Source organism: Phascolarctos cinereus, unplaced genomic scaffold (assembly GCF_003287225.1).
Source record: "Phascolarctos cinereus isolate Bilbo 61053 unplaced genomic scaffold, phaCin_HiC Scaffold_9;HRSCAF=440, whole genome shotgun sequence".
Lineage (NCBI taxonomy): Eukaryota > Metazoa > Chordata > Mammalia > Diprotodontia > Phascolarctidae > Phascolarctos > Phascolarctos cinereus.
In genome coordinates this window covers 257,315,102-257,583,746 of record NW_027556402.1, presented here as the reverse complement: position 1 = coordinate 257,583,746, position 268,645 = coordinate 257,315,102, and the positions used below count along the sequence as shown (strand labels likewise).

Genomic DNA, 268,645 nt, shown 5'->3' with positions numbered 1-268,645 from the left:
TGTTCCTCACCCTGCTCACATCTTGTCTGTCCTTCCTTCTTTCCTTCCCTCTTTCCTTGTTGGTTATTGGTACCACAATTGGCGCCAGATGCTGGGGATAGCATGGGCCTCGGGGCAACAGATCTGTTCAGACCAGGGCAGAAGACAGTGACTCTGACCCGCCTCCTTCCTTCCAGAAATGACTTCTTGTCCCTGGGTCATTTCTGCCCAATAGTTGCCTATCATTCTTGTGCTGCTGGTGACAATCGATAGATTTGCCTGTGGAGTAGCTGGCTGTCCCAGATTCGAGTCCTCTGAAAATTCTGTAAGTATATTATGGATAACATATAAATGTATTACTAGACAAGATTCTGTATCAGTTTTGCTTGCTTTTTTCTGTCAAGGGAAGATCAGTTATGGCCTAGTGAAACTCAAAGCACTGGCTGAGAGTTAAAGATGCTGGGTTTAAATGTTTCCTTCCAGGTGCTTACTATTATGTGATCCTGGGCAAGTCATTTCACATCTCTAGGCCTCAGTTTCCTCCTTTGTAAAATGAGGGGGTTGAACTTGATGGCCTCTGAGACAGGAACCTATGAGAAAAATTTGTCCAAGGTCCCACAGGCAGTAAATGACAACAGACACTTGAGTGACAGGAGATGAGGAAGAGAGAAGAAGGAGCTCATGGCAAATGGCCTTAATTTTTTTTCTGTAAGATATGAAGTAAGGACCCCAACTGAGAGAGTGGGGGAAGGGAAGCCATGGGAGGTTTGAGGAAGGATGAGCAAGTTTGGAAGAACAGCTGTGGTGAGTGGGACAGTGAGTTGATGGAGGAGGCATAGTACGATTGCCTAGCAGCAGTGAGGGCCCAGTTCAGATTATGGAATGTAAATTTGTGTTGGACCTATCCAGAACAATTTCATGATTTTCTCCACCTTTATTCACAAATACATAGATAGGAATAAAGGTAGTAAATGGGGAGTGATCCAAGGCTGAGGCTTGGCTGTGAGTAATTGGTGAAATAACAGGATGAGGGACTCAAGAGGACAGTCTAGAGTTGAACTGGTTTACCAAGGGGTCAAGGTAGAGAAAAGAAGAGTGGCTAAGTATGGGGGAGATGATCAAGGAGAGAAATGAGGACTGGAGGCCATGGTATGGATGAAGAGGATGGCTTGGTATTAGAAGGCAGAGGTAGAAGGCAAAAGTAGAAAGCCAACAGATTATGCTTGGATAAGGGAACTTTGGAATTCTTGAATTTTGTTTTTCACTGTGCCAACCACATGGCTGTGGGGAAAGGACCAGGCAAACTCTCTTCCCTGCTTAATACTTCCTCTTTCTTCATATGGTTTGATATAACTAAGTGGAGGCAGATGGTTAACAGGATTATTCATAGATAACCAATTTAAACATTTGTTAAGTGCCTACACCTGCTACATACCAGGCATTGTGCTACACACTGGAGAAAAGAAAGGCAAAAATGAAATATCTCCTTGATCTCCAGGAGATTCTGTTCTGTCCAGCAAAGGCTCAGATGCCTCCTCTCTTGGCTGACCCCTCTCACTTTGCTTTTAGAGGACGCCAAGGGCAGAAAGTCGGAATTGTCCATTTTTATCTCCTCTGCTTTTCTCTGTCTTGGGTTTAGTCAGGAACTTTATTCTGTCCATAGCTGGGAAAGGTCCCTCCTTCTCTGCCTCTCTGACTTAACTTTTAAGTTACCCTTTACATCTGGGTCTTGTACCCATTTAGAGCTTATCTTAGTGTGCAGTTTGAGATGTTGGACTAATCCTAACATCTGCCATATTGCTTTTCAGTTTTCCAGAAGTTTTTGTCTAATAGTCCTGCAAATTATTAAAGTCTTTGTAGCCCCTTCATTTTACAGAGGAGGGAACTGAGGCCCAGAGAAGGGGAAGTGACTGTGGCATGTTGGCCATTCAAGAACAGAGTTTGTAACGGGGGTCTGAAAGCATCTCCAATAGCAGCCTGGGGAAGAGAGGTCTTACAGGGATCTGATGGTAGGGGTTGAAGAGTGATATTCTGCAGAATAAGGATTAGTTCTGTTTGACCTAGAGGACAGAACAAAGAGCATTGGGTAAGAGTTGACAAAGAGTAGATTTAGGCTTGAGACAAAGAAAAGCTTCCTAATAATGTCCACTGTCCCAAAGTACAATGGGCTGCTTCCCAATTCACTGGAAGTCTTAGAGAAAAGGCTGAGTGACCAGTCGTCCAGGCTGTGGTTGAGATCAGGTGACTTTTCAGGTGAGGTTTAGACCACACGGCTATTGACATGCCTTCCAGCTTGGAGATTTCGTGACCCACTTCCCAGCCTTTGGAACCATAGAATAGTAGAATCTCAGAGTTATTTGGAAGGACCTTGGAGAGTGACTAATGCAACCCCCTGCACACCTGGGCAGCAACTTAAAACGTGTCTTTCTTTCTTTCTTTCTTTCTTTCTTTCTTTCTTTCTTTCTTTCTTTCTTTCTTTCTTTCTTTCTTTCTTTCTTTCTTTCTTTCTTTCTTTCTTTCTTTCTTTCTTTCTTTCTTTCTTTCTTTCTTCTTTCTTCTTTCTTTCTTTTTAATTATGACTTTCATAATCATTAACAAACACAAACATGGTGAGCTGCTTTGCATGGCACAAAGTAATTCAACATCTCAACAAGTGAAAGGGTCTTTTAGTCTCCCCTTGAGCACTGCCACAGTAATGACTCCTTGACCACTGGAGACAGTCCTCCAAGTTGTTGTCCAGAAGTCCATTTTCCTTATGTAACCCTTATGTCAACATTTCCTATGTGGCAATGATGGTGAATCCAGGATGGGGGGAGGGGAGTTGCTTCTTACCTCTCTGGCTCATTGCTCCTCCCCAGAAAATCCAGGCAAATCATTATATGACACTGGCCAGAAGCATATTGTCTTTTGACCACAGTATCCCTCAATCTGCCCTCCCTTCTATCAGTCTCCTTTTCTTTCCCTTTTCCCTCACTATTTCTTCCCTCCCCTCTATCTTCCCTTCCCTTTTCTTTCCCCTTTCCCCTTCTACTGCCTATAGGGCAAGTTAAAATTCTATACCTAACTGAGTATGTTATACCCTCCTTGAGCCTAATCTGATGAGAGTAAAGTTCAAACAATGCTCATCTCCCTCCCTTCTTTGCCTCTACTGTAATATGTCTGTGTGTCTCTTCATGTGATGTAACTTACCACTTTCTGCTTCCTCCTTTCCCCTTCTCCCATTACAGTTCCTTTTAACCACTTTATTAGGTTTTTTATCATCACATATAAGTCATCTTAATCCCATCCCCTCTGTCTATGTATATCCCTTCTAAATGTTGTAATAAAGATACAGTTCTCAAGAGCTATAAATATCATCTTCCCATGTGGGGATGTAAACAGTTTAACCTTATTGAATAGTATGTTTTCCTCCCCTTTCCTGTTTACCTTTTTGTGCCTCTCTTGAGTCTTGTATTTGAAGATCAAATTTTCCATAGAGCTCTGGTCTTTTCATCAGGAAAGTCTGGAAGTTCCTACTTCATTGAATGTCCATCTCCTCCTCTGAAAGATTATGCTCGATTTTGCTGGGTAGTTGATCCTTGGTTGTAATCCAAGCTCCTTTGACTTACGGAATATCCTCTGATCTTTTAATGTAGAAGCTGCAAGGTCCTGCATAATCCTGACTGTGGTTCCACAATATTTTTTTTTTGGTGAGGCATTTGAGGTTAAGTGACTTGCCCAAAGTCACACAGTTAGTAAGTGTTATATGTCTGAGCTCAGATTTGAACCCAGGTCTTCCTGACTTTAGGGCTGGTGCTCCATCCACTGCACCACTTAGCTGCCCTGGTTCCACGATATTTGAATTGTTTCTTCCTGGCTGCTTGCAGGATTTTCTCCTTGACCTGATAATTCTGGAATTTGGCTACAATATTCCTTGGCATTTTCAATTTGGGATCTCTTTCAGGAGGTGATTGGTGGATTTTTTCGATGACTATTTTAACCTTTGGTTCTAGGGCCTCAGGGCAGTTTTCCTTGATTATCTCCTGAAAAATGCTGTCCAGCCTCTTTTTTTGATCATGGCTTTCAAGTAGACCAATAATTCTTAAGTTATCTCTCCTGGATCTATTTTCCAAGTTGGTTGTTTTTCCAATGAGGTATTTTACATATTCTTCAATTTTTTCATTCTTTTGATTTTGTTCGACTGATTCTTGATGTCTCATAGAGTCATTAGCTTCCAATTGCCCAATTCTAATTTTCAGTAAATTGTTTTCTTCAGTTATCTTTTGTACCTCCTTTTCCATTTGGCCAATTCTACTTTCAAAGGACTTGTTTTCTATAGTTAATTTTTGTCCTTCCTTTTCCATGCTATTGACTCTCTCTTACGTACCTCTCATTTCTTCTCCCAACTTTTCTTCTACTTCTCTTATTTGATTTAAAAAATCCTTCTTGAGCTCTTCCAAGAAGGTTTTTGGGGCTTGAGACAGTTCATATTGCCCTTTGAGGTTTCAGATGGGGGTATATTGACAGTGTTATCCTCTCCTGAATTTGTGTTTTAATCTTCCTTGTCACCAAGACACTTCTCTATGGTCATTGTTTTTTGCCTTTTTTCTGGCTTTTAAAGTAGATCTCTGCTTCTGAGACACAGAGGACTCCGCCATCTTGGCTCCCAGAAGTCTGCCAGAAGCACATTGTCAACAACTGCCTTTGCAAGGACGTGACTCACATATCCAAAAAAAAAAAAAAGTTTTATTCGTAAGTAGGAAAAGACAAAGGAAAAGAGCAACATTTGAAGGCAGCTAGGTGGTACAGTGGTTAGAGCACTGGGCCTGGAGTCAGGAAGTCTTGAGTTCAAATCCAGTTTCAGATACTTTATTATATGCATGATTCTAGACAAGTCACTTAATCTCTATTTGACTCAGTTTCTTCATCTGTAAAATAGGGATAATATCAGTGCCTGCCTTCCAGGGTTATTGTGAGGATCAAATGAGATAATTGTGAAGTGCTTAGCATCGTGCCTGGTGCATATATAAATGTTATCTATGACAATGATAATAACGTATTAGAATATAATAGAATCTTATTGTAGCATAAGGAATTAGGAAAAGCATGGGAAGAGTTGTATGATCTGATGCAGAGTGAAGTAAGCCATCAGAAGAAAACTATACCATAGTGTAGAGGAGAACAGTGATGAAATACCTCTCCCTACTGTTGGCAGAGAAGGGCTGGACCAATATTGGCGGGGTTTGTATATACTATCAGATAAGGTTAATGTACTGGTTTGTTTTCCTGAGTTACTTTTATTTCATACAAGGAGGGTTCTCTCCAGGCAGGGAAGGGAATGGGGGTAGTGAAAAGTGACCGGGATGTAAAAAACAACAAAAATGGTAAACAGCCATACCTGCTAATGAGTAATAACATTCTGCAAAGATCCATAAAGCCTGTCACTGACAAGCAGCCACCAGGCAGGGAAGGCCCCTCCCAGCTCCTCCTCCTCAAGCTCTGGGCAGCTCCCAGCAGGGGCATTGCCACCACTCAGCTAATTGCCTGTTCATATCCTTTGACCATTTTTCAATTGGGGAATGACTTGTATTCTTATCAATTCAACTCAGTTCTCTATATATTTTAGAAATGAGGCCTTTTTCAGAGACACTGGCTGTAAAACATACCTCCTTTCTTTGTTGGCCTTCCTAGGGCATGGTCTCCAGTTCCTGGATTGTCCTGGATGTCCTCATCTGGGCACCCTCTAGCTTGTCAGCAGGAGCAGAAAAGGGAACTGAGTCATAGCCCCATTAGAGACAAGACTCCCTTAAGTCCTGTCCCAGTCTTCTGTGGGTCAGCAAGGAGCAAGTCAGGTCTCTAAACATACCCCAGCTCCCCACTCCCTGAAGAGTTGGCCCTAAGTTTTGCAAAGACACCAAGGCATTTGGGCAGGGCACTATAACAGTTCCTATGACTCCAAGAAGCTGTAGCATGTGCAGAGGCCACACTTTGCTAAACCATTTCATCAGACCAGGTTGAGGATAGCCAACAAGCCTCAAACCTATTGGTGAGCTGGGGAGGGGTGTCTACCCCAAGCATGTGAAGACTTCCCCCAATTTGCTTCAACAGCCATGAAGCAGACACTGTGGAGCTCTTAGAGCTTGGTCAGACATCAAAGCCACCAAGGTCATCCACTGAATCCCAGGCCATCTCCAATCAGCTCGACTTTTGTCCTGCCACTGAACTTCGATGACTCTGGAGGACAGAGTGAGGCTGATAACTTTGTTCAACTCTGCCTCACTTAAATCCAATTCACTCGCAAGTCAAGACATCACCTGTGATGTCATTGGTCCTCTTGGAAATGAAGGATGAACAACAGGCCATCCTCCCCTGTCCCTTGGACTGCTGCTCCTCCTTAGAGCTGGAAGGATCACTGTGTCTCAAATGGGGTTCTGAGGAAGCTGTTCCACGTGAATACGGTTCCTGTGAGAAAATATACTCTTCCTCTCACCAGTATTAGATATGAAACTGTGTGTCCCCCAAAGTCCAGAAGGATTTTCCACAACAGCTCACACTTTCAGTACAGCAGGAGGACTGACCCCTTAAGGAAATAATTCAGGCTCTTTTCACTCTCCAGCTCATTGCCCCCATGTCAGCATTCAGGGTAAAGTCTCCCCTAAAAGTAGGTTAACAACGTCCCTTCTAGAAAAGGCATTTAATGTCTAGATTATTAGATATGGGACAGCTATTTTATTTTACCTACCACAAAACGATTAAAAAACAAAAAACTTATAAACATATATTAACCAACCAACAGTTAAAAGATAAAAATAACAGCCCATCACTTACTCTTCTCTCGCAGGGGGTAGAGACATGATTCACCTTAGAGCCTTACCTTCCAAGCAACTCATAAAGGCCAGCTCTTCCGGACAATGGAAGTAGCTCCTCAACCTTCCTATCCTAGCATCCTCCAGGAAGCCATTGCAGCTATCTCCTCTGGCCACCGGGCAGCCAGCACTGGACTTAGGAATGCTCCTCGTCATGAGGGAGCTTCCAAGGAGAGAAATGCACCTTCAGGACCCCTAGTTGGAGGCAGTCAGGGACTTGAGGTCCTGCCTCAGGCTCCCCTGGGCACCCCCATGTTCTCTCTGCTGTGTGTTCTGTCATGGCCACTGTGGGGGGGGGGGAAATATCCTCCCCATCCCCATCCCCTTGCTGAGAGGCCAAGAGAGAGGCTCACTGAGTCTCAACTCTCCTCTCTTTTATGTAGCTCACTGGGAGAAGCCTCCTTTTCCTCAGTCACCAGCCACCTTTGACACAGGTCCCCATTACCAGAACTAATAAGGGACTGATGCATCAGCCCAAGTGTAAGTCCTTCAGTGCAGAATGAGAGCACCTGTCCATCCCCCTCCCCCCCGAGTCAGAATTCAGGCTCCTTTGGCATGCCCCAGGACACAGGCATGTATCAAAATGAAGTGCAGCAATTTTTTTTTTTGCTATGAAAATAGAGTGAAGTTTCTCTTTTTACTGCAAAATTTCCTAGACACTAGGTTCATTCCATATTCCCAAGTGTCTGTCCTGGAACCCAGACCCCTATTTGTGGTTCTGTCAAATAGATTTCCATTGTTTCACGTGACTAGTTGGGAAAATGTTGACCTCATTGTTCAGAGGTTGCAGCTTTTCAGTGGGAGCACTTACATCTCAGAAATCAGCAGATTGTATAAGTCAGGGCTCATTTTTTTGTTGTTGATTGTCAAGACTTAAGAAAGTGGCAGAAAATGTTAAAAATGCAGATTGCCTACTCTGTTCAGAGCAGTGTATCAGATGCTAAGGATACAAAATAAAACCAAGCATTGCTGTCTTCCAGAGGGGAGACAAAATGCCTATCTATTGTCCATACACACTCTGTTCATTTTGTGCCTGCTTCCAGACTCTTCGCTCCCCCCCAACTTAGCACTTGCAGTTTGCAAGTTAGGTGCCCTGGGAGTGACTGCTCTGGGATCAGGGTCTGAACTCCTAAAATTTGAGCTCACAGGCCATGCCTGGCACAGTTGTTAATAAACTATTGGCACAGCTTACAGCAAAAACACTAAGATGGCGTCATAACAGTGGCCACAAAACATTCCTCACATAAATGACATTGGTGAGAAGAGTGAACAGATATATAGATAATACTAGTATTGAGAGGGACACAGCTAGGGAACACATGTGGCTGAGGCAATGTAGGCCGCTGGGGCTTCCCTTTCCCATGAGGTCCTCACCCAGCCCCCACCTAGGCAGAGCATCTCTGCTGGGCAGGTTATTCATCTAGCTCCTTAGGTCTCTTCATAGCTTAACTCCCAGTGGCCAGGGCTCTCTAGAATCCATGGTGGGCTCTCTTCTCTGCTGCCAGGGGTCATGCTCCACGCAGCCACCTCCACTGAATGCCCAGGCCACACACCAAAATAGGGAGTCAGACCCCCTCTCTCTCTCCATCAACCCCCCCCCATTCCAGAGCCAGCAAGCTAGCTTTTTAAAAGCCATCAGATGTGGCAAACTCCCCTCTAATTCTATCACTTCATAAGGGGTGACAAGGGAGAGACACATCACTTTTACCTGCCCCTTCTACAATTTCATAAATTGGGAGTGTCGTGACAGACTCCACTCCTTGCATAGAAAATAAATTCAAAGTGATTTGGAAGAGGGGGGATTAAACACTGGGAGGGGAAGGGGAGAGTATCAGGAAAAGCTTATGAAGGAGATGCACCTGAGTACCTTCAGAGCAGAGGTAAAACATAGACAACATAGTTTGTGCAAAGATAAATGGAAAGAATATCATACACGTGGAATCAGATTTTGGCCCACGCAAGCTACTTGGCATAACATGAGGGGACAGCGCCATGTTGGAAAAAGAGGGCTAGGTGGACTCAGGAGATTAAGTCTAACCCGGCCTCAAACACCTACTAGCCCAGTGACCCTGGGAAATTCCCATCTCAGACTCAGTTCCCATTTCACATAGTTGCTTTGAGGCTCAAAAGCAACATATGTTCCAGTAGAAAGGTACCAGAGGCCCTGAGTTCAAATCTTGCCCACTTAGTAGTTCCTGTATGATCTTGGGTGAGTCCCTTGCTCTCTCTGGGCTTGTGAAATGAAAGGGTCAGGCTGTAGAGCCCACCCAAAGGGCCCTTCTCCATCTATGATCTGTGGCATACTGCAAAAAGACTCAGGGTTGGGAGATGGAGGGCGGAGCATGTGGAACCGCAGAGGCTGAAAAGCTGCGGCAGAACCAGACTTTGTCTCATACAACCTTTTGTAAGTAACTTGCCTGGGCAACACTCCAGAACAGGGAGTGTGACCCCCTCCTCTGCAGAATGAGGGGGTCACTTGGCCACTCCCAGCTCTCAGTGTCAGGAAAAAGCCTTTGAAAAGCTTCAAAGGAAAGAAAAATATGGATTTCTACATCCCTCCTGTTTGCCAGGGTGGGGGCTGGGAGCCAAGGTGACGGGCAGGCTGTGGATTTAGCATCTTTTCATCCCCCACAGAGGCGGTTGCTGCCTGCCTTCCAGCGGTTGCTAAGCAGCAGCTCCGGATGCTGCTGACCTTGTTTCCATAGCAACAGACAAATCCTCTGGGACTGACAATGCTCTGCTCTAGACCTCCACAAAGGTGGCTTCCATGATTTCCCTCCTCTCTCCTGCCTGCGCACCTCTCCCTTGGTTAACTTACAAGCTTCCCAAAGGAAGGGACCCAGTGTGTTTTCACCAAATAAATCATCACCCACGGTTTCCAAATATATGGAGATAAGTGCAGCCTCTAGTTTCCCTCCTGGATGGGGAGGTCTGAGCTCTAAAATGATCTGACTGGGCCATTGAGGGTCCCAGCTGCGCTTATGGGTGTCTCTTGTCCCCAGAAGTCTTTACCACGAAACAAAGTTGTCCTCATTTCACATTCTTTGGCCCCCAGAAGCCAGAGCTCCCAAAGCTTGTCACTGCCCATCTCTGAGCCTCAGTTTCCACATCTGTCAAACGAGCATACTAATTAAACCTGTAGTTCTTTTCTCCCAAAGTCATGGCAAAACTCAAATAAGTGCTTTGTAAGTCTTAAAATGCTACAGAAACCTAATATTATGATATTACCAACCCCCATCTCAAGGGGGATAAGAAAGAGATGAAAGAAGTAAGATACAGGGTAATTAGAAGGCTGGTCTGAGAGTCAGGGGGCAGGTAGGTGCCACAGTAGATAGAGTGCCTAGAGTCAGGAAGACTCCTCTTCCTGAGTTCAAATCTAGCCTCAGACACTACTAGCTGTGTGACCCTGGGCAAGTCACTTCACCCTGTTTGCCTCAATTTCTTCATCTGTAAAATGAGTTGGAGAAGGGAATGGCAAAACAGTCCAGTATCTTTGCCAAGAAAACCCCAAACAAGATTACGAAGAGTCGGATACAACTGAATGACAATAACGTTTCCTTCTGGCTCTAGGTCAAGGATTCTTCATCTAGGCTCCATGAACTTGTTATTTTAAAAATATTTTGGTCAGTGGATTTCAGTGTAATTGGTTTTCTTTGTTATCCAACGTATTTTATTTCCGACATGTAACGTCAGTCTGCAAAGGGTCCCAGAGGCTTGACCCGACTGCCTGACCCCAAAGAGGCGAAGGAGCCTCTGCCCAGAGCTAAAGCCCTCTATACAGTTTGCCACTGGATGAGTATGGCGGTTTTGGGCTTTATTGTCACCGACCTTTCTTCTTCCCAGCCTCCACTCTGTCCCCCAACTCCCATCAAGGTCAGACCAATCTGGCAAGGACTGCCCCTTTATCTCTTGGCTCTCGGGTTTGAAAAACACACAGTGAGTGAATACAGTCTTCTGCACCAATTGCAAACATTAGCTTGGCTTTCAAGATCCTCCAGAAACTCAACCCTCCCCCAGCCCTTATCTCCTCCTCCTCCTCCTCCTCCTTCTCCTCTTGTTCCCGCTCTTCTGATACCCCCACCCCCTACCCGCAAAGTCTGCTTCCAGCCTTTGTTCCTGCCTGCCCCGCCTCCACTCTCCTCCTCCCACTCAAGCACTCTCTCCTCCCATCCTTCCAGGCTCCCACCCCCACCCTAGCTCCTCTCCAGCCTCCCAGACCCAGCCCTGGAGGGGCCCCCCTGCTCTCTGGTTTTCTGTAATTTTGTTTTTGCCAATCAGCCAACAAATTCAATTACCGGCAGTGGCCCAAATGAGTTAGCACATTTCTTTAGCTGCTGGGGCCCTTCACCGCAAAATCCTGTGAGGTAGGGAGAGGAAGAATTGTATTCCCTTTTTTACAGATGACAGAACAGAGGCGGCGGAGAGAAGGGATTACGTTAGCTGTCTGCACAGCTCAGCTCCTGGCATTTTCTACCCTAGGTGTTGAGCAGGGAGGGATACGAAGGGGTCTGAAGACAGTAACCAGAGAGACCCATTTGCTGGTCTCTCAGAGACACTTGGGTTCAAGTCCCACTCATGACAATGGCTAGTCAGAACATTAGCCAGTTAACTGGCAACAAGTTTAATTGTTAATAATTAAGCACTGACTATATGCCAGGCACTGGGGTATCAAATACAAAAGTGAAAAGTCAGGGCTCTTCAAGGAGTTTGGGGGTGAGGGGGGTGGAGACCATTATCTGTATATACAGGATAGATAAGAATTGAGCACTAATTTGGATAAAGGGTCTCCCAGCACACTTATCAGCCAGTCAGTCAATAAACATTTGCTAAAACCCTACTAAGTGCCAGGCACTGTTCTAAGACCTTATCAGATCTTCGAGAGGCCTCAGAGCTAGTATGTAGAGCTAGCCAGTCTGTGCGGGATGACTCTTTGAATGACAGATTCTAAAAAGGTCTTCGAAGGCTAGAACACTGCACAGAACACTCTAAGAATTTCAATGGGCAGAAGCATCAGGGTCTACACTAGCTTCCCAAGTACAACAGGAGGCTCAGCTTACACAGCAGTCAGCCTGAAAACAATCTTTGAGTTTCAGTAAATCAGAAGCTCGGTCTGGGCCAACCACAGGACATGGCTGATCCAAAGGGGCAAGCGACTGAGGGCATGCCCTCCAAGAGACAGAGTGTCCAGAACCAGAGACCAGCTGGTCAGACCCCATCGATGGACGCTGTCCATTGTGGGCTTCCCATTTTAGCAAGGATATCGTTTAACTGGAGAAAACCAGGGAGAAGGAGGCCCGGAAATAGAAGTCCACGATGTAGGAGGATCTGGGGACAAAGGGGTTGGAGAAGAGAAGCCTTGGGGAGCTTGAGGTTTGTCCTCAAGGGTTCCAGGGCTGCCCTGTGTAAGAGGGCGCTCTTCCTGGCCTGCTTGGCTTCAAGGGCGGAGCAGGTACCAGTGGGGCCCCATGAAACTTGGTGCCAGGGAAAGCTTCCTAATGGCTGGAGCTGTCCAAATGTGGAGCTCACTCCCTCTGGAAGGAGGCTTTGAGCAAAGGCTGAGCCATGCCCGAGTGTGTATGTGTGTGCGTGGGAGGGGGTCACTGAAGAGGGGATTTTTGTTCAGCTCCAGGTTGGAGCAGGATTCTGGGTTTCAGATCATTATAAAGCCCAATACCAATCAATCAGTACACATTGATTAAGCTCCTACTGTGTGCAAGGCACCAGTGACAAAAGTACATTTCAGAATCATCACCAAATTGAAAAAGTGGCCATGCAGAGTTCAAGCCACACCCAGAAGAGACCTTCGCCTGACAAAGGGCTGGAGGGCTGGCAATAGGAAACGCTCTCAGGTGGGCCCTTTCTCCCCCACTTATAATCTGAGGGAATTGCCCAGCCAGAGAGAGAAGTGACTTCTAGGCAGCCAGGTGGTGTCAGTAGCAGGATTTGAATCTGGGTCTTTCTGGTTCAAGGCAGCTCTTTGTCCTCCCTGACCCTGCCTCCCATATCCAAAGAACACATTTGCAAAGAAAGTGTTGGTGGTCTGGGGAAGAAAAGCATTAGGGACCAGTGGTGAGGACAGGATGGGAAGGCTAGGAAGGCTGGGAGGAGGTGGTCTTTAACTTGGCCTTTGAGAGTGGGGAAAGATGCTAAAAGACAAAGGAGGGAGGGAGGGAGGGAGGGAGGCCACTGCAGGCCTGGGCTGTAGAATCTTCCATTTGTGTTCAGAGAACGAAGTCTGCACCCTGGGGCTGCGGCTGCTGCAGCTGAGAGGTTGCCAAGGAAACCAGACACAGTCACGTATAAAGTGGTGCCTGGCCATTGGTGCTTCAGGCCTAGCGGCTCAGGTAGTGGGAGTTGGAAGGAGGGAGGGCAGGAGGAGACCACAGGCTCAAAGCATCCTAGCCTTATGTCTAGGATTGGAAGAGAAGGGAGGCCATGGAAGCCAACACATTCATTTATAATCTGAGACCACTAAGAGAGACATCACTTGCCCAAAGTCACTTGATAAGTATCAAAGGCAGGATTTGAATCCAGGTCCTCAAACTCCAAACTATACCACCCTGCCTTGTAAATCCTGGGATCACAGAGTTTGATCTTCCAGGCCAATGAGTCCAAACCCTTCACTGTAGCCCATTTATAGACTCTGACAGTCCTTTTTACCAGTGTCCAGTGGCAAACGGGGTCCCCAGAAGATGGCTGGCTCTCCTGCTTCCTCTTAAGCATCTGGTGGGTCCTTTTATGGCTCAAGTCCCCATTCTGATATGCTCTCCCCAATACCATTTGCCCCATGCCCGTTAATGGTATCACAAATACCATTTATTAGCACCCTGCTAACAATTGAACAAAGCGAGGTTTACTAAGAAGATAGAGGGAGAAAAGAAGTTACAAAACATTTTCCCACAAGGCCTGTTCCCCTTCTCCTGTGGGTGAATCCCTCCTGGAGCCTCCATTTTGTGGGAGGGCCCAGGCCAGCCTGCCCTATTCTCTCCCCCCCAGCCCCCAGCCCTGACCGTCCTCAAGGAGGAGGAATGGTGCAAAGCCTGGGGGGTTGGGGACCTTCAGATATGCAGCAGGCTGGCTGGCCAGCAGACCACTTTGATGAGGGGGCGCAGCCAGAGACAAGGGGGGAAAGGAAGGTAGGATTCCTTTTTCTTTTAACCAAATCTTGGTAGCAGCCATGTGGGCTGCTCACCAGAGAGGTCTGCTGAGCTTTGAGGTGGAGGTTTGAATCCTGCCCCTAAAACATAATCCATCCTTCCCTGGATGCCCTGGGCCCTGTGGAAGGACTACCAGATGTAGAGTCTGAGGTTGTCAGTCTGAATCTCAGCTTTTAAGGCGTCATGGCCATAGCAGGTGCCCCAATACCATTGGCAAAGCTCTTTCCAGGAAGTATCTTGTGTGAATCTCATGAGAGCCCTGGGAGGTTGGCACTATTATTAGCCTTATTTTACTGATGAGGAAACTGAGAGAGAGGAAGGGGCTTGGCAGGGTCACACAGTGGGGATTCCAACCTTGGGCCTCTGATTCCAAATCCAGGGTTCTTCCTGCTAGTATGTATGCCTTCTCCCAGTCCATCCCCTTGAGAGGCCTCAGTTTACTCAGCTGTAAAAGCACTAAGTGGGTTGAACTAGGATCATAGATTTACAGCTGAAAAGGACACTGGAAGCTATAACAGAGGGCTAAACCAAGACCCAGCAAAGTTAAGTGACTTGCTTAGGGTCACACAAAAAGAAAATGGCGGAGGGGCAGCTAGGTAGCGCAGTGGATAGAGCACCGGCCCTGCCGTCAGGAGGACCTGAGTTCAAATCCCGCCTCAGACATATAACACTTACTAGCTGTGTGACCCTGGGCAAGTCACTTAACCCCATTGCCTAACCAAAAACAAACCAAAAAAAAAAAAAAAGAAAATAGCAGGGTTGGGATTTGAACTCAGGGCCTCTCCCTCCAGGTCCATTGCAACATGGGAGCAGAAGAATGGAAGATCTTCTATCCAGTGTTTAAATTTATGTTTCCACCAGATGCCATCACCAACTGGGGTCTAAGCTCCTTGTCCCTTGAGTTGGAGACATTGCCTGGGACTGTGAACACCCAGGAGGTCATGGATTAAGCCAGTCTAAGCCAGCCTCTAGAGCTAGTGTAGATACAGGGACTTCCTCTCTTTGGGTAGTTAGCAGCTTCCTCAAGTGGCCCTCAAGGACTCTAGCACCCTGGGAAGAATTCTGCTTTGACCTCAGCCTTAGACTCAGGGGAGTTTGCAACCAGAAGGGGAAGTTGGGCTTTTTCATAATATGTGTATATATATATTCCATAATATATATGTTCCATTATATATATATATATGTTGGGGAGGTTTTGGCTAGGCAATGGAGTTAAGTGACTAGGTTGCACAGCTAGTAAGTGTCAAGTGTCAAGTACCTGAAGCCAGATTTGAACCCAGGCCCTCCTGACTCCAGGGCCAGTGCTCTATCCACTGCACCATCTAGCTTCCCCCCTTTCCATAATCCTTAAAGACTCAGGCCATTCCTGTTGAGCCTGGTGGGAATTCTGATTAACACTGAATCTATTTCTACTTGCCTCTAATGACATCATTAATTATAAAAATGAACAAAACAGTCATCTGGGGGTGGGGGTAGGAGGCAGTCTCTTCCATTAAAGAATTTTTTAAAAACTCTTCTTGGACCGGCTCGTATTTGCAGCCTGGATCACTTCTTGAGGACAGTGTCGGACCTGGAGTCTGGAAGACCTGAATTCAAATCCTGCCTGCCTCAGACACTTATTAACTATGTGATCCTAGGCAAGTCAATTAACCTTTGCCTGCCTCGGTTTCTTCAACTGTAAAATGAGGATAATAACAGCACTTGGATCCTTGTTGTGAGGAGAAACTGAGATAATATTTGTAACGCTCTTTGCAAACTTTAAAGCACTTATAGAATAGTAGTTGTCATTTTTGTTGTTACAGATCAATTCAACAAACATTTATTAAACATTTCCCAAGTGTAAGGTCTTGGAGAGGACCTGGGGTTACAGAGACACACAAAAAGTCCTCGTCCTCAGGGAGCTTACATTCTACTGGGAAGGGGCTAATGACATGTCTATAGATATGTGAATACAAAGTCCTCTGAGAAATCTGCGAGTAACAACAGTAAACCTGGGCCACACTCTCCCACCAATGGGTATGGTGCCCTTGGGGAAAAGTGGGACACACTTATAGAACCCAAGCACTGATGGCCATGAGTAGGACATGCCACGGCCCGGGGAGGGCACTCAAAGGTGTGGGCTGCAGCCTGGCATGCTGAGGCCTTTCTCAAGGAACAGACTCCGGGTCCTGGCTCGAGCTCCCCTTTGCAGGCTCACCAGAACAGCCCCCTGAGCCTGGCGTCCACGGCTCTCCAGGTCAGCTCCCCTGGCCGGTCTGTGAGCTTATCTCAGTGACAAGCTGGAATTCATGTAGGGCTTAGAGGTTTGTAAAGCACTTTCTGGGTGTTATCCCCCTTGATCTTCACAACAAGACAGGGAGGTAGGTGCTTGAGGTGAGGGGACCACAATTAGGAGGCCATTCAGTGGATGAGAGGGATGAGGGCCTGGGCTAAATGCTATGTGAGTAGAGAGAAGGGTCTGAATGGGAGATGTCAAGGAAGCAGAAATGGTGAATTCGGAATATGGGGGTGAGGACAAGTGAGGAGATGAGGTTACCAACCTGGGATACAGGAAGATGGGGGGCCCTTCAAAGAAAGCGAGAAGTTTGGAAGAGGGTGGATTGGAAGGGAGAGACAATGAGTTCTGTGTGGGACGTGTTGAGTCAGAGCTATCTCTGCAACATTCTGTAGAAATGTCTGCTAGCCAGTCTGTGATGTGGAGACCCATCCCCAGGCTGGCTCTCTAGATCTGGGAGTCGTCTTCCTGGACATGAACAAGCGGAAGAGGAGACCCAAGAGAGAGGGCAGAGAGTCAGGAGGGCAGCCCTTTTGGAAACACCCACGGGCAAGAGGAGGGACCGAAGAGATGACTTTGGCAAGGACAGAGACTGGAGAAGAGGCAGAGAGACTGAGGAATGATGCAGAGGGGTCCTAACATCGATGACAAGGGTTTAGATTTGGAAGAAATGCCCATTTTGCAGATAATAAAACGGAGACATTTAGCAACTTACCCAAGGCCACAAAGGAAGAAAGCATCAGAGGTGGGATTTGAGCCCAGCTTCTCTGACTCCAAATGCAGCCCCCTCTCCTTAGCACCTTGGAGAGATCATTTCTTTTTTACAGAGGGATTAAAAGTGTGAAGTAGAGAAGAGGGAAGGAGCTCCCAATGAATGGCCTCCAGGGCCTCGGTAAAATGTGAGGGCTGAGGTCTTCCGTCACTTTATTCTTCAGCGTGGAAAGGAGGATTGTCTTTACTCTGTCCTCAAGTCTTCTCCTTCCAACTTCAGAGGGCAAAAGCTGGTAACTAGGGAAGGCCCAGAAATAGACACTAGAAGTGACGCATAAAGCTGAAGACGCAGCCCAATCCTCTCATCTCAAAGAGGATGCTGCACCTGAGACCCACATTAAGGGAGTGACATGCCTCAAGTCACTCACCGAGTCAGCGGCCAAGCCTGGACTCGAAGCTGGTGCCCAGTTCATGGCTTTCTAGTCCAGAGTCACACACATCTCCAGCCCAGCAGAAAATGTGAAGGTGTGGGAATGTTTGTCCAACCAAAACGTGAACTCTTCTTTGGAAAGGATGAGACCTTGTGTGAGTGGTCACTTTTCAGGACCTGAGGGAGCTTCAGCCGCTGAGCTGGTGGACACCATTCATTTCTTTCTTCTTGGGGATGCCCCTGAGCTGGCTATGCCGCAGGGGGCGTTCCAATGTGGCTGAGTTCGAGGACCTCTAAGGCTGCTATGTTCTGCTACCATTGACCTCTCAAGGGTTCCCTTTGGGGGCTGTGAAAATGTGTATACCTTTGACCCAGCAATGCCACTTCTAGGGCTGTATCTTAAAAAGCTCATACAAAGGGGAAAAGGACCCACATGTGTAAAAATATTCACAGCAGCTCTTTTTGTGGTGGCCAAGAACTGGAAACTGAGAGGATGCCCATCAATAGGGGAATAGCTGAACAAGTTGTTGTATATGAATATAATGGAATACTATTGTGCTATAAGAAATGATGAGACAAAAATATCAAAAAAAAAAAAAAAGAAAAGAAATGATGAGCAGGCTGACTTCAGAAAAACCTGGGAAGACTTGTATGGTCTGATGTTTAGTGAAGCGAGCAGAACCATGAGAATGCTGTAGACAGTAACAGCCATGTTGTATAATGACTAACATTGATATACAGCCCATCTCAGCAATGTAAGAATCTAAGACATCTCCAAAGGTCTCAAGATGGAAAATGCTATGCACATCCAGAGAAAGAACTATGGAGTTTGAATGTAAATCGAAGCAGACTATTTGCTATTTTTTTTCTTCTGTTGTGTTTTGTTTCCTCTTTCTGGTGGTTCCCCTAATTGGTTCTAATTCTTACTTACAACATCACTAATGTGAAAATATGTTTAATAGGAATGTATATGTAGAACCTATATCAGATTGCACACCATCTTGGGAAGGGAGGCGGGGAGGGAGGGGGAGAAAAAATTAAAACTCAAAAGCTTATAGAAGTGATTGTTGATAAATCAAAATAGATTAGTTTTTTTAAAAAAGAGTTCCCTTTGGGACTTTTAGCACTTTCGGGCCCTTCTTCAAGCTGACTGAAACCAGGTTGTTTCAGGACATAGATATTGGGACAGAAAGTACCATCCCAGGAGCCAGTGCCTGGGAATGCAACAATTGCTGCTTGGCCCTCAGCCCACAGCCTGAGAACAGTCCTCAAGGCAGCTTCCTGGAGGGGCTGCCTCCCTGCACTGGCTGCCTGGCCAATCTCCATCCAGGGTCCAAAGAACTCTGTCAAAGAAGCCCCAGCCCCAAAGGCCTATGGAGGGCCAGGGAGCACCCCAGCAAGCATCTGAGCAGGAATTCTTGCTTTCATCCTAAGAGCACTTATTAAGAATTTACTGCGAGCCCAGTACTGGGCCGGGGCTGGACAAAGAAAGACAAAACCCAGGCCCTCTGTGGGCTTCTATTTTCCTGGCTGGGAGGGGGAACGACACATGCACAGATGAGGAAAAGCAAATGGTCCATAAAATGAAGACAATAGCTGCTGGGGAAGAGGGCGGGGAGCTCCAGTAACTGGGAAAATCGCGAATTTCCAAGGGGACTTCAAACCACAGGGTGGCGCTCTGAGTTTGGAGGATTGAGTAGATTTCGGGGGGGAAAAAAAACTGGGCCTCCCCAGAGAGGTCAAGAATTGTACAAACTGCTTGTGTCTCCCAGAAGGCTTTGTTTTCGATTTGCTTCACCAGTAGATTGAAACAAAGTCCATCTTGTAATGGATCAACAGCATTACTTGGGATGCTTGGGTGGGAAGCACTGACCTGGACTGGGCTTCCCACAGGAAACAAGGTGGGGTTGAACCAAACTAGAGAGAGGTGATTTAGGGGCCAAAGTCCAGAGTCTGGAGTGTCTGAATTATACAACAGATGAAAAATGTCCATTCTTAAACAGAAAGGACTTGCCTAGGTCATGGTGCGAGTAACAAAGCTAGGGTTTGAACCCACGTTTCCTATATCTCTATGTAGACTGTAACACCAAAAGCCCGGAGGTCAGGGACTCTCCCGATGCGTGGAGTTGAACCCCAAGCCCTGCCCTGTGTGAAGGGTGGACCAGAGTTGGCATGAGACAGAAAAAGGAGAACTCTCCCATCTTCTTCAAGCCTGGAGTCATTTCAGGCCCTCCTGGCTTGCAGCCTTCAGAGGCAAGACAGATGAAAGGCAAGCCCAGCTCAGGGTGGGAAGGAAGACTCTGGGAAGGAAGCGAAGGGGCAGGTGGTCTCCAGCACAGCCCTCTCCCCAGCTGGCTGCATTAGAGACTTCAGGGAGTTTCCCCTTGGGGATAATCTAGCTTCAATGAGTTATCTCTGTCTCAACTCTACATTGTCTGCTATATAATCTGATTTGTTTTACTACTGATTTGGGTAAATGGATTTTCTTGGCTAATTGCTGTCTGTGTGTGCATTACGGAACTGGTATCTGAATAGAAAGGAGTGAAGCTTTGCATGTAGACCATGGGGTCCTCCTTGCCCTCCAAATTTGAAACTGTGATCAGAAGTTGGCTTGAAATGGAGACTCACATCCCTTAGACTAACAATATTTAAGGGAGAAGATAGATAGAGTTTTAGCTTGGGAAGCCTTCTCTCTGAGGAGAGCAGCGTGGCAGCCTCTGGCTCCAACCTCCGGCTTCATTTCCTGGCAGGGATTAAAGTCTCCCCTGGAGAAGCATGAGAGGAGAAGAAGCTACATTTGTCTATTCTGCCTCCCCTGGAGAAACACAAAAACACTCCCATGCTATATGTGGGGGGTGTCCCTCTCAACACATGGGACTTGTCACATATATGCATATATATATATATATATATATATATGTATGTATATTATATATATGGACATGTATATGTATATTTCTATACAAGGTGTCCCAAAAGTCTTAGTGTTGTCTTATGCTATTAGAGCTGTAAACTGCGCTAAGACTTTTGGGACACCTTCATATAGATATACAACATATATGTATGTTTACCCACATATTTCATCCTTTTAGAGCTACAGGAGAGCTGTTATCCTGCCCTTTACTTACATCAGCGATTTAATTTGTTCCTGCCAAGCCACCTGGGAACAGCGGGAGGGCAGGAAGTGTTATTCCCACTCAGCGATGGCAGGAGCTGAAGCATAGGGAGCAAATGACTCACTGTGACATGAAGAGCGCTCTGATTGGAGGAAAGCCGAGGCTAGTCAGCCATCTCAGGGCCCGGGACTTGCTTTCTCTTGTAGGCAGGGAAAGAAATCAAGATGGCAGTGGAGATGGGGCTGGGCTGGGCTGGGCTGAGCTAAGGATGGGGATGGAGATAAATATTCACAGAAATCAGAAATAGAGATGGGGACCGATTTGGAGGGCGGGTAGTCCCAGGGACAGATGGGGCTAGAGATCGAGACAGGACAGGAAAAGGGGTCTCTTCTAAATTCCCACTGTAGCCCCTCATGGCCGTTCCTCGGGATTCTCAGTGCCTGTTTGGGGGTAATCAGTTATGCACCTCACTACCTGAGGCCCAATCCAATCCCTTCTTTAGCATCAAAATACCCAAGAAATGCATCAATCCAGTAACAGCATTTATTTAACACCTGACACGTAGACAACAAAGGAATGAAGCAGTCAGAGCATCCCCTTAGCCCAGGCATAGGAACAGAGCTTTTGCAGGCTGGTCACCACAAAGGGCTAAGAGCACACTTGCTTTAAAGCCCCAGGGCCCTATGGTAAATGCCCCCAGTGGCCTGCTGTCTGCCTCTTGGATGTTTTACAGCTTTGCTTTGGCTCAGGCTGGGGTCAGCTTAAGTCTGGAGTTCAGCTGAGGCTTAGCAACAGCATCTTCCTTCTGCCCAGGGTCACTGACTTTGGGTGAGTCATCTCTCAGTTTCTTCATCTGTAAAGTGGGCCTAATGATATCTGGGCTACTTACTTCCATCATGGGGTGACTAGGAGGGTCAAAATGACTGTAAAGTACTTTGCAAACTCACAAGTGCTGGGTAAATAACAACTTTTGTCATTCTCTTCAGTAGATGTGTGGCTTCATTCAGCTTCCTCTTGGAGTTGGAAGAGACCCTACCTGAGGGCAGCCCAGAAAGTGCCAGCCCACACACGGACACCTGCATCACACCCTGCACACCACCTTGCTGTCAGCTGTTACCTCAATCATGCATAGAACTGTCTAAGGTGGAGGGTGGGTGGGGAGGGGAGGCCTTGGGCAAAGTTCGGAAGCAAGCAAGCAAAAATGTTACAATCCAAATGCACCTGTGTATAGAGAGAACATGGCCTCCCAAAGTCAGGAGGATAACACCTCTCCCTTGGGGTTCCACGGTATGCCCGAGGGACACTGGTGTGCCATCAGCTGGAGCCTTTCTCCAGTACATTAACTGCCAATGACCAATGCCCAGCTCCATTTAACCAATTAACATCAATTAGCTTGTTGTTTAGTCTTTATTATTTTTTTCAGGCCCGTCTGACTTTTTGTGACTCCTTTGCGGTTTTCTTGGCAAAGATGCTGGAGCAGTTTGTGATTTCCTTCCCCAGCACTTAGCTTTTACAAAGGGATGTTTACAGCAAAGATATAGTGAGGACACAAGTACAAATATTTCCCCCCCAATACCTCGCGGGTATTTCCGTTTAGTTTCTTGGGGAGAGTGAGCTCAAACTTAGAGCAGTCTCTGCTCCGCTTTGGTCCTACCGAGTTCACTTCCAAATTCGGCTTAGCTGACGGAGGAGTCACCATCTCCACTACAAGCAGCCACTGTCCGACTTCTGGTGAGTCCCTGCGTGGACCCTAGCTCCTAGAATTCTGTAGCTTGCTCTTCTGACCTTTCAAAGCTCAGAAAGTCATAGATATTTCCAATGTCCTTCATTTCAAAACCAGAAAGAGAATATTCACAACATCTACAGAAGGAACAGCAGTGCTGTGTTCTCATGGTCAGCTAGGCAGTGCTGATTCTGGAATCAGGAAGACCTGAATTCAAATCCAGCCTCAGATCATCACTAACTGTGTGACTGGGCTAGTCACTGAACCTCTGACTCAGTTTCCTTATCTGTAAAATGGAGACGATAATAGCACTGACTTCCCAGGGTTGTTGTAAGGATCATACCCAGCACATAGTAAGCACTATATAAATATTAGGTGTCATTATTATTGTATACTCTTACCTTCATGCAACTTTGGGTGGGTCGGGCCTTTGGCAGCTTGTCCTCCTCAAATACCATCCAGGCAGGAGTGAGCCACATGTAAGCCTCAGTTTGGCTGGTTAGTATCTTTTGAATGGGTCCCACCCCAGCTCCCAGAGCCAATCGAAAGACTTCTCTTCAGCACGTGGTCAGAGCACCAGAATCACCTCCAAAGCTGAGCACCTGCCGCTCCCTTGTGCAGGCATAAATACTATTTATTTGGTAGAGGAGTAAAGAGTGCAGGTACATGGCTACCCAACCGACAGATACTGGATTGGGCAGATACACGTTCCCAGGACATGGAAGTTTTCAAGGAGGTTGTAGGAAGGGGAAAAGAAAAAGGACGACTGTCTGTGTAGCAACTCCCTCACCTGCCTTTGGTGTCAGAGAGGCAGCATTGGCATGACAGACCACTGGATTCGGCATCATGAAGACCTGGGTTCTGATCCCACCACAGACACCTATGAGATGTGTGGCTCTGAGAAAGTTGCTTACCTTCTTCTTAATTTCCATTTCTTCAACTGTAAAATTGAATATGGGGGGGTAATAATAAGAGCACCCGCTTTGCAGGGTTGTTGTGAGAATCTAACGAGATAACATGTGTGAAGCATTTAGCACAAGCCTCACGCAGTAGGCACTTAATAAATGCTTCTTCCCTACCCCTTCCTGTGTCAATTCTTACCGTAATGCTGATGAGGTTTTCCTTAGAGATCTCACGGAGGCCAAAGCTAACTCCCAGTGGAGAGAAACACAGCAGAGTTGTCACAAGTTGTGGGCGTGCGTTTGCACCTTAGTACTAACTTCTGCCTCTACTTCAAATGCCTACTACAGGTAGTCACATCATGTGAACACACGATCAGACTCACGGCTGACTGAACAGTCACTCATTTTGGATTATAGTTTCTCAAGGGAGGCTCCTGCTGCTGACAACAAGTAACAACAATGATAGCTAGCATTTATACAGCACCTACTGTGTGCCGGCCACTGTATTAAGTGCTCCACAAACGTTTTCTCATTTGAGCCTCTTGAAGTAAGTGCTGTTATTTATCTCCATTTTATAGATGAGGAGACTGAGGCAAACAAAGGTGAAGTGACTTGTTCAAGGTCATACAGCTAGTTTGTGTTGGAATCAGGACCCAAACCCATAGGTCGTCCTGTGGAAGAAGAGCCCAGCTTGTTCCACATGATCGCAGTGGTCAGAACCAGGAGTGGCGGAAGACGGTGGCCAGCAGCTCCATTTAAGCCACGTGAGCCATCCAAAGCGGAATGGCCTTTCTGCAGAGGTGGTGCGATTTCTTTCCTGGGGGTCTTCAGGACGACCCACACATCCAGAAGTAGAGGGGATTCCTTCTGTGTCTGTGCTGAGCTAGTGGCTACCGAGGCCGTCCCAATCCTCAATTCTGATTAATGCAACATCTTCCCCTTACACCATCCCGCATCACCCGGCAGCCAATGGCCTGGATCTCGCTCTCCCCTCCTTTTAGGGCTCCCGTGGGGGTTGGGGTGCCAGCGACCCTCCTGGCGTAGAATCCCGCATCTGTGAAAGGGAGCTGGTACCAACACTTGGAACTGCTGACTTCGCAGAGTGTTAGGAGGATTAGGTGAGGTAAGAGACACAAAGTTACTTAAGAAGTTCACAGCACAAGGTGCAAAGTAGCTGCTCAGTTCCCTGGGGTTGGAACGACCCAGGAATGTTGGGGAGGAGGGGGTGTAGAAGCGGAGGCAGGATGTTCTGCCCTCCAGGGAGGGCAACCCACTCATCCTTTGCTCCCTCTCCCGTGGCCCTGCTTCATACGCCAGGAAGGTGAGAGCACCTTGCTAAGTATCAAAGAGGCCCAGGCCAGGAAGTGCATGAGCCTGGCAGGGATGCCAAAGCTCCTAGTGGAGCATAATGACATCCTGTGCCCCCAGAGGGAGGGGTGCTGCACCCTAACAATCTGGGATTCTTCCACCAACCCTGCTCAGCATCCCTCCCAGCCTCCTCCCGAGTCTTCATGATAAAAAATCTTCATCTCCTGATGGAGAACCCGGAAATGAGGGGCTCAGAACTAGCCAGGGTGGTGGTCATCAGACTCGAGAGCCCACATCTGTCACTGGGCTGGCTCCTGAATCTTCTTCACTGCCCCCTTCCACTGGCACTGCCTTTAAGAACCCAGATGTGGCTCCCTACTTGAGGAGGGGCCTAAATGGGATTTTAGCAAAGAATAACATCTCAATCCCCAATCACTGACTTAATGGGATCCTCTTTTGGAAAACAAGCAATTCTACAGCTAGGATAGAACAATCCTCACATCGCCTTTAGGGGTGTAGAAACAACAGAGCTCAGCATTGAGTAGAAATCAAATCAAAATCAGAGGTTCCCAGATGTGGGGCCAGGTTGAATTCTCCTCCGCCATGTTCCCAGGCCAGCCCCACTGACTCCCAACATTCTCTTCCCCATCCCCACCAACTGAGGGCCCACTTCATGCCATTTGCCTTGGGTGTAAGAACTAATGGCGGCTCTAGGAATCCCTCAATACTTTCAGAAGCCATGATTTCACCTCTGTGCTTTCATCCTCACCCACTAAAAAAGGACTGAGGAGACAATTTCATGAGTAGCTATGGCCAAAAAAGACAATGTATCATTCTGCCAGGTCCCTGGTAATGAGCCTTTCCCCCCTTAGCCAGCTGGCCCACTGACAAGAAGCCAATAAGCCCCCACTGGTGTTGGCAGGCCTTATGTGCAGGGCCTGTGAAAACTAAAGGACTTCATGAATTAACAGTTTTTTCTCATGCTCATTTGCTAAAAACTGTAACAAAGACCTCTTCCTGAGGCGTAATACACAAGCGTGCAGAAGTATGCATGCTTTGCTTTCTAAGTGTGTGTTGCTATATATGTCACATGTATGGAAATACGCATGTAATGCACAAGATAATGTGCTACACAATGGAAAGGGCACTGGATCTAGAGTCTTAGGACCCGAGTTCAAATCCCGACTCTGCCATTTCCTATTTCTGTGTGACCTTGGGCAAATCATTTAACCTGCACGGGCTTCAGTTTCCTCATCTACCAAAATGAGGGGGTTATGCTATATGCCCTTCTAGCTCTTAGTCTATAAAACTACGTATACATACATATATGTGTGTATTTTGTATGTTATATTGACGCAGGGCAAGAAGAGGCACGGTATAAACATAAGTATATATAGGACAATCATGGTCTAGACACACAAAGGAAGAAACAGCAATGATCATCTTCCCCCCCCCGTAAAGTTAAAGAAATGAGCGCTATTCATGAGCCTTGTTTTTAAATCAATGCCTTTTGATTTTATATCACATTCCTTTCTGAATTTAGCCCTCCCCCTTCCTTTTCCCACCAGAATTTCCTTTAGAATAATAATTTTAAAAGAAACAAGGAAAAAACCAGTTTAGCAAAACCAGACAGTACATCAACTGTTTCTGCCATCTCTACAATGTTACCGAGTTGGGGGTCTTGTTTTTTGGTTGTGATTTTTTTTCCTAATGCAAGGTAAGGTATGTTGCTCCTCAGAGAGGTCTAGCATTTCATACACGGGGAAGTTCCCCCTGTTGGTTTGGTATCTGTATTCTCTCTTCAGTCCTCACCCCACTTGCTGAAGGCTCCTCCCTAGATCTATTGACAGTAGGTGGGCACTCTGGATCACCACCATCCTTCCTTCTGGCAATTCCACCTGGCCCACTCCTTTTCTGGTAATGCAGCCCGGAGGGGGCGGCTTTCTCCTACCTTCTCCATGCAGTATTGGGCATAGAGAACGAGCTGGCTCCGGAAAAGACGATGAAGAGGGGAAGCAGCTAGAGGACCTTTGAGGAACAAAGGGCACAATGCTTTAAGTGACCCCAAACTTCTCCTTGGAACAAAGGTCCATCTTGTGAATGCCAGCATTCTGCTGCCACTGCTTCAGTGGCTGTGAGTCATGGGGTGCCATGGGCACAGAAGAATGAAAATGGATGGCCACCCAAAGGGGACTGCAGAGGCTCAGAGGAGGCCCGAACAGGCAGCAGCTCGTTACCCAGAAGGAACCCAATTAGCTGTATGTGGAAGAATGCATCCACCCACTGGCCAAGGACATCGGGAGTGCCTGCAGGCCATGTTCAGCCCTGCCCAGAACATACCGGAGCTCACCTTCTGTTGGTAGAGCCTGCGAGAGCCAAGGTCACTCTTGTGCCAAGATGAGGCATCTCAGAAGAAGGTGTTAGGAGTAACATACATTAATGAGAGTCCTTCTCACCTTTCCTCCTTATTGTAAAGACTTGCTAAGATTTAAAACTAAAAGAGTGAATTTTGAACGACCTAGAATTGAAGTTGCTGATATTTCTATTCTAACAGGGAAATGCCCAGGAATCCTCAGCAGTCAGATTCCAGGAAATGGGCTGGTAATAAAACCCATGGCTTCAGATGTTCAGAGACCGGCAAACTAGGTGAGGAGGTACATTTGAGTCAATTGATGTCACCAAGAGTTGGTGGCACATCTTAACTGAACCCATCCATGGCTAGAATGTGGCTCAGGAAGGGCAGACCTTAGACAACGAGGCGGGACACTGGAGTGAGGGTGACACTTACTTGGAGTCAGGAAGACCTGAATTCAGATCCTGCTTCAGAGACTGGCAGTGTGGTTCCAGACTCTCAGGGCCCCAGGCAAGCCCTTTAGGTCATTGGTTGTAAAGCAAGTGCCAGTCTGCCTCCATGAAGGGAATTTCCTCCCTGGAAGCTTCCTCTACAGATGTATCACAGGTTTGGTCCATTTTTTTCCTCTTTAATTAACAGGCGTTTGTATTACATAATCTCTAGGCTCACATCTTTAGGCAGAATTTTTAGTTCTGAATATTTGAAAGCCTTACATCTTGATTCTGACATTCATCATGTTTGATAGGAAATTTGTGAAAAATCGCTGTGCAGCAGAAAGGCCCTTGGACAGGAAAACCTAGGGATTAGAGGGTTGGCAAGGCCAGATTCCTGGACAAAATCCTCCCTGGGCTCCTGGCCTCAGACCCAGTGGGGTCTCCCTGCTGGTCCTCAAACAAAACACTCCATCTCCTGACTAGCTGTGTGAGTAGGGATAAGTCACATTAACCTGTCTCCCTCAATTTCATCATCTGTAAAATGGGTACAAAAATGCCTACCTTCCTGTGTTTTTACAAGTCTCAAGTGGGATCATTTGGGAAGGAGGTGAATCCATGTATAATCTATACCAAATGGCTTGCCTTCTCAAGGAGAGGGAAGGAGAGAATTTGGAACTCAAAATTAAAAAATAATAATAATAACGTTAAGGAGCAGCTAGGTGGTGCAGTGGATAAAGCACCAGCCCTGGAGTCAGGAGGACCTGAGTTCAAATCCAGCCTCGGATACATGACTCTTACTACCTGTGTGACCCTGGGCAAGTCACTTAACCCCAATTGCCTCAGCAAATAATAATAATAATAATAATGTTAAAAATTGTTTCACATGTAATTGGAAATATATATATATATATATATATAAAAGAAGTAGAGCTATGTTTGGGGTTCAGTGACACGAGACTAGCTAGACACTATGGGATGAGCCCCTTCAGAGTTGGAAGAGAAGTGAGAAAATTCTGAGAGCTCAAAAGAGACGCCTGATGGAACATCTTTGGCCTCCCTCCAGAGCCAGGGCTGCCAGAAACCCAAGGCAATCGTCACTGAGGACGGCAAGGGTATGGCTCCGGGCTTCACAGTCACCTGATTCAGAACCAAGACACTACTGCTGTTGGAGACACTTCTCTGAGAGTGACATCTTCTACATGCTTCTCTGGCTCTGATGTGGAGGTGGGAGCCAAGACCAGCTCTTCTACCCCTCTACCTCAGCCTCACTTCTCAGACAGCAGACACTGGAGACTGCATTGGTGGGAGGGGCCTCCCTAGCCGATGTTGCCTGCACTACCAAAATCACACACCGCTCCAAAATAATTATTTTTCAAGGTCACAGGCCATATGGGCCCTACGTTTCACAGTTTGAACCCAGGTTCTCTGCCTGCAATTCTGGAGCTCTTGCTACCACCACGCTTCAGAATCCCTTCCTGGGAATCCCTTCTGGGGATTGACTGGAAGATGTTCTGAGTCCTTTTCATCCCCGACATTTTAGAATTCAGATTCTATGAAAGGAAGCATGAAGACGCATGCTCCTAGAGCCTGGGTAGCCATCTTGAGCCACACCCACCCTCTCCTTTCATATCTGCCTTTATTCTCGAAATCTCCGAAACCCACACCTTTGGAAGGATGGCTCTAGTGTTGGCCAACAGGCGCCCTCTGGTGGAAGAAATGCTGAACATCTCCTCCGCCCCCCACCTTCAGTCCCCACCCTCTCTCCTGTGGTATGGGAGGATAGACAGGCCAGAGGAAAAACGGGGAGACTGGCGCGCCTCTGAAAGACACCTTTGAGATAGCATCTGGTTTTTATTAAAGATACTAAATAAATGTCATATCGTAAATGTGAACACCACCAGACACCGGGCTAGGAGGGGCATGGGCTAGGGTGCAACGTGTCTCCTGGAAGGGCAGGGGGCCGACCACCCTCCAGCTATCCTGGGGCTCTTCAGGCCAGGAGAGGGGCAGCATCGGGGAGGGGAGGTCATGGAAACAGCAGGAATTCACCACCTCTGTCTCTCTTGCCCCTCCTGGCAAAGCTAGAAGCCCACTTCCAGACCTGCCGAGTAATCAGTCCTGCAGAATGCTCAGGAAAGGAGTCTATGTGGATGACAGTCATAGGTCCAGATGCTGGTGGACCTCAGCCACTCCCTTAGGTCAGCCAAGGAGCTGGATCCTTGCTGACACACAGAGAATTAGGGAGGATCAGAGAGGCCAGGTTTCCACTCAGCCAATCAGTCACTCCCTGTGCAATTAAGTGCCTACTGTGTGTCAGGCGCTGTGCTAAGCACTGGGAAGACAAAGGCAGGCAAAAGCCAGGTCTGCTCTCCTGAGAGCTCACAATCTAATATGGGAGACAGCATGCAGACAACAATGAGCTATGTCCCTGGTAAATTGGAGGTAAGAGGGGTAGGGAAGGCCTTAGAGTTGAGGGGATCTGGAAAGGCTTCTTGTAGAAGGCAGGATTTCAGCTGGGTCTACAGGAAGACAGGCAGAGATGAGGAGGAAGAGCACGCCGGGCATGGGGGGCAACCAGGGAAAACGCTAAGTCAGAAGATGGAGCATCTTGTACACCAGACGGCAAAGAGCTCCCAGAAGGAGGCCTGGAGTCCAGGGAGGGTTTCAGTCTGGAATTTGGCTTCACCAACCCTCCAGTCTCCAAGTCCCTGAATATCTTCTCTCATGGTAGAAAGGGCGAGATGTCAAGAGTAATGGGGGGACGGGGCCAAGGACTGGCCTCTTCTTCAGAGCCAAGAGCCCCAGAGGGAATAGCGGCCTCTGACTTCAGAGCCTCAGGAAGGAAGTCAGCAGCAGGCAGGGAGGACCAGGAGGGAATGTGGGGTCTGCAAACAGCCTAGAAAATCTGCAGAGAACCTGGCTGAGCCACGTGAAGAGCGATGTTCATGCTGAGGAAGGGAAATGCCTGTAAACTATAGTTTATAATTTTGTACATAAAATGCCACAAACAGAACGGAGCCGACAAGCTAGAAGAAGCTGCAGCAGCAGCCCGTTGAGAGGAGTCTGGGACAGTCTCAACAAAGAGCAGGTCATCACGGGCCCCAGAGGAGCCCAGGGAAGAGGTGTCCTCCCAGCAACATCTGACCTTCTTCAGCTGGTAGCGTCCAGTGGGGAACGAGGGCAAGTCGAGCGGCTGAGGGTCACCCCTGGGAGGTTGGCCACAAAGTTCCCCCATGTTCTTCTCAGGGCATAATCTACCTGCTGGGGGACAGAGAGGTAGGGGGCAGTCAGAGGAGAGGGATTGTGTCCAAGGGGAAAACAGGTGTGGCACAGTGGTCTCGGGTGTTCCTCCCCTTAGAGCCACCAGGTGGTGCTAGGGAGCCAAAGCAAGGTGCTGTGCTTACCCTGAAAAAATCTGCCTCCAATTCAACCTAGTAAGCATCAGTTTCCTCATCTGCAAAATGGGCCTGACGAAATCCTGTACTACTTTGCAAGATTGTTACACAATATAGCAGAAACCTTCAGAGTCAGAGGACCCGGTTCCTATCCTGGCTGTGCTAGGTGATGTTGGGCGAGTCCCTCAGCCCCTTTAATCCTTTGTCCCTTCTAGCTGTAAAGTGACAGTCACCTGAATTGGAAGCCCAGGGACCTGGGTGCAAATTCTAGCTGTGTTGCTGAATGCCTGCGTGGCCTTTGACCTCTCTGGGCTTTGATTTCCTCATTTGCCAAACAAAGGAAGTAGATTAGGAGACTTCCCCTCCCGAAGCCCAGGATGCTCAGCCTGAGTGAGGGTTAAAGTGAAAAGCACTTTGTAAACGTTAGTTTAAGCCAGGTAAGTGTCAGTCGTGATTCATTCAAACCGTGTTGAGAATGAACCTTCCACAGGCAAAGCTGCTAGGCCAGGCAGTGAGGAAGATGGGAGAAGTGCCCCGGAGGACCGGAGAATTGGTTAGGGGAGCCAAGCCCACCCCCCCAAACTCCTACTAAAATAACAGCAACATCGGCTCCCATTCACAGACTTACAGTATCTTCTATGTCTGGCCTGTCTCACAGCCTCAGTGTTCTCATCTGCGAAATGGGGAGAATGAGCTGGCTCTGCTTACTTTCCTGGATTCGGGATGGGGTAGCTGGGAGGATAGGAAAGGGTGGGGCAGCCCAGTGAGGTAGATATTAGAAGCTCCAGTTTTGCACACCGGCCAGCTGCTGGCCCGGGAAACTGAGAGCTGTAGGTCTCTCTGTCTCATGGCCCTCTGCCAGGAGGGGGAGCGGTGGCTCTCGGAAGAGAAGGGCCCCTTCCCAGTCCCGCTTCTCTCCTTGCTGCCCCCCAGCGCTTACCTTCTTGTATTGTTGTATTCTCTGTTTCCCCTGATGTTTGCCTCGGACCAGCTGCTCTGTGTCCCCCAGGCCCTCAGCGGCGATGTCATGAGAAGGAGGGTCCAGCCCTGCAGGGAGGCCAGAGCTGGTTTCCAGGCACCGGGAGTGTGGCTGCTCTCTGCGGTGCCGGAAGCTCAGGGACCTCTGGAATCTGGGGGCCTTCTGGTGCCCTTTGGGGACTAGCCCCTCGTGTTCTGAGGGCTCCCCCCAGATCTCCTGGAGTTTGCTGTAGGAGGGCCGGGGGATCCTCAGGGACTGGCTACGAGTGGTCACCATCGCTGCTGGCAGTGAACGATGAGGTCAGGGCTGGGGCTCACCGTCTAAGTACCCAGAGTCCACAAAGTTCAGCCCCAGGAGTCTCCACCCAGCTGACAGGTAACTTGGGACCAAAGGTTGGAGCAGCTAAAGTTTCAAAGTGCCAACCACATTATCTTTCAGGGGTGAAGGGAGCCCTGACTACCCCCCTTCCAAGCCCCCTCCCAGCTGCCTCCTCGGGAATCCCTCTGCACTCTGTATTAAGTAGGCGGAGCAAGCATCATCCTCCCTATTTCACAGATGAGAACACTGAGGCTCAGAAAACTTCAGACTTGCCCAGAGCTCTCCTGATTCCAAAGTCAGCACTCCTTTTACTGCCTCCAGGTTAAAGGACCTGAGCAGAGTCATGTAGCTAGCAAGGGTGGGGAAGGCGTACCTGAGTATACAGCTGGAGGTACTGGGTATAGAGGGCTTGACCTGAGTTCAAATCCAACCTCAGATACTTATTAGATATGTAACCCCCAGGCAAGTCATTCAGCTGCTGTCTGCCTCACTATCCACAAAATGGGAATAATAATAATAGCATCTGCTCCTAAGGGCTGCTGTGAACATAAGTGAGATAATATTCATTAAGTGCTTAGCGTGGTGCCTGGCACGTAGTAGGCACTTAATAAATGCTCATTTCCTTCCTTTCTTTCCTCTCTTCTTCCTTTCCTCCTTCTCTTCCTCCCTCCTTCCTTCCTTTCTCTTTCTTTCTTTCTTTCTTTGTTTGTTTCTCTTTCTTTCTTTCTTCTTTCTTTCTTCTTTCTTTCTTTCTTTCTTTCTTTCTTTCTTTCTTTCTTTCTTTCTTTCTTTCTTTCTTTCTTTCTTTCTTTCTTTCTTTCTTTCTTTCTTTCTTTCTTTCTTTCTTTCTTTCTTTCTTTCTTTCTTTCCTCTTCCTTCTTTCCTTGAAGGAGCCTAGGGATTCTGACCTTCACAGCAGCAACCCCATATAATTGATATCTCTATTTCACAAAAAAAAAAAGGAACTCGAGGTTCAGAGAAATTAAATGCTTTGTCCAAGAACACAATATTAGTCAGTAGCAGCAAGGGTCAGATAGAAGCATATGAGGACCCTCCCAGCAGAGAACAGCTGGGCAGTGTTGACTTCCAAGTCAGAGGTTTGCCACCAGCTGGTGAACCCTTTGCTCTCCTCTCGGTCCCCCCTAGGTCAGGGGACTTGGGTGCTTGTCCTGGCAGGCTGGTGGCTGTCTCCAGGAGGTGGCAGGGAGATGTCCCGCACTGGTGTTCCCTGTGATCCTGTTGTCACCGGGTCCAGAGGCCAAGTGGTTCCAAGACAATTTCTTGCTTCCAGCCAGATGGCTCCTCTTTACAGATTGTGTCTCCAGAGATTATTCCCTGCACTGCCAGGTCAGTTTGGTGGGAAATACTTAGGGTGAGGATCCCAGAACGCCGGCTGTAGGGGCCGGGACACCTTGGAGTAGAAACGAGAGGGAGTTAGATGAAGCAATGTAAGCAGAGCTGAGGAAACAGAGGCTGCCTTGGAGTTCCTCTGGAAGCCAGCAGGGGCCAAAGGGGCAAGAGAGTTTGTGGGGGAAGCAGCTGCCCTCAAGCTGGTCTGAGGTAGAGACCACAACTCGTGCTTTGTCAGGGGGGTGAATGAGGAGAAGAAGCCACCCACATACAGCAAGGCCAGGGACAGGGAGAATTTAGCTATAATGTCTTAAGTCAGTCCATCAAGAAGTATTTATTAAGCACCTACTATGTGCAAGACACTGTACTAACTTCTGGGGATACAAAGAAAGACAAAAGACAATCCCTGCCCTCAAGGAGCTCCCAGTCTAATGGGGAGGCAAGATGCAAGCAACTGTTTACAAAGGAGAAATATACAGGATAAATTGAGGACAGTTGAAGAGGGAAGGCGTTGGCATTAAGGGGGAATGTAGAAGATGGGGGAGATGAGGAGGGAGGGAATTTCAGGTGAGAGGCACAGCCAGTGAAAATGCCTGGAGGGGGGAAGTGAAGTAGCTTGTGCCCAGAATGAATGGCTTGGGTCTGAAGGGATCTTTGCAGAGGAGGGTATGCCTCTATTCTCCACCTCAGCAGGCAGAGGTTTGGGCCCTGGGTCCTCAGGAGGCAGGAAGGGAGCCTGGAGGACCTCAAGTCCCCTGCTCCCACCCCCCAGCTCCACTGGGTGAGTCTTTCCTGTTCACTGGGAGCACAGCAAATAGGAAGGCCAGTATGCCTGTAATGTTCTCACGGAAACTGAAATCCCTTGGAGGGCAAGGATCATGTTGGGGTTTTTACCAGCATGAGAGGTAGGGTGAGACTGATAACAGTATGGGATTTGGAATGAGGAGACATGGTCTCAAATCTAGGCTCTAACACGAAGTAGCAACATGACCTTGCTAAGTCACTGCTCATCTCTGACTCTGAGTTTTACTTTTTTCATCTATAAAATGGGAGGATAATATTTGCATCCCCTACTTCAAAACTTGGGCAGCTAGGTGCCAAAGTGGGTAAAGCACAGGGCCTAAAGTCAAAAAGAACTGAGTTCAAATCCAGCTTAACACATTTACTAGCTGTGTGACCCTGGGTAAGTCACTTCACCTTGTCTGCCTCAGTTTCCTTATCTGTAAAATGAGCTGGAGAAGGAAATGGCAACTCTCTCCAGTATCTTTGCCAAGAAAACCCCAAATGGGGTCACGAATTGTTGGACACGACTGAATGACAAAAATGTCCAGAGTTTAATCAGCTGGGTACAACATCTGGGTACAATATTGCTTACCAGGTGATGCTATCCCTAAACGACCAGCCTGGTCTTAATTAGTTTCTCTCTGGTATTCGAATGCTTGAGTCACAGCCCTTTTCCAAGAGGCTGCAGGACCCCACCGAGGCCACCAGAGGGCACGCCGGCTGCAAGCATATGCGCAGCTTCTCCCAACATCATGCTCACCTTGGATTAACCCTTCACGGACCTCTGCGAATTTAATCTACAGGATGAAATGGATGGAATGTTGCTCAAAATATTAAACTTTCAGTTATATTTAACTCAGACACTGCTCCCAGTGAATTCCTCCATTCACTTCACGTCGCATTCCACATGTCAAGCATTCACAGGTCAAGATCTCATAATTTATTGTACGTAAAATTAAGTAAAAAGCAAATTAGACCAAACCTCCCATGGGATTAAATACAATCCTCCTGGATCCCCTCCAGATGTGTGGGTGTGGAAGGGAGGAACCCTGCCTGCTTACGCCCACAGTTCTGGAAAAGAATGCTGAGGGACCTAGACTAAAAGAGATCTTCTTTTATGGGAGTTCACTAGCTAAAAGGCATTCCCAATAGCTGGTAGCCCCAGTAAATCTGCCTTTTCTCCTCCAGTTGCTGTCTCTGCTCCAGGATCAGCTCTCCTCCTGTGGCCAGCTCCGGTCTGTCTTTCCATCTGGTCCCCAGTCACACTGATTGTCCCCCTTTCTCCTGTCCTGGAATTCTGAATCACTAAGTCAGAGAACTGAAGCTGGGAAGTGTTAACCTGAAAGTTTGGTTAAAGAAGGCAAACAAGTTAGGTGATACGTGATTGTATAGTTTATTCCCTTTTAGCTAGCGAATCGTGTTAACATGGAAGCCAGAATGTGATTCTGACTCAGAGAGTAAGCAAAATGAGAGAGGTTTTATACAGTTTAGAGTGATCAGACTCAGGATGTCTGTTACAAAAAAAGGTATAACCTCCATATGTTTCTTAACATATAGCATAAAAAAAGGAAGTTACTTAATTGCATAGATTGTAAATACAGTAGAAGAATGTCAAAGTATCAATCAAAATTATAGATCCAGGTATGTGTTTCCTCTACATAACATATGTCTATAGGATACAAAAGAAGGAAAAGTCTCATTAATCAAGAGAGTATCTGGTCCCAGACATCCTGGGCTCAGTGATGACGAACAGGAAGAATGTCGGTGAGCTCCACCTGGTCCTGAAATTTGCTGACACAGGAAGGGGTGTTTTTAGTTCACTCAGAGAGAAAGAGATTAATTCAGGTTTTTGGCCCTTACTGGGGCTCAATTGATCTCAAATGATTATCAGAAGCAAAAAGAGGGCCTTGAAACATCCTGATAGCATCCCCTTCCTCTAGCCAGTGTGCTCAGAGCAGGACAGGTTGTATTGTCAACTCTTCTAGACTGAGTGGACCAGGCTTATTTCCAGTGGGAAATGGCACAAATTCTGCTCTGCCTCCCTCTGTGGAAGAGTTTCTGGTCCCTAGGACCCCCACAAAAATGAAAATGCAGGTTCAGTAGCAGGGAGTGACAGCAATGTGGAAGTTGTTCCCGTGGGCCAATGCTCCTACTTCACATCTGTGTCTCCAGGTCATATGAAGTCTTCCTTTAAGGAAAAATTTTTAAAAAGAGCACTTCATTGTGAAGAAAAAGGGCCTGAGGAGGCTGAGGGGATACTGACCTCGGTCTGGAGGCTCTAGATGCTAGAAGAAAGTGGCCCAAAGGGAGAAGGAAAGACAAGCCTGTGAACACTGGGAGCTAAGTAACAAAAATGAAATTCTCCTGGAGAAGGAGGCAGCAAGGTCAGACTGGGCATGGCAGCAACTATTCGTTAAGCATTTACTATACGGCAAGAATGAATCAACTACTAGAAAAACGGTAGAAAGGCAAAGAGAGACCCTGCCCTCAAGGAGCTCCCAGTCTAATCAGGTGACCACATGCAAGCACCTAGGAGCAACAATGGAAATCGGCAGGTACTGCCCACTGAGATCACAGCACTAGGGCTCAGGAAGAAAGGATGAGGGATGGCCCCCATTTCTGTTAGGCTCCAAGGCTCTCAAAGGGTTACACCTATTAGATATGATCTCACTGGAACTTCACAGGTATTACTGGCTCCCAGATGAGGTGATGACACAAACAATAGAGAAATCTGCTTCTCTCCCTGGGGCAGGTCCCCAGGACTTGACACAACTCCCCAAGACTTGTCTGACAGAATGACAGGCTAGCCATTTCTGGTAATTCACATGGGCCTAGACAATGGTTCCAGGCAGAATCTAGGAAGCATTTCCAATGGTTTAGGATTGCTTGGCCAAGAAACTGACAACCCGGGGCGCAGGTATTATTTTCATCACTGTTGGCAGTAGACCTGGAGAACTTTGAAAGAGAAGGGTAGATTTGAAAAGTGAATGGGTTTTTTGAGGACATACTGTTTGAGAAAGGGATCTGAATTTCCGGATCACGATGTAAAATGTCAAGATGTAACCTTTAGCTTCAATAGCCTCTCACACAAGACACTCTGGCTACTGTTGGTGTATCTTGAAAAGTGTTCTAGAGTTTGGAAGCAGTAGATAGAGTGTGGGGCTTGGAGTCAGGAAGACTCATCCCTGTCCTTTACCTGCCCTCAAGGTTTCCTCAGAGTTCAGCTCTGAGGGAAGCCAGACTTCTCCACAGAGGAAGCAGGCTCCTCAATCCTCACATTTATTGTCTTCTCTCCCCACTTAGTTTCCTGAGAAAACTTGCTAATTATATTAACATTGCTTTTGGCTCTAGGCTAGGGTTTCCCCAGAGAAGAGGGGAAAGTAAAAAGGTACCCAATATAGAACTATGAATCAGGTCTTTTAAATTTTTTATTATTTATTTTAACATTCATTTTTAAAATTTTGAGTTCTGAATTCTCTCCCTCCCACCCCACTCCCCACCTATTGTGAAGGTAAGAAACGTGATATCTATTATACATGTGAAATCATGCAAAACATTTTCATATTATCCATGTTACAAAAAAAAAAGCAAGAAAAATAAAGTGAAAAATATATGCTTCAATCTGCACTCAGATTCGATCAGTTCTTTCTCAGGAGGTGGGTAGCATTTTTCATTATAAGTCCTTTGGAATTCTCTTGGATCATTGTACTGTTGAGAACTGCTAAGTCATTCACAAATGATGTTCGTTACAATGTTGCTGTTACTGTCTACAAGGTTCTCCTGGTTCCTCCCTTCGCTCAGCATCAGTCCATACCAGTCTCTCCAGGTTTTTCTGAAGTCCGCCTGCTCATCATTTCTCATAGCACAATAGCATTCCATCACATTCATGTACCACAACGTGCTCAGCCATTCCCCTCGATTTCTAATTTTCGGTCACCACAAAAAGAGCTGCTACGAATAGTTTTGTACATACAGATTATTTTCCTTTGATCTCCTTGGAATTTGCTGTTGTTTGTTTAGTTATATCAGACTCTATGTGACCTCATGAACATTGTCCATGGAGTTTTCTTGGCAAAGATACTGAACTGGGTTGCCATTTCCTTCTCCACTGCGTCCCCTCCATTTTGATGAAGAACTAAGGCAAATAGGAGTTAAGTGACTTGCCCAGGGTCACACAGCTAGTAAGTGTCTGAGACCAGATTTGAACTCAGATCTTCCTGATTCCAAGCCTGGTGCTGTATCCACTGCACCACTTAGCTGCCCTTTCTCTTTGGGACACAGACCTAGTAGTGGTATTGTTGGGTCAAAGGGTATTCACAGTTTGATAGCTCTCTAGGCATGTTTCCAAATTGCCTTCCAGAACGGTTGGATCAGTTCACAACATCACCAGCAGTGCATTAATGTCCCAATTTTTCCATGTCCTCTCTGACATTTGTTATTTTCCTTTTTTGTCATAGTAGACTTTCTGATATGCGTGAGGTGGTGCCTCAGAGTTGTTTTAATGTGCATTTCTCTAATCAATGGTGATTTAGAGCATTTTTTCCATATGACTATAGCTTTGAGTTCTTCTGTCCATTCATATCCTTTGACTATTTATTAATTGGGGAATGACTCGTATTCTTATAAATTTGGCTCAATTCTCCATATATTTGAGAAATGAGGCCTTGATCAGAGACACTTGCTGTTAAGACTCCCCTTCCCACAGTTTCCTGCTTTCCTTCTAATCTTGGCCACTTTGGTTTTGTTTGTGCAAAACCTTTTAAATTTAATGTAATCAAAGTTATTCATTTTACATTCCATGATCCTCTCTATCTCTTGTTTAGTCATAAACACTTCCCTTATCCATAGATCTGACAGGTAAAATTTTTCCTGCTCCCCTAATTTGCTCGTGATGTCACCCTTTATGTCTAAATCCTGTATCCATCTTGACCTTATCTTCATATGTGGTGTGAGATGGTACTCTACACTTAGTCTCTGCCAAACTGCTTTCCCAGTTTTCCCAGCAATTTTTGTCAGTGATTTCTTGTCCCCAAAACTTGGATCTTTGGGTTTATCAAACACTAGATTACTATGGTCATTTACTACTGTGTATTCCACGGATCCACCATTGTAATTCTTAGTAAGTACCAGATTATTTTGATGATGGTCTCTTTGTAATACAATTTGAGATCTATTACTGCTAGGCCACCTTCCTTCACATTTTTTTTCATTGATTCCTGAGACATTCTTGATCTTTTGTTCTTTCAGATGAATTTTATTATTTTTTTCTAGCTATATAATTTTTTTTATCAGTTTGATTGATTTTGTCAGATTGAATACATAAATTCATTTAGGTAGAATTATCATATTGGCTCAGCCTAACCATGAGCAATAATATTTTTCCAGTTGTTCAATTCTGTCTTTATTTGTGTGATGTGTTTTGTAATCGTGTTCATATGGTTCCTGGATTTGTCTTGGCAGGTAGACTCCCAAATATTTTGGATTGTCCACAGTTATTTTAAATGGAATTTCTTTCTATCCCTTGCTGCTGGGCTTTGTTGGCAATGTGTAGAAATGCTGACGATTTCTGTGGGTGTGTTTTATATCCTGGAACTTTGCCAAAGTTGTTAATTGTTTCAATTAGTTTTTTAGTTGATTCTCTAAGATTTTCTAAGTGTATGGTATACAGCATATCGTCTGCAGATCATGATAATTTTAAATCAGGTATGTTTCCGTGTTCACAAGGTCTGTCCTAGAGAAAAGGAAACACAAAAGGAGAAGTAGGGAAGGTTTGGGTCTCCAGTGTAAACCTGGTCAGTGGAGTCCATGATCTACCCAGAGCCTGGAGGGCGCTTCCTTCCTTCATCCTCCATCCGCTGATCGGAGTCACCACTGTCTTCTGGAGGCTGCCTCCCAGAGCTCCATCCGCCAACCAGAAGCTGTGCTTCTTTCAGGTTTGGCGTCCTGCATCCTCAGCTCTTTTGAGTCAGGATCAATGAGGAGGACTCCATTCAGCGAAGAGTCACTTGTAGCTGCAAACAGGCAGGGGATGTTTCTGCATGATCCCATTTCCATGTAGCCCCCAACGGTAGGCAGAGGATATCTGTGCACATTCCAGGTGAGAGAATTGTTACCAAAAAAGGGAAGGAAATGTGGGCTTCATGAGCTTACCTCTGATACCTGGCAAAATTCTCCAATGTATCACCACAATGAAACAGTCCTTGACCTCAAGGAGCTTAAGTTCTACTGCAAGGGGTGGGGGAGGGGGAGACAACATTGATGGGGGGAGCACTAGCTGTTGGTTGGATCAAGAAAGGCCTTGATGGGAGGCCTTTCCTCCCTTCCCTTCCCTTCGCCTCCTTTCTCCACCCTCCCCTTCCCTCCCCTCCCTTCTCCAATCCCCCCTATCTCTCTCTCCCTCCCTCCCTCCCTCTCAGCACAGGGCCTTCCCTCCTACTTTGATTAATGAGCGCCCCTTCCTTTCCACTTCCCCTCCCTAAATCATCTCCGAGTCAACCCTCTCAATGAATCATTCTTCTTGGTCTGCTCCATTCCACTTTTGAGGACACTGAGTCCTTGAATGCATCCATCCTCGCCCAATCTCTCCCCTAGCCCTGTTTCTTCTTTAGCTTTTCTGTTCTGTCTCTCGTTTCTTTCCCTCCGGGTCCTCCCATAGTCCCTGGGATCAGAGCATTGTTTTAGCCTCCATGGCTTTCCTGGGAGTTCGTGCAGGGTCAACGCTCACCCTCTCAATTCGCCAGGGTGTCTCTCAAACCACCGTATTTCTTTGTGGGGTTTGGGATTTTCCCTCAGTTTGTTCTGGAGTGGGGCGGGCCGCCCTTGGGGCAGGCTCCCCACCTGGATGGTGTGGGCAGGTGCTCCCAGATCCTTGGCATAGTGGCCCAGACCAGGCTCCCCTCTGGTGCTGGGCTCTGCCTGGACTCCCTCTTGCCCCCCTTCTCCAGGCCCTCTCCATTCCTGTAGGCTCTGCTGAGGGGCTCCCCCCACTTCTGGACTCAAGCTACTCTCATACTGGACTCCCACCCAGACTTAAGGGCCTCTGAGGGCTGGACTTTGCCCAGAGCTTTTCTCCTGCCCTAGCCCTCCTCCTAGCAGCAGGTCCTTGGCTTAGATGAGGGCTGGGCTCAGGCTCTGTGTCCAGAAATGCTCCAGTGGCCTGGTCAGGAGCACCCCAAGGCCTGTCTCTCCTGAGGCAGGTCCAGGCGAGCAGCCACTGCAGATCTGGGGAAGGCTCGGGGTGGGCTCTGGTGCTGCTCATCACAGGCAGGGAGCGTCAAGCACTGGGAAGCCCCAGTGTCACTGTTCTATAGCCATGGCTTCAGGGAAGGCTCCATCCTGCTAGGCCTGGGCACTGCCCAGCTCAGGCAAAGAGCTGATGGACACCCTCTCCCACCCAGCCACACACACACACACACACACACACACACACACACACACACACACACACACGCGCACACACACACACACACACACACACACACACGTGCTGACCCGCTGCCAAGGCTCCAAAGCCAGCTGCCTGCCCTCTGGCCTCTGCAATTATCTTTGGGCCTGCTTTTAGAGGCCTGCCTACCACAAGATAGTTTACAGAGTAGGAGGGTGATATAATCAGCCTTTGCGGCAAGAGGGCCAATTAAGAGGCCATTGGAATAGATCAGGTGGGAAGTGAGGGAGGCCTGATCAAGGGTGGCTGGTGGTCATGGGAGCATAGGAAAGGCACAGGAGCAGGAGGTATTGGAGGGGAAATCAGCAGGATCTGGTACCTGGGTGGGGGAAAGTGAGAATAAAGGCAGGGATGAATGGTAGGTTGCAAACCTAGGTGTCTCTAAGACTGGTTGGGTCTACAAGGGAAAAGAGGAAGTAGAAGGAAGAATGGATTTAAAGGGAAAGATCAGTGAGTTCTGCTCTGGACCATTGAGTCCAAAGTCTGGGGCTCCTTTGTGGATTCCTAGGTTGGGTGGGAAGAGTCTAGAGAGAATTCTTTCCAGTTGAGTGGCCAATGGCATTGTCGTTCAGTCATTTTAATCGTATCCAACCCTTCTGACCCCATTTGGGGTTTTCTTGGCAGAGATACTGGAGTGGTTTGCCATTTCCTTTTCCAGCTCATTTGACAGGTGAGGAAAGTGAGGCAAACAGGGTGAAGTGACTTGCCCAGGGTCAACAGCTAGTAAGTGTCTGAGGCCAGATTTGAACTCAGGAAGATGAGTCTTCCTGACTTCAGGCCCAGCTCTCTATCCGCCATGGTGCCACCTAGCTGCCCCTATATCTTCCCACAAATTTTCCCTCCCCAATTTTTAACCCCTACTTCACTGGCTTATTGTTTGCCTTCTCAATGGATGAGAGAGGGAATTTGGACCTCAAAAAAAATTTTAAATAAATGTTAAAAAGAAAGAAAGAGAAAAGGAAAGAAAGGTTGAAAAAGATAAACTGATGTGATTTCATCAGTGGAAAGGACATCGAAGAAGAGGCATTATCACTTGCTTCACACCCTAAGAACCATAAGACTTTTCCATCTGACTTGCAGCAGAAACCTTCCCTATGTGATGTCTCCCCATTAGAGTGGGAGCTCCTGGAGGGCAGGTGCTGACTTTTCTATTTGCCTCCACCACACTTTGCACAGTACTTTGCAAACAGTGAGGGCTTAATAAATGCCTCATTCATTCATTCCTCTGAGGGTATGGCTGGTCATTGCTTTGACCAGAGTTCTCAAGTCTTACAAACTTGTTTTTCTTTACTGTGCTGTGCTTGTATAAATTGCTTTCTTGGTCCTAATCACATCACTCTGCATCTATTCATACTGCCCAGTATTCCCTGAAATTATCTCAACCATCATTTCTTTTTCTTTTTTTGGGGGGGGGAGGATGAGGCATTAGTGGTTAAGTGACTTGCCCAGGGTCACACAGGCAACCATAATTTCTTACAGCAAAATCATATCCCACTGAATTCACATACCACAATTTGTTCAGCCATCATTCTATTAAAAACCATCCCTTCCTTAGATTTTAATTCTTTGCTTTTCTTTTTCCAGTCTCTTAATTCCCTTTCAGGAACAGGAATTTTGTTTTGTGAATACCCAACCATTCCTTCCCTGGTATTATCCTCCCTTTTACCCCACCCCCACCCCCACTCCCTGTTGAGTTTATTGTAAAACGATGTGTGTATATGTGTAACACTCCTTTGTTTCAGATTAGAGTAAGATTCATCTGCTGATGCTCCCCTCTTCCTTCCTCCAAGTTTGTATACACTTCTTGCACACTCTGATTAGGAGGGATCCACCCCTTTGTCCTCCTGTCACCACTTTCACTTTCACTTTTACTCTCTTCTTTTTCTCTACTGAAAACCCCCAGAACCAAACCAATCCATTCCCTTGTTCTCTGTTTCCCTGTTTAACTTGCCTTTGAAGACGCTAAGATCCTGGAGGGACACTGCTTCTTCTCTGCCATCAGAATGTTAGCACTTCATCACCAGACAGCTCCTTCAGGTATTGAAATCATTATGGCTTTCAAGGTTTTTTCCTGACTTTCCTGTTTGAAATTCAAAGTTCCTTCTCAGCTTTGGTCTTTTCATCAGAAATGCTTGAAAATCTTCCAATAAAGGGCCATTTCCTCCCTATTAAAAAAATAGGGGGGTTAGTAGTTATACCTGCTTGTGAGTTTGTATCTTTTGCCTTTTGAAATACTGTGTAAGATCTCCTCTTATTTAAAGTAGTGACTGCCTTGTCTTGTGTGATCCTGACTGTCCTTTACTGGTACTTCAGGTTCCTTCTGTCTGCTTGCCTGCAGTATTTTCATTTTGATGTGGAAGTTCTGGCTTTTGGTTGTCATGTTATTGGAACTTTTCTTTTTGAGATTTCTTTCAGGAAGCAATTGACAGATTCTTTCCATCTTCACTTTATCCTTTGGTTCTAATAGAGCTGGGCATTTTCATTTATGGTTTCTTGAAATAGAATGATCAAACTTAAAAAAAAAATCATTGCTTTCAGAGAGTCCAATGGTTCATCCCTGATCTCTCTTTGACCTACCTATTTTCTAGTTCATTTCTTTTTGATAGCAGATATCTTACATTTTCTTTTATTTTTCAGTCTTTTGATTTTGTGCTAAAATTTTTTTCTGACTCCTGGAGTTGGGTTTCTCTTCGGTAGATTTTTCAAGGAGTCTATTTCTCCTTTTTAACATTTTTACACTGCTTTCTGGTGTACAAAACAAATATTAACTCATTTTATCTCCACAACACCCCTGGGAGGTAGATGCTAGTATTATCCCCATTTTTATAGATGAGAAACTGAGGCAGAGTGGCTTGTCCAGGGTCACTAAGCTAGCTGGATCTGAACTCAGATCTTCCTACCACCGGGCTCAAGTCTCTGTCCACTGTGGCACCTAGTCGCCTTTTGACATCTTGCCCATTTCTTGAGTAAGGTCTACCACTTTCTCTTCACAGATAATTATTCTCCTTCTGATTCTTTCCTCAAGAGTTTTTCGTTTCATTCTTTTCTTTCTTCATTTTTTCTAGATTTTCATGTTGACCTCATGGGAAATCACATTTTCCTTTGGGTCCCTGCTGATAGTAATCATGGCACTACTTTCTCCTCCAAGGCTGGCTTTTTGTGGTGATTCTGGACTGGCAGCAATTCTCTGTAGTGGCTGGTGTTTACTTTGATTTCTATCTCTGCAGCTTGGGATAACTCCCTCCCTGACTCTGCTTTTGCACGGGGGGGTGGTCAGCCCTGCTTGGAATCAGATTCCTAGGATGACTTCAGTCTCCTGCAGTTAACCCCCCTCCCCGATTTGATGTTCAGCCCACTGGGTCCTCCTCAGAGCTCTCTATGGCATCTCAGAACAAAGTGCTGAGGACCTCAGAGCTCGCACTGTGGCTTCCTGGCTACTCACTGTTGCTGCAGGTGGCCTCCAAGGCCCCTGCTGTGGCTCTTTGATCCCCTGAGGTCCTGCTCCTGCTGCCTCAACACAGAGCCCTGCAGGCTACCCGGGTCTCTGACCTCTCTCTGGCCAAGCTGGGTGACTACAAACATGCTTATCTCTGCTGGCGTCCTCTTTTATACAGCTCTTGGCTGACTGTGCAGTTATGGAGGGTGGGCGTAGTTATTTCCTGTAGTTTCTCAGGGCATTTCTTGATCATCATGCAGCCTGGTGTCATTTTTTAGGTTTTCACCAGAGTAGATTTGTGGTACCATACCCACACTCCCCCATTTTACCTTCTGGCCATATTGGCCCATTTGCTGCTGTTCCCTGCATATGACATCTCATTTCCCACTTCTGTGCCTTTGCTCAGGCCGTCTCCCACATCTGGAATGCTCTCAATCCTCCCCTTTTCCTCTTCTCCTCTTCCAGCTCCTTTCAAGGTTTACCTCGAGCGCCACCTCTCCCAAGAGGCCTTCCCCGACTGCCTCGACGGGTAGTCACTTCTTTCCCCCATCACAGTGAATCTATTTTGTCTAGACCTGATATTTACCTATTTGTCAACATCTCATATTCTCCTAGGAGAAACACAGTTAAGCAAAACCAGCTAACAAAATGACTTCTTTGCCAGTTTATGTAATCACCGTCTGTGCTTCCGGTCCTCCAGCTCCATTCCTAGACTCGAGCTGCATTTCTTTATAGTCTTGGAACCATTTTGAGCCCTGTTTTCCTGGCTTTGTTTTCTTTGTCCTGCATCTGTTCATACATGTCTTCCCAGGTATCTTGGTATTTCTCAAAGCATAATAATATTCCATTATGGCACCATAATTCATGCCATTTATGACTTTGTTAACTACGTTTACCTAGACTTTCACAAATCATCTGGCAAAGTCTCATGCTATTGTTGGGGAAAAGGTGGAGGAGAGATGTGGGCTAGACAACAATACAGTTTGGTAGATTTGAAACTGGCTGAATGGCTAGGCACGAAGAGCTGTCATTAATGGTCCTTTGTCAGCTTGAGAACTCTCAGCAGAGTGCCCCAGGGCAGCCAGCAAAGTGGCAAGCCTGAGGATGACCCATCTGAGGACTGGTGCAAAGCAATGGGGACACTTAGCCTGGAAAGGGGAGGACTCGGGGGCACATAATAAATGCCTTCCAGCATGTGAAGGTCTTTCTGTTAAACAGGGGCCAGACTTGTCCTGCTTAGCCCCAGAAGAACTGGAGTAATGTTGGGGGAGGACAAACCAGAGACAGATTTAGGCATGATGCCTGGTAGCCCTGGCCTTGCTCTAGACCAGCGCTCCTTAAACTGTGGGTTGAGAAAAATTCGGCAACAGGAAAAGTTTCTGAATGCACACCAACCAAAAATTACTTAAAAATTAAGTGTGTAATGAATCCAAGGTGTTTCTGGCAGTCCTTGCCCACATTTCATCGAGCAACCTCACTGCAGCCTTGATTCTGAACACGCAACTTGTGCACTTTGCACTGCGAACGCCATCACGCCACGCAACACCCACGAAAGCTGCTGAAACCCAAAAAGGGGTCACAAGTGGAAAAGGTTTAAGAAGCCATGCTCTAGATCCACCATCTGCTCTGGACTCTCCAGCTCTCTTTCTGCTGGCTTGTTCATCTCACCCACACTCACACTGACAGGTCTGTGTCGTGTCCCCTCCCCCCAACTCCAAATTGAGGCCAACATGTCCAGCATGGGGAGGATACATTCCTACTACCCATCACTGTAGCTCCTGAGCCTCTATTTATAGGGTTCCCATCTATACAAAAATCTGTCCCAGAGACACCATTGACTCTTTTATTAAAAAGTTTTCATTGATATTTTTTGTTTCTTCTATCTCTGTGGTATCCTGTGTATCCCTTCCAGAGGGCCATCCCATATAACAAATAGCATTTTTTAAGAGAGGGAAAAAAATCAGCACAAATGGTCAATACATGGGAAAAAGTCAGAAAACCGGAGCAACGTATAGCATCCGTTAACCTCCCGCCTCCACAAAGGGGTGACTTCATTGGAGTTTCGCTCGACTTACAATTTTGTTACATGCCCTTCTGCTGCGTGTGTGGTTCTTTCCATTTACCTTGAGGTGGTTCCTGTGCATGGTGTTCTCTTGGCTGTGCTTCCTTTACACTCCATCAGTTCACACAGATCTTTTCAGGCTTCTCTGTATTTATCACACACCTCATTTCTTACAGCACAGTAATATTCCATTAGATTCATGTATCTTAATTTGTTTAGCCATTACCCAACTGATGGGCATCTACTTTGTTTCCAGTTCCTAGCAATCACAAAAAAGGACTGCTGTAAATATTTCGGTGTATACAGAGACTTTCTTTTTATTGATCGCTTTCTTGGGGTATAAGCCCAGTAATGGAGTCTCTGGTTCAAAGGATATGGATATTTTAGTCACTTTATTTGCATAATTCTAAGCTGCTTTCCAAGATGGTCGTACTATTTCCCAATTCCACCAACAATGTAGTAGTGTACCTAGCATTCCACAACCCCTCCGACATGGATTGTTGCCACTTTTTGCCATTTTTGCCAGTTTGCAGAGTGTAAGGGGAAACCTCGGGGTTGTTAATATTTGCATTTCTTCTTTTGAGAACTATCTGTTCATATCCTTTGACTGCTTATTTATTAGTGAATAAGTATTAGTCATACATATTTATTGTTTATATTTCTTGGATACCGAAATGAATCGGATAAATTTTAAAGATGTTTCCCCTGCCTTTGACCACTTCCCTTAACCTAGATGCATTAATGTTGTCTGTGCAGAAGCTTTTTAGTTTTGAGTAGTTATTTATTTTATCTTTTGTAATTACCTCTATCTCTTGTTTGGTGGAGAATACATCTCATTTCCATAGCTGTGAGAGGTAGATGATCTGTCTCTTTTCTAATATATTTTTTTTAAGGTATGACCTTTAATATTAAGGTCAAGTATCCATTTAGATGTATCGTGGAGAGGAGTGTAAGATGCTGGTCTAAGCCTAATTTCTGCCAGGCTGCTTTCCAATCTTCCCATCAGTTTTCAAAAATCAAATAAGGAGTTTTTCCCTAGGTAATTTATGTTTTCCATTTTATCACACATTGGATTGAGTTCTGTTGTGTGCAATTCTCTCTGTCTAGTCTGTTCTACTGATCTCTTTCTGTCTCTCTGTCTCTCTCTCTCTCTGTCTCTCTCTCTGTCTCTCTCTCTGTTTTTTAACCAATACCATATGGTTTTGATGATTGCTGTTTTATAGTATAGTTTGAGCTCTGGGAGTGTTATTCCCCTTCATCTATACTTTGTTTCATCATTTCCATTGATATTCTAGATCTTTTGCTTTTCCAAATGATTTTTGTTATCATTTTATTAAGCTCTGTAAAGTATCCCCTTCTGGCATTAAAAGTGTAAATTAATCTTCATCATTTTGTCATTTGTGTTATATTGGCACAGCCTAGCCATGAGCATTTAATATTCCTCCAGTCATTTAAGTTGCTCTTTATTTCTTTAAGGAGGATCTTGTAATCGAATCTCTACAAGTCTTTTTCATGCTTTGGTAGGTCTGCTCTCAGGTATTTTGTGCATTCTGCAGTTATATGATTGCCTCTTAAACATAAACCATTTAAAGAGTAAGGCAAAGTAATGATGATCAATCATAATGTTTAGTCAATAAGCAATTGAGTGTTTACTAGGTACCAAGCACTGTGCTTAAGCGCTGGAGAGGTATAAAAAAATGCAGAAGATAGTTGCTACCCTCAAAGAGCTTATAGTCTAACGGGGAAGACAACAAGCAACCGATTACGTACAGACAGGCGACATCCAGGCTAATCGGGCCAATGCAGGAAAAATCAAGCATCGTAGTTACTTGATAAAAGGTAAGAGCAGGCATAATCAAAACATCACAGTCCACCCACGGAAACCGGGGAAGGCTCTTCCATCAGCGTACATGGCATCAATCGGGGAAAATGGAACCTAGCAGGGCGTCCAATGAGTGGGAAACCCGAAGTGTCCTGGCCGTACCCAGGACAACTCGCATGTCCGGATGATGGGTCTTGACGTGCTGGGTCCTTTAAGGTACAATCGGGACCACATAAAGCTACGTCTCTGCTAGGTGCTCTCCTGTGGGGCAAAATCTCTCCTCTTCTGCTCCTGAGCTCTTTTGGTTCACAGCCACCCTTAACAGGGCATTAAGAAAGTGTTGTGGAGCCATGTAGGAGCAGTACTGGGTGGCCTCTGAGGTCCCTTCAAGTCCTGAGATTCTGTGAGTACAAACCATAGACTGGACCCTCTGGACCCAATGGGGAAGGTCACCAGACTTCCCATCCATAGGATGCTGCCTTCCCTGATCCCAGCTCTAGGTCCCACAGGACAAACAGGAAGAGCAGCTGACATCTCTGGGCAAGTTAATCGATCAGATTAGCCACTTACTTAGCCGGGCAGCCTGGAAAGGGCCAGCAGGGGATTTGAATTGGGAGTAAGTGGGAGGGTGAGATTCAGAGGCCCGGTTGGCTTCTGAAAGCTGGGGAACCTGGACACTTAAGGACAGTGTGAAGGCCCTCTTGATGACAGGGACATTATGGAGGATTTCAAAACGAAAAGTTGGGACTGAAGCTTCCTCCACCCATTTTTCACCAGGATTAGCTCTGATCTCCAGGCACCAGGTACTAGACTCTCAGAGCCTCCAGAAATGCTTGCTCCTTAATGGTCTTTCAGAACTTAGGCAAAGCGTGGCCTCAAGGCCCAGACATCAAAGTCTGGAAGGAGAGCAGAGGCAGGGCAAGGTCTGGAAATGCATCCGTACAGTACGAATGCTAAGTCATCAGAAGGAGGGAGGAAGCCAGCCAGGTGAGGCACGGATCCCAGGACTGAGAACTGGAAAAGACCTCAGCGATCATCTCTCCCACCTCCTCCTTTTTGCAGAAGAAGAAATTGATGCCCAGAGACGGACACAGGAGAGAGTTGGAGGGAGGGGCTCCGAGGTGAGCCCCCAGGCCCAGGATCCTGGGCTGCTCTGAGGTGGCAGGTCTGCACTGGGATCTGGGGAGGCCCAGGCAGGTCAGAGCTGAAGACACAGGGGGGCAGGGCTGCAGCTGGTTGAAAGCCAGGATCCTCCTGGGCCGTCCTAGCCCCTGGGGGCACTTGCCTCATTCTTTTCTCTGCTCTTTGCCCCCTCCCAGTGCCTCCTGACTCTGCCTTGGCCCAGGATTAGATGTGTTTGTAGAACTGCCAACCCCGTGACAGAAAGTGGGCTTCTGGACCGCTGACAGGTTGGTGTAAAAGGAGGGAAAAGAGACCTGGGGGCAGGGGCAGGGGAGGGGGCCTCCTGCTCAGCCTCCATCCACAATCCAAGGAACATTATCCGGGACCTGCTAGGGGCCGGGCATGGGGGAAAGAGACACAATGAAACACAGAGCCTGCAACAAGAAACTGGTGCCTCTGCTTGCAATTCTCACCCGATTCTAATCCCCAGACCCGGCACTGACCCCAAGCACCTAGAACAGCCCTTGGCATGATTATGGCGCTGCCAAGGCCTCTTCCCATCACAAAACGTTCCTTGAATTATTTTGAATATGCTCACACACGAATACAGAATCTGGACAGAACGTAGCCCCCATGAGGGACAGGGCTGTTTTCATTTTTGTATCCCCAGCACCCAGTACAAAGTCTGGGCACACGGTAGGCACTTTAGAACTATCGACTGCTGGATTTGAATTGGGAGCCAAGTCCTTGGCTGCCTTCCCAACCTTATCCCCCATCCGCCCAGTCCCCCTTCACTGCATTCACTGTTTTGGGCAAAGTGACCTACCAGTCAATCCACGAAGGGGCCACTCTGCTCTGGAAGAGGCAGCTGATGGTGTGGGGACTTGGGGTGGCCGGCAGTAGAGGCCTAGGATTCAGTCGGGCTTGGACATCTCCAAGTACGCTGTCCCCTCCCCCCAGTCTGACTGGGGAAGGGTAGGGCTGGGGTCCGTCAGAGGGACTCAGGCAGGGAGAGGCAGGGAGGGTGGGCAGGGGAGAGGAAAGCGGCCTCAGGCCACACACAAGGGCCATTTCTCCTTTCACCAACAATGGGCGAGCTCAGCAGCTCCCCATAGCGGGTCACCCCCTCCCTCCCCAGCCCACAGTGGCGCCTTTGTTCTCCCTCCCTCCTTCTTTTCTCTCCCTTTCCTTCTGGATTTCCAGAGGCTCCAAGCCCTGTACAGCGTGTATTATTTCAATTCAACCCAACAAGCATGGCGTGCCTACTATGTGCCAGGCACTAGAGAAACAAAAAAAGGCCAGAGACACCCCGTCCTCTCCAGGAGGGGCTGAGAGAGCGCCGGGCCTGGAGTCAAGAGAACCTGAGTTCGTATCCAGCCTCGGACCCTGCGTAGCTGTGTGACGCAGGGCAGGTCACGTCAGCCCGTCTGCCTCAGGTGCCTCATCTGTGGCCTCATGAGTGCCTTTGCCAAGAAAACCCCAAAAGGCGTCAATACTGAACCACAAAGCACTCAGACGCATTATTTCCACCAGTGCTTGCATGGGGAGCTGGGGACTGTATTATCCACGTCCAGGAAGCCCTAGACCTAGCTTAGAGTCTGAGATGTCCCGAGGCTACCCTAGGCGGGTGGGTGGAGAAGAGAAAGGACTTCGGAGAAGCCCCACGGAGTCCCGCGCTTCCAACCCCACAGCCCCCAAGAACTATTTTCGGAGGCAGCCTCGGGGACTTCCGATTGCTCCAAGGAGCCTCAATCCTAATTAAATTCAGCCCCACAAACTTTTGTCACGTACTGCTTCAGTGCAAGGTTTGGAGGTGGGGCTGGGCCCGAGCTTTCCCTGGTCTGGTACCCATGCACGTTGTCTGCGAGCTGCAGTCCTAGACTTGTCTGGGACACTTGCTAGGAGTTTTAACCGCATCGCCCACCCTGCAAATCAGAGGCAGGATTTCTGAACCGTGTCTAGCCAGATTCCTCAGCAGGATTTCAAACCACTGTAAGTAGATAAGAAAATAATGGCAGTCCTTGGAGGGAGAGGGAACTAACTCCAGGGAGATTGGGGGCGGGGACCAGGAAAACTTCCCAGTGGGACTCCACTTTAGAACTGAGCCTGGAGGGGAAGAGAAAACATTCCAAGAGGGGGAGGGGAGGAGGTCGGGCAATCAAGGCTGGGAAGAATGCAGGTGTGAAGGTATATTTGCATAATGCCTTAGGGGTACTTTTCCTTTCCAAAGCACCTGGAGATAGGATCTAGGATAGCAGGTGCAGGAAGGAAGCTCCCAGAGCATCAGGCTCAACTCTTTCATTTTACAGAGGATTCGAACCCAAGTCTTCTAACTTCGTAGTGCAAGCATTATCGTCACCTGGAGACAGAAGAGAAAACAGCTGCAGAGCGGCTGAGTGATTTGCCCTTATAAGTCCCTTCGCCGCTCTGTGCCTCAGTTTCCCCACCAGTACAGCGAGGAAAAAGGTCCAGTCCAGTGTTTCTCCGCCCCCCCCCCCCCCCGCTTGGACGTTTGGGTTTCCAGGCGGCGCAGCTCTGCTCTGCCCCGCCCCGTCCCGGCTCCTCCTTTCGGGCTCTGCATACGCGGCCACCCCCGGCTTTCCACTCTCCCCGCCCCGCCGGGCCCTGTTATGGTTGCGGTTTTAAATGACACGTGCGGCTCAGATGAATGAACTCGAGGGTCCCACCCCCTCCATCAGCCAATCACCGCGAAGTTCAGTACGATAGCTTCCGCCTATTGAGGCGCCGCGGCCGGCGAGGACCGGGGGCTCGACAGCCCACGTGGGAGCCCAGGGCCGGGGAAGGGGGCGGCTGCCGGGCGGAGGCGGGCCCCAAGCGCCGAGCTAGCCATTGGCTGGGTCTGCTCGGGACGCGAGGGCGGGGCGAGCGCGAGGCGCCAAGGCTTAAATGTGACTGACAGGCGGGAGCGGGGCGGGGCTGGCCTAGAGAACGGTGAGTGACAGGGAGCGCTGTCCAACGGCAGGAGGGGCCGGGCGGCGGCGCCCAATGGACATCGGCGGGGCGGGGCAGCGGCCGCAGCAAGTTTGGTTGCGCGGGGCCGCAGCGGAACTGTCAGTGGCGGCGGCGGCGGCACTGGCTGAGGGGCAGCGGCAGCGGCAGCGGCGGTGGCGGCGGAGTCTGGTCTGCGGCTGCGGTGAGTCCCTTGGCCGCTCGCTCCCGGCCCCGAGCTTCCTTCTCGCCCCCCTCCTCCTCTTCCTCCGTCTCTGCCCCTCCCCGCCCCTCTCCACCCCCCATCACCCGCCCCCGCCCTCAGGGGAGCGCGCGGACGTTTATGTAACGCACGCGCGCGGAGGCGCGGGCCCGAAGGGGCTGGGGGGGAGGGCACGCGCCCCCTCACCGCCCCCCCCCGCAAGGGAGAGCGTCACTCGACCCCATCACCCCGCCCGCACCGCCACCTGGTCCTCCGACGCGCCTCTCTCAGTTTGCCCTTCTGTCAAATGGGCGCAGCGCGCCCGGAGGGGACTCGCGTGGCTCCTTGCTCCCATTTTACAGGTGGGGAAACTGAGGCCCGGAGGGAGAGGACTTGCCTTAAGCGCCCTTCTAGCTAGTCCCAAACAGAGTGTAAGCTCCCCGAGGGCAGGCACCCCCCCCCCAGACTGCACCATTTGCTTGTCCCTGGATACCCCGGCCGGGGAAACTGAGGCTCTGCGAGGGGCAGGGTCATGGGGGGGCGCAGAGGGCCTGCGGCAGGGAGCCGGCATCGGCGCCTCCCAAACTAATGCCGCTCCCGCTCCAGGAGGCGCCTAATAAATGCTTCTCGTCTCCCACGTGTGTCTTGGCTGCCCCCCCCCTCTGTCCCCCCTCCCCTTCAGATCAAGTGGGGGGGAGGTCACCTTTATTAGGCAGATAGTGTGTTGGTATCCTCAGCGAGGTGCTTGTGGACTGACTGACTGACAGACACCAAGCTGTATGACCTTGGTCTTGTCATTTCCTGTCCCTAGGCCTCAGTCTTCCCCCATCCACCAGTTTTCTGGCAAACAAGTGAAGGCTCAGGGTGGATGACTGGGCCAGAGTCTCCTCCCTGGGCTGCTTCCTCTTAGCTCCTGATGAGGCCCGTCATTCTCTGGGGCCGAGGACTGTGGTGGGGGCTGCCAGGACTGGCCTTCCCGTGCTGGGAGAACCTTGCCAAGGTGGCTGGCCAGCTGGGCGCTGCTTGGACTGGCCCCACTCGCACCTTGGTCTTTGCCCTCCCCAGGCCGGCCTCTGGAGGAAGGGGGGCTGCTGGCTGGGCCAGGCCGGGAGATTGTGTGAGCCGCGTCTGCTTGGCTGGGACTGGGGCTGGGGGCCAGCAGGAGAGTGGCTGTGCAGCCAGGAAGCAATTGTGAGGCGCCTACTGCGTGGGACAGGAAGCAAAAGCCCACCTGGGCCTTACCTTCCTTACCTCCCCGGTGGGAAATAACGTGGCCGTAGAAAATGAAATAGGAAACCCAGAGAGAGCCATCATCTTAGCACACGCTTAGAGCCCTGTGTGAGGGTGCTATCTCACTGGGTCCTGAAGGAAGTGTGGGCAGGGAAGGGCTAGTAGGAGCTGTGTGACCCCAGGCAAGTCACTGAACCGGTCCTCACCCATGGACCATGGTAGCCCTTCCCTCATAGGGATGTCTCGAGTAGCAGGAGATAACATATAAAGGGCTTTGTGGGGGCTGTTAGCTATGATTACTGTTGTTAATAATAACAGCCCCATTTTTACAAATGGGGAAACTGAGGTGTGGAGCCGTTCCATGACTTGCCTGAGGCTGGATTTGAGCGCAGGGCTTCCCCTTGACCCCAGGTCCCTCTCCAGGTCATTCCCAGGGGAAGGTTCCCATGGGCCAGAGGCAGGTTTTGCCCATTCATCCTGCCCCACGCATGGACAGGGCTCCCTTCCCTCTCATTCGGATCCTCATCCGCTCTTGCCAAGACCACTGTAATGGCCTCCCCACAAAGTCCCGTGCTTGGCATTCGAGGCTCTTTTGAGGCAGGCGGGTGGCAGGCTGCTTTCTGCCCTGTCTCCTCTCTTTCCCCAGACCAGGCGCCGTCCCCCAGGCCGGAGCATTCTCCGCTTCTTAGAATGTGTTGCTTTCTTCAGAGCTGAGGGTCTCTCTCAAAGTTAGCAGCATTCTCTTTCTCACCGAATCGAACGCTCTTTCCTCTTCTTGCGCCGCTTCTGGGCACCCTCTAACCAGCTCCCCTTCTTTCCGTCTCCCTGCTTGCTTCTCTCTCGAGGCTTTCCTAGGTCTGTGCTGGATTGTCATGCAGGTAGGTATCCCCTGCCCCGTCCTGGACCCTCTTCTTCCTCTGTACCCCTTTGCCTGCCCGAGCCTCTCTGCTGACCTCCCCTGGCCGTTGGCCGGCTTCAGCTGGAGGGCCGGCACACATGCTAACCTCCTGATGGCCCAGACGGGATTTCTGACTTTGTGCCCAAGTCTGCACCTCTCTGATTTTCTGCATCTCTCCCGTCTCCCAGACTTACGATGCAGGTGTCACGTTCTCCTCCGTCTCTGGCCCACCAAATCCAGTCTGTAGCCAGCTACTCCCATTTCTACCCGTGTGACATCTCTCTGGCGCCCCCTTGTCTCCTGTGCGGTGGCCGCGCCCTGGGCAGGCCCCCATCCCACACACCTGGGCTGTTGCTGCAGCTGCTGGGCATCCGGTCTGGCCTTCACTCAGCACAGCAGTCTTTCTCAAGCACCACGTTGACCGCGTCCCCGCCCCTCCCAGTAAAATTCGGTGGCTTCCGATGATCTCCAAGAGCGAATAGCAGATCTTCCGTTGGGCACGGAGAGGCCTCTTCCCAGGCTTCCTCTGCTTTACTTCTCCCCCGACGTTCTGGGATGGATTGTTAAGTGCCTACTGTGTGCTGGGCACTGGGCCAAGCAGACAAGGTACAGATGAGATAAATCTGAGATAAGTGAGGGAGATTGAGGAAGGCTTCTTGTAAAAGATGGGATTTTAGCCCGGCCTTAAAGAAAGCGCAGATGAGGAGGGGGAAGCTTCCGTCCCAGAGGAGGGTCTTGTTCATGGACCAGCCAGGAGGCCAGACAGCAGTGTTCTCTTGCTGGATCCTGGGAGTCACTGAGCAAGGCAGGGTGACCTGGGCCTTCCCTGGTCTTGCCCTTTCCCCTCAACCCCCCCTCAAGGGGCCCTTCCCAAATAGAAATCTCTCTATTTTGCTGTTATAGATGTGGGGCTATTTGCTGTGACACGACATCACAGCCTTTGTGGCTGGTTTTGTCTGCGTGTCTCCAATGCCTAGGAGAGGGTCCAACACATAGTAGGCACTTGCTGCTTGTTGACTGAATGATGGAAAGTTTTGATTGGAACAGTTCCTTTCGTAGCATCGGGAAAGCTGAGGACGTGGGTTAGCTCTGCCCCCAAACCTCCACTGCCTCCGGGACTTGGTGGAGAAGTTAGAATCACCCCTTTTTTTCCCTTAGGTAATGGTCCAGAAAAACCAGGATCTCCAAACCTAAGTTCTGTTTCCTGTTAATCAAGGTCCATAAGGCAAGCAGCAAGGACTCCTTAGTCACCTGAGGTCAGCAGGAGCTGCCGAGGCTTGTCCGAAACCTACCTCTCTGTGATCTGGCTGATGAGAGCGTCCCGGAAAGCCTGCAGAGCCCTCCCAGTGCATTGTCCCTGGATACGCCAGCCAGGGACTCTGAGGCTCCATGAGGGGCAGGGTCATATGAGGGGGCACAGAGGGCTGCCTGTGGCAAGGGAGTGGGCCCCTCCCAAACCAATGCCGTTCATTGGGCTCCTGCTCCAGGAGGCTCCGAGGAAGCTGAGGCTCAGAGTAAATGACTTTCCTGTGGTCAGTCCTATGGTTGGGGAAGGTAGAAGGATTTGAACCCACGCCACCCTCCCTCCATTTTACAGGTGAGGAAACTGAGGCCCAGAGAGCCTTGGTGACTTGTCCACAGAGGTAGTAATGACAGTAGCTGCATCTGAACTCCGGTCGTCTGCCTTCAAAGTACACGTGGCATCTTTTCCTCTTTCTTCACTCTCTTTGGGAGTCAGACCTAGGAGTGGTATTGCTGGGTCAAAGGGTAGCAGTTTTACAGCCCTTGGGGCGAAGTTCCAAATTATTCTCCAAGTTGGTTGGACCAGTTCATGACTCAGCCCAGCAGTGCCTCGGTGTCCCTGCTTTTCCACATCCCCTCTAGCACTTGTCTTTTCCTTCTCTGTCATGTTGGCCAATCTGATAGATGGGAGGTGGCACCTCAGGGCTGTTTTGATTGCATTTCTCTAATCAATAGTGATTTAGAGCATTTTTTCAGGTGACTGTTGATAGCTTTGATTTCTTCTGAACACTGCCTGTTCGTAGGCTTTGACCATTTATTTATCTGGCCTGTGTCTTTGTGGCGGTAACAAAGCTTGATGGCATTCACTTGGCTGTGGTGTGCAAGGCAGATTGGGAGGGGGCAGAGACCAGCCTCAGGAAGACCAGTTAGGAAACTGTCCGTCTTCTGTGATGGAGAGCTGGGTGTGGGCATCCGCTGTGGGTGTGCCAAGGGGGCCGCCGGGGGGTCACTAGGACACTGGGACTCCCTCGTGGGGGTACTAAAGGCGAGCTTCACTTTCCCTTGTTTTCCTTGTCATGGCAACCTTGCTCTTCCTTAGGTCACATTATTATATAGTGCTAAGCACATTTTACTTTGGGAAATTTTCTGGTGACATCATCAAAGGGGACATGGGTCATTCACCTCTCCATCAGCAGCAGGGAGCCTTGGGGGAGACCCGGCCTGACCCTAGCTGGGCTGATCACCTCAGGCGGCTTCCCAGGCCTCAGCGCCTCCTGACGCAGTCTTTCTCTCTCTCTGTCTGTCTCTGTCTCCTCTCTCTATCTCTCTGTCTCTGTCTTTCTCTCTCTGTCTCTCTCTGTCTCTGTCTCTGTGTCTCTCTGTCTCTCTCTGCTGACACTTCCTTCTGCCCCTGGGGAACCTGCCATCATTATTTTTATCATGCTATTTAAAAAGAAGAAACTGGGATTTTAATTGTCCTACTTTGTGGTGGTCTTTTGGGTTGTGACCATGTCCGTGAACTGTCCCCTTGCCCGGCAGGCTGGGGGCCTTAGCTGACGCTCCCAGGTGCTGTAGGTAGAACAATGACGATATTCTGCAAAATAAATAAAAGGTTCCACAGGCACAGTGTTAGTCTGGGGCTTTCTGACTGTCTGCGGCCTGCAGCGATCCGCTTCTTGGCTTTGACTTCAGTGTCGGGGCTCCCCTCGTCACAGATTCTTTGGCTCCTCCTGCTTGGCTCAGGATGGCTGGCCATCCTTCTGCCTCTCACGTAGTCCTGTGTCTTTCTGTTCGTTGTGCTGAAGTTAGAGCAGGTGATAGCTGGTAACAAGTCACCATGTGCTTTTGTAGTTCAGGGATAGAAAGGAGGTCTGAGATTGGCCCTTCCCTCCAGAGACAACATCCTGACTCGTTCTAGAGCTGTGCGCCCAAATAAATGATGCAGACGGAACCATGGAGGAGTTGAGGCACCAGTGGGCCCGGGAAAGCAGCCTAGAGCCAGGACTGACTTGTTCTAGTTGGATCATCTGCCTTGACTGATGGGTAGCTCCGGGGAATTTTATTTTATTTTTGTTTTAGGCAATTGGGGTGAAGTGACTTGCCCAGGGTCATACAGCTAGTAAGTGTCAAGTGTTTGGTCTGAGGCCGGATTTGAACTCAGGTCCTCCTGACTTTAGGGCCAGTACTCTATCCACTGTGCCACCTAGCTGCCCCTGGGGAATTTTATTTTAATTGATGGTGTCCAGAACTCATCGTGAGAACCCTCCCTGGCCCTCCCCGAAACCCTGAGCAGGAAAAGATGGGGACTTGCCCATCAGGGTCCCTGAGCCGCTAAGATCAGAAGAAAGAGTCAGACCCACAGTTGAAGGCCCTGAGGCCTGCTTTCCCTGCACGGTGGCATAATGCATTTTACACTAGAGGCTAGCACCCTCATTTTACAGGGGAAGAAACTGAGGCTAAGAGAAATGGATGCCTTGTCCACTAGCCCCCAGAGCAACTGAGGCAGTTCTGAGTCAGGATTCAAACCCAAGTGGCTTTGTTGGAGATTTAGAGCCGGAAAGGGGCCTCACAGGCAGCTTTGTTCAGTTGTCTCATTTTACAAATGGGGAAGCTGAGGTCTATACAGACTTGAAATCAGTGAGGGCTTGGGGGGGAGGGGAGCAGGCCAAGTGTGCACACACATGTGTGCGCAAATGTGAGTGTGATTGGCTCAGTGGAATCAAGACTGCATAATCTGATTTTTTTTGTTTCTGTGACATCCCTTGGAGTGAGGAAGAGGGTGACGGGGTTTTTTTTCCTTCCTATTTCATGGAGTTGAGAAATTGTACATTGATAAACACTTACATTTACATATCTCAGACTTGATGTTCTGAAACAACTTTCATGTCTGCTGCTTTGTTTGATCCTTATGGCCCACCTGGAAGGAAACTGGGACCTCCCCCAGCGGGGGATCTCTTCTGCTAGGTTCTGAGGTGAAGGTCCTTAATATTCAGAGGGGGAAACTGAGTCACCAAAAAGATGCCTTTGGTTTCCAGTGCTGTAGTCTAGTACTCCCCCCCATCCTCAGACTCGTGCTGAGGTTCCATCGGCACTTTCCTCTAAGTCTTCCTTATCCCGAGGATCCGTGCGTGCTCCGGTCCTTGGCATTATCACTAAGAGGCTGGCGGAGGAGACTGAGTGTGAATTTGGTCTTGGGGTTGGTTGGGGTTTTTGGGGAAGGGGGAGGCTGGAGCCAAACCTCACGCCTGCTTATGTTCCAAGGACCTCTTCAGTTCCCTCTGAGGCTCGTTCTGAAGGTGAGGCTAGTGAGGAGACAACCAAGCCCGGTCGAAGTACAGCTTCACCAGCTGGGCATGGAACAGGGCTGAGACGAGGCAGGGAGAAATCTATGCTGACACTTGTCACCGAAGACGTCTGGAAAATTCCCCTTGCCCTGTTCTGCTGAGTCACGCCTTTTCCTGTTGTTGGCTTAGCTGCTGTGGGGGAGACTTGGAATAGGCTGAGTGTGTAACTCCCTATATCATCTGTCACCGATCAGATGGGCCCAGGCTTGGAAAAGCCTCAGGCCCCTTCTGACCAAAGAATCACCGGGCTGATGAGACTTCAGATGCCCAGCCCTGGCTCAGTGGACCCTGAGAGAAGATTTGGGAGCAGGCAGCCCTGCCCTGGCTTTGGGGTCAGGACCTGGGTTCTAGCTCTGCCGCTGCAGCCTCAGTTTCCTTTTCTGCAAACCGAGGTGGTTGGAGGCGGTGGATAATCAACTCTAAATCCTGTGACTGTGGGCTTCTCAGCTCCCTGAGACACACTCCCCAAAATTCTTTTTATAGATGTTTAGTAAAGGAGGTCTCTTAGGACATAGGGAATCTTTTGGGGGTAGGATGATCAATGAATGGGGAATTTCCAAAGGGATCTGCTGCGTGTTTGGCTGTGACCGGTTTAGTCTGTGGGTGGAGAGTGTGGAAGGTGATTACCTGAGCATCGCTTCTCTCTGGCTGATGTGGCCCCAGTGGGTGAGAGGGAAGCCCTTCAGGCCCCTGAGGGGAGGTTGGCTGGGGGCGGAGAAAAGGGGCAGGAGTTTTCCCATGCCCTTCTACTCTCTGTTCAGATCCGTCCCTCATCCCTGGCTTTCTGTTCATCCCGAGCCAAGGCAGGAGGGGGCATCGGGTGGAGGAGCAGGAAGGGAGCTGACACGTCCAGAGAAACAACTCGTACCTTGTAAAAAGTGAATAAAAAAGAAAATTAGAAGAGGCCTCAGCTTCTCACTTCTTCAGAGCTCTCCTCCTCAGAGTGGGAGGGTAGAAAGCTTTGCCTAGAGGGCCAAGCTCTGCTGGGCAAAGCCTCTAGTCAAACCTGCTTTCCCAGAATGCTCAGGAAATTGGATTAATGGGGAACAGGCTAGGAAATCCTTTTTCTTTTTTTTACACTCTGAAAATCTTGGTCATGTGTATCCCTATACTTTTCTGCCTTCAGCTGGTACTTTCTGGCTGCCATAATCTTCAGGTCAGAAGTCAGAATTGTCTTAGTGGAGTTATTCTGAACCTCAGTTGTTAGGCTAGGACGTGTGTGGGGAACCTGTGGCCTTCTAAATCCTGAAGTGCGGCCTTTCGAACACATTGGTTCTGTAAGATTTGGATTCAGTCAGAAGGCTGTGCTTAGGATTTAGAACTTGGTGAATGGAGAAGTTTGTCCCAAACCTGTATTGACTTTAGGATGGAATTGAATGAAAATGTTTCCCTATGTTCCAGGCGCTGTGCTGATCATTTGGGAATACAGATAGGAAAGGAGCCTGCCCCTTCTCTCAGAGAACTTCTGTTCTGGTTGGAAGAGAGTTTGGCCACAGGGAGCATGGCAAGGCTCACGGGTTGTGAGGGCACTGTGGCTGGGCAGATGGTGATGCACAGATGGGAAGGCAGGTGATAGGACCAAATGGTCATTAAGACCCGGTGCAGGATGCCTTCGTTGTGAGCTGTCTGTCACCAGGGAGCGCAGCAGCCTGGGCCTGTGACCTTCAGGAGAAGGGATGGACTCTGGGCAGCCCCGTCCTGGACTGGGGCCTGTGAATGAGGGCTTGCTGATTGTTCCGAGGATCCGGCCTTCTCTGCTGTCCAGCAGAGGCAGTGCTTGGCGCTGCTCTCCTGGCTGTGCTAGTCTGATTAGGACAGGCCCTGGGCATCGCTTGCTAAAAAGGAAGCCCGTTTAGATATCGGTTTGTTTCTTTGGGATTGGTTTTTTAAACCTGAAAGCTGCTAGGAGGGAAGGAAAATCCTGGTTAATTTAAGTTCTGTACATTCTCTCTTTACTTCCATCCCTCAATCCAATTTCTCTTTTTCCTGTCAGAGAAATTCAGTCATATTGGTCTTTGTTGGTTTTTAATAAGTTTTTGTTGATGTCTTTTGTTTTTTACATCGTCATAATTTTCCCTGGCATCCCCTTCGCTCTTCCAGAGAGCCACTCAGTATAACACAGAGTCCTTTTTTTTAAAAAGGAAAAGAAAAGGAAGAGAAAAAAATCACAGCTCATTAATACATTGAGAAAATCTGCAGCGATGCCGAGTGTGGACGAGTCGTGGGCCTCGCACCCCCACGAAGGGCCAGGTGGGGGATATCATTTCCCGCTTTGTCTTGCAAGTCATGGTTTTTCTTCGCAATTTTGCAGCGTTCGTTTCTGCTTGTTTTTGCACGTGGTTCCTCGCTTTTCCATGGTGGTCGCTCTGCATCAGTTCATCTAGCTCTTTGGTGTATTCATCACACACGTTATTTCTTAGAGCACAGGAGCGCTCCGTTCGTGTACCATGCTTTGTTCAGCCGTCCCCCAGTCGATGGGCGTCGACTTTGCTCCCAGTTCTTTGCTGTCATACACAGTGCTGCTACAAATATCTTGGCGTATGTGGGGACTTTCTTCTTACCAGTAGCTTCCTTGGGGTATAAGGCTGTGATGGAATCTCAGAGTCTAAGTTTAGGGACATTTCAGTCACTTTGTTTGCATAATTCCAAATTACTTTACAAAGTAGTCAGTTTACAGTTCTGCCAAGGTCGTATCGGCATGCCTGTCATTCCACAACCCCACCAGCGTTGACTGTTGCCATCTTGTTTGTCATCTTTGAAACCTCAGAGTTGTTTTGATTTTCTTTACGCTTCTTATAGTGACTTGGAGTATCCTTTCATGAGGTTGTCAATACTTTGCATTCCTTCTTTTGAGAACTCTTCATATCTTTTGGCTGCCTGTCAGCTGGGGAATGGCTTTGTAGAAGCTTTTCAGTTTCATGAAACCAAAGTTATATATTTTATCTTTTGTAAATGCCTCTATCTCTTGTTTGGTTAAGAATGCATAAACTTCTATACAGACAACATTAATGCACCTACATTAAGAAGGGAAGTCGTTAAATGGGAAAAAATCTTTGTATCAAATTTCTCCGATAAAGGTTTGGTGTCTAAAATATGTCAACAATTAATATATATATATATATATATATATATATATATATATATATATATATATATATATATATATATATTATATATTATATATATACACACACACACGTACATATATACACTTTTCCTATAGCTGTGAGAGGTCTCTGAGCTGCTTTTCTTCTAATTTTTTCTAGTGTGAATGAACTTTAGTATTAAGGTCATGTATTCATTCAGAAAGTACTGGGGAGGGTGGGGTAAGGGGTTGATCTAAGCCTAATTTCTGCCAGACTGCTTTCCAGTTTTCCCAACAGCTTTCTCTCTCCTTTTTCAATCAGATAGGGAGTTCTTTCTCGGACACTGGCTTATCGGGTCTGTTGTTTCTGACTCTCCTTGTCTAGTCGGTCCCATTGTCTGCTGCTCTATCCGATTTTGAAGCCTGGAACCTTGGTTTTAAAAAAGATGGGATGGCGACAGTCACCATGCTCTGTGGGTGTGGCTGTGCCACACACCCTGACGTTCCCGGCCTGTCCTTTCCCCCTTCAGATATTGTGGTTGACCTGGCTTCTCTAACTCCTCATTTTATTGTTTGTTTTTTTTTTTTGGCTAGGCAATGGGGTTAAGTGACTTGCCCAGGGTTACACAGCTAGTAAGTGTTATGTGTCTGAGGCCGGATTTGAACTCAGGTCCTCCTGAATTCAGGGCCAGTGCTCTATCCACTGTACCACCTAGCTGCCCCTAACTCCTCATGTTAAAAAGCCTTTGTGCTTCCTCCTTTCCCCTCATTCCTGAACTAGAGGCTCATACCCTGGTTGCTCCTGCCTTTCTCCTTGTGAGGAGACCTCTGGTCGAGGATGGGAACTAAAGAGGGGCTCTTTCCCCCATGCCCAGCTGGGGCTGTGCATGCGTGGGGCCCTTCCTCGCCTGGCGTGTCTGCCCGCCGTCCTGAGGCCTTTGAGTGACCACGAGGTTGGTCTGCCCCCCTGCTGTCTCCCGGCGGCCCGCCTTCTGGAGCTGCTTTGAGCTTCCCGCACAAGAGCTGCCTGGACTTTTTGGTTGACCTGATGTGTTTTTCAGGCCTTCCTTTTTGCTTGTTTTCCAATGGTCCGTTGCTATTTGACACACTCGGCTACGAGGAGGCAGAGGATGGACTGGAGAAGGTGGGGCCTGGAGGTAGGGAGAGCGCTCAGGAGATTACTGCAGTCCTGCTGGAGAGGCGTGATAAGGGCCTGGCCTGGATCAGGGCCAGGAGGGGAGAGATGTGGGGGAGACTCTGCCAGCCTTGGCAGTGGACTGGCCGTGAGGGGGAGGCGAGAACAGAAGGTGACTTTGAGGCCGTCTCTTCCCGGGGGGCCGAGTGGCACCCAGTGATTAATGAGGCCCAGGGCCACCATGCCCATTCCCATGGAGAGCTCACTGGGGCAGGAGGGAGGACACATTAGGCCCCTTTCATTTGCTCTGCCTACCCCGGCTTTAGGGCTTCCAAGCTGGACCCCAGGAGAAGAGAGAAGAAATGGGCTCAGAAACCAGCTCAGCATTTCTCCCCAAGGAAGAACTTTGGGGATTGGCAGCCCTCCTTCAATATGGGGGAGGAGCAAGGCCGGCCTGGCCTCTGCAGGCCCCAGTGTTACAGAACTCTTCCCAAGGCCCTGGGAAACGAGGACCTGTCCCTACTGACACAGACCCGCAAGACGGTCTCGATGGCCATCCTGGGCACTCGGAAGCACTCACGCTTCTTTCACACCTCCCTCTTTGCTGACAAGGTTGAGGGACCGGAGGCAGTGCTGGGCAGGCAGAGGACTCGGGACAAATGAGAAGCTCTTAGCTAAGTGAAAGGGGCGCCTGGCCAGAGACAGTGAATAAAGTGACTGGAGGCCCCAGGCCAGGAATAGCAAGCAGATGGCAAGGCGAGAATGGGGGCAGGGCTACAGAATCAGCCTCCTCTTGGAGAAGGAAGCAAAGCTTCTGGGTCATGTCAGTGCTTCAGTGAAATTCGAACCCAGGCCCAATTCTTGGTAAGGAGAAGGGGGAGAAGGCAGAGCAGGCGCCAGGGGATGGGTCTTGCCAGGCCCCAGCCCAGGAGTTGGGGTTGATGTCAGAGCTTCAGGTGATGTGGGTTCAGGACAAGGGTAGTTGACTCTGGAACCCTACCTGGGAGGCCTTGTCATATTCATCCTTTATGGAAGTTGGAGGGGAGGGCTTCAGGGACCAAGGCAATGGGAAAAGTCTAGGAACAAAGAAGTGTGGGCATGCTAAGGGCTAGTGGTCGGCCTGTCTCACTGTTGGCGCGATGGATTGAGTCTGGAGTCAGATATGACCTCAGACACTTCCTAGCTGTGTGACCCTGGGCAAGTCACTTCACCCTGTTTGCCTCAGTTTCCTCATCTGTCAAATGAGCTGGAGAAGGAAATGGCAAACCACTCCAGTACCTCTGCCAAGAAAAGCCCAGATGGGGCCACTGAGAGTCAGACGTGACTGAAATGATTAGCGAGGGCAGTGCCTGGCACATGTTTCCTCTACTCTCCATCTTCAGTTTTGCCAGAGGATGGGCGTCTCTGTCCACATGGGCGATGAGCTCCCCCAGGGTGGTGAGCCCAGGGCCTCTTGCCACTGTTCTTCAGTAACCTTCCAGAGGCTTGGACAGTTGCTGTGATGGAACGCGATCCTGCTAATGAGCCTCCCCAGCCTAGGGAGTGTGGTCCTCATGCCCAGTCCACGTGGACCCTCCCTGGGCTCCTGCCCCGGCAGGATGTGTCCCCAGGGCTTGGAGTGGAATGGCCCCTTCCCTGCTGCAGTGTGACCCTGGACTAGGAGGGAGGGCCTGCCACTCAGAGAGCGACCAAGTGGAATTTGGGTGGCCAGAAAGTCCACGTGCATGTAACTGAGGGAGGGCAGGGCAGAGGGAAGGTGGATGGCTAGTGATAGAGATGAAAAAAAGGTATTTTAAAAAACGTGAAAAGAACACAGAAGTTCTGAAGGGGACACAAACAGGGCGGTTCTGTTACTACCTTGTTATATTTGTTTGTTTGTGTGTTTTGGTTTTTTGGCTAGGCAGTGGGGTTAAGTGACTTGCCCAGGGTCACACAGCTAGTAAGTGTTATGTGTCTGAGGCTAGATTTGAACTCAGGTCCTCCTGAATCTAGGGCCGATGCTCTATCCACTGCGCCACCTCGCTGCCCCTACTACCTTGTTATATTTAATATATGCTTTTTTAGGCTTCATACACAATCTTCTTTTTTGTTCTTTGCATATGGAAATGTTAGTTTATGTCTGATGGTCACCTCCATAATAACAAAGGAAATTCAAAAAAGAATTCTCCCAGCCATGTGTGGACCAACTGTCCGCAGGTCTTCCACTTGGTGGATTGGGGCCCCGAGGGCACCACGTCACTGGTGTGGCAGCAGAGGAAGCGGTATTGCCTTCATGGGACGCTGTAGACCACCTGGCCAGAGAGAGGCCAGAGGCCAGGCTTTGGGGAAACAGGTGGCAGGCTGGGCTTAGGGGCATGTGGTGGGGGTCTGGGGAGGAGTTACCTGCTGGAGGCCTCCTGCTACCCAGAGCGGAATAACTGAGAACTCTTGGACTTGCCCTGATGAGTTCATACATACATCAGAAGATGGGGAGAATGAACCAGGGGACATTCCCTCCTATACTGGGTCCTCTCTAACAGGGAGGAGCCAGTGGCTGGTGTAGAAATGTGAGGCACCTGCCCAGGGGAGAGCAGATTTCAGAGTGGTCAGAGCGAGGGAGTCAGACTTGGAAGGGTGGGAGGCACTCCAGGTCAAGATTCCCAAGACCCGAAGAGAAATGGTGCCAGTGAGGAGGAGATGTGAGAGCTGTCTGAAGAGACAGTGTCCTCATTGAGGACGCACTGAGAACTCCCTAAGCAACTCACATTTAAAAATATACCTGGAAAGATGGAAGCCAGGCCCTCCAGAGGAGAACTGGAAGGATGTGGCCTGAGAAGGATGCTGGGGAGGGGCTGGCTGCCTGTGGCTGCCTGGAGAGGAAAGTGACGTCACCATCCCGCCCAGAGGACTGAAGAGGTGAGCCAGCCTCACGCAGGAGACGGAGGGCTGGAAAGGGAAGAGAGCAGCACCTGTGCACTCTAGGCTAGAGAGCTTGACTCCAAGTCCAAGAACGTTGGAGGAGGGGGCCTTAAAGGAATGGTTAGTGACCACGTAGAGGTTAATGAGAGGCAGCATGGATGGTGTCCCAGAGCAGCCAGGCTACACTGGCCTTGTTTCCTTTTTTGACAGGTACGTTAAACCTGTAAGTCAAGGGGGATGCAGTGGAACTAGTGTGCTTAGCTCACAGCAAAGCCTTTCCGGATTCGCTGCTGGCTGGGCAGGGGCTCCTAGGGGTGTGCCCCAAGGAGCTGGGCTTAAAGGTGGAGGTGGCACACTTATGCAGTTTGAGTAAGACACAAAGTTGGGAGAGAGAGCTGATGTTTGGGTAATAGAGTCAGGATACAAAAAGATCTTGACAGGCTCAGGCTGAATCTGGCAACGTGACATTCAGTAGGGATCAGCAAAAAGGCTTTTAAAAACATTTAAAATTTTTATTTTGTTAAATATTTCCCAGTTGCATTAAAAAATTTTTAATATCCATTTTAAAAAATTTTGAGTTCAAAATTCTCCCCATCTTTGCTGACTCTTCACCCCCCTTGAGAAGGCAATATGATATCAATTACAATATAAAGGTGATGCCATCCTGCACAGAGCACCGGGCCTGGAGGCTGGAAGACTCATCTCTCTGAGTTCACATCCGGTCTCAGACACTTACTAGCTGTGTGACCCTGGACAAGTGATTGCACCCTGCTTGCCTCAGTTTCCTAATCTGTCAAAGGAGCTGGAGATGGAAATAGCAAACCCCTCCAGTATCTTTGCCAAGAAAACCCCAGATGGGGTCATGGAGAGTCAGACACAACTCTGATGACTGAACAAGAACACAGTGTGGAGTTCTACACCTGCATTCAAAGAATGAACTTGACCAGTACGAAGTGGGAGAGGCCCGGGTGGACAACAGATTGAAAAATGTCTTGGGGGGTTGAGTGCTGACTGTGCGCTTCCTGCGGACCTGGGGCTGCCTCCCCAAAGGCCGAGCATCCCGGGCTAGGGAGGTAGAAGAGTACTCAGAAGCCCCATCTGCCTCGTCTGAACCTCTCCATTTTAGAGATGAGGGAGGAGGCCTAGGAGGTGCAAGTGACTTTCCCAGAGTCACCCAGGTGGGAGGTGTCAGAAGTGGGATTGGAACTCACGTCTTCCAACTCTAGACCCAGTGCTCTCTCCGCTGTGCACCAGAGCCTTGCGATAGTTTCCCTGTGTTCTGCTGTGGCCATTGATAAGTTGAAGAACAGCCAGAGCTGGGCTTCAGAAAGGGGAAGGACCTGGAATCCATGTTGTGAAGAAGTGACCAGGGATCTCTTCGCGGCCTTTTCTCAGTCCTCACTCTCCCTGGCCTCTCTACATCCTTGGACGCCACCGATCCCCTTCTCCTCCTTGGCAGTCCAACTCTCTGTCTTTGTGTCTCTCTGTTCTCCTCCTACCTCTCTGACCTCTCCTCCTCAGTCTCTTGCTAGGTCTTCATCCGGCTGTTCCTGGAGGTGTCCCTCAGGGTTCTGTCCTGGGTCCTCTTCTCTTCTCCCCTATACTGCTTCACCTGATGAACTCATCAGCTCCCATGGATTTAATGACCATCTCTATGCTGAGCATTCTCGAATCTCCCTTTCCTCCCCCAGTCTCTCTGCTGATCTCCAGTCTTACCTCTACAACTGTTTTTCAGGCATCTCAAACTGGATGTCCAGTAGACACCTTAAATTCAACACGTCCAAAAACACGTCCAATACAGAGCTCGTCATCTTCCCCTTCAAAACCCTCCCCGCATCTTCCCTGGAGGGCACCACCCTCAGGCGGTCAACCTAGGAGTCAGCCTGGACTCCTTGATGTCTTCCTCGACCCCCTCGTCCAAGGCCTGTGGACTTCCCCTTATCTCCTCTAAAGCAGCTCTCAGCCTGGTGCAGACCATTATCCCCTCACTTCTGGACGATGTCAGTAGCTTCTAGGGGGTCTGCCTGCCTCGAGTCTCTCCCCACTCCCGTCCATCCTCCATTCAGCCCAGCTCTGACCATGGCACCCATTTCCGTCCTCAGTTAACTCCAGCAGCTCCCTATTGCCTCTAGGAGCAAACACAGAAGCCTCTGTTTGGCCTTCAAAGCCCTTCATCTCTGACTCCCTCCTAACCTTTCCAGGCTTCCTCCCATCAAGTTCTCTTTGACACAGTGACCCTGTCCTCCTTGAATGAGCAAGAGCCTCCATTTCTGGGCTCTGGGTATTTTCTCTGGCTGTGCCCCAGGCCTGGAATGCCCTCCCTTCTTAAGTCCACCTTCTGACTTCCTCGGCTTCCTTGAAGTCTCAGCTAAAATCTCATCTTTCATCAAAAACCAATTCCAGTACCCTCTCACTGTTAATTATTTCCTGTTTATCCTCTTCTGTTTGCCTGTTGTGAGCTCCTTGAAGGCAGTCTCTGTCTGTCTGTCTGTCTGTCTGTCTGTCTGTCTGTCTGTCTCTCTCATTGAGCGCAATTAGAGAAGAGAAGACTGGGGTGGGGATGAGGAGATGTGGCCCCTGTCTCAAGTAATGTGGAGGGGGGAACTGCCTCAGGAGTAGTGGGTGAAGGTGAGTTTGAAAGATGCCCATTGAGTCCTGACTTTGGAGCTGTCCAGAGGCCCAAGGGCGGGCCTACGCCACCCAACCTTCTTGGTTTTGGGAAGGCGGTGTCCTGTCTACACTACCCCCTTCGTTGCTTCCCCCATGTTTATACTTCCTTCTTCTCTCCTGCTCCAGTTGTGAGAAATAGCAAATCCCACCCCTTCCTCCATTTACCTCCTTTCTCTTCCTTCCCTTAGGATCCTCCGATGATAGATAACCATGTTACCTGCACAGCCTCAGTTTTTTCTTTCTTAACTTCCTCAGTTCTCTGAAGACAGGAAGGCTCTGCAGGTGCCTCTGTTTCTTTTCCTCCTGTTAGGATGTTAACTGTATCATCCTGCAGCTCCTTCCAATGGGTCATTTTCTAGGTTTCTTTTTCCTCGGGTTTGCATTTCAAAGTTCCTTCTCAGTCTTGGTCTTTTCATCAGTAAAGTTGGAAAGTTCTCCAATGGTCCATTCCACCCCCAGCCCTGAATATAGGATTGCATTTAGCTTTGCAGGCAGAGTTATTCTGGGTTCTAAGTCTGCATCTCTGGTGCTTTTTGGAATATCATATTCCGAAATCTTCTCTCCTCTGGCTCCTTCTGGCTGCTCACAGAATCTCTTGTGTGACATGGTTGTTCCGTGATAGTCTGGGTTCTTTTTCTTCCAAGTTCTTCTTGGAGTTGGAGCTGGAACCCCTGAGTTCAAATCCTGCCTCGGATATTGACTGGACAAGTCCCTTAACCTCTCTCGGTCTCAGCTGCTTCACCTGCAGAATGGGAACACTAGTTGTACCTAGCTCCCCAGGTGAAACAACATACGAAGGGCTTTCTATGTAAATACCTCTTACTAGATCTGAACAGTTTTCATTTGTGGCCCTGGAATGTCCTCTGCATTTCATCTTGCCAGTGCACCCCTGCCCTGCTCTGTCCAGCTGTTCCCTGGTGTCCCCGGGGGGCCACTGAGCTCCTCAGGGAGCCTTTTGCCGACCCTTGGTCTCCTCTGCTGCTTCTGCCCCTTCCCATTCTCAACTCTTGGCTTTAGCTCTTCAAGGTATTCAAGGAGTCCTTGAGGAAAATCCATTTCTTTTTCTTCCCGTGTCTCTGTTTGCAGTTGGGAAGGAGTTGGCCTTTTCTTCTCAGCTGGTTTTTGGGTTTTTGTACATTCCCCTTTTTTTGTTACCACTAGACCTACAGACATTCATGACCCTGAGCGGTGTTTTCTTTGGTTTGTTCTCTCACCAGCTTTAGATCCTAAACCAGGGCTTTGTTCTGGGTCAGCTCTGTTTGGTCTCCTCCTGTGGCCCCTGGGTGCCTGCCAGAATTAGGCCCTGCTGCGTGCGGAGGACCTTCTGAAGTCGGGACCTTGTGCACCCCCTCCTTCTGCCCAGGTGCCTGGTCTAGCCTAGTCTCAGCATTTATTCTCTGTGGCATCTATGCCCACCCCCACCCCCCTCCCAGTGCCTGGCCTAGCCTAGTCTCAGTGTTTACTCGCTGTGGCTTCTATGCCTCCCCCCCCCCCCGCCCAGTGCCTGGCCTAGCCTAGTCTCAGCATTTACTCTCTGTGGCATCTATCCCCCCCCCTCGCCCAGTGCTTGGCCTAGCCTAGTCTCAGCATTTATTCTCTGTGGCTTCTATGCCCTCCATTCCGCCTACGCCCAGGCCTTTTGCAGGGAGGTCCCTCTGCTGGGAGGCTGATGGATTGCTGAGCAGTACGGGCTTTGCTGGAGGCCTGCGACCCAGTGGCCTAGGGTTTTCTGGGTGACTTTCTCTGCACTTCTAGGGTACATCACTCACCGGGGTATGATCCATGTCAGATCTCAAGCATTTCAGGTTTTTGCTGGATAGTTCGGCTCTGTTTAGGCAGCCATCTTGGCCAGAAGTGATCAATTAAGTAAATATTTAATTCATTGTCAGTCCCTGGATTGTGAAGAACTACTTCCTGGGCTGGGAGTCAGTAGGAGAGGATGAGAGTCTACCGCTGACCAGCTGTGTGACCCTGGACAAGTCACTTAATTTCTCTGAGCCTTGTGTTCCTTATTTGTAAAACAAGCAAGCAGAACTAAGGTTTCTGACAGCATTAATATCTTCTGATCAAGATTCAGGTTGAGTGCAGTGGATTTCCAGGCCCGAGGCATCCCAAGCCCACACATTTGACACCCTAGCACATCCCTTTTGCCTTGGGCAGCAGTTTTGGCCTTCTTAGAAATCTGAAACCGCCTTTCTTTCTGAAGTTTATGGAAAGGGGTGAATCCTGTTTCTCCCAGAAATCTTTTTATAAGAATGATTCCCACTTGGGGCACTTAGGGAGTGCTCAGTGAGTGGGAGCGTGCAGGATACCAGAGTTCCTGTCCTGTCTCAGACACCAACTAGCTGGGTCAGACCCCCATCAAAGTGGGGATCACGATGGCCCCTCCCTCTCAAGGGTGTTGTGAGGATCCAAGGACATCCTGTTTGTGTAAACGCTCGCTGTGGTTATTGGTGGTGGTTTCTTAGCACTTTGAAGCTGGCACACCGCTTCCCTAAATACCCTGGGAGGAAGGGAGCTTGAATGCTGTTATCCCCATTTTACAAATGAGAAAAGTGCGGCACCGGTACCGTAGTTACGAGAGTTGTCAGACAACCCTAGCGTCAGACCTGAGATTCAAACCGTGGCCTTCCTCCCACCGTGTGGCCCAGAACGCATCTTGTGAACACATTCTAGGCTGTTCCTCGACCAACCCGGTCTTCTTTTATGTTTTGCTGGATTGTGAGCTTCTTGAGGGCTGGGGCTGTCTTCATTGTCTCTGTGTCTGGCACTTTGCTTTGCACGTAACAAGAATTGAGCAAAAGGTTGTTTAACTAGCTGACTGACTCCCCAAGCTGGGCAGCATGGATACTTACAAGACAGCCAGCACGTTGCAGTGATCACCTTACCCTTAGCCTGCTGGACACTCGTTCTTTTCCACCCAGTAGCTGGAAGTGCCCAAGGGCCAGAAACTCAGCCTCATTTCAGGGGTAGAGCCTTAGTTCTAGACGGTGGGTACTGGGGACTGAGCTGGGATACTGAATAAGCCCTTAGGCGTGTTCCTTATCTCCTCTATGAGATCTTTGGGCTGCAGTCAGCCAGTCAGGCCAGCTTTCATCGAAGATTTATCCTCAGCACCAAAAATTTCCAAGCTCTCCTCCTGATCATTCATCTAAGCTCTTCCACCTCCATCTAAGCAGGCACTAATCCCCTTGGCCTTCCCTGTGCCCAGCATCAACAACTGTAACCTCTCCTGGGGCGTGGAGTTGGACCAGGCGCTAAACCTGCTTTGTTTAATGCTGAGAAAGAAATGCACGTGGCAGAGAAAACGTGGCAATCCAGACAGACTGCCTTAGTTCTTTTGTCCTCGGTTTGGCCACGACTGGACCACACCCACTAACACAGTGCTTCTTCTAGATTGGGACACAGATAACAGAACTGTGGAGCATGAAGAGGAACAAAGGACAATCTTTTCTTCGGTTGCTTGTGAAGAAAGAAAACTGCCCCTCGGATCTCTTCAAATCCCTTAGGAAGAATAGTTTGCTTTTAAGATTTCAGATGTTTTCTGTGCACTCATTCCCCAGAGTCCTCACGGATGCCTTTAGGAGTTGCAAAGCTGGCCAAAAAGAGCCAGGCCCCGACTGCTTGCTCGCTTCCTAGCTCGCCTAGATAACAGACAGGATTCGATAATAGCTCCTATTTGCCGAGGGCTTTAAGGCTCACCCGTTGGCTTTCTTTCTTACCCAACAGCGCCGTGAAGAATGTAGTACAAATATTTTTCCTGCATTACAAAGGAGGAAACAGGCTTGGTGAGGGGAATTCCCTTGTCCCTAGTCATACACCTGGGATTCAAATCCAGCAAACCTAGGGTGTTTTTTACCCTCTCTGTCTGCTGCTTTCTGGCGGTGAAGCCCGTCAGAGCCTGGCCACCTGCTGCCATAGCCTTGAGGGACCCAGAGTCCTTCCATGCTCCAGTGAGGCAGCCACAGGACCACAGTGGAAATTTCTCTTCAGCCTCGTTTTTCAAGCAGGGTCCTTGCAGAGCTAGAGGAGGCTGTATAAAGGTTCTGTGGACCGGGACACCTTCATAAACCTGGGAGCACACAGGGTCTTCAGACTCCGAGATGGGCCACTTTCATTTTGGTCCTGAAATGAGCTTTTTAGGAAGGGATGGGGCAGGCCTGAAAGAATGGAGAGCAGGGTTCCAGAGTCTGGTGTCTTCATCAGGAAGATCTTGTGGAAAAATCTGGAAGCAGGGCCCTTGGCTAGGACTTGTCAGGTGCTGGCTTCTCTCCACTTGTGTAAACTGAGCCTGCTCGTTCAAACTCCCATTTACACAGCTCACTTTCCATGGAAAGTTTCCATGGAATGGGAAAAAGAACACAGCAGTGTCTGGGGCTAAGGGATAGGGGCTCGACTAGGGACTTCATTGGTCTGGGAAATCCCCAGCTAAGAAAATGCCATCCACCAATGTACATCAGCACCTTGGCACCTTCTCTGTAACTTAGTGTCTGAAAGAGTTGCCCGGAGCACAGAGAAATTAAGTGACTTTTTCGGGGTTACACAGCCAGGAAGGATCAGAGGTGGACTCTGGTCTTCTTGGCTCCCGAGGCTGCCTCTCAGAAAAACAAAACCAGAAAGTGTCAATAAAACTTGAGGAAAAAAAGAAAAATTACCCAGACCAGGCCCATATGGGTCATGAGGTCAGTCTCATGCCTATGAAGAAAGAACAGGCCAGGACCATTAGGACACAGTCTGGAAGGAGAATCCAGCAGGAAGGAGCTATACTCTGGAGCTTTGAGTGTCGGGGAGATCCCACTGCGCCATGTTTGTGCAGGTTGGGAGAGTGGAGCCTTTAGACAAGGTGAGCATTAGCCTTCCCAAACCAAGCCACAGAACAGTGGCCGGTATCTGCTGATTGGTGGGGGTGGAAAGGCCCAGAAAATCATTAGGAAAAGTATTTAGATGGTGTATATTTTCTTTAAAGAGGTATGAGTAGAGCCAAGATCAGCATAAGCCAGAAAATTGTCATGAGAGAGCAAATGGAACAGATTGTACAAGGCTTGCTGAGGAGTCGCTCCCACTTCTGGGCTGGCTGGCTTGGAGAGTGTAAGTGAAAATGCAAGTAGGCTTAGTATTAGCTCCTAACATCGTGGTCTCAGACTAAGACATGGGGACCTTAAATACCAGGCCAGATGCAAAAGGAGGGTCGGAGAAGTAGAGTTGGGTGGCATTGCAGAGCCTTCTGATCCTACATTTCCAGTTGGGTACAACCTTCAAGGCTCCTCATTCTACACTTAAGGAAGCCAAGGTGCCATGAGGTTGGGATTGTCTGAGGTCATTCTGGTAGTGAGGGACAGAGTCAGGATTTGAATCCATGTCCTCAGACTCTGGATTTCTTCCTGCTTTGCCCATGCCACCTCTGTGTATGTATAAAAATATGTCTCTATAAGAAAAGGCAGAGATGAGGCCTCTCCCACTTGGATGTTGTGGTAGGTAAGCTGGGCCCATTCTTCAGCCCAGTGGGTTGGGGACACAGAAATGAGAAAAGCTCTGCTCTCCTCGTAGGATGTGGGGGTGGCTGAATGGATCAGGAAGGTAGAGGTGACCGCAGTAACAGGAAAGGATGGTGGAGATAATGGGGATGGGCTAAGAAGGGGACGAAAGTCCAGAAAAGGATGAAGTCCTAGCCCTTCTCAAGGGCCTGGCTCCACGCAGCAGCCCTGTTAAGAAGGTGGCACAAGAAAATATTGGTCCATTTTTAGATGGCAGGAAACTGAGGCTCAGACTGGAAGCAGTTCGGCCCTTGGGGTGGGGGTTGGCACCGGGCCCATTGCTTCCACAACAACTGAGAAGCAGGTCTCAGAAATGTGTGGCTTGTTATCAAGAGCAGAGGCGTACTTTGAGCATTGTGATTACTTCCTGCAGCAATAAGGTCTAACCTTTCACACTTATACCGGGGAAAAGGACACAGGGAATTCAGTAAATGCTTTATTTTTGTGTCTAATATGTACCTAGTAGGAGAAGATAAGTGCCAATTTGACATGGAGGTTTGCGCTCTTAATTGCTTTGCCTAGGTTAATGCCGAAATCAGTTTGCCATCTAGAGAGCAATTTCCAGGAGAGAGAGTCCATAAATGTGCCACGTGGCTTGAGCCAGCTCCAGCCTGAGACTCTAACTGGATTGCTGGCTCTCCCCACTGTAGCTAAGCCACGTCTACAGCTCACCGCTGCCAGGCCCTGAAAAGGAACTTGAGGGGGACTAATTGGGAAAGAGCTGGAAGGGACCACTTCTTTCATTTGAGAGATGAGGAAGATCGAGGCCCAGTAGCACACAGGCAGAAAGCTGCAGTGTCAGGATTGAAATCCTAGGCCTATACAGTAGATCCAGCTTTCTTTCTCGCTGTAATAGAAAAGTTGAGGATTGGCTTGTGGTCCTCCTTATCTTACCTGGAAAATGAAAAGTGGTGAGCCAGGCATATGACTGGTGGATGGCAGTATAACAGTCGGAGTTCCAGATCACGAGTTCTCTGTTGGGATTGCCTGGGGGATGTCTGGCTGGATGCACAATGGCAGCTCAGTTTAGAGACCGGGGCCGGACCTGCCGATTTGGGAGCCATCTGCACAGAGACGGTCATGAAATGCGTGGGAGCTGATGAGGTCACCAGGAGAGAGGTCACCAGCAAAGACATGGAGAAAGTTTCCATCAGACAGGGAGGAGTAGCATCAAGAGAAAATGAGTCACCAGACCACAGAGAGGTCACAACGTCCGGCTGGAGGGTGCGCGGCAGAGTCAGATGCAGCCAGGAGGTCAAGAAGCACCAGGCCCGAAGAAAAGATGAGCAGACTTGGCTGAAGAGAGTTTTGGAGGCTTTGGAAACCACCGTTTCAGTTGGATGATGTCAGGAGCCAAATTCCGAGGAGGTGAGGAGTGGGAGGAGAGGAAGTGGAAGAAAGAATAGAGATGGTTGTGTGGAGGAGCTTTGGAAGGAGGATGTTAGGGGGGGTTATGTCTGTGCCTGCTATGTACTTAGTACGGGAAGGCAAGCACAGGTTTGAAGTGGAGGTTTGCCTTTGCAATTCACTTGCTTGGGTTAATGCTGAAATTAGTTTGCAATCCAGAAAGCTTCAGGGAGAGAGAGCTTGTTCCTTTTTAACAATGGGGAAGGCCCTAGAAAAGGACCCAGTAGATGGTTGAGATTGCATATTCAAAGTTGAGTGATAGAATTAGTGGGGGAAGGGAAGGGAAGGCAATAAGCATTTGTGCAGGACCTGAGCAAGGTGCCCTTTTGCTGTCAGTTGTGAGGGCTTGTGGAAGATCATGTCCAGATTTAGGCGCTTAGAGGAGTTCGCGAGTATCGTACACCAGTTCCAAAACAGCATGCTTGCCCGGGTTCTGGATAATGGCGCTCTAGTGTTTTCCCAGTCACCAGTGGAATGAAGTAAGGCTGTGTGCTTGCTCTCATGCTTTTTAGCACGATGTTTTCAGCAGTGTTGTCAGATGCCTTCAGTGAAGACGAACACTGATCAAGGTCAGCTACCGCATTGATGGTGAATTAACTTAACTTGAAAAGGCTACAAGCCAAGACTAAAGTGGAGGGAGAGTTGGTGCACGACTTTGTATTCACAGATGATTGTGTAGTCAATGCAGCCTCTGAAGCTGAGATGCAACAAAGTACGGATCAGTCCTCCTCAGCTTGTGCTACTTCTGGCCTGACAGCTAACACCAAGAAAATGGAAGTTCTCCGCCAGCCAGCGCCCCACCATCCACACACGAGACCATCATTTATGGCAAACAGAGAAATGTTGAATGTTGTGGATAAGTTCACTTACCTTGGCAGCATGCTTTCCAGGAACGTACACATTGATGACGAGGTTGACACACACGTTGCCAGAGCTAGCTCGGTGTTTGGGAGGTTCTGGAGGAAAGCGTGGGAGAGAAGAGAAGAGACTGCCTACCAAACTGAAGGTCTACAGAGCCACTGTGCTGACCTCGTTGGTGTATGCCTGTGAAACCCGGATGGCGTGCTTGCGCCATGCCAGGACACTGAATCCCTTCCGTTTGAATTGTCCTAGGAAGATTCTGAAGCTCACCTGGTAGGAGAAGGTGCCAGACACGGAGGTCCTTTCTCAAACCAAACTGCCAAGCATTCAAACTCTACTTCAGAGAGTGTGGCTCTGAGGGGCTGGCCGCCTTGTTTGAATGCCAAACGTACACTGGCCTAAAAGACTGTTCTGTGGAGAGCTCACACAAGACCAGTGCTCATGTGGTGCTCAGAGCAGGCGATACGAGGACACTGTCAGGGTCTCTCCGAAGAACTCTGGAATTGATTGTGTGACATGGGAGACGCTGGCAGAGGACCGCCTCGCGTGGCCTGCCTTCAGCAGGGAAGGGGCTGCGCTCTACGAGCGAAGCAGAATTGCAGGAGCTCCAAAGAAACATAGATTTAGAGACATCCCCACTGGAAATGTTCCTGTGGACTATTTGTGCGGCTCGGGCTGCTCTGGCTGGCCACAGGCGGGCATGCTACACCTTGACTCTGATGTAGTGAGGTCGTTTGGGTTCTCAAGAAGGAAGGACGGCTATCCAGCTGCCCGTCTGCTGGGCATCAGCTGAGCCAAGTGCTGTATAAGTATTACTTCAGTTGATCTTCTCAACAACCTGGCCAGGCAGGTACTGTTAGCATCCCCATTTTATGGCTGAAGAAACTGAGGCAAACAGAGGCCAGATTTTGAATCCAGGTTTTGCTGACCCCAGGCCCAGCATTCTATCCACTGCAGCTGCCTCTCTACCTCTACATTGATTAAATCATCGAATGGACAGTCGGTTGGAGAAGCCGAAAAGGAATGTAGTCAAAGGCTCCTGTAGAGTGGCTAGCCAAGGCAAGGAAAAAAGTCACTTCATTATTAAAAACCAGCATGAAGGAGAAGAAAGTAGGAGAGAAGATGCCAGAAGACTTTGAGGCAAAAAGAAGGGGAGATCTCACTGAAAATCTTGATTTTCTTAGTAGGGTATGTGGGGAGATCCTCACCTGAGAGGGCAAGGGGACGAGGAAATGTGGGGATTTTGAGGAGAGGGGGGAAAGGCCTGACCTAGGAAGGAGTCAAAGGATGGCCTGGCTGCCAGGAGGGCCCACCCGAGGTTAGATATCATCAAGATACAGTGGACTCTGGCAGCTTGGCTGCCTGAATTTCTCCAGCTCAGTTCAACAGCATGGGAGGCAGAAGGTGTGGTCCAGGGTTGGGTTGGGTTTTGTTTGTTTGTTTATTTGTTTTGTTTTGTTTTCGAGGCATGAGGGGGCAAAGGGCTCAGAGTTGAGGATAGCATGGCATTGACTGATAATCAGAGAGTAGGAAATGGCCAGAGAGGAGAGTGAAATAAGCACCCTGGAAACGGCCTGAGAAAGTTCTGAGAGGTGGAAGAGTGGGAGGTCGTGAGATGAAGACTAGGTTTAGAAAGGCCTTGGGAGAGATGGAGTGAATGATTATGATCAGATAGAGGAAGGTCACTTTTTGACCACTGAAGTGGAATGCTTTTGGGTGATGGAAGTGGCTGAGGGAGAGTGAAGGTGTAGGGTTGGGAAAGAATGAGGAGCTGGCAGGTTAGGGTGCTGGAGGGCGCATCAACATGCCTGTAAAGTCACCTAGGACTCGAGTAGAAGAGGAAGAAACTAGATGCCGAAAGGAGAAAGAATCCCGATGGACAAAAGTCACCAGGATATTGATTGGCTGATAGATACTTTTTTTTTTCCTTTTTTGTGAGGCAGTTGGGGTTAAGTGACTTGCCCAGGGTCACACAGCTAGTAAGTGTCATGTGTCTGAGACTGGATTTGAACTCAGGTCCTCCTGACTCCAAGGCCAGAGCTCTATCCACTGCACCACCTTGCAGACCCTAGATACATTTTCATAGCGTGAACTTTTCAAAAAAGGGGCTGCTGAGTGATGTCAGTCAAGGGAGACTCTGGGAGAGGCAGTGGACACCACAGTGGGACACACCTATGACAGGCAGGTGTAACAGGGCTGGTGCTGTCACTTGAAGCTGGTCTCTTCAGTACCCAAAGATGGAAGAGGGCTGAAGGGAATGGAAGCATGTTAGTCATGGAACAGGAATTCCAGTAGGCGTAATGGAAAGGGCAGAGGGGAGTCCAGGTGGAACACGAGAGGAAAGGACTGGGAGAATGGAAGGTCCGGCTGGGGGGAGATTTACTGAAATGCAGCTAATGTTAAAGAGCACAGGGCTCTTTATAGCAGGTGGTGGGAGTTTGCTAGCCTCAGGTGGCCATGGGGAGGAGCAGCTGGGCTTAGGATGCAGAGCATTAGAAGGTTAGAACACTTTGGGGCAGTGAGGCTGGCTCTGGCCTCCTCCCAAAAGAGAACTGTTATCTTCTCCCTAAAGCTGCCCCTCCTCCAAATTCTTCCCGATTTCTGGTGAGAACCTCACCCTCTCCTAGTCACTCCAGTTTCTTTTCCCTAGCTCCCTCACCACCACCCCCCAACCTGAAAATCCGGGCACTTGCCAAGACTTCTCCATTCTTTTTCCACAAACTCCTTGTCTCCATTCCGTGACACTCACCTAGCTCAGGCCCTCATCCCCTTTTACCTCGTCTCACTTGGACTACTACGGTAGTCTTTAAATGAAACGTTTTATTTTTGTGTTACCTTTATCTGGACATGGTACACCTCTGTTTGGACTTGATCTACCCTGTCTCCTTTCTAGCCCAGCCTTCGCGCGGCTGCCAGTAGCACATTTCTGAGTCTGACCACATCACGTCAGCTTCAGAAAACCTTCTGTTGTTCCCTAATGCCTCTGGGAGGGATAAATAATAATAATACCAACACTAGTTGATGTTCATATAGCGCTTACTGTGTAACAGGGCTGTGCTAAGTGTTTCACAATGATCATTCAGTACTCACAACAACCAGGAGAAGTAGATGCTGTTATTATCCCCATTTCACAGATGAGGACACTGAGGCAAACAAGAGGTTAAATGACTTGCCCAGCTAGTAAGTGTCTGAAGCTGGATTTGAACTTGGGTCTCCTGACTCTAGGCCCAGCACTCTAGCCATTGGCACCACCCAGCTGTCTAAACAGATTGCTTAGCGTGGTATTTAAGCCCCAGTTTAGTTCCTGCCTACATTTCTAGCATTATTTCACATAACTCTTTTATGAACCCTCCTTTCCAGCCATCCTGGAATACTAGATGCTCTCTGACCTGGATATCCCAGGTCAGGCCTCTTCTTCCACACGTACACTCATCCCCCAAGGCTGCCTTCTTGGGGGGTTCTGCTCAACTGCTGCCTTTTCCGCAGGACTTTCCCTGCTCTGTTCAGGTGTTCATTTGCTGGCTCCTCCTCTGTCCTACCTTGTCCTCTCCCTCAGTCTCTCTTCTTCCTTTCTTACCCAGCCTGGTGTCGTTCAGCTGGGCATCGTATCTGGACTGAGGATTTCATTGGTGTTGGGAATTCCTTGTGAAGAAACTCCCTCTACCAATGCAGATCAGCAGCTTTCCTGGAATTTATTTCAAATATATATTTTTATTTATTTCATTAAATATTTCCCAGTTGTGTATAAATAACTTTTTTTTTTATCTAGGCAATCGGGGTTAAGTGACTTGCCCGGGGTCACGTAGCTAGTGTCAGGTGTTTGGTCTGAGGCTGGATTTGAACTCAGGTCGTCCTGACTTCTGGGCCAGTGCTTTATCCACCGTATCACCTAGCTGCTTCTGTAAATAACTTTTAACAATCATTTAAAAATTTTTTGAGTACTGAATTCTCTCCTTCTCTTCCTCGCCTCCCCCCTTGAGAAGGTGAGCAATGTGGTATCAATTACACATGTGAGGTCATGTAAAGCATTCCCATACTCGCCACGTTGCAAAAGAAAACACAACCAAAACCATCAAGAATGACCAAGGAAAAAAGCCTGCTTCCGTCCACGTTTGGAGCTCATCCCTGGCTGGCCCCTCACTGTCGGCTGTCCCGCAGGCCCTTACTGAAGGGGGAGAGCTTTTTCCGTCATGGATCCTTTGGAGTTGTCTGGCATCATTGTCTTGATCAGAGTAGCCAAATCTTTCGTGATGGATCAGTGTTATGGTTACTGTGTACAGTGTCCTCCTGGTTCTGCTCACTTCACTTGGCATCAGTTCACCTAAGTCTTCCCACGTTTTTGTGAAACCATCCCCCTTGTCATTTCTTATAGTACAATAGTACTCCGTCACAACCATATATTATAGTTTGCTCAGTATTCCCCAAGTGATGAGCATCCTCTCAATTTCCAGTTCTTTACCACCACAAAACTGAGCTACTCTGAATGTTTTTGTACAAACAGGTCCTTTCCCTTTTCCTTTGACCTCTTTGGTATTGCTGGGTCAAAGAGGGTGCACAGTTTTGCGCCCTTTGGGCCTAGATCCAAGTGGCTCCGGGATGGTTGTCCCAGTTCCCAGTTCCTCTGCAATTTATTGTGCTAGAGAGTAGCCTCAGGCTGAGGGCAGCAGGGGTCAGCCTGGACCGTGACCCAGCCCTTCCCAGAGCTGTGTGATCGCCTGGCGGGCACCAGCTTTACCAGGTGGAGTGAGGAATCATCTTAGCTCTGGCCTTTACCTGCTCTGTGAGCTGAATAAGCCAGTTAATCCCTGAGCCTTAGGCTCCTCATTCCATGCTGCCTACCTGATAGGGCTATAAAGATCCTCATTAGATTTATAAAGCATTCTGTAAATGCATTTCTAATTCTGTAAATGTATTTAATCTCTTTCTGTGTGTCCTGGCACCATGCACGCATGCGTATACTTATATGTCAGCTTGTATTCACTATTATGGCATGAACTTAGAAGATGTGAGGGAGAGAGGGGGTTGGCCTGGTAGGAGGGTGAAGGCCTCGAGATGCCAGGAGGTAAGGGGCGGGCAGGGGCATTAGAAGGGAAGAGAAGAGGAAATTGAAAGCCAAGTCAGGCCTCTGGAGATATAGGGCCTTGCATGATAGACTGGGGGAAGGGGCTGGGGAGTTCTGGGATTGGAAGCAGGTTTTGACGTCCCTTGGCTTGCTGGGGCCTTCAATTTCTGCATGATTGCCTTCTGCATTCACTTAGTGTGAGATTCTAGAATGTTTCACTGAAGTCTCCTAGGAACCCAGCACAGGGCCCCAAAGAGGTAGCCCTTCTGACAGCAGCCTGTCAGGTTCTCACTAAGAAGAGACTCTTGGAATTTGGTGTGTTGCCAGTGACTGAGGCCCAGGAGAGTTAGGCTCTTGACGTCTCCCTCCAGGCCCCCTCCTGCCTTCAAGGCTTCAGAAAGAAGCATGAAGGGGGTGAGGCCGCCACCGTGCTGGGCGGGCCCACCTTTGGTCAGAGTGTCCTCCTCTGGGCTTCTGAGGCAGTGATTGGAGGGCCAAGCACATCTTCAGCTTGGCACTTCACCCCCCCCCCCAACACACACACTCTTCTGGGTGGGGCTGTCTGTAAGGGTAGAGAGTCACCACACTGGACCCCAGGTGCACAGATGTCTGCATGTCAATCACCTCCTCCCTCCCTCTTGCCTGGTCACCAGTGGCCGAGCATTCTGGGTGGGGACGCTGAGAAGGATCCCAGGCCCCCACAGAGACATGGATGGGAGATTAGCGCCAGCTCTTTGAGGGCGGGGGCTGGGCCTCTGGGCCTGAGCAGGTGTTAATGGAGGTTTGAATCGGCAGAAACAAAGACCCCCAACCAGATCAGGTTAATGCCCCACGTGGGGGGGGGAGGGCAATCACGTGATGGCACGATCCATTTCTGTGCCCCTTTGTTCTCTTCTCACTTGACCAATCTTACTGAAAGCTGGTTGGCGAAGAATCTGAGTGGGGATAAGGCCCAATGTTCAGAGCAGTCTGGCTGTCCCAGCTCAGGTAGAGAAGATGGATAGGCCAAGTGAGAAGCCAGTATCCTTGCAAGCTGGGTTTTGTTTGCTATTTAACAATCCGGGTTCTCGCTGTGGTCTGTTACTTTGGGAGATCAAGAATTAGCACTCGGCAGGTCTTCCACCCTTGGGGGCCACAGGAAGACCTGAGTTGGGCAGACCTGGTGCCCCACTCCCCAGGACGTGACTGCTTCTGGGGTCACCTGTGCTCCCTGCCTCAGCTGGATGGAAGGAGGAAGGAGTGAGGGGCCGCTCACCCCGGCCTGTGACCTCAATAGCGTGTTGTTTTCTGCTTCAGCTCTTGGAGGGGCAGCGGCTTCGTTGGCATTGCTGACAGTTCTTAGCCTTTTCTGAGACAGGGGCACCTTTCCTGATTCGCTTGCTTTGCTCCAGGGTTTCATGTTCTGTGTTTCTCTGAAAAAAAGCAAGCACCTGGAAAGGGCCTGGGATAGCTACAGTGAGGGGCAGGCCAGGGATGTGTTGGGGGCCCCACCCTTCCTGGCTCATCCTTCCCATCCCCTGGGGCCCTTGACAGGAGTCAGGGCAAGTCTGGCTTATGGGGAGTGGAGGGGTTTAGGTGGAAGGAGGCCAGGCTGCAGCAGAAGAGTTAGCCAGCACCTACCATGTGCCCAGCCCTGGGCTAGATGCAGGGCATAGAAAAAGAATGAATGAAACCACCTCTCTCACAAGGCGAGGGAGCCGGTGGGCCAGGAGGATCTGGGGGCTACGAGGTTAGGTGTCCTGCTTTGTGTTCCTTCGAGGCTCGGCCTCCTTTCCTTCTGCCTCCTCTCACTCCCTGCCAGCCACCACCTGGACACCAGATTCCGCACCCCCCCACCCCCAAGACCAGGTAACCCACCCGGCCTTCCAGTTGGCTTGAATAGACTGTAGCATGGCAGGAGAACATTTCCACAAGCAGGAGGGCCTAGAATGTGCTGAGGCCACAGGGAAAGAAAGAAGGGCTGGGGCTGGACTGGGCGCCGGGGAGCAAGGCAGGAGAGGAGACTGAAATCAGACACTGCTCGCTCACACACAGAAGCTTTTCTAGGCCACAGAAAGTAATATGTTGAATTGTAGATGCCGCAGCAGGTGCTGAGTAGGGCCTGGATGGAAGAAGTGGGGTTGATGTCAGGTCAGTATGGCCACGCCTCTGCAGTGCCAGGCTGGCCCAGGCCGCATTGGGCAGTGACTCAAAGATACCAAACCCTCCCTTGGTCTTGGGCTCTTGGACTGCTCAGCCTGGCCTGGCCCAGCCCCCCTTGTACACACACACACACACACACACACACACACACACGCACTCTGTTTCATTGACTTATAAAATGTGTACATAAAACAGAAAAGACCAGATTCCCTTCTCACCCTTACTATAAATACCTACCCACTCTCTCATAAACACACACTCAAAGGTAATCACTTTTTTATGTGTACAGACATAAATTGGGCACAGTACACTTAGAGAAAGACACAAATACTCTTAACATAAACATGTCTATGGACATACTTAGATACAGTTGTAGGGACACAGACACCAATTCATTTAGAAAAGATGTGTGCTCTTCTCCTCAGACACATTGTGATGCAGACTTTTTGCTAACAGACAGAAAGCTTAGGGGAAGCAACCAGCAAATCTATACAAAGCAAATTATAGACAGGAGAAACAGGCAATAATTAACAGGGAAGGCACTAGAATTGAGAGGCTGGGAAAGGCTTCCTGGAGGAGGTGGGATTTTACTTGGGACTTTAAAGGAAGCCAGGGAGGAGGCAGCTAGATGGCACAGTGGATAGAGCTCCCGCCTTGGAGTCAGGAGGACCTCAGTTTGAATCGGGCCTCCGACACTTGACATTTACTAGCAGTGTGACCCTGGGCAAGTCACTTAACCCCAATTGCCTCACCAAAAAAAAAAAAAAGGAGGCCAGGGAGGTCAGTGAGCACAGTGGTGTAGGGAGAGCCTTTCCAGGCCTGGGCCACAGACAGAGAGAATGCCCAGAGCTGAGAAATGGAGGCTGTTGCTCATGGAATAGCCAAGAGGCCATGTCATTGGATTAAAGAGTATGTGTTGGGGAGTAAGGCGTAACAAGACTGGAGACACAGGAGGGGCAGGCGATGACAGGCATTTTGTATTTGATTATGGAGACAGCGGGGAGACGCCGGAGCTCGTGGTAGGACCTGCACTTCAGCAAAATCACTTTAGTGGTTGAATGGAGGATGGACAGGAGGAGACAGAGACTTGAGGCAGGCTAACGCAGCGATCTAGGGGTGAGGTGATGGGGGCCTGCTAGCACCAGGGTGGGAGCAGTGTCAGAGGAGAGAAGGGGGTGTGTTGGAGGGGAAGCCGACAAACCCTGGCACCGTATGGGATACGGGGAACAAGAGGTCGTGAAGAGTTCAGGCTGACTCCTAGCTCTTGAGCCTGAGGGATTAGGGGGATGGCGTTGCCCTCTACAGTAATAGGGAGGGGAGGAGGCAGAGGAGCTTGGGAGGGGGGATTGAGCTCTCTTTTGGATGTGTTGAGCTTATGATGTCTACTGGACATCCAACTTGAGATGTCTGAAAGGCATGCGAGGAGACGCAAGACTGGAAAGATTAGGTCTGGATACGCAGACTTGAGAATTGTCAACATGGAGGTAATTGAATCCATGGGAACTGATGAAATCATCAACTAAAGTAACACAGATGGAGAAGAGAAGAGGGCCCAGGACACAGCCCTGTCAACACCCACGGTAGGGGTGGTTAGCCGGTGTGACCTGGCTGAAGACCCTGCAAAAGAGACGGAGAAGGAAATGACAGAGAGGTAGGAGACGAACCAAGAGAGGGGAGTGTCATGAAAGCCTAGAGAGAAGCGAGGAGAAGGCAGTAACCAGTATCAGAGGCTGCAGAGAGGCTAAGGAGAATGAAGGTTGAGAAGAGACCATTGGCTCAGCAACTAAGAGATGGTTAGCAACTTTGGAGAGAGTCGTTTCAGAGGAATGATGAGATGGCGGTGAGAAGAGAGGAATTGAAAGCCCCTGTTGTAGGTGACCTTCTCAGGTTGGTTAGCCACAAAAGACCGGAGAGAGAGGGGATGATAAAAGGGATGGATGGATCACGTAAAGGTTTTTGAGGATGGAGGAGACACAGGCATGTTCGTAGGCAGGGAAATGGCCAGTAGAGAGGGAGACACTGGAAATAAGTAACAGAGTGGGGATGACAGTGGGGCAGTCTTTTGGAGGAGATGGGACGGAATGGAATCGCTAGTGTAAGTAGCAGGGTTAGCCCTGGTAAGGAGTAAGGCCTCTTCACATGAGACAGGAAGGAGATGGCATTGGAAGGCATCCGAGTAATAAGAGATGAGGAAGAAGGAGCTCGTGGTGGATGGCCTCAAATTCTTTCTGTGAAGTGTGAGGCAAGGTTTCAGCTGTGAGAATGGAGGAAGGGGCAAGGTTTGAGGAAGGTCGAAAAAGTTTGGAAGAGCTACTGTGGGAGCGTGAATGAATTAGGGAGCTGGAGGAGGATTGCCTAGCGGCAGTGAGGGGCCCAGTCGAGGTGGTGGCCCAAGACAGAATAGTTGCATGCTTTTCTCTAGATTTGTTCAGTAGCAGGAATGTAGGGACAAAGGCAGTGGATAGTGGCAGTGATCCGAGGCTGACGCTCCTCTGGGCGTGACTGGCAATATGATAAGAGGGTGAGGGACTTGAGGGAGTTGGCCTGGTTCCCAAAGGGATCAAGATGGAAGATGGATTGGAGGCTTTCTCCCCTCTGCAGCATCTCCGGTGCGGCCCCTTCTGTCCTCAGACGCTGCCTCATCCCCTGCACCTGGACTGTGGCGGCAGTCTGGGGAGGGCTCTCTCTGCCTCTAGTCTCCCCCCACTCCAGTCCAGCCCATTCTCCATTCAGCCACCAAACTCAGAGACTTCCCATCACTTCCTGGAGCGAACACAAAACCCTCTGTGTTTCACTCGCAGCCCTTTGTCACGTGGCCACCTCCCGCCTTTCCAGTCTTTTGCTCCTTCTCCGGCGGCCTCCCTCTGCATCCCTGCCTGCTGAGCTCCCTGGCTTTCTTTAAGCCCCAGCTGAAACGCTGCTGTCCCCATAGCCCTTAGCTCTGACTTCTTCCCTCTGTCGGTTATTTCGTTTCTCCTGCCTGGAGCTTGTTTGTCTGCACTGGTTTGCTTCTTAACTCCCCCGGGGCAGGCCAAGCACGGGCTTCTGCCTTGTTTGTCGTTTCCCTACAGCTTTAGCACAATGTATGGCACAGAGTAGGCAGTTAATGAATGTTTGTAGCTTGGCTGCTCTAATGTGGCTAATGGAGGCAGCTAGGTGATGCAGTGCATGGAGTGCTGGACCTGAACTCAGGAAGACTCATCTTCCTGAGTTCAAATCCAGCCGAGCTGTGTGACCCTGGGCAAGTCACTTCACCTGTTAGCCGCAGTTTCATTATCTGTAAAATGAGCTGGATAAGGAATGGCAAACCGCTCCAGGGTCTTTGCTAAGAAAACCCCTAATGGGGTCACAAAGAGCCAGACACGACTGAACAGTGCCAGATGATGGCCTGGAAGAGAACAGACCGGAAGGAGGGTGGAGGGGGAGGGGGAAAGCCAGTAAACTGTGTTTTGATATCGACATCTCAGAGTTCCTGAACATGGAGGTGATGCATTTGTGGGTGAGAGGGAGGCCAGAAGTCTGACCATCCTTGTTGGTGGCTGGGGCGGGGCGACAGTCCCACACAGACCTACAGACTCTATTTCTTCAAAAGGGGGGGGGTTATCCATGTCAAACGCACACACCCGGTGTTCCCAGCAGAGCCACCTCAGCCCCCAGGTCTCTCCTTTGGACTGTGCCCCTTCTCCCAGCGAGGGCAGCCCGGGGCCTCTTGAGGCCAGTGACACAATGGGAAGGATGCTGGGGGTTGGTGGTTATTTTTTGTTTTTCAATGGTCAATGTCCATTCCCTTTGCTTGTGGCTCTGTGTTGTAATGATTACAGTTTATGTTGACCTCCATGGAGTGTACAAGTGATGAAAACCAGCCAGTTTTGCCCTACATCATTGTTCACATAAAGCAAATACCAAAATCTCTTATTACCTCATTTTCTTTTTCTCCCCCTAATTTTCTATTTTAAAAAATTCCTCTAGGCACAAAGCAGAATTCTGGAAAATCATTGAGGAAAGAATATGCATAAAGAAGTATTTCTTACATCAAAAAAGTCCAAGAATCACAAAGTTTGCAGAAGTTTGGTTAATCAAATACCACAGGACTGATTTAATCAGCATAAAATTGAAAGGGCTTTAGTTCTATAATAACAATTCCCATTCAGGGTTGGGCAAACTTTAACAGAGGGGCCAGTGAAGAAGGGAAGGGAAAGGTGGGACGGGTGAGCAGGCACGTTGGCACTGTGCAGATGTGAAAAGTGACCGTTGGCAACCCCGTGGACCTTGCTTGTTTTCTCATGGAAAACATTTTCTCTACCTAGTTTTTCCTTCCAAATTTAATTCCATCGAAGTCCAATACATTGTTTCAATTGTTTTACATATATATATATATAGGCTTGGTTTTCTCAGTTGCAATACCACAGAATAGTAAGTTTACTGCTTTTCCTGCCCACTGTGGAAAGAGGAGATGATTTCAAACACTTTCTTCAGCTCCACAAGAAGGAGCCACCTGTTGAGTTTCTGCATTTCATCTCTGAACCCATCTGTCAATGCATCAACGGACCGTCAGCTGACCTTGCTAGCAAGGATGTCTGTGGCATCAACATGTCTTCCTGCCATGGTGTGAACGTTTCCCTGATCTGCACAAGGGTTGAACGAAGGCCAGAGTGATGCAGAATGAGAGACCAGGGTGGCCAGCGAAGCCCAGAGCGGGCTACTAGTGAGATCAATCTGTGAGCTCAGTGTAGTCGGGACAAGGGAGGGACAGAGCTGCCTCTCCTCTGGTCCTTGATTTCTTCGAGGGGAGCTCTTGCCCAGGCCAAGAACCTGGCTCCCCTCACCCCAGGAAGGACCGTAAGGACTACCTGCTGGCCCTTCCTGTGGACGTGAGGCCCGCAACAGCTTCCTGAATTGGCCTCCTCCCAGCAGCTTCTCTTTCCTCCTACCCTTGTAAATGGAAGACACAAAAACGTAGGTAATTTGCAGCTGCTAATTAAGATGCTAATTACTGCTTGCTCAGTACAGGTCTTTCACAGGTTGTCTGACCTGAAAACAGTCCTGCTTTTTGAGAAGCAGTGGGATGTAATAGACAAAGAGCTGGCCTTGAAGCCACAGAGACCTTGTGGCCTACACTGGCTGTGTGACCCTGGGCAGGTCACTCTCCAAGGAGCAGAGGAGGCCGTGACTTTCCTCCTCTCACCCCCTCGTCTCTTCTTTGGCCAAGGAAGTCACAGGCCCAGCCCCACTGCCAGTTTGTCCTTCATGCTTTTGACTTGTAGGCCCCTACTCTATATTTTTCCTGGACCCTCTTGTTTTCTCAGCAGCGTCGGTGGCTTGTGGGCCAGGGCAGAGGAGCAAAGCGAGGGCTCTTCTGTGCTCCGGGATTGGCTCCAACCAGTCCTGGGACCAGCCCTGAGCAGCCCGATCATCCAGAGTGTTTTCACTTAGCAATGGGGATTTTGTTGGGGTGGGGGCACCAGAGATACTTTGTAACCCTCTAAGGACTGAATTTGAGTTGTTGTTGGCTCTGACAACTTCATTTGATCAGAGAGAGGACTGGCTTTGCAGTCAGAAAGACCCAGGTTCAAATCCTGCCTCTGCCACTTACTGGTTTTGTGACCGTCATTTAATCTTAAATGCCTTAAATTTCAAAATCTTAAATTAATTAGGCTTCAGCTCCTAAACTTGAGTTTCCTCCAGTGATTAGAAATCAAGGCTTCTCCTCCTAGTATCTGCTCTTTAGCTCTTAGGGGCTTGGGGCTCACTGGAGAAAAGAAAAGCCCCCCCCCCCTTTCAGAACCTCTAGGCTGGGAGACAAGGGAAGGCCTTGAAGAGAAAGTGTTTGCTCAGCCCACCTGAGCCTGTTTGGCAGCCGAGATCAGCCCCCTCCCCCAAGCAAGCCTTCCACAGTCTCTCCTTTCCCTTCCTCCGTTTCTAGAGGTTAACTGAAGAAGGAGAACCAGTCGGGTCTTAGGATGCACGTCGGCCCGCTTTCCTCCGTCGCCAGCCTCACTCCCAGGGCTCGTGTGGAAGAATTGCTGTGGGAAACACGAAGACCAAGTGGGAGCAAAGAGGAGTTAGATGAGGGTCTCTGAGCGGAGCAAAGGGCCGTGCCCAGGTTCTTGCCATTTCGTTTGGTGCTGGGTCCCCCTTTTGGCTTCCTCCAGCGCAGTCAGGCCCAGCCTCTGGCCCCTTTTCCTCTGCTGATTGGAGTAGGCTGCCCTCCTCACTCGCTTCCATTTCCCGAATCCATGCATCCCATAGAGATTTCACCTGACCTGCCTCACTCACTTCCGTCTCCTTTTCTGCTCTTTACTTCTAACCTTGCAGTCTCAAAAATGGTGCTGTTTATTCTTCCTAATACAGTTATCCCTTCCACATAGGGAAGTTTCATTACAGGGTCAGCCTAAGAAATTAAAAGGGAATTTTTGGGGAGTTTTGTGGAGGCTGCAGATGACACGCAAAGGCCAGCAGACAGCACAGAGCCTATGAACCAAATGATTAAGCCAGTGTTTACGAGAAGGTACTGTAAACACCCCGTAAAGGAAGAAGGAGAAATTCAGACTTCTTTGGCACAAAGGGAGGCCCACAGATTTAAGAGGAGTCTCCAGATCGTGGGGGCAGTGTACCCCAGAGCCCTGCGATGTGGAAGGGACGACTGTCATTACTCTCGATGATTCTGCTCCTCACAGTGGCCGGAATTAAGGAATTCCTCTTCCTCTGAAGCTCCCTTCCCAGCCCACCCTCTTCCCACCTCCCCCTCAGCCCATCCACGATGAGCTTCTTCTCTCACCCCTTCCCTTCCTTTCCTCTGTTACAGACTTCAGAACTCCACAGGACCTCTCCTTCCCTCCTTCTTTGTGCCAGCCGTGGAGGAGAAATAGGTGAACCTCCTTTTTGCCATCACTAACCAGACAGAGAGTAGACGGAAGAGGGCCTTAGAGGGGAAGGCACTGGGAAAGGTCTCCTGAATAAAATGGGGTTTGATCTGAGTCTTGAAGGAAGCCAGGGATTCTAAAAGGTGGAAGGGAGGAAGGAAGGGATCCAGGCCCGAAGGGCAGGCCTGCCAGTGCAGAAGTGTGGTTGGATTCCAGAGCGTGTGGAGCCAGAGGGACGGAGAGAGGACGTTCACTAAGCACTTACTGTGTTCCAGGCGCTGTGCTAAGCTCTTAGGTTATAGACACAACCAAGCAAGATAGCCTCTGCCCTCAAGGAACTTCTGTTCTAAAGGCAGAAAGCCCATGGGGAAAAAAAAAAAGGAAGCTGGGGCGGGGGGAAGGGCTTGAGCAGGAATGACCGGGATTGAGATGGTTGGGAAGTGTCATGGAGGCTGGACTGTAGGCCAGACAAAGGGAGAGCTTACCTGTCAGAGCCCAGTACCCTAGGAGCTGAGTGAAAAGGGGGGTGAAGGTAATGGCTAGAGAGAAGGTGACGTGGCATTGGAGACGTGGCAATGTGTGGAAGTGGTGTCGGAGACCTGGCTCTGGCCAAGAAGAGTCCCAAAGTTCACCTGGAACGGAGTAGAATGTAAGATTATTGAAAAGTTAGGAAGGTCCAGACAAATGCCAAACAAAGGATTTTATCTTTGATCCTAGGGGTAATAGGAAGCCATTAAAATTTATTGAATAGGGAACAGATGTGGTCAAGCCTGTGTTGTAGGAAAATCACTTTGAGAGCTGAGTGGACATGGTCTGGAGTGGGGAGAGACGCATTAGAAAGTTGTCATCCAGGTGTGAGGTGATGGAGGCCTGAGCTGGGGTGGTAGCTGTGTGAGATGTGGATGAGAGCAGCGCTGGCAGCTCATTGGAACTGGGAGTGAGCAACAGAGAAGAGTCAAGCATGACAAACTGAGGTGGTGTCTGGGATGACTGGGAGGGTCAGGAGGTCACTGTCGTGTGGCTCAGTCTCTCCCTTCGGGATATTTACCTGGTGGGCGCAAGTGAAATTCAAGCCAGCTTTGTTTTCCTTTACTCTGGTGGGGAGAGAATGATAGACCCACACACCAGCGTGGTATGTGGAGAGAGAGAGAGAGAGAGACAGAATGTGTGTGTGTGTGTGTGTGTGTGTGTGTGTGTGTGTGTGTGTGTGTGTGTGTGTATTTTGCCTCCTGTTCTCAGGGCTCATTGACTTAATCAAGACCCATACTCAGTGAAAAATGGGTTCATGCCTGTTAAGGTTCAGCCAAGCTGCCTTTGTATGGGAAAAACTGAGCCAGAGACGATCTCCCTGGGTGACTGAATCCCCTTGTGATAGATTAAACAGCTTCCTGGCACAGGCTCAGGAGCGGGCCAGGGACTGATCTTTCCGCCTTAGTAATGTAAGTCTGTAGGATAATTGAGCCCATTTATATCTACAGCAGGTTTTCCTTTCCTAGGCATTTTCTGATGGGTTTCTCCAGGCACTAGTCCCTTCCCCACTTGTGGCTTTGTACCTGCTTCAGCCATTGCTGTGCTTATTTCTCTAGGGACATTGTGTTTCCACAGTGGAATGAAGGTAAGCACCTGGAGGACAGGCCCTGCTTCACTTGGCTGTACCCCCAGCGCCCAGCATAGAGCAAGTGCTTAATAAATGCTTGTTGACTGTGACTGTCCCAACTCCCCCCCAACTTGCTAAATCGTGGCTAACAGATGTGTCAGAATTCAAGCCTTCTGATTCCAAAGAGAGGGGAAGGGAAGGAAGAAAGAGAGGAGAGGAAGAAGTGGAGAGAGGGGGAAGAGTGGAGGGGTAGAGAGACAGAGAAAGGGGAGAATGTTGTGTGCAAAGGCAGAGGTACCAGGAGACCCCAGCAAAGCTGGGGCAAAGGCAGAATGCTTTCCCAGCTCCCCCTTCCCCTGCTGGCTGCCCTGCCCAACCCCCCTTCCTGGCCCTGCTTCCTTGGCAGCCCCTTGTTCTGGTTGGAGAGTCAGTGATCTTCCAGGGGAAGGACTTTTAGGCTGTGACTGTGGAATACCCTTCTGCCAGCTTGCTCTCACCCCTGACCTGGTTTTTTTTTTATTTCCTCTCTTAAACTGACTTTGCTCAAGGCTTGACCCTCGGCCTGAGATTGGATTTATGGGCAGCAACTTTCTCCTCCCTAAATCGGAGACTAGGGGAGGCCTTCCAGCGGCTGGGAAATCATTGAAAGGGGCTGAACCTGAGGGAGGCAAGTTAGAAACAGAGAGAAGCTCCCGGGAAGCCAGCCCTAGGCACTCTGAGGCATCTCTGAAGACGCTTCCTGCCTGCCCTGGTGAGTGACCGGGCTTCACAGGTGCATCGGCACCCGGCTGGCACGGCTTGAATGGGCATTGGTATGCCTTAGAGAGACCTGCTGTTTGCCGCTGCCCCCCTCGCCCTCTTGGAGGTTGGCCGTCTGCCAGGATCTTTGGAGGTGAGAGGGCAAGGAAGTGTCGAATTGGCCGCAGCTCCTGGGAGAGTGAGCGTGTGTGGGGCAGATGAACTGATTTATTAGGAGATCTGGGGCAGGCAGAGCTAGGTGCCAAGGAGGTTTAATGACTGTAATAATTCTAGTTAGCATTTACGGAGTGCTTTCTATCCCAGCTGAGGATGATCTGTTGTGAAATCCAGGGCTCAGAGTACCAGGAGAAGCCAGGTTAGTGGTGACAAGAGGAAGCTTAGGAAGTGGGGGGTCCCCAGACTTCTGTGTGACTCTTCTTGGAGTGGGAGTTTAAAGCCTTCGTAGAACTGCTGAAGAGGGCACGCTGGCAGTGGGGAAGACGTTTGCTCTCCTGGGAAGTGAGCTGCTCTTATACAGAGCTCTGTATGTGCTCTTCAGGCCAGGTGGCCATGTTGTAGCCATATCAGGCAGCCAGTGGCCCCTGACCCTAATATGGCTTATAATAGTGACTCTTTGTCTGGTTACCCTGCCAATCCAGGGTAGGGAGCCGAGGAAAGCCTGTGAAAGGCCTTCCTGAAAGGAGAATGGTTTTACTTGTAGAATCACAGATGGTACAGAAGTTACACAGCTAATTAGGGCTGGTCAGTCCCCAAGCCTAGCTCCCTTCACCAGAGATAGTGGCACACTGGCAGGTGGGAAACCAGGTGAGCTGTCTGAATTGTCCCCACCACCCTGACCTTGAGGGGGAAGGAAAGAAAGCAAGCGCTCACTCTGGGGAAGAAGAAGCTGATAAGGGCTTTTAAAAAGCTTTCTCTTTGTCTCCATCTCCAGATAAACCTGCCTTTCCTAGGAGAACTGGTGGGGCCCAGGACAGGAGCACTGGAGCCCTGGGGCAGGACACACAAATGGGGTGGTGTTGCTGGAGGCTTGTTTCATGCACCTTTTTCTGTCCAGCAAGGTTATAACCTCCCCGAAGGCAGGGCCTATGCTTATGTGAGTCTTCCATGATGCCTGTCCCTGTCGTTTGTCAAAGGCATGGGATTTAGAACTAGGAAGGACTTCCGAAGTCATCCATTCAGTGGTCTCCCTTTCATTTTACAGGTAAGGAAACTGAGGCCCAGGGAAAAGCAACTTCCCAGGGTCACGCAGGGAGTGGCAGAGCACGAGGAGCGGCTTCCCAGTCCTGAACAGACAGCATGAAGGGAAGGGCTTCCTAATACTGTCAATTCCTACTTTGTGTCCTTTTTCTGCCTCTGTTATCTGGCTCAGATGCCCAGACTCCAAGCATTGTTATTTTGGGGGTATAGCCCCCACACATGACATCTGCAGCTCCATGAATTGTAATCCCCCCCCCGAATGGGTTTCCCACCTATCCTTCCAGTCACATTCACCTGAGCCCGGGCCTTTCTGACTCCATCCCCCATCTCCAGTAGCTCTCTTACCCCCTGGACCTCGTGCTCAGACTGTTTCACCCGACATGCACATTCTCTAGGCTTTTCCATTTCCCTTGGTCTTCTGTCTGTCCCCCATCTGACTGTGGATTTCTTGTTGGCAAAGGACCCTCTGTGCCCTCCCTAGGCATCAAGTAACCTGACACTTAGATTGGACTGAGGCATTTGGCTTTTAGAAGGTGGTTGGGATTGTAAGTGCTAGGGAGAAAGGGTCAGGTGGCAGCCTCTGAAAGGCTTGGTAGGGGAAGAGGCTGGAACAGAAGAATCACTTTTGACAGGTAGAATTTCTCTTAGAAGAAAGGAAGTGACTTCTTTGCCCTCAGGGAATATCCCTTAATAATAACTTTATTAGGGGACAGCTAGGTGGTGCAGTAGATAGAGCACCGGCCCTGAAGTCAGGAGGGCCTGAGTTCAAATCTGGCCTCAAACCAAACACTTGACACTTAATAGCTGTGTGACCCTGGGCAAGTCACTTAACCCCAATTGCCTAAAATAAAATAAAATAAAACATAACTTTATTGATCTGGTTGCACCTAATTCTCTAGAATTAATTCTCTAATTTTTGTACATCAAAAGCTTTTTCCTGTTCTTTGAGTGATCCTTGTCTGTGGGCTTGGGGGGACTGCCTTGGGGACCATTTCCCACTTGCTGATTCCTTAAAAAGTTAGACCCCAGGCTGATTCTCAAGTAGCTGGAGTTATTTGGTGGGACAGGCCTTGAGAGAGAAGATTCCCAGGCCTAATTTGGGAAAAGGTTCTGCTGGACACATTGAAGGTGAGGACAGGAGGACAGTGGGACCCAGGAGGCTGCCTTGTGGCCTGGTTCTCCCCAGGCTCCTGCAGGCTCTTCACCACTGAATTCATGCCCTGGGCTCTTCTCACATACTCTGTATTTAGGGAAACAGTTTATCCAGAGAACAAAGTTTTCCCCACTGAGCAAAGTTAAGAATTTACTTCTATGTTTGGGATGTTGGTTTCTGGGGGAATAGCACTGGCGGCCTGGCCTCCTGTGAGGGGAGAGCCACACCCCTCCTTCTGGGAAGAATTAAATATATAGTAGCCAGAGTGCAGAGCACTTCTGATCTCGCCCAGAAGCCTGGGACATAAGGCCCCACCCAGCGGCTCCCTGGCCTGCCATGCCCAGAGGTTCTGTCCACAGTCTGTGGCCTGGACAGTTGTCCTAGCATAGTTTGCCTCAAGGATGCTCAGCCCAAGGAATGCCTTTCTCCAATTCTCATCCATGTATTAAATGCTTGTTAACACTGGGAAGACATCTCGGCTTTCATAGCAAGTCACACCTTCTGACACTAGTCCTGGTCAGAAATTCACTTCAAAGACTAGGCTAAATGAGAAAATAAGGTTTCTCACTGGGCACACTCCAGCTGCCTTCTTCCAACCCTGTGGCCTGGCCCCTTCTCCCAGTGGTGAGTTCCTCCATTTTGAGGAGGGCCCATTCTCTGGGCTCTGCTGTTGATACCCCCATATGGGCATTACAATGTTAGCTCCCTGAGGGCAGGAATGGGCTTTCTTTTGCTTGTATTTCTATCTCACCACAGTGCCCCATTCATTTTAAGTGCTTAATAAGCTCTGGTTGACTTAAGGGGTAATGAAACTGACTGGAATTTGGGCCTGCGTTTTCTCATCTGTAAAATGGACGAGGGGAGCCAGGCCAGGCGATCTCCTTCCAAAGTGCTCGTAGTTCTGACCCACCTTCAAGCTCTGTTTGCAGTCTCCAAATTCAAACCACAGTAGTCCAGAGAAAGGGTCAGCCAGCCTTCCTTGGGGGAGTCACTGCAACGCAGACCAGCGGTCGGAGAAGAGAGCGCTTCTTTCGGCTTGGTTCCTAGTGGCTCCTGCCGCCAGCTTTGCAAGGGCAGGGCCTTGCAGGCCTCTCGTGGGTGAGCCGGCCTAGCATCTCCATGGGCTTGTCTGGACTGGGAGACCCAAGCGCCCTCCTCTCTGCCCTGTTCTTGTCAGTTACATTCCTAGTGCTAAGAGAATTTGTCTTTCACTCTGCAGGTAGCCCTTTCTTTTTGTAATCTCCCTCTACTTCCCAAATAAGTCTCTTTTGTGAAAAAATTGATGGTGTGATTTCACACAAAGAAATACTATTTACAACAGTAATTCTTAGTTGCTGACTGTGTGCAGCTCGAGCCAGTTGACTTGGATTCACCCCGAGGTGTCCCAGGGACGTGGCCTGGGAGGTGACCTCACAATTGGACCCTTTGCTTCCACCTAGGGGTCCAAAGGAAGCTAGCCCCTTTGGACGCTGCACTGCCTCCTTCCCCTGCTCATCTGTCTGGCTAGACATTTTACTTAACAATTAACTTCAGTCCTCTTTGGTGCAGTCTTAACCTGCCCGGTCCCTCAGTGCCCTCTCTGACAGCCCACTGCAGGTGGAGTAAACTTTGCTCTTTCTGCCCCTCCTCTGGGGGCACGAGTTTGAGCTGAGATCCCTGCATGTTGGAGCGCGGTCAGCAGTCTCAAAGTGGGGTTCTTCCCAGCTATCAAAAGGGGAGATGCCTTGGAGCTTGCTGTATCAGAAGACCGAGGCTGGAGTAGACCACAGTGTCCTGAGTCCCCACCTGGCCACTGGGCATCGTCCCCTTCCCTGGGCTGTCCAGGGTTTGCAGACTGTTAGTCCTTGAGAGGCTAAGAGCCTTTTTCAGTCATTTTTCAGTTGTGTCTGACTGTCCATGACGCCTTTGGGGTTTTCTTAGCAAAGATCCTGGAGGAGTTTGCCGTTTCCTTTTCCAGCTCATTTGGTAGATGAGGAACTGAGGCAAACAGGGTTAACAGCTAGGAAGTGTCTGAGGCTGGATTTGAGGGCCCTGTGCCTCTTTGCTGCCCCTGGCATCTACTGGCACTGTGGAGGGTGAGGGTTCTGTGGGCCCGCAGGGCAGAGACACAAGCCCTCCGGCCACTGGACTGACTTTGGCTCCTCACCCAATAGAGAGTGCCACGGAAGCGTCCTGGAGCTGAGTTACGTAGTGCCGAGCTCAGCTGCCCCTTTAGCCTTGGATTCAAGGCAGGCCCGTCCCTTAGCTCCAGCAGCTGTTGGAGGAGAATTAAAAGCATCGACTCTGAGAACTGGAGGGTCCTTGGAGACCCTTTGGTCCGGCCCATGCATGGATGGACCCCCCCCATAAAGTACTGGGCAGAGGGTCACCCCAGCATGCTGGCAGCAAGCAGGGAGGGGACAGCCGAGCTGCCTGGCTCTCTGACTCCCTCCATGGTGAGTCGGCAGCCACGCTCTTCCTCTGCCTTGCAGCTGAGGCCACGTGCTGGCAGCCCCCTCTTTTTCCCTCTTCATCTTAAGATGTTGGAATCTATCTTTAGATTCTGATAACGAGGAGGCCCTTCTCACCAAGGCCAAACCCCTGTGTGTGCTCCTGATCCCATCTCCTGTCTCCTTCACTCGTTCTGTCTGTCTGTCTGTCCATCCCTCCTCTGCTGCCTGAGACTTCTCCCAGCCTCCCTTCTCTCCAGCTCATCCTTCACCTCTGACGTGTCTTTTTAATTTTTATTTTGAGTTCCAAATTCTCTTCCTCCCTCCCCCTCACCATTGAGAAGGCAAGCAGGGCGGTACCCATGATACCCACGACACGCTTCCTGATGTCCATCCCGCCATCTCCGAGGCTCCAGACTGACCGCTCTTGAGCGCCCTTGGCTTTTCCCTGCTGTCAGGCGGCCAAGCTGGATAGAAAGATTGGTTAAAGGAGATGGAGCCTGGAGACAAGAAGGCTTAGAGGGGAGGTAGGGGCCCCCAAACCAGCTGGCCGGCCTCTGGCATTGTATGGCCTGGGGTGGGGGGAGCCTAGAGGCCCTAGAGACAGGCGGAAGTTTGAAGTTTCACCAAGAGAGCTGCCAAGGATGGAGGTCGCGGGCAAACAACGACCCTGGGTCTCAGTTTCCCCGTCTGTTCAACGAGGGGTGGAACTTCGTCTTTTTCAGCTACAAATGCCCAGGCAGGTGAGTGCCGCCATTGCTTCCTGTGTGCACTTGGTGGCAGTGTTGGCCCTGAAATCCCCCCTGCTCTGCGGAGGCCCGGGCTGAGCTGGGGTCCATGCTTCCTTTTCCTCAGGCTCACCCCAGGTCAAGGTGACTCCGTCTGCATGCCCCCTGGGCGGTGGCAGGGATAACACAGCCAGTCCTAGGGGCCCCTGTAATGGAGCCACAGCCAGGGTGTGGGCATTCACTGTTGATTCTTGGTAGCACAAGAAGTAGTCAGTTTAGGAGGAGTTTGGGGGAGGGGGTGAGCACACCTGCACCCTACAGTAGAGGCCTGGGGGGAGGCCAGGCTTTGCTAGCTGTTTTGGGGAGCCCTGAGCTAGAGCCAGCCAGGGGTTCACATCCACCAGGCTTTAGGGCTGGCTCCTTTCCTCCTTTTCCGGCTGCTTCCTTGTCCCCGTGACTGTGCCTTTCTCTGCTATGAGCCCCGCTTTCTGGTGGGCCTGTGTTCCCTTTTCCCTCACCCCGCTCTCTTTGTATATTGTGCGTTGTGTCATCTCAGTCATTTGGTGGGACTATGGGTAAGCCTTCCCAAGGAAGACAAGGAGTGTCTTCCTTTCCTTGGTGTCTCCTGCCCTTGAGGTGCGGGCCTGGCTCCTACGTTAGATTTGGGGTCTGCCTCAGTTAAACTTGGAGCCCCTTCCAGAAGCCCATCTCTATTTGTAATTTGCCAGTGCTCTCTTAGGCCACGTGAGGGGAGGCCACCCGGGTCACTCCCCACAGGCCTCCCCCTTGTCAGCTCCCCTGTGGACGTCTTGGGGTGAGGGTCCAGGCCCCAGATCGCTGCCCTCACCTCTGCGCTTTCGGAGCTCCGCTTCCTGTCTGGCCACCTCTGATGCTGGATTTGGACTTTCAATTTCTAGCAGCAGCCCCCCTTGTAAGGAGAAAGTGATGTGATGCAGCCGAGAGCCAAGCACCTGTCCCTCCCCCTCCCCTCGCATGAGGGTATGGACAGAATGGCCTTTGAGGTTCCTTCCAGCTCTGGGGCTATGGTCCTGCAAGGCCAGGAAGCACTTAGGATGAAAAAAGAAGCAGAGATCTTGGAGGGTAAAGCCCTTATTTCTACAGCCCCTCCTCGTAGGTGAGGCACAGTCCTGAGAGTGGATCTAGGCTGGACCGGGCCCATGTAACCACGGTGGGATTCAGGTCAGCCGTGGGTAGAGGTTCAGCAGGTGTAATTTGGGGGGCAGTGCAGGGGAGGGAGTCTCTGGTGCTGCTTGGACTGCGCTGCTGTTGCGCGCTGGGACAGCACCATTTTTGGTCTAATTTGAAAGCTGTCCAAAGCCAGATCTGTCCAAACCCTGCCCTGCCTCACTCTTCAGGGGCTCCCCAGGGGAGGAGGGAGAGGAAGGAGGCCCACAGGGAAGGACTGCTCTGTGGGGTCCTGGTAGATGGGAGCCGAGCAAAAACCAGACAGGGCAGTCACACCCTGCTCCGGAGTCGGAGTTGATGCAGCCTCGTTTTCCTCTTCTCTCTCCCCTCTCAGACAAGGCCTGAAATGAGGAGGGGGTAGCATGGATGCTTGTCACCCCAGCGTGTGAGCTCTCTAGAGGACAGTTGGGGGAAGGCAGTGTCGGGGCTGGTGGTTGTTTTTTTTCTCCCTTAAGCAAGTGCCTCGCTGTCTCCTTGGCCCCAGCAGGGAAATGTGGCTGGTCCTGCAGGGCATCCAAGCAGAGATTGTTGCTGAGCTTTACCTGGGCTTGTGAGCATGTCTTCTTCTCCCCGGGCAGAGCCCAGCAGAAGAACATCCTTCCACGGTGACCGCTGCAGGAGCCCGGTGACAGGGGCGCACACAGCCTTTGGCAGGTTCTCAGCTTGGGAGCCCTCCCGGGGGCTCCTTCGGAGTTTGGCACTGGTACCCCAACCAGACTACTCTGCTCTGGCTTGGAAATGCTGGGCAGATGGAGGCATCATGGGCAGAAGGGTGTGCTGTTTTCTGGAGTAGTTCTGTCTCCATGCTTCTGTTTTTATGCAGAACATGAGGAGCTCAGGCAGACAGTTTGCTTTGATGCAGCTCGGCCTGACCTGTAGGGGAGTCACCCAGTACGGCGGCTCCCCGGATTCCTGAGAGGGTCTCCTTACATCCTCCAGATTCTTTTTGGGGCCAGGAAGGCTTGGGTCTCCCCCAGGAATGAGAGGTCTGGTCCTGCCCTGCCACCAGCTCTCTGTGTGACCTTGGGCAAGTTCCCAAGCCTTGGGTCTCAGTTAGGTCATCTGTAAAACGGAGCACTAGCATCTTTCTTTCTCCTGCGGCTCTTGTGAGATATTGTCTGTGAAAGCCTTATACAAAGTGTCTCCCTCTTCCCAGTGGCTGTCCTGAGTGAGCCCAGGTACTGGGGAGTCTGTGGAGAAGAGCCTCCCCTCTCTCTGCCTTCCCTCAGGCGTGCAGGGGTCTTTGGGGATGGCTTTAGGTGGGACCAGACCCACTTGAGAGGTTTAAGAAGTGCTCTGAGCGGTCCCTCCAGCCCTTTCCCATCTGACAGGAATCAGAGTCATATAATAGCTCATCATACTGTCTCCTCCTTTATACAAGAGGCCTTCCCACCCTTTATCACATTTGACAGCTGCAGTCCTGGAGCTAGGCTCAGCCCAACCTGCATTCGGTAGCTTATGCTCTACCTGGAGAACACACTTCAGGAAGAGGAAATCGAGTCATTTCAAAAGAGAAAGAGCCCGTCAACAGGAGAAGGGGACGTGCATACGTGCCACCTGAGCTAGGTGACTAGTGAGGGCCAGATGACAGTGAGGGGCTCCGAAAGGCCAAGGGGAGGAGAGACAGGGCATGGGGAGTCCCCTGCCTGGGCGCCAGGGCAGGGGCCGGAGGGTCCTGGAGGGGAGCAGTGAGTCTGCTTGGAACACAACGGAGACTGTGGAAAGTGGATGGATTGGAAATGACATGTTCGCTTTTCTTACTTTCAAAGCTATGGTGCTTCTCTGAGCTTCCTTCTGAACGCATTTCTGCTCTTTTCTGGACATTTGAAAACGTTTCGTTGGCCCTCGAAAGAAAGAAAGAAAGAAACCCTCGAAACACATAAACATAAGCCAGCAAACGGATGGCCCCTGTGGTTCTGGCCTGATGCCTGCTGTCCGTCCCCTCTGACCCGAAGCAGGTGCGGTTCTTCATTGGTCCTCTGCTGATGGGCCGCTCGCTGCATCGTTCAGACTCCTCAAGTCTTCTGAGACTACTCGTCGCTGGTTCCAAGTCTTCTGGTCCGTGTTAGCCTGGATTCCCTGCGATGGTGTCTTTCGTGTGTAATAATGTTCTGCCACATTCCCGTGCTGCAGTTTGTTTTGGCCGTTCCCTTATTGTCTAAAAGGTGATCTAAGCCCTCCCTACCCCACTGAGATTCTGGGTCTTTTTTTCCTCTTTGAATCTAGTAGGTGCTTAATAAATGTAGTCGACTGACTGACTATGCCCACCCAACATTATCTTCCCTCTTAACCACCTCTTCCCTATTTCTGCTTGTTTTCTTGTTTATTTTGGTATATTTCTATAGCAAACTCTGTGTGTGTGTGTGTGTGTGTGTACATATATATATATATATATATATGTATGTATGTATATATATGTATGTATGTATATGTTCAATCTTTGCGCTTTCCTTGTCCATTAAAAATGAGTGAGCTTCATCAGATGCCCATGCCGCCACCCCTTCCTCCATGTTTTGATGTCCCTCTCATACACCCTAATTGTCAGAAATACCAGGCTCCATCCCTTTCTTCCACCTTTCTACACAAGTATATTCCTTTTACCCTCTTTTTTTTGCCCTCTGCTTCTCATAGATCGGGGCAGTTTTCATTTCAAGATTCCTGAAATATAATGTCCAGGCTTTTAAACATGCATGGTTTTCAGGGAGTTCAATGATTCTTAAATGAGTTCTCCTTGATCTTCTTTCCAGGTTGGTTGCTTTCGATATGAGAGATCTTAGATTTTTTCCCCTAAGTTTTCAGTCTCTTGATTCTGTTAGACTCTTCTTGCTGTCCTGAAGAGTCGTTGATCGCTGTTTGGTCAGTTTCAAAGGTGTCCTTTTCTTGGGTCAGGTTTACCACTTCTCTTCTGAGCTGTTGATTCTCCTTCCAATTATTTCATCTAGAGCAGCACTTCTTAAAGATATCTGGGTTCTGTGAACTTGTTGTTTTTTTTGTTTTCAGTGTTTTGATAATTGTATTTTGGTATGCTTGGTTTCCTTTGTAATCCTATCTGTTTTATGTATTGAAAACCTTTTTTTCTGAGAAGGGCCCCCAAGGGGCCCAGGATATCAAAAAGAGCTCTGGCTAGCTGTGTGACCCTGGGCAAGTCACTGAACCCTAATTGCCTTTAAAAAAAAAAGTGCTCTGGAACTTTTATTTCACGAATTTATCCCCTGCTTCATCTCGTCTAGGTATTCATGTTGTTCTTATGGAAAATAATTTTTTTTTTTTACTTTGAATCTCCGTTTGCAGATATTGCAGTTACTTGTTTCTTCTTTTGAGGATCTCTCCATCTGTAGTCGATGTTTTCTTTGATTTACAGCTTTAATACTTAAACTTCAAGTTTGAGGCAGGGCCAGGCTTTGACACCTGCTGTGCTTTTGGGTGGGGTGGTTGACCCTGCCTGGTCTCTCCTGGTACCCTTCACTGTGACCTTCCACTTCCTGAGGTTCGGCCCTCTCACCTCACTCAGAAAATTGGATCTTCAGGCCCCTGTGGCATCTCAGGGCAGAGGATTAGGCACCTCAGAGCCTCCAGTCTGAACAGGGCTCCTGAGCCCCAAGCCCTGGGGCTTTCTTGGGGAAGCCCTCTGCTTCTGCTGCCTTGAGGCCACATGTGTCCCTGAACTGTCTCTGGTCCAGTTTGGAGGCTGCCCTCCACTTGGTTGGTTCTTCCCTTTCCTGTTGCCCTTAGAATTTTAACTGATGTCTTTGGATATAAGAATCTCTTACTCTAGTGGTCAGGCTGCCGTTTTGACTGGAAATCCCTGAAAGATCTTCGAGAAGGAAAATGGCTTGATCAGAACCAGTTTTTTCCTCTTAATTCAATTTCATTTTATTTTCAGGTCTGTGTTATCTCTGTCCCTTCTATCCACTCATCTCCCCCCAGCTTGAGGAAGCAAGAAAAGAAAACAAAACCCATTGTAAACATGCATAGGCAAACAAAACACATCCAGCTTGAGCCGTGTCCAAAGACCCACTCTGGCTCACGTCTGCACCCTGTTTCTGTCAGCTCTGTCTGGAGGTGGGCGGGGAGCATGTGTCATCAGGAGTCCCCTGGAATTATGATCCTGGGGTTGATTAGAGTTTCTAAGTCTTTCAAAATTGTTGGTATTTACAAGATTATTGTTATCATATAAATCACATTTTCTTTTTAAAAAACTTTTTGGATACTTGTACAGTTTAATTTGCAAACAGAATTTCTGTAACAAATTGTTTTTAACCAAATCATGTCTTATAAACTACAGAAAACCCAGGGATAAAATGACCTCTTCATTGTGGAAGACCTTCATTTACATTATTATTGTAGTAGAAAATACAGAATGTAGAGGATGACTGAAAAGACTAATGCAATATTAAATTCAGATCTATACCTCATGTAGCTACTTAAAACATGGTTTTAAAGACAAAACCCAACATTTTTCACTTTGTATCAGTTCATACAAGTCTTCCCAAGTTTCTCTAAAACCATCCCCTTTATTTCTTGCAGCATAATGTCATTCTGTTGCTTTCATATACTTGCTCAACCATGCCCCAGTTGAAGGGCACCCTCTCATTTTCCAGTTCTTTGCAAATACAAAACAAGCTACTATAAATATTTTTGACCCTATAGGTTTTTTTTCCTCTTTCTTTTATCTCATTGGGTCATAGACCTTGTAGTGGTATCCCTGGATCAAAGGGTATGCACAGTTTTGGGGACAAAGTTCCAGATTACTTTACAGTTTTACCAACAGTGCATGTTTTCCTACAGCCCCTCCAGCATTTATCATTTTTCTTTTTTTTGTCAGTTTTGCTAGTCTAATGGCTGTACCAGTCTGATGGTGGGGCACCACCTTGAGGTGGCACCTCAGAGTTGTTTTAATAATCATTTCTCTAATTATTAATTCCTTAGAGTTTCTTTTTTATATCAATTGGGAGATGACTTATAAATTCTAATCAATTCCCTATGTATCTGAGAAATGAGACTTTTATCAGAGAAACTTGCAGTAAAGATTTCCCCCATTCGCCTTCACCTCTTCTCATTTTAGCTGAATTGGTTTTGTTTGCGCAAAAACTTTTAAATTTGTTTTTGTTTTTTTCTCACTTAATAGTGTTTTTTTTCCAATTACATACAAAGATAGTTTTTAACATTCACTTTTACAAGATTTTGAGTTCCAAATTTTTTTCTCCCTCCTGCCCCACTCCCCTCCCCAAGACAGCATGCAATCTGATAAAGGCTATACATGTACAATCGTATTAAACATATTTCCACATTAGTCGTATTATGAAAGAAGAATCAGAACAAAAGGGAAAAACCACAAGAAAGAGAAAAAAAGAGAAAATGGTCTGCTTTGATCTGCATTCAGACTCCATAGTTCTTTCTCTGGATGTGGATAGTATTTTCCATCATGAATCCCTTTGAATTGTCTTAGATCCTTGCGTTACTGAGAACAGCTAAGTCTATCAAAGTTGGTCATCGCACAACGTTGCTGTTACTGTGTACTCCTGGCTCTGCTCGCTTCACTCAGCATCAGTCCATACAAGTCTTTCCAGGTTTTTCTGAAGTCCCCCTGTTCATCATTTCTTATAGCACCATAGTATTCCATTACATTCATGTACCACAATGTGTTCAGCCAGTTGATGGGCATCCTCTCAATTTCCAATCCTTGGCCACCACAAATAGAGCTGCTGTAAATATTTTGGTACATGTGGGTCCTTTTCCCACTTGTATGATCTCTTTGGGATACAGCCCTAGAAGTGCTATTGCTGGGTCAAAGGGTAGGCACATTTTATAGCCCTTTGGGCATAGTTCCCAATTGCTCTCCAAAAGCTTTTTGATTTTAAGTAATAAAAATTGCTCATCTTAACTCTTTGCGAACCCATATCTCTCTTTTGGGTCATGAACTCTTCTCTGTCTCTAGACAGTTTCCTCCGTGTTCTTCTAATTTGCTTTTGATAGCACCCATTCGTGCCTAAATCATGTACTCACTTGGAGCTTATCTTGTTATACGGTATGAGCTGTCACTCTGTACCTAGGTTCTACCAGACTACTTTCCAGTTTTCCCAGCAGTTTTTGCCATAGTGAGTCCTTGCCCCTTTGGGTTTATCAGATGTGAGTTATCGATCTCGTTTGTCATGGTATGTTGTATTCCTGATCAGTTCCACTGATCAGCCTCTCCATTTCTTACCCAGAATGTTTTGATGATTATGGCTTTGTAGTATGGTTCGAGATCTGGTACTGCTAGGCCCTCTCTCTCCAGATCAATTTTGTTATTATTTTTTTCTAGTTCTATAAAGTAATCATTTGATGGTTTGATTGCTATGGCACTGAATAAGTAAATGACTTTCGGTAGAACTGTCAGATTTGATATTGGCTTAGTGTACCCCTGAGCAATTAGTAATTCTCCATTTATTTAGATCTGCCTTTATCTGTTTGTGTTTGTTTTGGCCAGAATTGTTGTAAGAAGCCGCGTGTGACGGCTCAGTGGAAGATAGACAGCTGTGGAGCTTGTCAGGGTGTAACAGGAGTCAGGCTAGGCAGGCAGGAGAGGCCCCAGTTAGATGGAGGCTGGCCGGTACTCTTCACCTGGGATAGATGAATTTAAAAAAAAAAAATTGACAACTCTAATGTTTCCTTGGTAATCCTAAGTATCGTACATCTGGCATTACTCTGAATAAAAGTCATATTCACTAGCATTACTCTAGCGTATTATACATGTGACCTCGATCGGTCCTCACCGTGATCCTGTGAGAGGTACCGTGGTCATTATCCTCATTGTGTGGATGGTTCAGATGGCGCACAGGGCTGTGGCCGGGAAGGGGCCGAGGCAGGATTCCGACTGAAGGCTTTCTGATTCCAGGGCACCGTCCAGGGTGATGGATGGTGAAGGGCTTCCTCAGTTTTCCCAGACCACCAAAGGGGCCCTTGACCAAACAGGTGAAGAACCCCTGGCGAAGCAAATGGAAACGATAGCTCCATTTTATGGAGCAGAGTTTGTGACTTGTCCAAAGTCACACAGATTAATGATGGAGCCAGTTTTCAGGTCCAGGTCCCCTCGCTCCCAGTACTTTTTTTCTCCCTTAAACTATGACCATCACACTCATCCTTAGTGCTTGGGGCCTTCGGGAAAGCAGTCGGGACTGCCTGGTCTCTGAAACGTGCGGGACTTTGTTTTTGGCTGGCTGCTTTTCCTGCAAGTGGGCAGACAGGACCGAGTAGGAGGCTGAGATGTTCAGGCTTTGTTCCTGGAAATTCTAGGCGAAGGAGAGCTTTCAGGCAATCTCACGGGCAGCTCTCCCTAAACGTCTCCTGTGGAGCTCAGCTCCTGGCTGGAAGACAGGAGGCAAAGGCTGGGGGCCGGCCGGAGGCTGGAGGGACTGCTTTTAGGTGGGAGCTGGCCTTATGGGCACTAGGACTGCCCACTGATCCTCCCCCAGCTTCTGCCAGTGCCCCAGCAGGTCAGGGGTCTTCTGTCTCCTCTACATCCCACCCACTGCAATCTTCCTTGGGTTTTGTCCATTAGGCCATGGGCTGTCCTCAGCAGACACACCTCACAAACCCTGTCAGTCGCCTTCTGGGTCTGCCTTTGGCCCCATCTGGGCCTGCCACCTGCCCCCAGCTCGCAGCTCCAGATGCTCCAGGATGAGGGATGAGGACAGGAAGTTGTTCCAGCGGCCCCGTTCTCCTGATTTTACTCTTGGCCATGACCCAGACTCTGAGTTGTCTACAAGGCAGCCAGACTTTGAACCCTGGGGCCAGTGTACTCAGGGAGATCAGGAGCTGCTGGTGGGCAAGCCGCAGTGTGCCCCTGGCCCCAAGCGTGCCCCTAGCCCCCAGCCTTCCAGGCAGAGGCAGCTGTATTGCCTTGGCCTGATTGCCTGGCCCTCGGCAGGGTGAGTACATGGTGCAGCTGGTCCCCGCTGGTGGTGTGGCCCGTGTCCTGGGTGGTGTGTGTGTGTGTGTGTGTGTGTGTGTGTGTGTCTGTTGTGTGTGTGTGTGTGGTGTGTGTGTGTGTGTGTGTGTTGGGGGAGGGGGTCATCTGCTACCTTATTCGTTAGACCTGCCTTCTTCTAGGCTAGGCCTAGGCCTTTAATCTCCAGCACTTTCTCTGTACAATATTATTAAATGTGGAGGCTACAAGGCTCGGGGGCACATGTTTGATGCATGCCACCTGCCTCGAGTGGGGTGCTGTAGTGTAGACAGCTGGGGTGGCCCTGCTGTGTGTGTGTGTGTGTGTGTGTGTGTGTGTGTGTGTGTGTGTGCGCACACATGCTCCTGCTGTGTATGAGTGCGTGTGTATAGGGGGTGGGAATGAGAGGGGAGGACAGCGATCTCCAGGGTCCCTCAGCTCTATCTTCATGAGCCTGCCGAGGGTTCGCAGGCTGTGTGTGGTGGGTCAGGGTCAAGCCGTTTGGTATCAGTCCTGAGGGTGTGGATGGAGGCTGGCAGAGACGCTTCTCAGTCCCTGAGGTACTGCCTGTAGTTGAGCAGGCGATGACCAGGGAGCGCCCTCATCCCTGCTGGAGAGCCCCGGACCCAGCTCCTCCATCCAGCTCAGCTTTGTGATGCCACACTTGGCCCTGCGCCTCACGCGGGCTCCGGAGGGGCAGCCTGGTTCTGTTCCTGTCTCAGCAGCTTCCATTCAGGGGCTGACCGTCTGTCCAGGCCCCCAGGCCACCTTGCCGCCTTCCCCTCCCTCTGATCCCAGTCACTGCCCCCGCCCGCTCTGATTTCTGACCTCAGTGAGCCCCTCATTCATTTAGCAAACATTTCCTCCACACCCATTCCTATGGTTAAGGCCTGTGCTGCCAGGGAGAATGAAAAGGTGACTGAGTCATGCTCTCTGCCTTCCATGAGTTTACCGTGGGTAAGGAAAATGCTACTGCAATAAAGTACCAAGAGAGGTATTGTAGGAGGGGCCCAGAGCCCAGATTCAGAGAGGAAAGCTGGCTCTCCTGGAGGAGGGGCTGGGCTGGGGGCTCTCTGGACAGGCAGCTGGAGGCCAGAGCCCAGAGGGCCTGGACAGAACCCAGCACGGGTCTGAGGGAGCGCTGGACAGTTAATGAGCAGAGGAGGGACGGAGGGCATTCTAGAGGCGCTGTCACATCCTGTAGCTTCTTTCTGTTGAGACAGTCTGTGCTTACCCATGGGCATGGTCAGGGCAAAGCCAGGGTTCTCAGTTGCCTGTGTCTGTGGTCCAGCCCAAAGCTGCCCTTCAGAACAGGCAGGGTGGGCCAGCAGGCTGCCCGGGAGGCTGTTGCAATCATTTGGGCTTTTTAAAAATTGAATTTTCTTTTCCTTTCTGTTCTGAAGTCCATTCCTCTCCTGCCCTCCAGAAAGCAAGAAAAGGAAAAGCCTTTACGTGAGAAAGGCCACGGTAACACTGTTGTGTTTCAAAAGCTTGACTGCTGAACACAGAACTTCTTTTGGGACCCTGGCCACAGCTGACGTAGGGCTGGGCAGGGCAGGTACAGGTAAACCTGGTGAGGCCTGGGCTGCTTATTACCAATGACTTCGCCAAGGTCACAAAATGAATCAGTGGGGGGAGTAGAACCTGTGTATTGTGGCAGGCGTCCTTATCACCACACACAAACGAACCAAGGAGGTCAGGGCTCCCCAGCACCTTATCAACTCACCCTGACGTGATTTCTGCCCAGAGCTAAGAGGCATCTTTCCCCCATCACCCCTGGGGCCTGGAAGCTTCCACTGACCCCACCTCCTGGTGCCCTTTGTCCCATTTGGGAGGGAGGGGAAGGCAGGAGGGGAGGAGTGTCTGGCGGAGGAATGAGGCCCAACTATTGATGTGCTCAGCCTCCCCCACAAATAGCCACCAGCACCATCGGGTCAACGCTGGGCCCCATCTGCCTGCGTCCACCAGCCTCACTGTCCCCAAGGCTGAAAGGAGCCCACGGAACCTGCCCCTGGGACTCCCAGGAAAGCAGGGCGAGGTAGACTGAGAGCTTCTGGGGTGACGTCTCAGCGGCTTCCTCCTTGGGCTCCCCCTTAAAGGAAGGGCACACAGTACAATTCTCCTCCCCTTCTAGGGGCAGCTAGGTGGCTGTGGATAGACCACTGGGCCTGGAATCGGGAAGACCTGAGTTCAAATGTGACCTCAGACACTAGTGATGTCACTGAGCACGTCACTTCCCCCTGTTTGCCTCAGTTTCCTCCTCTGTAAAATGAGCTGGAGAAGAAAATGGCAAGACAGTGCAGGCTCTTTGCCAAGAAAACCCCGAGTGGGGTCACAAAGAGGCAGACATGACAGAAAACAACTGAGCACCTGCTCCCCTCCCCAATGTGGTGGGACCACAGATGGTGCCACAGGGCTGTGAGGGGCAGGTACAGGCTGGAGGCTTGGAATCCAATTGCCCCGTCCCCCAGCCCCCTTTGGATGCACCTTCTGGGTCTGTGGGGTTGCTGGCCTCCCCAGGGAAGGAAGGGTGGGCCTCAGGCCCAGGGTCGTGCAGTTATTTTACATGTTTGTGGGGCCTAGACTTGTGTCCCTGCTCGAAGCCTTTCTCTGAAGGACCCCTGATGTGGGGGTGTAGGGTCAGGGGTTCACGTTGCAGGGACGGGGTGAGGCAGGTGGCTTCTGAGGCCCCTTTATCCTCAGAGGCTGGGTGATTCTTGGGCTCCTGTCTTTGGACGCCTTCCCTGGGAGATCACCTCCAGCTAGTGGGGGCTTGTCTGTGGAGAGTTGTTTGGGGGCTGTCTTCTCCTGTTGGAATGTCAGCTCCTTGCCAGCAGGACCTGTTGCCTTTCTCTGTGTCCCCAGAGTTAGCACTGGCCATGAGGGAGGACTTCATAAAAGCTTGTTGACTTGGGAACCGGAGGCGGGTTGGGAGAGCTGGAAGAACAGACCTCTTCTAGATACGGAGAACAGAATGTAGACACACAGCATGCTAGGCTTCTAGAGGAGGAGGCATTTGTGGGGAGGTTGTGGAGAGGAGGGGCCTTGGGAGGGAGCCCTGCTGTGGCGAGGACACAAGAGATGTCCGTCAGCTCCATAGACCCTTGGAAGTCCAGGAGCCTAGTTGAGCCTGTTTCCTTATTAGACCCTCTTCCTCTGGGTGGTGGGGGCCAAAAGGAGGGAGGGTCTCAAAAAACATACAGACCTTATGGTGCTGTAAATGCTAGCTGTCATCACTAATACTGTAATCTAGTAGTTCGAGCCCCTAGTTCTACAAATGAAAAGCCTCAGGCCTAGCCCCGCTCCTTCCGCCAAGTTAGAGGATTCCTTAGGAGGCGTCCAGGCAGGCACCTTCCCCTGCACAGAGGAACAGATAGCTAGCTGAGCTGGGATTTAAACCCTCCAACAGCCCCCTCTGGCTAGCTGGGGGTGGGGGTGGAGTGGGCATTTCTTGTAGCAGCCTGGCTGAATGCCAGGGCACGTTTACCAGATGGTTTTGCCACCACTGAGTGTACCCTGGCCAGAGCCAGAAACCAAGGGAAGGGAGCCCAGGCTGGAGGCGGCAGGAGGCTGCGGCCTGGCTCTTCTTAGCTTCATCACCCCCTTCCTAGAATAGCAGGGCCCGGCCTCGGGGTTTGCCTTTAAGGTGGTTCTGGGGCCAAGTTGAATGTCTTGGTTCTGGCAGCCAGTCAGACCACCCAGGGACACAAAATCATGTGTTTGGTAGAGAAGGAGGCCCAACGTTACGTTTGGTCTTTCACGTGAAGCTGGAGGCGTGAGGGAGGGCTGAGAAGGACTCTCACCACCTCCCTTGGTGGTCAGCACCAAGGCTGAAAAAGACCGAGAGACCAGTCTCCAAGCTGTGGCTGCTCTCACCAGGCCCTCTCTCTCTCTGTAGATGTGGAGGTTCCGTTTGGCCCAAGGGGGCCTAAGGCTCCTGAGCATCCGACATGCCTACAGCTCCCAAAGCAGCCAGTACCCCGAGTACAAGCCCATCAAGAAAGTCATGGTGGCCAACCGAGGTGAGTAAAGAACCGCCTGCCCCCCCAACCCCCGGCTGGCCTGGCCTGGCCAGGAACCCGTTGTCCCCTTCACGCCCCACAGCCTCCATCCAGATCCATCACAGCGCCCGCCCATCCTGGAGCAGGACCCAGGGATTTGCTTCTTGTTCTTTCCAGGTGAGATAGCCATTCGAGTGTTCCGGGCCTGCACGGAACTTGGCATCCGCACTGTGGCCGTGTACTCTGAGCAGGACACCGGGCAGATGCACCGGCAGAAGGCGGATGAGGCTTACCTCGTTGGGCGTGGCCGCGCCCCGGTGCAGGCCTATCTGGACATCCCAGACATCATCAAGGTGGCCAAGGTGAGTGGGACTGGTGGGGCTGGGGGCCTCTGTGGGGAGCTCTGCAAAGGGGCTCTTGGGGTTCAGCCCTTGGAACTGCTGCCTTTCCTGGACAGGAGAATGACGTCGACGCCATCCACCCTGGCTACGGGTTCTTGTCGGAGCGCTCCGACTTTGCTCAGGCCTGCCACGATGCAGGGATCCGGTTCATTGGGCCCAGCCCGGAAGTTGTCCGCAAGATGGGGGACAAAGTGGAGGCGCGGGCCATCGCCATCGCCGCAGGTATGCGGCGTCGGGGCCCGGGGCCCAAGGGGATGGTGGCAGGAGGACCCCCAGCCTCGCCACTGCAGAGATCCCATGCTCCTGTCTCTCAACAGGCGTCCCGGTGGTTCCTGGCACAGACCACCCCATCTCCTCCTTGCATGAGGCTCATGAATTCTCCAACAGCTACGGCCTCCCAATTATCTTCAAAGCTGCCTATGGGGGCGGGGGGCGTGGCATGAGGGTCGTGTACAACTTTGAGGTAAATGAGAGTTGGGGGCCTGGGGAAGATTGGGGGAGACAGAGCAAGGCCTGCCCTTAATAGAGCCCTCCAAGCTGAGCCCCCCAACAGCTCTGACCTCAAAAGTGCAGAATGCCAGGGGCAGAGCATACCCTAGAGGAAGGGAACCAGGATGGGTTGTGTGACCTAGAACCAGGGGGACCAGTCTCTGTCTTGCTCCCACAATCCAGGAGCTGGAAGAGAATTTTAACCGGGCTTATTCTGAAGCCCTGGCTGCCTTTGGGAATGGGACACTGTTTGTGGAAAAATTCATTGAAAAGCCACGTCACATCGAAGTGCAGATTCTGGGTGAGTGACCTTTACCTGGGCACTGCCCTCTGACCCCTGTGAGGCCTGCTCCGGAGCAGCAGCACTTGAGAACTGGGAGCAGAGTGGGAGGCTGGGCCCCCTTGCCTGCCCTGCATCATCCTTTGCCCTGTGGTGTGGAGTTCTGTGCTGTGGGGCTGGGGCCTTCAGGGCAAATGTAGGTCACAAGGGCATGGTGGGGATTCCTGGGCTCCTGGGGCGAAGACTAGCTCTGCTGAGGAGTTAGGGACTGAGGAGAGTGAGCCCGGCTCCCTGCCTCCTTCAGGGGACCGATTTGGGAACGTTCTGCACCTCTATGAGCGGGATTGCTCCATCCAGCGAAGGCACCAGAAGGTGGTGGAGATCGCCCCGGCGACCCACTTGGACCCCCAGCTCCGCGGCCGCCTGACCAGCGATTCGGTCAAATTAGCCAAGCAGGTGCGGAGCTGGGGACCAGAGGGACAATCGAGAGTGGGCGGGCAGGGGCTCCCAGGAGGAGGGCCATGCATCCAGGTGGGAGTGAGAGGAAAAGGACATCTGGGTCTTCTGGCTTTGGGGCCATCAGGAGTGTGGTGGGGCTGGGGGCGGCAGAGGTCCCGGGAGAGCCTAGAGAGTCCTCAGCTGTCGCTGTTCCTCCTCCTCCTCTTCCTCTTCTTCTTCCTCTTCCTCCTCCTCCTCTTCTTCCTCTTCTTCCTCTTCCTCCTCTGCTCTTCCTCTTCTTCTTCCTCTTCCTCCTCCTCTTCTTCCTCTTCCTGCTCCTCTTCTTCCTCTTCCTCCTCTGCTCCTCCTCCTCCTCTTCCTCTTCTTCCTCTTCCTCCTCTGCCACTGAAGCTGCCCTGCTCCCCCACCCCCACAAATCCCACCAGTTGCTCCAATTTGCCTTCCTCTTTAACCCCTGGCATTAAAAAGACAGTAAGCCTCCTCTAAGAAGGCTCCCCATGGCCACGCCTTCCTCTGCCACCGGTCAGACTCCTTAGGCTTCATTTTCTGCTCACTCCTGCTCTCTGTCCTGCTCTCCTTCTGGTCCAGTGGCCTTTACCCGGGCCCCTTGATTCACAGCTGGAAGAGGCCCCTCATCTTTCAGAGGCAGTGAGGGGTGGGCCCCCAGGCCGGCGGCACGCAGGGCGCTGGGTCCCAGCTCTTCTCACTCCAAAGCTGGTGCCACCCCTTCCTCAGAGGCCCCGAGTGGTCGAGCCTGCTCCCCTTCAGTGAGCTGGGGCGCATTCCCAGGCAGCTCTCCCCCTCCTACAGCCTTCTTTTCTCCCTCCCACTGGACTCCTATCCTGCCAGGCTTCCTCCCTCCTCTGGCTGCCTGGGCCCCTGCTCACTCAGCTCCCCCCACAGGTGGGCTATGAGAATGCGGGCACGGTGGAGTTCCTCATAGACAAATATGGCAGACACTATTTCATCGAGGTCAATTCTCGGCTACAAGTGGAGCACACGGTCACCGAGGAGATCACCAAGTGAGTTTGGTGTGGGTGAGGGAGGCAGGTGCTGAAGGAAGGTGCCCCACGGGTAGTATGGGCCACCCCCGGAGCTGGGGTGTAGCCCCACTAAGCCAAGACCACACAGGCAGGCTTTGGAGACCAGAGTGTCCAGTGGGCCCCTCGAAAAGCCATGCCTTCAGGTAGCTAGTCCAGGGCAGCTGGCCAGAAGGGAAGGCAGTGGCTGGAGTTGTCAGGGAGCTGTCCAGGAGCTGCAGGTGCTGAAGAGCCCAGCTCCTACACCAAAAGGCCAGCTTTGGGCAAGGCCTGGGCCCTCTGGCCATGGGTCCAAGTGCATCTGGACCCTCTGCAACTCAGCCAGCCTTCTGCCTAGGCCACATACCACAGCCAGGGCAGACAGAAGTTGGCACATGCCCTCAGGCCACATGAGGCTACAGACAGTTCCCCCACAGAGTCCACCAGTGCTTGGCCTTATTTCACTGCAGCCGTCCTAGGCAGCAGAATGAGTAAGCTCAGCCTCTTTCCCAGGGGTCTCCTGGGTCGTGTTACTGCCCTTCAGTGGGAGGGGGCTCTTTGTGGGACTCGACTGATTGACACCTGTCCCCATTTGGTGCAGGGCATCCTGGCACCCCTGCCCCTGATGGCCTGGGCATAGCTGAGCAGCCTGGCACAGACCCAGGGAGGAGGCAGAGGAGGTGCCGTGGGCGTCCAGCCTGTAGGTAGACCTCGGTACTTTACCAGCCACTTCTCCATGCTCCTTTCTCCATGATTCAGACTCTTCTGAGTATCTCCTACTGTAGTGAGAGGCAAGAGATGGCGGGTGCCGCTGGCAGCTGAGGAGCCAGGCTCTGTGCCATGGGGGCAGTGATGCCCGAACCCAAGGGGCCTCAGCCCCTCCCCAGCTTCTGTTCTGGTTCTGTCACCAACCACTTCCTGTCTCTGGGCCTCAGTTTCCTCATCTGTAAAATGTGAGGTTCACGTGCGAGGCTTGCTGACTCTGCTGCTCTTTCTTGCAGCGTAGACCTCGTTCATGCGCAGATCCACGTAGCTGAGGGCCGGAGCCTGCCTGATATGGGCCTTCGGCAGGAGAACATTCGAATCAATGGTTGTGCTATCCAATGTCGAGTCACCACGGAGGACCCGGCCCGAGGCTTCCAGCCAGACACAGGCCGCATCGAGGTGAGGAGGGCCAGCCTCTCTGCCCAGCCCAGGCCCATCCTCTTCCCTCCTCTGCCTGCACTTCCCCCCCTGTCATGAGCCGGACCTTGGTAGCCTTTCCCTGTAACAGAGCAGGGGGTCCTTGCCCTAGGTTTTCGGGGTGCTCCCTTTTGTTAAGTTTTTATTTATTGGACTGCTACTCTGCTCCCTGGGGGTCTCCAGGAAACATGAGGTCCTGCTTGGGCTGGCCTCCCAGGGGCTGTAGCTGAGCTGAGGACACAGTAGGAGACCGCTGAGATATAAAGAGTAAGGCCCTGTCCTAGGCTCCAGAGACCCCACCTCAGGGAGAAGAAAGGCTTCTCCAAGCAGGCTGCTCTGGGCCTTGAACATCCAAGGGAGGGGTATCTGCTCAGCGACCCCCACCCCTAAAAGCAGACCCCAGCTCGGAGCTGGCCAGACACATTCCAGGCAATGCTCAAAGGATGCGCTGGGTTCTTTATTGAAAGAAGGTAAAACCGGCCAGAAGGCCCAAACTGGGCTGTGTCTGAGAGGGCCTAAGAAAAGGCCCCGTCCTTTTTTCTTTGCAGAGGTGGGGGGCAGCAGGTGTGTAGTGTGGTATGCAGTGTCAGAGGCAGGGAACAGATTGGTTAGTTTTGCAGAATTTGCTTTTTTTGTTATAAGGGATAGTTCTCTGCAGGGGAGGAGCTAGACAGGGAGAGAGGATAAAGATGAAACACAAACCGAAGAAACCTGCCCCTCCCCAACTCTGAGGGCCATGGAGAAGGAATGCTCCATCCCAAGTGCTAGTGGCCTCCAAGCCAGGGGGGAGCAGATCATGCTGAAGGCAAGTAGGCTGGTAGATGAGCTTGGCTCGGTGAGCACACCAGGGCCTACATGTTCAGACAGAGTTGTGTGTCCACAGCCAGCCACGTTTTTGAAGGGCTACCCCAAAACCTATAATCTCACCCCAGACAGCAGCAGCTCTTCCTGCTCCCGGCTTCAGTTCTCAGCTGGAACTGGGGAGGGGTCAGTGGAACCAAGCGGGCCAGGCAGCAGGGGTAGGGGCAGTGAGGGGCCCAGCTTCCAGAGCAGTAAAGCATAGATGCCTGGGAAAAGCTGAACCGAGGAGATGTTGCTGGGAAGCTGGAGGTGAGATCAGGGGTGAGGGGATGAGACGGCCCTGGAGCCGGCCAGCCGCACAGAGGCCGCTGATGGGAGCAGAGGGACAGTGAGGCCAGGACTCAGCACCCAGTGGCAGCTGGGTGACCGTGTCTTCCTCGATTGCTCGTTCTTCCAGCCGGCCCAGCCCTCAGTGTGTGCATTTCCTCGTGCCCTCTGAGCCCCCGGCCATTCTCTGAGTGACGGGTCCCAGCTCTGCTTCCCTCTCTCCCTTCTGTCTCTCACCGCGGCTAAGAATACCTCTGTATTCTGTGTGTCAGCTGAGCATCTGCAGCATCCTTTCTTTGACATCTCCCCCGTCTGGCCCAGGCCCTCGGGGAGGAGAGGAGGGTCTGCAGAGCAAGGCCCCAGGGGCCTCCGAGATAGGGGAGAAGAGGTGGGATGTCACAGCCCAGGTGGGCAGGCCAAGAGGGAGCCCTGCTCTGCCTGCTCTGACCTCAGCCCCCAGAGCCTGGCCATGGCCGGGAGGCTGCACCCCTCCGCCTGCTCCTCCTCCTCGCCTGGTTCACCACAAAGTATTTTTAGCTGACAGCTTCTGCGCACAGTTGAGTGCTTACCCTTAAATATTTCATTAAGTTCCTCTTTATTGAACACAACAGGCCTCTGCCCCTGAAAGATGGTGCACGGTGCACTGTGCCTCCCTCTGGGGCTCCTCCCTCGCTCATGTGCGCACATGCGGGCGTCCCGTCTGTCCTTCGGCGTCAGCCTCTGCCTTGCCCACGTCCCTGTGGCCTCTCTGGCCCTCTGAATCAGGCCTGTCTCTGGCCTCTCTTCACTTACCGGTCTCTAAACCCCCTCTGCCCAAACCCGAGAGCCCCACTCCGTACTGCGGCTTCACCCAGGCCCTCTGTTGGAGGCTTGTCCAGCTGTTTCTCCGTCCGTCCGTTTGTCCCACCCATGCTTCCCATCTTGCTGGCCTCCTTCTTTGTTCCTTCTCTCCATTTCCTTTCCCCCTCTGCTGCTTTCTCTTTTATTCTCCGTGTATGTCGGTTTTTCTCTATCCCTTTGCTAGGAAGACATCCGAATGCAAAGGAAAGGGCTCTCCCTTCGGAATCCAGAGGCCTGGACTCATTACCCGGCCCTTCCCTTGTATCTGTGTGATGCTGGGCAAGTCACTTAGGTTCCCAGGGCCTCAGTTTCATCATCTGTAGATTGAGGGGCTGGTCCTTTCCTGTCCAGAGTCTATGGTCCCTTTCCTTCTGTAGGTAAAAATCACGAGTCACATCTACAGGACGCTCCGAGCTTAGCAAAACCCTAGACATGCCTTATCCTATCTGGCATAGCTGTAACCTTGTCAGAGGAGCATCACTGCTCCCATTTCACAGAAAAGCAAAGAGACCAGAAGGGTTAAGTGACTGATGTCGCCAGAATCACTAGCGATCTCTCTCTTGCCCAATCTCATGGCCTCTGCCATCCTTCTTGACCTTTCAACAGCCTTGGACACCACTGAGAGTCCTCCCCTTCCTCCTTCTTCGAGGACCTTCTGAGGCCTGTCCACTGGATCTTCAGCCTTGTCTGGCTCCTGGTGGTGGTGGTGGGGGGGGGATGTGGTGCTCTCCTCTGTTCCTTTCCTTCCATTCTCTCTGCGTGCCTGTCTCTGTCTCTCTCTCCCTCTGTCTTTGTCTGTCTCTCCCTCTCCCCTTCTCTGTCTGTTCCTCCCATCTACCCCTCAGTGACTCTGCATGGGCCGCCCTCTCCCCAGCTTCATATCTCAGCTTCTGCAGGAGGTTCTTCCTGCCCCTGGCCCCATCCCCACCCCCCAGCCTACCCTGAGACCACCTCGGATCTCCCTCGTGTGCATCTTGTAGGAACAAAGTTCCCCATTAGCGTGTGAGCTCCTCTCGGACACAAACAGTCTTTCGCTCTCTCTGTAGCCCTGGTACTTAGCACAGTGCCTGGCATGCAGCAAGAGCTTAATGAATGCTTCCGTCCCGTGGGCCTGGGATGCGCTCCCTCCTCTGCTTCCCTGACTTCCTGCAGGCCTCAGCCAGCCCCCCCTGTGCTGGAAGCCTTCTCTGAACCCCTCGAGGCCAGCCCCTTCCCTCTGTCGCCTCTCCAGCGCGTCCTGTCTAGAGCTTGTGTGCGCTGTCCCTTGGTGGGCGTTAGGCGGTGGGCTCCTGGAGAGCAGGGCCCGGTTTTGCCTTTCTCTCTACATGCACTAGTTGTGTGACTCTGGGCAAGTCACTTAACCTCTGTTTGCCCGTGTTTCCTCAGCCGTAAAGTGGGCATAATTACAGCGCCTATCTCCCAGGGATGTTGTGAGGTTCAGATGAGGAAGAATCCGTAACACACTCAGTGCAGCGTGTGGTACGGATATGGTAAGGCGCTGTGTGCATGTTAGCCCTGTAGGCAGCCAGAGGGCTCAGCAGATAGCACCCAGCAAGATCCGAACCCAGATCCTGCCTTAGACACTCACTAGCTAGGTGGGCAAGTCACACCCGCCTGCCTCAGTTTCCCCATCTGTAAAGCCTCACAGGGTGGCTGTGGTGGTCGAATGAGAGGATGTTTTAGAAGTGTCCGGCACACAGTAGATGCTTTGTAAGTGCTTCTCCCCTTCTCCCACGAGTGTCCCCAGCACCTAGTGTGACACCTGGCACGTAGCAGGCACTTCGCATGTGGTTATTGACCGACTGACTGCCTCCAATCCTGCTGCGTGGAAGCCCCAGCTGGATTCACACCTGGCCCTCCCCCGGCCTTGTTTTCACTGAGATGTGCTGCTTTATCTGCCTCTTCCATCACCCCCTTTTTAGATGGGTTGGGAAGGCAGAGGCAGACGCTCAGAGAGAGAGGGAGAATCCAGCTGACCAAGAGGTGCAGGCTGTGGCTTCTGCCGGGGGGGTCATCTTGCTTTGCCCTTCGGACACACAGTAGGCGCTTCACACGTGCTTCTGTCTGTGCCAGCACCCCGTGCCTCAGTTGGCCCGTACTTCTTCCATGCCTCTGGGAGGGCAGCGTGCGTGTCAGTCCATGTGCCAGGCTTTTCTCTGGGAACTTCTCCTCCCCTCCGGGTTTCTCCCAAGGGAGGAGGAGGATGATATGCGGGCATTGGGGAAGTGGGGGCTGGGCACCTGGGTTCACTTGCAGAAATAAACTTGCAAAGCATCAGGAGCCAAAGTAGAGCAGAGTTAACCCTTGAGGGGGCCCCTCCCCCAAGGACCAGGCGCTCTCGACTTCCTTCCACCACTGACCCGGCCCTCTTCTCCCGCCAGGTGTTTCGGAGTGGCGAGGGCATGGGCATCCGCTTGGACAACGCCTCAGCCTTCCAAGGGGCACTCATCTCCCCACACTATGACTCCCTCTTGGTCAAAGTCATTGCCCATGGCAAGGACCACCCCACGGCTGCCACCAAGATGAGCCGGGCACTAGCCGAGTTCCGAGTTCGGGGGGTAAAGGTGAGTGCTGCCGAGAGCTGCCTGTGCGCCTGAGTCTCCAGGGGGATCCTGGGTCAGTAGAACATCTTCACGCCGCCTTGGCCTGGCAGCTCCAGTGTGGCCGCCTCGTGGGGCCTTGCAGCTTGTCTCCCTGCTATACCGGGGCCGAGCTGGGCACTGGCTCACGTGTGAGTTTGACTCCCAGCTAGACTTGGCCCCGGGGCCGCCACCTCCTTGGCAGGCGGTTTCAGGCAGCGTCACCTGATGGGCTCTGGCTGAGGCCTTGATCCCACTGGGGATGGAGGCAGAAGTTCCATGCCAAGGACACTGTCCTTTGGTTCTGCAGCAGCCACAGCCCCACGGCCCCGGAGGAAGCCTGGTGCCTCTTGGCCCCTGCCCCCCACACGCCGGGATGCCAGCCTCCCTGCGGAGTGAGCCCTGGTGCCTGCTGCCCTCTGCAGGGGGCCTCTGCTAGGACGTAGTCATCCCCTCCCCCCCTCTCGAGCACATCGCAGGTGGCCTGCTTTTCCTCCTGGCCTGGCAGATCTTAGGGTGATGCCCCTTAGGCCTCCCTTCCCCAGCTGCTGTGCCAATGGGTTCCTGACTTCTCTGTTGGCATGGTGGGCCCCTGAGACAGTGTCCCTGTGCCCGGGCACTGGTGGCAGCTAAGTCCTCAGGGCCTGTGGGTGCTCAGTCGTTGGCCACGCTCATCTTCATGGTCTTTCCACTGCCATGTGACGTGACAGCTTCCCCCATCTCACCATCCAAGCCCTGCACAAGGATGAGTGGCCGGGGGGTGGGGACTCCTTGTTTGCCCAAAGTCCTCAGAGAGTGTCACTCAGTCAGGGACCAGGAGGAGTTCAGCCACTGGGCTGAAATAGGCTGTGGCCAAGGCTGGGCTGCCACACCGGGTGGTCGGGGACAGCAAGGCCAGGCCAGGGCAGGCGGTCTCTACCTCCCACGTCTCTCTCTGTGTAGGGAGGCCCCCCGGGGCGCCCTGGCCAGGCCTCGGAGGGGCAGGCACACCTTTCATTCCCAGTGTCTCCTGCCCTTCTCGCCAGGTTACTGGTCGGGCCCTGCATCCCTCCTCCGACTGCAGGTTCCCTGTTCCTCTGAAGCCCCCCCAGTGACCACAGAGCCCACGCTCCATCCACCTCCTCCTCCTTATTTTCTGTTCTCTTGAGGCCTTGTCTCTTCTGTTTCCTATAGCAGCTGTCACTGGGGCCCCTGTAGGTATGTTTGGCCTTGGGGACAGGAGATAGGAGAGTGGCAGCTGGACGTGCGCATGTGCAGTGCCAGGCCAGGGCACCTCAGGGTGGAGGATGGGCCAGGCCTGTTCCTTGGAGGGAGGGGGAGCTGCTGGCCTGGACCCAAAGGGGCCTCTGTCTTCTGAGGCTGGGTCCTGCGGCTGAGCTGCCTGAGGAAGTCTGGGGCTCCCTGCAGATGGGGACCTCATTGTGGCCAGAGCTGGAGCAAACTCCCAGGGGAACTCGTGGTCCTTTGAGACCACAACTCCCCTGAGTCCTGCATAGGAAGCAGAGGTCAAGCAGGGCAGGGCATTCTGAGCAGGGCCTGAGCGGGAGGCGGCTCTCTCGCTGCCCACCCCCCTTTCTGTGAGGCCTGGGTCTCAGTTCTGATTTGCAGACAGGGGCCCACCCCTGCACCCCAAAATCTAGCCAGCTTGAATCCCAGAACCAGGCCCTCTTCAGCCGCCTGGTCTGCCCTCTCCCTACAGCCAGCGTGACAAGGCCAGAGACGAGCTGAGGTGTCCCTGGCATTTTTATTAAGAATAAAAACAAGAATCCAGGATAATTCCCTGTAGCCCATTGCCCCACAGTGCTGAAGCACCTCTTATCTATGAGTTCCCTCCCCTCCCCACCTTCTGGAGAGGGGGGCAGGATTAGGGAAAGGTGGTTTGCTTCCCCAACTTACAAAGGGGGAACTGAGGTACAGAGTTAAAACTGGGATTAAAACCCAGAAATCCTGACTCCTTGGCCAAGGGGTGCTCCATCCACTCCATGTGCCGCTTCCCGCGGGCATCCAGGCCCTCTCTCCTTCAGAGAGCCCCACTCAGGCCGCCATCCCCGCCCCCGGAGATGGGGGACCAGGAGGGAAGAGAGACCCGGCCGCTAGCTGCTCTTCTCCCTGTCCCGGGCCCTCACACCACACTCTCCTCCAGCCGCTCTCCACTGCCGCCCCCTGCCCCTCGGCACCCAGCCCCAAGTAACCCGCCGTGGACTGAATGACTCCTGCGCGTCCAGGCTCCCCCCAGGCGCCGGGCATAACCATAGCACCCGCCGGTCTCTCCCAAGTCCAGAGAGCAGCTGCGTTGGGGGCGGGGTGGGGGACTCCGTGGAGGGTGAGGCTTCGGTCCAGGGCTGGGGCCTCCTCCATTGGTCTGGGAGTGCACATGGCTGAGCTTGAGGGGGAGGCGGGCAGCCCCGGCCCCCCGGCCCCGAACCAGCAAGGCCACCGTGAAGACCAGTAAGGCAGCCACCAGGACCCCCCCCACAGCCACTGTCAGGGTCCCCCCGAGCACGTGGGCCTGCAAGGCGTGGCACAGGGGCATGGCCGGCAGCGTAGAGAAGTGGGCGCAGCCCAGCAGCCTCGTAGCTGTGAGGTCAGAGGGCAGAGCAGCAGGCGACAGGGCCAGGAGGCAGAGGTCATAGTCAGCCCCGGGGACCAGATGCTTCAGCAGGAAGTGGCGGCTGGAAGCGGGGACGATCCTGCAGGGGAGGAGGAGGGTCAGTGGCGCCAGGGCTGGCCTGGCAGACACAGCCCCGCTCTCTTCAGTCTGAGAAGGGCCCCGGGTGGCACCTGGCTTTTGGAAGTCAGGGGCTGCTCGGCCCTGCCCAGCCTGGCCCACTGCAGGGATGACCATGTGCACTCCTCAGCTGCCCTTCAGATGTCTCTGTGTGTGCACATGGAGATGTGTATGTATTCTACACACGTATCATGTGCGTGTGCACACACATGGAGATACAGCTGTGTGTGGGTATGGAATGCAGACAGTTGTATGGAGACGTGCAGGGCCACACAGATCTGGCAGAGGCAGAGTGTGTGTGTGTGTACAGGTGTGCACAGACAGATACAGAAACAACCCTAGAGTCCCACACTGGGGAGGAAGCAGACGCCCCCACCTACACCCCCAACACATGCAGAGACAGAAACAGACACCGAGAGGCGATCAATGGGACGTTAAGAGGGGGACACGATGCCAGCAAGAGAGTCCCCAAAACACCTGTCCCAACCCTCCTTCTCCCACCTCCTGCCTACCTGGCTCTAGCCAGTCTCCCCAGACTTAATTTTCATCCTTCTCCCCCCCCAGCTTCCCTTGTCCCACTATGGTCCTTTGCACCCCCTCCAGATTCCTTTATCCCACCCCCATCCTCTTGTCCCACTATGGCCCTTTGCCCCACCCACCCCCCACATCCTACTATGGTCCTTTGCGCGGCCCCCCCAGCTTCTCCTTTGTACCCCTCCTCCGTCCCACTATGGTCCTTTGCCCCCCCCAGCTTCCCTTGTCCCACTATGGTCCTTTGCCCCGCCCCCAGCTTCCCTTGTCCCACTATGGTCCTTTGCACCCCCTCCAGATTCCTTTATCCCACCCCCATCCTCTTGTCTCACTATGGCCCTCTGGCCCCCCAGCTTCCCTTGTCCCACTATGGTCCTTTGCACCCCCTCCAGATTCCTTTATCCCACCCCCATCCTCTTGTCCCACTTGGCCCTTTGCCCCACCCACCCCCCACATCCTACTATGGTCCTTTGCCCCCCCCCAGCTTCCCTTGTCCCACTATGGCCCTTTGCCCCCCAGCTTCCCTTGTCCCACTGTGGTCCTTTGCTCCCCCACCCCCACCCCACTGCAGTCCTTTGCCTAAGCCTCTCTCTGCAGCTTCCCGGAGCACAGGGGTTGAGGAGGGATGGCAGGGAGCCTGAGAATACTCAGCAGCCTTGGGGTGAAGAGCCGCACAGCCTTGTGGGTATGGGAGTAGAGGAGGCCCAAGGGGGGAGGGGAGACCGGCGGCTCATTGCCGGCGCTCGCTCTCTGGCTCTCACCGGTAAATGAGGGTCTCGTCCTCGCTGCTGTTATACTGGATCTGGAACATCCAGACGGGCTCACTGGGCCGGCCGGGGCCCCAGCTCACCAGCCCAGACGTGGCCGTCACCTCGGACACTTCCACCACCGGCCCCATCTCCTGGGCTCCTTCGCCCTCGGCCGCAGTCCGGGCAGAGGCGGCGATGTCCGAGGGCCCGGGCCGGCCCCCCGCAGCACTACTGTTCCCCCCGTGGGGGAGGGCCAGCACCCGCAGCTCTACCTGGGCCGTGGCCTCTCCTGCCGCGTTGGTGGCGATGCAAGTGTACTCGCCCGCGTCTCCGGCCCCCGTCACGCCGATCTCCAGCGTCCCATTAGGGAAAGCCTGGGCCCGAGAGGAGTTCCCCACGAGTCTGTCATCCGGCCCCACCCAGTGCATGGTGGGCATGGGGTCCCCGAGGGCCCGACACCTCAGCAGGGCCCGCTGGCCTTCCAGCACCCAGAGCCGCTGCGTGTGGCGGGCGATGAGAGGCGGCTCACAGGAGAACTCGCCCTCGGGCACCGCCCAGAAGTAGCGCCCGGCCAGCCCCGGCGGGGAGGCGCACGTCTCCAGGTCGTCGGGCCGCGCCAGCCGCCGGAGCCACAGCAGCTCACAGTTACAGTGTAGCGGGTTCCCCCCAAAGCTCAGCACCAGCGGGCTGGGGGAGGCAGCCGTGTCCAGCCCACGGGAGAAGATGGGGTCGGGGGCCAGGGTGGCCAGGCGATTGGAGGTGAGGTCCAGGCGGGACAGCTGGCCCAGCTGGGCGAAGGCGCCCGGGGGCAGCGCGTCGATGAGGTTGTGGTCCAGATTTAGAGTGTGCAGCACCAGCATGGAGCCGATGCCGGCCCAAGGCACCTGCCGTAGGTTGTTGTAGGACAGGTCCAGGTCCTCCAGGCTCTCGAGGAAGTCGTCGAAGGCGCCGGGCGCGATGCTGCCCAGCTGGTTGCTGCTGAGGATGAGGTGCTGGAGGTTGATGGGGCCTCGGAGGCTGCCGGCCCCCAGCTCGGCCAGCCGGTTGCCGTCCAGATGCAAGGAGCGCAGGCTCTCGAGGTCTCCGAAGGAGCGGGCCCCGATGCGGTTGATGGCATTGCGGGAGAGGGTCAGGTCCACCAGGCCGGTCATGTTGCGGAAATCGGGGGGCCCCAGAGCCTGGATGAAGTTGTCGGCCAGCCGCAGCTCCACCGTGCGCCGGTCCACGTTGGGTGGCACGAAGAGCAGCCCTCGGTGGGCACACAGCGTGCTGAGAGACTCAGAAAGGTTCTGGCAGGTACAGGGGAGGGGACAGCCTAGGGCCCCGCCAGCCAGCAGCAGCAGCAGGAGAGGGGAAGCCATGGTGAGCCCCCTGGAGTGGGAGGGAAAAAACAGGGCACCAGCGAGGAGGCGCACCCCAGCTGCAAGTCCTGTCCCTAGGGAGCAGAAGGTGTGTGTGGGGTGGGGGCTGGAGAGGCAGAAGGGGGGGGTGTCTGCCTCCCCTGCCCCACCCCCACCGTCAGAGCAAAGGGGAGCCAGTGGTCAAGGCTGGCCAGGCCCGCAGGGAGGAAGATTTGCTGGGAACGCCAGGGCTCCCCGGGCTTAGTTCAGGGGACGGGCCCAGGTAACTTCCTTCCCAGGATCCCTTTGGCATCCTAGACTGGACTCGGCTCCTCCCCCGCCCTGGGGTGGTCTGCCTATCCTTCCCCCCCACCCTCCACCGCAGGCCCCCTCCTCCATCCCTCCCTCCCTTCGCCCTTCCTTCCCTCCCCTCCCCTCAATCGTCCCTCCTCGCCCGCGCCCCGCACCTGCCCTCCCCCGCCTCCCCGCTCCGCCCCCGCCGCCCCTCACCTGCCGTGTCCTGGCGGGCGCCGCTGCCGCTCCTCGGGGCTCAGGGGCTGCGGCGACTGCGGGCCGGGCAGGCCGGGCTCCCCCCGGGGCCCCCGCGCCTCCTGCTCGGCCTCCCGCCGGAGTGGGGGCGGGGGCGAGCTCCAGAGCTGGCCGCCGCCCGCACGGCTCGGCCTGGGGCCCAGGCCCTCCCCATGGCGCGCGGGGCTGCGGCCCCGGACGCTGGCCCTGGCCTCCCGGCTCCGGCTCCGGCTCCGGCTCCGGCTCGGCTCGGGCTCGCGGGCGGGGGGCGCGGGTTGGGGGGGGCGCGCTGCGCGGCCACGGAGCGCGCGCGCTGGGGGGGGCGGGGACCGCGCCGGGATCCACCCGTGCCGTGCCGTGCCTAGTCACAGCCGCCCGCTGTCACCTGGCCGCGCACCCCCACGTCCGCGCGCCGCTGCGCCCCTGCACCCCGGCCCGAGCCCGATGCCCCGCGCGATCCCCGATGCCCCGCGCGATCGCGCCCCGCGCCTGCCGGTGCCGCAGCCTCAGCAGCAGCGGCAGAGCCGCGCCCGCTCCCACGCTGGCTCCCAGCCTCCTCCCGTAGTTGGCCACGCCGCCTGCCCCGGGGCCTGGCCAGCAGCGTCGGTCTGGGGGGCGACAGCAGCCACCAGCACATCACCCGGAGCCGCGTGCCACAGACACGCTCCCACTCCGAAGGTCACGATCGTTCTGCATCGCTGAGTCACGTGGTGGCCCAGCACCAGGAGCCGGCACACGCACACACACATTCACAGCAGCGCTGCCCCACGTTCCCCAGACGTTGTTCTGCCTTTCCAGTCAAGGTGACACTCGGGGTGTGGCTTGACCCCCCCCCCCCCCCCGGCAGCCCCTGGCACACACTGAAGAGGAGGGGGCCGGGCCCACCTGCCTGCTCAGGCTTCCCTCCCCTTGTGTGGGTGCGCCCCACTAGGCAGGCTGAAGCTATTTCCTGTCTTGCAGCTGCTTCCTGGAAGACTTGGAGCTAGCCACAGAAAAGACCCGACTGCCCAATGAGTTGCAGGGTTATTTCTGTGGTGGTGCAGAGGAGGACCAGGTGTGCGGCAGGGATGGGAGAGGTCTTCCTCGGGTGCCTCCGCTGGGTTTCCCACCTGTTGAGGAGGTGCCAGTTAGCTTGCTAGGCACCTGCAAGGTTTCGGGCTCAGAAGGTGCCCAGAAGGGAGAAGGACGGGCAGGGCAGGAGGCAAGAGAGGAAGGCATCAGTGGTGCAGAGGCCCAGAAATGACCTGGACCCACTGTCTGGCCAAAGAGCCTGGCACCAGCCCTTCCCTGCTTGCTTCTTCCTTTCCTTGGGATAGGCCAAGTTATTCTGGGCGGCTTTGGGAGGCTTTGCAGTGGTCTGCCCTCCTTAAGCAGGGGGAGAGTCTCCCAACCTCAGACATCCCACTTCCGCTAGGTGCAAACACTAATATGCCCTCTTGAAGATAATCATAACATCACTGGAAGAAAATGATTTCTTTTGCATCTTGGAAGGAATCTGCTAAGCTCTGAACATAGACCTGGGGGCATCTCACGGGTGAGGCTGGTGACTCCCTCGGTGGGCTCTTGTCTTCCCTGCAAGGGCGGGTCAGTTATATAGCTTCCTAGCTGGGGTCTGCCTATAAAGGTTGTTGCCTGTTCCCTTCTTAGTATTTTCATCAGAATTACCTAGGTACAGTTTTTAAATTTTTAAATAATATTTTATTTTTTTTTAATTATATTATTTTTATTAAAATAATAAATATTTCAACATTTTATTTTCCCCCAATTATATATATATTTTTTGTTTTTAACATTCATTTTTTTGAGTTCCAAATTTCTATCCTTGCTTCCTCCCTGGGATGGTAAGCAATCTGATATAGGTTATACATGTGCAGTCATGTAAAAACATTCATGTTAGTCACTTTGTGGAAGAAAACTCAAAACTAAAGAAAAAGGAAAGTAAAAAGTAGTCCTTTTTGATTTGCATTCAGAGCCTATCAGTTCTTTCTCTGGAGGTGGATCGCATTTTTCATCATGAGTCCTTTGGGATTGTCTTGTATCATTGTATTGCTGAGAACAGCGAAGTCATTCACAGTTGATCATCCTTACTGTGTTACTGTGGACAGCATTCTCCTGGTTCTGATCACTTCACTCAGCATCAGTCCATACAAGTCTTTCCAGGCTCTTCTGAAGTCAGCCTGCTCATCATTTCTTATAGCACAATAGTATTCCATTACATTCATATACCACAACTTGCTCAGCCATTCCCCAATGGATGGGCATCCTCTCAATTTCCAATTCTTGGCCACCACAAAAAGAGCTGCTGTAAATATTTTTGTACATGTGGGTCCTTTTCCCTTTTTTATGATCTCTTTGGGATAGACCTAGTAGTGGTATTGGGCTCACATGTTTATTAATTAAAAAAAAGATCAGTGGTGCTCTTGAATGCCAGAGACTCCTCATGGCAGCGGGCCATGCCTCTGCTTGGCCATGCAGTTCATATGGGGTTGGAAGAGCAGGTGGCTGAGGGGGTCAACTCTGATTAGTTGACAATTAATGGTAGAGAATGAGTATTGTAGTGGGAGACTAGCTATATATAGTACAATGAGGGTCTTGAGATATGTGACTTGGGTCATCCAAGTCTTTTTCAAAGAGACTTAGCAATTTTCCTATCACCTGTCTAACAAAAGGGAGAATCCACATTTCCCCAGACCTGTCTGAGTAAACACAATGAGCAGGAATCCATCCATTCACCTAAACTTAGAAAGTCTTTTACTGTCTTATTAAATCTTAGCCAGAATAAGTCTTTGCCCAAGATTTCCCACACTGGTTCATTTCCAGATGAGGAAGTAGAAAAGGAAAAACGTTGTTCCTGATTCAATAATTAGTTATTAATGTAAGAGAGAAATAATCATTTCTCTCAGGGCATAGTTCAGAGTTATTTTAATTTGCATTTCTCTGATAAATCATGATTTAGAGCATTTTTCATGTGACTATAGATAGCCTTGATTTCTTCTTCTAAAAACTGCCTGTTCATATCCTTTGACCATTTATCAATTGGGGAATGACTTGCACTCTTATAAATTTGACTTAGTTTTCTATATATTTGATTAATGAGTCCTTTATCAGAGATACTTCCTGTAAAAAAAAATGTCCCCACTCTTCTGTTTTCCTTCTAATTTTGGTGATTGGTTTTGTGAATGAATTTTTTAAATTTGGTATAATCAAAATTATCCATTTTGCATTTCATAATGCTCTCTATATCTTGTTTGGTCCTAAATTCTTCCCTTATCCAGAGATCTGAAAGGTAAACTGTTCTATGCTCTCCCAATTTGCTTGTGGTATCACTCTTTGTGTCTAAATCATGTGCCTGTATTGGCCTTGGTATGCCACGTGAAATGTCGGTCTATGCCTAGTTTCTGCCATCCTGGTTTCCCAGCAGTTTGTGTCGGATAGAGTTTTGATCCCCACAGCTTGGATCTTTGTGCTTATCGAGCACTAACTCACTGTGGTCATTAACTGTGGCGTGTCGCGTGCCTGCTCTGTCCCGCTGCTCTGTGTCTTGGGCAGGACCACACTGATGGTGGAGATCTGGTGCGGCCAGGCCACCTTCTTTCACATTTTTTTTCAGTTGCTTCTGCTGATATCTTGATGTTTTGTTCTTCCAAATGCGTTTTGTTATCATTTCTTCTAGCTCTATAAGATACATTTTTGGTAGTTTGATTGGCATGGCACTGAATAAGTAGGTTAATTTAGGTAGAATTGTCATTTTATTATATTGCCTCAGCCCACCTACCATAGACATTTTGTGAACTCTTTAGAGATGAGCTTTTTAGTTCCTGCCTCTTTCTGTATCACAGCTTTGGGGAAGAGATGCCCACACTTGATCTTTTTCTTCAATTTTTCGGTATTTTTTCAAATTCAATTTTGTTTTTATTTTCAGTTCCAAATTTTCTCTCTCTACCCCTCCCCCATTCATCGAGAAGTATGCATGTGAAGTCAAGCAAAACATTTCCACATTTGTTATGTTCTTAAAAAAAAAAGGAAAGGAAAGGAAAGGAAAGGAAAATCCAAGAAGAAAGAAAAAACATGTGCTCCCTCTGCCTTCTGAGTCCATTCCTCATTCTGGATGTAGCCCACGAGTCATCATGAGTCCTTTGGAATTCTGGGGGATCGTCATATCGATCAGAGTTCCCAAGTGTTTCACAGTTGATTGTGCTGACAAGATTGCTTTTAGTGGTGTAGACTGTCCTCCTGGTTCTGCCCACGTCCCTCTATTTCAGTCCATACAGATCCTCCCAGGTCTTCTTGAGACCATCCCTTTCATCCGTTCTTACAGCACAGCAGTACTCACATTCATAGCCATAACTTTTCAGCCGCTCCCCAATTGACAGGTGTCCCCTCAATCTTGGGTGCCTCAATACTTCCTCTTTCATAGGACCATCAGTTATAGCTGGGGAGTCACCTTAGTGGCCATGAGTCTGATCCCTCATTTTACTGATGAGGACCTGAGTCCTGGAGGGGCTGTGCAGGATCCCGCAGGGAAAAGACAGACGGCTGGTCTGGGCTTCACACTCGGGTTCTCTGAGCGCAACCTGGCATGTTTGCCATCCTACCTCTCTCTCTCGATTGTCCCCTGGCGCTTTCCCTGCTTTCAGGTGTCTCGAGGGCTGGTCCCTCGCGGCTTTCGTGCAGCACACACTCCCTTTCTTTGTCCTTGGTTTGGTCCAGCTACCACTCTTGCTATCATTGTCTTCTTTAGAGGCATTTCTCCTTTCTCATCTGGTGTCCCAGGGTCCCTGGTGGGGCCCACGGGGTAGAAGTGCTACCAGTCTCTGCTGGTTTTCACTTATTTATTATCCTCTTAACAGTTTTATTTTCAAGTGTGTTTGGAGTGATTTGTTTTCACTGGGTCTCGTGTTAAACTGTGCACTCATTTTCTCCAGCTTTTCACTGTCTTATGAGCACTTCTGCTCATAAATCTTCACCATCCTTCCAGCAGGTTTTGGAAGTGAGTTTATTTTCTCAAGTGATGCTGCTCAGGTTGCTGGGTCTCTCCCCTTGTTTGGTGATTTGAGTGTTTGCTGACTGGAGCAGTTTCAAGGCCTGTCTGGCCCTCCTTGCTGTGGTGATGGAGTTACCCGGGTTAAGAAAAAGGAGAATAGTTTCCGGGGGTGTCTTTTCCTTTATCCATTTCCCATGACACGAATAGCTTGTTCAGGTAGGTTCGGGGGAAGTTCTGGTAACGAGCTGTTACCACTCTAGTGTAACTGTCCCTGTGGCTCCTGATTTGGCACAGAATTTACCCTTTCTGCTAAGCCCGCAGCTTAGACATTAGAACTCACCTTTCCTGTCTGTTACTTACTCTTATCAGTACCTTTCGCTAAAGCCACTCGGGAAGGCAATTAAAATAAACCTGTCTCCTTAGTGAGAGCCCCAAGGACATGAGGGGACAGGAAACCTGTGTCTGGTAGAAAGAACCCAGGAGCAGGGCTCAGCTGCTTCTTCCAGTCAGACGCCAGCTGGATAATGGCTAGGACTTTCCCCTATCCCCACCCCGGGCCAGGTGCTCTCTGATTCTCTGCCAGTCTGGCTGCTTGGCATGCTGCACACTGTTACTAGCCGGGCACCCAGCAGCCCTGGACTGTGCTGGCGGCCTGCACGTGCCCATAATCGATTCTCATCATTCTCGGTAGTTATGTTCTACAAAGTCACCACAAACACTGAATTAGCCAATACAAACCCATTGCTCCTAGGGGAAACCCAGGGTTAGGTTCCTTTGAGCCTCTGGTCACATTTTTGTCAGCTGATCAATACGTAACCCTGTTTTATGTGTGTTTCTGCTTAAAGACCCTTATTGTTATAAACAGTTATATGAAAATTGCCTCTTCCTTTTTTTGACTATACCACAACATTGAACCATGGCTGAACAAAGCTTCTCAAACCCACTTCTGTTCTCCAAAAGGCCATCCCAGCCGTCTGAGCTTGGGAGACATTTTAAACAGTAAAATCCCCAACATAAAGCACACACATGCGAAAAAAAAAAATGTGGCCCTAAGCAGACAGCGTGAAGGCCGCTCATTTACAGTGAGAGCCAAGCCAAGGGCCGAACAGCATGGCTTTGCCAGCTTCAGCCGGGAACACGGATGGGGGCTCTGGGCGTGGCACAGCCTTGATTTGGGGCCTGCAACTAAATGTGAGTGAGTAGGTGAACTGACCCGAGTCATGACGATTCCCAGTAGATGGCCCTGGCCCTGGGAGGATGGAGACCCTGCAGGAAGCTAGATCCCAGCATGATCCGCCATCCTGTGTCTTCCCCACATAGGCAGGCCTGCCATGCTCCAGAGTCCCAGGGCTTCTCCCCTGCTTGCCTCCTGGCCTAAAGCCCCCTGGGCCACATTCCTCCCCTAACCTTGAAGAAGAGGCAACAGCATCTGGGACAGGGGCCCTTCAAGAGGGCTTGGACTGTCTCTGGGGTGGCCGTGCCCAGGAGCAGCTGAGAATGTCTGTCCAGAGGACGGTGAAAGGACAGCTAAATGGAACAGACCCAGGCGCCCCAGAAGATAATGGTGCGGAAAAGGGGTGGGTTAGCCTTGCCTGGAGCCCTGTGGGGGGAGCTTGGGGAGAACCTAACTGCTCTGGAGGCTTTAGCAGCCCCTGGAGGCAGAAGGGATGAGGAAAAGGGAGAGAAGGGAAGGAGAGAACAAAGGCCCTACTGTGGGCTGGGGAGGGAGGGGGTCACTGGCTGAGGGGCCCATTGTTGGTGAAATGAGAAAAGGCCCTTGTGTGTGGCCCGAGGCCACTTTCTTCTCCCCTGCCCACCCTCCCTGCCTCAGTCCCTCTGATTCCCTCAGCCCTTCCCTTCCCCAGTCAGACTGGGGGAGGGGGCATCTGTCCTTGCTCCTGCCTCCCTCCCCACGGGCTCCCCCTTGACGGAACTCTCTTTGGGTCTGGGTCCCCAACCGCCTTCCGGTCTTTGTCAGGTGCTTTCTTCCCCAGCGCTGGACAAAACTGTGACTGGGCAAAGTGAGGGTCCTGGTGCCTCATCCAGGCCTGGAGCGGCTGATACCAGAGGTGGGAGGCCTGGGTGTGGCTGTGGGCAGCAAACACCATTTCTCTGAGCCTCAGTTTCCTTGTCTGTAAAATGGTGATTGACAATACCTATAGTATTTTTGTGATAGGATTGTTGTGGTAAAAGGCTCTGCAGACAGTTATTCCGGTCCCAAATGGCTCCTAGCCTGCCAGACCTCTGCATCTCCCCAGGGCCTCACTGCTCATGGTTCCCTCCGCAGCCCCAGGGAACGTGGCTTTCAGCCGGGCCCTTCTGGAGACATGTGCCTGCCCATATGGGCCGTGGTGATGATGACGATGGTGGTGGTTACTGTTACTCACAATTACCATGATTTCTTCCTTCTTTCCCTCCTGTGGTCAGCAGGGCAGTCAGACCAATTCTCCTTGTTAATAGTGGGTATTTCAGGCCAGATGTGGGGTGGAGCAGGCCAGCAGAGGCCGCTGCATTTTCCTGAGGGGGGGTCACAGGCCCCAGGCAGAGCTAGGGAAGCTGGGTCTCACACCATGGACGGTGGCTTCAGCTGTGTACCTTCCTCCCCTTCTGGTCTGTTCCTCGGTTTGTACTGCCCCAGTGACACCCCTTCCCCCTGCCTCTGTCCCGCAGACCAACATCCCCTTCCTGCAGAATGTTCTCAACAACCAGCAGTTCCTGGCGGGCGCTGTGGATACCCAGTTCATCGACGAGAACCCTGAACTCTTCCAGATGAGGCCTGTGCAAAACCGGGCCCAGAAGCTGCTGCACTACCTGGGTCTGAGCCCCAAGCCTTACCCCCTCTCTGCTGCCCTGCTCCCTGGGGTCACTCCCCTCTGCTTCAGGCAGCCACGGCTCAGCCCTCCCTGCTCTCCTCTCCTCCCTTCTTTGGGAGATAGCGGCCCCACCAGCCCTGCTCCCCTGGCTTCCCTCCCCACACGCTCTGCCGTTGTACCACCAGCCTCAGTCCTGCTGATCCCCGTAGGCCCGCCCTGCCATCCTGATATCAGCCTTCTTCTGTTTGCTCAGGCCACGTCATGGTGAATGGTCCTCAGACCCCAATCCCTACCAAGGCCACCCCCAGCCCCACGGATCCCATCATCCCCCCCGTGCCCATGGGTGAGTGGTCTGTCATTGGCCCAGCTGGGCTTCTCGGGGAGTGGGCAGCATGGCACCCTGGAGGAATCTGATGCCCCATCCTTTGCCAGGCCCGCCTCCAGCCGGCTTCCGAGACATCCTGCTGCGGGAGGGGCCCGAGGGCTTTGCCCGAGCCGTGCGGAATCACAAGGGGCTGCTGCTGATGGACACCACCTTCCGCGACGCCCACCAGTCCTTGCTGGCCACCCGAGTGCGGACCTATGACCTCAAGAAGATCGCCCCTTATGTCGCCCACAGTTTTAACAATCTCTTCAGTGTGGAGAACTGGGGGGGTAAGACTCAGCAGAGAGATGGGGGCTCTGTGCCTCTGTGAGGACGGCTCAGGTCACCAGCATGGCGCCGGGCTTCGGAAAGGACTGAGGATCTGTACCTTCGGGTACATCTCCTCATTTCCTAGCTAGGAGGACTGTTTTGGGCATTGTCTCAAAAAGACCATCTGTGTGCCCAGGCCAGTGCTTGGCGAGGTGGGTGAGACAGGAGAGGCAGATGACAGCGTCCTAGAGCTCAGAGATTTCCCTCTGTGGTCCAGACAAGAATACGTAAAAGAAACCCAGTATGCACTAACAGGTGCCCTTGATGGGCCTGCGATGGGCCGAGGAGTGGTCTCGCAGGGAAGAACAGACCCAGCCTCTCTAAGAAGTTCCCAGAGAAGGGACGGCTCAACCATGAAGGGTTTCAGGGAGGGGGTAGGCCTTGAAAGTGTGTAGATGCAGAGAAGGCGGAAGGCATCTCAGGTGTGGGGCACAGCTGGAGCAAAGGCCTGGTGGCAGGAGGGGAGAGTCTGGCTCCACTTCAGCCGTGCCCAGCCCTCCCTCCTTTCTCACCCAGGAGCCACATTCGATGTGTCTATGCGCTTCCTCTATGAGTGTCCGTGGCGGAGGCTGCAGGAGCTCAGAGAACTCATCCCCAACATCCCCTTCCAGATGCTGCTGCGGGGCGCCAATGCCGTGGGCTATACCAACTACCCCGACAACGTGGTCTCCAAGTGAGCACTCCCTGCGTGGCATGGCGTGCACATGCCTCCCTCGAGCAGGCTGCCCTGTGTAGACAGCCGTGGCGGGTAATGGGAGCTTCCCCCAGGGGGCCGGAGGCAAACCACCTTGGGGTCAGGTCTTCTGGGCCCAGCTCACCTGGCCTGTAGAGGGCCCCTCCTCCCCCTGCAGACACTAGACCCCACCAAGGCCCAGCTGACCTTTAGGGACAGACCTGGGCATTATGGCCATCAGCCCTGCTCCAGGTGGAGCCTTCCCGGCTCGTGTACCCCCTGCCCCACCCTGCCACCCCAGGCATCTCTCTCTTCTCTGGAGGGGGAGTGGAGGGCCCAGCCAGGGGCTGAGCTACCTAGGAGCCACAGCTGCTGCCACAAGGCATTGGTCCAGAGGTGAGACCTGAGGGGCCCCCTCCTCAGCACCTGCTCCCCTCCCTAGGTTCTGCGAGGTAGCCAAGGAAAACGGCATGGATGTGTTCCGCATCTTTGACTCTCTCAACTACCTGCCCAACCTGCTGCTGGGCATGGAGGCGGTGGGCAGTGCTGGCGGCGTGGTGGAAGCTGCCATCTCCTACACCGGCGATGTGGCCGACCCCACCCGCACCAAGTACTCCCTGCAGTACTACATGGACCTGGCCGAGCAGCTGGTGCGGGCAGGGACCCACATACTGTGCATAAAGGTGGCTGAGACCTTCCCTCCCTTCCTCTCTTCCCTCCCTCCCCTCCTGTCTTCTTCCCTCCCTCTCCTCCTGTCTTCTTCCCTCCCTCCCTTTCTCTCTTCTTCCCTCCCTCTACCTCCCCCTTGGGAGAGTGTCCTCCTTCACTTTCTAGGCCCATCCCTGCTGACTCTCCTGGTCTCTCTGCCTCAGGACATGGCGGGCCTTCTGAAACCAGCAGCCTGTACCATGCTGGTGAGCTCTCTCCGAGATCGCTTTCCAGACCTTCCCCTGCACATCCACACCCATGACACGGCTGGCTCAGGCGTGGCCAGCATGCTGGCCTGTGCACAGGCGGGGGCCGATGTGGTCGACGTGGCAGTCGACTCGATGTCAGGAATTACTTCCCAGCCTAGCATGGGGGCCGTGGTGGCCTGCACCAAGGAGACCCCTCTGGACACAGGTAGAGAGGCACAGCCCCCCCAAGTGAGGTCTGGCCTGGACTTGCCCTAGCTCCTGCAGACCCTCCCAGCGGTGGGGGGAGGCTGGCTGGAGGAGGCCTCTGGAGTGCCTGGGGGGCCGAGGGTGGCTCACGGCGTCTCTCCCCTGCTTTTCTAGGGGTGCCTCTGGAGCGGGTGTTTGACTACAGTGAATACTGGGAGGGGGCCCGGGGCTTATACGCGCCCTTTGACTGCACGGCAACCATGAAGTCTGGTAACTCGGACGTCTATGAGAATGAGATCCCCGGGGGCCAGTACACCAACCTGCACTTCCAGGCCCACAGCATGGGGCTCGGGTCCAAGTTCAAGGAAGTCAAGAAGGCTTATGTGGAGGCCAACCAGATGCTGGGGGACCTCATCAAGGTGAGGGGGGTGCTACTAGCCCCTAGGCCCAGCCTTGTTCCTGGCCATTCCTGGAGGGCCTGGCAGCTGGGGCCGGACTTGGGAAGGCACAAAGAGCCCCCTCTGAAGCTTGGTCCCACAGTCTTAGACGAGGCCCAGCTCAGTCTCACTGTAGTGGAGATGATGAAGTGGAGGCAGACCCAGAGAGCACAGGGCACATAGCACCACGAAACCATCCAGGACCAGCATTGAGGTCCAGCCTCTGCCCCAGAACAGGGATCTTTGGGCAGGCCCCGCCATGGCGGGGGAGGGGCGGCGGCTTGGCCTTCTATGGGTCAGATCGAGCCGAGCGTCCGGGAGGGAAGAGGGGGAAGGTAAAGGGGTAAGAAGAGCAGCTCCTTCAGTCATTAACTAGCTTCACAGAAGCTTAATTCACAGAACTCTCACAGGCACCTGGGAGGGAGGGAGGTGCTGTTATGATCCCCATTTTGCAGATGAGGAAACTGAGGCTGAGAAGAATGACTTGCACAGGGTCACACAGCTAGAAGTGTCTGAGGAAAGAGGCCTTTGGTCCAGCAGCCTCCCAGAACCTCGGGCTGGGTGGGGCCAACTTGGGGAGAGAGAATGTGAGTGCAGGATGCCGCTTTGGAGACTAGCTCCCCTTGTGAGGACCCGCGCCGTTGCTCCCTCAAGGCTGGGCAGGTTCTGTGTCCCCGTCCTCATCTGCTGCCCCCTGCCCCAGGTGACGCCTTCTTCCAAGATTGTGGGGGACCTGGCCCAGTTTATGGTCCAGAACGGGCTGAGTCGGGCCGATGCGGAGGAGAAAGCTGAGGAGCTGTCCTTCCCACGCTCCGTGGTGGAGTTCTTGCAGGGATACATCGGTGTACCCCATGGGGGCTTCCCTGAGCCCTTCCGAACTAAGGTGCTTGGGGCGGAGGTGGGGGATAGGGGGAGCTGGAGGGGAGGTGGGGCACCCTGCCGACTGACCGAGCCTCCTCCCTCCCTCAGGTCCTGAAGGATCTGCCCCGCGTGGAGGGGCGGCCAGGGGCCACGCTGCCCCCCCTGGACTTGGGAGCAGTGGAGAAGGAGCTGGAGGAGCGCCATGGGGAGGAGATAACCCCAGAGGATGTGCTTTCGTCTGCCATGTACCCAGACGTCTTCCAGCAGTTCAAGGATTTCACCAATACGTTCGGGCCCCTGGAGTGCCTCGACACTCGACTCTTTCTGCAGGGGCCCAAGATCGCCGAAGAGTTTGAGGTGAGCGAGAGGGGGCGCGGTGCGGTCCGCACGGCCACGGCCACGGCCTCTTTGCCTTGACCCCCTTCTCCCATAGGTGGAGCTGGAACGGGGCAAAACCCTGCACATTAAGGCCCTGGCCTTGGGAGCCCTGAACCGGGCGGGCCAGAGACAGGTGTTCTTCGAGCTCAACGGCCAAGTGCGCTCCATCCTCGTCAAGGACACGCAGGCCATGAAGGTAGGGCTCCCAAGGGAAGGGGGCGGAGGGTGGGCATGGGGGCACCGGGCTCTGGGGGGGCTGCAGGGCTCTCAGCAACCCTTCTCCCACCTACTCCTGCAGGAGATGCATTTCCACCCCAAGGCCCTGAAGGATGTCAAGGGCCAGATTGGGGCCCCGATGCCTGGCAAGGTGATCGACATCAAAGTGAAAGCAGGGGCCAAGGTGACTAAGGGACAGCCGCTGTGTGTGCTGAGCGCCATGAAGATGGAGACTGTGGTGACGTCACCCACGGAGGGCACCGTCAGGAAGGTGCACGTGACCCAGGACATGACCCTGGAGGGGGATGACCTCATCTTGGAGATCGAGTGACCCATGGTTCCTCCCTCGTCCCTAGTGCCTTAGCACTGGAGGCCTGCTCTCCCCCTCATCCTTTGGTAGACGCTGGAGACCCAGGCCACGGGAACTGGCAGCTGGCCAGGCGGCTGTGGCCGCCCCCAGGGACCAGCTGCTCGTGGCAGGGGACCAAGAGGACCCTCCCTCTCTGCCTTCCCCTTCCCAAACTGCCCATCACATTCTGCCCCCTGCAGGATGTTTCTTTGCCAAATTGGTGCCCTCTCTCTAGGGGAGGGGGGTCCGGGCCAGGAAGGTCAGGGGATGAGACCTCCTTATTTCAGCCTCAACAGACTCAAACACTCTAAATAAAGTCCACGGTCATCTCCTGGCCGCCCAGTCCTTTGCCCCCCAGGTTAGCAGCAGCGTCCTGAGGCGGCCCTGGGTGGGGAGGATAAAGCAGGGTTTGGTCAAGGCCTTGAAGAGAACCCCAAGGACCGGCCCCACGTTTTTTCAAGGACAGACGCCCAGAGGAATGATACAGACAGGCCTTTGAACCCCATACAGCCAAGGGGCAGGAGAGGAAAGCTGGGTTTTAGCTGAGACTCCCCTGGGGTCTCCCTTGCTCAGTGACCTAGGCCTCAGCTCCCTCCTGATCACAGGGACGTTGTCCAACTAGACCAAGGGTCTGAGGGAACAGGCATTAATGTGTCTGGTGGCCCCTGGGTGGAAGACCACACCCCAAGGACATCCATCCAGCCTCTGAGCTCCCATCAGAACACCCCCCCCCCCAGTACAGGCCTCACAGAAAAACAGCCCCACATCTGTGTCCTCTTGAGGGGCTGGCAGAAGGAGCTTGGAGTGGGGCCTCCTGCCTGCCCCAGGGTGAGTGACCCCTACATGGTTTGTGGTGTTTCCTGGAGCTTCAAGCTGCTCTCTCCTTCCAGCCACCTGGGAGCCGGGCTGAGCAGACTGACCCTCCCTGGACATAGATTTACTAGTTGGGAGGGACCCTAGAGGAGGAAACTGAGTCAGCACGATGAAGTGCCTTACCTAGGCCCAAACCCAGCACTGATGAGGTGTGGTGCAGAAGCAGCAGGAGACAGGCCTGTGAGCGTAGTTCTAACCCAGGCCCGGCTTTCCTGAGCTAAGGAGGGCAATGCTGGGAGGGCCCTCAGCTCTGGTCTGTTTCAGCTGAGCTCTACCCTCTGCTCCTAGCTGAGCCAGCCTCTATAGCAAATGATGCAGGAAGGGCCAGTGCTGGGGCCCAGCACACAGCAGGTGTACGATGGAGGTTGAACGGCATTTCCATGGCTTTTAACATCTGCGTTGCTCTCGCCTCACAACCACTACCCTGTAAGGAGGCTGTTTCAATATTTAGCTCCGTTTCAGAAGAAGCCACAAGGTTCATTGCCAAGCCCAGCTGCCAAAGGTGGGCCCTGACTCTGGGTTACCCAAGTTAAAACTCTTTAATATCTGAATACAAAGTCTGATGCAAAAAGATGAGAAAACCCCGGGAGGTCAGAGGGACTGCTTCTGGCCCCCAGCAGCCTCCCCAAGGCCCAGGAGCAGCACAGTGCAGAAGGGGCTGGCCGGCCCCACAGGGATCCTGATCCCCTTTCTCTCAGTTCTGGGGGCTCAAGCAGCTCTGGCTTCTAGTCCTCCCACCAAAATTCCTGAGATCTCAGGGACCCCAGCTTGCCCTTCCCACCCATTTCTCTTGGGTGGGGCTGGGGAGCCCACGAGAGTCTGTAGGGAGGGAGCAGAGGTCAGGAGCACAGCGAGGTGGCTGAGGCCCCTGTTCGGTCCAGGAGCAGGCAGAGGGGCAGGCTGCTGTACAGTCTGGGCTCAGTGAGGGGCTGCAGCAGGAGCAGGAAGAGCCCCACCCCCAAGGCATAGCCCACCAGCAGGGGGCACCTCTGGGGGTGCTCCAGGGCTGCACACACCGCGGGAAAGCCCATGTAGTTGCAGAAGGAGTGACAGAGGACCGGTCCAATCAGGTGTCCTGGGGGAGGGGGGCCAGCCAGGGGTCAGCAGAGCAGGCCTGGGTGCCTCCCAGCCCCTCCCACCCACCTCTCCCAGGGCCGCACCCACCTGTGCGGATGAAGAGGAAAGCTGTGTAAGCCCCAAAGACTGCTGTGTAGGAGAACTGGAACGCTGCAGGGAGTGGGGGGGGGGCTCCTGGTCAGTGGTCACCCCATCCCGTCCGACCCCCTTCCCAGCCCCCATCTGTCTCCCAGGCCTCACCAGCTGACAAGAAGATGCTTCCCACGCTGCCCTGGCGGAAACGGAGCTGTTCAATCACGTGGTGAAAATGGGCTGTAAGGGAAGGGGCGACTTGGGGACACCTAGGCCTGCTGCCCCCACCCCCACCCCCCGCTGGGAAACCTGTCCAGCTCTCTGGGTGCCCCTCACGCCTGGCCAGGGGAGTGAAGCTCACCGACACCGAAGAAGAGGGGGCAGGTGAAGATGGCAGGGCCCAGGCCCGTGCAAGGGGCCAGCATGGGCAGCATGCAGGCCCGGAACACCAGCTCCTCCGTCAGGGGGGCGATCACCTGGTTCCGTAGCCAGCGCATGTCCGTCAGGCATCGTGCCCAGGCCTGGGGGGCTGACCAAGAGGGAGGTCGTAAAGGGGGGGGCATGCAGGGGCCGGGGCCCCCTCCCCAGGAGCTGCCAAGGTGGAAGGAGGGGTCTCGGTTCCCACCATCTGCCCCCGTCATCCTTCAGGGACTCTGGGGAACACACTGGTTTGTTGAGTTAAAGCCCGATTCTTCTTAAAGGAAAGCAAATATCACTGTCCCCATTTCACAGAAGAGAAAACTGAGGTCCAGGGCCGTAAACTCACTTGCCCAAGGTTCCACAACCAGCGGACACAGAGACCCTAGCCCCTGCTCCAGAGTCTCCCTCCCGCAGAATGATGAGGAAACTGAGGCTAGAGAGCCAAGGGCCTGGCTCAAGAAGGCCTTGCACCCAGGTCTCCCGTCTCCCAGCCCTACCACGCGGGGCTCCCCGACCCTCCAGCTCATTGGCCGAGCGCCTCCCCCACTCACCCAGGGCCACTTTCAGCCCGTTGGCCAAGTCCCAGGGACAGTCCACGGAGAGCTGCATCAGGGGGCCCAGGAACAGGATCTGGGGGGAGGGAGAGGGGGGCTCAGCGAGGGGGAGGGCCTGCCCCCCGCCCCCCCCATCCACCCCCTGCTGGGACGCACCATGGTCAGCAGCAGCGGCAGCAACGCGGCGGGGAAGATGCCCTCCAGCCTGAAGCCCATCAGAGTGAACAGGGATATGCCTGGCTGAGCCCCAGGAAGAAGGGGTGTGAGGCGGCCCCGCCCCCACGGCCAGGCCCCGCCCCAGACCCGCTCGCCTTTCCTCCGGTGCCCCGCCCCCGCGTCCAGGCCCCGCCCCCCCCGGACCTGGAGGCCCGTGAGCTCTCGCCAAAGCAGCACACAGAGCGGGGAGAGGCTGGACACCACGAGGACGCTGGTGAATCTCCGCTTGATGACCGCGGGATGATCCCTGGGGAGGGACGGTTAGTGTGCGGGAGCCTCCGAGCCCCGCCCCCTGTCAGGGCAGACCCCGCCTCTGGCAGGTCCGCCGCGAGTTCCGGCCCTGCCCCGGAAGTCTTGTCGAGGCCCCGCCCCCTGGCAACGCCAGCACCGTCCCTTGCTCCGGAAGCCCACGGTCGCAGCCCCGCCCCGTCCGCGCAGGTCCCGCCCCCTCCCCCCTCCGTGCCGCACCTGGGCAGTTCGCTCTTCCACACGTAAAGGCTGCCCACGTAGGAGCAGGCGAGGCTGAGGCAGGAGCACACGGACACCCAGCAGCACAGGCCAGGACCCGCGCCGTTCAGCGCCGCCGACTCGGGCTCCGGCTCCGGCCCAGACACCGACAGCAGCCGCAGTCCGTCGCCTCCTAGCGCCGCCATCGCGCTCTGTACCCGGAGCCGCGGAGTCCGGCGCGGCGCACACCAATGACGCGCACCCGGCGACCGCTGAGGCGGCTCCAGCGGGGCCCCCGCGACGCGCAGCGTGACGTCACGACGTCGCACGGAGCCACGCCTCTGCGCCCTTCTGGCCCCGCCTCCTCCTCGCCTGGCCCCGCCTCCCCCCGGCTTCTGCCCCGTCCTCACGTTCCCCGAGACCCGCCCCCGCCCTGGTTAGGCCCCGCCCCCGCCTCGCTGAGGCCCCGCCCTCGCGCGCCGCAGCCCCGCGCCGCCCCCGGCCCCCGTCGGACTCGGATTCGGACTCTGATGTGGACTCGGATTTTGACCTGGAGTACTACCTGGCCCCGCCCCCCTTCCCGCCCCCTAGCCCCTCGTCCCTCCGGCTCCGGCCCATCCGCTCCGCGGCTCCGTCCCCGCCCCCGCCGCCCTCCAACCCTCAGTTCAGCGTCCACCGCCTGCTCCCCCTGCCTGACCTCCGGTCCCCCCCGTCTCCGGGCCTGCCCCCCTCGCCCCCCGGCTCTCCGCCCGCCCCCATCTTCCTCTGGCCCCGCCTGCGCATCCCACGCCCGCGCTCCCCGACCACGGACCGGCGCAGCGACTGACGGGGACGGCTGGGCTGGCGGGCGCCTTTATTGGAAAAGCGGGGCCGGGGGCTGCCCCCCTAGGGTACGGGTCTGGACCCCGGGCCGGCTCTCAGCCACTCGGACAGGTTGGACACCTCCTGCAGCCACAGCGTGTCCTAGGGAGAGGAGGAGGAGGGACAGGCTGGCTGTCAGGGGGGGCTCTGGCCCGACCTATTCCCCACTCCTAGCCGCCGGGGACCTTCCCCCCCAGAGCCCCTTTACCTCCCCGCGGGTCTCCGGGCCGCCCCAGCCCCTGGCCTGGGAGCAGGTGGGTCCCGTTCCGATGGAGCGCTGGGGGGCCTCCCCGAGGCTTAGCAGGGGCAGCCAGCTGGCAGCCTGGGCCTTCCTCCCCACACCTTCTCCTTGGCAGGACCTCTTGGGCCTCGGAGCCTCTCCTGGACAGCAGCTCCCTGGAAAAGACCCCAGCCCTCATCCTATTTCGGGGCCAGACATGTGGACCAGCATGCACCCCTTCTTCCTCTTGTAGCTTTTCAGGGGCTCCTGATACAACTACAGTGTGACCCTATCCCAGCTCTTTCTACATTGTCCCCTCAATCAGCCTGCCCCCTTCAGTTCTTTTGCTCTCTTAAAAGGGTCTGCGCCCTCCATTCAAATGTTGCCCATTCTTCATGGTCAGGATCCAGTCTCAATCCAGCTATTACAGCCCATACTGATCACCCAGTTTCTGAATTCATTCAGCAAACATTTTTGAATGTCTCTACTATGTCAAAAGCGCCATGCTAGGTCCTACAAATTTTTTTTATAGATGAGAAACTTCCTGCACCGTGGCAGATTTGTGCCTTCTCTGCAGGTGGTAAGAACTGCCTGGGGCTTGGGAGGTTGAGCCATGTGCTAGCTATTCTTGCTTCCTGGAGGCTGGCTCTCCATTCACTATGGCAGCAGGGAGACTAAAGGAAGACCAGGCCTTGTCCTCAGGGAGCTTCCACCATAAATGGCCCCTACAGGCCCATGCCACCACTGTTAACTAGATATATGTGATTCGAAGAGTGGGACCAGGAAAGGCCTCTGGGCAGAGGTCCGGCTGAAGCTGAAAATGAGGGGATTGCAAGAGGTGGTTGTGAGGAGGGAGCACTTCCAGGCTGGGGGTGAGAGCCAAGGTCAGGGAATGGCAAACAGGCCAAGAGGAAGTGAGGCCGCACAAAGGCAGGCCTGGTGGGGATCCTTAGGATGGCTGCAGAGACCTGACTGGTTAAAGCTCTAGCCCCCAGACATGTGGCACTCATTGACTGATTCAAGTGTATACGTTTTATGTGTCCAATTAGACTATAAGCTCCAGGGGGGCAGGGCTGTGTTTTATTATGCAGTATTTCCTCACCAAGCCCCTTCTTCCTCCCCCAATTCCCAAATCTTCCAAGAGTGGTGACTTTGTTAATCAGGGAACTTTATGTAAATGTAAGCTATTTCAGGGATGTCACATGGAGGGGGTAAATCTACACTTGTAAAATAGGTAATATTCACATTATAAAGCATTTTCTGCGTTATAAAATGTGGTTGATGCCTTTAAACAGTCACATCCCCTGATGAATTTTAAATAGTGGATTGACACCAGACTTTGCATTCGGGTGTGCTGTTCTGGTGACTGGGAGTCTGGGACATGAAACAGGAGACCACCCACCCAGCCTGCGGTTCATTGGGACCAACTGGATTCGGGGATTCTGTTTCCAGTTATCTGTGGCTTGTGCTCTCAGAAGCTCTGTGTGTTGGGACACCTGTGCTAATACCAGCCACTAAGGTCAAGGTGGTGTTGGCCCAGGATGGCAAATTCAAGATGGAAGCTGGCTGGCTACAGGCCCATACACCCTTCCCTGCTTCTGGCTGTCCTCTCTGTCCCCTAAAGGACGAACTTCCTACAGCTGTGCCCAAAGAATTATTAGGGACTCTGGGAAGGCTAGCTACAAGTAACTCTGTGTGTGTGTGTGTGTGTGTGTGTGTGTGTGTGTGCGCGCGCGCGCGCGCGAGTGTGCATGCTATCAGGAAGCAACCAGACCCTCACCTGCGAGTGCTTCGTCTAGGCTTTCGTCCCCCTCCTCCCTCTCCTCCGCACTGCTGCTCGGCTCAGGAAGCTGCTGCTGAGAGAGGCAGAAACCCCAAGTGAGTTTAGCAGCCACGGGACACAGCCCCCATTTGAGGGATTTCCTTCTAAAGAAAAGCCGTGTGAGGTGAAACAGCTGCCCCAGAGCACTGGGGTGCCCTCCTATGCTCTCCTGCTTTAGAACCCAGCTGGAGCGCAACCTCTCTTGGGAAGCACCTGCTCCTGACCAGTCAGCCTGGTCGCTGTTCCCTCAGTGCCTCTTCTGGGGCCACTTGGCAGGCCTGCTGGGATCAGTCATCTGAGAGCCTTTCTTCACAGCTCAGGAGAATCAGTTCCCTCTAGTCAGAGAGGCCGGTCTGCACCTCTTCATTCCCAGAGGCCCTGTACCCTGCAGTGCGGATGGTGGAAGAACTGTGGACTTGGAGTTAGGAGAACCCTGGGTTTGCACTGTCTCTGACACTGTGTGACCAGCCTCTCTGAGCTTTATCTGCAAAAGAGACCTAGCTCATGAGGACTCAATGAGGTCATGTACATAAATAGTAATCTGGAACCCTGGTATGCCACAGCTCCATTATTCACCATCCTACCCTCTGTGGTTTCAGTAGAGGGGAGGCCGGAAGGCCTGGGCACACCCCTCGCACTGGCCGCCTCTGCCTTTGCTGCCTCCGCTGTACCACACACTGAGGATGCACGATGGCGCATCATCCCAGGCAGCAATCTGATTGGGTCCCAGCTCTTAAAGCTCTGGGCCTATAAGAGGGAGGGGAGAGAACCGAGGAAAACTGGCCACTCACAAAACCACAGCTGGGAGGGCCTGGGTCTCTGTGGAAAGAGTGGGGAGCTGCTCAAGTCAGTCGTGGAAGGGCCTGGGTCAGGGAACAGCCACAGGGTTCCCAGAACGGGTGGAGTTTCAGGCAGTCCCCAGCTACACGTCCAGGGGAGAAGAGAGGGAACCACGCAGGCCTCCAGGAGGAAGCAAACACCCGCAAAGAAGCCACCCCTGGAGTCCTTCACATGGGACGTGTGCTTCCCTGAGAAAGCCTCCTTCCTGTGAGCTGCAGCCCGAGGCATGCTTTCTAAGAGTTGGCGGTGAGACGAAAGCATCCCAGGGGCGAGTGCCCCCCTGAAAAGGCACAGACGGGGTTGGTCTACCTCTTCCGTGCTTTGATTCTGAAGGAGGGACACACAAGAGGCAGCCTGTGCCAACTGAGTGAGGTAAACCTCTATCCCCCCCCCGACCCCTGTCTCCCCTCAGACCTTGACGGAGACAGCCCAGGGCCTGTGGGCTGGGTCATCCTGGGAAGTGACCCCTGGGGAGATGCAGCCACAGCAACTGGAGACCCAGAAGGGAAAGGTGTGGCCCCCAGAGTCCTGGGCCCCATCTGTGGTTCAGCATCAGGAGCCAGGGTGATTTTATCAGTGGAAATGACATCAAGGGAGTGGCCTGACACCTGCCTGACTGCTGCTCCCTAAGGGCCCCCAGCTCTGTGCTATCCCCCACTGGAATGGGAGCTGCTTCATGACAGGCACCATCGGCCTTTTCTAGCTGTGTCCCCAGCCCTCAGACCAGGACTGTACCCAAAGTACGCACTTTAATGCTTTCCCCGTTCATCCCGGCTTCCTTCTCAGCCTCTGTCTTAACCACCCTCTATCTGTGATTCTTTCTACAAGGCTCCTCTCCTGAGCAGACTCCTTCCTCCCAGCTGGTCGGACTGAGGTTCATGCACTAAGTTTTTCCTCCTCCACTGAAGTCCTTCCGCCATGCTCGCTGAGGTGGCAGGTGCAGTGTGTCAGAATCTAGGCCAGGAGCCTGCAAGTCTTCAGGCCTGACTCAGTTAGAAAGCTTCCCAGCAGGCTCACGGGGAGACCACCAGAGAGGGCAGCTCATTACCAGAAAGTGGGCGAGGTTTGGCCTGCTTTGGCAGGGGCAGCAGTCACATCAATGCCCTCTCAGCTGTTACTTTCCAGTAATGGAGGCCCCAAACCTATTCCTTTCTGGTCAGAGGAGCTAGAGGCAAAGGGACTCCCAACCTGGACCTGCAGTTCTGATTTGCAGCCACTAGGTGTCACTGTTGTGCTATGCCAGCATGGGAGGCCAGGGCTTGGGTGACCTTTGCTCCCCAGAGCTGTCTGACCTGTCCAGTAGGTCTTCATCCCGGAGGGTCCCCCAGCCCTCACTGAGCTGTCATTGTGGCAGCTGGCCGAGGTGCCAGGCACCCCTCACTGTCCCCTCCCCCAACCCCTGCTTCGGGTCACAGGTTAACCAGGGGCGGGGCTACCTGCATACTCACTTTCTTTGGGTCACACATAGAGCGTTGATGCAGAGTCATCTGGAAGGCTTCATGCAGTCTCCTCCTGAACTCCTGGGTATCGACTGCCTGATGGACCAAATGTGCAGAATCACTGAGTGTCCCGACTTGAAGGGGCCCTAGACATCAGAAAGTCCAGATGGGTAAACTGAGGCCCAGCAGATCAGAGTGGGTGCTGCGCATCTCTGCTCCTCCACATCTCAAAACTCCTTTGCCTTGTCACACACTCCATTCTCCCCTGGTCCTGGTATCTCTTCTTCCAAGGCGACCATCTGCTGGTCCTCTCCATTTTCAGCCTCTGTCACACAGCTCTTTACCCAGGGCTGCCCCTGGTATCAGGGCTCCCCCCCTTTCACTGCTGCCTCAATTCCTTACTACCAGCTCACTTCTGGACCCCTTGCAGTCTTACTCACAAACTAACCCCTGCCCCAAGGGATAGGGAGTGTCTTCTAGTGACCAAGCCCAGTGGCCTCTTCCCTGGACTCATCCTCCTCTGTAGCTTCTGACCCTGAGGATGGCCTCTTCCTCCCAGATCCTCTCTCCCCTCTCTCAGTTCTCCAACTCAGCTTCCTTTGCTGGACTGTCGTCATTTCTTGCCATCTAAGTGTGTGTCCATCCTCAGGGCTCTGTCCTGGGCCCTCTTTTCTTTCTGCTCTCTCTCCCTTGGGCCTCCCATCTGCTTCCATGGGTCCAAGGTCATCTCTATAGAGACGACTCCCAGATCTCTACACCAAGCCCTAACATCTCTCCTGAGTTCTGGTCCCACACCACCACCGGCCCACTATCTCCCAGTGTCTCAAATTGAATCCACCCCAAATTCATCTTTCCATCCATCCAAACTCCCTGAGCTCCTGTGAGCTGACAGGTACCTGGGTGGGGATCTCCCCTCCCTCACCCGAGGTAGGGGCAGGTTCTCAGGAGCTCCTCAGTGACCCCTCCCCACTCATGACCACCCTCTGCTTCAGCCTCTGGAAGAGCCTTCTACTGCTGGCTCCGTGCCTTCCCAGCCCTTGCAAGCACTCTCTACTTCAGCCAGACCAGAAGACTGAAATTCCTCCCAACACAAGGTGCCATCTGCCATCCCTGGGCATCTGGGCAAGCTGGGTCCCCATGCAGAGAATGAATTCCTTCCTTAATTGATAGAACAGACATTTACTAAGCACCTACTGTGCACAAACCGCTGGAGTTACAAAACAAAGCAGTCCCAGCAGTCACATCCAACGAGACGGTGAAAGACCACACTAAAACCAGGGAGGATTTGGAAGGCAAAGGTCCCAGCCTGGAGCTGAGAAGGGCAAGCCTTCCAGGGGTGGGGACCACCTGGGAGCACAAGTGTGTGGGAGCAAACAGGGAGTGAGGCCTTAGGACACTGCCAGCCAGGCCAGCCGTCTGGGGAGGGGCAGAGTTCACCCCAGGGAGTACTGGGAAATGAGGCTAGAAGTAAGAAAGGGAGGTGGAGGCCTAAAGGTTGGTATTTTATTCCAGAGGAGAGGGGTTGGGTTTGGTTTGGTTTTCAGCAGGACAGTGACGTGGCCAGAAGATAGGGAAGCCAATGTGGAGGCCATGGGGAGGAAGCTTCTCGAGGGTGGAGGCAAGAATCCACGGACATATATGAAACTCTTGCTGTGTTCAGGCATCGTGCTAGGTGCTGGGAATACCAAGACAGAAACAAACCTGGCCTAGCCCGAAAGAAGCAATTTATTTTTGGGTGAAGAAGTGTCCACATAAAAATACAGACTACCTAAATGCCTGATCCTCTGGGGTGGAGGCTGGAGGGGACTGGCAGCTGGTGGGACAGTGCTTGAGCTGAGTTTTGAAGGAAATAAGGGATTCAAAGACACAAAGGTGAGGAGGGAAGGCAGTCCAGGCATGGAGAACAGCCAGTGCAAAGGCATGGAGACTGGAGATTACGTGTGAGGGAGGGATGGCTGCAGAAAATGGTAAGCGGAGTCATGTGGAACAAGGCTGGAAAGACAGGTCAGGATCAGGTTGTGAAGGGCTTGAAACACCAGAGGGTTCGAGGGCTGGTCCTCAAAGCAATAGGGAGCCACTACAGTTTACCGAGTAGGACATCCAGCCAGCCATGTGCGTGGACAAATGCCCAGGGAGGGCAGAAGGGGCTGTAGAGAGTCAAGGCCAACCCTCCTCTCCATGGAAGAGGAGCGTCTGGTCCCATCCCCGCCCATCTGGTCCAGTCTTCCATCCCTTCCTCTCTTCTGGGTCTTTCACTGCTGCCTACTGACCTGCCTTAAAGGGCCCTCGGCAGGCCCTGGAAGCCCCCCAGCTGTCACTCCGATCTCCTCTTCCTGCATAGCCAGGCTTCCAGAGCAGGGGCCTCCCGGCTCCCTCTCTCCCTCCCTCCACAGCCTCTGCAGGTGCCCCCCATCATCACTCCACTGACACGGCCCCTCCATCTTCAGCTACTGCCACACTCCACAGCCTCTTCTCAGTCCTCAGGCTCCTCCTGGGTCTGGACACGGCCCGACCAGTCCTTCTTAGGACACCTGGTTGGTCATCCATATCATGCCCTGACTGTTGGTGTGCCCCATGATGCTGCCCTAGCTCCTCCCCTCTCTTCTTGACTTCATCAGCCCCCTCTGCCTATCCCTCCCAAATCGACATATCCAGGCCTAGTTTTTCTCCTGATAATGAAAACGATATTTAACATTTGTGTGCACTTTAAGTTTCAAAGCACTTTATAATTATTATGTCACTTGGTTCTCATAACTCTGAGAGGGACAGGCTATCCTCACCCCCATTTTACAGACTCACACAAGTAAGTGGGCATGGAATGCCTCAGAGGAGTGGAGGCAGAGGAGAAGGGGTCAGACTGGAGCAGCAGGGAGGGCGGGGGGGGTCAGGGGGGAGCATCAGGGCAGTTGGGGCATCAGGGGGAGCAGTGGGGGGGTCAGGGAGATAAGATGGGAGCAGTGGGGGGGTCAGGGGTCAGGAGGGTAAGACGGGGAGCAGGGGGGTCAGGGGGAGCAGTGGGGGTCAGGGGGAGCAGCAGGGGAGCCAGGGGGGTCAGGGAGGTCAGAGGGGAGCAGTGGGGGGGTCGGAGGGTCAGGAGGGTAAGACAGGGGGAACAGGGGGGTCAGGGAGAGCAGCGGGGGGGCCGGGGGGTCAGGGAGGTCAGAGGGGAGGAGCGGGGGGGGAGCAGGGTCACAGAAGTGAGGCAGGTTTTAGGAAGGAGAAGAGCAACATCCAAGACAAGAGATCCTTGAGAACAGGGACAGGGCAGACCTTGTACAGAAGCAGAGGGTGAGGGGCTGAGAGCGCTCTTGCCAGGGCCTGGCGGGGAAAGGCAGAGGAGAGAAGAGGCCAGTGTGAGGAGGCACCTGGGAGAGGCAGACGGGAGCCCAAGAGAAGCAGGGACAGGAATGGGGAAGGAAGAGGGCTGAGGAGTTCCCGGGTGTCTACCCCGAGGACATGATGCAGCCTGACAGATGGTCCTGAGGTGAAGCCCACTGCTCAGGGAAAGGGCCTGGCCGAGGGTCTGGGGCCTGAGGAGGCTCGGCTCGGAACAGTCTGAGGGGACTGGGATAGAGAATCAAAGAGGAATGAAGAAGGTGATTGTGGTGCCCTCGCGAGGGCCTGAAACACTGTGAATTTGTGTCTTCCTTCAAAGCTCAGCTCTGGGGCCTCCTCTTCTAGGAAGTCCTTCTGGATCCTCCCTGTGCAAATTATTGTATTCATCTTTACTTATCTCTGTGTGGGTCAAACAGCTGGGCCGAACAGAAGCTCCCTGAGGGCAGGGCCTCTCTAGATTACTGTCTTTGGATCCTCAAAGGCCAGTCCAGCATCTGGCACTGAGTGAGCACTTAATAAAGGTTTGCTAAGTTTAATTTTCACTACACCAGATTTTGTAGTGGGACAAGCTTCAGCTGTAACCCAAGAAACAGTGGGAAACACTAGGGGGAGACGAAGACACAGAAGAGACACAGAGGAAGACAGACAAGTAAACAGGCAGAGCAAGACAAGAGCAGAGGGGCCCCCCCACCTGTTGGGGATCCAGGCCAGTGAAGAAGAGCAGGGCCTGTGCCAGGGACCTGGGTCTCTGACCAAGCTCCCCGACCCCCACCTGTCTTCCCCGCCATCTTGTCAGAAATCCTCTTGTTCCAGCTTTGAGGCCAAAGGTCTGTAAGGTACCACACACACACACACATGCACACACACATGCATATACATATGCATACACTATACTCACACACACCACACACATATATACACACACACACACACATACATACACACTCACACATTCATGTACACATACGTATTCACATGCTGTGCCCCAGTACACCACACACAAACACACTGACCGGGTCCCAGGACGAGGCAGTCCCTCACCCTGAGCCTTCGTGTCTTCCTCTGTCAAACAAGAAAGACAATCCCTGTCCCAGGCCCTTCTCTGTTGTTGTTACTGCTGTCGTTGTAGGGGGTGGAAGGGCCCACACCTGTGGGTTTGTTGATGAAATCCGCTGCCAACGCGGAGCATTGGCACTCCGGGGCCAGAGATGCCTGGGGTGGAAGTTCTCTGGCAGCAGGAATGGTTCGTGTTTTGTCTTTGCATTCCCAGTTCCCCCAGCAGTGCCTGGCACAGTGTTTCCCGACTAGCTGATTGGGACCCAGAGGGACTCCATGACTCGCCTGGGGCCACGCAGTCAGTCCACAGGGCACATGACATTCACCATGCTGTCCCTAATGCTGAGGGGCTGTGGGGATGAAAGGATCCATGTCAAAATGCCTTAAAAAGATCAAAAGCTAGAGGGCGGAGCCAAGATGGCAGAGTAAAAGCAATTACTTGCTTGAGCTCTCCCCCAAACCCCTCCAAATACCTGTAAAAAAATGGCTCTAAACAAATTCTAAAGCAGCAGAACCCACAAAAAGACAGAGTAAAACAAATTTCCAGCCCAACACAACCTGGATAGTTGATTGGAAAGGTCTATCACACTGGGCAGGGAGAGGAGCGCAGCTTAGTGTGGGCGTGCTGGCAAAATAGGCCTCAGTGAACCTGGAGCAGCCCTCAGAGGACTGAATTACAGGCAGCTGTAACGATTTCCAGACTTTTCAACCCACGAACGCCAAGGAGAACTTAGGTCAGTAGGAAAAGTCTGTGACCATGGTGAGAGGGAAGCTTAGTCTCAGACCCAGTCCCAGCACAGCCCTGGGGCAGCGGCTGCTTCCAGAGTTTTTAGTCCACAGATGGAGGGGGAATCAAGTGGCTGATCAGAGAGGGATTGCAGGGATCTCTTTGCTGGTGCTGAGGCAGGATTCTCTTGCTTTGCCCATGCTTGGATCTCGGTCACAGTTCTGGGTGGTGGTCCTGGGGCAAGGAGGAGTGCTGGCGGTGGAGCTTGTAGAGGCAGTGAAGAAGGAATCCTCCTCACAGTTCCAAGGCAGAAAAGAGTGCTTGTGGTCACTCTTAGACCAGAGCACAGGCCAGGAAAGGAGTAAACACCTCACCCCTGATTGTACCACCTTGGAAGAACTGAAAATTTATAGGTCCCTAGAAGTATCTCTGAAAACAGCTGCATAAAACCCCCAAAGCATGGGACAGTACATTTTCCACACTGGAAGCAGACCCCTACCTTAACAAAGAGTTTATAACTCAAACAATTGGCTGGGATCATGAGCAAACTGTGCACAAAAAAAGAGAGTCAGACCACAGAATCTTTCTTTGGTGACAAAGATCAAAACATACAATCAGAAAAAGACAACAAAGTCAAAGCTCCTACATCCAAAGCCTCGAAGAAAAATATTAATTGATCCCAGGCCATGGAAGAACTCAAAAAGTAGAGGAAAAACTGGGAAGAGAAATGAGAGTGATGCAAGAAAATCATGAAAAACAAGTCAACAGCTTGCTAAAGGAGACCCCCAAAAAATACTGAAGAAATAACACCTTAAAAAATAGCCTAACCCAAATGGCAAAAGAGGTCCAAAAAGCCAATGAGGAGAAGAATGCCTTAAAAAGCAGAATTGGCCAAATAGAAAAGGAAGTCCAAAAGCTCACTGAAGAAAATACTTCCTTAATTGAGAGGATGCCCATCAATTGGGGAATGGCTGGGCAAGTTGTGGTATATGAATGTAATGGAATACTATTGTGCTATAAGAAATGATGAACAGGCTGACTTCAGAAAAACCTGGAAAGACTTATATGGTCTGATGCTGAGTGAAGTGAGCAGAACCAAGAGGACTTTGTACATAATAATAGCCACATTATGCGATGACTAATATTGTTAAACTGAACCCTTCTCAGCATTACAAGGATCTAGGACATCTCCAGAGGCCTTGGGATGGAAAATGCTGTCCACAACCAAAGAAAGAACTATGGAAGTCAAATCGCTATCACTTATTTTTGCCTTCTGTTGAGTTTTGTTTCATCTTTCTGATGATTCCTCCTATTGGTTTTAATTTTTACTTACAACTTCACTGATGTGAAAATACGTTTAATAGGAATGTAAATGTAAAGCCTATATCAGATTGTGCACTGTCTTGGGGAGGGTGGCGGGGAGGAAGGGGGAGAAAAATTTTCAACTCAAAAGCATATGGAAGTGATTGTTGATAAATCAAAATAAATTAATAAAATTAAAAAACAAAACTTCCTTAAAAATTAGAATGGAGCAATTGGAAGCTAGTGACTTTATGAGAAATCAAGACACTGTAAAACAAAACCAAAAGAATGAAAAAATAGAAAACAATATGAAAAATCTCATTGGAAAAACAACTGACCTGGAAAATAGAGCCGACAGATAATTTAAAAATTATTGGACTATCTGAAAGCCATGATCAAAAAAAGAGCCTAGACATCATCTTTCAAGAAATGATCAAGGAAAACTGCCCTGATATTTTAGGACTAGAGGGTAAAATAGAAATGGAAAGAATCCACTGATCACCTCCTGAAAGAGATCTCCAAAGGAAATCTCCTAGGGATATTGTAGCCAAATTTCAGAGTTCCCAGGTCAAAGAGAAAATATTGCAAGCAGCCATAAAGAAACAATTCGAGTATTGTGGAAACACAATCAGGATAACACAAGATTTAGCAGCTTCTACATTGAGAGACCGGAGGGCTTGGAACATAATATTCCAGAGGTCAAAGGAGATAGGATTACAACCAAGAATCACCTCCCCAGCAAAACTGAGCATAATCCTTCAGGGGAAAAAATAGACATTCAGTGAAATAGAGGACTTTCAAGCATTCTTGATGAAAGTACCAGACTGAATAGAAAATGTGACTTTCAGACTTGTGTGGTCTGATGCTGAGTGAAGTGAGCAAAACAAACAGAACGTTGTATACAATAACAGCCACACTGTGTGATGACTAATGTTGCAAGACTTAACCCTTCCCAGCCATACAAGGATCTAAGACATCTCCAAAGGCCTCATGGTGGAAAATGCTCTCCACAGCCAAAGAAAGAACTATGGAGTTTGAATGCAGATCAAAGCATACTATTTGCTATTTTTTTTCTTCTGTTGAGCTTTGTTTCCTTTTTCTGGTGGTTCCTCCTATTGGTTCTAATTCTTACTTACAACATCACTAATGTGAAAATATGTTTAGTAGGAATATATATATGTATAGTCTATATCAGATTGTGTGCCGTCTTGGGGAGGGATGGAGGGAGGGAGGGGGAGAAAAATTTTAAACTCAAAAGCACATGGAAGTGATTGTTAATAAATCAAAATAAATTAAAAAAAAAAGAAAATTTGACTTTCAAATACAAGACTCAAGAGAAGCATGAAGAGATAAACAGGAAAGAGAAATCATAAGGGATGTATTAAGGCTGAACTGTTTGCATTCCTGCCTGGAAAGATGATATTTATAACTCATGAGACCTTTGTCAGTATTAGGGTAGTTGGATGGAAAAATCATATGTATGTGTATATAGTTAGATAGATAGAGGGCACAGGGTGAGTTGAAGATGAAGGGTGATATCTGGAGAATAAAATGAAGGGGTGAGAGAGGGTTATACTGGGAGAAGAGAAAGGGAGAGGTAGAATGAGGTAAATTATCTCACATATAACAGACAAGAAAAGGCTTTTACCGTGGAGGGGAAATGGGGGAAGGTAGAGAGGAAATGAGTGAATCTTATTCTCATCGGACTTGGCTTAAGGAGGGGATAACATACACACTCATTTGGGTATGGAAATCTAGCTTACCCTACAGGAAAATGGAGGGGAAGGGGACAAGAGAGAAGCGGGATGATAGAGGGGAGAGCAGATTGGGGGAGGGGGTAATCAGAAGCAAACACTTCTGAGGAGGGACAGGGTCAAAAGAGAGAATGGAATAAATGGGGGGCAGGATAGGATGAAGGGAAATACATAGTTTTTCACAACATGACTCCTATGAAAGTGTTTTGCGTGACTACACATGTATAACCTGTATCGAGTTGCTTGCCTTCTCAATGAGGGGTGGATGTGGAGGGAGGAAAGGAGAAAATTTGAAACCCAAAATTTAAAAAACAAATGTTAAAAAAAAAGATCAAAAGCCCTAAGAAACAAAAGAACCCTGCACTGTTAGACCTAGAAGGATCTTTCTGTGGCCATCAAGTGCAGCTCCCTCATCTTATAGATGAAGACACCGAGAGCCCCAGGAGGGAAGTGACTCAGCCAACATCCTTCCATGTGTTTGTTGTTGTTGTTGTTGTTGTTGTTGTTTTTGTTTTGGCTAGGCAATGGGGTTAAGTGACTTGCCCAGGGTCACACGGCTAGTAAGTGTCAAGTGTCAAGTGTCTGATCTTGAACTCAGATCCTCCTGACTCTGGGGCCAGTGCTCTATCCACTGCACCACCTCGCTGCCCACATCCTTCTATGTGTTAAGGAGCATTAGTGCAAGACTAGAACCCGAGTCTCCCTCCAGGATGCTGTAGCCACAATGACACTTTCCTGCTAACCTGAAGGGTCTGGAGGCAAAGAGCCCGAAAGCTGCTGCGGGTGCTGCCAGCCACGACACTGAGGATGGAGCTCACGGCCACCGGGATGGACGCCTGCAATTTCTGTTGGGCCTAAAGAGAATGGGAAATAAAGGAAGAGGGCAGTTGGTACTATGACCTCCCCCTGCCCAGGAGGGCAACAAGAGCCCCGGGTCTCAGTAAGGTTGGGCAGAAGGACCCAAAGGATAGAAAAGAAACATCTACTCAACGTGTGACATTCTAAGGATACCTGGACATTTTAAGGAATCCTAGGAAAGTTTTCTGCCCTCAAATAACAGCCTTGTTGACAAAGACCCAGAACAATAAGAACTTTCAAAAACAAAAATCTGTCAGTTTTTGCCACTTCAGGGCTCTTTTTTGCCCTGAAAAGTGCTGATGAAACCAGAAGGGAAATAGCAAGACAAGAGGATAGAGAAACCAAGCAAGTGAGGTGAGTTGGTGATGACAAAGAGAAGGAAAGAAAACTTGATGAGACGGAGAGACAAACAGCAACTCCTGGTGGAGAGGTCGCCGATGTATAGTGTGTATATGTGTGTGTGTGTGTGTGTGTGTGTGTGTGTGTGTGTGTGTGTGTACGTACGTGCACATGTGTATATGTGCGCCATGGGCATGTGCATGCATGGGTAGTGTGTGATGCATGTATTATTGTCTGCATGTTGTGCATATGTGGATTGTATGCATTCACGTGGGGGTGCACCCATTATCAGTTTCTGTTTAAGGCTGTGCTAAGTGTCTCTTGTCCAGGTCTGACTGGGCTTCAGCCAAGGGGAGCTGCAGACTGTGCTAGAGTCGGGGTGGGGAGGGTGAGGAGCGGCAGGACCTGGTAAAGCTCAAGGTGAGAGGGGGGTGGGGTGGGGGGTTCAGTTCCCCAGCTAGCCCCACCATCAACTCAGTTTGAACCTCTCCTCCTAGCCAGAGGGGAGAAGAGGGGAAGGGATGTGAAGCTGAGGGAGCCCGGTTCCTTTTCTCACCTTGACTCGCCGGTGGTGCTGCTCCAAGGCCTGGTCCACAGCTGTCTGTACGGCGCCCTGTACCAGGCTCTGGTTCTCCAGCAGGATGCTATTCAGATGAGTTAGAAGCAAAGACTGTAACCCTAAAGGGAGTGAGAAGATGAATAGCCCTGATCTAGGATGAGTCATTCATTTACTTACTCAACAAACATTTTTTAAAGTTTTGCTGATGTCTTTGGTTTTTCTACCAATCAATCCCCAATGTACTGTGCCCTCTCCCCCCTGAATCCTTCCTTGTAACAAAGACAAATAGTTAAGTAAAACCATCCAACACAGAAATGAGGCCTGGCAGTGTATGCGATACACTGCACCCATTGCCCCCCACCTTTCTACTGAAAGGAAAGAACCCTTCATGGCCCACACGCTGAGCATTCACGTTAGTGAGGTTTGCCACATCTGAGTGCTGTCTTCATCTCTAGGACAGGAGTCCTGGGCAGATGAACTTCCCATGTCTGCTCCCTTCACTCATCAGTTCAACCACGTCCTCCCACATTTCTATCAATCTGCCATCTTTGATGTTTCTTAGAGTGCAGAGTCTCCCATCACGCTCATACCTCACAGGCTGCTCAGCCATTCCCCAGCTAATGAACACATAGGTCCTTTACCACCAATCCTTTGGCAGGGGAGAAAAAGGGAATCAGCACTTATTTAGCACTTAACTAATCTTATCTAACTGATCCTTGGAGGCAGGTGCTATTATTATCCCCATTTTAACATTAAAGAAAAGGTAAAAGGAGTTTAAATGACTTGAAGGTCGGAGGCCAGATCTGAATTCAGATCTTCCTTCCTAGGGCAGGTGGTGCTGGGTTTGGAGTCTGGAAGACTGATCTTGAATTCAAATCCAGCCTCAGACACTTCCTAGCTGGGGGACCCTGGGCAAGTCACTTCACCCTGTTTACCTCAGTTTTCTCATCTGTAACGTGAAATGGAGAAGGAAAAAGTCCAGCATCACTGACAAGAAAACCCCAAATGGGGTCACAAAGAATTGGATGTGACAGAAACAACCAAACAACAACAAAACTTACGATGTGCCAGGCACTGAGCTAGGCACTGGAGACACGAAGAAAGGCAAAAACCAAAAGGTCCCTCCTCTCAGAGTGCTCACGGTCTAATGGGGGAGACCATGTTCAGACAACTCTGTTCAAATAAGAAATATACATGACAAACTGGAGACGATCACCAGAAAGAAGACAGCAACATGAAGGAGCACCCAGAAGGGCTGTTTGCAGAAGGTGGCATTTTGGCTGGGGCTTAAAGGAAGCCAGGGAATTCAGGAGGCAGAGATGAGGAGGCAGCAGTTATCCCTGAAGAAAACAAAAGCAGGATCCCAGAGAATATAAACCAGAACCAAAAAAAGCCCCAATATTCACTCCAGAAGTACACAGAGATTATCCCTGATTCAGATAGTGGGGCTCCCACAATAAAGAGTTATTATAGTGCCAAGGCCAGCTAGGACACAAATCCAGAAGAGGAGAACTCTAAAACATCTACAAGCAAAGACTCAAAGGAAAGCAGAGCTTAGGCACGAGACCACCTAGAATTTCTGAAGAAATGAAGCAAGTGTTTAAAAAAAAATGTCTTTTATCAATGAAAGGAGAGTGCTAGAGGAAAAATGAAAGCAATGAGAGCAATGGAAGAAAGACTAGGAAAGGGAATTAATAGCTTGGCACAAGAATTGCCTAAGCAATAAATTCTGTGAAAATTAGAATGGACCAAGTTAGAAGCCAACGACTCCACGAGACAGAAATGTTGTTGTTCCTTTTCCAAGGGGACCAAAGACGTCGGGGGGTGTCTTGACTCCTGTGTGCCTTGAAGTGAGGCAGAGCTGCACCAAGTCATCAGCCTCACTCTTTCTTCCTGTGTTATCAAAGTCCAGTGGCAGGACAAAAGTAGGGATGACCTCGGTGTCTTCTGTGTCTGACCAAGCTCTAAATACTCCACAGCATCTGCTTCTGCCAATTTCATGGCTGCTGGCACAAACTGTTCTCATCCGCCCATTCCACCAGGGAAGGTCGTCACATGCTTGGGGTAGACACCCCCTGACTCACCGATGGGTTTGAGGCCTGTGGGGTACCCTCAACCTGGTCTAGGCTGTCAGCTGAGATGGTTTGACTGGGGCGTGGCCACCGTACATGTTACAGCTTCAACAAGGAGACAACAATAAATATGAAAACAAAGTCAAAAGACTAAGAAACAGAATAAAACACATCTTTTATGAAAAACCAGATCAACAGTGGAATAACAAATTACAGTGGAAAACAGATCACAACAGAATAACAGTGGAAAACAGATCAAAGAAAGATAATTTGAGAATCACTGGACTACACGAAAGCCATGATCAAAAAAATGTCCTGGATATCATATTTCAAGAAATAATGAAGGAAAATTTCCCAGATCTATTAGAACCAGAGGGCAAAGTGAAAACAGAATCTTCTGGTCACTTCCTGAAAGAAATCCAAATGAAAACTCCCAGGAACATCATAGCCAAAATCCAGATCTTCCAGTTCAAAGAAAAAAATGCTGCAAGCAGCCAAAAAGAAAGAATTCAAATGTCAAGGATCCACAGTCAGGATTACACAAGATTTAGTAGCTACCACGACAAAGAAGTGTAAAGCTTGGAACACTATATTCCAAAAGGCAAAAGATATAGGTTTAAAACCAAGAATAACATATTCAGCAAAACTGAGCATAATCTTACAGGGGAGAAAATAAGCCTTCAATGAAATGGAGGACTTCTAATCATTCTTGATGAAAAGATCAGAGCTGAAGAGAAACTCTAAGTCAAGAGAAACACAAAGGGACAGCTAGTGGCACAGTAGATAGAGCACCGTCCCTGGAGTCAGGAGGACCTGACTTCAAATCCGGCCTCAGACACATGATACTCACCAGCTGTGTGACTCTGGGCAAGTCACTTAACCCTGATGCCTTGCCCAAAAAAACCCCCAAAACCAACCCCCTCAAAAAAATCCATTAAAAAAGAACACAAAAAGGCAAATATAAGTGAGCAATCAGAAAGATGCTACGTTAAGATTCTAATGGGGTTCTGAGAGGATACAAGTATCCTCTCAGAACTTTAGTGCCATCAAGAAACACAGAGTTAAAGAACACAAAGGGCCTGAGAATAGTTTTGTTGTTTTCTCTCAATCCATTGTCTAAATATATTAGCCTACTTGCTCATCAATGAAAGAAAGAGCAAATCAATGAACTGAGCATGTAACTAAAGAAAACTAGCAAACCAGCAAGTTAAAAATTCCCAATGAAACACCGAAATAGAGATCCTGAAAACCAAGGCAGAGATGAACAAAATCTAAAGTAAAAAAAATTGAACCAATAAAACTAAGAGCTATTTAAAAAACAAGACAAAAATAGTAAAACAGATAAACCATTTGCTAATTTGATTTAAAAAAAAAAAAATCAAATTACCAGTATTAAAAATGAAAAAAGTGAATTTACAACCACTGAAGAAGAAATAGTAGCAATTATTAGGTGACCTTCTACCCAACTATATGCCTATAAAACATGATCTAAATGAAATAGATGAATACCTACAAAAATATAAATTGCCTAGATTAACAGAACAAGAAATACAATTTTTAAATAACCCTATCTTAGAAAAATGAATTGAACAAGCCATAAATGAACTCTCAAAGGAAAAGAAAATAACCCAGGGGTAGCTGGATTTACAAACAAATTCTTGTTTGTTATTCAGTCGTGTCCAACTCTTCATGACCCCACAGACCAGAGCATGCCAATGCCTTCCTTGAGGTTTTCTTGGCAAAGATACTAAACAAACTCTACTAAACATCAAAAGAACAATAATTCCAAAACTACATAAATTGTTTGGGGAAAAAATAGGTAAACAAGGAGGAGGGCCCTACCAAATTCCTTCTATGACACAGTTTTTTATTTAAAATTTTTATTTCTAGTTATAAATTTCTCTCTCTCTCTCTCTCTCTCTCTCTCTCTCTCTCTCTCTTCTCTCTCTCTCTCTCTCTCTCTCCTTCCAGTACCTCCCCCACCTATAGAGAAGTCAAGAAATATGATACCCATTGTACATATGAAGTCATGCAAAACATATTGCCACATCAGCTTGTGAGGAAAAAAAAAAGCAAGAAAAATAATGTGAAGGAAAATACCAGAGTGTGTTGCTTCTCTCTGGAGGTTGACAGATACCATTTTTCATCACGAGTCCTTTGGAATTGTTGTAAATCATTGTATTGATCAGAGTAGCCAAGTCCTTCACCATTGACTGTCATTACAATGATCTCCTGTTTCTGCTCATTTCACTTTGCCTCAGCTCGTGTAAATTTTCCTAGGTCTTTCTGAACCCATCCCTTTCATCATTTCTTATGGCGCAGCAATAATTCCATCACAGTTATACACCACAACATGTTCATCCATTCCTCAACTGATGAGCATCCCCTTAGTTTCCATGTCTTTGCTACCACTAAAAGAGCTACTATAAATATTGTTGTACATATAGGTCCTTTTCCTTTGATCTCTTTGTGGCACAGACCTAGTGGTGGTGTTGCTGGGCCAAAGGGTGTGCGCAGTTTTATTGCCCACAAATGTAGTCTTAATACCTAAACTGGGAAAATTTTAAAAAGAAAGAAAATTATTGACAAATTTCCTTAATAAATAATGATGCAAAAATTTTAAATAAAATATTAGGAGACTACAGCAATGTATCATAACGACCATATACTATAACTAGGCTAAATTTGTATCAGGAATGCAGGGCTGGTTCAATATTGGGAAAATTATAAACATGATTAATTGTATTAATAGATGCAGAAAAAGTTTTTGACAAAATAACGACACCCATTCCTGTTAAAAACTTCAGAGAGCATAGGAATAAGTGGAGCTCTTCTTAAAATAAGTACTATCTATCTAAAACCAAGATCAAGCATTAAATGTAAGGGGGAGAAGTTAGAAGCCTTTCCAATAAGAAGAGGGCTGAAGTAAGAATGTCCATCATCCCCATTAAAAACTGTACCAGAAATACTATAGCAATAAAGCAAGAAAAATAAATCGAAGGAATAAGTATAGGCAACGGGGAAACAAAACTATTACTTCTTTGCAGATTATATTCACTTAGAGAAACTGAGAGAGTCAGCAACAACAAAAAAACCTAATCAAAATGAGTAAAAATTTCAGTAAAGTTGCAGGATATAAAATAAACCCACACAAATCATCAGAATTTCTGATTATTACCAACAAAACCCAGAAGGAAGAGATAGAGAAATTCCACTGAAAAATAACTACAGATAATACAAAATATTTGGGAGTCTACCTTCTAAGACATAGAAACTATATGAACACCACTACAAAACACTCCATACAGACAAAGACACCTAAATAATTGGAGAAATGTTGACTGCTTATGGGTAGGCTGAGCCAATATCATAAAAGTGATGATACTACCAAAATTAATTAATTTATTTAGTGCTATACTAATTAAATGGGCAGCTAAGTGGCACAGTGGATAGAGTGCCAGGCCTGGAGTCAGAAGACTAATCTTCCTTAGTTCAATACTAGCTGTGTGACCCTGGGCAAGTTATTTGCTCAGTTTCCTCATCTGTAAAATAAAGTGGAGAAGGAAATAGCAGTCCATTCTAGAATCTTGGCCAAGAAAACCCTAAACAGGGGCATGAAGATTTGGATGCGACTGAGACAAATGAACAAGGAAGGGGCCCTAGCAGTATCGGATTCCAAACTATACTACAAAGCTGTAATTGTGAAAATAATTTGGCATTGGATAAGAAATAGAGAGGCTCATTAGTGAAACAGATCAGGTGTACAATATATAGATGCAAACAAGCACAGTATCCTAGTGTTCGATAAACCCAAAGATCCCAGCTATGGGGAAAAGAAATCAACAAAAACCAGAAAGTAGGCTGGCAAAAAATAGGTCTAGACCAACGTTTCACCAAGATAAGTCCAATCGGGCCCATGATCTAGACATAAAGGGTGAGTCCTGGAAGAAATCACCTGTCAAACAGATGGCTAGGGGAAGGGTTCATGATCAAACAAGAGACAGGGAGTTCCCAGGAGGTAAAGTGGACAATTTTGATTACATAAAATTTAAAAGCTTTTGCACAAACACGATCAATACAGGTAAAATTAAAAGAGAATTGGGAATCTGGGGGGGGGAATCTTTGCAGCAAGTTTCTCTGATAATGATCTCGTTTCTAAGATATACAGGGAACTGAGCCAAATTGATAAGAATAAGAGTCATTCCCCAACTAATAAATGGTCAAGGGATATGAATAGGCAATTTTCAAATGAAGAAATCCGAGCTATCAATTGCCATATGAAAAATGCTCTAAATTGCTAACAATTAAAAACATACAAATCAAAACAACTCTGAGGTACCACCTCATATCCATCAGATTGGTCAAGTTAATAAAAAAGCAAAATGACAAATGCCAGAGTAGCTGTGGGAAAACAGGTATTTCAACACACTGTTGGTGAAGCTGTGAACTGGACTAAGTGTTCTGGAGGGCAATTTGCAAGTAGGCCGAAAAAGCCATTAAATTGTGCATGTCCTTTGACCCAGTGATACTGCTACTAGGTCTACTCACCAGAGATCAAAGATAGTTCAAATTGTACCCAGATGTACCAAAAATTTATAGCAGCTCTTTTTTGATGACAAAGAATTAGAAATTGAGGGAATGTCTATCAATTGGGGAATGGCCAAATAAATTATGGTATATGACTGTGATACTATTGTGCTGTAAGAAATGATGAAGAGGATGGTTTCAGAAAAACCTCGGAAGACCTATATGAAGTGATGCAAAGTGAAGTGAGCAGAACCAGGAGAACAAGGTATACAATCACAGCAATATTCCAAAGCTAATCAAACTCTGAAAGGGGAAAGGAGAATAAATATTTACACAGCACCTGTGACTATCAGGTATGGTGTACTTTACAAATATTGTCTCATTTAATCCTCACAACCATAGTGCAAGGTGGGTGCTGTTATTCTTCTCATTTTACAGTTGAGGAAACTGAGGCAAACAGTGGTAAAGTGACTTGCTCAAGGACACTCAGCTAATAAGTATCTGAGACTAGATTTGAATTTAGGTCTCCCTGACTTGAGGGCCAGAGCGCTTTCAAAACGTTTGAAACATTTAATTAACTTCAATCAACAAAATGACCATTCCACAATCCCAAGGACTAGTGGTAAAATGCTGACGAACTCAGAGTACAGATGGAAGACTATTTTCTTCTCTTTCTTTTCTTTTGGGGGGCAGGGCTAATGTTTTGCATGACTATATCTATTTATAATGGGTTCTGTTTTTCTTGCCTTCTCAATTGGTGGAGAAGGGAGAGGAAGAGGGGAGAGACTTTGGAACAGAAAATAAAATAAAACTGAATTGTTTAAAAAAAAAAGTCACAGGGAGGTAGTGGGGTGGGAGCCAGGGAGCCAGCGGAACAAGGCAGTGAGGGAGGCAGGAAAGGCCAGAGAACAGTGTAGGGGGTTCTTCTCTTACCAGCCAGCATCCCAGAGCCCCAAGGCAGGGGCTGGAGTGCCTGGTGAGAGGGCAAGGCTGGGAGATGCTATCCCTCGCACTTATTAGTACAGAGCCTGGCACCTATTGGTACTGGATAAATGTTTGCTGGTTGATTAATGGACAGGGTGAGGAGCCCTCCCTTCCAGTTTTGGGGCTCCAAGAGTTCAGGCCCTTCCTGAAAGACCAAGAAGAGGCACATGACCCCCAAGAACTCGGGTTCCAGGTGTAAGCACTCACCTAAGCTCGGGCAGGCTCTTCTCTTCTCAGAACAAAGGTTCACCCCTGGCTCTGATCATTATAGAGGGCTGAATCCTATCACGGGCCTGAAAATGACCCGACTGAACACCCCGAACCCCCCAGAAACACAGCAACTTGGAGTGGTCACAGCCCTCAGAGGCCCCCTCAAGCCCTCATTTTATAGAGAAGGAAACTGAAGGCCGCAGGTCACACCACTGCTGGGCTGCAGCAGGACCTCAGACCCCAAGTCCGGCACTCTTTCCATGGTGTCATGTGGCACCACCTGTGTCTGAAGGCCACTGGCCTCGGGCAGGCTCCCAAGGGAGGGGGGCCCATCTCAGCAGCGGGGGAAACATACTAGCTGATTTCAGGATCTCTGATCTCATCAGAGGGGGTTCTCCCTCCGCCAACATGGATCCCAAACTCCTCTAAAACTGGGCAGAAAATCTCTGAGAGTTGCTGTGACTAAAAAATACCCGCCCACCCCTGCCACCAACCTGATGGTAAGCCTCTGTGACTTTGGCAAGACTGGTCTTCAGCCAACAGAATAAAAATCTGTCACAAATCTGTACTTGACACCTTTCTAGCTTCATAGGAGCAGAGGCTTAAAGCCAGAAGAAACTTGTGAGGTCAATGAACTCGCCTCCCTTATTTTATTGATGAGGAAATGGTTGTCTAAATGGGCTAGTTAACAACACAGGTTATAAGTGTCTAAGGCAAGATTTGAACCCAGGTCTTCTTCAAGTCAACAAGCATGTATTAAGCCCCAACTCTATGCCAGACACTGTTCTAAGCATTGAGGATTCAAAGAAAAGCAAAACCAGTCCCCGCACCCAAGAGCTCATAGTCTAATGGGGGTCTGGGGTGGAGATGGGGGAACAGAGCCAACACAGAGACAGCCCCCTAAAGGATAAAACAGGGGGAGTATCTGAGGGAGGGCACTAAGTTGAGGGGGGGACCTCAGCACCCATGCTGCCTCTGACATTGGCATCAAAGACATGGGAGTCGGGCTTCAGAGGTGCTGGCTAGTTGGGGTGCTACCTAGAGAGCAGAGGGTGCTGGTAGACCTGGGAATACACAGGCATTTAGGTAATGTGTCAAAGACAATTGTTTTTCAAAATGCTAGAGAAAAGTTCATTTAATTCATTTAGCAATGTTGACCATGCTGCATAAGGTCCATGCTTCAAGCAAGTCATAGATCAGAATCCTGGGGACATGTCACTGTTTGCTGAAGCCTTTGCCATGAATGGACAGCTCCGGTCTTCACCTACCCCAGGCCTCCGTCAGCTGAGCTGGGAATCCACCCTGGAAATCCACCATGAGAAAGAGCAGCAGAATTTGTTGATCCGAGTCCTGGGGCCAGCTCCTCTCATGGGACTCAATCCAATAACTCACATCGGGAAGAACCAGATCTAAAGAACGAGATAGTACAGGATATTTTAAGATAAGCAAAATTTTTCAAATGTCTCAGGGCTAAAAGGTCTGTCCTATCAATGAAGCTTATGCTGAATGGGGAATAGAAATATGGAGGCAAGTCAGCTTCCGCATCTGTAAGATAAAGTCAATAATGTCTGCCTGGTGGAATCCATGCAGAACAAGAAAGTCATGTGGCACAGAAAACTGGGAAGGCATAATGCAGTTATGGTAGCAAGGGCCCCCAGAACAGAGCCGTAAAAGCCTAAAATCCTAAATCACCAGGATCCTACCCAAGGCTCCTGGCCCTGAGCCCCAGAACCGCATGGGATCAGAAAACCTTTCCCAACATGGTTTATGTCCTAAGAAATGAATAAGTTCCAGGCTCACTACCAGACAATTCAGAGCAGCCCCACAGACTGGAAAAGGGTGAAAAACTGGAAAGTTTGAAAGCAAAAATTAAAGCAGAAAAGAGAAAAACCTCTGGGATTTGCCTAACTGACCTCTTTGTCATTAAACCCTTTTGTTCCTCTGAGATGTGGAGAACCATCCCACTCTCTCTGGAGGCCTGTTGTCTTATGACCAAATATCAGTCTACTAATCACAAAGAACACAAACGTTATTATCTAGAACCTTTATTTCATTCTGAAACAGCCGAAAAGTACAGGAAAAAACCAGTCTCGTCCTTAGGATCACTTCTCTATCTAGGCCTCTGCCTGTCACTTTTGGACACTGCCTTTCCTTCCCCAGCACGGCAGCCAACGCTTTGGGATCTCTCTCTCCCACTGGGATTCACCTGCCCCAGCTCCCCCCTGGATTTCAGGCAAGGTAGAATTTATATAATGTTGAAGCTAAGAGCCCTGAAGTCTCCCTGACCCAGCCAGTTCACTTCCATATTCCTGTTACCTGGCGGATTTGGTAGCCTGGTCAGCTCTAATCAGCGGCACATGCAGACCTACAGATCTGTATTCTGTGCACATCCCTGCATGGAACTGATTGATTACACAAACACAACAGTCAGAAGCAAACTCCAGCTATTAATGGTAAGAGCGTGCAATGCCACCTTGCATTTAATCTGCTTGGCTGCCAAGACCCTTTTGCATGCAGTGCCTCCTTTTGAGGCCTGGCTAAAATGGCACCACAGCTCAGAGAGGTGAGAGCTGAAAGGGGGCAGGGCATCTGGACCAACTCAAACATGGCCAAGAAGGCTCCCTCCAACCCGACGGGTGGTCACCCAGGCTCTCTCTGAAAACCTCCTGTTGGGTGAGGGGAAACCCGCCCCCCGCCCCGAGGCAGCCCCTTTGGGGGTCACTGACATCCTGATATCTAGCCTGATCTGCTCTTCTTTAGCTTCTCCCCACTGCTCCTGGGCCCACCCCAGGAGGCCCAGCAGAACAAATCGGCTCCTTTCCTCCTAAGGATGTAGGCTCCCTGAATTCTCCAGAGCTGGAGATTAGAGCAGGTATGATGAGGCTGTCTTAGCAAGCCTCAGAGGAGGATAAAGCCTGCCACAGTGAGACAAAACAGCCTCGGAAGTGAATGGTGGACTCATGCCAGATTAGTGCCACACGGCTTAGAAGCTTCGAGCGGGTGGCCTCAGCTGGCCCTCTTTATCCAACACGCCAAAGGGAGCAGGCTCAACTTTTGCCCACTCTGGCCATCTACAATTCCGCCCTCCCTTCTTCCCATCTCTGGGGTTTTCCAAGAGTGAACTGTACCGTCTTCCAAACTGATATTCGAGTTGGGTGCTGCACGTAAGTGGTATTTCTTCCAGTCAAAAAGGTAGGAATTATCCTTGAAGACAGTTAATGGATGCTCCTGATTTGGAAATATCAGAGGCAGACCTGAAGGTCCATACAGAAATACATATAATGGCTAAAGAAAAATACCAAATTTTGGTTCCTGAATCCCCAGTATTAAGTGTGTTAGAACAAATACACTGCCAACAGATTAACTGTGTAAATATAAGACTTCACCTCTTTAGGCTTCAGTTTCCCCACCTAAAAATGGGTGTTAGTTCTGATTTCCCTTTCAGCTGGTCTCTGTTCTAGGCTTCCCTTCAGTGCTGATATTCTGTGATTCTGTGACTCTACATGGTGCCATACCACTCTGCACTAGGCCTTTCCCCAGCTACTAGGAAGTTGTGGCCTCCTCCCAAATACCCTCAGAACTTTGCTTGGGGCTTATGGCGAGCAAAGTCCCTAGAAGCGGGGCATCTTCTCCATGAGCGTCACTCAGTGTGCTTGGGAAGACCAACAGCTGCCTTGCAACCTTCTGGTCTTATCCCTGGCACTGTCTTCCTTGTGCCAGGGCAATACAGACTGGAACGATTAAGAATTTCCCCTTAGCAGCCTCTCCTGTTTTCTTACAGTGAACTTAGAGAAAGGTGCTTCCTGTGAGGATTACAGAGCTTGGCCATCAGCCAGTGAAGCATCATAAAAATGAAAACACAGGCCAGGACAGCAGGAGGAAGTCGTTGGACATTTGAATTAATCATGAAAACTTCCTACACTTTGGGGACTGGCGCACCATGTACACGGAGTGAGCCAGGAGAGGCAATGAAGGGAACCCTGTGGAATCCCATCACCTATATGTAGGAAATGACAGATACGAAGAGAAGGCTAACCTGGAAAGGACAGAAAGTCTGTCTAACTCTTATGCTTTTGACCCTGAACTCGTGCTCCAGAGACCCAGTGTGGGGCAAGCATGGCCGCTCACCAACTCAGGCTGTCAGGACATGGGAGAAGCTAGCTGGGGTTGCAGTGGCCACACAAGTCCCTCAGTGCTCTGTGGGTGAACTGGTAGTACACAAATAAGCCTCCGCCTTACACAACAGGCCAGCCTCAAAGCTTTCCAACTTGGTGGGGCCTAACAAAGCTTGGATTCTGCCAGCTTGGCTTTTGAAAACACCAAACGCCCTCTACACATCAACCCTAGGAGGACTTCCTTTTGTGAAGGAAGAGGTCCCCTGATGTCCAAAAATCAGACTTGGCCCCTTTTAGCTAAAGACACTTCACTTGGACTTGAATTTCATCAGTCTTAGCAAAGCCCTGTGACTCTGCTAGTCTGGGCCCAGGCTCAGATTGACACCAGCATCTGCATCTCTGTTTAAATCACGTCTAAAAGAACCCAGTGACCTGGAAGTCTTGAGAAGCAGAACTTTCTTGAGCCTTGAGACAAGGGCTGGTCTGGACTCCCCGGCTTTCCAAATAGCTCTCTGAGTCACATGGTTTGGGTCTGAGCACAGAGGCAGTGAACAGATAGCAAAGAGTATACCTGCCCCACGCCACCAACCTGTTTCACAAGAACTGGGAGGAAGGCTGTGCCTTTTCCAAGAACACAGACATTCTCTTTCTAGGTTCTGCTTCCAGCCCAGATCTCCCACAGTAAGGCAGCCTTCTCCTGGCTAACAGCACCAGCCTAGCTCTTATACTTCCATAAAAGAATGACAAATGTAGCCCTGCTCGCCTGACACAAAAGCCCATCCTTCTCACTTTGACCAGCATAGGATGGCTGCATCACCGACACTTGGAGAATTCCAGGGACTTCGGCCACAGGCTCTCTCTTAAGCCGCCAGGCCATTGAAGGGGCATGTCAATGCACGTGGGGTGGGCTGCCAAGAGCCTGGGGCCCTGTGGAGAGCCCTTCCGTGCCAGGGCTGAGGCTGCCTGCTTTTGTAGGGCAGAACAGAGCAATGTAGCACTTGTATCTCCTGTAAGACAGAAGCTGAGAACTCGGTCCTCAAGCTCCTCCATGTGCCAGGGACCACAGGACGGCTTCCTCCTGGAGCTCAGCCTCAGGGAAAAGTGTGAAAGGCTTTCATTGGTCAGACAGTGGCTACTTGGTGCTCAAAGCATTTCCCTTTTGCCTTCACTGTTTGGAAGCCCAGAGGAGTCACAGTCAGTGCCCCGCACAGTCAGCTCCTCCCAAGTGCCCTGGAGCTTTCACTCCCCAAGCTCCCCGACCGTCTGCTCCCGCCTTATCCTAACTGCCCGATTTTATACTCCGCAAATTCTGTTTTTAATTCTGTAAGCTCCCTCAAGACTTCCTCACATCCCTCCTCTTTCTTGCAGCATGTTCAAGGTGGTGGCCCATGGATGGCCCACGGGCACCCACAAGGTAGCATCTCTGAAGCGCATTCCCTCCTGATTTCCCCGAGGATCCTGACGCCAACAAAGTCATCATCAGCTTTGTCTCCCCTTCCCTCTCGGGCTAGACTTACTAGGTGCCGGGCGGTAGCAGCAGCTGGCTGTGCCCTCCGTTAAGTCAACCCTAGGAGATCCATGCGGAGGGGGCCGCTTCTTGCCATCCCTGTTTGTGCTCCAGCCCTGGACCAGGCCATAAGCTGCTAGCCAGTCTCTCTCCTCCTGCTTTTCACCTTCTCAGCTAGGCCTTGGAGAACAAGAATCTTTTTTCTAAACCTAAAGCATAATCTTAATGTTGCTTTCTTGCTCTGAAATCTACAGGGCCTGCCAGTTGCCTTCTGAATCCAATCAAAATTCCTCCTGTGCTGATTTTTAAATGTTCCTCCCTCTCCTCCCCATTCTCTGCTATACCCAGGTTTAAATTCTCTGCTTTGGTTGGGCAAAACTGCCCTCCAGTACATTGGAGCTCTCTGAAATGCCCGGGGAGAGCTGATTGTTAAATTTTCAGTGCCAGCATCAGCCAGTGCTCGATTTGTTAATTGTCCAGACTTCAGTGAAGGAGACAATGTTAATAGTACATATTATACTTAATAACGGATGGGTCTGGGGGTAGCTGCTTGCTAAGCATTCAGCAGCATGCCCCAGGCCATGCCCCAGGTGCCTACGTCACTTCTGTCTCTGAGCTTTTTCATACACCACCAGTTCACAGAATCATCTAAAGTGAGAATGGGAATGAGCTGGGAGATAACATAGCCCAACCCTCTCACTGTAATAAAATTAATAACTTGCATTAATATAGCACTTTAAGAATTTCGAAGCACATTAGTGACTTGGGTAAGGTAAGTCATGAGAGTATTACTCTAATTTTAAAGATTAGGAGGCAGCTTTGGTAGGAGGTGAAGTGTCTGGTCCTATCACACATTTCCCGGAGGCTGGAAACCCTGCTCTAACTTCACACACAATTAGAAGGCTCTGTAAAAATAAATGCTGCTGGTTGTTTGTGATCGAGTTCTCAAAGCCTTCGATAGAAGCACCCTCCTCGAAATATGGGGGACAATTCAGGAACCCCACATCGTCCTCAAATGGCCCTTTACCTGCTCCCACTGGCATCATGTCCTAGCCCCCCTTAACCTTCTCACACGTAGCAAGTGCTTACTAAAGGCTTACTAATTGCTTTAAAGATGGTTTTAAAAAAGCAAATGTTTAAAATACATGTCATGAACAATAAATAAAATGTTCACTTGTCTGACCATATCACTGAGCCTTTGGCCTCACAGGGGAGCCCCACAATGTGTCTAGATTGGCAGGGACCTAGAGGAATGCAGGCTAGTTGTGGGTGGGTCTTCTGGCCCAGTAAATAAACTTCTGCTTTAAGAAACCAGTTTTCCCACTTGAATTAAAAACAGGTCTCCTGAGCTAGTGCCCAAGCACTGTCAATGCTGACATACTGCATCCCACTGAGTCTGGCCCATGGAGTATGGACCTCAGTGATGGAACACTGACCCCTACTTCCCTGGCTACTGCTACATACTTTCGTGGTATGGCTTCCCTGTTGGGCCTACAGTGAAGTCACATTTAAGCGGAAAGAATTTTCCCCATGTCCCAGGGATGTAGGGTAACCAAAAAAAAAAAAGGTTTGAAATGATTTAGATGTGGCTTCTCCGGAAGGTTGCTGAGTTCTAAGTGAGAGGCCCTTCTTTTCACCGTGCCCATACCGAGGCCTCTGTTCTTTGTCCCATGGCACAAGGAGGAGGGACTGCACCAGAGGTAGCCCCAGGTGCCCGTGCTGTGTGTGTGTCTAAAATACAGGTGCAGGTGCTGGGGGCCTTCTCAGGCCTGGGAGGACTGATCAGTCACCAAAGACAGTTTGGCCTCAGTGACATTAAAAGGATATGAAGGCTGCAGAGATCCGGCTGGTCTGGTCGGGATGAAGCTTGTGGCAGGGACACAAAGCAGCTGCTGGAGTGAGGGTCAGCTGCCCCAATAAGCCCATGTTGGCTTCCTCGTCAGGAATGGAGAGCAAAACAGGATGCCCCAGCACAGGGTGGATTCTGCTGCAGACTTGCTGGGCCCCCAGAAATCCTGGCCTGGTGACACAGAAAACATGAAAGGCAACTCATAGGGCATTTTTCCCCTCAAGAAATGGCTAAAAGAAACCACCAACATTTGTGAAGCCCCCTCTAACCCCTCAGACAGAGACACAGACACACACGCAGGCATACATATACACATACAAACATTCACACACAGGCACACACAGGCACACTCACACACACTCCACTTTCTCTGCCTGTAGTTGGCCCTCAGGGCTTGGTGACTCAGCTCCCCACCTGGGGTGCCATCAAAGTTGGCATGGTGGGGGTAGTAGCACCCCACACTTAAAACAGGTTTCTTTTGAAGTAGGGGCTACACTGGACAGCCTCTGAGGTCCCTCCCACCTCTGAGTTCCTGTGACCCCAGTCCCTGTTTCTGCCAGCAACACCAGCAGTTTCCTTTACCACCAGTTTAATGATGTTATGGAAAGACAGTCAGGAAGGCGGTTTGGTTTCCATGAGCACACAGGACCCTATCATCCAGCCATAATCAGGCTTGGGAAAGCCCCTGAAATAATTTTGTCTGCACAGCACACGCCCTCGGCCCCGGTGCTTTTTATATCACTGGGAAAATTCCATTTTCTAAGAAGAGTAGGGTAAGCCAGGCCATCTTCCCTCCCCAGGAAGAATCATGCTGAGGATGAAATGAGCTGGCTACTGACCCACTAACAGGTCTGTCCTACAGAGGGACACACCATTGAGCCTCTTTGTCCCCTCTCTCTTTAAACCAATGAATCAGAATATATTCCACCAAACACTTTCCCCTCAGCATTGGATCAAATAAACCTCTTCATCCTGTTTGCCTGGGGCCAGCTAAGTTAGGAGAAAACCTGTGGCTCAGACCTGAACACCGCAAGGGTTTCTGGGAAGGGAGGGGAGGGGAACAGGCATTTATATAGCACTTATCACATGCCAGGCAGCACGCCAAGCATCCTACTAATACCTCATCTGATCTACTTACAGCAACCCTGCAAGGGAGGCTCTGTTCTTATCCCCATTTTGCAGCTGAGGAAACTGAGGTGAACACAGGTTGAATGACTTGCCCAGGGTCCCATAGCTAGTGTTTGGGATCAGATCTGAGCCTAGGACTTCCTGGCTCCAGACCCAGAGTTCTGTCCATCGTGTCACTAGCTGCCCAGCTGGTGAGGATCGGTCCTGCCCTAGAGGTGTCTGGGAACGCACGCGTCGCTGCTGAATGAGAAGCGTGGTCCCCTTTCTGAGGAGCCCAGGTAGTCAGCTAAAGTAAGGCTCCAGTTACAGGAGCAAACAAGACAGCTTTGCCAAGGCCCAGGACCGCCCCAGACTGTGGCAGACGCCTTCACTCCCAGGCCGGCCCACAAGGATTTCTTCACCTCAAAGAGGAGCCAGAATCAACTCAACTCAAGGGGGGAGCCTCCACAAGCGTTTCAGTCCCTGGAAGTGTCTTCTGACGCCATCAGGACAAGCTTGCCAGGCTCCTTAGGCCAAATGTGAGCAAGCCGTGTCCAGGGGAGCTGTTTAGCTAGTTTGGGAGGGCCTGTGATTTCACCAGGGGGAGAGAGTTCTCACTGAGGAAGCACCTCTACCAACGCTCAGCAGCTGCCCTTCAGTTCAGAATGTCAGAGCATTGTCCGGGGCCCCGAAGAATCGGGGGACTTGCCTAGGTAAACACAGCCAGCATGTCACGGGCAGGATTTGAACCCAGATCTTCCTGGCTCTGAGGCTGCCCCTTTGCTGCACCATGCTCCATCAATAGGACATGGGCTTCACTTGTAGAAGGGATTTCGATTACCTGAATGATACAGATGAAACTGTATACATCTAACGCTTGAGTGGTTTACCAGGTGACTGACAGCTCTAATTATTGCTCAGACAAAAGGCTATGGGAAATGGCGTCTATTATTTGGAGTAAACAGCTCCTAAATTTCTTTTCTTCTTTTTTCTAAATTATTTGTTTATTTATTTTTCTTTTTCTTTTTTTTTCTAAGGCAATTGGGTTAAGTGACTTGCCCAGGGTCACCCAGCTAGTAAGTGTCAAGTGTTTGGTCTGAGGCCAAATTTGAACTCAGGTCCTCCTGACTTCAGGGCCAGTGCTCTAGCCACTGCACCACCTAGTTGCCCCTATTTATTTATTTTTAGTTTTCAACATTCACTTCCATAAGATTTACGTTTTGAATTTTCTCCCCCTCCCCAAGATGGCATGCAATCTGATATAGGCTCTACTTACACATTCATATTAAGCATATTTTTATTAGAACAGCACTGATTTAATGTGAGACTCAAAAACGTTAAGGATTTGAAAGTACCTTCAGCTAGGTGGTGCAGTGGTTAGAGCACCCAGCCTGGATTCAGGAGGACTCTTCTTCCTAAGTTCAAATCTGGCCTCAGACACTTACTAGCTGTGTGACCCTAGACAAGTCACGTCACCCTTTTTGCCTCAGTTTCCACATCTGCAAAATGGTCTGGAGAAGGAAATGGTAAACCTCTCCAGTATCTTTGCCAAGAAAACCCCCAGTGGGGTCACAAAGAGTCTGACATGACAGAAAATGACCAAGCAACAACAATTAGAAGTCATCTGGTTCAACTCCTTAATTTGAGTGACAGGGGAATGAAGGCCCCGAGAGGCAAAGTAAACTTTCCCCAGGTCACTTGGAGGCCCTGTCCAACACTCTGGAGTTCTGGGCCTCATGCTGGGATAAGGCTGTGGAACAGGGCAGGGAACAGTGCTGGTAAAATGTGGGGACGCCTTAATCTGACTCTTCCCTTTTCTCCAATTCCCTATGTGAAGCATCAGATGCCCGTAGTCAATGTGTGGCAGGACATGACATATGTAGTGTCATGACTCCAGTATTTAACAAGCCGTGACCTCATCAATGGGCACATGCCTTCCACTAAGAGAGATCAGAGGACAGGCCTTCCATGACACTCAGTTGCTGGGGAGCCCAACAGGATGCCACTTTGCAAACTTAGCTCAGCAGGTCCTCACACAAGTCCTCTCTGCTGTATGTCTTTAAGAACAATCTCATCGTGATAACTGTGATACAGTTGGGACTTGGGGTGAGAAGATGGACTAAAAAAGCCTTCGGGGTCACAGCCCAAATTGAAGACTCTCTAAATCCTAGGTGGAGTCTTGGTAGAGGGGAGGGTAGTGCCTCAGAAGATGATCAGCTGAGCTAAACCCTGGCATCGTGAAGTCAAACTGCCCCAGGGTCCCATCACATCCCAAGGACCTTCCTTTTCCCAGGTCACAGGAATGAGAGAGACACAGCTTTTCCTTCACCTCATATAGTGGTGCTGACTGGTGAGCAGGCCAATCCCATTTAGCAGCTTCACCACGGGCTCCTTCTCTACCCTGGAAAGGACAGAAACAATAGGTCAAGGTTCCAGCGGATCAAATGCCCGCTCCTCCCACATCTTGTCCTGGCTCCCAGCAGAGGCTCTTTGTCTGCCACCTCAGGGGAACCCTTCCGTGCCCTGGTCAGGCTGGTGTGGCTGTGGGGACTACACTTGTCTGGGCCGTAGGAAATGGCACCATCTCTGTGGCCAGAAGGGGACTTACCCAAAGGTTTCCTTGAAGAGGATTCCATTCACCTCCCCGCCAAAGTGGAATCTGACCTGCAAACAAATGAGTAGCTCGAGTATTTAGTACAGGCTAAATCCTCACCCATTATCAAGCTCTTTCTCACAACTCAACGCATTTCCAATCCAATCCAACAAAGTGCTATGTGCTAGGCACTGGGAATAAAGGGTTCAGTAGGTGACAGAAGCGGTCACGTGTAGTCGTTTGAGAAGGCCAAGAGAAATCTAACGAGATGAAGGGAACAAACATTTGTTTAGCACCTGCTATGTGTGTCAGGTACTGGGCTAAGCGCTTTTCACAAAAATTATCTCATTTAACCCCCACAACAGCCCTGTGAGGCAGCTGCTGTCACGATCCCCATTTTGCACTTGAGGAAACAGGCAGACAGAGGTTGAGGACCATGCTCTGAGTCACACAGCCAGTAAATGTCTGAGGTGACGTGTGAACTCAGGGTTCCCTGACTTTAGGCCCATTGTTAAATGCGGATTAGGGCTGGGGGGAATCAGGAAAGAGTTTCCATCGGAGGAGGCATGGATGTGGAGACTTGAAAGAAGCTGTGGCTAGAGGGAGTGGATTCCATGCATCGGAGGTAGCTTGTGCAAAGGCACCATACAGGGAGACCAGATGCCTAGTCTGAGGAACAGCAGGTAAGCCAATTGGGATGGTCTGGAACAGGCAGGTTGGAGAACGAGCAGGTAGGTGAGGAGGGAGAAGCAAGGAAGGAGGCGTGCCCAACAACTATGAACTCAGCTATCCCTGGGAAGGCCTCTGGGAATGGGCCCTCATGCACATTTTGGATGTCCAGGGTTCAAATACACAATAGAGAAATTCTCTAATTTGTTCTCCTTGGTCACTCTGGGAGGAAAGGGTAGAAGCAAGGGTTAGCATGTGTGCATAAAAGAGAACTGAAGCTCCAAGATGGAAATGACTCACCCAAGGTGACATAGGGAGACAATAGCAAGGCTGAAGACAGAACTCCAAAGAAAAGTCTGTATTGAAGGAGAGATCTCTCTCTATCTTAGGCAGCTGGGGGCGCCACAGGAGAGGGAGAGAGAGAGAGAGAGAGAGAGAGAGAGAGAGAGAGAGAGAGAGAAGAGAGAGAGAGAGAAGAGAGAGAGCGTGCGCACTGGGCGGGGAGTCAGGCAATATAGTCAAATACAGCCTCAGACACTCAGGAGCTGTGTGACCTTGGGAAAGTGACTTAACCTCTGTCTGCCTCCGTTTCCTCAAATTTAAATGGGGATAATACTAGCATCTACCTTGCAGGGTTGTGGTAAGGATCAAATGGGATGATGCTTGTAAAAAGCACTTGGCTGAATAAATGCTAGCTCCTCTCTCCCTCTTATTAGACTCTTTCAAGAGTACACTGAAACCAAACCAGTCCAACACTAGAAATCATCAGCTCGACAGATAGACAGACAGATGCTCCTGTTTTCAACCACGCAGAAAATCTCTAGCGAAAGAGAGAACTCCCTCCCCCTCCCCGCCCCCACCCCCACCTCCCACTGTTACTGCCCAGAAAAACGGCAAAGTCAAGTCAATCGACACGTTACCTTTGGGTGAACTATGCTGGTTCTGTGCAAAAACTGCTTGATAACCAGACAATCTGCCATCAAAGTTGGGGGCTTTTCATCAACCTATTAAAAAACACCCATGAGAATCCAAACCCTCAGATGACAAAGACTCTGCTTCTTGGATGAGAATGACTATTTCACTTGAAGCCGTCTGAACATTCAGAGAGAAGCAAAATTAAAACCACAGGGGCCAAAATTAGAAGGCAGGTAGAGGCTGCCAGCTCCTTGGAGAAGGGGAAGAAGTCCTTAAAACCCCTTCTCAAGAGCTCGAACTTGGAACATTAAAGGCAAGTGGGTGTTTGGGAAGTGCGTAAACAAAGGAAGATGGTCCTCCTGGGTGTATACAGAACATGAGAAAACATTTGTCAGGCTCTTTCTGAACCTCAGTTATCTATAAATGCTAGCTGCTGTTATTAGGTAATGGACTGGAGAAAACAATGCTTAGAAGCAAGAGCCTCCTCCTGGTTCACATAGGAAGCGATCCCACCTATGTTTTAAATAAATTCCCACAACTCTCAATGGCACTATTATACAACAGCCATAATGTTTCTAAATAGTTGATTGACTTAACAGGCCTATATGATTTCTTTATCTTTTAAACACAAAAAATAGCACAAAATGTAGATAGGATTAGTGTTGAAAGGGCCCTTTGCCCAAGCTCTAATTTTACAGATCAGGAAAATGAGGCCTAGTGAAGCATGTCCGACACCCCCCAGGCAGTGAGCAGCAATCAATAAAACACATCTTTGAAATGCATGAAAAGACAAGGGAGAGTCCAAGTTAGGGACACAATGACAGCCCCCTCTGGGGAAGAAGGAAGGTCCCAAAGCAATCTTGTGGCTAAGTAGGTCATAAAAGCCGGGCTCTTCTTATGGCTCTCATCATGGAGGAACCCCAGGGCTTTGTAAATACATGGCTAGATCATGAAAGGAAGCTCATGATGTTGCCAGGTAACAGAGAGCCAGGCTTCCCTTTCCAGCTCTTCTCTTCTGTCCCCAAGAAAGGAGCACCACTACACATTTCATAAAAGTATTCTGCCGCTGGGCCCAGGGCACTGGGCTCTGTTGGCCCAGCGTAAGGCAGCCAGAACAGCTGGGATGCCCTCTTCCTATGGACTAAAGAAATGCTGTTAGTCCTGGGCACCAGGTCCCCTAGCAAGCACCAGTCACATGACTCTTGGCCTGTGCTCTCTGCCCTCACTGCGTCTGATTACCCACGGGCGGTACTTGCTGTAGCAAACATATAGCTCTTATGAGTATTATTTTCCGGCCAGTGCACAGGCAGGGCTCAGTGCTCTGTTTTCACAATTGACATCTGCACCTTGCCAGGTAGGGACTTGGAATGATTTCAGATTGACCTTGCACATTATTTTTGCAAGGTTCTAACTCAGTGGTTTCCAACTGTTTTGAGCATGAGCACCCCTTTCTAAAGTAAAAAAACTGTAGTAATTAAGGTTTGAACTATTTTTGAACCATTAGTATGACTGAGGAAATATATGACAAAAAGCTATGATTTCAGAAACACTTTTAAATGAACTTGTATTAATCACAATAATATTTACATACATTTGAAAAACTGCACTACATATCATATCCATATGTATAGGTATCATAATACACATATATGAAGCACATTATTCAAATACAGTCTGTGTTTGTTTATTCATCAGTCTATAAGTCTGTTGTGGGTAAAGATGAGTGAATGGCAAAACACTGATGAAGTGTTCGCGGTGTGCCAAACACTCTGGTTGTCAAAATGACTATGCCTGGTTTGTATACAGCTCTGGTGATGCCTTAAAGTAATTCCCAGGGAAGGAGTGGCTAGGATTACATGTTCCCAGGCAGATTCATGGGCAGCAACCGTCTTCTCCTCCTGTGGTGCTCACCAAACTCCTTCCTGAGTACCTAGCAAATACTGAAGAGACAGTGTGTTTTGTTGTTTTCTTGGCAGAAGGGTATTCTAACCCACTGGCGCTGCAGCGGGGCTGACTGTCAGACTCTAGGAAAGAAGGTGGCCATCAGGACTCGCAGGGCTGGACTAGGAATTCTAAGGACAGCATCGAACACAAGGAAAGAGCATGAGACCTATAATGCATCCAGCCAATGGCAGCCACTGGCTGAGCTGTCCTTCAGCACCAAGTCAGTAAACAAGGTCTTTTGTCAGTTGTTATGTGGGCACCGGCCGCCCCGCTGCTAACTGCAGACAAGCATGCCCAGCCAGTGACGGGGAAGCAGGGGCTTTAGACTTGTCCTTCTCATCCCCCTCCAGTTTCAACACAAGAAGGGGTACCTGAGGATGGAAGGGGTCTGTCCTTGCTGCTCTGGGAATGCCCACACCACAGGAGCTCTGCCAAATCCCACTGCTACTCCATAACTAGCTGTGTGGCCTTGAACAAGTTACTTTACCTCTATGAGCCCAATTTCCTCCTCTGTAAAGTAGCCTCACAGACATGGCTGAAATGAGATAATGGCAAATAATGGTGCTTTTCAAACCTTCACGTGTAACACATATGAGTTGTTGCTAGATCTTGCCGAAGACAAACTCATGCAGGATCTGGATAAGATTCACATCAGCCCTGTTGTCCTTTCTGCTATGAAGCTGTCCTAAAGATGCTTTCAGTGAGGCTACAGAAGATGAATTTGCATCCAAATATTCCAACTCAATTATAAAAAGGATTTATTTTATACCATCTGTGCAACCGCCTGTAGAGCATTAAATATAAAAGAGTAGTCTTTCCTCACTGTCCTCTGTTCACTTGAGTCATTACCACACCCAAGGACTTCAACATGGACAAGTAGGCATTGAAGCAGCAGTTCAGTAGCTTCAAGGACACAGCCGAGGTCATGGTCATCCAAGACAGGGATGTACAAAGGTCCATCACCTTCACCAGCCCTGTACATGCTACGGATGCCATGCTGGTCAGAAATGGATGAGTGACAGATCAAAGTGGACCATGTGGGAAAGTCATGCCAAGGCTTGAAAGGCAACTCCTTTGGTAGCAGTGACAGGGTGTTTGGCCTACTCCAGAAGGAACAGCAAGGGGGTTACGGCAGGAGAAGTGAAGGAAGATGGAATGGGTACGAACACTATCGCAGTAAAAGCCAGGGAGGCGATTGTGATTCTGGAGACTTGTAGGGTGACAAAGATGACAACTGAGCTGACCTGTGCCACACGGGGTAAAAATTCTTCCTGACTCAAGATGGTCCTTACTTGCGATGGCCCCATTTATAAAGATTTTCTTGAAGCCTCACTGAAACATAATTCCTTTAGATCAATTCTCACCTTCTTTTCCCTTCATCGGTCTCTTAGTTTGCTACGTGGGGTATATGGAGTATTGAGGGAGGACTAGCACCTCTGGAGTGAGGGCTCGCTAAGCTCTTTTCAGAGCTGCTCATCCACCGTTGGTGTCCAACTGGTTACCCAACTCTCACTTGTGGTTTCAAGAAGCTGTAGCATGAGCAACAGCAGCCACACCCTAGTAGAACCATCTTAGTAAAAGCAGATAGGCTAAACTGGGTTAAGGGTAACTGACAGGCCTCAAACCTGTTGGTGAGGGAAGGGGATGTCTACCCCAAGCATCTGAAGACTTTCCTTGGCTGAACGGGTGGATAAGAACAATTTGTTCTAACAGCTATGAAGGTGGCTAAAGCAGATGCTGTGGAGTACCTAAAGCTTGGTCAGTCATTGAAGATGCCAAGGTCAACCACCGCATCCCAGGCCATTGCCAGTCATCTTGGCTTTTTTCTCTCCACTGGCCTTCAATGACTCACTAAGAAAGAGTGAGGCTGACAACTTTGTGCAGTTCTGCCTTACTTAAATCCAATTTACGTGTGAGTCAACACATCACTCTGTGATGTCACTGGTCCTCTTTGAAATGAAGAACAAGCGGCAAGTTTGCTACATGCTGGCCTGGAGTTCTCTAATAAGACATTCCACACAAACTTTCATTAAGAAAGCTTCAGTCATTCCTCAGGGTTTTAAAATCCATTTGGGAGAGTTTTATTTTTACCTCTTGATAACACAGTCATGCACCTTCTAGTTTGCAGGGTTTCTGGCCTTGCCTTAGTTCTTCTCCAGCTGAGAAACTTGGACAAGGCTGTTGCAATGCTTTGCTTCCTTAGCAGGCAGCAAGCAGGTGTCTAGGCTACTTGGTCTGCCTGATTTGATAATACATTTTTTTTCATTTAAAATTTTTATTTTCAGTTCCAAATTCTTATCCTCCCTGTACCCTTCCCCCAATCATTGGGAAGGCAAGAAATATGATATCCATTATGTATGTATGTGTGTGTAGTCATGCAAAATATATTTATACATTGGCCATGTTGCAAAAAAAAAAAAAAGGAAAGAAAAATAAAGAGGAAAAAAAGGTTTTCATCTGCACTCAGAGTTCATCCATGCTCTGTCTGGCGGTGGATAGCATTTTTCAATATAAGTCCTTTGGAATTGTCTTAGATCACTGTATTGACTAGAATAGCTAAGTCTTTCACTATGGATTATTGTTACAATATTGCTGTTACTGTGTGAATTGTTCTCCTGGTTCTGCTCACTTTATTTTACATCAGTTCATATAAGTCTTCCCAGATTTTTCTGAAACCACCCCCTTCATCTTTTCTTATAATGCAATGGTATTCCATCACATTTATATGTGACAACTTGTTCAGCCATTTCCCAGTTGATGGGCATTCCCCTGGTTTCCAATTCTTTGCCACCACACAAAAAGAGTTGCTATAGATATTTTTGTACATGTGGGTACAAAAATAGTCCCTTTTTATCTCTTTGGGGGTGTAGCCCAAGAAGCAGTATTGCTGAGTTAAAGGGTCTGCACAGTCTAATAACCTTTGGGGCATAGTTTCAAATGGCCTTCCAGAATGGTTAGACTAGTTTCACAGCTCTACCAACAGTGCACTAATGTATCTGTTTTCCCACATCATCTCCAGCATTTGTCATTTTCGTTTTCTGTCGTGTCAACCAATCTGATGGATGTGAGGTGGTGTCTCAGAACAGTTTTAATTTTATTTAATTATTAGTGACTTGGAGTATTTTTATATGGCCATTGACAGCTTGGATTTCTTCTGAAAACTGCCTATTTATATCCTCTATTTGTCAGTTAGGGGAATAAAAGGTATTTTTTTTTATTGCCACTCCTTACAAATTTCCAACGGATAGATCTGAGATTTATCATGAGAAGTTTTTGAAAACATTTGTATATTTTTTTTTATTTGGATGAGAAACCCTTGTATTCTGGCTTTGCAAGATAAGAAGGCAAATGAAATACAGTTTTAGACTACAGTGATACTCCAAAGCACGTCTGTGATGTCCTGAAGGCTATTTATGGGCCAAAGAGCTATGGTGCAGCTCACCTACTCAGTGCCAATGGAGCCACATTGATCAGTGATGACATGATCCTGGAGAGATGGGCTGAACGCTTCCACACTGTTCTCAACAGGCCATCATCAATCGATGCTGAAGCCACTGACCATACACTTCAGGCTGAAGTCAATCTCTCCCTAGCTGACTTTCCAATTGAAGGTCACTGAATGTTTTCAAAACTGAAGGTTTTGAATGCCATTAAGCTCCTCTCATGTGGCAAATCACCTGGTGCTGATTCTATTCCAGCAGAGATCTACAAGGCAGGGGTCTGCTGCTCGTACAAAAACTGGCTGAAATTTTCCAGGTTACATGGCAAGAGGAGGTTATCCCCCAGGAGTCCAAAGATACCTCCATTGTTCATCTCTATAAAAGTCAAGGAAATAGATTGTCCTGTGACAATCACAAGGGGATCTCTCTCTTGGTCACGGTTGGCATGATTCTTGCCAGAGTACTCCATAATAGGCTGATCCTTCACTTGGAAGATGGTCATCTACCCGAGAGGGCTTCAGAAAGGGCCAAGGAATGGCCAATATGGTTTTTGCTGCCCGACAATTCCAGAAGAAATGCCAGGACCAGAAGAGAGGTCTGTACCCAACATTCATTGATCTGACCAAGGCCTTTGATACTGTCAGTCATGAAGGCTTGCAGAAGATAACGACAAAATTTGGTTGCCCAGAGAAGTTCATCAGTCTTGTACATCAGTTTCATGATGGCATGCTTGCACAGATTCTGATTAATGGATGATGCTTTCAAGCTTTCCCAGTCATCAATGGAGTGAAGCAAGACTATGTGCTTGCTCGCATGCTTTTTAGCATGATGTTTTCAGCAATGTCGTCAGACACCGTCAACGAGGGTGAAAACGGCATCAAAGTCAGCTACGGCCCTGATGGTAAATTATTTAACTTGAAAAGGCTACAAGCCAAGACTAAAGTGGAGGGAGAACTGCTGCATGATTTTTTGTTTGCAGATGATTGTACACTCCATGCTACCTTTGAGGCTGACATGCAACAAAGTTTAGATCAATTCTCTGCTGCTTGTGCTAATTTTGGCCTAACAATTAACACCAAGAAAACACAGGTTCTTCACTAGCCAGCACCACACCATCCATCTATGGAACCATCAGTTATAACAAACGGAGAAATTTTGAATACCGTGGATAAGTTCCCTTACCTTGCCAGTACACTTTCCAGGGATGTACATACAGATGATGAGATTGATGCACACATTGCCAGAGATAGTTCAGTGTTTGGGAGGCTCTGAAGGAAAGTGTGGGAGAGAAAAGGTATTAGACTGCCAACCAAACTGAAGGTCTACAAAGCCGTTGTGCTGACCTCTTTCTTGTATGCCTGTGAAATATGGACAGTATTCCAGCAACATGCCAGGAAACTGAACTGCTTCCATTTGAATTGTCTCAGGAAAATTCTGAAGATCACCTTGCAAGATAAGGTCCTTTCTCAAAATAAGCTGTCAAGCATTCAAACTCTGCTGCAGAAAGTGCAACTCTGATGCTCTGGCCATGTTGTTCAAATGCCAAACATATGTTTCCATATAAGACTACTTTACAAAGAACTCACACAAGCCAAGTGTTCATACGGAGGTCAGAAGAAGTGATACAAGGGGCAGCTAGGTGGCCCAGTGGATAGAGCACCAGCCCTAGATTCAGGAGGACCTGAGTTCAAATCTGGCCTCAGACACATAACACTTACAAGCTGTGTGACCTTGGGCAAGTCACTCAACCCCATTGCCTAACACCCCCCCAAAAAAAGAAGTGATACAAGGACATTCTCGAGGTCTCTCTGAAGAACTCTGTGAGGCATAGGAGACATGGCAAAGGACCGCCCAGCATGGCCTGCCCACATTGAAGAAGGCTTTGCGCTCTATGAGCAAAGCAGAATTACAGTAGCTCAAAAGAAGCATGAGATGCACAAATGAACTCCAAATGTTCATGTGAACTATTTGTGCCCAACCTATGATAGAGCCTTCCGAGCTCATATCATTCTGGTCCTCCTTGAGAATGAAGGACAGCAACCAACCATTTGGATTCAGTAAGCACAATAACACAATTTTCAGCAGACTCTGGAAAATTGTTTCTCTAAATATTAGGGATTAAAATCATTCAAGCCTTCTTTAACTGCTCCTGATGATTTCCCTTTCTACCTGGTAAAAAGGGGAACTTGAGAGATGCTTCATTTAATCAAATTACCAAAAGGGCCTTCTACTCTTGGTCTAATTATTACCATAATCAATTTTGGGAGAATTCTTTCCTGGGTTAATAAGGTCTCTTGCTTTATTTTTTAACATTCTAATTTATTATTTATTTGTATTTAGCATTCTTTCCTTTTTCAGTTTTAGGTTCCAATTTCCTTCCCTCTCATTCCCTCCCCCACTCACTGAGAAGGCAATATAACATCAATTATACATATGAAATCATGCAAAACATATTTCCATATTAGTCACATTTTTAAAAAAGCAAGAAAATAAGGTGAGAAAATTCTACTTCAATTTGCGCTCAGAGTTCATCAGTTCTCTCTCTGGAGGTAGATGGCATTTTTTTTCATCACAAGTCCTTTGGAGTTGTCTTGGATCATTGTATAGATCAGAGTAGCCAAGTGTTTCATCATCACATCACTGATCATCATTACAACTTTGCTGTTATTGTGCAGAATGATCTCCCGGTTCTTCTCACTTCACTTTGCATCAGTTCATATAGGTCTTGCCATGTTTTTTTTTTCTGTAGCCTCCCCCCTCATCATTTCTTATAGCACAATCATATTCCATCACAATCATAAGCCCCAACTTGTTCATCCATTCCCCAACAACTGATCAGCACCCCCTCACTTTCCAATTCTTTGCCACTACAAAAAGAGTTGCTATAAATATTTTGTACATATAGGTCCTTTTCCTTTGATCTCCTTGGGACATAAGCCTAGTAGTTTTATTACTGGGTCAAAGAATATGCATAGTTTTGTAGACCTTTGGGCATAGTTCCAAATTGTTCTCCAGAATGGCTGGAACAGTTCACTACTCCACCAGCAATTCATTAGTATACCTATTTTTCCCTCATCTCCTCCAACATTCATCATTTCTGATAGGTGTGAGATGGTACCTGAATTGTTTTCATTTGCATTTCTCTAATCAATAGTGATTTAGACCATTTTTTTTGATCACTATAGATAGCTTTGATTTTTTTCTTCTGAAAACTACCTGTTTATATCCTTCGACCATTTATCAACTGGAGAATGACTTATTTTTATAAATTTGACTCAGCTCTATACCCAATAAATATTTGAGAAATGAGGCTTTTATTAGAGAAACTTGCTGTAACAATTTTTTATGTTGCTTTATTGCCTATGGTACCTTTTAGCATAACATAACTTCCTTGATTATCTCTTTTAATTAGGTCCATTTTTGCTTTTGCTTCATCTGAGATCATGATTGCTACTCCAGCCATTTTTACTTTAAATAAATCTTATTAGATTCTGCTCCAGCCCTTTATTTTAACTCTGTGAGTGTTTTTCTGTTTCAAGTGTGTCTCTCATAAACAACATATTGTTGGATTCTGGTTTCTCATTTACTCTGCTATCACTTCCATTGTATGGTCAAGCTCATCCCATTTACGTTCATAGTCACGATTACTATGTATTTCCCCCCATCCCATTTTCCTCTGTTTCTTCCTCTCTATTTTTATTCTGTCCCTCCTCAAAAATCTATTTTGCTTCTAACCACTGCTCCCCTTAATCCACCCACCTTTTTTTCTCATTCCACCCCTTTCTCCTTTCCCCTTCCCCTCTTATTTCCTTACTGTGCAAGTCACATTTCTATACATAACTGAATGTGTATATATATTCTTCCCTCTTTGAACCAATTCTGATGAGAGTGAGGTTCAAGCATTGCCTACTCCCCAACTTTCCCCTTCATTGTAAAAGCTCTTCCCTGTGCACCTCTTTTCTGTAAGAAAAATTTCCCCATTCTGACTCGCCCTTCTCCCTTTCCCCGGCGCATCCCTCTTTCTTACACCCTCATTTTTTTTGGCGATCATTCCAACAATCAACTCATAATCATGTCCTCTGTCTATGTAACCTTCTTTTAACTGCTCTAATAATGATAAAGTTCTTAGGAATTACATGTGCCATCTTCCCATATAGGAATATAAAAAGCTTAACCTTATTGAGTCCATTATGATTACTATTCGATGTTTACCTTTTTATGCTTCTCTTGGGTCTTCTGTTTGAATGTAAAATTTCAGCTCTGGTCTTTTGATCAGGAATGTTTGGAAGTCCTCTATTTCATTAAACATTCATTTCCCCCTGAAAGATTATACTCAATTTTGCTTGGTAGGTTATTCTTGGTTATAATCCTGCCTCCTTTGTCCTTTGGAATATCATTCCAAGACCTCTGCTCCTTTAATGTGGTAAATCTTGTGTTATCATGACTGTGCCTCCACCATATTCGAATTGTTTCTTTCTGGCTGCTTGAAGTATTTTTTTCTTTGACCTAGGTACTCTACAATTTAACTGTAATATTCCTGGGAGTTTTCATTTTGAGATCTCTTTCAGGAAGTGATCAGTGGATTCTTTTAATTTCTATTTTACCCTCTGGGTCTAAGATATTGGGGCAGTTTTTATGATTTCTTGAAATATGTCTAGGTTCTTTATTTGATGAGGGCTTTCAAGTAGTCCAATAATTGTAAATTATCTCTCCTCGATCTATTTTCCAGGTGAGTTGTTTTTTCCAATGAGATATTTCACACTTTCTTCTATTTTTCATTCTTTTGACTTTTATTGTTTCTTGATGTCTCATGGAGTCACTGATTTCCAGTTGCCCAATTCTAACTTCTAAGGAATTATTTTATTCAGTGAATTTTTGTACCTCCTTTTCCATTTGGCCCATTCTGCTTTTTAAAGAGTTCTCTTCAGTGAATTTTTGTACCTCTCTTATCATTTGGCCAGTTCTGGTTTTTGTTTGTTTTTTAGGCAATTAGGGTTAAGTGACTTGCCCAGGGTCACACAGCTAGTAAGTGTCAAGTGTTTGGTCTGAGGCCAGATTTGAACTCAGGTCCTCCTGACTTCAGGGCCAGTGCTCTATCTACTGCACCACCTAGCTGCCCCCCAATTCTGTTTTTTAAAGTATTACTTTTTTTCTTTCAGTTTTTGTGTCTCTTTTGCCAAGCTGTTAATTCTCTTTTCATAATTTTCTTTCATCACTCTCTTCCTCCCCCCCCCAAATTTTCCTCTACCACTCTTATCTCTTTAATCCTTCCAAGAATTCTTGTTGGGCTTGGGTCCAATTAGCATTTTCCTTTGAGGATTTGGTTGTACCTGTTTTCATACTGTTGTCTTCTGAGTTTATTTCTTGGTCTTCCCTTCCACTGTAGTAGCTTTTTATGATCAAATCTTTCTTTTTAATTGTTTGCTCACTTTTCCAGCCTATTTCTTTTTACTTTTAACTTTATGTTAAAGTTGGGCTTTGTTCATCTAGGGGTGGGGAGGCGCTATGCCAAGTTTCAAACTTTTTCGTGCTGTGTTTTCAGAGCTAGTTCTGAGGGGCCTGCAAGTTTCAGGAGCTCCCAAGGTGGTGTGATCCTGGGAGAGACATGGACATTGATCTTCTGGTCTACACTCTGGTCTTTACCCAGGAAGGGCCCTGGTCCCTTGCAGCTGCAAGCACTACTGTTCCTCTTTGCTTTGGTACTGTGACTATGGCCCCTGCTCCTTTGTGACCAACTCCCAGAGCTTCTTTCTACCCTGGGATTGTCACCCAGAACTGTGTAAGGGCAGGAGAGTTGCCAATCAGTGCAAGCTGTACCCGGTGCCATCAAAGGGTGCCTTGTAAACTCTTTCTGACCATTTGTTAGACCCCTTACCTACCTTACCCATCTCTGGGCTGAGAGCTTCTAAATGTGCAGCTGCTGCCATGTATATGGGCTCTGGACAGCCTCCCTGCTGTTGCCACAGACTTCTCCTACTGACCTCTTAAGTTGTCTTAGTCGGGAAAAATGCCCCACCCTGACCTTTTGTTGGCTCTGCTGCTTCCAAATTTGATCTGAGGAATTATTTTACAATTTTGTTTTTTGTTTTGTTGGTTAGGCAATTGGGTTTAAGTGACTTGCCCAGAGTCACACGGCTAGTGAGCGTTACGTGTCTGAGGCTGGATTTGAACTCAGGTCCTCCTGACTTCAGGGCCGGTGCTCTATGCACTACACCATCTAGCTGCCCCATTTTAAAGTTATTTGGAGGGGAACGTTCAAAGATTCAGCAGGGTGGTTGCCCCTAATCTGCCATCTTGGCTTTGACAGGTCTCTTGCTTTAGAAAGTGGTTAGGTCTTCAAAAATGACGATGTAAAAAGATTTCAGTGTAGAACCTTCTTTCCAAATGGATATTTTGAAAAACTGGTAAGGTTTCTCATTCAGAAGAATCTAAAGACTTCAGACTATGACACTACTTTTGTAATGTTTTCAAAAGGAGAAAGGGAAGAAATTAGTATGGTTTTATACCTCCAGATGGGTCTTATGAAATGACTAAGATTCAACAGTGGAATCAAAGCACCTCCTATTAGCAACAGTTACATGAACTCAGTCAGTGATATTTTGAAAAGAAGCAATGAACAAATAGCCGCAGACTTATGGAAACAGAATGGTTTCTGATGGCAGTTTGAGACCAGGTCATCATTATTAGAAATTATAGAAGTGTTGCCTTTAAGGAACCTAGACGTATCTGTATAGAGGGCAGGTAGGTGGTACAATCGATAGAGCACTGGGCCTGTAATCAGGAACACCTGAGTTCAAATCCAGCCTCAGACACTTACTGTGTAACCCTGGGCAAGTCCTGGGGATAATGATAGCACCTACCTCCCAGCTCTGTTGTGAGATCAAATGAGATAATAATTGTAAAGTGCTTAGCACAGTCCCTGGTATATAGTAAGTGCTATATAAACTTTAGCTATCATAATTATTTTTATTATTATTATAAAACAAGAAAAAAATAGAAAGGAGAGAACAAGACTCATGACAGAATCTTGGGGAACACGCACAATTAGGATACATGACATAGAAATGAAGAGCTAGCAAAGAAGACTGAAAAGCAGTAGTCAGACAGAGTGGAAGAGAACCAGGAGAGAGCAGTATCATTAAAACTCAAAAGAAAAAAAATGTTGCTTTAGAACCCTAATGTCATCAGGGGTCACAGAGGGAGCAAAAAGAAAAAAGGATCTGCAAATGATTTTGTTATGTTCCAATGATACTGAGGGAAGAAATAAAAGGGAAGGAAAAAGGAAAACCCAGAGAGAGCATTTAGAAGAAGAGGGTGGTCAACAGTGTTGTGCTCAACAGAGAAGTTAAGAGGGATGAGGACTCAAAGAAGACCATAAAATATGGCAGTTAGGAGATGATTGGTAACCTTGGAGAAAGCACTTTTAGCTAAGTGATAAAGAGAAGGGAAAATGGAGTCAAGGAGTTCAGGCAGCTTTTTCTAAGAGTTTGGTTGAAAATGGGGAGAGATTCAGAATGATAACTAAACAGGATGCTAGGGTCTAGTGAAGGCTTAGACTTGGAGATGTTTGAAAGCAATAGAGAAGGATCCAGTAGAAAGAAGTTGGGGAGCTTAGATTCTTAAAATCTAGCACTGCTCAAATTCACAGAATCTAGCCAACAGCTTCATAATGTTTAGACTCCGTAAGAGTCTGTCCAATATGCCAGATGTTCTAATAAATCTTGTCTTTGGCTGAAATAAGGCTTGGGTCAAATTCTTTCAGGCAGTACCTGCATGTTTTGATTTTTGGGGTCCCACCCAGCACCCCTAAACCCCTAACTAAACCTCAACATTTTGGTGGCCCATACGGGAAAACTGCCTAACCCCAGGTTCTTCTCCAGCCAAGACTGGAAGGTATGTAAGCCTCTCCTCCCCCTCCTTTCTTGCTCTGCAGTTGGGGGTTGCTGTCCAAAGCACCAAGACTTGGAGGTGCTTTTCAGGCACACAGTTCCGAGGCTGCCTCGTACTCAGCCTGATGCTCTCAGGCTCTTGGTCCACTGGGTCAGTTTGAGGCCATGGACCTGGGGACACCTTCCACAGCACAGAGGACAAGGACGGACACCCTCTCCAGAACCGTATGCCCAATTCTGTCCATTCTCTCGGCGCTAGGGAATTGGGGAAAACGGCAGTTGCTTTTTGGTTCCCTGAGGCTTCCTTACTCCCTTCCCTCTACACCTCTGAATCCTCCTTCATGGAGGTTACTGGGAAAGTTAGAACAGCTACAAAGATCTTGGCAGATTCTGGAGTTTTGTGATTGATCATTCAGGAGTTCTGAAACTCCTCCTTACAACCCTGGTCACTCCTTTCTCCCACTCCCTTCCCTTGAGTCAAGAGGGTATCCATTAACCCCTCTCACAGGAGAAGAGAGTTTCACCCTTTCTCCCTCACCTTTGATTTTGTCCTCCCCCACCTGGGGAAAGGAAGGAGGGGTGAGGGCCAGCAGCTACAGCATGGGCCCCACTGGCAATGGCCTTGGGCACTGGGGCAACCTTTGCCTGGAAGCATCATCCAGGTTCCGCACATTCTGCTCAAGGTAAAGAAAATGGCCTCTAAACTTTGGTAAGCACGTTCTTTTAAAGTTGTAGTATTAACTGTTAATGATAAGATGTTGATTCTCTGTGTAAAGTAATTTGGAGGTTTGTTTCAAGTTTCAAATTAGTGAACTTTTTGTATCAGTTATGTCAAGCAACTTTTCATAATTTGGTTACTACTAAAATCATTCAGTTATTGTCTTAATGTGTAAACTAGCCAAAAAAGCTCATTTGGGTTATGGCTTGCTAAGAATTTGCAAGTATATAGAAATCTTCAATAATTGGCTTTTTACACCAGGACAAATTTAAGTTTGAGATGTAAATCCTGGAAAAGTTTATCCTAAGCTGTGATTAGTGAAACTTGCTGTGTGAGGTAAAAGCTCATAGGATTTTACTTTGAGTTGTCTGATGGATCATAATAATCCATTGATAATCAATAATCCACCATCTGAGAGAAATGCCACAAGCTACTCAGAGAATGTGATACTGGTAGGAAGTCAGCATGGGGAAAAGCTGAGAGGACAATTTTAGCCTCAGTCCAAGATGGGAGCCTCCTGGCTCAGCTTCCCCATTATGACTATTAGCCTGAGGGACTGGGAAGATGGTATTACAGCTCTCTAAAATAACAGAGAAGATAGGAGGTGGGGAGGGTTTAGAGGTAAAGGTAACAAGTTCTGTTTTGGACATATTGCGTTTAAGATGCCTATTGGACATCCAATTCAAGATGTCTAAAAGGGAGTTGGAGATAGGAGACTGGAGGTCAGCAAAGACACTGGGGCATGATTGGCTAGTGTGGAGAAATTGCCTGGGAGATCAAGGGGTCAGTCGATTGGAGGTCACATTGTGAATGAGGAATAGGATTATGTAAGGGAAAGCAGAGGGACAGGTGAAAAGCTAACAGATTGTGGTCAGATAAAGGAATTTCAGAATTCTTGAGTGTGGAGGTCGTACATTTATGGATGACGGAAAGATTGATGTCATGACCATCTTTGCATATGGCTAAGGTAGAGTGGAGGAGTAACTCATGGGAAGTGAGTAGGTTGAGGAACTGAGTGGCTAAGCTATTTGAGGGAGAGTCAATATGTATGTTGAAGTCCTCTGGTATGAGGTCAGAAGGTGGGGTGAAGAGAAAAATTGTGAGCCAGGTTATCAACTTCACTGAAGGAAGAGCAATGACCTAAGGATTCTGTAGCCAATAGCTACCAGGATTTTGATTGGTTGGTAGATATGAATGGCATGAATCTCAAAGGAAGAGAGGCTACTGAGTGAAGGAGGACGAGGAAGAACCTGGAAGTGACAATGGGGAGCAAGGAGTCTCTCAACTCCCCCTGCCCTAAACAATGCGCCAGGGAGGATGAGTGAAGGTGCAGCCAGGACAGGAAAGGGTGGCCAGGGAACCTGTATCATCATGGGGAGCCAGGTTTCAGTAAGAGCTAGAAGATGGAAGGATTGGGAGAGAAAAAGATTTAAAAGATGAGAAGTTGTTGACTATGGCACAGGCTTTCCAGAAGGCACAGTAGAAGGGCTAGGTGGATTCAGATAAAATTTTAGGGTGAGAGGGTGGAGGGGGATAGGAATAAGGAATAGGGTGGCTGGGGTGTGGAATGGGATTTGGAAAATGATCGATGAGTTCAGAGTCACTGAGATGTGAAGGATATGACCAGGGTGAGAATGTTCATCATCGAATGGAGGGCACCACTCTGCACCCTCAAAGAACAGGCACAGCAGGGGATGGGGCGCCTGAAGTCAAAGGAAGGGTCGCTCTTCTTTGCCCAGAAGGTTCTCTACCTCATAGTTGGGAGACTGGGCTGGCAGCAGGAGGTGGAAGTTGCCTTGTGCGGGGCCGGACTGAAGTGGTTGCTTTGGTGCAGATGGAAGACTTCTGGTCCTGCCCCTAACAGCCTTACCTCAGGAAACACTCTACTAGCAGGAGATAGGTAGATAGATTCCTATTAAAAACATTCTAAAGCACAGGTATAAATGGACTTTGCCTTAAAATGATAAGAAGCATTTACCTGAAATCACCAGCAAGTATTGTTTGCAATGGGGATAAACTAGAAGCCTTAATAAGATCAGGAGTGAAATAAAGATTTCCATTAGCATTAATATTATTCAATATTGTATCAGAAATTCCAGCAACAGCAATAAGAGAAGAAAAAGAAATTAAAGGAATCAGAAGGGGCAATGAAGTAATAAAACTATCTCTCTTTGCAGACAACATGATGATATACTTGAAAAATCCTAGAGATTTAACTAAAAAGTTAGTTGAAACAATTAATAATTTTAGCAAAGTAGCAGGATATAAAATAAACCCAAATAAATCATCAGCATTTCTATACATCACCAACAAATCCCTTAAGAAATAATAAGAGATACCTCATTTTAAAATAACTGTAGACTGTATAAAATACCTGGGCCTATACCTGCCAAGACAAACCCAGGAACTACACGAACATAATTATAAAACATTTTTTATACAAACAAAGTCAGATTTAAATAACTGGAGAAATATTAAGTGTTCGTGGGTGGGCAGAGCCAATATAATAAAAATGACAATTCTACCTAAACTAATCTACTTATTCAATGCCATCCCAATTAAATTACCAAAAAAATTATTTCACTGAGCTAGAAAAATAATAATAAAATTCATTTGGAAGAACAAAAGGTCAAGAATATCAAAGGAATTAATGAAAAAAATTTAAAGGAAGGAAGTTTAGCAGTACCAGATCTTAAACTTATAAGGCAGTAGTTATCAAAACTATCTGGTACTGGCTAAGAACGAGAAAGGTGGATCAGTGTAACAAAGTAAACATACAATATACAGTTGTAAATGATTATAGTAACCTTGTTTTTCGACAAATGCAAAGAGCAAAGCTTTGGGGATAAGAACACACTAGTTGGCAAAAACTGTTGGGAAAACTGGAAAGTCGTCTGGCAGAAATTGGGCATAAATCAATATCTTGTACCACTTACCAATATAAGGTCAAAATGGACACAAGACCTAGATATAAAGGGAGATTTCATAAGAAAACTAGAAGAATATGGGAACACATTACCTATCAGATTTGTGGATGGGAGAAGAATTTACAAATAAACAAGAGAGAGAGAGAGCATTGTGAGATGTAAAATGGATAATTTTGATTACATTAAATCAAAACATTTCTGTACAAATAAAACCAATGTAGCCAAGATTAAAAGGAAAGCAGAATATTGGGAGGGGGGAAATTTTATAGACAATTTCTCAGATAAAGGTGTCATATCTCAAATACATGGAGAACTCTGTCAAATTTATAAGAATACGAGTCATTCTCCAACTGATAAATGGTCAAAGGATATGAACAGACAGTCTTTTGATGAAGAAATCAAAACTATTATACAGTCATATAAAAATATTCAAAATCATTATTGATAAAGAAATGCAAATTAAAACAACTTTGAGATATCTTACACCCATCAGATTGGCTAAAATGATAGAAGGGGAAAATGATAAATGTTGGAGGGGATGTAGAAAAATTGGGACATTAATACACTATTGTGGAACTGTAAACTGATCCAACCTATTTGGAGATCAATCTGGAATTACACCCAAAGAATTACAAAACTGTATATCCTTTGACCCAGTAATAACACTATTACATCTGTTTCCCAAGGTGATCAAGAAAAAGGAAAAGAACCTAGACGCTCTAAAATATTGATAGCAGCTCTCTTTGTGATGGCAAAGAACTAGAAATTGAGGGGATGCCCACCAACTGGGAAATGGCTGAACAAGTTGTGGTATATGATTGTGATGGAATACTGCTGTACTGTACGAAAATGATGAGCCGGTAGATTTTAGAAAAACATGGAAAGATTTGCATGAAATAATGAAAAGTGAAGTGAGTAGAACCAAGAGAACATTGTATACAGTAACAACAATATTGTTAGAAGTATAATTTTGAACAACCAAGTCTTTCTGAGTATTATAAATCCTCAAATCAACAATGGTTGTCCTTCATTCTTGAAGAGGGCCAAAGTGACATCACTATGTTAGAGTCAAGTTACAGTGTGTCTGACTGTGGCTGATCAGACCAATGCTCAAATCAACCACAAAGAACCTATGAAGGAAGATGCTATCCATCTCCAAAGAAAGAACTGATAAACAGAAGTATACATAGGATAGTTTTACATATATTTGTAAATCTGTGTTAAATGATCATCTTCTCTAGGGCGGGGTGGGGAGAAAAAGAGGGGCAAAGTTTGGAACTTAAAATGTAACAAAACAAATACATTTAATTTTTTGTTTTTTTGTTTTTTCTGTCAAGGCAGTCGGGGTTAAGTGACTTGCCCAGGGTCATACAGCTAGCGAGTGTCATGTGTGACTCTGGGCAAGTCACTTAACCCCAATTGCCTCACCTCCCCCCGAAAAAGAAAGTGCTTACTGAGATAAGCCCCATGTACTCAGTGATCATTTTTTGTGGGCTGCCAACTGCCCTTCCCCCAGGGGCAGAGGCTCTAACATCTGCTTTCAAAGAGACTTTCTTTATAGGGAATACTATTAGGACATGAGCCTTCCTGCTGGATCATGTCAAAATGGTTCTTTATGCATGTAGTTAGTGGGCAGCCAGGACCTTTAAGTCAAGTATTAAGTCAAGCCTTACATGTGACTTTGCAAATCAGAGACCCAGGGAAGTGCTAAACCAAACTCTAATTTGACATTCATGTTGTCCATGTTTTCATTTCATTGTTAAATGTTGAAGTCGTTTTATACATTATGATGGGGAAAAATAGCAATAAGACAATTTTATTGTCTACATACTTTACAGATTAAAATTTTTTCTGTGTCCTTTTATTTCAGAATAATGAAATTTTGCTTAATTGCTTTATAAATCATGAAAATAGAATATTGTAAACTGAAAGAAACCTGGAAGATGTTTTCATAAGAAATATACTAGCCTTTTTATGAAAAAAGAAAAAAAAGAAGTGCTTACTGATTGAAAGAATCAAGATGAAGGAGCCTCTAGATTAGAAGAATGGACACAAGCCAGTAAAGAGAACAAGTACCATCCCATAACACCATGGCTCAACGTTACTGGACAGGGCAAGGTTCTTCCTTATACTATAGAGTCAGACACACCTGAAACAACTGAACAAAAATATCTGCAGGAAAAATACACATGTGAAGAGTCTTTTTGCTCATTAGTCATTGTAGCATTGAGTATTTCTAGAATAGAGGAGTCTTTTATACTATCATTGACTCAAAGGATATCCATCAACTCTCTGAGGATGATGCAAAAGTCAGTACTAAGAAGACAGCCTTTCCAGGTCAAGAAGACATATCTCCAGTGAACCCCAGTGGATTGACGTCTCTATGGAAACAAGCTTCTGGCTCTTCTGAATTGGGCTAAGCACATTCCTCAACGGGATCAGCTCTCTTGAATAGCCAAGCAACTCCCGGCTGGCTGCAGGCTCCACCCTACCTCTGAATGACTCCTCATGACCACCCCCACTAACACAAGTACTTTGGGAACCTTCCCTTTACTTATCTTATGTCTCTGTAGCTTCCTGGATCAGCAAAGGCACACTTTCTTAGAAATGCCTACCTCGGTCTTCGGCAATTACCTTTACTGTTTCGTATTCCCCTAAAGGAGATAAGTCACAACAAGGAATACCTGTTTTCTCAGCATTGTCCTTAAGCCTTCTTAAGAGGTCTATTTTCATCAGTCTGCTAGAAAAGGCTACCAAGGCTTCCTCAATGTTTGATCCACTTAAAGGAGAAAAAATTCCTGCATATCCCAGGGAACCCAAGTCCTCTACTGTTCTGCGTATTCTGAATTCTGTCACTGAAAGTGTTGAATATCTCACGTTTGCATAGCACTTTAAGATCTGTATGATCTCATTTCCTATTCACAACATCATCCCTATTGACAGTTAAGGGAACTCAGTGACTTGCTCAGGTCTGAGACAAGCTGTGAACTCTGATCTCCTGGCTCCAAGAGCAGCATTCTGCCCGCTGTGCCTTTCTGCCTCTCCTCAATGCAGCAGGGATCCACAGGAGGTGGCACAGGGCTCTGAAGAGGATCCTGGCCCTGGAGTCAGGGTGGGGTTCACTTGGGGTGAAAGGACAGCTCATGAATGTCCTGGCTCCAGGACACCAGGCAGATCATCTCTTCTTTCGGAGCTTTCCTTTTCTTATCTATACAATGGGAATAATCGCTGTACTGAGTCTCCAGCAGGGCAGTAGGGAGGAGGGGGATTTGTAAACCTTAACCCACTATAGGAATGTGAAACATTATTATTAACAAATACCAAAAGAGGCATTGCTGCTCAACTTCCTTAGAAGTTCAAAATTCACTTAGGGCAGGGGAAGAGATGCCAAGCTCTTTTTTTCACAGAACCAAAGAATCTCCGAGTCTAAAGAGACTTCTGAAGCCAACTGATCCAACCTCTTCAATTTACAGATAAAGAAAAGGGTATATAATAAGCAGCAGAAATTAGATCTGAAACTAGAATGTTGACCCCGAGAACCAGTGTTCCTACTACCGTACTAAGCTACCAGCCCCTGGCTCTGACCAAGGCTCCTCCCTGTCCCATTCCTCACAAATAATCAGCCACTCTTTGCTTGGAAATTTACAGTGAGAGGGCACCTAACATCTGCCCAGGCAGCCCTTTCTACTTCTGTAGAGTCATATTTGTTTGGAGATTTTTACTCATTTAGAGCCCTAATTTTGCAATTTCCATCCACTATTGCCAGTTTTGTCCTTCAGGGCCAGAGCAAAAATATCTAATCCCTCTTTTACTTCCCAATTCTTCAAATACTTGAAAACAGCTGTCATGTCCCCCTAAATCTTCTCTTCCTTGACTAATCAGCTGGCTGGTCTGGCCTAGGCGAGTTGGTTCTTAAAGCATACCTAGATATTCTGGATCTGGTCCCAGGCCTTGAAGTATGCACAGATCTCTGCTGGGACTCAGTCCTTAGAGCATGTGAGGATACTTACCGCATGATTCTTATGCAACCACATGGGAACTTTGGGGAACTGGTTTCCAGCCATCAGTGACAGAAACAGTTGGTACTGCGTGATGACAAAAAGTTTTCTAATCAGCTGAACAGCCAGAAAAACTAATGACTCAGGAGCTGCTGAGCCAGAACTGACTGCACATAAGTAAGGTATGAAACCCCACTCTCTCAAGTATCTCCTTTGACAGCTCCAAGCGAGAAGAATTGCTTTGAGCTGATGGCAGATTCCTTCACCTGGCCACCATGAGTCCACGTGCATCTGGAACTTCGGATGCTACTGCGTTCATTCTTTCCTGATATTAAGAAAATGTGTATTTTGAGATGGGCATTTCAAGTGAGTCTCAGTGATCCAGAGTGGCAGCAGAGGTTGTGGTAATTAGCAGAGGAAGTCTCTACAGATGGCTAAGCAAGGATGGTTGTCCAAGGATAGCAACAACTTTAGGGAGGGAGATTCTTTGGGGAACAATCTGTGCACTGACCCACAGATGTGGCAGAGAGCCATATCTAAGGAGAGAGCCCCTCCTCAAAGGGAGGAGCTCAGAGACACCCGTTTGACACGGATTGCCGACCCATGCATCTCACCACAACTGTACTTTCAGCTGGTGCCCTCTTTCCCCAGGGAATTTGTGTGGGTGGGGAAGAGCACACTCCCAGGTTGAGGAGAACGTTTGCACCAAACTGCTTTTGCTTTACTTTCTCAGTAAGTGTGTTTTCTAAAAGGTATTCAATGAGTTCATTATAAGTGGGGAGCACAGCAGTGGAGCCCCTTCCTTACATGACAGAATCCTGAGAGTACCAACAGCATCCACTCTTTAGGGGTGGGAATGCGAGAAATGTCATGAAGGTAGAAAGGACAAGATTTGGCAAGTGATCGGATGTGTCCAGTAAAGGAGAAGGAGGCATGGAGGCCAACACTGAGGGTGCAACCAGGGGGGAATTATGGAAACGGCTGTACCTTCCACAGGGCAGTTGGAAGACGGGTTTTTAGGTCTAGCACAAGTTGAGTTTGAGATGTCTCGGGGACATCCAGTCTGAAACGTCCAGTAGACAACTGCTGAGCTCCAGCTCAAGGGAAAGATGAGGGCTAGAAAGGCAGACCTAAGAATCATCTTTAGAGATGGGACAGTGAAATCCGTGAAAGCCACTGCAAGAGACAGAGGGAAGATCAGCAACAGAGTCTTTTGTGTGTCAAGAAGCAGGAAACCATGGACCCTTTCTCAAAGTAAGGTTTTAACATGCATAAAATAAAACATATAGGATTACAAGGAAAGCCAATTATATTGAAATACAGTTAACAAAATATCTTTTAAAAAACAAGTTCCCATACCCCAGGTGAAGAACCCTTGAGAGAGAAAGAGAGAAGAGGGCTAGGACAGAGCCCTGAGGAAGAACACTCACAGTTAGGGGGAGTGATACAAACAACAGGCCAGAAGACGAAAATGAGGAGGACCAGGAGACATTAGGGTCATGAAGACCCAGAGAGAAGAGAATGGGCAGCAGTGTTAAATGTAGCTGCTAAGTGGAAAAAAAGGAGAGAATTCTTCATCTCTTCTCAAGGGTAAAGACTGGTCATTATAATTACATCTACTACTGTACTTTTTTTTAAAAAAGTAAACACAAGAGTTTATAGAAGTACTTCCCAAACTTGCCTCAATTTTTATCTGAAAGGATGCCAATCCTGCCAGGTCCTGGGCACAGTGAGCTTCCTCTGAAGGCCAAGTCAGCTTCCCAGAGAATCCTGACAACAGTGACTGAATTCCTGTACAAGAAGAAATGATAAAATAGAAAAAAGTTTGGCTGAAGGCCAGAGTTTCAGGACAGGCCTCTATAACATCAATGAAAAGTCCTTCCTAATGGGAAGGGATAATATGCACATTTTTACCAAGATTTGAAAAATGACTGCATCAGTATATTGTCACAATGTTGATACTTCCTTTACAGCTGCATTTATTTAATCAATTTCTATTTTCAGCTAATGGCTACAAGGTCATGTCCCAGTGCCAGAAATTGCAAGAGCTGATGGCTGAAAGGCTGATTCACTTGAATTAATTTGTTACTGAATAACCACCAATTATACTAGTAAGCTAGCCAAATTCAATGCTTTTAAGTTGGGAAATCTGAATAACAGTTAAGGGTGCCTCCAGACATTACACGCTTAAGAGTACACTTGGTGACAGCAAAGTCCTTAATGAGTAATCTTTTCTTCATTTTGTGGATTATCCACTTTACTGACTGGCTCCACGTCAAACCTCCTCTTCTTAGAGCTCAGCTTGGCCCTGGGTGACCAGTGGAAGGCAGGATCAAGCCAAGATCATCAGAAAAAGAGTTTCTAAAACTAAATGTAAATGATTTAACTATTTACTTTTTACATTTTTCATGCTTTTTCTCCTTTCCATTAGTATAGATAATTGGTTGGATTATATAAGCAACTTGGCATCTGCAATTTTAAAAAGTTAATGAATCTGAGAACTATGATGGTGTCATAATACATCAATGAACTTTTAATAATCAAGTAACAAAATTTACCTTGGATTTACAGTATACTTTTCTCATGAAGAACTCAAAATAACCTAATAAACCCTCATCATTTCTTTTTCTTTTTTTTTTTTTTAGGCAATTGGGGTTAAGTGACTTGCCCAGGGTCACACAGCTAGTAAGTGTCAAGTGTTTGGTCTGAGGCTGGATTTGAACTCAGGTCCTCCTGGCTTCAGGGCCAGTGCTCTATCCACTGCACCACCTAGCTGCCCCTTAAACCCTCATCATTTCAAGGAAATATAGACACGGCAAGAGCTAGATTCAATTTTAGACACATTTATTAAGTTCCTACTATGTACAAGGAGGGCCTGGAGTTAGGAAGAGCCAAGATTCAAATCTAGTCTCAGATACTTCCTAGCTGTGTGACTCTGGGCAAGTCACTTACTTAACCCTGTTTGCCTCAGCTTCCTCACCTGTAAAACGAGCTAGAGAAGGAATTAGCAAACCATTCTAGTATCTTTGCCAAGAAAACCCCAAATGGGGTCAGAAAGAGTTGGACACAACTGAAACAACTGAATGTACAAGGAACTGCTTAAGGCAGTGGGATACGAAGGTAAAATAACACATAGTTCCTGCCTTTGGGGAAAAATTAATCTCATAGGGATAAATCTTACTTTTCTTATAACCGGATTGTTGTTGTTTTTTTTTAACCTAATCCAATATGTGACAAAGGGGAGTAGGATTATAGCAGATTGAGGTAGAATTTAATGGCTCTAGATGAGAAGCAAGTACATTCTTAGTTTTATCACTGACTTATTTTCTGACCTTAGGCAAAATTTTATGATTGAATTTGTCTCACCTATAAAACGTGGAAGCTCATTTCTGATTCCTCCTTCTCTATGAAGGCAGGATACCAAGTGAGGGATGAAAAAGTTTTCTGAAAATATTTGTAAAGAATTCTGAACTTAAATGTTAAACTAAAAATATTTTTCACTGAATGATTCAAATACTCAAAGAAAATTGGGATGTGAAGTGTTAAACAAATAGCCAAGTCCAGACTATTTGGCCAAACACACAAGAAGATCTCAACTGGTAATATCTCCCTTCCCACATTCATTAAACAGTTGGAAATAGGGATAAGGCATGAGAAAGGGGATGAAAAGATAGGGTAGGAATGACAATCTTTATTTTTTTTCCTGAGATGACTCTTCAATAGCAGATAGAAATTTAATCACCATTAATAAAAACCAAAGAAATGGAATCAGAAGAGTGACATATACAATGATTATGATCATTTAAAAGCCACAATGACACTGGAGAGTGAGAAAAGATATCAGGAGACAATAAATAAGCTGTCACATTATTTTGCCAAAGTTTATATTATTTTCTTTTAAAAACGTAAACAGATCAGAATGTGGTTTTATTCTTTATCTTATTTATATTTGTTCTTTGTTACACTTACAATAAAAATTGTTTTAATTTTAAAAATCTCATCATCATTATCTAGTTTTCCTCTAACTTCCCCAAAACAGAATCACTTTGTCTCTAAGAGATACTATATCAGCAAGGGTTTTTTGGTCTGGGTTTGTTTTTTTTTTTTGAGGAAAACGAGGGTCTTTGAACACAAACCAATTTCAATTAGGGTAAAGAGAAAATATAGAAGTAAACTAAAAATACTGTGAGTTCTGGGTCTTTGTATCCAATGGACATGCTGCTTTGCCTTTTTGAGAGTAAAGAACTGTGTCAGGGACATGCCAGGCATTCAAAGGACACCCACAGTGTTTCTCTGCTTCTCAAGGGAGCTCCCCAGTGATGCTCTCATCCAAGTACAGATGAGAGATGGCTGCATTTAAAGACAGAGGACTTGGAGTTGGTTTTTGGCTCTGCCACGTACTCACTATCTGTCTGAGTCACCCTCTGTGAGCCTCCATTTCTTCATCTGTAAATGAATAAGATGAGATAACCTCTGAGTTCGTTCTAATTCTAAACAGATGCTACTACGACCCCCTCACCAGAGGATTCTAGTGCATCCCTGGGAGCAGTGGGAAAGGAAAAGAGAAAAGGGCTATTCAGGACAACTGATCCCCAAACCTGGTCATTTATTCCCACTCATCCCTCAAAGCTGCAAGTACACACATTCTTACTGCAATATAACTGCAAGACAACATTTCAACAGCTACACTGAGATGAAGCCATTATGATGTCATGCCCCGGAAATTATCACCTGCCCAGTAACAACAGCACTTCTTCCAAAACTTCATTTCAGAAGTCTGACTCAGGGCCTCCACCTGATTAACACACATGGCTGGTTTCTTCCCAAGATGCAGCACGCAGGAGCTAGGTGGTCTTCCTTGGGCCGACCATCTGTCCCTCAAACAACAGGACAAATCATCACATTGTATCAGCAGAAAGACCTGCAGCTTCTGTTCCTTTAGGAGAGAGGCCCTGCTGAAGATCACAAAGCAGTTTGGTCAGCTCTGTGGGCTAATGCCACTGGCCAAGCAGGCTGATTTGATTATGGTCTTTACACTTATGCGTCAATTCTACTGTGTAGAACAACCCTAGATATGCATCAGAGGAGAAGAAAGGAGTCTGGATAGTTTAACCCAGTGGGCAGAAACCTTTTGAAGAAGTCTGCCAAATCTTCGTTATTTCATTCCATTCCAGGGTGGAATGGAGGGAGGGTCCAGAGGATTGGCAGAGGCTCTCTCTCCGGAGACAGTCAGAAAGGACAGAGACAGTGGCTGGGAAGCTGCTGGATTGTCCTGGCCAAGCTCAAGTGGGGAGGCCCAGGGGCACAAACTGCATAGCAGATGCCTGCCAGTGCAAATGTCGAGGGCCCTTCGTGTGAACAAATAAATGGCCAGGTGGGGCAAGGGGAGGTGTTCCTTCTCCAAGCCTGTTCTATTAACTTTTGTACGCCCTCAACCTACATGCTTCCCACTAAAGTACCCAAATACACGCTTGCATGCATGTACACACACACACACACACACACACACACACACACACACACACACACACCTGTAGATGTTTTGTAGATTGCTGACCCCAGTTCAGGTGCCTTAGCTCTATTTTGTACTTAAAGCCTTTAATTCTACCTGGGCTATAATTTGATTTAAATCCATCATGTTTGTCGCATCACCTGCTGGATGATACCCCCTCTGAGGGCAGCTTGTAGCTAAGGCGTGTAACTAGTGTTGTGTTATTAGTACTGGGCCTCCTACATAGGAGGTGGTCGTCAAGTTTGAATTGTTAACTACAGAAGAGCTAAATTTAGTCACTGGCCCAGAAACTGTAGCAGACACTGTATTTTAAAGTGAGACATTACAAAAGAGATTTCTCACACAGCAAACACTGATTAAGTACTTACTATGTGCAAGGCTCTAAAGGAACACAAGGATAAATAAAAGATAGTCCGTGTCTGACCTCGAGGAATTTACAGTCTGATAATAAGGGAGAAAGGGCAGTACATGAAGAGCTTCGGTTAAAAAGCAGCATATGATAAAACAAACATGTCATAAGAGAAGTCTGATGAGCACGCCCCACAATGCCTGGGCAGGCCTCTGTGGGGGCAACCTTGTAGACAAGTCCTCCACGATAAAAATACCGCTCACACTGACCGAGTAGCATGTTTGTGTCTTTCCTTGCATGCCCAGCACTGAGCACAGTGCCTGACATATAGTCGGTGCTTAATCAATGTTGCCAACTGACTGGACTTTAAAATTGACATCACATTTTATATGTTGTTGTTCAGTTGTTTCCCTTGTGTCTGACTCTCTATGACCCCTTTGGGGTTTTCTTGGCAAAGATGCTTAAAAATCATTGGATTACCTGAAAGCCACAAATTTTAAAAAGAGCCTAGACATAATATTTATATTTTTAAAATTTTTTAAATTATTTCATTAAATATTTCCCAATTACATGCAAAAAATTTTTTTAACATTCATTTTTTAAAAAATTTGAGTTTCAAATTCTGCCCCTCCCTCTTGTCTCTCCCCCACCTCTTGAGAAGGTAAGCAATATGATATCAATTATACATATGAAGCTAGACATATTTCAAGAAATCATAAAAGGAAAAAATCACGCAGCATCTTAGAACCACAGGGTAATGAAAAAATTGAAAGAATTTACTAGTTACTCACTGAAAGGAACCCTAAAATGAAAACTTCCAAGAACACTATAGCAAAAATCCATACTTCTAGGTCAAGGAAAAAATACTGCAAGCAGCCAGAAGGAAAGAAGTCAAGGACTGAGGAGCTATAGTCAGGATCCCACCAAATTTAATAGCTACCACTTCAAAGAAGTAGAGAGCCTAGAACAGGATATTACAAAGGCAAAGAACTAGGCTTACAACCAAGAATACCTTATCCAACAAAACTGAGCATAATCTCACAGGGGAAAAATAGATTTTTTTTCTTTTATGAGGCAATTGGGGTTAAGTGGCTTGTCCAGAGTCATATAGCCAGTGAGTGTTATGTGTCAGAGGCCACATTTGAACTCAGGTCCTCCTGACTTCAGGGATGGTGCTCTATCCACTGCGCCATCTAGCTGCCTAGAAGGGAAAAATAAACTTTTAATGAAACAGAGGACTTCCAGACATTCCTCATGAAAACTGAGTTGAAAATTCTACATATAAACATAAGAATCCAGAGAAGCATAAAAAGGTAAACAAGTAAGCAATCGTAAGGGACTGAATAAGGTTAAACTGTTTACATTCTTATGTGGGGAGATGATCTGTGTAGCTTCTCAGAACTCTATCATCACCAAGGGTCATTATGGGAGTCTAATTAGACAAAGGGCCTGGGAGTGATTCTGCTATGTTGGGATGATCTCAGAAGAAGAACGAAAAAGGTAGGGAAGAGAAACAGGCTGGGAGAGGGTGAAAAGGAGAGGAAGAATCTGGAAAATTACCTCAAATAAGACGCACAAGTAGAAGAGGGAGTAGGGGGAGTGGGTGACATTTGAACCTCATTCTCATCTGAACTGTTCAAAGGAAAAATACACATATACATAGAGTTTGGTAAAGACATACCTACTACCCAAAAGGATAAGAAGAAGAAAAGGAGTTAAGGGAAAGAGGCAGAATAAGAGGAGAAGGGAGGGATCAGTCAGAAGCAAAGTAAACTCTTAAAGAGGGGCAGCTAAGTGGCACAGTGGATAGAGCACTGGCCCTGGAGTCAGGAGGGCCTGAGTTCAAATCTCAGACACTTACTAGCTGTGTGACCCTGGCTGGGCAAGTCACTCAAGCCCTTTGCCTAGACCTTCCCCCTCAAAAAAGTAAAAAACCCCTTCAAAAGGGGATGGGGAAAAGGAGAACAAAGAGTATTAAAGCCTATTCTACTTTTGGATAGTTCTGTTACAAAGTTTTCCCCTATATCAACTCTAAATCTGCCTCCTTCTAACTTGCTCTTACTCTTCCTAGTTCTGCCCCTCTCTGGCCAAAGGGAACACGTCTAGCCTCGCTTCCAATGACGGTCATACTATGCTGGGGAATCAAGGAGACTAAAGTGAAATACATTATAAAGGTAAAGAGAATGTTTTTACTACTTGGTTCCTTCTTCCTCCCTGAGGCAACAGGTGATACAACAGACAGGGCATCGAACTGGAGTCAGGAAGACTTGAGTGTGAATCCTGCTTCAGACACCTGGGTAAATGTGCGCAATTCCCTCAACCTCTCAGCCTCGGCCTCCTGATCTGGAAAATGGGGGTAATAACACTCACTTTACAGGGCTGTTGTGAGGATCAAATAAGAAAACACCTGTAGAGTATTCTGCCAACCTTAAATAGTCTTTTATTTATATTATTGTTATTTATATTGACTTGTGTTAAATGCTTTTGCTTTCTATGTATGGGTCTCTTACATGGTCTGGAAATAGAAGTTAGATTAGATGTGCTCTTGGGCCATAAGTGGAATGTATGGTTACATGAAACATCAAGAAAGACCTCTGGGTGGGTGGGTGGGTGTACCAGAGAGGTTTAAAAAAAAAAAACAACACTACAGAGGTTCAAACTAATTTTAAAATAGATTGAAAGGATTATGAAGTAAGGAATGTTTGAGCTTAGCTTCAAAGGATAAGTAGACTTTTGTTTTTGGTTTTGTTTTTGATAGGCAATGGGGTTAAGTGACTTGCCCAGGGTCACATGTCAAGTCTGAGGCTGAATTTGAACTCAGGTCCTCCTGACTCCAGGGCTGGCACTCTGTCCACTGCGCCACCTAGCTGCCCCTAATAAGTAGACTTTTGACAGGGTGAGAATTGGGACAGGGAAGGGAGACATTAGCAAGGGCTCAAAGTAGGAAAAGCATAGTGTGTATGCAAGAAAGAAACAGTGAGTAAAGCAGTTTAATTGGAGCATATGGTACTTGCCATAGAGGACTGGATAAACAAGAAAGGAATGTTGAGGCCAGACTAAAGATTTAAGACTATTCTCAGACCAATTCTATGGGCTGCTAGGGGGCGCCACAGTGAATAGAGTGCTGGGTCTGCAGCCCAGAAGACTCACCACTGTGAGCTCAAATCCAGCCTCAGACACTTCTTAGCTGTGTGACCCTGGGCAAGTCACTTCACCCTGTTTGCCAGTTTCTGAATCTGTAAAATGAGCTGGAGAAGGAAATGGCAAAGCCCTCTAGTATCTCTGCCAAGAAAACCCCCAATGGGGTCAGGAAGAGTTGGATACAACTGAACGATAACAAAAATGAGCAGCGTTTGAGCCCAGGAGTGACATGGTCAGGGCTGTGCTTTAAGAGAGTTAATGTTGGCCACGACACACAGGACACCTTGTAGGGGGTCCCCATTGCTGGCAGCAGGTACTTAGCTCTGTACTTGCTGTTTCACCTGATAGAGAGTAAGTTCCTTGAAGGCACGTGCTGTTTGGGTTTTGTCTTTTAATGTCATTAATGATTAATGACTGGCTTAATGACTGATTGTTCCAACCGACTGGAGGAGAGGGAGAGAGGACAGAGGGAGAGCAGAAAGAGGGACTTCTTGGAAACTGGAGGCAGGAGCTAAGTCCAGTCAGAGTCCTGCCAGTGTTTGACTCGGTATTTCCTGATATCTCTGATTGCCAGCGTCCTCCTTCCCTGCCTACCTTGTAACTATCTTACATTTACTCTGCCTTAGATTTATTTGGAACACATACGTGTTGTCTCCCTCCAGTACAACCATAAGCTATTTGAGTTGGGCACACAGTAGGTACTTAACAATTTACTGATTGATAGTACTGATTACAGATGAGGCCAGAATGTCTAAGGGGGTGGAGGGGGTTGATGAATTTAAAATCAGGAGACCTGAAGGTGACTCTTGGCTTTTCCATTTATTACCTGTGTGAACTTAGGTAACTCAATCTCTCCGGAAACATACGGAGCAGATGACTACTACAGGGTCCCTTCAAGCTATATAAATCCATGATCCTATGCCTTGTAAATGTTCAAAAGTATAATGATTCAGAGAATAATTTCATAAGAAAGCAAAACTATGACAAATTTAGTTACAGAGATAAATAAACTTTTCTTCTTTAAAAGGGGGTGAGTAACACAAGATTTAGCAGCTTCTACTTAAGAGACCGGAGGGCTTAGAATATAATATTCCAGAGGGCAGAGCAGACTCAATAATGAAGTTAAATTACAGGAACAGTAATGACACTTTTTTCTGATCTACCTCATAAGAGCAAGATAATGTTTACAAAACGAGCTCTAGGAGGAAAAGGAAGTGCTCAGCAAGTTCCCAGATTCTCCCTTTGTGAGGGCAGCACCATCTCACGCAAAGAACAAGCTCCTTCAGATTCCAGAGCTCGACAACAGCAGCTTCTCATCCTCTGGTAAGCAGGCCTGAGCCTGTCTAACCTCTAACCACTCCTAGCTTCCTTGGTCAACCACAAATTAATGAAGTGAAAAATAACAAGAAGTGCTCTGGGCCAGTGCCTAAAGAGGGGTGCAGGGAAAAGCAAGTAAGCAATGAATTATGCGAACCAGACAGCTTCAGCCAATCAAAACCCACTACTACCTCAAGGGCTAATATGCTAATCTGGCCTTGGACACCAAAAAGGAAGACACACTCTTCTCTGATCTTGGAAAAACACTTTTAAAACTGGCTTAGAGGTAATTAGCAGATTAAAAAAAAAACCTCCAATAACTAGATCCCATGAAATGGGGTAAGATGCGAAGGTAGAGATGGGGAAAACAGGACAATAAAACAATAAGACAAACAAGTTTAACTATATAGTCTTACCAAGCAGCTATTTGCTATGAAGGATCCATTACTGAGGATGGTACAGGACAGCAGATAACACAAAGACAGGACTATAAAATCAAACTGCACTTCCGATAAACCTAAGAAACTTATACATCTATTCTTCAGAATAGCCTTTCAGTGATGCTCTCCTTACCCCACACGTTTTGGGAATTCTTGAAATTGACTTCCGGACCAGTCTGAGACACTAGAGAAAATCAGCTACACCTTATATACACTGTCAGTCACTGGCACCCAATCACTCATACAAATACACAATCAAAGACAATTAATAAACCAATGGCCCCAATCTCTGAAGTACCACGTCCTTCCCACCATCCCCCCCCCATCTACATTTTCTTTACCTGCATGGCTAGGGCAGATTCCTTACCCACTGAAATGTTCTGCCTACCTCTGCTCCACATAAGTTTAATTAAATGCATAGAAAACGACTATACTACTGGGGGTAGTTTGCATCTAACGATCTGGACACAGATTCTCACAGGACCATTTTTCTGGACTGAGGGGGTTATCATCAAATATCCAAGTCGACAAGTATTTAATTAACCTGCCCTGCGTACTGGGTGTGCCAGGGGACTACCAAGGAAGATGAGATGGTTCCCGACTTCCAGATCCTCAGATCATAGTTGAGTACGTTCACCTGGTCATTCCCAGGCTCTGGGAGCTTAGCAGCGCGTAAGCTCCCAAGCCCAAGCCACAGCCCAACTGCTCCATGACTTAACATGCAGCTCCCAGTGTTGCTGTGGCCAGTCTTCTAGGGATGAGCCTCTTCAAACTTAGCAAGGCTCATTCCTGAAGGACAAAAACCACATCATTCATCGCAGGAGGAACCCTAGTTACAGTCTTTCATGGTCAGTAGCATTTGCCAGAATCTATAAACCAATGAGATCCCAAGGTCACCATTACACCATAGGGGATCACTGACTGCAGAATGACCTTGATAGACGAGTGGATGATATAGTAGAAAAATATATTAAATAACCAGACAACAATATAAGCTAGTCAAGCAATCAGCAAGCATTTACCAAGCTTGGCCCATGCCTGTGTGCTAGGCACCTGTGCCAGGTACACAGCACAGAGACAAAAATGAAAACCCCTGCCACCAGGAAGCTTAAAGTCTATTACAGGAAATAATATACACACATGTATGGCCATGCAAAGCATGTTACAAGGTGACTGAACTTTCCGGCCTGGATAACTGGGAGAAAGATGGTGCCATCAGGAGGAGAAGCAAAAGCAGGAAGAAAGAAGATTCAGACACAGTCAAGTTTGAGATGAAAGGGAATATCAAAGCAAACAATTCCAACATGTAGAGACCCAGGACTGGAATTCCGGGGAGAGGTCAGGGCTGGGTATAGGGATTCTGAGTCGGGATGAAGAGTCCAAAGTTAAAGCCCCGAAAGTGCATGACGTCTCTAGGGGAGAGACAGAGTTACAGCCTGGGAAGTATGAGGTCAAATAACCATCATGGAAGATAGGGAGTTGGAGGAACAAGAAGACAAGGAAAATACTGTCACTGAAATCCAACCTTAAATCAGTAAAATACCCAGGAGGCTGACCCTGTATTCTGTAAAGGACGCTGAGGCTTCTCGACCCAAAAAAACTGCAGCTTGACATAACTTTGAGAGTGAAAGGTGAAGAGTAATGAGGATGACCAGCCGGATGGCTGTAGCAGCTCAGTGCCCTCAGAGCAAAGTTTGGCTTTCTTACTCTAGGCATGGATGCAACAAAGTGAAGAACTCAAAGACTTACCACAAGCTTTGCGGGACACCCAGCAACTTGCTGGTTTATGAATCAGATACCAGTTTCTTCATGAAGCTAATTAAGCCGGGAAGGGTTGATGAATGAGCTATTTTAAAGTACTTTCACATTAAATGTCACAGAAACTCTAAATAACAGAGCTGATGATGCAAATAGGAACAATGGCCGCGCACACAGAGGTGGGAGCCTGGGGTTCAGAATGTAGCAGCATCACAAACCCCGTTCCTCAGGAGCAGGGCTCAGGTGCAAATGAATGTGCACAGAGAGCAGGCAGAGTAGGAGGGAGGAGATCTGGGCTCAGGCCAAGGGCTACCAGCGTGACCCCCAGTCCAGGAGCTGATGCCCTACGCCACGGCACCTCGGCAATACAGCCGTCATCTCACCCGCTCCCCTCCACGCTGCGGCAACAGAAAAGGTCACGAACAAAACTGCTTTGAGCTTTTGAAAGCACTGTCTTCGGGTATTAGTTATGTGAAATTCCAGATATTTAGGCAATGACTAAAGACGGCAAAAGACAGAATGAGAGGTCATAAAACTGTGCCAGTGGAACAGATGAAGGCTCACCCTGCGGCCATCTGCTGCCTCCTTCCTAACAGCCTAAGGGCAAGAGTGATGATGATGACGACGACGGAGGCACCGCCCTCTTGGAGTCACACAGCTTCACAGTCTTGCAAGCCCTTCCACAAACATGCATGCACAGCACTGGGTATGATCACAGACCTAGGGCTGGAAGGAACCCCAAAGGCCATCCAGACTAAACCCCCTCGTTTTCCAGGTGAGGAAATGCAAACTCATCCAGGTTTTCAATGACTCGTCCATACTCACATGGCTAGCAAGGGAGAGAAGCAGGAACAGAGTGTGGGTCCCCTGGCACTCTTTCCTTCATACCACAATATCACCTGATTGGGTATTTTACCGCCACACTTTTTGGATATTATTTTATTGAACTGAAAGTATCTTTCAAATATCTCCATAACAGGTCTTGTTTGAGGGAGGTTCATGTTTCACATCTCTCAGGCTTTTTGAAAACAAGGTACATTTGCAATGAACAATGAAAGGCCTTAACAACGAGGCTACATTAGATTCAGTGGGAGTTAAGTGGAAACAGAAATGTTACTAATCTCTCAAAAGTAGGGAAACAACCCCATTTCGTGATAAAGTTGATTTTGGTAAATTGTATTCCCTTCAGAGACCAAAACTTAAGCACCGTGATCAAACGAAACCTCAGGTAAATCTGAGGTGATAAATCCAGTTCTTTCTCCACTCCGTCTTTCCAGAGCCGGGCACTATGGCTGCGGAACGTCACGTGTGCTTTCCAGTTTGGCTGGTGGTCAGTTTTACTGAATTATTACTGGGGTTTTTTTGTCTCTTGTTTGAGAGCCAGCTCATAGTAGAAGACAGAGTACTGGTCTTGGGAGTCAGGGAAATCGGGGTTCAAATCCTACCTCCTATACTATGTAGTCTGAGACAAAACCCTAACCCTAATTCCCTAGGCCTTAGTTTCCTCATTTGTAAAATCCAGAGAGGGACATAATACTCTCTAAGGTTGCTTTCCTCTCCAAATCTATGATCCCATGATCCAGTGATTCTTTTTTCTTCTGAGTTGCAAGGGATGACTCTCTGAAGAGAAGTGGGGAAAAGGTACAACTGAAAATTAAAATGAGTCCATTAAAAAGATATCAATAGGGGGCAGCTAGGTGGCACAGTGGATAGAGCTGCAGCCTTGGAGTCAGGAGGACCTGAGTTCAAATTCAGTCTCAGATACTTGACACTTATTAGCTATGTGACCCTGTCACTTAACCTTGACTGCCTCACCAAAAAGTTTAAAAAGAATTTTTTTAAAGAGTCCATTAAAAAGATGTCAAAAAAAGTTTGAGAAAAAACCTCTTAGTTCCATCAGCTCTCAGTTTGTTTTCAAAGTAGAAGTCAATGAAATACTGAGATGAAAAAAAAGACATTCTTAAGGGCATAGGTCATCCCTTCTTTGGAATGTAGTAAATAGGCAAAATGCTGCTGCTTTTATTTTAGCTAATGTCACCTAGCAGACATGATCTCATCCTCAATCACTCTGTGAAGGTGATAGAAAGAAGTCCCTTTACTCTATTAGCTGTATGTCACATCTGGCGAAAACTTGACTTGAGTCCCTCATGGAGACAATTTTCTGTGGAGCTCAGACTTGAATCTCACTATTCTAATCAGTAAGACAACCCTGACTCTATTAAAGACCACAATCTATTGTCAAGTTGCCATTTCAGATAATCCTCAACCCACAAAAAATGCAGACAAAATCAGAGGAATCAGAACCAAAGCCCAACATCAGAGAGAGGTTCATCTGGAATCTGTTATTTACCTTTTAGGAACTGCTTGGGCACTAAGTCACCACACGCACTCCCTGCAAAGGCAACTGTAAGAAATACACAAAGCATCATCAGAAAAAGGAACTGTGAAACTGGTCCCATTTAAAGCATCAAATTGAATGGACACAGATTAATAATAAATACAAGAGACACATAATAGCTAGCATTCATAGAACACTTTAAAGGGCACACAGAAAGAGTTGAATTGTTAAGTGCCCTGAGGTATGGATCTCCTGTGCACTGACCACTGCTGTGGGGAGGCTGATGGCCTGATGGCTGACCGCTGGTCTCCAGCTCAATGCGTTGATTGCTCCTTTCAGACACGGAACTGAGTACAGAAGGGCTACAGGAAAACTGCAGCCTGTAACCAGTCCCCAGAGCATGTCACTCCAGGGCGATAGCCAATTTAAGGGTCTGGACCTTATTTTCAAATTACATGGGTGGAAAGGAAGCCAATACCTATGAAACTAATTCATAATGCATGTCTCTCACCAGCTTTACTCTTTCAGAACTGAAAGGCAAACCATTCAATGAGATTATTCGGGGAGAAGTCTCTGCTATGTACTCAAACTTAAGCTAAGGCTTAGGCATTTAAGGGGGGAAAGTCGGCCAGCTTCTAGGCCCTTAAAATAATATTCTTAATAGCTGACATATATAGCATTCTAGCCTGACTTACATGATCTCATCTGATTCTCACAAACACCCACAACAAAAATAATGAAGATGTGATCATCCCAGTTTTATAAATGAAGAACTGAGACAGGCTTAATGCCTTGCCCACGATCACAGAGCCAGGATTTAATCCCCATTCTGACTCCAAATCCACTGATTTCACAAGTGTCCATTAGTGAATAATCCCAAATAAATCCTACAGCCCCGAAAAGACCTGGGCTCTGGTGACAGGGATCAGAGTGGAGAAGAGAGGATTCTTGTGTTCCCTCCATGGAGAGGTCATCTGAACTCTGGGCTCTCGTTCAGGCCCAGGTTGGATAAGACGGCCTCACAAGGTCCTTCCAGCTCTGAAATTCTGTCCCTGTGTCATGCTAAAGTCACAATGTGCTCGCTGTCCTTCCAGCACAAAGATAACACTGCATAATCCCCATCACCAGGCATTAATGATGATATCTGCCAAAGTATCCTGGTATTACCAAGAAACAAAAGAGAACATGCTCCACTCCTGGTTCTTTGTGGGTAGACCATCCCACTGAGGAAATGTGCTAGCTGCTCCCTATCCTGGGCTTTCCAACCAGGTCACGCAGGCTTCACAGCAGGGGTTCCACTATTCATCACCTCTCCCTCATCCCTAGGGGGGGTGGTTCAGCCAGTCACCAAGCACTGATGAAGCACTGACTAGGTGTCAGGCTCTGTGTAATGGGTAAGGATACAAATAAAGAAAAAAAGAGTCCCTGGGACATGTCCCTGGAGCCCATTCTCCATTCTGGTCCTGGAACTACTTTGTAACTATTATTACCACCATAAGCACACCTTCCCAAAACATACTTTCACTCTACTCCTACCGGATACCTAAGGAGCAGCCAAAGAACAGAGCAGTAATGAAATGGTCTGTCTCTTGCGGGCTAAAGAAGCTTGTACGTGTCTGAGTCCCCAGCTGGTATAGATCTAAGTGTGTGGAATGCACAGCAAAGCAGTGGGGCAGGAGCCAATGACTTAGAACGAGGGCTGGACAAACCACAGGCCTCTGACAAACGGCATGAGCTTAGGGACCTTCTCAAGCTGGCTGAAAGAGAGTCAAGAAGATCAATGTGTGAGCTGTTATCTCTCGACTCTTGAGGCTTACCCTTTTTCTGAAGGGGCTGCACCAAGCTAAATGACTGAGGCAAGTAATCCTATCCTGGGTAACACATCTGAATAGCCCATCACCAAATACCTGCTGAGTAACCAGTGCAGCAGGGTGGCTGCATGCCCATGCCAGGTCTGAATCATGAAATAGTCACAAGCATCTAAAATGAAGAGATGCAATTCGAGGCTGACCGAAGTTAAAAATCTCAGAATAAACTTTAACAGTTAACTGTAATATAATAAAATATAAAATACCACGAAACACAGAAATGTAGCTCCCTTTGCTCAACTTACTGGTTGTCACATAATGAGAAGGGTCTGCTCGATGTTTTGGCGTTGATTCTTCTATAGAAACGAGCAGCTCCCCTTCCAACAGCGCTTTTCGGCTTAGTTCTGCCGCTTCCTTTTTCCAGTGAATAATCACGTATTTCAAAATCTGAAAAGATCACGACTCAGAGGAAGGGCTTAACTCGTATTAGACATCACAATAACAATAAATGGTACATTTCCAATGATACACTTAACACTTGGAGTTTGAATACTACACTGCCTGTTTGCGCAAGCTCCAGCGACATCAGTTCTGAGCAGAGATGGTATGTCTGGCAAAAGAGCAACCAAAGGAATGGAGACATAAAAGACTGTGTTTATCACAGTCCCAAAGTATAGGAAACAGACAAATTAATTTGTATTAAAAGTGTACCTGGTCATAACAATTACGGCATGCCATGGGCAGGAAGAAAGGAACTGAAACATTCTTTTATCATTAATTACAGGCAACACAGGTAATAGAACAGGGTTGTAATCATCAATATTGTTTCCCTGAATCATCCTAACCATCCCTCACAAGTATATTATAATTTCCCATAGCATCAGTTCCTTTGCACTGAACATGAGCTGACTCCATTTTGAAAGAAAGACCACGGCTATAATTTCCAGATCCTTCTTGATGTTTCTGATAAAACGCTGAATCTTTTAAAAAAATAAATTTAAAATAGGAATAGCATTTTTCAGTACTATTACCACTTGTGTAACATGTTACATTTTTATACCACAACACTAAAGCAATAAAAGAGAGCGACTATTATCCAATCTTAGTTTCTGCTTTCAATAGGACACTCAGAAGAGGATGGTCCCACAAGGCAGAGAGACAAAAACCAGTGGACACTGAAAGCATATTGCCCAGATATGTCTTGCTAGCATACATGCAGCTCATTGAGTTAATCCATCAGCACATAAATTTTGGACATTGAAGACAATGAAGGGAAATGGCTCCCAAAACAAACAAGGACAAAGCGGCTAGCCTGTCTGTATGGTATATATTATTGTCAATGATCTCACAAGCCATTTTAAAAAAATATATGTATTCTCACTTCTCATGACTGCAAATTATGGTTTCACTGTGATCTCCTGGAAAGATGCACAGTAATCATCAATTATGACTTATGTTAAGAAAGCAGCATAAGAGAGATTGGCAAGGAAATGAATGATCCCAAAAGGAGACTAGCCATTGATGTAGGAATAGGGATGAGGGAGGGCCACAAGACGTTAAGAAACTGGAAGAAGGTCTAAGTAAAAGTAAATACCCTATGGAAAAGCATGGACAGAAGAATTGCACAGGATAAGAAGTCACAGATGGATTTCAGTTTTCACCAAAGGAGGGAACATCTACATTGATGACATCATTAATCCATCAGTGTATCCAGTCCTCTACCTAAGCATTCTACTTCTGGCTTCTATGAGACAAGATTGTGAAAGGAGCAAGACCTCTCTGGGCCTCATTTTTCTCAACTACAAAACAGAGGAGGTAGACTACATGGATTTTGAGGTCCCTACTAGCTCTAAATAATATTCCTATTAGACATGGCATGGATGATAAGAAGGAAATTGTGTAGATGCCTTGTATAGGTGTGAGGCTGAATTTAAGAAAGACAAAGTGGCAAAATTTGTGAGAACTTTAGGAAAACAGGAAGAAGAACAATCTTCAGGCCCAGATACTGACTGGTCCATATTCTACTGTTCAGTTCAAATAGCAGCAGAGTAAAGGGCAAATGAGGAAGATATAAAAAGTTTAAGGAAGATCGAGGAGTAGAGCCCTGAAGTGGAAAGTAAAACCTCAGGAAGGAAAAGGAAAAGATTAGCAAGGTAAGTCAGAAAAGTAGAACAAGGGAAGAGTAAAGCAAGTTGGGTGGCTCGTACTGGGGAAAATGGTGAGAATGAGAGCTAGTTGGTATAAGGCTGAAGAAGGGGAGGGTGGATGGGGTTGAGTTGTTAGGACTCAAAAAAAAAGAATGTCGAGTGCTATTGTTAATTTACTAAGAGGTTGTAAAAGTTGTAACCAGGAGTTTAGGCGTATACAAGTAATTTTTTTTAAAAAGCTAAAAAAGTGGAAAGATAGGCACACTAATGTATTGTTGGTGGAGCTGCCAATGAGCACAACTGTTCCAGAGAGTCATTTGCAATCATGCAAATAAAATGGCCGAACCGTCCCCACCCGGTGGCTGGGCAATGAAATCCTCAATGAAGTCCTTTTTTTCTTTAAAACATTCATAGGGGCCCTTTTCGCGGCTGCACACGAAGTAGACAGACGCACACCGCCTGGGGGAAGGGACCAGAAATGGAAGCCAGGACCGGGATTCTGGGAGACGCGATGACGTCAGCGGGCGCGCAGTGACGTTAACTTTGGACATGCAAAGAAGCCCGCGGACGCGCCCGCGCACGCTCGGGGGCTCCCCAGGCCCCTACGGCTTTCTTCTCTGCCTTGGTCCTTGGGGGGTGGGGGGAGGGAGAATCTAGGTGACGTAAGGACAAAAGAAGCCAACAAAAATGGACCCTTGCAAAAAGAAGGCCGAGAGGCTCCCGCCCCCATCCTCCTCACGCCGCAGCCCCGCCCCGCCGCGCCACCGTCACCTCACACACGGCCCTCGCCTCCATCGCCCACGACGCCCACGACGCCTCCTCACGCGGGCGTCTCTCCCGCCGCGCGCCCGCGCCTGCGCACGAGGGGCCGCCTCCGGCGCGTGCCTCTGACGCCCCGCCCCCGCGGCCGGGGCTCCGCGCGCCTGCGCGCTCGGCTCATCCTCTCTAGAGCCTCCCTGCCCACTCCCCTCCGCCCGCCCGAGCTCCTGACGGAGGCCGAGGCCGAGGCGGAGGCGGAGGTGGAGGCGGGGTAGGCGGGGGGAGGGGGCCCGCAGGGAGGTGGAGGGGGCGGGGCCGGAGGGAGGCGGGCCGCCCCGCAGCTCCGCCCACCAGCCCGCCTCCGTGGGCGCCCGCGGACGAACCGGGTCGGGCCAGCCAGCCCCGGCGCCGAGGGGGCCCCGCGGGCCGGGGCAGGGATGGCCGGGCGCCGGCCGGGGCTGGCTCTGGGGCTGCCCGCGGGCGGCGGCGGGGGGGCGAGCGGCCCCGGTGGACCCGCGCAGCCCGTGACCCCGTGACCTGTGTGATCTGTGACCCGTGACGCCGCCGGCAGGTGCCAGGTGAGCGAGGCCGCGCCCCTGGAGGCGGGAGGGGTCCGGTAGTGTCCTTGTCCGCGCACCATTCGCACCCAGGCCCTCCCTCCAGCACCCTCCCCCACGTGGTCTTGCGCGCCCCCGCCCTGGACCTGGGGCTCATTCCGGGGCTCTCAGGAAGAAGGAGGAGGGACTTGAACTCGTGTCCCATCGTGGCTATCCGCTCCGCAAGACCCTCGGCTGGGGGGGCGGGGGTGGGGGGGCAGGGAAGGATGGGAGGATGGAGGAGATGGAGGAATAGGAGGAGGGGAAATGGGGGGAGGGAAGGGAGGATGGAGGAGGGGGATGGAGCCATGGGAAGATGGAGGGATGGGAGGTGGGAGGAATGGGAGGGAGGGAAGGGAGGATGGAGGGATAGGAAGAAGGAAAAGTGGGGGAGGATGGAGGAGGGGGGATGGAACATAGGAGGAGGGGGAGGGAAAATGGAAGAGAGAATGGAGGGGGAGGGAAAATGGAAGAGAGGATGGAGGATGGGTGGAGGGGGAAGGAAGAGAAGATGGAGGGATGAGAAGAAGGAAGAGTGGAGGAGGATGGAGGAGAGGATGGAAGGATGTCGTAGGAGGGAAGGGAGGAGGGAGGAAAGGGAAAAAGGAAGAGTGGGGGGGTAGAGGAGAAGATGGAGGGGTGGGAGGAGGGGAGAAGGAAGGATGGAGGAGGGGGATGGAGCCATGGGAGGAGGGGAAGGGAAGAGAAGATAGGGGAGAGGGAATGGAGGGATAGGAAGAAATAAGAGTGGAGGGGGAATGGAGAAGAGAATAGAGGGGTGAGAGGAGGGGAGAGTGAAGGAAGGATGGAGGAGGAGAGAGGGAGGAGAGGTTGGAGGGATGACAATGGGGAGGGAAAGGAAGATGGAGGAGAAGTGATAGAGGGATGAGAAGAGGGAAGAATAGGAGGGGGATGAAGGAGTGAGGAGGGATGGGAAGAAGAGAGACTTGAGGGAGAATGAGAGGGAAGGGAAGATGGAGGAGAGGATAAAGAGATGAGAAGAGGTAGAATGGAATGAAGGAAGAATAGAGGAGAGGAGGGATGGGAGGAGGGGAGAGGGAAAGGAAGATGGTGGAGAGTTTGGAGGGATGGGGGAGGGTGGGGTGAAAGAAAGTGTGGAAAGATGGAAAGAAGAAGAAAAGAGGGATGAGAGGAGAATGAGGGAGGGATGGGAGAAGGAAAGGGGGGATAAGAGGAGGGGAACAGATGGAAGGGGGGAGAGGGGAGAGGGATGGAGGGGGGAAGCAGAGCTGCTTCTGGAGTCGGTCATCCCCCTGGTTTCTAAGTCTTACCCCTGGGAGGGAGTCATGGAAAACTGGTATGTGACCCTTGACACTCCCTGTGCCAAGGTCTCGAAGGCTTCAGGGGCCTTGCTGAATTAGCCAGAGGCATCTGGCCGCCAGAAAGGTGAGGGGTGTGGGAGCCTGTGCTAGTCCAGCAAGGTCATGTGGAAGTCGGTTTTCAAGGTTATTGGTCTCAGTTGCCCTAATCTGCACCCACGCCAAGGGCAGTTGGCCCAGTAAGGCCTTCTTGTTCTCCTGGCCAGTGAGAGCTAAGGGCATTGGGACCGCCTCTTCATGAATGATTGCCCCGGATTTCTTCCTCCTCCCCAGCTCTGTGCTCCTCGATCTCGGGACTGGTGGCCAGCACCCCATTGGACTCTGTACTCTTACCAAGACTTCTTGATTCAGACCTGAGCCATCCAAGCTCAGGTGCTAGGTGGGGTCTTTAGGTCCACCTCCCCCTGCCTCTTTGCTGTACGTGATGACGATGAGATGGAGACCCAGAGAGGGAAGGCACATTCACAAAGGCCCTACTATGTGACAGGCACTGTGCTGCATGCTTTGTGAGTCTTATCTCATTTGATCCAGCAGTCATGGCAGGCAGGATCCCTATTTTACAGATGAGGAAATGGAGGCAAACAGGTCACCCAGCTAGGAAGTGTCTGAGGCTGGATTGGAACTCAGGTCTTCCTCTCTCCCGGCCCAGGCTCTATCCACTGCAGTTCCTGGGGGATAGGATAGCTGGGGCTAGAACCCAGGTTCCCAAGGTCTTGGGTCTCCATCTGCCTGGTGGCCCTGGCCCCAGGAGGAGGGTTCCGCTCCTGAGTCCAGCACCACTGAGCCCACTTGTCTAAGGATTCAGGGTTCTGTCTTTCTGCCCAAGTCTAAGGGTCCGGTTTGTTGTGGGAGCAGCCCCAGGGGAGCCCCCAGGAGCCTTGGAGATGCAGCAGCCTCCCAGGGAACGTGCAGGGCTACCACAGTTAGCCCGCCTCTCTGGGCCATTCCTGTGGCAGCAGTCGGTGTTTACTAGCCTTTCAAAATCAATAAGTCATCTTGCTTGGGCCTCACGAGAGCCCTGTCGGACAGTCAGTTCATCTGTTATCGCTGTTTTACAGTTGAGGAAACCAAGGTACCCAGAGTCACATAACTATTAGTGGCATGGTCGGGGGGTGACGTCCCCAGGCCCTTTTCTGTTGGAATTCCCCCCTTTTCAATCCTTGGTTCCCCCTCACATTCCCCTTTTGTCTCCTACTCTGCCTTCCTGCCAGCCTTGTTCTCCTGCTCTCCTGCAGGATTCCCTGAGGAAGGAAGGGGGAATGTCCCTGAGGACACTGACCAGGGAAGCTTAAGGTCAAGGAAGATGAGGTCTTCCCGGGAACCGAGTGGGGTTCAAGGGCTGAAGCCGCTCTTGAGAGGCTTCATCTCCCCACCAGGAGTTGGAAGGGGTTAACAGAATGAGGGCCTGAGCAAAGCCTGCCCCCCACCACTTCACATAACCGGGTTTCCTGAAATGGAGCAAGTCCCAGGTGCCTCTCTACTAATCACATCCCTGGAAATGGGGCCATGCTGCTCAGATTAACTCAGCCCCTCACCTTCCTGAAGCTCTCTCCACCTAGAGCCCAGAATCTAGGGCAGCCAAACCACTCAGCTACCCCCACTTTGCTGGTGGGGACAGAGGGGGCTATTTCCTTGGGGTGCCAGGAGGGATGATGGGGGAGCACCACAGGGCCAGGGTGGGGAAACAGAGGTCAGAGGATGCAGTGGCTACACCACAGGTGGCCAGCTTGATGGGGCAGCCCAGGGGACCGTCACCCCTTTCTGTCCTCATCTCCCGTCTTTACCCTGACTGACTTTGTAGTCGTCCATAGGCAGGGCTAGGTCTGTCTTACCATCCGGCTGTCTGCTAGCAGGGAAGGAAGTGGGCTTTGTTGAACATGCAGCTGAGATCAGAGAGATCGAGTCCATTAACTGGAGCAGGGAGCCATCTTCCAGCACATCTGTGTCTGCTTCTCTGGAGGTGACTCCAGGAGCCGGAGATGGGAAGGGTAGGGATTGGAGCTTTCCCATCTGGCTTCTCTGAGTTATCATTGTTGGTCAGTCATTTCAGTCGGGTTCCACTCTTTGAGACCCCATTTGACTGGTTTGCTGTTTCCTTCTCTAGCTCATTTGGCACATGAGGAAACTGAGGCAAACAGGTTGAGGTGACTTGCCCAGGGTCACACAGCTAGGAAGTGGCTGAGACTGGATTTGAACTCAGGAAGAGTTTTCCTGACTCTAGGCCCAGCACTCTAATCACTGTACAGTCCAACTGTCTCTCATTAGCTCCTGCCTTAGGAGCGTATCTGTCCTCCAGTTCACCAACCTTCAGTCTCCCTCTGCCATACTAAATAAAGTATATTTACCAAAAATTGAATAAGCTGCTATCCGGAAGAAAGCAGCCGAGGGGTGATGTTATCAGGCACCTTGTCTTCCTGTTCACTTGCCCTAATCCCAGTTTTCTCATCACGAGGGTCTGCTCTGGGGATTTCATTCATAGAGGGCACTCTTGGGGGCAGAAGCTCCTCTGGTGCTCCCCAACTCAGAGTCTTAGGGAGCTGCCTAGAGCCCTGGGAGGTGAGGGTCACAGCCAGCAGGCTCCAGAGGCGGGCTAAAAGCCGTCACCAGGTCTCTACCCTCCTAGAGGAAGTGTCACCTTCCTTCCTTCCTTCCTTCCCTTCATTCATTGCCTCAACACTTTCTCCCAGGCATAGGATGTGATGAGAATCAGATCTACAAAAATGTTGTGAGTTATTCAGAGAAAGGGCAAGAGAAACACTTCAAAAGCGTGTTGTTATAGCTGAACATGGCCACCTGCCCCAGCAAGGGGCTGGTGACATTATAGGTGCACCAGCTGTAGGGATGCCTGGGGGTGTGAGCTGGTCTTTTGTCAGTCAGCTGTATTTAAAATGCACAAAGGAGGGGGTCACGTCCAATAAGATGATTGCATTTTTTCATGAAATGGAAAATTAGAAAGCAGATAATCACCCCTTCGTTTACTTTGGGTGAAACGAATGCTGGGCTTGCTTGGAGTGAGATAGCTGGGTTTGAAGTAACATTCTGTAGCTGGAGGAGCCGCAGAATCATTTTGGATTCTCATGACCCTGGGAAGTTGCCAGTACCACCAGGATTGCCACATTACAGATGAAGGACCGGGGCTTTGGAGAGGCCGGCTGCCTCTTCTGTGTTTGCACAGCTGTTGAGCACCAGGACTCCCCCCAAAGCCTCCCTTGACAGCAAGACCCTGTACCCCTAGCAGCCACCAAAATTGGTCTTGTGCAGGCAGAGGGAAAGCAGAGACGGCTAAGGGCTGAGTGTGTGCTAGAGAAGGATGGGCCCGGCTTCCTATACACCGAGAGGCAGTGTGGCTTTGGGGTAACCGATGTGCCCTGAGGTCAGGCTTGGCTCCTTACACTCACTGGCTGAGTGACCCTCGGGAAGTCACTGCTTAGGGCCTCCAGGCACCACCAGCACTGCAGAGAAAGTGGCAGGATGGAGGGAAGTTCCTCCTCTGGGAGGTCCCTCTCAGTGAAATGCTAGGTCTAGTCCCTTTTCTTTATCTACAACATGATCTCCTCATTTCATTCTCACACCCCTGGGAGTGAGGAGCTATGATCATAGCCTGTGTTTTAAATGAGGAAACTGGTCGAAATGGCAGTACCAGGAGTCACTGGCCTCTGGAGGTGACGGAGAATGAACACTTCTGGTCTGTACTACGGCTCTGTGGGCCTGTGTTCTACTGGCCTGTAAGTGCCAAGTCGGGGCGCTCACTACTCAGGGCTGAGTCAGAAGGAGCACGTGCTAGAGGAGAGAGGGGCTGCATCTTAATGGGTGGGTCAGCCCTTGGGTCAGCAGGGCAAGAGCAAGGCCTGCTCCCGTCTTCATCTGCCTCCTGTTTTCTCCTCCAAAGAGACTGGGAAGAACAAAGCAAAACCAGATCAGAGTGTGTTGAAAGGCAGTGGTGGGGGCAGAGCACCTGCCCTGGAGTCAGCAGGACCTGAGTTCAAATCCGGCCTCAGACACTTGACACTTACTGGCTGTATGACCCCGGGCAAGTCACTTAACCCCACTGCCTAGCAAAAACAAACCAAAAGAAAGGCAGTGGTCAACGACCCCTTAGCTGGGGTTCACGTGCCCACTAGATTCCAGCTTCTGAAAGAGCTGCCGAGTGGATTCCTAGTTATGGCCTGTGTGACCCTGGTGAAGTCACAGGTCCTCAGCCTTTCAGCCCTAAATCAATGACCCCTCTGACCAGGTGACCAGAAGAAAAGGACTGTGGGCCATCATCCCCTTCTTCTCCCAGAGTCGCACAGCCAGTGGGAGACTTTAACCCAGCTCTTTCTGCCTTTAATTGCAGCCCTTGCTCCTTGGAACCACATTTGTTCCTTGGCTGGGTACAAAAGCCCAGACTTTGGCCCCGGTGGCCCTGGGAGTGTCAGCTGGGTCCTGCTGCTGAGGTTGCCCCTTGCCTCTCTTTCAGGGCTTGTTTAAGCCTTCTTTTTTCTGAGCTCTTACTGGTGGGGAGGGAGCGGGAGGACCAATCTCAAGGCTGCAGCCAGGTCCTGGGGGCAGTGTCTTTTCCCAAGGTCCCCTATGTTCCTAAGGACCCGCCACCGGCATTTCTGGAAACAAAGAAATGCCCAGAACATTGTGTGCCTAGTAAAGCACCGGCTTTCTTGGGCTGAAGATTACGCTCTGGTTGACTCACTCCTCCTATTAGGAATCATTAAGATTTGTGCTTGGTCCCAGCCTGCACCAGGTGTAGCTAAGTCTTTGAGGTTGTCATCCTGATAGCACATTTCTGGGCCCAACTTTGGTCAGTATTTCAGGCTTGCAAATTATAGTTTGAGAGCACAGATTGAACACGTACAGATAAGGAACATTGTGAACCCGAACTGGACAAAAATAAATGTCTCCTGACAAGTCGCCTTCAGTTTCTCCAGAATAATTAATGAATCTGGTACTTTAACTGAGCTCCAGCGGGTAGCTCTGAGCAGCTCAGAAAACCTCCACTTTATGGAGGAGAAGCTAAGACCGCCCACTTCCTTGAGGGTACGGTTCCTCTTCTGATGCCAAGGGTACCCCATTGACGTGACCCCTTATGTAAGACGTTCGGTCATCAAGCTTCAGAAAGGAGCCTTCAGGTTGCTGGGGTGAAGTCATCCTTCACCCCAAAACTGCCTGGACTTGTGTCCTTCTGCCTGGTGGGCTCTAGTCGTTCCTTCTCCTGAGGAGCTCCCATCTGGTAGGCCTTGCACTGGGCCTGCTGGAGGAGAGGGGAGGAAAGAAGGCGGTTGCCCCACATTCCCATTGCTGCATTGTTTTCCCCAGTCTGGGTCTTGTGCAGAGGAAATCTTTGATACATGTTATGGAATAGTGTTTAATTTGTTTTGCATTAGTACCACGAAACAAAGGTAATTCCTTCAAGCTGAGGGAAATATGCCATGACACTTAAAATATATTGTCTCCAGGAAACTGCCTGCCTTCTGACTGCTAAAAGGTTGAAATGTCTGCAAAGTGTTCATTCAAGAGTTGATCAAAAAGATCACCTAAAAGGAAGTTACTGCCAAGATACAGAATAATCTGTGTGTCTGTAATCTGCCCTTGAGATCATTGTGGGCAGATGGGGGGCAGAACACAGCCTGGAGCCAGAAGGGCCAGGCTCCAGGCTTGGCTTTGCCTCTGCCTCTGTGAGTGCTGACCTCCAGGGACCTCAGGCTGCGGCCTCTAGAGCCCCTCCCATTTTCCCTCTGAAGGCCCTTCTTGCCTCTGGTCTTCCCTTTCCAGCACCAAAATCTCCTCGGGCACGCAGTCTGTAGGTAGCAGGTGCCCTGTAGCTTAAATTATCTTGCCTCCACCTGATAAAGGTCAACAGCAGTAGATGGACACAGTGTGTGGATGGAACAAATCACCTTGACTGTCCTGTCCTCTGTCTTTTTTAATAAATGCAGGTTTTGAATGAGCTGTTGTGCCTTAGGTCTTAGCTCTCCTGGTTTGGTTGGACTGGTCTCAAGTTGTTACTGCTACATAACGGCATCAGCTAGCCGCCCAGTGCTGCCCATAGGACCGGAGGACACCTGCCCTGGCCAGCAGCAGGTTCTCAGGGAGAGAACTAATTCCTCCTGGCCAAAGGTTGACCTAGAAAGGACCCCCAGCTACTGTTACATTTGTGGGTTGATGACCTCCCCGACAGGTCAGTCCTAACTTCTGTCAGAGATCCCTGGGAAGCTTCTGGAATGAGTGGGGTGGGGGCAGGGGTGGAGGTGATGACAGGCCTGTTCTCCAGGAGGGTTGCACCAAAGGCCAGCTTGAAAGCAAGACATCACCCTGCCTTTGTCCAGAGCCTTCCTCTGATCCCTCCATGGCTTTCCTGGGTCTCTTTAATCTGAAAAAAACAAAACAAAACAAAACACACACAGGAATACTAAAAGTTAGGGATTAAAAGCCACTTTGGCCTCTCCTTATTATACACTTTGTTACCAGCTTCTAAACATGTGAACCACCATAAGGAGAAAAATCTAAAAATTGAAGGCTTTTTTGATTTTAATTCTGTTCCCTGAAACCAGCAGCTCAGATAGCATGATGCAGAGAGCACTTGCCCGTAGACTCCCCATCTCCAGGCGCCTGTTTCTCCATCTTTAATTGTGTGGCTTCCACCACCTCGAGGGTCCCTTCTAGCTCTGCCCCTGTGGGAGGTGGTCTAGACAGATCCCCAGTTCCAGCTCTCTTGGCTTATGGCCTCAGGCCACTTAGGAACGAATAAAGTTCTCAGTCAGAGAAACACCCTCTTAGCATCAGCCACAGAAGGGTCTGATGTCAGCATGCTCTTCTTGTCCCAGACCCAGAAATCTGGGCCGCCTTTGGGCCAGAATTCCCTGAGTTGATAAGTGGGGCTGGGAAGCTGCAGTGAGTGAGGACAGGTCAGAGAGGCTGATTGATGGGAAGGGGGGGAGTTAATGGAAATGCCTTGGAAGAGAAGCCAGCCTGCCTGCCTGCTCGCCTGCCTGCAGAGACTCCTGGCATAATACAGGGAGTAAAGCCGGAGAAAAGGGACAGGAGAAGAGCTCGCGGGGACGGAGGAGGAATTCTGAAACGGGAAATCGAGGCCCACTACCACCGAGGGCTCCGGTAGAAGGCTTCCAGTAAGTCCCCGGAGGCCGAGGAGCCCCCCGGCTTGTCGCCGACGCCCGGCACGGAGCTGTGGGAGAGGCTGTTTGGGGGCCAGGAGCACCCCCGCGCGCGCCAGGTTGCCATGGCTCTGGGCTGGGGGCTGGGTCGGGGCGCGGCGCGGGCCGCGGCTCCAGATGGTGCTGAGCGCCCCGCATCCCGAGGGAGCGGGCGGCTGGCGGCGGGGGGCGGCTATTGTCCCCCTTTGCCTGCTGCCGCCACCGGGCCGCCGCCGCATTCCTGCTGCTCGCGCCCGGCCCGCGCGTCACCGACGCCGCCACGCGCCCGCACCCGCATCCCGCGCCCGCCGGCGGCTCGCTGCCAGCCCCGCGCCCCGCGCGCCCTGCGCTCCACTCCAGCCTCGCGCGTGTGCCGGGCCGCTGCCCGGCGCTCCGCTCCGCCTCCTCCCCCGCCCGCGGCCAAAGACCGGTCAGCGTCCCCCCCGCTGCCCAAAGCCGGCCCGTCCCGGCCGCGGCGTCCCGTCGATTGATTGCGATCGTGGCCTGGCCGGGCCTCCGAGGTAGGGAGGGAGGGAGCCGCTGCGGGACCGGGGCGCTTTTGTCGGGCCGGGGAGGAGGGGGAGGCAGCCGCGATGGTGCTGGGGATGAGCTCAGCTTTGTGCATCCGGCGGCGGCGGGTCGCCGAGCCGCAGCTGGCAGGAGCCGGCCGGCGAGGGATGGGGCCGGGGGGCGGGGAGGAGGAAGGCGGCGCAGGGCTCCTGTTAGATAAAGGGGGCTTCCCTGCCAGGAAATGGGGAGCAGAACCAGCGGCGACTTGGCCAGGACACCATGGGGTGAGCTGCTTTTTTCAGGTGGCCCTGGTGTTTGCAGCCCAGCGGGCTTTAAGGATATTTGTGACTGCCCACGGCTTCCATGAAGGCGGGTGGGACAGGGGATTAGCGTTCCTCACCTCTCCCCTCGGGCCTCTCCCCCAGGGATACCTAAGTGGTTTTGTCGTTGGGAGGCTGAATGACTGCCGCCGGTGGTGACATGTGTGAATCTGTGACTCAGGGCCTGTGCTCTGCCCTGTGCTCATCACCCCACCCCCCCAGGCTAGTGTCAGGGTGGCCGTGTGGCGGTGACAGGCATTGTCGGTAGTCCAGGGAAACAATTGGAGACGCAGCCGTCTCCATCTGGGGAACCGGGCCGGGCCGGATGGATCTGCCCTCAGATCCCCCTGAGGGAGGGGAACAAGCGAGCAGAAAAGTGAAGGCCCTGCCTCTGTGGGAAGGCGCTGGCCAAGGTGATCCTTATGTGTGTGCCTGGGCAGGAACCTCTGGGCTCGGCCCCTCCACTGGAGCGCTGCCGCCAAGTCCGGTGCCACCATCGTTTCTTCTCATCCACTTTTGCTCCAGTTCTGGGAGATCTCCCAAACCGCACCCCATGGGCTCCCATGAAGGCTTTTCTTAGGTACAGGTTCGACCCTGCCCTAACCTGCTGCCAATGTTCCTGTAGGCTGTTTCAACAGCTGCCCTCCTCCACCCCAAAACCAGCAGGAGAGCTGGCAGTTTCTGTGTGGGCTGGGTCTTCTAGCAAATGGGTGTGGGGTTGAAAGCGGAGTGGGCAGTGAGTTCTAAATATGCCCTCCACTAGTTAACTTTAGGGTGCCCTTGGGAGGATTAAAGGACTGGGGAGCAGAGAACATGGGGTGCCGTCCTGAGAGGGAGTGTGATAGCTCAGGAGAGGAGGCCAGCCATCTGATTTCAGAGGTGGGGTCTGGGCCCTGCACCTGGGGACTCCATGGACTCCTAGAAGCTCCCTCGTTCCTCTTCCTGTGCCTCCACCCTCCGCTTTCAGGCTTCGGATCCCTCCCTAGGACTCCAGCTCTCTGTTCCTTTTCTCTTCCCATCAGCATGTATTCCAAGTCACATAAACCGTCCTTAGCTTAGCTTCCCATCTTGCTCGCCCTCATCCTGCCCTCTGCATCTCTCTTGCCATTCAGTCCTGTCATGCTGTCATGCTTCTGTCCCCCACCCCACCCCCATTACCAGTTCTCTCTCCTCCCTTCTTGATATGGATTCCTTTTTAGACTTCACAAACTCCATTTCTTTCTCCTTGTCAGATATTCCTGGCACTGTGTTGGCTCTGTGTCTCTGGCATATTCCATCATCACTGAATCCTGAAGTTGCAGATACAGAAATTCTGCACCCATTTAGCCTAGGGGACAACCTGAACTGAAAAACAAAGATCTGGAAGTTACCCCTGGGTGACAGAAGCGCACTCCCACCTTGGGCTTGCAAGGACTGCAGCCTCACAGCTCCCCTGAGCAAAATGGAATTGCTTTTCCCCTTCCTAGGACTCAGTTGTGAGATTTCCTTTGCATAGCTTCAATTTCCCTCTCTATATAATGAGGTTAACAGTATTTGTACTACTTACCTTAAAAGGTTGCTATGAATTTGTTATATAAATGCAAGCTGGGACTATTTCAGGAGGGTCTTCTCTCAGAACCAGCCTTCCCTTCTTCCCATTCATTTCATTTCATTCATTCATTTGTTCATTCACTCATTCAACACCAGCTTATTATACACATACTCTGTGCCAGGCACTGAGTATACGAAGGTAAAAAAATAACAAAGCCCAACTCTGCCCTCAAGGAGCTCTGGGAAGAGAGGACAGGGACAAAGATAAGTTGATAAAAAAAAAGTGTTTACCGAAGAACTGTGGTCACAGCAAAGAATTGAAAGTTGGTAGCAAAGGAGAGCAGAGTGAGATGAAGGAGCAGAGGGGCCTGGGGCAGCCTCACTTCTAAATCGAGGAGGCAGGACCTTGAACAAAGCCGGCCATGAAGGAGAGGATGGAGACAAATTTTCTCTGGAAACAGGCTCACAGGTGGGCAGGGCTTCCCTCTAAATCACTGAGGTGTTGATTCAGGAAGAAGTGTGCCTGCCATTGCTAGGAATTAACTCTAGCTGTAAGAATTTAAGCTACTCAGGTCTACCCTCGAGGTTGATGGCTAAGAATAAGGTGCTGGTGATCCTGTAATCTGGATTAGCTGGGGTGCCCAGCCGGCAATGCCTTGTGAACCACCAGAGTCCAGGGGGACACACAGGGCCAGGGTTCACAGGGGAGCAGGCATGTGGATTGGTGAGGGCGGATAGCATAGGTGGTCCTGGGAAATGGGAGGAGAGATGCCAAAAATTAGACAGTGAAAGAGAAAAACAGTTTTTCTTTGAGGCAGGTTTAACCTTGCCCTCCCTGCAGCCTGTCATTCCCTTAGAGAGCTGGAGACATGTGAGAATATGGGCATAGAAAGAACCTAGGGATGTGGGGCTTCATGGAAGCACAGATGTAGAAAATAGTTTAAGGAAAAGCCAGAGCAACAAGGAAGCCTTGGCTCTGGGGCATGGAGAAACAGGGGTCTGAAGACCACCTATGAAGACATAGGACTTTAACAGGAACAGAGAAGGAAGGGGAGTGTTGAGCAATAGGGCCAAAACACAGGCACGCACAGAACCCCAAAGACAGGATGGTACAGAGCTGCACTTGGGAGCGCCCTCAGATTGGGGCTGGCCCTGACCCTCCCTTCCCGGGCAGCCAGGGGCCTAAGGCAGCTGAGACCCAAGCCCTGTTGGGGGGTGTGCTGAGGCCCTTTCCCTTGTTAAGTTCCTGCTGTGTGCCACCCACACTGTACTGGGCACTGGGGATGTAGGGACAAAAAAAATGAGTGAGCCTCTCCCCTTGAGGCCATCCTACTGGCACCAAACAGCCCGTACACAAATAAGGAAATATGAGATCCACAGATGAGGACAAATGGAAGATTTACCAGTGTTTTGGAGAGCCTGGTAAGGGCACTGACTCGAATTGGGGAAACCAGGAGAGGCCTTTTGTAGGAGGGGACCCCTCAGGGATCCCAGGAGGTAGAAGGGAGAAGAAAAAGTAAGAAGGAGCAAGGAGGCCAGCTGGGCTAGATCTAAGGGTGCTTGAGGGAGAGCATAATCGTGACTATTAGCTGCCCCTTAGAGCATGCTGCATATCCATTGAATCATTTAATCTTCACAACAACCTTGTGGGAGTGAGTGCTACTATTATGCTCATTTTACAGAAGAAACAGAGGTCATGAGAGGTGAGGTGACTCACCCAGGATCATGGAGCTGATAAGATTAAGGCAGGATTAGAACTCAGGGCCAAACCCAGTGCTCAATCTGCTACACTCAGGATCAGGGATTTAGAGCAGGAATGGCTCTCAAAGACCTTTGAATACTATCCCTTCATTTACAGAGGAGAAAACTGAGGCCTGGAGTGGCTCCAAGGCTGCAGTGAGTGGCTGAGTAGCAATTTGAACTCGGGGCTTCCTGACTCCAAATCCAGATTTCCTGAGTTTAATCACGTATCTATTTTGGCACGTGTATGTTGTTTCCTCCCAGTAGAATGTGGGCCTCCTCCAGGGAGGGACTGTCTTTTTCTGGTCCAAGCATATGCTGGGCAGGCGACCAATAGGTGTGCAGGACTTTCAGTGTCGGACAGAGGCTTTGGATTGACAGGAGAGGCAGCAGGGAGCCAGGGGAAGTGACCTGGTCACACCCCCGAGGCTCTACCGACAGCAAAAAGGCTCCGCTGGGTGCTTTCTCCTCCGGCCTTTCTGAGAGGTGGCTTGGGATGCTGGGGCCCAGCCGGGGCCCTTGTGAGCGCATGGGGAGAGTCCTCCTCACTTGAGAGGTCTTCTATCCCCCGACCCCTGGGACCCCAAGCAGTGCTGTGTCCAGGATGCCCCTGGCCTCTGCTGCTCAGCTCTGGGGAAAGGAAGCCGATGGGAGATCGAGCCCTTTGCTCTTTGTCCTACTTAGTGGGGTGAAGGGGACACGGAGCCCGGTTCTGCCCACCTGCTTGGGGCCCCAGTCACACATTTAGAGTCAGGGCTAGAAAGCCTGTATCTCCCCATCTGTCTTCATCCCACGGCCTGAGGAGCACAGGGGTCTAGTGTTGCTGTCAATGAGACCAGCCCTGAACTTGTGGTAGTCACTGAACCAGAGTTCCAATCCACTTAACCACCTTTGAGATCTTGGGCAAGTCACTTCTCCAGTCTGGGCCTCAGTGTCCTCATCTGTAAAATGGGGAGATCTCAGAGGCCCTTTTTGGCTCTGGATGTGTGCTCTTATGATACTGTAAGACCAGTTCTGGGAAAACAAATGTTAGGGTTGATGATTGAATTCAATAGATGCTATGCTGGGCCTATGAGAGTCTCAGGCCTCAAGGAACTTAGTTGGGGGCACAGAGAGGGTCAGGGCACAGATTAGCAAATCCAAAATAGTTTGTTGAGGGGAGCGTTCCTTCCACCTGGGCAATTAAGAGAGGCTTCTTGAAGGGGGTAGTGCTTGAGCATTGAAGGGAGATGGGAAAGTGTAGGGCAGGGGCAGAGCATTCTAGGCATGGGAGAAAACCAGGGCAAAGCCAGTGAAAGGTCCTAGAAAAGCCCAGTTCTCCCATATATAGCCCCACAGCAGGGCCAAGCAGGCACCCAGTGGAAGAGTAGAACAGAGAGAAAGTCCAGTACACTCCTCTGCACAGGAAGGCAGCCCAGAGCGCCAGGTGCTTGGAGATAGGACTTTCCAGGGGCACTGGGGCTGGGGGGGGGGGAGGTAAACAGGGCCTGAAACTTTGAGTGGGACCCCATTAGGGACAACCCCACCTGACTTCAGGTAAACAGGGCTTGAAGCCAGCAGGATCTCAGTCCTAGCCTGTCAGGGCAACACTGGGGTTCAGAGCCAACCCCCAGCTAGGTCACTGGGCCAAGGAGACAGGAGTGATCAGTATATATGTTCCTCAGAGCATCTGTAGCCATAGCAAAAGAAAGGGCCAGCTCTCTGACCTAATACACAACCCAGAGGGGACCTTGGAGGAGATCTGAAAACAGAGTGATCTTCAGCTTCCAACTGGGGTCTCTCAAGACTCCAGCAGGGCAGGGCAGGGGACGGAACAGGGAGGCAGGGAGAGGCTAAGGCCAGGACCCATCCTAGGCTATCAGAAGACACAGGTGGAGTCATGGATTGGGTCCAGGGTGGGGCCTTGTCTCACCCACCCCCTGAAGACCACAGCAGGCAGGACCAAGCAGGGCTTGTCTACCCATTCCAAGAGCAGGTGAGGGGTGGAGCCTGGCCCTGGCCCAAAGTCCTAACCCAGTAGCTGAGACTAGAAACATGCCTAAATACCCAAGAGGTGAGCCCCAAAGAAGACAAGGCCAGTGCCCTTGAGAATAAACAGCTTAGGGGCAGCTAGGTGGTGCAGTGGCTGGAGCGCCAGTCTTGGAGTCAGGAGGACCTGAGTTCAAATCTAGCCTCAGACACTTGACACTTGCTAGCTGCATGACCCTGGGCAAGTCACTTAACCCCAATTGCCTCACCAAAAAGCCAAAAGAAAAGAAAAGAGAATAAATAGCTTAGAACAGAAGACAGAACACCTCACTCCCTAAGAGAATGAAGCAAACAGAACTTCATGATGCCATGATACAGCAAGAAATGTTCAGGTCAAAAGACTGAAAAATTAGAAGAGTTTGTAAAGTATCTACCATCAAAAACAACTGACCTGGAAAACAAAAGAAATGATCAAAGAATCATCAGACTCCCTGAAAATTGTGACTTTAAAAAAAAACACCTTGAATATTATATTTCAAGAAATCACAAAAGAAAACTGCCCAGATCTATTAGAAGAAGACAAATTAAAAAAAAGAAACCACTGGTCACCTCCTAAAAGACTCTCCAGACTGTGAACAACCAGGAATGTCATAGTCAAAACCCACAGCTTTCAGGTTTAAAAAAAAAAAAGTACTGTGAACAACAGCCAGCATTGAGTTCAAGTACTGAGGAAGCAGAGTCAGCCACAAAAGACTATGATACAGCTACTTAAGAGGAGAGAAAATCTTGGAACATGATGTTTTGAAAGGAAAAGAAAAAAGCATGGAGCCAGGAGACAGATATCCTGTGAAAGGAATAGCCGGTAGGCCCATTGCCTGGCATGTAGATAGCATGTAGAAATGAGCCTGGAATGAGAGGCTGGGGCCAGGATGTGAAGGGCTTTAAATGCCAAACAGAGGCAACAGGGAGTTATAGAAGCTTCTGGAGTAGGACAAAGGCTTTTAGTTGGACGCCACCGGGGCTGCTGTGCTTGAAGACTCTGCTCAGGGGCTTGCTTGCTTACCATTCAGACTTCATAAACAGATAGATCCATCATGTGGGTCCTGGTCCCTGTCAGTTCCATGTCTCCTGCGCCCTTTGCTCAGGGTGATTCAGCCTTACCTGATGTGGATTTCTGTGTCAATATTTACAGGTTACATGCAGAGGGCACAGCCCTAGGATATATGGTGGATTTCGGGGAGAAAAAGCAATCTTAGGTCTCTCTTCCCTGCCCAGGCTTGGGTAGCCCTCTGCTGACGGATGAAATAGCAGTCCCTTCACTATAGCTGCTCCCCAAACAGCAGCAGACGTGGAGGGGGGGAGTCCCCCGTCTCTGTGTATGTGTTGTCGGCTGATGTCCTGCCCACTTCCCATACAGCCTGTTCTCGTGACTTGGCCTTTCTTGCCCCCAACGCCCAAGAAAGACTTCCCCTTACCTATTTCTGTTTTCTGCCACCCTGGCTCTAACTTGCAAAGTCTCTTTCTCATGTTTGGGCAGCCTTGGAGCAATGCTGACTCCTCAGGGAGGGATGAATAAGGTCCCAGACTCAGGGTTCAAGGGGCACCCAAGGTTCCCTCCATGAAGCTGAACTTGCAAAGCTTTCTCTGATTCCCCACAGTTGCCTGTATATGCCGCTGCTGCTGCTGCTCCTCTTCCTCTCGTCATCCTGTCTTTACTTCTCTGTGCACTGCGATCTCCTCATAGAACATCAGCTCCTTGAGGGCAGACCCAGTTTTGTCTTTGAACCCTAGACTCTAGCCTCGTGAGTATTAAGCATTTAATAAATGTTTGAACTGAATTGATGGTTTATGCCGTGCCTTTGGAGGAGGCCCCTGTCTGATGAACTAGTGGGGGTGGAAGAAATTCACATGTTTGTTTTGAGGAGAAAAATATTTGTTTGAGTAAAGTCCTGAACAGTCCTGGCAGGACCACAGAGATGGTCATGTTGTTTACTTATTAGCCTCATAGGCCTGGGATCCTAGAAGAGATCACAAGCCCAGATCACTGAGAAGGAACCCTGTCGCTCTCAAAGAAAGGGCCACGTTTTTTAAAAAAATGAATGTTAAAAATGTTTTCACTTGTAATTGGAGAAAAAATAAAATATTATTTAAAAAGACAAAAATCAAAGAAGGGACCACAAATCCCTCACTGGTTGTCAGGTCAAGGGACTTTTGTTTCCAGCGCCTCTTGCCTGAGGGACCCCCAGGTCCGTCAGTGTCTGGGAGCTGGGCTGTCTCCACTCCCAGAAGTCTCCTGGAGGCCCTTCCTTCTCCCTGCCCTGGACTGTGGTTAGAGCTCAGCCCTCCATTGCTGCTCAGCCCTCAGTCACTCACCTTCTCACACGTGCTGCATGCTGGGTCAGGGTCTGCCTCTGCCTCTTCTCTCAGACTCCCCATCTGGGCAGTGGCTGCCTGCCTCCGTCCTCCCCGTCCCACCCTGCTCCACTCTGTCTTTGTTCTCTGTTCCTCTTGGCATGTTGCCTCACAAGTGATATCTTATCTTTATTTCATTCTAGCACATAAACTAATGAGTCCAGTTTGGTGGTGATGATGATAGTAGTAATAATTCCCATGAACACAGGACCTTAAGACTTAAAAATGAAGTGTGGAGTAGATTGGGAATGCAGGGTAAGGGAGAGGAGAGAGAACAAATATGGCAGATGCAAGTTTAAAGATTAACTTGGATTCCAGCTCTGGCCACCAGAGGCCTTGGCCCTGTCCAGTGGTTCAATACCAAGCGCTGATGTGATTTTATCAGTGGAGATGACATTAAAGAAGAGGCCTGACCACTGCTCGGCTGCTGCCCTAAGGGCCATGGGACTTCTCCATCTGATTTGTAGCTGAGACCTTCCCAGGGCTGTGTTGGCTCCTCGTTAGACCTGCAGCTTCTTGAGGACAGGCACCATCTGACTTGCCTCTTTGTATCCCCAGCACTAAGCACCTAGTGAGGGCTTTCTTCTGTCTCATACCAGATTGGGTCAAGTGTGGGCAGGCCTTTGTAGTGGATAGGGCTCTGAATTTGGAGTCAGGAAGACCTGGGTTCTGATCTTTCCTCTGACGCTGAGGCGCTGCATAACCACAGACAGGCAAGTCTCTTCTCTCTCTGAGCCTCAGTTTCCCCACTTCCCAGGCTTGCTGCGAGGCCCGCGTCAGGCACAGCGTGTGAGTTATTATCGCTAACTGTCCCCACAGGACTGTGCCTCCACCACCATGAGCAGCACCCTGCAGTCACCCACAGACTTTGACAGCTTGGAGATCCAGGGTCAGTACAGTGATGTCAACAACCGTTGGGAGCTGCCCGACGTCGACTGGGACAATGAGAGCAGCTCCGCCAGGCTCTTTGAGCGCTCCCGGATCAAGGCTTTGGCAGGTGGGTGCTCCTCAGAGGGGAGAGGGGGTGGGGGGCTGGAAGCCGACCACGGCCTAGTGGAGGAGCTGGTCTCCAAGTGGTTCTGCCAGGATCCAGCCTCGTAGCACACAGACGTTCCAGCTCCTGCCCCTGCACACACCTAATACGTGGCCTTGCTGGCTAGTCTGGGGAGGGCCCAGCCCTCTGTACAGCTCCGGGGCCTGGCCTTTCTCCTTTCCCTCCGCCGGTTCTCTGGCGCCCCTTTCTTCCCCAGCCCCGACTGTTTTTCCTTAATTCACACTGCTATTCTCCTCACCTCATCTCCCCACCTGCTGCCTGTCCCTCCACCTGTTCCCTGCATCACATGCCCTGGGCCCGCCTGCTGCCTTTTCCTGCTGCCTTTTCTCTGATGTGCTCAGACTGCCCCGGCCCCTGCCCTCCCCTCTGGCTCCTACAAGCACCCACAGACCCGTCGGACAGGCCCTGCTGCGTTCCTGGGCTGAGTTGTCATGGCAGTGAGAGAGCGTGCTGCCTACCGGTGCCAGACCCCGGCCCCTACACTCCCATCTGACAGGCCAGGTTTCCCAGGCCTCCTACAAGAGACCTTCCCCGGGGGAGGCCTGAACGGTCAAGTCCAAGGATCAGACTAGGGGCATCGCGCCTTGGAATGTCCCTTGGGCCACTTTCCCTCCCTAACCCTCTGCTTATGTCCTCACAGAGGCTTCTGTTATGTCCGAGCAGTTTAAAAAGAAAGGGCTGGGAGAAGATGGGATGGATGGAGAAGGCTTTGGTTATCCCAGAAGGTGGGGGAGGGGAGCTGGAAGCTCCCAGAGTGGGAAGAAGGAGAGTCTGTCTGTCCCAGGCTCCTCTGCTGTCTGTCTGCTGGGAAGTGGCCCAAAGTGTGAGGGCCCCAGGCCAGGGCAGGGTTCTGCCAAGGGAGACAGAGGTGGGTGGGGCAGGAGCCACGAAGAGGTGTGTGTGCCAGCTGAGGAGGGGGGGATCCTCCTCTATCAGTCCCTCCCCCAAACCACCAAGGCCAAGGGAGGAGATTGCTCCCCTGCTGGAAGAAGGGGGTCTTTGGGGACTCACAGTCCCTTCTGCTTCCCCACTGTAGAAGCCTCAGGAGCAGAGCTACCCAGAGACCTGGGAAGGGGTCGTGAGGGCCACGCACAGAGGCCCATCCTTTCTCCACCAGCCCCGGGTGGGAGCGTGGGGGCTTCAGACCCCTCTCCCGCTCTCTCTCATTGGGGTCTCCTCAGACATCTCAGACTCTCCCCATAAGGAGCGGTTATAGGGTGCTCAAAGATCCCTCCTCCCCCTTAGGGCCCGGCCCTGCCCCAGCCCCCTAGCTCCACCTCCTTCCCCTCCCCCGCCGCTGTCCAACCTGTTTGTCTGGAGCGTCCCCTGGCTCTGCCCCTGCCTGCCAGACAGCTCAGCCAGGTGTGCCCCCTTCTGCCTGGCCCGTCAGCAGCGCGGCAGCAGCATCTGGAGCTCCGCAGCTCAGACGTCCCCCAGTCCTCGGGCCCCTGCGACCCCTGCATCCAGGACCCCGGGCTGCTCCATCCCCACAGGGCTGACCTTGAACTTGGGCCCCTGGCTGGGGGAGAATGGACTCTGGGCTCTCGGTTCTGTAGGGAGCAGCAGACAACATGAATGGGGACGGGCTCATGGGGAACAGCCTCAATGGAGTGGGGGAGCCCCACTATGAGGCTATGGAGGGGGCTCGACGCCCAGGGAGCCCCCTGCTCTCCCCTGCGGCCTTCATTAACCCTGCCCAGTATGCCAGTGTGTTGGAAGGACGGTTCAAACAGCTTCAAGGTGAGGGTCCCGTAGGCAGGAGGGCCTGTCAGTGAGGGGGGAGAGAGAGAGAGAGAGAGAGAGAGAGAGAGAGAGAGAGAGAGAGAGAGAGTGTGTGTGTGTGTGTGTGTGTGTGTGTGTGTGTGTGTGTGTGTGTGTGTGTGTACAGGCCCAGAGGGGCAGATCCTGAGAGGAGCTGGGCTGGGTCAGAGGGAAGGGGGAGCTGGAGAGGCACTGGGGAGTGGTGCGATCGGAGGAGAAAAGGAGGGGGAGGGAGTAGGCATTAGGCAGTGCCTGTTATGTGCCATGCATCGTGGCAAGCACTTTACAAGTATCGTTTCATTTGATTGTAAGGAAATGTGGGGGTTGTCAGGGGGAGGACAGCATGTGGGCTCAGTGACCCGTGACCAAAGCGGAGGGCAAGGAGACACTTGAACGGTCACATGTATGGCTGTCCGGGGGAGGCGTGGGAGGACCCAGAGCTCTGTTGTGGAGTAGCCTGCAGGGGCCCACCGAGTGGGCCAGTGTGTGTGGGGGTGTGTGTGTGTGTGTGTGTGTGTGTGTGTGTGTGTGTGTGTGGGTGGGTGTGTATGGAAGAGTGAGGGTAAGAGTGTGTTTCTGTCCTGTGTGTAGGTGGCTAAACGTGGGTGAGGAGACATGGGGAGAAGAAAGGGGGTCATGGAGAATTTGGGGGAGGGTATGTGTGCGTGTGTGTGCATGTGTGCGCGTGCATGTGTGGGTGGGTGTGTCCAGAGTGGGGGGCGAGGCACATGTCCCGAGTCAGCAGAGATGGCCGTAGAAACGGGGGTCTCTACGAGCCTTCAGCGCAGCCTGACATCCGTGTACCTGTTGGAGTTCTGGGTGTGTCTGTGGGCCTAGGAAGGCTCCCAGTGTATGTATATTCCCTGGTGAGACAGGGCTTTGCCTCTGCCCCTCCTCCTTCCGGACGCCTCTGTCCATGTGGCTCTTTCCTCTCCTTAGCCAACCTTGGCGAGGTCGGCTCCGACCCAGATGGGCAAGGTTGGCTAAGGATGGCCGGGGCTCAGAACGTGAAAAGGAGTCAGATTTTAGCCAGTGTCTACTCTCAGGGCTCTGGACGATGAGGGGCATCAGAGCATCTCATTGCATCGTTGGGACCCCAAGACTGGCGCATGGAAGGGGCCGGGGGCAGTAGGGAGGGGAGGGGCAGACAGGGTTTCATGAGTCTGGGAGCAGGACAAACAGGATCATCATTTTGGAGGGGAAGGGCCCTTAGAGTCCAGCCTGTGGTCTAGCCCCCTTCTTTTATAGAGGGAGAAACTGAGGCTCAGCAGTGAAGGTCAGAGAACCAGAAATGATTGGATGCCAGGGCACAGGCCGCCTCTGAGATCATGGGGACACATCCCTCAGGCCTTGGAGAAGGAAACCACAAGGACTCGGCACAGGTTGACCCTTGACCTTTACTTTCCCCAGGCACTTAAAGACAGGGAGGGACCCAGGAAATAGAAGCTGGTCCTAGGACGGCTCCCCTTTCTGTGTGTGTGACTCAGCAGAGCAGAAACCCCCCAACCCCTTAGAGGCGGGCGTCCCCAGAAGGAGGATTTCTGAGGGGCCTTGCCACAGACCGTCCCCAGGATGACCAAGCTCCAGGGCCAGAGAAACCTTGGCCCCCGCCAAGCACGTAGGGGACCCTCTTTGGGAGCATCTCTGGAGGAAAATGAGGTTCCGGCTTCTCTTGGGACCTTGTTTGACAACATGCCTAATGACTGGCTGCCCTTTATAATTTAGGGCCAGACCTTGACTCCAGGGCCTAATAGCTCTCTTTGGTGGGTACTTTGAGGTTTGCAAAGTACTTTCCCTGACTTATCTCATCTGAGCTTTACTGGCAGCCGGGAGCTAAAGGTGTGATTATCCCCGTTTTACAGATAAGGAAATTGAGGCTCAGGAGGAGGAATGACCTGCCCAGGGTTACACAACTCTTGAAACTGTCTCAGGGAGGTTTGAACCCAGGTCTCTACTGATGCCAAGTGCACAGGTTCTCCCCCCCCCCCCCAGTATCCCACTTCCCCTTCACATAATTACAGACTTATTAAATTTCTCTCAGTCTCTCTTTAAGTGGCCCCTCCCCAGCAAGTTGTTTTAGTCTCTCTCCATGAAGCTTATTTCTTACTCCTTCAATCATCTGTATTTTTTGAGATCAAGTCAACATTTATTAAGCACCTGCTCTATGCCAGGCACCGTGCAAGGCCTTGTAGAAATAACACAAATGAAAATGGTTCCTGTCCTCAGGAAGCTTCTGTTCTGTGGGATGGGGGTGGGGGGAATGACACAATATGTACACAGAGAAGTCCATATGAGACATCCACAAAGTAACTTTGATGGAATGACGTGATGGATTCAAAGTCGAGTCCTGGGTTCAAATTCTGAGTCTGCACCGACCACTCTGTGACAACCTTTAAGACTGCATCTGGTGCCTGAGCTGTAGGCCTGTGGTCTCGTGAACCAGAGTTGGGCGGTCAGCAATGCCCAGGTGTAGGTGGAAACACCTGCATTGAGCGCTGTGTGCTTCTGACGAGGCAGTGGCCCTCTCTGGGCCCAAGTGGGGGTTGGGTCTGCCCACCCAAGATTCCTTCTGGCCCAGCCGCTTGGGATCCGTGAAGGCTCTGAGGCTCCCAGGGGCTGTGGGAGGGCCCGGCCTGGCTGGGCCCCTGGCTCTGCTCACCCCTCTCTTCCCGAAGCTCCCTGAGCCCAAGCTGGGCAGTCAGACATCTCGAGGGGTGGCCGTGGAGCAATGGTTTGGAAGTTGGGGGTCAAGGGTGGGATAAGCTGTGTTGACCCCATCTTGGTGTCTTCTAGATGAGCGAGAGGCTGTGCAGAAGAAAACCTTCACCAAATGGGTGAACTCCCACCTGGCAAGGGTCACGTGCCGCGTCGGGGACCTGTACAGCGATCTGCGTGATGGGCGCAATCTGCTGAGACTGCTTGAAGTGCTCTCTGGAGAGATGCTGGTAAGTAGTGGGGAGGGGGCCCTTGGAGAGAGGGGAGAGCCCCAGACAGGAAGAGGAGCTCAGGCTCTTTCTGCAAGGACCACAGAAGGCTGGCAAGGGCAGTGGGATTGCCCTCTGCCTACAGGAACAGTGGCCCCATTGAGCCGAGCTCCTTCCCACTCAGGCCAAAACCTGTTAATTCCCTGGGGAATCTTAATCTGCCGCCAGCCCCACATCAAATCCCAGCTTTGGCCCATGAAATCTGGCTCAGCTCAGGGACTGCCCCCAGCTCTGGACGTTCCCTTTGCAGACGAATGCCAGGGGGCGGGCGCGGGGTGGGGCCGGGCGCTGCTCTCCATCCCCGGCCTTCCTGTCCCTCCAGCCAAAACCCACCAAAGGGCGCATGCGTATCCACTGCCTGGAGAATGTGGACAAGGCCTTGCAGTTCCTGAAGGAGCAGAAGGTGCATCTAGAGAACATGGGCTCCCACGACATTGTGGACGGTAACCACCGCCTGACGCTCGGCTTGGTCTGGACCATCATCTTACGGTTCCAGGTACACAGACAGTCAAGCTAAGACCCCAGGGGCGCCCAACCTCAGCCTCACTACCTGCCCCAGGCATTGGTGATTTCAAACTGGATGACCCATGGGCGTGACCCTTCCCTCTTCCCCAATGCTGTTGAGGGCACTGCCCGCCTCCTCCTCACCCAGCTTAGAGTCCTTGGTGTCACCCTCCCTCACCCCCATCAGGCGCCTCCTACCTTGCCACCTCTCCTGAGTTCTCCAGGCCGCTTCAGGCCCTCATCCCCCTTGCCTGGACTCTGTGATTGCCTCCTGATTTCTCAGGGATATTTCTAAAGTGCACTCCCTTGCCTCATAAACTCCGGTGACTCCCTGTTGTCTCTGGGGTCAAACCCAGCATCCTCACGACACGGGCCATCCCCCCTTCCCTGCCTCATCACTCTTAGCAGCGCTCCATCCAAAGGGCCCTCTCTCTGCCCTCCACCCCAGCCTTCGGGCCTTTCCTCCGAGCTTCCTGTGCCTGGTGTCCCCCGCGGTGAGCACCTCAAAGGCAGAGAACGTGGGGCAGCGGCCACCATGTGCCTGGCACACAGAAAGAGCTTACTAAGTGTTTGCTGATCGATTGGCCCACAGCACCCTTGGTTCCATGAAATTCAACAAGCATTTATTAAGCTCTGATAGCATGCCAATATGATAATATGCCATGCTAAGTGTTAGGGAGACAGAGACAAAGTGAAACTGGCCTGCCCACAAGAAGCTTCCATTCTTCTAGGAAGAAGTAAGCCAGACACAGATGAGAGTGTCCAACAGAAATGCCAAGTAATTTCAGTGAGGTCAGGGGACACGCTAAGAACGGGGCCTGTGAAAGCCTTGGGGCGCGGGTGATGCTGGAGCAAGGCCTTGGAGGAGTGAGAGAGAGGGAGAACCTCTCGGGCCCAGGGCCCGGCTGGACCACCACTGCCGTTCCTGTTGGCCGCTGTGTAGAGAGAAAGGCCAGAGCCGGGTGCCCTTCGGGTCCCAGAGCCCAGACCCGCTGGGGAACCCGTCAGTCAGTCAGTAAACATTTGTGAAGCACCTGTGGGCAGCTGGGTGGTGCCATGGTGCATAGAGCGCAGGCCTGGGGTCAGAAGGCGCATCAGAACTGGCCTCAGACACTTCCTAGCTGGGTGACCGTAGGCAAGTCACTTCACCCTGTGTGCCTCAGTTTCCTCACCTGTAAAACGAGCTGGAGAAGGAAATGGCAAACCAGTCTAGGATCTCTGCCAAGAAAATCTCAAATGGGGTCCTGGAGAGTCAGACATGACTGAAAATGACTGAAAAACAACAGAGGGCCTGTGTGCGTGCCAGGCACTGTGCTAAGTGTTCAGGATACAAAAAGAGGCAAAAGACGGTCCCTGCCCTCAAAGAGCTCACAGGCTAATGGGGGAGACAGCAACAAACACGTGCAAAGTAAACTAAATATAGGATAAATAAGAAATCGTTAGCAGAGGGGAGGCACTGGAATTAGAAGTTTGCAGAAGGCTTCCTGTAGGAGGTGGGATTTTAGCTGGGACTTAGAGGAAGCCGGGAGGTCAGTGGTCAGAGCAGAAGAGGGACAGGGTGTGGAGGGCCTTGTTCACGGCCCGCCAGGCCAGTGTGCTGGGGAGTGAGAAGGAGGTGTGAGAAGACAGGAAGGTGGGAGGGGGCAGCTTATGGAGGGCTGCGAAGGCCATAGGGTGTGTTGAGAAGGGGGTGACATGGTCAGACCTGGGCTTCAGGAAAATCCCTTTGGTGACTGAGTGGAAGTTGGGCTGGAGAGGGGAGAGAGCCCCAGCAGCTACTGCAGTAGTCCAGGCCTGGGGTCTGCATCGGGGTGGGGCGGTGTCAGAGAAGAGAAGAGGGTGTGTTGGAGAGATGGTGCAGAGGTGACCTCGACAAGCCTTGGCAACAGCTTGGACGTGGTGGGGCGGGGTGAGAGATGGTGAGGGATTCAGGATGACTTCTAGGTAGGGAGCCTGAGGGTCTGGGAGTGAGGTGATGCCCCTGACAGTCATAGGGAAGGGGGGAGGGACCCAGAGTTGTCGGGGGGAGGTTGGGTTTAAGACGTCTACTAGACGTCCAGCGTGAGATGTCTGAAAGGCAGTGGGCGGTCAGCAGAGATGATGGGAGACTCCTCAGCATTGAGGTAGCCATTAGACCCACGGGGGCCAGGGCAGCTTCCTGAGCTGGGGAGGGACGTGGCCAGAGCTGTGCTGTAGGTAATCCCTCTGCCAGCGACGAGGGGCCTAAATCACAGAGGGCAGAGGCTGGAGCCCCAAATACGGCCCCATCTGTGTTCTCTTGGATGTGGGGCTACCCCAAAGTGCTGCCCCATTTGTGTCCCTCCACCACCTTCCACCAGACTGTCTTCCCACTGTGTGGACCTGCCCCGTCCTGGTTTCCCTGTCCCTTCCTTGCATGTAAGCGCCTGCTCAGTGCTAGTGCTGGTCTCTACGGTGAGTGTCCATGTCTAGGTCTGGCCTCACGTTCGTCACATACCTCCCTCCCCGTCCTCTCTCTGAGCCACCTCAGCCAGCAAGGGCTGTGTGCCCAAGAGAAGGGCAGTGATCGTCCTGGCCCTAAGCAGGGCCTGAGTGCCACCCTTTGTCCCTCAGATTCAGGACATCAGCGTGGAGACAGAAGACAACAAGGAGAAGAAGTCGGCCAAGGACGCCCTGTTGTTGTGGTGCCAGATGAAGACCGCGGGGTAAGGAGGGGGCCGCGCCCTGGGCACCAGCTCAGAGCTGAGGGTGCAGAGGCGGGGGCCTGTGTGCCTGCATGCTTCTCCCCGCAGAGGTGAGGAAGGCGGCCTTCTCTTTGCTCCTTGTTCACAGGTACCCCAATGTCAACGTGCACAATTTCACCACCAGCTGGAGAGATGGCCTGGCCTTCAATGCCATCGTGCACAAACACCGGTGAGCAGGGGCAACTGAGCAGAGGTGGGGGTGGGGCGTGGCGGCTCCCTGGGTGTTAAGGCCCTTCTTTTCATGGTCTCGGGGCCCTCGTTCCCTCATCATCTAGGCCAGACCTGTTGGAGTTTGAGTCTCTGAGGAAGTGCAACGCTCACTATAACCTACAGAATGTCTTCAACCTGGCCGAGAAGGAGCTAGGCCTCACCAAGCTGCTGGACCCAGAAGGTGGGCGGGATGGGGGGAAGGCGGGCTCCCGGTCTGAGTTGTATGTCTGCTCCGGGCCGCCAGAGAGTGTGACAGGGGAGCGCTATGGGGCCTTTGGCCTGCTGGCAACAGACAAAAACGAGCGGGCCTGAGGTGCGCCGGGGGGGCAAAACTGCCCCGAATTTCTGACCCAGCCAACATCTCTGAGAGTCCAAAGGGGCCCCAGTGAAGGTCTTCCCACGTCTCCCTTGTGGAGAAGCCGCGGTCAGTTGCCTTCCTCATCCCGCCACTGAACATTTGGTCTGGAGTCAGCTCTGAGATGGAGCTGGCGAGCGGCCTTGCCTCCACACTGCCTGGCTGTGTCATGAGGCCCTCTCTCTGTGTCCTAGACCAGGGCTCCAGAAAGCTGCAGAGCCCTGGAGCCCACAGGCCCTCCGGCCAGCCTGCCCCAGGCCATCTCTATCACTTCTCCTAGCCCAGGGGCACGATGCTCCTTCCCAAGGGTGTTGGGTACGCTGTTTCTCCTGGGAACTGCTCAGGCTCCAAGGGCCCTGAGAAAATGATCTCTGTTAACTTGTCCATGACCTTTCAGGCCAAATGACTTAATTGCCAATTTGACCTATGAAATACTGCCCAGAAGTCCTTCCTGAAAGGGTGGCCAAGAGCAGGGAGGACCATAGGCAGGATTCTGGGAGGAGGTGGAGGCAGAAGGGCAGTGGACGCTCTCCCTCTGAGCCAGGGCCCTGGGCCTCCGACATGCAATGGCTTCTTCCCCAGATGTGAATGTGGACCAGCCCGATGAAAAATCCATCATTACCTATGTGGCCACATACTACCACTACTTCTCCAAGATGAAGGCCCTCGCCGTGGAAGGCAAGCGCATTGGCAAGGTAGGGCGCCCTGGGGAGGGAGAAGGCCCAGCCAGAGAAGGCATGCCCGAGCTCCCGGGGTACGGGGAGGGCTTCGAGGAAGGACCGGGCAGCCCCCTTTGGCCTTCCCTCTCAGGTGCTGGACTATGCCTTGGAAGCTGAGCGCTTAGTGGAGAAATACGAGTCTCTGGCCTCCGAGCTGCTCCAGTGGATTGAGCAGACCATTGTGACCCTCAATGACCGGCAGCTCGCCAACTCCCTGAGTGGCGTGCAGAATCAGCTACAGTCCTTCAACTCTTACCGCACGGTGGAGAAGCCGCCCAAGTAAGCTGCCCTGCCCTGGGTTGGGGCTTGCGCTGAGGAGCCCCAGCGCGATGGAGCCTTGGGTCCTAAGCGCTCTCCTCCCCTTGGCCTCCAGGTTCACGGAGAAGGGAAACTTGGAAGTTCTGCTCTTCACCATCCAGAGCAGACTTCGTGCCAACAACCAGAAGGTGTATGCCCCACGGGAGGGCCGGCTTGTCTCGGACATCAACAAGGTGCGTGTGCCTGTCAGGGCCCTCCCAACTCAGCCTGATGCATCTGACTCCTCGGGCACCTGGCACGCAGCTGCTCTCTCCGGCAGCCTCCCTCTCTTTGGTTGGACGCCCTCTCTGAACGTGTCACGAGCGGCTGCCACCGCTAGTTGTGAGAACGCCCCCAAGGGCCTGTTTACTGAGACTCCCTGGTGGCCATCCCAGGGCCTTCTGTGTCCCTTCCTCCTCTCTGTTGCTGCTGACCCTGCCGCTGACCGTGCCCTGATCCTTGCAGGCTTGGGAACGTCTGGAGAAAGCAGAACACGAGCGGGAGCTGGCGCTGCGCACTGAGCTGATCCGCCAGGAGAAGCTGGAGCAGCTGGCCGCCCGCTTTGACCGCAAGGCCGCCATGCGGGAGACCTGGCTTAGCGAGAATCAGCGCCTTGTGGCCCAGGTCGGTAGGGAGCGCTGAGAAGAGAAGGGGTAGCCGGAGGCTGGACGTCCAAGGCAGTCAGCCCACCCGCAGGAAGGCAGGGCACACACCCTCCCTATCCTCTCTCCTGCAGGATAACTTTGGCCTGGAGCTGGCGGCCGTGGAGGCTGCAGTGCGGAAACACGAAGCCATCGAGACAGATATCGTGGCCTACAGCGGGCGCGTGCAGGCCGTGGATGCCGTGGCTGCGGAGCTGGCTGCCGAGCGTTACCATGACATCAAGCGGGTGGCGGCCCGACAGCACAATGTGGCCCGGCTGTGGGACTTCCTGCGGCAGATGGTGGCGGCGCGGCGCGAGCGGCTGCTTATCAACCTCGAGCTGCAAAAGGTCTTCCAAGACCTCTTCTACCTCATGGATTGGATGGAGGAGATGAGGGTACGTATGGGCAGCGCCCCAGGGAGGAAGGCCTTGGGCCCTGGGCAGCGGGCACTGACCACCTGGGCCCCCATGGCAGGGACGGAGCCTGGGCGAGGGCTTGGCCAAAGGACAGAGGAGTGAGAGAGAACAAAACGGAAGGCCCCAAGATGCCAGGATGGTCACTACTATCCAGGACAACAGGGCCAAGGGCATGGGCCAGGCTGGGATGGAAGGGTGATGGGCCAAGCATCCTGTGTCTCTGGCAGGGCAGACTGCAGTCTCAGGACCTAGGCAAGCACCTGGCTGGTGTGGAAGATTTGCTGCAGCTGCACGAGCTGGTGGAAGCCGACATCGCTGTGCAGGCCGAGCGGGTCCGAGCGGTCAGTGCCTCAGCACTTCGGTTCAGTGACCCTGGGGCAGGTGAGAGGCTGGGGGGTGATGGCAGAAAGAAGCTTGGGGGCTGCGGGAGAGGTAGAAGAGGTTCTGAGTGGCCCCTCTCCTCCCCTCCCTCCCCTCTCCAGGCTATAAGCCGTGCGACCCCCAGCTTGTGTCCCAGCGCGTGGACGCCCTGCAGCAGAGCTACGACGGCCTCTGTGAGCTGGCAGCCACACGGCGGGCCCAGCTGGAGGAGTCCCGCCGCCTCTGGCGCTTCCTCTGGGAAGTGGGAGAGGCAGAGGCCTGGATCCGCGAGCAGCAGCACCTCCTGGCATCGGCCGAGCCCGGCCGCGACCTCACCGGTGTTCTGCGGCTCCTCAGCAAGCACGCGGCCCTCCGAGACGAAATGAGCGGCCGCCTTGGACCACTGAAGCTCACGCTGGAGCAGGGTCATCAGCTGGTTGCAGAAGGCCATCCGGGAGCGAAGCAGGCGGCCGCACGAGGAGCTGAGCTGCAGGCCCAGTGGGAGCGCCTCGAAGCCCTGGCAGAAGGGCGGGCGCGGGACCTGGCCCAGGCCTCCAGCCTCTACCAGTTCCAGGCGGAGGCGCACGACATGGAGACGTGGCTGGTGGATGCCCTGCGCCTGGTGTCCAGCCCGGAGCTGGGCCATGACGAGTTCTCCACCCAGGCCTTAGCCAAGCAGCACCGGGCCCTGGAGGAGGAGATGCGGAGCCACCGCGCTGCCTTGGATGCGCTGAGGGAACAGGCCGCGGCCTTGCCGGCTGCCCTGGCCCACGCCCCCGAGGTGCAGGGCTGGCTGCCCGTGCTGGAGCGCCGCTACCAGGAGCTGCAGGCGCGAGCCGGCGAGCGGGCCCGAGCCCTGGAAGCTGCCCTGGCGCACTACACCATGCTCAGCGAGGCGAGCGCCTGTGGGCTCTGGGTGGATGAGAAGGAGCAGTGGCTCAATGGGCTCGCCCTGCCCGAGCGCCTGGAGGACCTGGAGGTGGTGCAGCAGCGGTAAGCAGCTCCTGCCCCACCGCTGCCCGCTAGCCCCTTTGCCCCATGGTCAGCGCTTCACTCCTGGCAGCTCCGAGGCTTCCCTCACACCTCCACTGGGAATGGGTGCACATGTTAAGCCTTTAACAGCTACACTGGAGATCAGCTAATGGCTGACCCAGGTCAGCAGGAGTGGATGTAGGCTAGCCTGCCCCCTGCACTGCTCCTTGCTGGCAGTCCGGCAGCTCTACACTCAGTTGGGGGGCTGGACGTTGGCCCCGCGAAGGGCACGCCTGCCAGCCCCCCACCCCCTGGAGCCCTAGTTCCTATGGGTGGGGTGAGAGCTCAGCAGGGGCAGGGGCTACCACCAGTCCCAGGAGAGTCAGAGCTTCTGCTCTCCCTCTGGGCAGGTTCGAGACTCTGGAGCCTGAAATGAATGCTCTGGCTGCCCGTGTCAATGCAGTCAATACCATTGCCCAGCAGCTGCTGGAGGCCAAGCCGCCTGGCAGAGATAGCATCCTCACCACCCAGAAGCAGCTCAACCACAGGTGAGGCTGGGGCTGGGGCTGCTGGGAGCGGACCGGATCGGAGGGAGGAGAGGCTGAGAGCTGACTCAGGCAGGCAGACAGAGGGGCCTTTGGACGAGAGTAGGCAGGATGGGCAGGGAGTGAGGGGAAGGGCAAAGGCAGAGCCACCAGAGCCAAAAAGGAGAAGGTAAAGGCCAGGGCAGGGGAAAGGGGTGCTCCCAAATGTGCCTGCTGGGCTAGAGAGCTTGCAGACACCTGTCCCGCCTTCCCAAGGTGGCAGCAATTCCGGACCCTGGCAGATGGCAAAAAGGCAGCCCTGACCTCTGCCCTGAGCATCCAGAACTACCACCTGGAGTGCACAGAGACCCAGGCCTGGATGAGGGAGAAGATCAAAGTCATTGAGTCCACCCAGGGCCTGGGCAACGACCTGGCTGGAGTGCTGGCCCTTCAGCGCAAGCTGGCTGGCACAGAACGGGACCTGGAGGCCATCGGAACCCGAGTGGGAGCCCTGGCCCAGGAGGCGCACGCCCTGGCCGCCAGCCACCCCACACAGGCCCCTGCCATCGAGGCCCGGCTCCGCGAAGTCCAAGACGGCTGGGAGGGCCTACGGGCCACCATGCGTCGCAGGGAGGAGTCCCTGGGGGAGGCCCGGCGGCTGCAGGACTTTCTTCGGAGCTTGGACGACTTCCAGGCATGGCTGGGCCGCACCCAGACAGCTGTGGCCTCCGAAGAAGGGCCGGCCACCCTTCCGGAGGCAGAGGCTCTCCTGGCCCAACACGCAGCCCTGCGGGATGAGGTGGAGCGAGCCAAGGGCGAGTACGGCCAGCTTCGCGCCGTGGGCGAAGAGGTGACCCGCGACCAGGCCGATCCCCAGTGTCTCTTCCTGAGGCAGCGCCTGGAGGCTCTGGGGACTGGCTGGGAAGAACTGGGTCGTATGTGGGAGAGCCGCCAGGCCCGGCTGGCCCAAGCCCACGGCCTGCAAGGGTTTCTGCGGGACGCTCGGCAGGCTGAGGGCGTGCTCAGTGGCCAGGTGAGACAGTCTCAGAAGGCAGAGGCCTCCGAGGGGGAAGGGGAGGAAGGAGAGAGAAGGAGAGACTGGGGCAGAAATGGGGGAAAGAGGGTCTGGGGTGGCCGCATGAGGGAAGGGGCAGGGAGTGCTAGAAAAAAGCCATGCAGGGGAAGAAAGAAGAGGTGGCCAAGCAGATTGGGTGAGCCTTGAGGACTGGAGTCAGGAGGGCTCAGACCAGTCACTTCACCACTCTGCCTCAGTTTCCTCATCTACAAAATGAGGGGAGGGTTGGAGTTAGATTCTGGAGTCCCTTCCAGCATCTATAAAGAAGCATCAGAAGAGACCTGAAGGGGCCAGGTTACGCGCTGCTTTTTGACGTGTCCCCTTATGGGGTGTTGTGCCCCTCTTCGCTCCCTTCCTCAAAGCTAGCCCATCTCCCCCCCCCCCCAGCCCTGGCAGGGCTCGTTTTCAAGGCCGTAGGAGGCCTGAGCGGCTGCTGATGTCCATTCTCCATCCCCACCCCAGGAGTATGTGTTGTCTCACACGGAGATGCCAGGGACCCTCCAGGCTGCTGATGCCGCCATCAAAAAGCTGGAGGATTTCATGAGCACCATGGATGCCAATGGGGAGCGGATCCGGGGGCTCCTGGAAGCGGGGCGTCAGCTGGTGGCGGGTGGCAACATCCACGCAGAAAAGATCCAGGAGAAGGCAGACTCAATTGAGAAGAGGTGGCTGGGCCTGGGCCTGGGAGGGGAGTGAGGGAGGTGGGGAGGAGCGGGGGGCGGGCCCCAGTTCGGCTGGATCCCAGGGCCCAGGGGCCCAGGCAGGATGAGGGCTCTGGGTCTGTCTGGATGGAGGTCTCGGCCAGTGCCAGGCCAGGGGGTCACGGCAGCCGGCCGTCATTACAGGCACAGCAAGAATCAGGAGGCCGCTCAGCAGCTTCTCCGTCGTCTCCGGGACAACCGAGAGCGCCAGCACTTCTTACAGGAGTGCCACGAGGTGGGTGCGCGGCCCCTGTCTTGTCTCCTTGTCAGCATCCTTGGGACCTGGCCCGGTGCCTGGTAGTAATGCCCGGGTGGGTCTACGCCTCCCTCCATCTGCTGTCCCCTTTGGGTCTCTCCCTCACAACACATGCTCTTTCTTGCCCTTCCTGACCCTCTTCCTGAATGGCTCTTTCCTGCCTGGTCCAGCTGACGCTGTGGATTGATGAGAAGATGCTGACGGCCCAAGATGTGTCCTATGACGAGGCTCGAAACCTGCATACCAAGTGGCAAAAGCACCAGGCATTCATGGCTGAGCTGGCGGCAAACAAGGACTGGCTGGACAAGATTGACCGGGTGAGGAGGGATGGAGGAGACGAGGGGGAGCTGGGGAGGGGCTCCTGTGTCGGGCATCATCATCGCTAGCATTCTGCAGTGTTGTAAGGTTTGCAGACATTATCTCATTAGATGCTCACAACAGCCCTTTGAGGTGGGGCCTACTATTATCCCCATTTTACAGATGGGGAAACTAAGGCCAACAGAAGGTCACAGAGGCCAGATCTGGTCAGGTCTTCCTGACTTGAGGCCCAAGGCTCCATCTGCTGCACCGCCTAGCACTTAGCACAGTGCCTGGTATATAGCACGTGCTCAAGGAATGCTTGTTCATTCTTCTTGGGAAGAGGGGATGTTGGGAAAGTAAGGATGACCCACTGGGGACAGAGACCCAGCTTTGGCCCAGGATCACCGCCACACACTCCTCAGCTGCACCGTTACTGATCTCCCATCCCAAGTGTTTCACCTTCACCCAAAATGCTCAAGGCATTTTACGGTCAGGTCCAAGTTAATGGGTGTTTGGGGGCACACAAGACTAGGAGGACCTTAGTCTAAGTAGGAAGACAAGATGGATCTACCTGAAACAATCTGGGACCAGACAGACGAGGAGGGATTTGGCGGCTGCATCATGCAGGAGTCCAGAGAAGCCAGGTGGGGGTCGGGGTGGGGTTGGCAAGAGAGACTCAGACGGCCTGGGAAGGATCCTTCGAGGAAGGAGCTGAGAGAGGCCCTGAAGGATGGCAGAGAGGTGGATGGGCATGCCAAAGGCAGACACAGACATACTCTCCGTAAGGGTCCTACGACCCGTCCCCTTGGCGCGGCTCTGCTGCGGGTTTAGAAGAGTGCCAGAGAAGGCTGACTGGGCCTGGGGTTAGAGCCCCTAGAGGGAAGTCCAGCTCTGCCACTTTGTCCCCATCTGTCTTCCCCTCTCTGGGCTTGTTTCCCCAGAACACAGCACTAGGCCTGTGTCCCTGGGACTCAAATCTAGGGTGTGGTGGCCTCTAATTCTTTCCCCCTCACCAGGAAGGGCAGGTCCTGAAGTCGGAGAAGCCCGAGCTGAAACCCCTGGTCTGGGAGAAGCTGGAGGCCCTCCACAAGCGATGGGAGGAGCTGGAAAACACCACACAGGCCAAAGCCCGGAGCCTCTTCGATGCCAACCGAGCGGAGCTGTTTTCCCAGAGCTGCTCGGCCCTGGAAAGCTGGCTGGGCACCCTGCAGGCCCAGCTGCACTCGGACGACTATGGCAAGGACCTGACCAGCGTCAACATCCTCCTGAAGAAGCAGCAGGTGCCACCGGGGGCTAGGGCGGGCTGGGCCCAGGGCCAGGGACTGGGAAGGGCTCCCCGAAGGGCCCCGGACTCACAGCCACCCCCCTCGTGGCCCGGCAGATGCTGGAGCGGGAGATGGCCGTCTGGGAAAAGGAGGTGGAGGCCATCCAGACCCAGGCCAAGGCGCTGGCCCAGGAGGAGCACGGGGCCGGGGAGGTGGAGAGGACCTCGCGGGCTGTGGAGGAGAAGTTCCGGGCCCTGTACAAGCCACTGGAGGAGCGCTGCAACCGCCTGCTGGCCTCCCGCGAGCAGCACCAGTTCCATCGTGATGTGGAAGATGAGATTGTGAGTCTTTGGGGGGCCCGGGATGGGGGCACGGCACCAGCAGCTGCCTAGCTTCCCACCATGCAACAGCTGGCCTCAGTTTAGACCGGGCCTCGGGAGGGGGGCTGCCCCCCCCCGGGCCTCAGTGTGCTCAATGACCCCCAGAACCAGCTTCTGCTTTTCTGCCTCTCTCCCTGGAGCCCAGGGAACCCTGCTCCCAGCCCCCCATCCCCTGATGCCGCTGCCTTTCATCCCCTGGGCCTCGGTGTCCTTGGTGACCCCGGAGCCAGCCTCTGCTTGGCTGTCCCTCCCCCTGGAGCCCAGAGAACCCTGCTCCCGCCCCCCATCCCCTGATGCCGCTGCCCTTCCTCCCCCAGCTGTGGGTGACTGAGCGGCTGCCGATGGCCAGCTCCACGGAGCATGGCAAGGACCTGCCCAGTGTCCAGCTGCTCATGAAGAAGAACCAGGCAAGTGCTTTTTCAGCTCCAGAGCCAGCGGCGGGTGGCGGGGGCTGGGCCAGGCTGGCCTGATCCTGGAGGGCAGAGGGAGGTCAGGGCTATCATGGCAGCGTGACTCCTGTCCTTCCTCCCTCTCACAGACATTGCAGAAGGAGGTCCAGGGCCATGAGCCCCGCATCGCAGACCTGAGGGAGCGGCAGCAGGCTCTGGGGGCGGCAGCAGGCCCGGAGCTGGCAGCCCGCGTGGCTGAGCTCCAGGAACTGTGGAGGCGCCTGGGCCAGGAGCTGGAGCAGCGAGGGGCTCGCCTCCGGGACGCGCTCAGGGCTCAGCAGTTCTACCGGGATGCGGCAGAGGCCGAGGCCTGGATGGGGGAGCAGGAGCTGCACATGATGGGCCAAGAGAAGGCCAAGGTGAGAGCCGCGGCCAGGCGGAGGTTGCACCCTGGCCCAGGCTCTTCAATCCCTCACTCGCCATCCATTCCCACCCCCAGGACGAGCTGAGTGCTCAGGCAGAGGTCAAGAAGCACCAGGTCCTAGAACAGGCCCTGGCTGACTACGCTCACACCGTCCACCAGCTGGCGGCCAGCAGCCAGGACATGATTGACGGCCAGCATCCAGAGAGGTGCGTCAGATGGGCGTGCCCCCCTGCCCCGGCTCTGCCCCTCGGCGGCTGTGCGGCCCCAGGCCAGTCCCCTCCCGTTCCTTCCCTAGAACGAGGGGGGGTGTGGAGGATCGCTTCTCACAGAGAGTTTCCTAAGCAGACAAAGGCACCGATCTGAGCTTTCCGAGTCTGCCCCACAGGGTGGGTGGGCAAGGTGCGGGGGTGGGGGGGGGCATGTCCAATGGACGTGCCATTGGAATGTGGCTGGGGCACGGGGAGGCCGAGGGACCAGAGAAGAGCCTTTGGCCGGCCTGGCCTGGCCTACCCTCCACCTCTGGCCTTCCCTCCTCCTCCGTAGTGACCGGCTGACGATCCGCCAAGCCCAGGTGGAGAAGCTGTACGCCAGCCTGAAGGAGCTGGCCGTGGAGAGGCGTGGACGGCTGCTCGAGCACCAGCGGCTGTGCCAGCTGCGGCGGGACCTGGATGACCTGGAGCAGTGGGTCCAGGAGCGGGAGGTGGTGGCCGCTTCCCACGAGCTGGGCCAGGACTATGAGCACGTCACGGTGAGCGGCGGGGGCACGGGGAGCTGGCGTGCCCCGAGGGGCTGGGCAGGCCACAGAGGGCCCCCCTGCTAAGGCCTGTCTCTCCTGGGCCAGATGCTGCGGGACAAGTTCCGAGAGTTCTCCCGAGACACCAGCGCCATTGGTCAGGAGCGGGTGGACAGCGCCAATGCCCTGGCCGACGGGCTGATCGCCGGGGGCCATGCCGCCCGGGCCACGGTGGCCGAGTGGAAGGACGGGCTCAACGAGGCCTGGGCCGACCTCCTGGAGTTACTGGACACCCGGGGCCAGGTCCTGGCGGCTGCCCACGAGCTCCAACGCTTCCTCCACGGGGCGCGGCAGGCCTTGGCGCGGATTCAGCACAAGCAGCAGCAGCTGCCCGACGGGGCCGGCCGCGACCTGAATTCTGCCGAGGCCTTGCAGCGCAGACACTGCGCTTATGAGCACGACATCCAGGCGCTGAGTGCTCAGGTGCGGGCTCCCAGGAGGCAGGGGCGGCCCGTGGCCAGAGGGGGCTGAGGGCAGGGCCTGGCAGACCGGGGCGGCCAACCCTGGGCTCCCCCGAGCCTTCCCTTCCCCCTTCATCTCTGCCGCTGATACCGTGGGACGGGGTTGGGCTGCCACCAGAGACAGAGGGATGGGTGCAAGCGGGGGGTGGGGAGAGACACCCTGACCCTCGCCTTGGGGGCTCTGCAGGTGCAGCAGGTGCAGGACGATGGCCACCGCCTACAGAAGGCCTACGCGGGGGAGAAGGCGGAGGAGATCGGCCGCCACATGCAGGCTGTGGCCGAGGCCTGGGCCCAGTTACAAGCGAGCTCCACTGGACGACGCCAGCTGCTCCTGGACACCGGGGACAAGTTCCGCTTCCTGCAGGCTGTCCGGGAGCTCGTGCTCTGGATGGACGGGGTCAACCTGCAGATGGATGCCCAGGAGCGGCCACGGTGAGCTCCGGGGCTGGCGGGCTGGGCCCGTGCCCAGTTGGTGGCCCTGGGGGCCCAGGACACTTAGTGTCCTGTGCTCCCCAGGGATGTGTCCTCCGCTGACCTGATGATTAAGCACCACCAGGGCATCAAAGCCGAGATCGAGGCCCGAGCCGACCGCTTCTCCTCCTGCATCCGCCTGGGCCAGGAGCTGCTGGCCCAGAACCACTATGCATCCGAGGAGGTGACCGCCGGGGCCTCCCCTCCCCTGCTCTGCAACAGCAGCCTCTGGCTGGAGCTCAGGCGCCAACACTCCCCCAACACGAGTCGGCCCACGTTTCTTAAGCTCTCGCTGTATGACCGGCCCCATGCCGAGCTCTAGGGATGCCAAGAAAAAGCAGCCACGGTCCCTGCCCCACAAAGCTTACGCTCTGCTGGGGGAGATAACAGACCAGTAACCAGGGCCTTAGTATGTAGACGGACGTGACGCGGGAGGGACGGCCTTGGGAGCAGGCGGGTGGGGGTGCCCCGCAGAAGTGGGGTTTGAGCTGATTTCTGAGGCCCCGGGGGCCCGGCTCAGTCATCCCTGTGCCCCCAGATCTCAGAGAAGCTGTCGCAGCTCCAGGCGAGGCGCCAGGAGACGTCCGACAAATGGCAGGAGAAGATGGACTGGCTTCAGCTGGGTGAGTCGTTGTAGGGCCCGAGCCACGAAGCAGGCTCCCCGTAAGCCTGCCGTCCGCTGGCACCGCCCCGTCCTGGAGGCCTCACATGGGCGGCAGGAGGCCTGGGGTCCCCCTCGGGTTACAGGGGAGGAGACTGAGTCCTGGGGGGCCCAAGGTCCCAGAGACAAGATGTGGCAGTCCCCCTGCCTTGTCCCCAGCTCACATGACCCCCCAGCGCCCCCCTTTCTTACAGTTCTGGAAGTGCTGGTGTTTGGCCGAGACGCCGGCGTGGCCGAGGCCTGGCTCTGCAGCCAGGAGCCCTTGGTGCGAAGTGCGGAGCTGGGCTGCACCGTTGATGAGGTGGAGACCCTCATCAAGAGACATGAGGCCTTCCAGAAAGCAGCCGCCTCCTGGGAGGAGCGCTTCAGTGCTCTGGAAAAGCTTACTGCGGTAAGTTGAGAGGGCTCCCCCCCAAGCCCTTTCCCCTGGGCCCCTGGAGGGTCCCCTCAGCCCTTTCCCCTGGGTCCCCTGGAGGGTCCCCCCAGCCCTTTCCCCTGGGTCCCCTTGCCCCCACCTCAGCCCTTTCTGCTGCACCCTCAGATAGAAATGGAGGAGCCTCTTGTGGCCTCCACTCCCTTTTGGGTTGTTTTTTGCTTCCCTGAATGATAATTAAAGACCCCATCTCCTGGTGCCTCTAAAGTCCCTCCTCCTTAGCCAGCGAGTCTCCAGAGGACCAGCGGCTTTTATGCTTTTGGAGCCATCACATTAGAGCCGCGAGTTTCCTCTGCCCACCTTGGTCTTCTGGTGTCAGGGGTCCTCACTCCCTGAACTCTTGGCTCTCTGGCAGCTAGAGGAGAAGGAGGAGCAGCAGAGGCGGCGGCGGGAACAGGAGGAGGAGGAAGAGCGGAGGAAGAAGGAGCTTCCGGCCTCAGTTTCCCCAGCAGCGCCTCCCCACAGGGATCATGTGGATGGCCAGACGGCCCCAGAGGCCTCACAGACTGGGTAAGAGCTGGGATGCTGGCAGGGAGAGGGGACGGGAGCCGGGAGGAGGCCCTTGGGGATAAAGGTCACAGAGGCATCTCTCACCCTCCCAGGACCCAGACCCGGCTGCCATCCTCTGGGGAGCCGGTTGCGGTCAACGGCGTCTGCACCGATACAGAATCCTCCCAGGTAAACCCTTGCACCCTGGTTCAGTGACCCCCTCAGGCCCTTGGCCTTCCTGCCCACGTACCCCCCTGCTGTTGTCTCTGCAGCCCCGGCTGGAGCGACAGAGACTGGACCAGAGCAGCTCCCTAGAAGGGCCCGTGAGTCTGCCCTGCACACGGGGCGCCTGGGGGGAGGAAAGGGGCAGAGAAGCGGGGAGAGTGTGGGAGGGTGTCTCCTGGGCACCCATGAGCTCTAGGCCCGTTGACCTCGCATCTCACCCACAGTGACAGAAATCTGGCCTTTCTCCCTAGGCCCCCGCGACAGGGGAGGCAGCCAATGGACCGCAGGGAGAGAGGCAGAGCCGGACTCGAGGCCCTGCCCCTTTGCCAATGCCCCAGGGCAGAGCATCCGAATCAGCCTATGCTGCCACACTGCCCTCTCGTGGCCCCGAGCTCTCTGCCCAGGAGCAGATGGAGGGCCTGCTCTGCCGAAAGCAGGAGATGGAGGCCTTTGGCAAGAAGGCAGCCAACAGGTACCGGGGCCCGGGGACAGTCGGCCTCAGGGACCCGTGGGATGCTGGGCACAGATGTCCCCAGGGGCCAGGGCCAGGGCCAGGGCCAGTGACATGGGGGGAGGCCTTGACGGATAACGTATGCTAAAAGCAGAGAGTCGGGCGCCCCAGAATCTGAGGCCCTGAAAGCCACTGACCGTCAGCCAGCCTTGCTCGAGGACCTCCACCTGCCGGGGCCTTGCTGCCTCCATGGGCAGCCTCTGGGGTCGGCTCCTGTTTCCTGAGATTGCCTCTCTTGGTGTTCTTCCTCTTCTGGGCCGAGGGGAGCGGGTGGAACGAGTCTCTCTTCCTCATGACGCTCATCCGATGCTCAGACGGTCCTCCCATCCTCAGCTGTGTAGCGTGATCCTCATCCTTGCTGGCCTTCTTAAATGATGACCCCCAGAACCAAAAAGAGCCTTGCCGGGGTGACACGTTCTGAGCAGAGAGACCGGACGAGCGGCTCCTCGGCCCTCCTCTGTGCAGCTGGGGGCGGGGAGCGGTCCTCCTTCGGAGGCCCTCTGCTGCTATTCTGGTCCCCCTTCTTTGGCTGTTAATGCCTCTTGGGAGCTGTGGCCCCTGGACCTGAGTGCGCCACCAAGCCCACCAGCCCCCGGGCTCTTCGTCTCTAAAATGAGGAGATTCCACCACATTCAGGACTCTAAAATCCTCTGGGCCTGGGGCAAGTCAGGAGCAGAGAGGTTTAAAGATGAAAACGGGGATGAGATGGGAGCTGGACCCCAAGAGCGTGCCGCTGGCACGTCCCCGGGCCGGCGTCCTCACCCGAGCACCTCCTGTGCCTCCCAGGTCATGGCAGACCGTGTATTGCGTCCTGCGCCGCAGCACCCTTGGCTTCTACAAGGATGCCCGAGCCGCAAACATCGGGCTGCCCTACCATGGAGAGGTGCCCGTCAGCCTGGCCAGAGCGCAGGGCAGTGTGGCCCTGGACTACCGGAAACGCAAGCATGTCTTCAAGCTGGGGTAGGGCCAACAGCTGGGGTGCAAGGGGGCTCTGGCGAGGGCCAGCGGCTCAGACGGGCAGGGCCGAGGGGATGCTAGGCAGACATCTCTCGGTGGGGAGAACATGGCAGGCTGGGCCTGGTGTGGCCCCAGGAGGCCTTCAGACCTGCCCTCTGCCAGCCTGCTTCCAGAGGTGTCGGGGAGAGGGCAGTCGTGCACCCCAATGCGGCCTGGGCCCTGCCTGCCCGTTGGAGGGGGTGTCCGTGTGGGCAGCGTGGGCTCTTTGCCACGGGAGAGGCCCAGGCCCGCTTCCTCACACGCCACGGTCTCACAGAATCTGAGGAATGTGCAGGAAGGTGCCGGCCTGGTTACCCGCCCAGGGGCTAGGGCTACCCAGGCTGCTTCTCAGCTGATTTCCCCAGCTGAACAGCCGTCCACTGAGACTTTCCTGGCAAATGGCCGGTCAAGGCTCTGCCCTAAGTTTTTCTTCCTCCACAGTTTACAGGATGGAAAGGAGTATTTATTCCAGGCCAAGGACGAGGTGAGCAAAGTCCCTGCCCTCGGCCCCACTGGTTTTTCCCCTCCCATGTTCTGGAATTCCACAGCTTCTGTGATCCCTCTTCTCCCCTTTGCTCTGCCTCTGCCTTCCTTTTCTTGCGTTCTGTGTGTCCCATTTCTTGGTATTTGTCAGCCACTTGCAATGTGCCGCTAGATCGTGTAAAGAACAGTCACAAAAGGGGGCAGCTAGGTGGCGCAGTAGATAGAGCCCTGACCCTGGATTCAGGAGGACCTGAGTTCAAATCCAGCCTCAGACACATAACACTTACTAGCTGTGTGACCCTGGGCAAGTCGCTTAACCCCCATTGTCCAACCAAAAAAAAAAAGAACGGTCACAAAAATGTTTCCTTCTGTGATCTCAATGACGTGGCTGAGTCCCTTCTGCAGTGCAGATTGTGACCCATTCAATTCAATTCACCAGCCATGTATTAAGCACCTGTTACTTGCCAAGCCTGTCCTAGGGACTGAGGACAAAAAAGAATCAGTCCCAGCCCTTCTGCTAAGGGGAAACAACACATACACAGACAAGTAAATGCAGAATACATGGACTGTCAGTGCAAAGTCATTTTGGCTGGAGGACAGGGGAGCATAGCAGCCTTCTTTGTGTGAGAGCCTTGGAGGGAGCTAAGGAGCGAGAGACGGCATGTCTAAAATGGGGACCGGCCAGGCTGGCTGGATTGTGATGGGGCAGATAGTGAGTGAAAGCTAGGACTGTGGAGGGCCTTCAGTGCCCCACAGAGGGCTTTTTATTTTGTCCTAGAGGGAGTGGGCAGCGCTCCAGCCTTGGGGTGGTTTCTCTGGCGGTTCCTAACTCCACTCACCAGGGGGCAGGTAGAGGGTCTGCTCTCTCGACACCTCAGTGCCCCCCTCCACGTGTAAATTCTTTGTGTCGACTGGCCAGGTCAGAGGTGAAACTTCATTTTAATTTCTCTTGTGCGTGATTCACAGCAGACTTTCCTACGGTGGTTAAGTTTGTGATTCTTTTGAAACGTTCCCATCTTCACCACTTAACTCTTGACCTTTGGTCACGTATGGGTGAGAATTCTATTGATCTGGGGATGTGGGACCTTTATCTGGCCTCTGATTAAAGCGACCAGCTAGGCCATGATGGGAAGCCATGTTTCATTAGTGAAAGAACGCCGATGTTTCAGGGGCTGGCCGTGAAGCCCCGAGCCTGCTTCTCCCAGGCCCCACCAATGCTCTTCTGTGTTCTTGGTAGGTTTTTTGGGCCAGCTTTTCTGGTGCAAAGTCAGACTTCAGGGAGGTTTTGCTTTGCAGTTCATTGATTTTTTTGGAGAGGTCGAATATCATTGCAAAGGATTATTTCCAATTTCTGCTTTGTGTCTTTTGCAAATCCTCTGTTGATGCCAGTGGGCCATGAGGATTCTTTGTCAGTTCTGACAGGATGTCTTGATCGCAGGCTTTCTTTAAACATTTGTTGCATTTTCATGGTGTGTTGGGGGTCGTCTCAAAGAATTCAGAGTCAGGCCACTCCAGGTACAGGCATTCACTGGAATGACGCCTCCAACGTGCCGAGTTCCAAGAGGGACCAGCAGCTTAGTAAGACAGCATGGCCAAATTTGTAGTGTAATGATGCTGATTACACAACTGAAATGATGAATATGAAAAAGGCAGGAGGGGCTTGTTAAGGGACAAGGTAAAGGGGAGGGGTCCTAGCCTCAGTGGAACCCACAATGCATGCAGAAAAACCCATGGGAGGGAGGAGAAGGGACGGCAGCTATGTATGATAATGACATTATAATAAGCCTCCTTCTCATAAGTTCACCAAAGGACAGCTTTTGCTGTTACTGAGCAGGCGATTGCCTACTTAGGGAAAGTCCCCTCTATTGTTTTGGGTCCACATCCTGCTCGGGCATCTTGGTGGTGCTGCTTTCTGATTGGCTGGCTGTTGTGGTCCCGTCTGAGACCATATGGGTGTGGTTGAGTGCGTGGACATGCCTGTGACTTCTGGGGTAAATGTGAGTTCATGGACACACCTGTTGTTCTGGTGAGGCGTATATGAGGAAGTCAGGATATTGGAGGAGGGGCAGCAGCTGTATTGAGTCTGGGGGCCTGTGGTGCAGTTAAACCTGGCCGTGCCAGCTGTTCAGCGGGGCCCAGGATGAATGGAATATTGGGGCTGGGGACAGCTTTGTTAGGATTCCACAAGCATCGGAGGCTGCTTCTTCCTCCTGTGTATGTGGCCTTTGGCCCTGCTCAGTGTTCTCACCCAGACCTGCCTCCTCTCCCCCGTCCCACAGGCAGAGATGAGCTCATGGCTCCGGGTGGTGAACGCTGCCATCGCAGCGGCCTCTCCAGCCTCCGCAGAGCCTGAGGAGCCGGTGGTGCCCAGTGCCTCCCGGGGCATGACCCGGGCCATGACCATGCCCCCGGTGTCCCCCGCCAGCGTAGAGGGGCCTGTTGTCACACGCAGCAAAGAGGGCAAGGAACGGGATCGTGAAAAGCGCTTCAGCTTCTTCAAGAAGAACAAATAGGCAGAGGCCGCCCCGCCGGACCGCGGCCCTCGCTCATGGCCAGTGGGCAGCAGCCCCTGGGGACTGGCGCCAGGACAGCTACCTGCTGCTGGGGCCGTTGCCAAGCTGCGCTGCCATGCCCAGGAACTCTGACTGGAGACGCCCCGGGGTCCCACCGTGGCCTGTTCTTCTGCTATTTAATTTCCAGACTGGTGATGGGGCCTAGGCAACCCCCAGCTCATCCTCTTTCCTCCCCCTCATCTGTTTGGCTGCATTCAGGGTCCCCAGACCTCCCCAGCCCCATGGAGCCTGGGACAGTCCCCCCATAACCCTATGCCACTCGGGGCCTCGCCGCCCCACTCTGCCCTGCCTTAGGGCTCTCCTCTCCCAACACAGCTAGGTTCCCTCTGGTTCGGTGTCCCCTAGGAACCAGGCAGGAACGTGTTGGAACTGAAGCCAGGCCTTGGAGACAGGAGCGCCAAGATGGAGCCAGTGATGCTGCCGAGCCCATCCCCCTGCCCTCCTTCCCCTCTCCCCTGGCCCTGAAATGTCGCCCCATGTGCTTCCAGGTGCGGGGCCCCCAGGGGGGTCTCCCGCCACGTTGGCCCGGAGACAATTAAACTGTTCAGCTCTCCTCATGCGTGCCTCTGGCTTCCTGTGTGGTGCGAAGCCCTCCTTCTCCGGCGTTTGTCCCATCTCCAAGTCCATTTGCTAAAACCTCCCCCCAAAGCGCTCGGTGGAGCTCGGTTCTTCCACTGACACAGCCCTTCATGCACCTCCTCACCCCTGCCCCCCACTAGAATACGGCTTAGTCCATGGCGGTACCCAGGAATGACCCCCCCATGCACTCACCTTCCCCTTCCTCCCAGGCTGTTAGAGGTCAGAGGACCCACGCCTGGGGGTCAGCACCAAGGCTGATAAAGGCCCAAGTTCCAGTTCACAGACCACAGGGTGCAGATCCAGCACCCAAGATCCCATCAGGCTGGAAGTAGGCAAAAAGCGCTGGCAGGCTGTCTGATTGCGGGGCCCCAGCGCCTGGCATTTCCCACGGTTGGCAGCTCCTAGAGACTGCAGATTGGTGAGCGACCGTGCAGCAGAGGGGGTCCTCACTAGAAGTGTGAGGGACCTGGAGACCTAGGTAGAAAGATGGGCAGAGCACACAGCATTCATGTGGAAGGCGTGTCTGCACCAGGCCAAATGTAGGCGTGGGGGGAGAATCACAGGTCAGACGGGGCAGGCAGGCACAGGGCTGCCAAGCCTGGCTAGCTCGTCCATCTATCTGAGCACAGGATCTGGCTGAACAGAGAACTAATAAAACACCGCCCACCCCTGGCCGGCCCCCCAGTGACCCGTGGAGGGGCTGTCCCATTGGCACTGCTTGCTGGTCCTGCAAGTGCAGGGCAGGCACCATGAATCGTCCTTACACAGGGACACCTGGCTTCACGTGGGGCCTAGACACTGCCGGTGCTGTTTGCAAGACTCCCTCCTCTCCCATTTACTAAGGTTGTGAGGAGAGAAGGTGGGAGGGTGGTGTGTGTGTATGTGTGTGTGTGTGCGTGTGTGTGTGTATGCGTGTGCATGTGTGTGTGTGTGTGTGTGCAAACACAACCATCTCCCTGAGCGGGTGATAACCTTCATTAAGGGTCCATCCAATCTGAGCAGTCAATGCTGGGAATTGTAGATGAAAAGTAAGAAAAGAGGGTCTGGAAGCATTAAGAAGGCACAGGACAGAGCAAAGGTCAGCTGTGAAAAACGCCAGGTCGAACTGATGAACTTCCCCACAATGAAAGCAAGGACCCCTCACACAGACCAGCAGCTTCTAGCCTAACCCAAAGGCATCTTTTTCTGTTTGCCATGGAAATGATCTCATCGAGCTGCTGTTGGTTAAAGCCAGAATTTTATTTTTAGTTAAAAGGGGGGGAAATAGATGTGTAACTGAGAGGCAGAGGGGGTTAGTGGACAGAACATTGGATTTGAAGTCAGGAAGACTTGGGTTCAAATCATCCTGCCTGAGGATTAGCTCTGTGGCCCTGGGCAAGTTACTTATCCTCTCTCTGACTCGGTTTCCTCATCTGTAAAACACAAACAATACGTATGGTACTTCTCTCACAGGGTTATTGTCGAGCTGAAATGAGGCAATTTTGACCAATGAGCATTTAAGTGTGTGCTACGTGCCAGGCCCTGTGCTAAGCACTAGCGAGACCAAGAAAGGCAAAAGATAGTTCCTCCCCTCAAGGAGCGTATGTTCTTATGGGGAAGAAAAAACGGTAAGTACAAATAAGCTAGCAGATTGCAGAGACAGAAGGGACCTTGGAGGTAGCTAATCCTGGATCTACTCCAGCCCCCTAGTTCCAGGGCACATAGGGGATGAGGGAGGCTGCGGCCTGCCCAAGGTCACACAGGTAGTGTCAGAGGCAGGACTTGAACCCAAGCTGTCCGGTTCCCAAGCCAGTACTCTCTCCACTATGCCACACCCTACTTGAGGAGGCATTCTCCATAAACGGTCATCCAAAGACTTCTTAAAGCCTTCCAGGGGTGGGGAGCTCACCACCTCCTGAGGCAGTGCATTTCACTTGGGGGCAGCTCCTGCGTTAGAGTATCTTCTTACATCAAGTCCAAATCTGCATCTGCCCCTTTGGCCTTTAAGAATCTGAGCCCTTGGGGCAGCTAGGTGGTGCAGTGCATAGAGCACCAGCCTTGGAGTCAGGAGGACCTGAGTTCAAATCCAGCCTCAGGCCTCAAACACTTACTAGCTGTGTGACCCTGGCAAGTCACTTGACCCCCACTGCCTCACCAAAAAAAAAAAAAAGAGAATCTGAGCCCCCAGATTGGATGAAGTCAGTCTGTCCAAGGCCACTGGTCCCCGATTAGACTCAGTCTTTCACAGCAGGAAGGGTAATACATTGCCTGCATAGGCTGGGTGAGGTAAGTGGGGGAGGCAACCTGGCATGAGGGAAAGAGCATGCAGCGCTGGAACCCCAACATGCTCCTGGGTGACCCTGACCCAGGGGCTTCATCCTCTGCTCTCGTCTCTCCATCTGTAAAGAGGGCTGATGATGCTTGGAACACCTCCTTCCCGGGCGTCGTGAGGAAGGTGCACTGTCAGCCACCGGGCTCCAGGAACGTGGCACCATTATTTCGAGGGGGAATGAAGGGCCCAAAGGAGCTGAGTTCTGACGACAGCAGCTGGACGTTTGCAGCAGCGATCACCCGGGGAAGGCCGTAGAGGTGGAGGAGGAAGTAGGCACAGAGGGCGAGGGGCTTGGATAGGAAGGAGGATAGGGGGCACTGGGAGAGGCCTGAGATCACGGCAAAGGGTGGTGAGGAATCGGGTCAGCAGAGGGATGGTGGAGGCTGCTGCCTAGCACGGTCCCAAATCTGCTTGGCATGTCGCAGCAGAGAGGAGGCTTAGAGATCGCCCAGTCTTCAGAGATGGGTCAGAGTCACAATTGGTTCCATTTATGCTGGCAGTAATCTCGTTTGTGCAAGGCAGGCATGCTGGGGCCCCCACAAGTGGATGATGGGGGTCAAGCATTCGAACTCAGATCTTCCTGGCTCAGAGTCTGGTGGCCCATTCCACTTCCAAACAGCTCAGATCCTTAGGAAGTTCTTCCTGACATCCAGCCTAAATTTTCCTCTCCACAGCTTCCACCCATGGTTCTGAGCTCTGCCCCTGGGGCCAAGCAGAACTGAGCCAATCCTTGAGGCCACGGCCACCTGCCCATCCCCACCCCAGTCTTCTCCTCTCCAGGACAAACACACCCAATTCCTTCCCCTGATCTTCAGATGACCTGGGCACAAGACACTTCCTCATCCTGGGCATGATGCCATGCTTCCAGCACTGGTCCAGCTCATCGGGAACCTTCTTAAGCCTTGGCCCGCAGCACCAAGCAGAATATTGCGGAAGGGGTCTCACAGGGGGCCCACTGCCTCCTTATTTCTGGAAGCTTGAGGCCTCCCAAGATCCCGCTGGCTTCCTCCTCTGCCTCCTCACACTGCCTCAAGCATAGTAGGGCCCCACACGACATCTGTTGGCTCGACTTTACCTCGTAGGAGGAGGCTCAGAAGTCAGAGGAGCTGAGTTCAAATCCCATTTCTTAGGTTTATTCCCTACGTGACCTTGGGCACTTAACCTCTTTTGGCCTCGTTTTACCCACAGTGGAGAGGTTTTCAATCTATGTTTCAGTTTTAAGTCTATGCCTTATGACCGTTGTACAGTTGTGTCCAACTCTCTCTCCATGACCCCATTTGGGGTCTTCTTGGCAGAGATACTGGACCAGTTTGCCATTTCCTTCTCCAGCTCATTTGACAGACGAGGAAACTGAGGCAAACGCGGTGAAGTGACTTGCCCAGGGTCACTCAGCTAGAAAATGCCCGAGGCTGCATCTGAACTCTGGTCTTCCAGACTCCAGGCTCTGCACACTATCCACTGTGCCACTGAACAGGGCCGATAGTATTAAGATCATTTATGCCTTTCTCTCTCCCACCTGTAAATAATCGCCTGCAGTGGTTCGCTTCGGCCACCAGGAGGTGCCCTGTACACACCTTCTGCTCTCCACTCTCCAAAGGGCCGAGTTTCGGAAAGTCTGAGGATCCTGGGCATGGGAACTTGGAGGCCACCTCGTCCGGGATTCCTCACTTCTTCTGCGGCGGTCAGCCTGGGGACGCTCTTCTCTGAATCGCGTTTTTAGATGCATAAAATGAAATACAAAGGCTGACAAACAACATCAGTCATACAAAAATAGTGATCAAAATACACGTTAGAAACGAATCCACAACCCTGGGCCCTCGAGGAGCCCCTGCCCTCCATGTGCACAGAAGGATCCGTCAGCCAGTCAACAAAACAAGTCACATGTAAAAGGAGAAAGCCCGGTTCTTGGGTTTTGGAAGCGGAGCCGCCTTGGCCCCGGGTAAGGGAGACAAGGCGGTTCCTGCTCCGTCCAGGGGGGCGGGAGGCGACCACCCCCGTGCGACTGTGACCCCGGGGTCGCCGCAGCCTGGTTAAAGGACAAGGAGCAGGCTGACCGGGAGAGGGCAAGAGGTTTCGTTAGATAAAAGCTCGGGCAGACTCAGGGCGCTTCCTGTGGGCCCACAGCGGGTGGGTGGGGCGTTCTCCGCAGACAAGCCCACCGCAGTACCGGTAAAGAGCCCGGCCCTCCAGGCTGTGCGCAGGCGTGGGGGCCAAAACTCGGCGCCGGGCCATTTAAGTCGGCAAAGCTGAAACTGACCTTGAATTAATTAATTATTTAAGTGGGCGGCGCTTTAACAGGAACGCGTAAGCGCACCGGCGTGAGCCAAGCTTTGCCAGCTTAAAGCTGTGGCAGGGCTTTCGGGACAAGCTCGAACCCGGGCTCGTTGCCGCCCCCGTCCCCCAAAGACCCTCGTCCTCGCTTTCGGCGGGTCCCTGGGACCCCCGCAGCCAGCCCAAGCCCCGGGCTCCCCATATGGATGTTCATTTTGGTCAAGAGATTTCAAATGCACCAGGTACAGCAGTGCCCGGCACGGGGCAGCTGCTTGGCAGAGGCGGGCGTAGACGAATAAAGCGCTTCCGGACTGGGGACAAACAGCAGGCCCTCCTTGGGCTCCTTTGTCACCCCCGCCCGGCCACCAGTGTGGCACGACCCATTGTGAAGAGCGAGGGCCGGCAGCCCCCCCCCGTGTCAGAGGTCATGGCCTCTGGGCTCCGGGGACAGTCTGCGGGCTCTTTCCCCAGGCCTTCCACAGGAG

At 50.8% G+C, this 268,645-nt stretch overlaps 6 protein-coding genes and 1 long non-coding RNA gene across 18 annotated transcripts; 3 read left to right on the top strand and 4 right to left on the bottom strand.

The window, feature by feature from the left end:
* Positions 1-29,137: 29,137 nt before the first annotated feature.
* On the bottom strand, positions 29,138-32,569 carry CUNH11orf86 (chromosome unknown C11orf86 homolog). Its single transcript, XM_020968361.2, has 2 exons — positions 31,569-32,569; positions 29,138-30,494 (listed from the first exon to the last, which is right to left on the bottom strand). Exons 1-2 carry the CDS (start codon positions 31,881-31,883, stop codon positions 30,384-30,386), a joined length of 426 nt encoding a protein of 141 aa, XP_020824020.1. The 5' UTR covers positions 31,884-32,569; the 3' UTR covers positions 29,138-30,383.
* Positions 32,570-43,342: 10,773 nt separating this feature from the next.
* On the top strand, positions 43,343-52,432 carry LOC110195282 (uncharacterized). 2 transcript variants are annotated; one of them, XR_013483991.1, is made up of 4 exons: positions 43,343-43,539; positions 50,142-50,231; positions 51,148-51,936; positions 52,254-52,432. It is a non-coding gene; the product is annotated as an uncharacterized LOC110195282 (long non-coding RNA). The 2 variants fall into 2 exon arrangements; XR_002320852.2 differs by lacking the exon at positions 43,343-43,539 and adding an exon at positions 49,168-49,943.
* Positions 52,433-52,999: 567 nt separating this feature from the next.
* Positions 53,000-139,555, top strand: PC (pyruvate carboxylase). Of its 3 annotated transcripts, XM_020967950.2 has the most exons (24): positions 90,578-90,706; positions 91,409-91,472; positions 92,963-93,081; positions 93,612-93,955; positions 112,361-112,484; positions 112,641-112,825; positions 112,921-113,086; positions 113,182-113,327; positions 113,537-113,654; positions 113,938-114,089; positions 114,996-115,114; positions 116,113-116,275; positions 120,643-120,825; positions 134,371-134,515; positions 134,767-134,856; positions 134,946-135,167; positions 135,724-135,880; positions 136,323-136,563; positions 136,753-137,002; positions 137,158-137,402; positions 138,124-138,303; positions 138,390-138,638; positions 138,715-138,855; positions 138,958-139,555. In XM_020967950.2, exons 5-24 carry the CDS (start codon positions 112,361-112,363, stop codon positions 139,204-139,206), a joined length of 3,525 nt encoding a protein of 1,174 aa, XP_020823609.1. In that variant the 5' UTR covers positions 90,578-90,706; positions 91,409-91,472; positions 92,963-93,081; positions 93,612-93,955; the 3' UTR covers positions 139,207-139,555. The 3 variants fall into 3 exon arrangements, with proteins under 3 accessions (XP_020823612.1, XP_020823609.1, XP_020823610.1); XM_020967953.2 differs by lacking the exons at positions 90,578-90,706; positions 91,409-91,472; positions 92,963-93,081; positions 93,612-93,955 and adding an exon at positions 53,000-53,098; XM_020967951.2 differs by lacking the exons at positions 90,578-90,706; positions 91,409-91,472; positions 92,963-93,081; positions 93,612-93,955 and adding an exon at positions 108,305-108,445.
* On the bottom strand, positions 122,566-127,665 carry LRFN4 (leucine rich repeat and fibronectin type III domain containing 4). Its single transcript, XM_020967954.2, has 3 exons — positions 126,699-127,665; positions 124,861-126,283; positions 122,566-123,530 (listed from the first exon to the last, which is right to left on the bottom strand). The coding sequence occupies exons 2-3, from the start codon at positions 126,207-126,209 to the stop codon at positions 122,963-122,965; spliced, it is 1,917 nt and encodes a 638-aa protein (XP_020823613.1). The 5' UTR covers positions 126,210-126,283; positions 126,699-127,665; the 3' UTR covers positions 122,566-122,962.
* Positions 139,556-140,617: 1,062 nt separating the features above from the next.
* RCE1 (Ras converting CAAX endopeptidase 1) lies at positions 140,618-143,177 on the bottom strand. Of its 5 annotated transcripts, none has more exons than XM_020967955.2 (8): positions 142,905-143,177; positions 142,581-142,683; positions 142,377-142,460; positions 142,218-142,296; positions 141,608-141,775; positions 141,415-141,504; positions 141,262-141,324; positions 140,618-141,172 (listed from the first exon to the last, which is right to left on the bottom strand). In XM_020967955.2, exons 1-8 carry the CDS (start codon positions 143,087-143,089, stop codon positions 140,937-140,939), a joined length of 1,008 nt encoding a protein of 335 aa, XP_020823614.1. In that variant the 5' UTR covers positions 143,090-143,177; the 3' UTR covers positions 140,618-140,936. The 5 variants fall into 5 exon arrangements, with proteins under 5 accessions (XP_020823614.1, XP_020823617.1, XP_020823615.1 ...); XM_020967958.2 differs by having other exon boundaries at positions 141,415-141,445; XM_020967956.2 differs by having other exon boundaries at positions 141,415-141,486; positions 142,905-143,175.
* Positions 143,178-143,659: 482 nt separating this feature from the next.
* TOP6BL (TOP6B like initiator of meiotic double strand breaks) lies at positions 143,660-219,244 on the bottom strand. Its single transcript, XM_078148890.1, has 19 exons — positions 219,042-219,244; positions 216,429-216,570; positions 214,328-214,381; positions 201,089-201,251; positions 200,268-200,406; positions 199,473-199,577; positions 185,111-185,122; positions 178,550-178,633; positions 176,976-177,031; positions 176,697-176,768; positions 173,248-173,431; positions 168,918-169,074; positions 167,058-167,198; positions 157,994-158,115; positions 156,984-157,094; positions 148,075-148,161; positions 145,745-145,820; positions 143,953-144,140; positions 143,660-143,846 (listed from the first exon to the last, which is right to left on the bottom strand). The coding sequence occupies exons 1-19, from the start codon at positions 219,063-219,065 to the stop codon at positions 143,769-143,771; spliced, it is 1,995 nt and encodes a 664-aa protein (XP_078005016.1). The 5' UTR covers positions 219,066-219,244; the 3' UTR covers positions 143,660-143,768.
* Positions 219,245-219,464: 220 nt separating this feature from the next.
* On the top strand, positions 219,465-263,556 carry SPTBN2 (spectrin beta, non-erythrocytic 2). 5 transcript variants are annotated; one of them, XM_020968073.2, is made up of 38 exons: positions 219,465-219,607; positions 235,837-235,980; positions 237,410-237,587; positions 242,199-242,350; positions 242,712-242,885; positions 245,486-245,577; positions 245,705-245,785; positions 245,892-246,007; positions 246,764-246,876; positions 246,992-247,179; positions 247,274-247,391; positions 247,663-247,821; positions 247,934-248,236; positions 248,485-248,638; positions 248,740-249,610; positions 250,000-250,137; positions 250,390-251,146; positions 251,651-251,853; positions 252,034-252,124; positions 252,316-252,462; positions 253,462-253,725; positions 253,827-254,051; positions 254,408-254,497; positions 254,629-254,898; positions 254,979-255,109; positions 255,447-255,651; positions 255,745-256,119; positions 256,345-256,589; positions 256,674-256,812; positions 257,167-257,251; positions 257,484-257,680; positions 258,078-258,232; positions 258,325-258,400; positions 258,484-258,534; positions 258,688-258,908; positions 259,734-259,907; positions 260,385-260,427; positions 262,706-263,556. In XM_020968073.2, the coding sequence occupies exons 3-38, from the start codon at positions 237,428-237,430 to the stop codon at positions 262,937-262,939; spliced, it is 7,197 nt and encodes a 2,398-aa protein (XP_020823732.1). In that variant the 5' UTR covers positions 219,465-219,607; positions 235,837-235,980; positions 237,410-237,427; the 3' UTR covers positions 262,940-263,556. The 5 variants fall into 5 exon arrangements, with proteins under 5 accessions (XP_020823732.1, XP_020823735.1, XP_020823733.1 ...); XM_020968074.2 differs by lacking the exon at positions 219,465-219,607 and adding an exon at positions 228,532-228,631; XM_020968076.2 differs by lacking the exon at positions 235,837-235,980.
* Positions 263,557-268,645: the final 5,089 nt, after the last annotated feature.

Bases quoted from the DNA above. Each gene is read 5' to 3' on its own strand.
- CUNH11orf86 (XM_020968361.2), bottom strand. From the start codon at position 31,883: ATGGTGACCACTCGTAGCCAGTCCCTGAGGATCCCCCGGCCCTCCTAC. The intron at 30,495-31,568 runs GTAAGCGCTGGG...TCTGTCCCCCAG, and splicing joins GAATACAACAATACAAGAAG to CAGGTAGATTATGCCCTGAG.
- PC (XM_020967953.2), top strand. From the start codon at position 112,361: ATGTGGAGGTTCCGTTTGGCCCAAGGGGGCCTAAGGCTCCTGAGCATC. The intron at 135,881-136,322 runs GTGAGCACTCCC...TCCCCTCCCTAG, and splicing joins CCCGACAACGTGGTCTCCAA to GTTCTGCGAGGTAGCCAAGG. The intron at 138,304-138,389 runs GTGCTTGGGGCG...TCCCTCCCTCAG, and splicing joins CTGAGCCCTTCCGAACTAAG to GTCCTGAAGGATCTGCCCCG.
- LRFN4 (XM_020967954.2), bottom strand. From the start codon at position 126,209: ATGGCTTCCCCTCTCCTGCTGCTGCTGCTGGCTGGCGGGGCCCTAGGC. The intron at 123,531-124,860 runs GTGAGAGCCAGA...CCTCCCCTGCAG, and splicing joins GACGAGACCCTCATTTACCG to GATCGTCCCCGCTTCCAGCC.
- RCE1 (XM_020967955.2), bottom strand. From the start codon at position 143,089: ATGGCGGCGCTAGGAGGCGACGGACTGCGGCTGCTGTCGGTGTCTGGG. The intron at 141,325-141,414 runs GTGAGGCCTGGG...CACTCCCTGCAG, and splicing joins AAGCATCTTCTTGTCAGCTG to CGTTCCAGTTCTCCTACACA. The intron at 141,173-141,261 runs GTGGGTGCGGCC...CCCCTCCCCCAG, and splicing joins TTTCCTCTTCATCCGCACAG to GACACCTGATTGGACCGGTC.
- TOP6BL (XM_078148890.1), bottom strand. From the start codon at position 219,065: ATGGAGGCGAGGGCCGTGTGTGAG. The intron at 199,578-200,267 runs GTAAGGAAGGGG...CTGGCTGTTCAG, and splicing joins TACTCTCAGGATTCTGTCAT to CTGATTAGAAAACTTTTTGT. The intron at 173,432-176,696 runs GTGAAGGAAAAG...CTGTGTCACCAG, and splicing joins AGTCAGCACCACTATATGAG to GCCAGGATTTCTGGGGGCCC.
- SPTBN2 (XM_020968072.2), top strand. From the start codon at position 239,216: ATGAATGGGGACGGGCTCATGGGGAACAGCCTCAATGGAGTGGGGGAG. The intron at 247,822-247,933 runs GTCGGTAGGGAG...TCTCTCCTGCAG, and splicing joins ATCAGCGCCTTGTGGCCCAG to GATAACTTTGGCCTGGAGCT. The intron at 255,110-255,446 runs GTGCGTCAGATG...CCTCCTCCGTAG, and splicing joins GACGGCCAGCATCCAGAGAG to TGACCGGCTGACGATCCGCC.